This window comes from Carassius auratus, chromosome 34 (genome assembly GCF_003368295.1).
Source record: "Carassius auratus strain Wakin chromosome 34, ASM336829v1, whole genome shotgun sequence".
Taxonomy (NCBI): Eukaryota; Metazoa; Chordata; class Actinopteri; order Cypriniformes; family Cyprinidae; genus Carassius; species Carassius auratus.
Genome location: NC_039276.1, coordinates 4,284,523 through 4,506,029, shown reverse-complemented (window position 1 = coordinate 4,506,029; position 221,507 = coordinate 4,284,523). Strand labels below are relative to the sequence as shown.

Sequence of the window (221,507 nt, the reverse complement as noted above, 5' to 3'; positions counted from 1 at the left end):
TATATAATATATATTATATATATTGTTCTGTGAATGTGATTTTAAAGTCTAGATGATTCGAATTAACCCTTTAACTGCCATATATCTTTAAAACCTCACTGCCAGAGGGATATTGTGAATGCATGTGCCCGCTGGGCACAGTTTACCTGATGCCACCGGGGTGGCGATGGCATGGTGCTTGAGCCCGCCATCGCTGCTTGCAGCTATATTTAGGGCTCAAGCCCAAAGGGCGAGAGGCTATTGTTTTCCTTAGGATTTTTTTATTATTATTATTATTATTATTATTATTATTATTTATTTTTTTCCAACGTCTCGGGGCTTTTGGGGCCTTAACGTGCTTAAAAAGTCTTGAAAATGGCACACACATTGGAACCTGCGGCCATTAGGGCCGGGCAGAGACTGATACACGGGCGTGGCACAGGGGCTCTACAGCGCCCCTGGAATATGAGGGCCATATATCATACATTCTTGCTCGTAGACGTATGAAACTCGGTACACATATAAATCTCATCAATCCAAACAACTTTTGTATTGCATATCATAGGCTCCGCCCAACAGGAAGTTGGCTATTTAGGGTTTAGTATTCAAATTTTTCGTCAAAGTTGTGGGGGCTTTGGGGGTCCTTAACATACTCAAAAACTCTTGAAAATTTGCGCACACTTTGGAATCTGTGGCCTTTAGGAGCCTGCAGAGGCTGGGACCCGGGCGTGGCACAGGGGCTCTACGGCGCCCCCTGGAACACAGTCAGAAATGTTGATGTATAGCTCACACATACTTGCACATATTTCATATGAAACTCAGTACACATATAGATCTCATCGTGCCGAACAACTTTCGTATTGCATGTCATAGGCTCCACCCAACAGGAAGTCAGCTATTTAGAGTTATGTAAAAAGCGCATGCTCTGGAATTTGAAATACTTGTCATAGGTTTTTTTTTCGATTGCCGCCAAACTCGGTCAACATGATCTCAAGACACTGGGGATGAAAAATTGCCAGGGGATTTTTGATATCTCGAACGGTTTGCTCGTGGCGAGGCGTTGAAATTATGGCGAGAAATTAGAAACAGGAAGTGTCTAATATCGTCCACATACATTTCCTGATTTTAATCAAACTTCATCAGATTATTCGTTGTATGATGTCGATCGCATATATGTGACTATTAGGAGTCAAAGTTATAGCGCCACCAACTGGCAGAAGGAAGTGTGTCATTTTCAAAATGCTTTAAATTCAGCATCTTATTTTTACTCGATTTGCTTCAAACTTCATCAGAATAATGTTAAAACACAGCTGATATAAATCTGCAAGGGGGATATTGATATCTAAAAAATTGTTGCCGTGGCAACATGTCAAACTGGAATACTTCTCAGGTGATTTTGAGGCATATAACATACTTAGAATTTCATCAAACTCAGAACACATATCAGTATTAGTGACAGCTAGACACTGGCAAAAGTTCATAAGAGGGCGTGGAATAGGCACTCTATAGCGCCACCTTTTGTCAAAAGTGGGGGGGTTAGTTTTAGCTACAGACACCAAACTCAGTACAAAAATTGTTCTTATCAAGACGGACAACTTTCTAATTCACAGTCATCAGCTACGACCAACAGGAAGTCGGCTATTTTGATTTGAATGTGGATTATTTTTTACATTTAGCCGTGAATTAATGCATACTGCTCAGAGGAGAGTAACACTATACACACCAAACTTGGTCTACATGTTGAAAAAACATTGAGGAACTTAAATTGTGAATGGGTTTTGGATAGCTTGGATGGTTTTATCATGGTGATTTTTTTAAATGACAATAAAGATGGAATTATTAATTTTCCTGCATTTTTAAATTCCAAACACTTCAAAACCTTTTTTCATACAGAAAAAAAAGTTATTCTGAGTAAATATGCATAGTTTCATGACTTTACAACACTGTATGGATAACAGAAAATTAAAAAACTGTCAGACATCTCATCTCACTCTGTCCATCTGTTTGAGTGTGTGTGCTTAGACTTCCATTGTCTGAGAGAAATAGCGCCCCTACAGGTTCAGTTACCGGACTAAAAAAGGGAGGAGACTGTCTTTTGGTTTCGATTTTAAATCGGTTAAAATACAAATAAATACTTGGATTTAATTCACAGTGACAAGCTAAACCAACATATATGATTATTATCAGGTCAGGGCTCATTAATAATTGATGTGTGGTCAGTGATACGTGAGAAACACGAGAGATGAATCACCGCTCTGAGCAGGAGCGTGTGGAATGATGAGCTCAGAAAAAACAAGTTTATTCTTGTTTTATAGCTATTAAAATAAAGTATTGCAGCGATATCACACAATTCACCAATTAGAGCACACCAAGAGCTAAATTAAGATGTTTTTGAACTGTTTGTGTGAAAATGAAATATTTGCTGCTGCCTATCTGAAATCACTGCCTCCGATCAGCGCGCACAGTGTCTCAGAGCTCAAAACAAACGAATTTATTCTTGTTTAAGAGCTTTTTAAAATAAATTATTGCCATAAATGCACACAATACATCCATTATAACACAACACGAGCTAAATGCAGGTGTTTGTGACCCGTTTAAGTGTGCAAGACTATTTGAAAGCGCGACTGGCAGAATAACATATATCTCTCGAGCTGCAGGATTCTGCCTTTCGTCGTAATAACGAACACATCACGGACAAGATTATTTCAAAATACATAATAGCTTGGCTAATATAAACGAAAACAGCCACGTGAACATAAACTGTTGAGAATTAAATCTGAAGTGGATCTACTGGATTTTAATATTAAGTGACCGCATATACCAGCTGCTTCTGTCTTCAATTTTAATCTATATAAAAAAATTAAACTCATTCATCTTGGCTGCTTTTTTAATGTGTGTACGTATTTATTTATTATTTTGCTCTAACAAGACTTAATCTATATTTAATTAAATCAATTACATTTTATTTTACATTTGATTTGTCCATTTCTGCATCTAAACGCCTAAAAACCTAAAACATGCTCTATTATACTATTGTTAGCAATTTCTTTATCGTCCAAGTTATCTGGTGTACACGCTTTTATTTTCATAATAAACTCGTTTGTTAGATTATACACAGTTATAGTGGTCTATAATAAATATTGACAGGTTTTATTCAAGATGTTTAGAATGATCGCCGTAGGCTAATTTTTTAAAATGTAAATCCAAAAAAAAAAAAAAAATTTAAATAAATTAAAAACATTGGAAAAGAATAACTTGTACTTTTTTATACATTTTGTATAGTTTCATAGTTTATGCATTATAGTTATAAAAACAAACAAATTTAGCCACTCACATAGAAATCTTAGGCCTTATCCTTTTCTGACAGTTTTAGGGATTTTTAAAAATCCTAAAAAACCTTATTTGTGCTGCAAATAATAATTTCAAACTAATTTGATACTGACCTCTGACATCCTGTGACATGATATTTATTTGAATTTACATAATCTCATGGATGTAACAGTAAATCTGTTCAGCTCACAGATCAAGACTAAGCTCTAATGCAAGCAGAACTTTCACAAATGCTTTTAGGTCAATAAAATCATTACAAAACACTTACAAATCATTTAGGGGTTTGATAACACTGTAAAATAATGTCTAATTTGTTAAGATTAGCAAATGCATTGATAACACTTTATAATAACTGCACTCATTAGTAAATAGTCAGTTCATGCTTCATAAAGCCTTGTCCCAATATTAATAGTCAGTAGTAAGCAGTTTATAAATACAGCTATAAATAGCTTGTTCTTGGTTTATAAGCACATTTATTAAAAAGGAGAGTAAAGGGTCAGTTATCTTCCTATGAAAAAAATAAATAAAAAATAAACAAACAACAACACAGATTGATACAGAACTCATAAATGTTATTGTGGATTTATGATAAACTCAGCCTGTAAATGAATTCATTCTCCTCCAAGAAGACACAAGTAGTTCACACCAAACTGTTTTAACATGAAGCCATATACTGAAGATGTTAAATTGTGAATGGGTTTAGGATACCTTAAATGGTGTGGCCATAGCGATTTATTAAAGTAACATAAAAAAAATACAATAGTAATTTTACTATATCTTTAAAATTTTTAATTCCAACTCTTCATAATTTTTTATATACGTAGAAGTCATCATTTGAAGGAAGCACAGTAAGTTTCATAGCTTTATCATTTTCAAGAGCCAGCATAAATTTAAAACTATCATAACATATAAATCAAGCTTGCAATTCTTAGTACCAATAATGGCCACCAGATGGAGCTATAGGATTACTTTTAAATAATTATTGTAGAAACAAGTATGATTTAAATCATTTATAGAAATCTTTCAAAGAAAAATAATATGAATTTTATGTATTTTACTGATAAAATGACATTCACTTAATTAGAATAACAAGCTGAAGTATTGTGAACTGTATATTAAGAATAATTCTTTATAGGCTTTATGGACAGATACGTTTTGAGTGACTTGAAGGATCAGCACCACATCCTCTTTTACCAGTTTAAAGAATGTATCTTACAGTACAGGTGCGGATGAATTTTGAATGGCTTGAATGGTTTTGTCGTGGTGATTTTTTAAAATATTAGTAAAAAAGTAACCAGTAAATGTCTTTTATTTTTTTAAGTGCAGCTTCTAAACACTTAAAAAAAATTTACACATAGAAGACAAGTCATTCTGAGGAAATATGCATAGTTTCATGACTATACAACACTATATGGATGATAGAAAATTAAAAAACTATCATACATCTGATGTCACTCTGTCCCTCTGTCACTGTGGGTAATGTGTGTGTGTGTGTGTGTGTGTGTGTTAAGTGAATTAGTTGTGAAACTATCAGGGAGCATTTAGTCTCCAGTGCCAACATTTTACAGAACTGCCACTTTCCTGGAGTCTCAGAATTACAATGTGTCAGGTTCTGAGAAATCAAAGATTCCAAAAAATGATTTAATTAGAATACCATGAAGTATTGTGAAATACTACATATTAAGACTTTATATATAGGCTTTATGAACAGATTAGAGTGACTCGTGAAGGACCAGCACCACCTCCTCTTGTCCGATGGTTTGAGGAATATATTTTCCTGAATCCGGGGTTAAGATTTAGGAGCTCATTTTTATTCCACCTCCTTTCCTGAAAGTCTGTCTTGCAGAATTTACTAAAAATTAATCTTCACATTAATTCCTAATTATTTTGCAATTATTTTTGTCAGTTCTTCTTGACCTGTTTTTTTTTTTCTTCTTCTTTTCTGACCTCATGACCCAGTCAGCATTTTTGTACAATGGTCAAATCTTAACTTATCCATTTCTGTATTGCATTTGTGTTTGTTTTTTCTCATGGGTATTTCATAATTTTCGACTTTGAGTTAAAAACGTTTGAGTTAAAACTCTTTTTTAGCGCATTTCATCTGTAAAAGAAAACATGCCTAATGATTCTGCACATGAATATAAGGAGTTTTTCTCTTCCAGCTTTCCTGGAATATTGTATAGCACTCATAAATCATTAAATAAAAAATAATGGTAGTTATTAAGATTGATATGGCTTGGAATTGGTAAAATGTGCTTGGAAAAAAAATCACAATAAAACAATGTTTTAATGTTTAAGTTTGGAATATTAAATGACATGAATGAATGCTATATAAATATTGTTCATGTTAACATAATGTTTATAAATGAAATCTTATTGTAAAGTGTTACTAAATATATATATATATATATATATATATATATATATATATATATATATATATATATATATATATATATATATATATATATATATATATATATACATATATATATATATTGTTCTGTGAATGTGATTTTAAAGTCTAGATGATTCGGATTAACCCTTTAACCGCCATACCCTTTAAAACCTCACTGCCAGAGGGATATTGTGAATGCATGTGCCCGCTGGGCACAGTTTACCTGATGCCACCGGGGTGGCGATGGCATTGGTGGCTTGAGCCCGCCATCGCTGCTTGCAGCTATATTTATTATTCTTCTTCTTCTTCTTCTTCTTCTTCTCCCGAATGAATCGCATTTTTGAGGGCTTTAACATGCTCAAAAAGTCATGAAACTTTGCACACTCGTCAAACCTGGTGAAAATTTTCGTCTGATATAGGATTCAGAAGAGGGTGTGGCAAAATGGCTCGACAGCGCCACCTATACCAAGAAAATCAACAGCCTTCCAGCTATGTTTCACGTACATGCACGAAAATTGGCACACATATGTAACACACCAATACCTACAAAAAAGACTCTTGGAGCGAAATTCTAAACCCAACAGGAAGTCGGTTATTTTTAATATTATGAGCATATTTTGTGTAATTTTGGTCATTTCCATGTGTTGTACTTTAACGAACTCCTCCTAGAGAGTTCTTCAAATCAACACCAAATTTGGTATGCCTAATCTAAAGGCCTTTGCGATGTTAAATTGCGAAGATCTTGAGTTTTCGTTGAAGGGCGTGTCCGTGGCGGCCTGGCGAATTTCGATGATTCGCCATGAAAAATGAAGTTGCTATAACTCACACATACAATGACCAATCTGCCCCAAACTTCACATGTTTGATGAGACTCCGAAGCTGAACAGATTGACATGCCCATATTCAGTTATAGTCATAGCGCCACCTATTGGCAACAGGAAGTGACATATTTTACGCTGCGACGAACTATTCCTAGAAATTTTATGACATCAATGTCTTTTTTGTGGTCAGTCTAATCTAAAGGCCTGTGTGATGTTCAGTTGTTCAGATCTTGAGTTTTCGTTAAAAGGCTTGTTCATGGCGCCGCAACGAAGTTCGATGTCTCGCCATGGGAATAAAAGATGTCATAACTCAGGCATAAAATGTCCGATCTTCCCCAAACTTCACATGTGTGATAAGAGTCCTGGCCTGAACAGATCTGCAGGCCAATATTCCACCGGGTGTGGCAGAATGGCTCTATAGCGCCACCTATACACTTTCAAAGGAGTGCGCATCGAGCTATGTTTCACGTACATGTACAAAAATTGGTACACACATGTAACACTCCAATACCTACAAAAAAGTCTCTTGGTACGAAATCCAAATCCCAACAGGAAGTCGGTTATTTTGAATTTTCCCTTCAAAATTGGTGGTGTTTTTGCCATTTTCAGGGGTTGTACTTAAACGAACTCCTCCTAGAGATTTATTCAGATCAACACCAATCTTGGTCAGTGTAATCTAAAGCCCTTTGCGATAATAAATTGCGAAGGACTTGAGGTTTTGTTAAAGGGCGGGTCCATGGCGGCCTGACAAATTTCGATGTTTCGCCATGAAAAAGGAAGTTGCTGTAACTCAGACATACAATGTCCAATCTGCCCCAAACTTCACATGTTGGATAAGACTCTTGACCTGAACAGATCTACATGCCCACATTCAGTTATAGTCATAGCGCCACCTATTGGCAACAGGAAGTTACATATTTTACCCTGCGACAAACTACTCCTAGAAATTTTATGACATCAATGTCTTTTTTGTGGTCAGTCTAATCTAAAGACCTGTGTGATGTTTAGTTGTGAAGATGTTGAGTTTTTGTTAAAAGGTGTGTCCATGGCGCCGTGATGAAGTTCGATGTCTCGCCATGTGAATAAAAGATGTTATAACTCAGGCATAAAATGTCCGATCTTGCCCAAACTTCACTTGTGTGATAAGGGTCCTGGCCTAAACAGATCTGAAGGCCCATATTCCATCGAGTGTGGCAAAATGGCTCGATAGCGCCACGTATACACTTTCAACGGAGTGCATATACACTTTAAACGGAGTGCGCCTCGAGCTATGTTTCACGTACATGTACAAAAATCGGTACACACATGTAACACACCAATACCTACGAAAAAGTCTCTTGGTACGAAATCCGAATCCCAACAGGAAGTCGGTTATTTAGAATTTTCTCTGCAAAATTGGCGTTGTTTTTGCCATTTTCAGGGGTTGTACTTTAACGAACTCCTCCTAGAGATTTATTCAGATCAACACCAAACCTGGTCAGTGTAATCTTAAGCCCTTTGCGATGTTAAATTGCGAAGATCTTTAGATTTTGTTAAAGGGCGTGTCCATGGCGGCCTGACAAATTTCGATGTTTCGCCATGAAAAAGGAAGTTGCTGTAACTCAGACATACAATGTCCAATCTGCCCCAAACTTCACATGTTAGATAAAACTTCTGCCCTTAACAGATCTACATGCCCACATTCAGTTATAGTCATAGCGCCACCTATTGGCAACAGGAAGTGACATGTTTTACGCTGCGACAAACTACTCCTATAATTTTTTTGAGATTGACATATATTTTGTGGTCAGTCAGAGAAGTTGTTGTAACTCAAGCATAAAATTTTCAATCTTCCCCAAACTTCACATGTTTGATAAGAGTCCTGGCCTGAACACATCTGAAGGCCAATATTCCATTATAATGATAGCGCCACCTGCTGGCAACGGTAAGATTGGCACATATATGGGATATACTTTGATATATTCAACTTATATTTAGGACATTAAATGCATATTTCTCAACGTTCACCTTTTTACTAAAACCACACGATGGCGGTGAGCCCGGGTGCGAGGGCCCGTTCATCGCTGCTTGCAGCTTTAATTATTAATTGCTTTTATTTCCCGCGTTTCTCCCAGTAACACACAATGCACATTTTTACCTTTCCTTAGGTGTATGCAAACATTTGCACTAAAAGGGATAGTTAACTCAAAATGAAAATTCTGTCATTATTAACTCACACTTAAGTTGATCCAAAACTGTGTGGGTTAGTTTTTTTCTTCGGGATACAAAAGAAGATATTTTGAAGAATTTTGAAGAATGTAGGTAACAGTTGCTGGTTCCTATTGACTTCCACATTATGTAAATTATGGCAGATTTTTCATTTTGGCGGGAACTATACAATTAACATGCATCAGATGATTAAGATGGCAAAGTTGTAGAGTGTATGTGAAACATAAATTTTGTAAAACAGATATAATTATTCAGGATATCGTTAACAATTTGTTACCAAGAAAATGTTTTATCCCTTAGTGTGAAGAACATTTCAATAAAACTGTATAGAACTTTTTGTGCATCTGAAAGCTTCCATAGATGTTAAAGGTTCCTCATGAAATCATCGATATCAATAAAGTACCTTAATTTGTAAGAGTGTTGAAAAGATACTTTGCAGTATGTTAAAATGTATCCATTTTTAAAGCTTTTTTTTTTACATTAATGTATTACATTTTATTTTATAGGGATAAATCTGATCAGATAAATAAATGAAATGCCTTCAAATTGCTATGGACTTATTTCCTACTTATTTTTTCAAACCAGGCTGCAAATTTTTTCTTTCAAGATCTGGCAACGCAGATTGAAGGAGAGACAATGCAGAAGTCGTATCCTTTCCCTGAGAGGGACATGTTTGTTCTGCCTCTGCATGCCATAAGAGTTCCCTGCTCTGAATTATTGAGAGGAAGACCTGGGCAATCCATCACAAGAGAGGATACAATGAAGACGCCTGTCATAACCGGTGGAAGGGACGGGGGACATGTGAAGAGTCACCTCACGGCTCATCAACACGTAATTGAGAAACATCTTCACGCCCTTCTTTTGGCAGGACCAGGAACCATCAAAATCGAGCCCTTTGACTGTAATGACTCTTTTTTGCTGAACCTCTTCACTAGGCAGGCCAGTGTTTGAAAAACAACATAATTCAAAGTACTTCAGTGCTTCTTTTGAGAATTAATTAGCCACACTACAAGCTACTAACCAAAAGTAGTCTATGACATTGAAGATAACTAATTAGCATATTGCACTGGCTAAAAATCAAAGAAGGCTTTTGATTGAATGAATATATATATATATATATATATATATATATTTATAATTTTTTTTTTTTTTTACTGAGGGGGGAGGGGGGCAGTTACAGTGTTTTTAAATAAACATTTTGCTGGAAAAAATCCATACAATGCGCACCCAATAATGACAATTTGCTTATAATGTACTCACCCTCAGGACATCCAAGATTTAGACAAGTTGGTTGCTTTCTGAACGCATTTGTAGCAATGTAGAATTACAATGTTGCTTTACAACAACATCGTACAGTTCTCAATCCATAATATTGATATTAAGTGAAAAGGTCATCTTATCCGAATCAGGAGAGGAATATGCACAGAACAAGCACTATTATTGAACTCATATTTTGACCAGAAGTGATCGTTTAAAGTCTAAATGCCTTGGACTGATGTGTGTGTTTCTTATAAACTGGCACCCTTTCAGTTTATAAGATGTTAATTGATAGTTGTGGATTTCTTGTGGATTGATGTGATGTTTTTATCAGCTGTTTGGCCTCTCATTTTGATGAAATGTATGGCTACATTCACTGTAAAAAATGTATAATCTTCCCAACTCAAAATTTTCTAGTGACTGGTCACATCTAAAATTTTCAATTGGCCCAAGTGAGATTCTGTAAATGTAATTTTATCAATTGTAGCAATAGTCTGTTAACATTGGCTAAATTAGAAATAATTTGTTAAAACAATTGAAACGAAATTAGGTTACCAACCCATGTTATTGGCCCAATTAAACATTTTAAATTGTAGTAGCATTCCTTTTTAGTTTTACCTAAACTAAAAATATATTTTGGTAAATTTATATTAGTAAAGCAACTTCACTGTATTGTTTATTCCCCGTTGCCCCAAAAGAAAAAAAATATATAACACTCAAGCCATACTGCCACATTTTATTTAATACATTTGATCAAATCTACAACAGTATTGTGAAAATACCTTAAATGGTAAATGCATTGAACATTTCTGCACAGTAGACCTTAGTAGATAAAAATCATGCATTTCAGTTCAGGATTCCAAGATACGCAAAACTCATTAGACCTTAGATCTTACATTAACAAAACCACTTTATTTTTTACACAATTATTTTAAAAACATGTATTATCAGTGTTTAGAGAAATTTCACTGACATTTTGGTATTTAGGTACTACATTTATGAAACTGCACTAACAATATAAAATATTTTATTTATGCACATCCTAAGGAAGAAGATGGACTCGCATCATTGCAACTGTTCTCAGGACAAACTGATGTCCAGAATTTAATCCATTTAATTTTTAATTCATTTAATCCATGGGATTTGTGCTTCCTGTTCTTATGAGCTGTGAATGTACGGTAACTGTTGCTACAAAATTACAATTTCAAAATGGACAATGAACCCTCTCGTGGTTTTTAAGATGTCCTCTTAAATGGTGAAGAAATGTTGATTGAGAGCAGATTTCCCTGAAATCACAAGAAAATGTGGTATTCCCCTTGTTGCCAGTCTTTGGACGTACCCTCCACAAATGTGTTTTTAAATCTCCAATTGTCTTGAAAATGCAAACACATTCTAGGTGTAAACATGGAAAGGAAGTTGCATTAACTGACCAATTGCAAGTTCTGTAGTGCTTGAAAATTAGGTCTTGGTGAGGTGATGAAAACTTGCAGAAGCAGCACTGCATGGACTTCTTCTAAACCTGCAAAATAAATAAATGAAAAAGCTGAAAGATGATACTTTTGCAAAAAAAAAAAAAAAAAGGCTTTCTAAAGATAGAGCTAAATGGGGAAAAGTTGTCAGAAAGTCTGTACAGCAACTGGAAAATATAGCCAACTGTGGACTGTGTGACCAGCATGCTGGTGATAGTCAAGTCCACACTGCTGAAAGGGCAAAAGACCCAGAGTAATATTGAGCAATTTCTGTTACATATATATATATATATATATATATATATATATATATAAAAAGAAAATATTAATTAGATGTACAATTATATAAAATAAAATTTGTTCAAGTTTGTAGAGATTTTCTGAGGGAGGGGTTCCCATACTAATGCCCATTTCACACATACTCCATTTGCAGTGAGTATGTTAACCGGTTAGAGCTTTCACACTGCAAGCGGATGCGGTCCAGCAGTGTGTTCCAGGTGCGGTATGTCTGCAGCAGTGCGGCATTTCCGCATTAAGTCTATTTTTTGCTGTGCTGGACCCACTAAATTAAAGTGACAGCACATTGTTCGCATTAAAATAAATACCTTCGATAAAGCAAGGAAAACGACACTATACCTGGCATTTTGGTAAAAAAAAAAAAAAAGTGACATAATGGTTAGCACTCATCCTTTCTTGGAGGATTTCTTGTAAAAAAAGACTTTAAAACAAAAGAAAAGATGAGAATCGGCTGTTTTTGTCAAGCCTGTTGTAAGTTTTAATTTAAAATATATCTCATTTCTAATAAATCTAGTAATTTCACCACATATGCATTTAATTTGAATATAATTTATAACTCTACTCTGTTCCAAAGTCATGTACACAATATGGCGTATCTCAATGGGATGCAAGCGGCGCAAGTGATCTTTCATGCGTATCTCTATGCCATATCGTGTAATTTGACCTCACTTACCAGAAGTGATGGTGTGGGGACGGCTGATTTGAGGTAAAATGTGATATAAATACTGTTACTGACACATTGATGTCTGACACGAAATGATCGGTTTGTGTGAGAAACCCAACAGTATTTAATTATTAATTAACAGATTGCTATTTATAAATAGTGATTTAATTAACATTACTAATTCTGAGCTTTATAGCTTGCCATACATGTACTGCAACACGCACATAAGCACTGCAGACGGAGTATGTGTCAAACGGGTGTAACACAAATTGGCCAACCACTTTGTAAATTATGTAGCCTGAATTACAGTGTCACAAATTTTAGAAGCGTCTCATGGCGGCTCTCAATAAAGCAATTTAACACAATTTAAATATCACAAGAGCTAAGGGTATTTGACACGGATATGGTATGAACAAATATGCAATAAAAACTTTTACTCACTGTGAAAGTCGTAACATTAGTCGTTCCGTTGAGTCAGACCTAGGATGTTTGGCTACATTGAGTGAAAAAAAAAAAGTTATAACAGAAACATATAACTAATAGCTAGTGTCTCATACATTTATCATAATCACAATATAGTTTGATAAAATTATTTAGTTCAATAAATAGTAAATGAGATATTAGTAGGCCTATTGGACTAAATTAGTTTATAAAAGGCTATCATGAAACCAAGGCGTGAATTCAATGTTATTTTGCAAAATACAATGTTATGTAGGCTAAGGAAAATATTGTAGACACACAGACTCTTCATAGTTGTGAAATTGCTGTTTGTTTTGCACCGGCACTGATGGGGTTAACAAAGTAAGTTCAGACTCCGGAGCATAGATCGGAGGGCCGGGACAGTGTTCATCTCACCGACTCTCTTCGTTCTGATTAAAAGTTCGGAAATAGAGCTTCCCTTGTCTGTCATTTTTCAGACATTACAATATACTATGTCCTCAAGTAAAACATTCGGAGAGTCGTTAATGCATTTAACCTTACCCAATGTTAGTGTAATGGCCGCGGTAGTGTAACATTAATGCCCATGTTTTACGGTTTTATGCTGAAACATTGAGACCTGCACTCGGTTTGACGTAAACAAGACTTAATAAATTCATATTTCAGTACTCACCATAACTTAAATGAAGAAAAATCTGTTTGGAAATTATGTCTGAACTTCTGTCGTCGTACTTCAGCATCGACTCCTCAGTCTCCTCATCTCTCCCGCGCAGATATATTTGAATCCACTATATACCATTACCAACGGTTTCTCTCAGGTGAGTTTTTTTCTCCGCAAGGCTTATTCAACAAACACAGATATTTCACTTTTACTTGATTAATTGGCTGAACACAATTTAATATGTTCAGAGAATATATATTTTTAATTTTACCTTTGGACCATAAGCTAAAATTACCCCAATGCATCTTTTTGTTTGGGGATAATTACTTGAAAGCAATTTGTTGAGTCAATATTTAATTGTCAGTTTCCAAAATTTTTCAAAATATTTTTTTTTACAGTGTTTCTCCAAATCTGTTTCAGTGGAGAAACACTTTCAAATGTTGGATGTGCTGAGTATAAGTACATTTCCTGTAGTGTAGTGTTCCTGTAGCTCAACTGGTAGAGCACTGCGTTAGCACGCACGCAAGCGCAATGTTGCGGGTTTCGATTCCCCGGGAACACATGATATGTAAAAATTGATGGCCTGAATGCACTGTAAGTCGCATCTGCTAAATGCATAACTTTATTTTTATTTTAAATGTAAAATTTTATTTACATTTTATTTAAATTTCCTGACAATTTTAATTTGTGGTGAACCATTCCTTTAAAATTGCGGAGTTTTGACTAAAAAGCAACAATTTAGCATTTTGGTTGCTTCTTGTTTGAAAAAGTAGATTATATATGAATAAAGTTCAGCTTTAATGGCAAAATCTGAATTACCTTTACCCTACTGAAAACGGTAGCTAAATGATTAACTGCTTTTGAGTTAATTATTCTCCAGCACTGCGCAACTTTTTGTTTCCAAGCATTTGAAACTGTGGGTTGAGTTTTTATTTTAAGGCAGATGAATCTGTAAACTCAAATCAGACTTTCCATGGAAAAGATGCACTCACCCTTTCTGAAATTATTGTTTTCATACAAATCTTTTCCGGATGATATTTTCTGGGAATTGAGGATGAGGATAATCTCATCATTTTGTTTATTTGTAGATTGCATGCATCATTTGATTGCGCTCATCCGTCCTGGCCAAACCTGGACACAGGAATGGAAAAGGTATGTTATGGAAGAGTTTTGTAAAATAATGGACAGTAGATAAAATGAGAGGTGCATCATAAAAAATCTGCCCATTTCTTAACTTGTAGTCTTTCCACGTCTGCTTCCTCCATAAGATTTCAATTTGAAATAACTGGGATGCAGAATGTAGAGCAATCAGTGCTCCATTATGGCACCAACTAGTCCATTATACGATTATTGGTCCATTATGCCATCAGACAGGATAATAAATAATACAATTCCACATACACATTACTGCTGTAAGTGTATGACAGGCAGACCCCATAGTGTTCCAGAACTCCTTGCTACTTTCTACATATGCAGATTCTTTCTAAAGACATTTGGAACATTCTTAATATAGAAAACAATATCACGTCTCATAAAATAGGGCTGAACAGAAATTACAGTTTATTTTAGTAGTTTGCTGTTAGCTTATTGCTAAGCTAATAAACAACACTTTAATACTGTAAATAAAAAAAATAATACATTTTCACATACGTTTTCTCACATGATACTTCACATGATACTTCATAATGTTCATAATTATTCTTATGTTCTGATTTGCAGCTATAAAAAAAAAAAAATCTTTATTCCCCCTTCATCCTTTTGTCCTTTACTGCAGATGAACTATGCAGACGTAATGGGAATAATGGGAGTTTAAATGTGCAAACCAGTATGTCACTGCACCTTTGCTTTATTTTTCCTAATTACCTTAGGCTAATTGCCAGTGTCTTGCTTTAAATGGTTTCCAAATGAAGCCTGGAGGAATCTTGTAGCGCTAACAATATGCTCGCGATAGAGGATCCTTGGTGAATTACCTCACTGCCTGCTGCTTCAGATTGCTGCTGTGATATAAAACTGCTCCTTAATTGCTGGTTTAGGATCAGCTTCTGGTACACAAACTCAAATCTAATATGTGCTGTAAGTGGCTTTCTGAAGTACTGAATTAGACAGTTTTCCCCTCCAAAACCATGTTCTGTGATAAAGTAAGGCTCCAGAGTTTTTTTTATTTTTTGCAGCTATAGAAGAGCAATAAAGAACCAATAAATAACCTATATTGTTAAGAGTGTTGAAAATATATCACTGTTTTTTTTTTTTCTCTCAATGGAAGGTTTCACATTTATAAAAAAAATAAAAATAAAGGTTCTTTATTGGCATCAATGGAAACTTTAACATTCATGGAACCTTTTCATTACACAAATGGTTCTTTATAGTGGAAAAACATCCGTTAGATATTACGGAATGTTCTTCATACTAAGATTTTTTTTTTTTTATCTTTTAAGAATGGTTCCCTGAAAGGGCCTTTGGGAAACCAAAGATGCCAATAAAGACAATAGCCGTTTCTCAATAAGCGTACTTGTCTGTACTTTCACTGTAAGTTCACATCTAGCCAAGTCCAGTTCAAATCCCCGGATGTGTTCTTGATCCGCCACTTTTACAGAGGGTGCATGGACAGGTGACTTGTGCGGACTTGATACGGGCCATAACCCAGAATTCAGTTCGAACCAGGTTCGCATCAATGGCAGAGGAGAACTGTAATACATTTCAAAATACTATTGTTGTTTTATCTCGAAATGTAATGTAGTTCTAAAAGTTTTGATGCAAAATGTTGTTTAAACTTCAAAGCTACGGTCGAATTTTAACCGTTTTCCCCGCTTTTTTTATTTAAATTGTAGCTGAGTTTGTTTTACTGTTAGATTGTTCTTAATGAAAAGAGGCAGTTGTTTCCACATATTTTATTTTAAATGACATAAATATAATCACAGTAGTAATGTTACCTGAACCACATATTAATATGTTTAATAGTTTTTAAAATAAAAAAGAGGCAGTTGTTTAATATTATATTCAATTTCATTATAAATATAAAGTGAAAATAATCAGAGTAGGTACATATTCATTTTTTAATACTAATATATTTAATATATTGAAAATAAAAAAGTAGTTAATTCAAGTAAAGCATGAAGGCCTATTGCATGCTGAGTGATGTTATCAAGTACGCCGTTCGATTTGAAGAATGACTGGACTCGCGTCCTCCCGTCCTCGAGAGTTCATTCTTCTGAGTCTAACTTGGCAAGTCCAAACTCGGAAGGACGAAGTCCAGACTCTGCGAACTTGGTATTGAGAAACACCTAAGGTTATCTTTTATAAATTCAATGTCATTCTTAACCTAACCCAACCAACTCTATTTGAGAAGCAGAAAATCCAACAAGTAAACTCTTTTTGCCCTCCAGTGGATCATCTTTTGATTCAGTTCTGCATCATCGCCAGCCTTGTTGCTAACTGCACAGGTTCACATCTGCTCATATGTGAGCCAGTGCTGGTGTAATGTATAAGAGATGTTGCTGGCAATGCCATTGAAAGCTAATGACTAGCCTAGAGTATCTGCTCGTTCTGAAGTCATAATTAGGCTTTGAATGTGATGGAAGCTGATCCCACTTGGAGGTGCTGGCATGCTAGTGTCCACACAGCTCACTTTTCTACAGTTCACAGAGCCAGATGTCCTGCTTTGCCCTCGCTATGCCAAAGGACAAACTGCGGCAAGTGACGACAGATGCCTCTCAGTAAGTGCATGACAGAGTTAGAGCGCTTACAAAAAAGAAAAACTGTGCTATTATTGTGTATAGGGTCAGTGAAAATAAAGTAATTTATGTGATGTTCAGAATGGAAAATTGATTTACTGCTTGCTGAATAAATAATGAGTAGAAAAAATGTTTAAATAGTATGCTTCCTTGATGTAAGGTGAATATCATAATCATCATGTTGGGGAAAAAAATGCTTTGAAATTGAAATTCATTATTTGAAAAAGTATGACAGGTAGTATTATACATTTTTGCATTAGTTGAGCATTGACACCTATTTTCTAAAGAATTAAGTGTGTTTTGAAATATTTATAGAAAATATAAACATCTATTATTCATCATGCTTAAACTTTGCGATTCAGTGGAGCAATCTGGTCCAAAACTGGGTACTGAACTGATCCATCTTTCAAGAGTAAGTGTTTTGTGAATCTTGTGCTAAACTCCCCGAGATTAGAGAAACAGTCATCAGTAAAATGAAGGGAACACAAAAAAAATTGAGGTTGTACTGCTGTTCAACTATAGACTTTGAACTATTGTACTGTTGTTCCAACTATCGCCCACACGTATGTTATATGTACTTTCGAAATCCTTCATTCTGAAGGGCCCTTTGAAGTGGCCAGTTTTGAGCACTTTGGTTTGGAACAACCCTTCAATTTGGTGGCCATGACTGTTTTTACTCCCGTTATAAATCCAGTTTGGAACGCACCGGATGTGTCCAACATTCCACACTTTGGCCCTGTCCTAAATGGCACACTTCACTGATTCAGATTGACAAGTGATCATAGATTCAGAGTCAGTTCTTTATTTTGGAGACAATAACTTTATTTACCATGCACTGTCGGCTTCACAACTTTGAAAAACAATATTTGAAATAGCATAATAGGGCATCTTTTATATATTTGTACACTTTTGCAAAATTATTTCATTCCCAAGAGGCTTTGCGTTCACTTGCAAAAGTGCACAAATGTTTTGTCAATGAATGCAGTGTTTGTGATGCAATGCTCTGAAGAAATCAGATCAAATAATGCAAATAAATAAATAGTAATAAATAAATAAAAATCTCAGCTGTTAATACCTTCTTGTCAAGTCAGAAGTCCAGTAAACATCTATTTTGTTCTGAATTTGTGTCATTTACTTTGTCATTTTAACTATTAATAAAAATAGATGCTTAGTGAAAATTATTCAGTTCAAAAACTTTTATTTAAGAGTTACAGAACATTAAAAAAAGATTGATCAAATAAAAGAAAGAAAGAGAATATATGATGAATGACAAAAATAGAAATAAAAAATGAATGAAAATGCACGTTTCTAAGAGTTCAGAACAAGTGAAGAGACCGTCCACTCAAATGTTGCTTTAAAGGGTCCTGAGCTTTATTGTATGGAAGAACCTCTCTTAAGGTCTCTTAATTTTCATTTCTTTCTAGCTTTTAAAAAGAATTAGGCATCTCAAATCATTTGTGTAAAATTTGAAGGCCTATAGGATCCATCCACCTAATATAAACAATAGTTTAGCTATGATAAACATTTGTCAAGTTATATGAATCAGGAGTTATTCCAAAAATATCAGACTGGGAAATGCTATTAATTTCATTTGTTTATAGCCCAAAATCGCTGACTGATAAAAAGGTCAATGCAAAAAAAAAAAAAAAAACTAAACTTTTAAATATTCAGATCACATTGTGTCAGATAGAACAGCAATGATGTCATATCCTCAGGTCTTGAGCCTCTTTTCATCACAGGACATTAGTATTCCTGCAGCAGCGTGCAGTGATTGTGATCGCTGTCGGGGTATTTCTGTTCGTCTCAATAAGAGAGTAGCACAGCGAAAGTGACTTCACTGAAGGAGAGCGGAGAAGGATGAAAATGCCATAAGGATCCTTGAGCGTGACTCTCAGCCACCCACAGTGCCACCAGGTGTGGGAGGTAGAGGTAATTCTCCTGTGCCAGACACACACAGAGAGCCGTGTTGATGGCAGTTTTACTACAGAACACCAAATACCTCTGTGCTCCTTTTTTTTGGATGTTTCTTGTACTTATTATAGAGTTTTCAGGGATAATATTCCCCATTGTGTATTCTCTGGATTCTTTTTGCTTGTAGTGCTTTGTGTTTTCATTACACAAATCTCGACCGAAATGAAAATGGTTTAGTAAAATGTACACTAATTTAAAGAGGGAAATCAATATTTTTGTTTAATCACAACCTAATGAGATTTATTTTTTTTCAAGAATCTATTAAAGTATATTGTTAAATAAACAGCTCAAACAAAAGATTTTCGAAACTTTGAATCAATTGAATCAAGCACAAACATGCATAAAAAACACCATGCAGATGTTTTATTGAAAATGTAATCTGGTAAATGCAATTCAACTAATACCATTAAATATGAAGTATCTGTATAATAAGTGCTTTTTATTAAATTATAGGCCTTTGCTTGTTTTACAGAGAGCTTGGTTATTCTGGCCAATGAGATATTATTACCTACAACGCTTACTTTTCATTATACAAATGTGTCATTAAAATGTCTACAAATGTATGAAAAATGGTCTGATATCAGGTGAAAACCATAGATAATGGTTCATGGGTTCACAGAGATCGCCTCCTAGTGACGAACCATTGAAATTTCGAAACAATTTGGAACAGTTGCGACATACCGAGGCATCGTTTACTGAAATCACGTGACTTGGGCGGTTTGACACGCGCTACAAATCACTGTTTTGAAACAAATGAGTCTCAAAGTTTCAAAGTTGTTACGAAAGTGAGAAGCACCCGGCTGCAGCCTGCAAATCGCCCCATACCTACTCTGATTGGTTCAATCGTCTTTCATAGACTTACATTAGGCTGCAGCGTGTACTTGGCCATCTTTGCACAATTAAACCTGTGCAAAGAATAATAGGAGCTAAGTGTCCATCTGTTGTCCCCTCCGATTCTGAAGGGCTTTTTGAAACGCCCAGTTTCAAGCACTTACAAGCTATATTGCTATGGAGGCCCTTATACTGTATGTAGATGGTCTGGGCATGTCTTATGCTAATCACTAACAAGTTTACACACCCTCATTTAGAATAAACTGGACTCATTAAGAGAACAAAATTAGGTGCGGACACACCTGTTGTGAATCTGGTAGGATTTTTGCATGAGACGTAAAGAGGAACACTTGCATTGCTCTGCAAATAGTAATTGTTGTTTAGATTGTCTTGTTCCATTAATAAGCCCATGAATATCATCATGATGGCTGCATTCTCGTTTTCCCCTTATTATTTGTCATTGTTTAATACTCGGCTGATTTTCACACGACACAGGCATAAATCATTATAAGCATTCCTGGACATATTGCCCCTAGTTAATCTAAAAAGGCAATTTGGCAATGTATTCGGGCGTATCATACTGTTATATGATTATTCAGACCAGCCTCAGCACTTGGTCAATATCCACATGACAAATATCATCTTTCTTCTGCAGCTTTAATTTACACCTTTTTCACCTCGGATGAACATTTCCTTTGGTGTGCTGTTGGTCTGTTGAGGAGAGCAAATTTTGGCCGTGCCGATGTGGGATGGCTTCCACGGGATTGATATTACTGTGTGTGTCACAATCTGTAATTACTTGTGGACAGGATCTGAATTGATCCGTTGGTTTAATTCCCGAGGGCTGTGACCACCGTGTCGCTCGGGTGGGGTTCAATTCTATCTCTCAGAAATTCACATGCTTTTGTCTAGACGCGCATGTTCCAATGAGAATGAAAGGGCAGAGGATGAGTTAAAAGAAAATCTGATTCACTAGTTTATTAAACCATTTTCCACAAATCCACAGGGGAAAATGAGGACAAAAGAGGAAGTAAAAGAGGAAGGGGAGGGGCTAGTCTGAGTCCACTAAAAGAGCAGACAGATGCTCTAATCTCATTCACAAGGAATGACGACTGATAAACTGTTAGCCTGTGGTGATCCTTTGAAATGAGGAGGCAAATCCCTTCTTTGGATTGGGTTTTATTTGTTCCAGTGTTTCAGTTCCATTTGGTGCTTTGGGATTAAAGTCATATCAAATATTTTTTTTTCGCACTAATATGTTGTCTGCTACATCATTTTGAGTCACTTGATCCATTTAAATTACATGCATTAAAATAAAAAGTTTTATCTTTCTGATTAATATGCTTCTACTTCAAACTTTTGCTGAGATGTTAACATTTCAATGTTGCTACTGTATAGACTTTTTTATGTATTGCTTTTTGGGGGGTTTAAAAGATACTTAATGTTCAGAGAACAAAACCTGAACTGAATTAAGCTGAATAATGACTCTGTTGTCTTCTGAATCGCATCTTGCAACATCAACGCTGTTATCCAACTGAACTGAATCAACATTGAACTGACTCGAGCTGAATAATGTCACTGCTGGCTTCTTGTTTCAAAGTCTTGATTTTGTCTTGAGGGTGTACTAGAACAGGCTTTCATATTAGGTTGTTCGAAAAATAGTTTTACAGTATTACTACTCCTCTTTCCCCAGTCTGGCATGAGCAGCTCAAATAGTTCCTGTCTCAAATGAAAGCCTGCCTTCTGAAATATGAAATGTGCTGTGATTGGTCAGGTAGGCTAGTGCGCCTTGTGATTGGCTTCACTCGGCACCTATTCAGGAAGTGTCATGCCCTTTACCATAGTCACCTGGGAGCTTTTGTGTAATTATTGCGTCAAAATCAAATCCACTTGAGCACGATTTAAACCTGGATGATTGTAACTACTCTCAGTTAGTGTCTCTGACATAGTGATAACACTCGTTGCCTTCTCTAGTGCAGCTCAACCAGGTCTCGTCCCATTTGTCAATCTTTGTGACATCACAAATCCTGGAAAATATGTGTTGTAGTTCAAACAAGTTTTTCGTTGTAGTTTTTGAAAGTTTTTAAATATATATTAAATAAAATATCTAATTTTGAATTGGACTTTGAGCTTTATAAATTTGCAGATCTTTTTTATGCTCAAACAGCAATGTTACAGACTAACTAAAGTGAAAAAGCAAAATAGGACCCCTTTAAAATAAATTAACTATTTTATAGAGATGCTCTTTAGTTTAGTATTTTCAATAACTGATTCTGCTATTTTCCTGTTTATTAGCCTACTGTGAAGCAGCATCTCTTTTTTATTTTGGAAAATGAATCAACAAATCCTCAGTATACACAGCAAATGAAATGGTGTGTTTAATTTAACCTAGCTGAGTGGTCACTAAAATCTGGTTCAAGTTTATTTAGTCTGAGTGAGTTGTTTACTCTGAAATTATACCAAATCCTCCTGGGAAGTTTCTACTTATGAGTTTGGAAAAGCAGAATTACAGAGTTAGAATGAAATGGAATCATTGGAGAACTTAATCTTTTTTACTGACTAAAACAAGGAGCATTTTAGTGCTAGTGCAGTGAAATGTTGAGCAAAAAATACACATTGGATGTGTTGTTGATGTCGGATCTGTGTATTTTTTCTTTCTTGTGCTGCCACAGAGAGTTAGGTGAAGATAAGTCATATAAAGTATTCTTCATGTACATAAAATGCGTACAGATAAAAAAAAACAAAAAAACACCATATGATCAGTTATTTAACAGACATGTCCTCATAAGGTCTGAAAGAAAATCCAGTCTCCCACTCGTAATTTTCCACTGTGTTAAAAAAATGTTCATTTTGCTTCTTTTTTTTTAGTCCCATTTATTTCCAAAAACATTTGAGGATACACTGCTTCCAATCCCTCCTCGAGAGAAAATGTGTGAAGGCTTTATCTTGCTTTTTTTTTAATCTAATTTTTGTCCATAACTCACAATTCCGACTTTTTTTCTCATAAACTTAAAATTGTGAGATGTAAACGAAGAACTGATATATATATATATATATATATATATATATATATATATATATATATATATATATATATATATATATATATATATATATATATATATTCTCAAATTTGTGATGTATATCTGATTATATTTATATTTATTTTTTTCAGTGGCATAAACAGACTTTTATAACAATTCTGCAGTGTACCATGTGAATTGAGCAAACTGAAGTTATGAAGTTTGTTCTGTAAACTCACTCTGCTAGTTTGCTTTCTCACAAAATGAAACTTAATCATTTGCATTCAAACTATTCTGACCATGTCAAAATTAAAAATCTATCATAAATTCCAGCAGCACTCTCCTGTGTCTTCAATCATAAACCTACCCATCTCATAACGTTTCAGGCCTGATCTATTTTTTAATATCAGCCACTTGCAATCTCTTCTCTTCCTTGATGTTATGTTCTTTGCTACCTTGTCTGTTAAAAATAGCATGCACATTAATTATACATTGTGTAGGCTAGCATCTCTCCATTGCATCCATCAGTTTTTTACTTTCTGGCTTTTATCTGTGGGATCTTCTGATAAACACACTTTTTGTTTTATCTTCTGGTGCACACCTTTGAAAGCCCCATGTGGTGTTATTTTTGAGGGATTTGGGAAAAGTAGAGTGTGGGTTTAAGTGCTTCCTGCTTTGCAAATGCAAAATCTGTTGTTATACAACATGTTCTCAAACAGCTAGTGCAAAGTAATATCTAGAGACATCCTGACCCTATTTATAACCACTTTCACTGTCATCATGGACAGAATGTGTGCATCATGGCTAGGATTGGGAACCAAAACCTGGTACTAATATGGCACCGGTACCTATTGGCACTTTTCAAATGTGTGGTATACGACTCTGCTCGGTATGGCTCGACTCGACTCGGCTCGGTTTGCGTTTCCAGTGCAGCTTAGTACTGCTTTAGAGTGGGCGGGATTATTTACTTGTTGTTATTGTTGCGTCGGCTCTACTGACGCAATTTGTGGAAAACTTTTTTGTTCTGCGTCGCCCCATCAATCGCTGGATCCGCTCCTCTGCTATCAGCGAGAGGAACGTCTGTACTTCCTTAACAGACAATGAAAAAGCCATTTTGGGTTGTTAAAAAAAGTGTGTTCGTTTAAAACAGTTGTGTTCGATCCTTCACTTGCTGTGCTGATTTAAATCTAGCAGTTCTGTTGTGTTTGTGTCGCAAGTTTAGTGACGCAGGTAGTGAAGATTCTCTTTGGCCAATCTAAGTAAAGCTCTAATAATACAAATCTAGAGTGTCCATTTTGTTTTCACATTCCAACTTAAAAGCACAACTCAGGAAATGAGAGGATCCGAGCAGCATGTGAATGCAGTAATTGCACTTGCTACAACAGCAGCAGGTAGTCTTCCATTAACTAAGCTTAACATGCTTAAATTAAAATTCCTAAAGCTAAAATTCCTTTGTATTCACAAATAAAACCTGTTGTCCAACAAAAGAGAACATTATAACCTTTTTACTCCACAACACCAGTCATCAGCTACTTTAAAAAGAAAACATTGATTAGCAATGGATTATAAATATACTTAATTATTATGAAAATACCAGAGATGTCTTGAATGACAAAATCAACTATATTGTCGCAGTTGAGTGTTTATTGTCTTCGTTTTATCATTCAAAACATTGATATATTCTGTTTACTCAGTTGCAGCTATAATAGCGATGCCTTTGTCCATATAAGGGATTTCCTGGCAGGTTCCATTACTTCTGTGCGAGTGCGCCCTTTGGCATCCTGCATGAATGAAATGGACATCATGTGTTTATAGTTTTTTGGGAACTTTTTATTTATTTATTTTTAATAAGTATCTGTTGAGGCACTGTTTAGGCACTGGAACTGTTTTAAAAGTATTGATTTGGCACCGGTATAACCCCCCCCCCCCCCACCCCCAAAATAAATAAAATAAAAATAAAAACTATGTCCAACCATGGCATTTTGCATTACTGATTGAACACACATAAACTTCTTTACAAAATCAAGCAAATCTATAGACAAAGTCTTCCTTTAAAAGAGGTAATTGTGGTAGTTCATTACAGGTGGACAAGTAACCCTTTGGCCCATGATGAAGTGTGTCTGACACTGAATATTCCTTGTTTGTTTGTTTTTTTGTTTGTAACAGCTGTTGTTGTTGTTATTTAATCACTCACCCGTGGAGTCAGTCTAGGTCTGTTAATTGCAATAATTACAGCCACTGTTCATTTGTCTGTGTGGTTACAGGGTTCCTGCTCCTTTAGTCCTGTAATTTGTGAATTACTGGTTAGCCTTCAATCGAGCAGGTTTACTGCATTTTTTGTATTTAGGTGAATTTCAACAGAACATATGCAAGTCAAATTTTAATTAATTTATACAATTGTATAATAAAATGTACATATATGTATATCTCTTCAAAATGTTATTTATGTATGTATTTATTTATACACAAATATGTGTATATGTGCAGGAAGTCATTTAAAAAAATTGCTTTATTTACCAAATTCTCATTACTGTAATGCAACCATTTTATTTTTAAATGTACTTTTAGGGTGCTCCCACACTTGGTTCACTTGCCTGGTCCGAACCCGAGTTCTGGTGCTCCCCCCTGCCCCCGCTGGACTGTGTTCATATTATAATATTTGAGTCCGAAACCGCGGTTCGCTTGCATCATCAAACCAGCAGCTGTTTACCCCGTTGCTTGGTAACGACAGCGCAGGAGAATGCGGTAAATGCATAACATTACTCTCTGCACATTTATGTATTACGTTTTTGAAATGTTTGTTTATAAACTGTTTGTTTATAAAGCTTCGGTACATAACGGCACTTGCGTCTGTCTTACGAATGTACTGAAAATACTCTAGAGCGTTGAAGGCGGACATAAATGAGATGTACAGCTCTCTGCTTGCAGCGCGTCAGTCACGCTCATCAGGAAAGTGAGTGAAACACATACACACAAACACACATTTTCATCAAATAATTGGTCATTAAAAGTGGTTCAGCGAACCGTACCAGAGTTCACATGAAGTGTAACGTTACCCCAGACCACCGTTTTTAAGCGGACTCGGGTACGGTTCACGGGTGCACATCCGAGTACGGAAAACAGCCTTCACATCATCCAAACGAACCGAACTCTGACATCAATCGAACCAAAAGTGCTAGTGTGAAAGCATCCTTAGTCTCAGAAGTAGAATGTGGCCAGTAGGTGGCAACAGTTGACTGTCTTTATGTGAACTCATTCTATCAATGAATTTATTAAAAAAACACTGATTCATTCAGGAACAAACAAGTTACAGTGATCAAATGAGTCGTCGAATAATTAATGAATTCATTAATTCGATTAGTTCCAAAAATATTTTTTTTTCTGGAACAAAACATGTGACGTGCTATCTTTCTGTGGAAGAAATTGTAAAAGTACTAGTATATGCTTTGTTTAGACAACACGGTTTTCAACTAAGCAGAAAATTTGTATGCTTTTTACACAACAACGTTGTTTTGGTTGCCTTAAAAGTGGATTTCTAAGTTCAAGTAAAACAAAAAAATTGGTCTAAGTGTAAACTATGAAATGGCAAATTTGTAAAAATGGTGAGGTCATATAGGAATGTTTTTATTGGCGCAGGCAAAGTGACATCACCAGTTACCTGCCTGGCATGCATATCACAGCGTTTTATTAATTTTGGTGAATGGGGATTGTTTTTAAAACTTAAAAACACATCTATTTTTAATTCAGTGGTGCCCATATTAGTTAAGTGATTAACTCAAACCAATTCGATCAAAAACTAATTCTTTCAGTACTGTTAATTACAGAAATGCATGTAACACACATAAACAATTTATTATTGTAATCTTACATATTTATTAAATTAATGTTAGTTAAGGTGGGAAATTATGATCACAATACTGATTGATGAATCTGCAGGGAATCATTTGTCTACGAGTCATCAATCCGTTAAAAGGGTGAGGCAGACAGTGGTTACATTTACATTGAAGTTCATTCTCATCGGTTTGCTCAATTAATGGAAATTAATAGATATGATGCTTCTATCAAAATAACAAATGTGTATATCAGTAAAGTTCAAATGGATGTTGAAGAGCGAAGCCTTTTGTTCAGAAATATTTGGGAGCAAACGTGACTGAATATGTACAGTTATATGTCATGTTATCTATTCGAAAGATCAAAAACTACCAATTGATTTTGCATGATCTTGCAGAAATTAAGAAATTACTGTCATTATAACCAAGTTTTAGCTATCCAATCTATTTATCCAAAGTTTCTCAAGATCAAATAATAATTCTTAATGTAACAGCTGGAGTATGTGTAAGGCTGGATGAGGCTTTGTCTTCCTCTAGCCACAGATTGGAAATGAACTGGGACTTGGGCTATGCACAATTAAATTAAATAAATAATGCCTGTCACGAATAAAGTGAAAATGTAATGAAAAATGAAGATAATTCATGCAAAAAAAAAAAAAAAAAAATCCATGGTAATTATACTTATTGAAATTCAAATTACAAATTCTACTTCAAGTGGAATTCATATTCAGAATTACGGTAACTACACAACCCTCTTTAATGTTATGTGCAAAGCAGGAAGGCAGTTTGGGTAAAGTTTTATGCTGTATTTCCTAGGTCATGGATGAACGACCCATGAAAAGAAGAACACCAGCTGGGTGTACCATCTGTCGCTGTGCAATGTAGTGGACGGGCTGGGCAGATGCCACCATTGAGCTGGATAGAAACCAAGCACAACAAACTGATACGAAACAAAAACAAGCCGGACCCTGGATGTAGTGGCATGGTGGGTTCAAACTGTGAATTAGAGAAATTACAGCTATTAGACATGAAAGGAGGAAAGATATTGCCATTACTGAGGTGACGGTAATCTAAAAGACAAAGCATATGAAGAAATCACATCCAGGCCTAAATGCAGTAAGCCATGGATGTATCGGGGTGAAATTAGCTTTACCACGATCAGTTTACCAGCATGAAATGAGATAATAGAGCTAATTCTTTTAATGAGATCACCAGGTGCAGCAAGCCGTGGGGTCCACTAAGATGGTGGACAAACAACCAAACCACTGAAGTAATGAATTCTGACTGGTCGTTTGGTGCCAACTCTCCCCCTGTCATGGATGAAACAGTGAAGCAATTAGAAAAGCAAGTGCACTCCCTTAATTCTTCTTTTTAATTACTGCACCCTGTTCATCATCGGGACTGTGAAGGCTTTTTTAGGCTTTTTTTATTTATTTAGCACAACTCTCTCTGTGCTCATGACTTCCGTTTTTCTAGTAAAGTGTGCCTACTGCCTGCTTTGCCCTCACACTAGGGCTTTTGGCGTGTTCAGTTCATTTAGTTGGTGTGAAAACTAATGTGCACCAGCATGTCAACTGAAGCGGTAGTGTTGGGGAGTAACAAACTAAGAGCAACACTAAAACTAAAAAAATAAATAAAAAATGCTAGCATATCTATCCATCTAGCTGTCTGTCTGTCTGTCTTTCTATCTATCTTCTTCTATCTATCTATCTATCTATCTATCTATCTATCTATCTATCTATCTATCTATCTATCTATCTATCTATCTATCTATCTATCTATCTATCTATCTATCTATTTATAGCTAGCTATTTAGTTAGCTAGCTATTTAGCTATCTAATAAACCTTCAAACTTTAAGTAAGGTCTTTTCTTCTTTTTTTCTAGAATGTCTCTTCTCACATCTGAATATAGTTCCTTGTACAAAAGCTTCAAAACTGTAAATAAAACAAAGATTTCTGGAGTATGTTTTACGATAAAATTCATTGTCAGGCTTATGACTCCAAAATGTTATGCTTAATTTGATGTGTTATTTGCTGTTTCTTCATAATCATTTGAATTATTATTCAGAACTCCGACTTTTTTCTTGCAATTCTGAGGTTTATCTTATACAGCAAATATAAAAACTGAACAAATACCTTAATAAAATTCTGTTTCTTTTCCTAGATGCAGTTAGTATGTTAGCATATATGGTGCCGCTACATTAATAATGCAGAAATACTGTGATACGGACCCAAGAGAGAAGAGATCTACAGGGGCAGGGGAGTGGGTTGAATCAAACGAACAGCTTTAATTGCTCGAAGTTCATGTCATAATCCAGGCTACTTTGATTTATGGAATGGGCATCTGTGCCCAGGTAGGCATCTGTGCTGGGAAACAGTGAATTAGTGGAAGCTCATCTGCAGTATTGTATATATGGAGTAACATGCTCCTTAAACCCTAACCAGCCTGTATAATGAGATTCACAGTAGATGAATCTGTCAAAGTTACATTCACAGCTTTGGAAAATTGTGGTCCTTGTGCACGCATCTTCCCCTTGAGCCACACCATCACACGCTCTAACTATACTCGCATCGCATACAGTCTACTGTGTTAATGAAATTTCCACGCATTGGTGTGAAAATTCTATTTAGAGTCATTGTAAAGAGCACCTGCTATTGGCAGTGTTATTCAGGCATTTACCAGTGAAAAATGGTTGGTAATTAAGAAGTGGTTTAAAGTGGAACTGCCTTTGGAATGAGTCTTCTAGATCTCTGTTTAAATTCTGAAATGATCAGTGCTTTAAGTGGCCCAAAAGAGGTGCCGGTACTCTATTATAGCCCAAATATATATATATATATATATATATATATATATATATATATATATATATATATATATATATAGAGATTTATTTATTTATTTATTTATTTTTTATTTATTCCCATCATCCCCTGAGTTAACAACAACTATATTGAAAGGCTTTTATATACAGCAGCCAACAGGCAACCTTAATAATAAATCCTTTCATTAGTTTGTGGATTTGCTTGAGCTAGAAACAACTACTGAACATAAATAAATGTGCAAAAGGATTTTGAAAAAATACCCTTAGAAAGAGCTACTGCATTACTGCATTCAAACTTCCAAACTGACTCAAATGATTCGCGAACCAGCTCCGAACTCCCGAACTGACTCAAATGAATCACGCTCCGAATTCCCGAACTGATTAAAATAATTTGCGATACCCAAACTGACTCAAATGATTTGCGAACCCGCACTCCCGAACTGACTCAAATGATTCGCGGACCTGCTACGAACTCCCGAACTGATTCAAATGATTTGCGTTCCCCAAACTGACTTGAATGATTCGCGAATCCGCTTTGAACTCCCGAACTGACGCAAATGATTCGCAAACCCGCTACGAACTCCTGAACTGACGCAAATGATTCGCAAACCCGCTACGAACTCCCGAACTGATTCAAATGATTTGCGAACCCTATATGAATTCTCAAATTGATTCAAATAATCCGCGAAGCCGTTCTGAAAATCCGAATTGAGTCAAATGATTTGCGATCAGTTTGCGATCCCCAAACTGACTCAATGATTCGCAAACCCGCTCCGAACTCCCGAACTAACTCAAATGATTCGAGATCCCGCTCCGAACTCCCAAACCGACTCAAATGATTTGCGAACCCGCCTTGAATTCTCGAATTGATTCAAATGATCCGCGAAGCAGCTCCGAACTCCCAAACTGATATTTCGAAGTGGCGGTACTGAGTACCGGTGCATACTGGCCCACTTAAAGCACTGAGATGTCCAAATTAATGTACCGGTATGCTAAAAGCACGTTCTGGGTGCACGGAGAGGTGGTGGTACGCTCATAGTGGCGGTACTGAGTACCGGTGCGTACTGGCCCACTTAAAGCACTGATCTGTCCAAATTAACGTACCGGTACGCTAAAAGCACGTTCTGTGCGCACGGAGAGGTGGTGGTATGCTCAAAGTCGCGGTACTGAGTACCAGTGCATACTGGCCCACTTAAAGCACTGGAAATGATAATGGAATCACGTTAGCATCACTGAAAAAAAATGAAGCAAAGTTATCCATCTTAGTGTCTTAATTCCTGAAAGTGTCTGCCCTTTTCAGATGGGGCTCTTAGCCAACAGACTTTTTTCCCCCAATTTCTGTCATTCAGCTTCTGAACTGAAACGGAGCCCATTCTTTTTTCTGTAATTTTCCAATCCCCATTCTTAGCACAATCTAGAGAGGTGCCAACAGGGAGAACAGACCTCATCCTCTAAATGAAAGATTTCCCCATCTGGAAAACAGACAGAAAATCTTCCCAACATGAAGCTGCTTCCACGTGTGTTACTACTTCTGCAGTGCAGGGGGTGTTTGTATAGCTTACCTCCCCATAACCTCACACTTCCCCATTTGCCCTCTGATTTAACAGCTCGATGAACAAGCAGTGAGCAGCAAAACATGCCTGGAGGAAATGCCACAGTATGTACATTCAAACCATGCACTTATGCTGAATGCAAGACCGTGGAGTAGTGGGAGACATGGTTGGAGAAGGTTAGTGTGTTTTTGTAATGAGTTGGAACATGACCTCAGAGTAAACCTTATGAGCTGAAGGCTTTAGTGAACACTATCCATCACTGGAATCCATGCTTCATGCATATGTCACTTAATTGGACAAAAATTACCCTGCACAAACAAATAAAATCTATTACGTCTGTTGCTATCAAAGTTTAAATGAATAGAAAGTGTCGACTGCGGCATTAAATTAAGATTTGCTCATGTTGCACTTAGTTTCATTTTAGGTGTTTTTACAGTGTTGCGCATTATAACCAATCACACACAATTCTGTTGAGCTTAGGAGTGCAATGGCCAATCAGAGGTGTTCTGATGAGTCATCGCTGAAATTCTCTCATCATAATAAACAAAGTGCGGATATATGCAGATATACATACATTGTAAGTGAGGGATTCATTTTGCAGTGTGTACAGTTTCAGTGATTATAACAATACTTTTGTTTTTTTGAGAGTGCGATAGATAAAAGTTAGTGATAATGTCATTTCTGTACATAATTTATTAGCCGTTTGAATAACCATGGGAAGGAAACGTTTAGCTTATATAATTATAAATTTCTAATGTTTTAATTAATTGTAATCACATTAAATGCAAATTCAGTCCCTTTAAACATATTTTATTAGTGTACATGACATCTCTGGTTCTTGCCTAAAAAGACAGATTTATGATGTTTTTAGTTAATAGATTTGGCTGCTTTAAGCCTTACCCTGGAGTTGGTTCACCCTCTGCCTATGGCTTTATGGTACAGGTGGCAGCTGGTGTCAGGACTGAGATGAGTCTCATCCTTTATATGTTTTGTGGGAAGAGAAGTGGACTATTTCAACTGTCATTCTGTTACATAACAATTACAAGGTGACTACCACCCCAAAAGCAGCCAATATTTACATGCTGCTGTCAGCTTACACATTATTTATAAAACAAAAAAACAAACAGATGGAATTTTAATCTTTTTAATCTTAATCGCATCGTATAAAAACTTTTTACAGATATAGAATTGAATTGATATGATATTATCCCACAATGGTTTAATAAATTTGTGTGCGTCATAGTTCATTAATGAATAATTATAATTTATATTTAATATATCATATTCAGTGACTTCCAAACAGGAAATTTAACAAACAAGCAATCAAACAAAAAACAATTGTGACTTATAGAAAAATGTTTACAATTATAGTTTAAAAGTTTAAAATGATTTAGAATGAGCTGTTTCGACTTGTTTTTCAGCCTAGAAAATAAGTATATATTTTGGTTTATTTAGAGTTATCTCATGTTCACCAAGGCTGCATGTATTTGATGAAATACTAAAAATAATAATACTGTGAAATATTACTACTACAATTTAAAATACCTGTTTGAATATATTTTAAAATGAAATGTATTACTGTGATTCAAAGCTGAAATTTCAGTAGCCATTATTCCAGTTTTCAGTGTCACATGATTCTTTAGAAATCATCATAATATGCTAATTTTAAATCACATAAATGCAGCTTTAGTAAACATAAGAGTCTTTAAAAAATAAATACTTTATTTAAATACTTTTCATAAAACAAAATTAAAACAATCAAACCACAGAGTAACTGTTATCATGGAATTGTTAAGTACACAACAGGCAAGTGTTCTGAGCAATAATCATCTTTACTTAGCATTGCATCCATGCTCTGGACTTTCTGGTGGTCTTTCTGATGTGATTTCCACTGTCTTCATCTGCCTACCTAGTGAAAGATGTCCTGAAGGTGCCACTGAATTCACGAGCACACACCTCAGGACACTGTGTATGAGACCAGACCCTTCAGGTGCAGCAGGCTGCCATGAAACAGAGAACAGATTGCTAACCAGTGGGATGACATTTAGATCAGCTCTCTGAGTCTCATTAGTAGGGGGTGGAGAAAGGGTTATCTTCTATCTATATGCCAAAGACATTTATTACAATCAGACTACAGAAAGAAGTATATTTATATATATTTATATATGTATATTTATAAGTATATATGTATATTTACATCTAGAATGAGCACCCTCAGTTTTGGTGCACCTCAAGGGTGTGTGCTGTCCCCGCTGTTATTTTCTATTTATATGAATGATCCTATGGAAAAAATTTGCAGTTAGCCTTATTTATGAAGGAGAATAATCAGGCAGGTGGATCAGATTGTCTCGTGGTGCAGTCATAATAACTTGCATTTAAACACTGCCAAGTCTAAGATAATTATAAATTTTACAAAGAATAATACCTGCTTCACTCCTTTAAAAATGGTTGTATAGTGAGCATCACCAATTCTTATAAGTTTCTTGGCACTACCATCTGTAGTGATCTCAAGTGGGAGAACAAGGTTATGTGTGTGGTTAAGAACTCACAGCGGAGGATGTACTTCCTTCATCAGTTATGAAAATATAATCTGTCTACGTGCAGAAAATTCCTTGTATGTTATGCATACCTCGCCAATAAATGTTGTTGTTGTTGTACATTATATAATTCCATGAACACTTTTAACATGATTAATCAGTTTCCCTTTTTTTTGTTTAACTTTTGATAAAGTAGAACTATTGTACACTAAAAGGTTTGGAATAATTATGATTTTTTTAAATGGATTTGAAGTCTTATGCTCACCAAGGCTGCATTTATTTGATAAAAATGCAGTAAAAAAGAGATATTAAAATGATCATTTTAAAGGATGTTTTCTATTTTAAAGTTTTTAAATAAATTCCATTCATTTTAGATTTTAAAAATGTATTACTGTGATGCTAAAGTGGAAGTTTCAGCATCATAACTCCAGACTTCAGTGTCACATGATCCTCCAGAAATCAGTCTAATATTCTGATTTGCTGGTCAGTAAAAAACAAATAAATACGTAATTTGAAGCTTTATGGTAAGAATTTAAAAGAAAGAAAGAAAACAACTTTTATTCAGCAATGGCACATTAACTTGATCAAGACACTTCTAGAGATTTATAATGTTACCAAAGATTATTTAAAATAAATGCAGTTATTTTGAATTTTCTATTCATCAAAGAATCCTGAAAAAAAATCACTTTTTGAATTTATTTATTTATTTTTACTATGTATCAAACATGTTTTTGTTGTTTTCTGTTTGCAAAATTATAAGTATTTTTTCTATGGTATGTAGACTGGTTTTGGTTTCATCATTTTGGTCCTCCAGTGACAAATCAGGGAAAGCCTGTGAGCTGCACACACCCTCTGTGGTTTCCAGCTAAGCCCCAAGAAATAATTCAGACTGAAATAGTCCCGTTCTGCCTGACTGTAATGATATGCTTCACAAACCAGCATACTACAGGAGTCCAAAAACCCAAATAAACACCAGACTTCCCCAAACTCGGGCCAAGGCACATAAAATGATTCTTATTAGACTCAATATTTTATATTTGTTTAGGAAAATAACCAGAGGCTATGGCATTTTCTGAGGTTTACCATGAAGATACGACCAATAATTACCATCAGGTGGTAAATTTATCTGTCATATTATCTTTAATATGCTGCATTTTCCAGACATTCCTGGATATGTGGGTAGATTGTGTTGGAACCCTGATCCCATTTGGTGCTCATCAACTACATCAACAAACCAATTCACATATCCTGTGTTTTCTTTCCAGCTTATAAACTGGAAATACTCAAAGCTTTTCTGGATTTTCAACAGCTCCTTCAGTTTTTTCTCCTCAGGTTGTATTTTGTTTTTCTTAACGTGAAGTGTGCTATTTCTCTACCAGTGGCAGAAAATTTAATTACAGTCTGTTGTACGATTTGATTTATGTGATGGTAGCAAAAACAAAATGCCAATATTGACAGCAATCATACAATAATACAATCATGCTAACCAGCCAAACCTTCATTTGTGGACCCTGGCTGACTGGGACTACTATCGGCTTAGCAGTTGGAATTGATTTGGGGCCATGAGTACCTGTTGGGTCTAACAATGGAGAGGGAGGAAGGATTTGAAATGTATCTTTGTGATTATGTTTGGTGCTTCTATAGTAGTGCAGAAAGTGCACACTTCATCTGTAACATTATATATGAAAACAGCTTCATTATTTTTACACAGATACACATTTTAAGTTTAATGCACTGAATGGAACATGTCTGCTTTTGGGTGATATCATTATTATGTCTCTGTATCAAAATATAACATATGAAACAAATGATTCCTTTGTTCTAAATCCATCCAATCTGCATTGAGGCTGAAAACCAAACTCTGCTGGACGCATTTTGTGGTGGTTAAGCTGTGATTGTTGTTGATGTATTAAAATCCACAGTGCTGATCAGTTCATAGAATTCCTGCTGTAGGAATGGGAAAACAGTTTTCTCAGTTTGTTTTTGAGGATGTTTTACTTTCTTCTATGGTTCTTCAGCTTGACCTCAGGCCTAAAATCACACTTACGATGCACACTATGCGTAGCATGCAGCATATCATGCCAACATCAACAGAACAGTGCATTGTGGACTTCACACAGGGTGAACTTCCATAAAACTCCTCATGAAAGATCTTAGATTTTATCTAAACCTTATGGAGATCATGCTAAAAGACGCTTATAACATCTCAAGTATTAAGACATATCTTTTGCTGTGTTGATCCTTGCTCAAGCCTGAACAGTTGCACAGGGGAAGTATCACTTCATCTCTCAGTCATTTGAGACCTGAGGATTTTTGGCTAGACAGATGCATCTCAACACTGTTTGGATGATATTTGGACTAACTGAATTGTTAAAATGCAGGGCAGAGGATTCACCGTCTGATCTGTCAGTTAAACACAGTGAAATATGCAGGGATTTACGAATCTAGCATGAAGCTTCTTGTATTTCTTACTTTGCAAAGGGAGATTTTGGCTCCTTTCAGATCATTTTGTTGACGTCTGGAGCACTTTTGGGCAGAAGTATTCATATACAAGTATGCTTGGTCAAGACATTACTGTATGAGCCTTTGGTTCTTCTGAACATACTTAAATGCATTCTTGAATTACCAGAATTTTACCAGATATGTTGTTGTTCTGGTAGCTTATTTAGTTAACTTACTCTCCTCAATCTGCTGTTTCACCATGATACTAGTCTAATGAATGAGAGAACAATTTTAGACAATTCTATACGTGATTAACAAATTTTCTCTTGTCTTGTCTTAAGCCAGATTTGCATAATGTATCCTTTTCCCCTCTATAACTGTAATTTGAGGATTGAGGTTGATTACCTTTCATGTTACTGTACCAAAAAACACGATAGTCGCAAATGTGTTTTCTACAAACAGCCAGAAATGTAAGTCTTTATTCAATGACAATTAAAGATAATTCTCATTTGCACCATTTGGTATCATAGAAGCAGAAAGATATCATTTTTTGCTTGAAACATAGCCGAACACAACTTCCCATGCAGAATGAAGAATTCGATTTTAGAGTTATGGCCCTATAAACTAAAAATGCAACATTTTACTTTCTGGTTATGCGAACGGTAAGGAAGCATTCCAATTTACAATTTTATCAAACATAATTTTACCAAACATTATGTCAATGTTACTAAAAATGTCCAAATAAAATGTTTCAGAAAATGTTTTCCATGTAAGTAACATTTTTATGCTAACATTTTAGAAAATTATTAAAGACTAGATAACTCTAGAGAAATTTTCTTATTTATTCTTCCTGGTTTTTCCCAAATTATGTAATGAAAATATATGATGTGGGAGGAAAAACAATGTTTTAGTGCTTTTGAGAGCTATGCATGTTAATTGGGGGAACACAACTGTTTTTGAGATAAAGCAAATGTTTTATGAGAGAACTCGAAGTTTCTTAGGAAAATGCAATACTTTTGCCATAGAAAGCAAATGTTTTGAAAGACAATGTGAAGTTTTTTTGGGTGAATGCAGTAGTTTTGCGAGAGAATGTAATACTGCAAATGAATGCAGAAGCATTAAAATATAATGTTTCTTCATATCTCTTTTTCTCCCATCACCATGTTCCCTTCAGTGTTTTGTACTATGGTAAGCAATAAGCAAACAATCATGATTTATATTCAGAGTTATTAGGTATGACAGACACTTCTCTACAAGAAACTTTTTCAACCACAGGTGTCAGTATAGAGCCCATCATTTTGTTGATTACCTCCTATGAGTATTGCTAACTACAACAAATCCATTGCTCAGGCAGGTTTTAGATATGATGTTTGTTAAATTGCTTATTGGCACACTAATTCCGCCTACACTGAAATGTTATCCTGTTATTAATCAGCATAATGTCCTCGAAAAAGCATTTGCGTGGGTAACCTTTTTCTTTAATTATATCAACAGCAGCCTGACTAGATGTATAAGAATGATATGTCCCAACCTTGGAGGGAACATTCACAAATTTATTGTTTTTAATCTTTTTAGCACACAACCGTGAGTGAAAATGAGTCCCCCACTGAAGCCATCAATCAACGTAATGGATATGAGACAGGACATCTCTAGAGATGCGGCAGTGAAACTCTGCCCCTTTTATTCCATCACCACTGCTCTGAACGGCAGCCTCGGGAGACCAGGAGCAGGACAATACCAGCCTTTCACTCAAGCAAGGTGAATACTAACAGACCTTTTGGGCTTTTGATAAAACGAAGAGTTGACTGCTCTTAGCTCCTCGGTTTTTGATCAGAAAAGAGACGTGTGGGGTACAGAGTATCGTCCTTTAGCTGATGAGGTTTCATGCACCCTGAATACCCAGAAGTGGCCATCAAGACTAATTACAAAAGCAATCCCATCAACATCCCAAAATAGGCTCACTAGTGTCCTGACACTTCATTTTACAAAGTCATGGAAATGCTGAGGTAATGATTCCATTTGTCTTCCTCAAGCCAAAAGCAGACAGGCCGATGTTAGTTCCAGCAGCATTCTCTAAATCAGTCACTTTGAGCACATTTTTATTATTAATTTACTGTGTTCAGGTTGAAAATGAATGAGTATCTAATGAATACTTCACACAGTGATTTTTCACAAAACTTTTTAGCATGTATGAGCAGAGATCCCGCAAGACGTTTGACAAGTAGAGCTAAACTTTTTTTTTTCTTTTTTTTTTTTACTGCAAGCAATTCTTTTGGAATAGAGCCAATACAATGTCCACAGTACCAGAAAGATGTCACCAAAATATGTGTAAATCACACCAGTCTCTGACACCCCTGGGCTCTGTAAAACAGCAAAAAAAAAAACAACAACAACAACAACAACTTGGGGTTGAAATTAGCAAAATGCCATAAGTTAGCAAAACTCTTTAAAGCCTTATCTCATTTCAAACATGCCATCATGCCTGAAATATTGGTCAAATTATACAGGCTAAAACATGTTGGCCTAGCTCATTTTATGTGGCTTCCAGTATACAAGTTTACATAATACATGTCAGGAAATGGAAACTGTTGTAAATGAATTAATAATATGTTTTAGATATAAATAGGAAAGGATTAAACTAAAATAACAAGCTTAAAAATATATATACATATACATATATATATATATAAAATTCACAAAACCCAGAATATAAAATATCAGATCAGGAGCAGGTAAGAAAACAAGATGATAAAAATAGTGGCTTTATGCATGCTATATTATATCATCCATGTAAGCTTAGACTCGTTTAACATCAAACCCCAGTCCAGTAGGTGACAATATTCACTTAAGTTACAATCTACCAGTAAAACCACTTAGAAAGAAGAATTGAGAGTGTTTTCAAAACAGTTCTACTTTTTAAATATCAAGCTACTTTTTTCCAACTAAATCTGGCATGGATGGATTAAAGCATGGGCCTACATTCAAATCAACAATGACTAGAATTGTGTGTTTTGTTTTTACCGTATATTTTATTTTATAAAACCTAAAAAAATAAAAAAAATAAACAAAAGACAATTAATTTAAAAACTACAACCAGTACATTGAAGTGGATATATTAAAAGGGAGCATGTAACTCTGGCATGTAAGAAACATGTAAGCAAAGGTGACAATAAATCTGCATAGTTTATCCTTTCAATTTCCATTCAAACAATTCACTGAATTTCTAACCTATCACTTAAGTAACAGTGGTAAATGGGGGTTTGGAAATGGGGATTTTACTTTAGCTCTTTTCTTACAGCTACTTTCTAATTTATGAATCTCAACAATTTGGTTCTGCACGTAAGAACTATATTCTTTGGTTTTACTCCTTGTGATGGATGATTAAGCAAATCTGGACTTTGTGTTCCTCATATTTATAATCCTGTGGAACATGAAGTCATGGCTGGAATATTTCATGCTTCCATTCATGCTGGTGTGCTAAAAAAAAAAAAAAAAAACATGAGTGCGAATATTTTACTCATAAGAATTTCTCAGGTGGCCAAAAAAAAAATTGAGAATGTGAGTTTTTCCCCCCACTTTCAATTGTTTTACTTCACTGAAAGGTTAGAGTTTTGTGAATTTTTTGCCTTAAAGATCAAAAAGGTAAACAATGCAGATTTATTTTCACAGCCTCCTTTGCTCTTATTTACGAAGGGTGGAGGGCACAGTAAATGGTGGGAAAATGTAATTTGGCAGACTTTTCATACAAGGTATCATACAAGGTATCACATAATCTTTTAGTATTACTGAGCTTGTGATGATGTTTATGTTTTTGCATGTTTTGGTAATGCATGCTCCTAAAATAGAAATAGTGAGCTTTATTGTATAAATAGTACTCAAGTTCAAGTTGCAAAGCATTATGGGCACATTCTGTGCCGTTAATGGGGTGTTTTGCGAAGCATGTGTTAAACTCAGTCTTGATCAGTGTGTGGTCCAGAATACAAGTTTCCTTATTCAATCATAATCTCTTTTCTTTATTCCAGGATATTACAATATATACACTACTGTTTAAAAGTGTGTAGTCTGTAATTTAGATTTTCTGTAATAGATGTTATTCTATTTATTTTCCTAAACAAATTTATATTTTCATTTAGCATGCACACAGTGTCTTTAAAGACTTGAATATAGCAAAGATTTCTGTTTCAAATAAATGCAAAAATATTCAAAACAAAATATTCTGGGCCACATTGTGTAACATGATAAAGTTTTGCTATAACTCAGTTTCAATAAATGGCCTTTCTAGGGAGGAAGTTTTGACTTCAGAAAGTTACAGTATGTTTTCATGGTACATCAAGCCCTTTTATCTCGAAAGATCAAGGGAAATTTGATTCATCATGAAATGGCCCTCTGTAACTGGCCAATCCGACAATAACAGTCTCTTTTTAAAGCCTGAATTACATTGTCACAGGATCACAAACCAATCTGTGCTGAATTGTGTCACCCAGACTGTGAAGGTCAGCCTGAAAGGATCAGGGCTCTTGTTAAAAGAAAGAATCACCGCCTAGCTAAATGTAAAACTTTCCTCCAAGAAAATCTTCCCACAGAGACTGGAGATAGAGGCACAGATTGCAGAAGTTTCTGGACTTGAAAGGTAGAAGAAATTGTGTATCATCAACAGTGATAAGAGACATTATTCTGAAAGATAGAGCCAAGAGTATAGAGAAAAAAGCAGAGGACTCAGAATAGAGCCTTGTGGAACACCACATGTGATCAATGTTGAAGATGGGTTGCTTTTGCTTATTAATTGCTTACCAATATTAAGTGAAAATGTTCTACCTTTGAGATACGAGAAAAACCAACTTAACACAACCCCCTGGATACCAACCACTCTCTCCAAGTGATTTAATAACATGGATTGATCTATTGTGTCAAATGCTGCACTGCGATCTAAAATAATTAAAATGTCCCCGTCTCCAGAATCCAAGGAGCACAAGGTATAATTTGTCAGTTTTAGCAAAGCGGTCTCAGTAGTATGAAATGCCCTAAATCCTGATTGAAATTTATCGAACATGTTACAGTCAGTCAGAAAATAAGAAAGCAGTAAATAAATGAACTATTTCAGATTATTTGATAGAAAGGGCAACTTTGTAATAGGCCAATAATTATTTAAAATGTCATGGTCCAAATTATTATTTTTTCTTTAGGAGAAGCTGGACCAAAACATGTCTGAAGTTTGTGGGAACAACTCAGATAACTATTTTTTATGGTCAGTATGATGGGGGCAACAGAATTAAAAATGTCTTTAAGAAAACGTGATGGAATAACATCCATAGAAGAATTTGTAGGTTTCGATGAAGAAATTATCTGACAGCTGGATGAGTGATACAGGGTTGAAATGTGTGAAAGAACTGGATGGAAACAAGGATTCAGTGTGAAACATGACTGTTTGCTATATTTGTGCTCTAACATCCTGAATTTTATGCAAAAAAATTATAACAATAAATCAAAGAACTTCTCACAAATCTCAGTTGTTGCAATAGGGTAGCCTACTGTAGTAGGGTTCAGGATGTAATCATTTTATTATTATTATTATTATTATTATTATTATTACCTTGGGCCTATGGGGATTTTCAGCAATTACTTAGAAATAAATAGATTTTGCAGTCTTGACAGCAATTTGATAATGCTTAAAGGACATTTCATACGATAACCTAAGTTCTTTCTTGCTTCTCAGAAGTACAGTATGATGCTTTTGTGCTTTTGACAGTAGTCTGATCAATATTTGACTATTTCTGTTTTGTTAAACTGTTTTTGCTTCCCTACAAATATTGAAAAAATTAGTATCAACTGATTTTACTATTATGTTTGATCAGTGTTTACTAACATACTGCTTTCACACTGGCATCTCATGTTCCCAGCTGTGCCTGTGCTACTCTTTTTAACAGATTCTTCTACCCGAGGAATAATCTAAAATAAAAGTAATAAATAAATAAACATAGCGATGGGAATGCACTTTCTCTCAGGGCTGAATCAGCTTGTTTGCCTGTGAAAGTGCTGCTCTCAAGAGACATTTGCATCTCTGTGGCGGGTTTAGCTTAAAAGGAATTTAAATCAAGATCCTATATGGTTTTTATTGGTTTATTCATTTATGGTTAATGCACAATTCTTTTTATAATATTTTTGATGCCATCCATATATAATATAACAGTCTTTGAAAATAACAATGCTTCTGAAAATCCCTCTCCTAGTACCAGTACAATATACTTTTTGGTGTGTATATATATTAAAATAAAGAATATACTACAAATGTTTTATGTATATTTTCTATATTTTATAATATATATTGCTTTATTGTTTCCCAATATATTTATAAAATTGTGAAAAAAAGTTGGTTTTCCTATTTATTTACAGATTTTACATACATAAAACATGTTTTCTTATGCTTCAAAGTATAATGATATATTGTATGAAAAACAACGTAAAAATCTTCTGGACTTGCAGTGGTCTTCACTTAGATGCATCGGTGAAGTCTACGAGCCTATAGATTATAGATTTTTGTAATTTTATGATTCAGAAGTTTGTTTTTCAGTTGTTAACAGTTAATCTTTTAGCGGTGGTGTACTTTCAACACGCCCTTTGCTGAATTTTCATGTCAGACAAAAACAAAACAGAGGAAGCTATCATTGCCAAACTTCTTCAGGCTACAACAGGACTGTGGTAAATATGTGGGAAATCAAAACACCCAATGCCCTCTACTAGAAGACAAAATTGAATTACTGGGACCCAGGAGGTTGTCAGTGCTGTAACAAGATGATCTACATAGCATTAATATATAGCCATACCGCCGTTTCTCCAACCCAACCTTATATTGAACAGGAATTCAATCTGTGCCTGCATGTAAAGCTTTATGAGTCTCATTCGCACCTGTTAAAAGGCCCCATTTCTGTTCAGCATCTGGTTTGAATATCTGGCTTTGATCACTGCATTTAATCGGAGCCTTGATCAACTTCTTGAAGCCTGCAGCAGTCAATAACCATGTGTTGACAACTGAGTGGCTGTAGTTTAAACTTGTTAGATTGAATTGCTATTCTTCAGCAAAAGAATGTAATCAAAGACAAACTGGAGTGCTCTAATAGCCTCTGAAGCTACACCGGCAAGACATACTGTAGCTGTCTCGCTCAGTTACTTACAGGTGCATTTAAACTCAAAGCAGATATTAAACCCGACAATATTAGACATGGGGATCCACCACAGCAGAATAAATAAACCACTAATATTTCATGATGTTGTAGTAGATGTTTTAACAGTGCCCTCTTAAAAGTGTGGAATGGACTTTGATGCAGGATTGCTGCTAGAAGGATTAGGACTGTTTAGGTTCTTGTGGTGCCATTCACTAATCAGCAATGTCAATGTTATTTTTCAGCAGCTCCAGTGATTAGTCACAGGACATTTACGACTGCCCGTGATTCAACAACCAGGTTGCATAATTTTGGCACTGCAGGCCCTGGCCGAGTGACTGAGATGAATACGAATGGTAACAGATTTTTTTTCTGTTATTATAGACCACCAAAATGATATGCATGCAGAGAATTTTTCACATTGGCTAATTACAGTTTGACAAAAAATAGTTATATAGTTAACATCTTATATTATTATTATTATATTATTACAATTATATTATTAATATTATATTAATATATTTATTAATTGCAAGGTTTTTTATTTAAACATTTTTAACATTAACTTTTTTACATTTCTATACTTTTAATTTATTTCAGTTTCAGTTTTTATAATTTTAGTGCTTCAGCTTCTTTTATTTCTTTAAGTTGCCATGGCAGTATTTCAAATTTTCTAAAGCTTAAGCTTTTTATTTTAAGTTTAATTTATTCATTTAATATATTTTATTTAAACTTTTGGTTCTTTAATTTTGTAAAGGTTTAGTTAACAATAATTGAATAACTGAATATCATGCATTTTATCCATTTGTTTTTTGCTCATTGGAGTATTGCATCTTTAGCTTAGAAACATACTAATACCAAACATTATTGTTTTTGGCTATGTAGATTTTCTAAATCGGACACTTAGGTGCTTAGATATCATGCTGACGTAGAAGGACTGTGCATGAAGGTGGCTCACTAGTCTTTGGAACAAATTAGGAGCCCCAGGACAGGTGTGATTTCCTCATGACACTTATTTCACTGATAGATCACATTTAATTTCATACTAGTGCCAGTGAGAAAAAAACAACAAAAACAGCAAGCATGAATCACTCAGGGATCTGCGTTCATCTTATTCTCTTAAATATCAGCTGAAAACAGAAGGTCGTGCCATCTGTCTTTTGCTGGATTCATACTTTGTTTGTTGCCATGCACATTAAGAGTATCTTTTGTCACAATGTTTGTTTTGTTTAGGTAAGATGCATCTTTTGTCCATCCTTCTCTGTATCTGTCTCCTGCATGCTGTAGTCCTTGGCGCGTGACATTTTTTTTCTTCTTACTGCAGCTGAAGCATTGCAGGAACAACTGGAGTAGTCAACTGTGGGAGCCTCCGAGGATTCCGGAGCCTGAATTAGTGACTCTATTTACATTTGGCCCATGCACACTGTTAGAATCCCCTATTTTTTGGGAGCACTGGGATCTAATAATTCATAATAAATAACTTTTCACGGTGGCTGAAAGAACAGTATGCAATACTTCAAATCTGCAAGCCCTTTTCAGCTTCCAAGGAAACTCTCGACGGAATGCATCGTTCTCTCATGCGATTTTAAAGAGGTGCAAATAAACGGTGAAAATTTGCAAGCGAGACTAGACGTTTCAGTGAAAGCGGACTACATTTATAGATGTAGATCTTGTGTTTTGCCACGGAACAAGCCTCAGTCTATTTCTAGCATGTGTTTTGTGCCTGTGAGTCAACTTAGTGTAGCCTGACACCTGACAGATGTACCGGCTGCACTTTTAATTATGATGCAGGCCCCAACCCAAACTCATTAAAACATCTTGAATAACAAAGGCTAGATTGTCTGAGATCATTTGTCCCGCAGACAACAAAATGCTGTATTCCAGATGAGCTGATAATTTGGCATAATAAATGGAAAGCCGACTGCCTCACGCGTGGAAGATTTATCTCTGTTGAGCTCGGTGGTCATTGTTCTTACTCACTGGCTGTAAATTGATGGGTTGTTGCAGAGTTGTAAGAGCCAGATCTTCTGCCCCAGGTCCCTTTGAACAGAACAGATGGAGCACAATTGTCACCTACAGTAGCTTTTTCTCTGGTGGTGCTCATAATGAATTTCTAAATTATTTATATAAAATTATATAGATGATATGATATGATATGAATGTATGTTTATTAATTGATTGATCTGGGATAGTCATTTAAATTCAATGTAAATAAAATCTTAAGAATCTAAATTACTATAGTGAATACATTTTCCGAGTTATTTCAGATAAATATTAAAATATATTGCTAAATTAAGTGAATTCTTTAAAATTATTTTCTATACAGTTCACAAATTTGGTTTGAATGATTCCCTGGCAAACTGTTTCGAATTTATTTATTAATCCAAATGTTCCAACATTGGTAATGACAGCATTTTTCATGAGCTATTCATAATGAAAATATATTTTAAAGTTATGTAAAATGTATTAAAAACTAAGTATTTCTTTGAATAGTATGAATATCTACACTGAAAACATTTTTATAGCCCCAATTAAATTAAGCGTAATTCAATTTTGCTAGTCTAATCCATTTAAATTTAGTTTTTGATTTTAATTCATAAATATTAATAGGTTTTATACAGATTACATGTGTTTTAAAATTCAGTTTTAAAATATTAAGTTGATTCGGTGCGCATGTGCGCAAATGCACATTTTCACGGGCATCAAAAGGAGTTTCCTGTCAGTTTCACTTTGGGAACCGAGTATCTTTTCATTCCAGTCCCGGAAATTTCATCATTCAATGTGCACAGTATGTGATAGAGCACAATTTGTTACAGTGAATAGTTTTTTTTGCTCTATAAGAATATAATATGCTCTAGTTCAGAGTCTTTGGGATAAATTCCACCAACGGTCACATACTCTGCGCACGCGCACTCACAAATAACGAAAAATATTACTTTTTTTATGCGTCGAAATGTATTTTAAAAATATTTTTGGATGAAAATGTAGTTTTATAAAAATTAAAATATGCTGTTTATTTATAAAGATAGCATCTATTTAAAAAAAATTCTTAAGTGCTTTCGAAGATGTTGAATTTAGCTCCAGGCCGCATCAGCTGTTCCCGTCTAACATCAGCTTTACCACAGCCAGTCCTTCAGGAATCTGCCTTAGTTAAACATGAGATCTAAATTGTTTTGCTCAGAAATTTCCCTTTAATTCTCAGGTAATTTACTCTTGATCCCAAAGCCTCTGTAATTGAATCCCTAAACGCCCAGGCATATCTCACTTACCAAGCTGTGACTCAAATGGCTCACTGTCCCAGCATTCTCCTTTACTTTTCTAAATCTAAACTTTCAGAGACTGAACAAACAAACTTTGCTAACAAACTGTCCACAGTCAGTGATTAGATCTCTGGATTAGATCTCTGGAAACCTCTGAGACAGCCAACATAAATAATCCATCAAATCAGTGTGGAAGTTCTGGGACAGCTGCCTTCTGAGTGCTTTTTGCATTTTCTTACATCATTACCTGTCTGTGACACACACACACACACACACACACACACTCACACACACAAGCAGCAATCATGACTGACAGTGTTCCTCCTGCGCTTTCATATTTATTTCTGGAAAATATCGTCTCTGACATTTAAGCAACAGTTTACCCAAAAAGAAAAATTCTGTCATCATTAACTTGCACTCATGTCATTGCACATCTTTTTTTCTTATGCAAAACACTAAAGGAAAAAGCTTTAAAGTGCTGGTCACTCCTTTTCAATTTAATCACACTGAATGAGCACTGGGGACTTCACATCTCTAAAAGACTTTGAAACTTTGTGAAGTCCTGTGAAGTAACATGATAGCGGTTTAAGATTTCATTATAATCATGCCAGTTATCTCCACCAACAAAACAAAACTGCGGAAATGTACAGTAAAAAACAGCACCTGTGGATGCCAGAACTTTACCATAAAAAAGAAAAGTATTGATGAACTGTACATTTAACAATATTTTACTGTAAAATTACACAAAATGTCCCATATATTACATTTTTTCACCATATATAGAAAAGGAACGTACCATTAACCAATTTACAGGTTTTACTGTAGCATTTTTCCAGTCTTTAACCATTAAACATTTATTTTTACAGTGCTGAGAGCACTATAGCTGCAGTTGAACTGGATTGTTCTGATTTGTGAAGTTTTGTGAACCGATCCATAAAAAGATTTGACTCGCAAGAATGATTTTTTTTTGTTTCTAAACTTTTAAGAAGAAGAAGAAGAAGAATCGATGTCAAGTTTGTTTGTTTTTTGTTTTTTAGTGAAAAATGACTTCAATTTCACAGTAAGAAACTTATTTTAAGATACTTTAACTGTGCTGTTTTGTCATTTTGTCGTTTGGCAGCTCCATACGAAAAAGTATGTCCAGGATATTCTTAACATTTTATTTTATTTTTTTTTCATTCAAGAAAGTCATACAAGTTTTGAATGACCTGAAGGTAAGTAAATTATGACATTTTGGGTGAATTATTCCTTCAACTAATATGCACCCTTGAGTAGAAGAGGTGTAAAATAAAGAAATATGATGACTGGGTGTAAAGAAGGTATCTGCATCTATAAATAAGTTGACATGCACTTACACACTATTATAGTTGCAGATAAATGCCACACAGTGTCACGTTGCCTTTCAGTCCTTCACTTTAGCATTGTTGCATGCACCTCATTAAAAACAACACGGGGACATGGAACAGACTCAGCTTGGAAAGAAAAGGGATCATATTGTCAGAGTCTCTCAGGGAATAGCAAACAAATTAACAGATGGCATGCAGAAATAGCTGTAGTGATGCACCTGGGAGGGCTGACAGAGAAGGTGGAGAGCCAGAAGATGAAACTGCCAGCATATTTGGTATATAGAGAGCTCAGACACAGCGAGGCTGTCAAAACAGCATGACATGTTCGAGAAAGGCCTGATTCCTTGTGATGGTGAAGTGCGGTCAGCTTTTAAAGGCAAAAGGCCTTATAACTCACCTGCCCCATAATAGACACACTTGCTGTGGGTGATCCCTCAACAAAGAGATTTCACACCAGTCTTTGGGAGAGACTTCAGCAAACCGCACTATTTTTTCTTATGTTCCCAATGTTTATGTTCACTATTCACTATTGAAAAATAAACAGACAGGCTTTAATTTGTTCAAACTAAATTCTGAAGTATTCTAAGTATTGGTCATGTGTTGTGGACTGGCAACTTTCTGTAAACCTTGTTTCATTTTGGCTTTCTGATATGCCCAATGTTTTATTATGCGGATTATTATTATTATACTATCAACATTTTAACAGGATTTGTTTTACAGTGAAAGTCATGTCTACTGGTTAGTAGTTCAATCAACACAAATTAGTAAGTTAATAAAAAATATAGACAATATCAGCTTGATTGCACAAGTTTGAGAGATAACATCATGCTTTTATTTGAACAGTTTAGCTTAAATAGTCTCAAAAACATAATAATAACTTATTTTTATTACATTGTTTTACAATCGCTGTGACAGTTTTTTCAATACATTTTACAAGTTTCCAATACAAAATACAAAATACAAAATACAAACATTCAATACAAAAAATGAATGACCATCTCAGGGTAGCTTTATAAAATATACAGTTTATGTAAAACAATAAATAAATACAGACACAGAATTGCTGCAGTAAAGACTATTTTTGCAACAGGACATTAGAAAAGGAGCGAAAAAAAATATAAGAGAAAAAAAAATGCGATATAGCTGTCATTTACAGTTTTTCTCAGTCCCTTTTGGTGCATTTCTCAAATCAGAAATGAAATTCTCAAAACTACTTGAACAACCTCCACATCATCTAGTCATTTATACACATCATAAAACCAGATTCTCATTCTTTTGAACAAGTTGCGATTGCTTTTGTACATTCATGTAATTGATTACACACATTTATCTGCGGTTTCCTACATCATTAGTTGCTAATGTCATGTTGCTCAAAATGTATTAATTTATGTGTTTTTAACAGCTTAAATGGTTAAGGTCATTTGTTTTCAACTGTAAAATACTACTGTGCATAAAGTAACATGGATTTGTGACTATTTATTTTGACAAAAGATTACAAATGTTTTTATGTGGAAAATGTGCACAGATGCATCATGCACAATAAGCATGCATTGAAAAGTAAGGTCTAGTCATTTTGAGATTTTTTACATTGTTAATCTAAGCTGGAAGTGCTTCCATCATTTGTTAGAAGGTCAAACATGAAGCTCTGTAGTTTCTCATTCTGTCCCTTTTCTTGTTAAAAGGTGTTCATTTTCTTTGTGAATCACCAGTAATGATCCCAGCTGCTGAAAAGAGTTGCATGTGAAGAATATGCGATGACTGACACACACCGTTCTCTCTGTGTCTGGTTTAAAGGCATGCCCTGTCATCAGTAGGAGTCAGAGAACTTCAGCCTTCTTAGACTCGACACTTCAACATGAAGCAATGAAAACTGGAATGTGTGATGGCTTTCACCTGCAAACATACCTCTCCCGTCTTTGAAGGTAATTGAGTTTTGATCCATACGTCTGTCTTTATTTGGCGCTGTTACACTGTCAGTATGTTTCAAAGAGCTGTCTGTTCCTCCTGGTGTACGCTCTCATCAGCATGATGGGTGCACAGACGGAGGGCCTGAGCAAATGCACTTTATAAGATGTGTAAGCCGACACCAGAAGGATGAAGGATGGCACATGCTGTTTTATTTCCCATTGACCTGTCGTGATTTTTTTATTTTGTCCTAATAACACAGTCTGATATCAGTGCTAATTGGAAATAGTTTCCTGGTAGTATCAGTTAATGTTACTAACTTTCCTCAGGTATCCCTCATGACACCTGTTAAGAACAATCTAGTTCATTCACACAAAACTTTAAAGAGAGAGAAAATGAAATAAATATGTATATGAAGTTGTTGTATTATATTGCTTATGGAATTAAAATAAAATAAAATAAAATGTATTATATTATATTAATTATATTGTATTATATGATATTATATTATAATACTAACAAGATGCATTATTATATCATATATTATATTATATTATTTTCCAAGACAAATAAGCACATCCCCCATACTCTCATTACTGTAATGTGAAAAAATAAAATGAATGAATAATCATTTATTATTTATATTTTAAGGAATTTATACACTTAATTACAGTATTTGTTGGACAGTCTTTAATTTAAGCTGCTTTTAATTTATGATCAATTAATATTGTTTTATGAATGTCATTACAATCACTATTGAGAATAGTGAAAAAAAAAATTCTTGGAATATATATATATATATATATATATATATATATATATATATATATATATATATATATATATATATATATATTATCAGTTCATAAGTGAATGAACATTTGATGATAATTGTAAGTGATGATCATATCATAATGCAAAAAAAAAAAAAAAAATTGTAATGTCCTAAAAATAGGTTTAATTTTTTTATATACTAAACATAATATCTTGTTTTGGACCTGGGCAAGTGTTTGTGTGATTCAATCTAATATGCAAAAAGGTATCTGTATTGAGTCACATTAGACTCTCATTGTGTTCCGCCCACTACACCAGGAGAAGCCAGGAGTAGATTTTTCAACTTATCAACACGCTAATGCTGTTAAATGTTATCAGAGCATGAAAGTATACCCAGTGGCTCTGTCTGCTGTCATCCTGTAGTGCTAACAGGGGGCCCAAAATCAGACGTCTGCACTTAAAATTGCTGTTAAAAAACACCTGAAGCACGATCAAGTAAACTCCCTCTCGAAAGGCCTTCAACAAACATCAGTCAAGGACCCAGCAGTGTGCTTCAAGTTCAGATATTCTCAGTAGAAGAATCATTCAGCTATTCCCTCACACTTTAGATTTATATCTAGAATTATTGCACCATTGCAGCTGTAACTCACTCTGATCCCATTCTGCTATGGACTTGAATGAAACTGTGCAACTTGTTCAGGAGATGTACAGTAGGCTATCAGTTTTCTAACCAATCTTTGAATAATTGGTTTCTGACAGACTGATGATAAAAGATACTAATAATCTGATTGATTTTCAACAGATGTATTTAAATGTATTGTGATTTTTTTTCTTATTTGTATTTTGTTTATTCCAGCAAATTCCAGAGGTTTGCAATAAAATTTGTGTGTGTTTGACACAATTAATATCATTTATTTTTTCTTAAAGCAAGGCATCAGTCATCTAAAGAAGCATTTGAAATAAAAATCCCTTTCATTCTAATCTTAGAAACCAATGAAGGGAAATATTATCTCTGGTCATGCATTGCATAAACAACTTGCGTGATTTATTCTTTCTTGGAATTTTAATGGAATATTTCAACCAAAAATGAAAACTCTGTCATTTACTCACTTTGATGTCACTCTATCTAAATCCATATGCTGTCCATGAAACACTAGAGATGTCTTTCTTTTCACAGCTGTTTTGCATACAATGATAATTCATAGTGACCAAATGCAACTGCAAAACTCCCAAAACATCATAAATATATGACAGCTCTCTATGAAGAACAAATAGAAATTCTAGTCATTTTCATTTATTGTTGCCTAGCAACTAGGTTACATTTGCAATATTCAAAACATCTAGATTTAAAAAAAAACATAGGGAGTCATCAGGATACAGTTTGCCTCAAGGATCAATGGATCTGAGATTTTAATTGTACATGTTGTGCAAATGTAAACAGTCAGTTATATATACTGTATGATGTTCATGTTAATGATAACTTAACTTAATGAGAACTTTTTTATTTGCTCAAAAAGCATGATAACTTTTTTTATGTCCATCAACCTTAATTTGCCATTCTGAAGTAAGTTATTTTGTTTGAATGTGCAATTGTTAATGTTATAGTTAACCCCAAAAAAATTTATTGCTGCAAATTTACTCACCATCAGGCCATTGAAAATGTAGATGAGTTTGTTTGTTCATCGGAACATATTTGGAGAAATTTAGCATAACATCACTTGATCCTCTGCAGGGAATGGGTGCCGTCAAAATGAGGGTCCAAACAGCTGATAAAAACATCCCAATAATCCACAGGTAATCCACACAGTCCATCATTTAACATCTTGTGAAACAAAAAACTACATTTAGCTTACAATTTAGACATTTTTAACTTCAACCCATTTCTTCTGGAAAAAGTCCCCTCTCCATAATATTGCATTGCACTTCACAAATGGCTGTACCCTCTCTTCCGTTAAAAATGAGGTGGCTAGAAAAATAGGCTTTTTGTAACCAGATGGTGTTATGAGATACTCAAGGTCTATCAGGTAAAAAAAAAAAAAAAAAAAAAAAAATTAAATTCACTTCATCTGCCTATTTTCAACAGTTTACCATACCTGCTGAATTCCAGTTGAACAGGTGTTAGTATGTATATTTTTTAATGGTAAAGGTAATTACATGTTCACAGACGCAAGAAAAATTGCTTTAGTCATGGCATTGTGCTCCAGCATGCCTTGCACCTGACTTTTGCCTTTGTTTTAACTGTGACCTTCATTTTGTCCTTTGCTTTTGTTGTATAACTGTGCATTTCAACATCCTTGACTCAGTGCAGTGGGATTCAGTGCTATCTCAGTTGAACAAGGGTTATTTCTCTCTTGCCCCATCACCCCCCACACACACACATTTCTCTTAGGCTGTCAGGGAGGCCCTCTATTATGGCTGTTTAGAGGTCCGGACAGCATTCACAGGGGCAGTGTGTTGTTTGTTTAAAGGCTGAGACGGAGGCTGACCCAGCAGAAAGGAGCTCTTGTATGCAGCTCAGTGCTCAGGATGCCAGGCTCACCTTCCTCTTTCCTGCCTTTCCCCCTTAGGGGCTTTGCCAATGCAAATGTTCACCTCCAGCCACGAGCCGAATGAATAAACTCGCAATAAATGACTTCAGTTCAGTCTATTTAGCTCTGTTCCAGAACTTAGTAATCTGCTGCAGTTGTCCTTCTCAGGAAGCATGTCAAAAGAAATGAAACTTGAAATTTGAATGCAGGCACTTGTTAGCTCAAAACTGTATTTGATGAAAAATACAATTAGGTGAGATATTACAATTTAAATCTATATAAACTTTGAAAAGTTTAGTTCAACCAGAACAGCTTCAGGTCTGCCTACTTATGGAAGGTCAAAACAACACGTCTTGCATCTCTGGATTTTTGTTTTATTTCAACCTTGGCAAATCAAAGCCAGATCTGAGTGTAATATATGTGAGCTCAATTATTTCCTTTTCTTGCTTTCTTGGTAGTACCCCGAGGTGTTTTCACTGCCCAGGCTCAGAGAGCATGCCGGCAAGGTTGATTGATAACCTCCCACTCACCGCAGCTCTAATCACACCTGCCCTGTGGTTTTCTCAGCTCCGTGAAGTGGACTTCCTCTGGGTAAGACAGAGATCACGGAGGCCCATTAGCAGGCCCCTCACGCAGGTGTCGTCAGAGCCTCCTGCTGTGCAGCGGCCTGGATTCACCTTGCCTTTGGAGGAGAGCGCACTAGACAGAGAAACAACAAGGTTAGGAAAGATGCAGGGGGAGGTTGAACTGTAAATTAATCTAACCCTGCAAGCACAAAATATTGGGTTGCTTCAGTGTTTTCTACATGAGTAATTCTGTAAATAATTTGGTAAACAATAACAATAAAAAAAAAATTCTGACATTCCCAAAATTCCATGTTTCTTAATGAAATTGCAAACATCTTTTATTATTATTATTATTATTATTATATTGCCCTATACTATATTTTTATTATTGTATTTTATTATATATAATAAGTATATATAATATGCAGTTTTCAATTAAATATTTACATTACTGGTCAAAAGATTGTAATAATAAAAAAAATATAACAGTTATTTTATGTAATTTAATGTTTAATAAAATAATAATTAGAATAAATAATAATAATATTTTTTTATGTTTTGAAAGAAGTCTTTCATGTGCACCAGGCTGCATTCATTTAATCAAAAATACAGTAAAAAAATATAGTACTGTAAATATGTTTACAATTTAATAAATGTAATTTTTATTATAGTTTTTTATTTATTGTATTCTTTGTGTGTGTGTGTGTGTGTGTGTGTGTGTGTGTAATATGTTTGTTTCTGCTTTGTGTATTTGTGGATTATGGTGCTTACTGTCAACCTGCCAGGGACTACAGATGAAAATCAGCCTGAATGACTAAATTTCACACATTTACATATACTTGTTTACTTACGTTAATTACTGTGTAATGTGTAATTTATTCCTGTTATAGCAATGCTGAATTTTCAGCAGCCAGCGTCACATGATCCTTTAGAAATCATTTTAATTAGCTGTTTAGGTGCATGATTATTATCCATTATTATTAGTGCTCAATTTAATAATAATGGTTTTAATTATTATCAATACTAGAAACAGTTTTTGCTGCATAGCATTTTTGTAATGCATTTTTCTTTCTTTTTTCAAGATTCTTTGGTTAATAGAAAGTTCAGAAGAAGTTCAGAAGAACAGCATGTGAAATAGAAATATTTTATAACATTATAAAAGATTTATAACATTACAGTCTTTACTGTCACTTTTGGTAAATTGAATCCATCTTGGCTGAATAAAAGTATTATTATTATTATCATTATTATTTAAATCTTACTTACCCCAAACTTTTAAATATTTCTTTAGCACCATTGTTTTTATTTTCATATAAGTATTTTATAAATATAAACAATCTACGTATTTGGTAATAGTAATTCTCTGTTTCTCTTGCTCTCTCTCTCTCTATAAATATAACGCTGCAGAATCCTGAGATACTTCTCATTCATTGTGGCTAGTCACTGATTTGTGGCAGCACTGCTACAGTGTTTTAAAAAGGATCTAGCTCAGTGTCATGCAATTTTAGCCCTAAATCAGTTTCTTCTAATGTGATGTAGTGCAATTAAAATTCCATTAAAATGTAATTGCACAAAAGAGGTATTTCAGATCCGTAGCCTGTGATATAAAGATAAACACAAGGAAAATGGGTAACGCCATGTGGCCCATGGCTCTTATTGAATGTCTAAATAGAAATAAAGTCTAATAGCAGGCAGATCTTCACTCCTGCTGCAATTAAGGCCTGTATCGATCTCCTCCCTATTACATTAAAACCGTGCTGGGCTATAATTTAATCCATTTTAAGTTAATGTCTCTAAGAACACATTGTACATAATCATCAAAATGATTAATTGTTCTATGCATCTCAAATAAAGCACAGATGCCCCATCATCTCGGACAACTGATTACAGCAGGCTGATAGATACTCTATTCTGACAAATCCACTGACCTTGTGTAACAGAGACCTGTTTTTCAGTTTCTGCTTTAAAGCTCTTGTTACTCATTGTGAAGGGAGGACATTTACCTAGAGCTCTGACACCCTCATCTCAGAGTCAAAGCTCAGAGTACATGGGTCTCAAAAAGGTTTATCAGTACTGAAGAGGTAAAAATGAAGAAGAGATTGTGGGTGCTCAGGTCTTCACTAGGGATGGGAATTTTATGGAATCTAACAAACTCTGATTCCAGTTTCATTTAAAGACCACATGAAAGCTCTTAAAGGGATAGTTCACCCAAAAATGAAAATTAGATGATTTACTCACCCTCAAGCCATCCTTGGTGTATATGACCTTCTTCTTTCAGATGAATCCAATCGGAGTTGTATTTGAAATCGTCCTGGCCCCTTCAAGCTTTATAATGGCAGTGAATGGGTGTTATTTTTCAATAGTCCAAAAGAAGTCCAATAAAGCATATCCATCCATCATAAAAAGTGTCCTACATGACTCCACACCAGTCTTCTCTTGGCTTTTATTGAAATCCTCCTGCATTTTTCTTTACAAATCTTTGTTTTGTACTTCTAATTCATGACCAGTATTTTGTTTTGGTGTCTCTGCTGCTCTTCCACATTCATCACTACATGTTTGCAGAAAATGAGTAAATTTACTGTGATGTTAGGGAGTATATGCTTGCATGCAGTTGTCATTTCTTTCTGACCCCAGTAAGAAAAAGTCCAGACCATATTCTAGTCTACGACTCAGGTCCCTCCAAACACGAATTTTAAAGTCTGTCAGAATAAAATCATTTGCTTAGAAAAATTATCATAGCTCTCATCAACAAGCCTGATCTGAGGTGTCATTCATGTCTGCCCAAACAGTGCAAAATAAGAATCTCATCAAATGAGATATACAACATAAAAATACAGAAATGCATTCAGAATCCTCCAGATAGATCTGTTAGAGATTTAGTGTGCAGTCAAAGCTTAGATGTTGGCTTAAGCTGCATTGAAATATGACATCAAATGATTCTAAGTACATGTTTTTAAGCTGCTGTGTTTAGCTTTTGGTACATAGAGATCCAAATCAAGAAAAGGATCCTCAGGTCAAGTCTCGACTTGACAAGGGAGATTACCACAGCATCACTGCACGAGCAGTATTAACATTTGAAGAAGAAAAAAAAAACACAACAACAATATGTCTTAAATTAGTGTAATTACCTCAACATATGGGCCAAATTAGATCGATTAAATCCATCATTTCATTCAAACAGCTGATATAATTTGCCAAATGTATGCTGTAAACACAAGTAGCATGTTCTGTCAAACACTCCAACTAAACTGCATTTCAGTTTTGTGAAGGACGAGTTAATGAAAGTACTGTTAGTCAAAAAATGCTTGAAATGGAAAAAGCATTGCTATAACTAAAGGAGTATAATACAGATTTATTTGTATCGGGGTTTTTTTTATATCGTTTATGTCTTCCTAAAATATTTTTTATAATCTATTTTTATTCTAGTCTTATTGTTCTATCTACTATTTTATTATTCCATATTTTATTACTTTATCTAAAAAATTTTTATTGTCTTATCATTCTGTCTATCAACAGTATCTGTCTGTCTGTCCACAGTATCTATCTATCTATCTATCTATCTATCTATCTATCTATCTATCTATCTATCTATCTATCTATCTATCTATCTATCTATCTATCTATCTATCTATCTATCTATCCATCTATCCATCTATCCATCTATCCATCTATCCATCTATCTATCTATCTCATTTGAGTCTATCAGGGAGTTGATAACTGATGAAACATCACTTTGCTCTCAGTCAGACTGAAGCTTCTCATTACTCAGTGAATATGCATTCTGTTAATTAATTTTTCTCCCTATAGTTACTGAGAAAGGCAGTGAGATTTCAGACAGATTGATGGAGGAAGAAGGTGATGTGGGTCCGTCTCTTTAAAAGGTCGATCCAGGGGAGATTGCATGCACCTGTGGTTTCAATATTGAGACTGATTGAGGTTGGCGACCGACGCATTCAGAAAATGTGTCGCTGCATAACCAACGACACATCTCACAAATGATTTTTTAGAGAACAGAATTGAATTGAACAAAGGAAAGACCAAATCTGTTTTGGCCCATTAAATCATACAAATGACACATGCTCTCCCTAATGATGGTGTTTTGCTGTGAGTGAGAAATGACAGTGAGTCCACTCTTTTGAAGATATTCTGTGACTCGACTGTAGAATAAAGATCAAAGTCACGCTTTTGTATACAGTAGTTGATTTATATATGCTTTGAAGGAGTTATTCTCTAATGCCAGTGTGTCTTACTAATAAGCTTATGCAACTTGCCTAATCATATAAGCATTATGAGTGTCTCATAAGAAGCTTTAATGTTAATCAGAATACGTTTGTGTGTCCACTCTTAAGAAGAACTTTTATGATAGGGTGGAGGTTGTTCCTTCAAGAGCTGTTGTAGGCAGCCTACAAGTGAATAAACCTATCCTGTATTTAAAGGTATATTTCTAATTTTAAATTTGCTTAAAAAAATGTATGAATTTAAAATAGAAAAGCAATGCATTTGTTAAAATATATGTAATTTATATTATTCAAATAATAAATTAAATAATATTTCATTTATAAAATATTAATTAATTATTTCATTATTTATTTAGTATTTAATAATTCGGAGTTTTCCTTTTGTGTTCTGCAGAAAAATTAGAACACACAGGTTTGGAACAACATGAGAGTTAATAAATGATTATTTAATTTTCTTTAGTGAACTGTGCTTTTACTCTCTTTATTTTTAAGCTGGGGTTTCAAGCTCAAATTACCTGAGAACTAATCAGCAGTTCTTGTTGAACAAATTCACCAATTACAAGGGTTTTATCACCAGGAATTGTCATACTTAGTTCACATGTGCACCCTAGTTTATTTAAAAGATGTGAGTGAGTAGACTTGTTGTCAACCCTCATGTTCTCCCAACCCGCTGGACAGGTTTTCTTCTGTAGTTTTATTACATTACAAAAAAAGTTTTATTACATTATTTTAAATATAATAAAAGTGAATGAGCTCACCTCATCATAAAAGTATCATATTTGTTCAAAAGACTTATAGACCAATATAGCGTGTGTAAGTATTTAACTAAAAGTAAAAAAGTAAAAGAGTAAAAGTAGAAAAATTTAATTACTTGAAAAATAAATAAATAAATAATTTAACCTATTTTATTTTGTTTCCTAGACAACATTATTATCTTTTTTTTTTTATTTGAAGTATATATATATATATATATATATATATATATATATATATATATATATATACTAGATTACTAGAATAGCATGTTCTTTGGAGTTTATGAGAACAGCAGTGTCCACTCTGTGCAAGAATTGTTCTTTTGAGCCAGATCTTTTCCAACTAAAGTGCACAAAGCCAAACAGAAAGATTAATTCACTGACTGATCTGATTCTCAAGTTCATCTGACTCTCGCAGCATTTAACAGCTCAATGACTTAAATCTTTTCCACTGCACAAAACTATTGTGTGGCTTCAGAAGACTTTAAACATTGTCATATTAACTTCTTTTATTATACATTTGTGCTCCTTTTTTGAAGCTCATTCGTTCATGGTAAGTGCAGGGATAAAGTAATCTTCCCTTTATCCTTTTGCACCGAAATGAGAGCGGGTTGATGTCTTTGCCAGTTTGAAGTAGTTAAAGGATATGTCAGCAGCTGATATAGACAAGTGTTAGGCACTGGAGACAAATTGAGGACATTGTAGAGACCATTTTCCCCTTTGTGTTGAAACTGAATTAATCGTCTGTCTCCAAATGAGCAGCGTTGCAGCCCAATACTCAGGGTGCTTTGTCGTCACTATCTGGGGCAGCAGCCACCACATGCTTGGCTGCTTCGCCCACCGCCTCCCGCATGCCCCGCTGTGACTCACACGGGACGAGACGTTCAGCAGCAGAACAATCTGTGTGTGTGTGTGTGTGTGTGTGTGAGAGAGAGAGAGAGAGAGAGAGTGTGTGTGTGTGTGTGTGTGTGTGTGTGAACAAGCCACAGAAAAACAAATCTTGCACAATGGCTGTTTGTCACTTTGGGAGAAAGGAATAGGCCAGCCAAAAGATGTGTTTGTGTTGGTGTGTGTGAGACTGAGAGATACTTTTATAGAAGAGTTCGACGTCTCAATAACAGGATGCAGCATTTGCTCACAGTGTTGTCGACAGGTGAAAGCTCTTTTATGAGCTTGTTTTGCAGCATGCATCTTTGATTGCACAATGAATGAAGGACATTCAGACAGGCATGCTGGTCTGATTGACTTGACTGGAATGTGCATTGCTTTTCTTCTGTCTGAGATTTCTCCAAATGCACTGATGTTACAGAAGCTTCTTTATTAGGAAATCAACAATGAACCAGCTGCAGTGGACCCTTTGCTTATCAATACCTATTTTGGCTATATGGGATTCTTATATTCCTATGGTTCTCCAGGGGCTAAAATGTTGAATTTGAGGTTCTTTAGATCAGTGAAGGTGTAATGGTTTTCTAAAGAAATAGAGAATTAAAAGCTCTGGCTCGTTCTCAAAATATGCTAACAAGCGACTTTTCAGCCATTAAAGAGGTATAGAATATTCAGGAAACATAAAAAATGCACAATTCTATAATCTATCTATCAAATACGAAATAAAAAATAAAATTCTATTGACTTAAAGCGCTTACAAAGTTGTATTTATATTAACTGTATATGTGATTTACTAAAAAAACATTTGTTTATTTACTTATCTCCCGACCTACATGCTTATAAAAAAAAAAATCAAAGAATAGTACAAAAAATAATATGACTTATACAATTATATACCCTAACATTTTTATCAAATATGGTATTGCTCGACTCTGTATATATGTATGTATGTGTGTTTTTTATTTATTTATCTACGTTCATACCAACTTCCAAAAATAAAATAAAATAAAAAATTCAAATAATAAAACAATACAACCTAATATTTTATAAAATATGAAAAGGTTTGACTACGTATCTATTTATATATTATTTATTTATTTATTTTGAACTATTGGTGTTATTTTATTTATTATTATATTGTATTTTTACTCATTTGTTTAGGGTAAGTATTAGTGGAACGAGTGTAAAAGTGTGCAAAAAACAAAAACAAAATAATAATGCAGATAATTGTGTATTTGTCCTTTTTTTCCAAGCCATTGGTTTTGTCAACATTAAAAGTAGTATTCATTTTATCAAAATAGTTCTTTTATTGGAAAGAAAAAATGAACTGACAATAAGTCAACATTTTCTGAGAATAACTCTTTTGGATTATATATATATGTGCTCATGCATCCCAAAGCTCCTACAACAGTTGTCTACTCCTTAAGTCTGTTGCCTAGTATGAGTTTATTAAACAGAAACAAAAGGAATCATGACGCAGCTCTGTAAGACTTTCCCATGACAAGCTCAAAAGCAATGGTTCATTAGGTAAAATGGACGAAAATAGAAATGGCCATCCATATTTTCCATCCATTTCTTCAGTTATCCGTGTACTTCTGTCATGATTAATTGGCAGATCTGACTGAATGTGGACGATGAACAATAAAATGTGTCTCAATGTAAAATACAAATTTGGAGACACTTTCTCCATTGCATTAAGCATATTACAACCACAATTTTGATAGGTCTGCTTTTTTCAGAAAGGTGGTTCTGAGCTGGAATATTTGAGAGAAGTTAAAAAAATGTCTGACCAGAGTGCAGTTTGGCCAGAAGGGGTTTTTCTGCACTGCGAAAAGGAGCTTGTTGCCTGACTGCAGGGTGCCAGACCTGGAGGGGAAGGGCCTGCTGTGAGAAGATTAGTGCTGTTCACTCTGGCCCTTATTTCAAAGCCCTGTCCCTCCCAGCCGCAGATTCACTGCCAGTTCAGCGCTGATCCACACTTCCCATGGATTTACAGCTGCAAGATTAATCAATACTGGGCTTCCATGATTCTAAACTCTCCCTCTTCTACAGGAACTGTACATCACCTCTTCATCTGAAACAAGAGAGCTCCTCTTGGAGTGCACTTTAGCACTTGTGCTGAGCTAGATGGTTTGGTATGCCATACACAATGTCTTATGTGATTTCACACTAACTGCTGCTGCTGACACACATTAGTGTACTGTTAATGCTAACAATATCAGATGCATCCCATTCAACCATAGCTCACTTACTTATTAGTGAACCAATTACTTGAAACAAGCTCAAAAAGACTTCAAATCTTCAGTATTCTGTATGAAGTGACATGAATTGAACTAAATCATATATTTTCTTTAATACAGGTACTTGACTGAAATAACAAGGTACTTAGCTTGAAACATCAAATGAGTTTGCCATCAAATAGGGTATATTTGACAGCACTGTGATGAAACTTTTGACTTTCTTGCACTTTATCAACATGCAGCTGTTCAGTAATGTTTTTCATCCACATAATTTTATGATAATTTTGCTGGATGCCGGAGGGAAACACAAATATGCAAATATAAAAACAAACAATAACTTTAATAAATATGTGTGATTTCATCACATAAACTATGACACAACGACAAGAAATCATGTGACTTCTCAGAAGAATGAGTACTTCTTTTTTCTCTATTTTGCACCAGTTTCCCTTAAAATGGTGAATTGTCTTTCAATATTCTACTTTTTTTCAATATTCTTGCACGAATTAAGCCCTCCACTTAACAAAATTTGATCAAAAGTAGTCATAGGGGATGCATTTGAGAGATGCATTAATACCAATTAAATGTGTCTCAAAAGACCATTTGTGATCACACAACCGATACAGATGTAAACAGCTAGAACCTCTCAGTCCCAATGTGAATTCAGCAGATGAAAACCTCCATCAGACACATGAAATCCACAACTCCTAAATCAAGACTACCATGCTTATTTGCCTTCTGGCATCTAGATGTTTGCGTTCGGATCCAACGGTCGGGAAATTGAGTGAGGAGATACGCAGAGGATTGGGTCTTGTTGGTGTCAGTGGCGGTTGGTGCAGAGATTGCTGGTGCTTGCTCTGTTTGCTGCAGTGAGGTTGACACTGATAAAGTGGACTTTGCTCTCGTCTCTCCAGGGAAACGGAGGGGCATAGAAAGAAATGCTGTCTGGGTAGTTAACACAGATCTTCACTGTGCTGAGACTACAAACCTCTTAAAAAAAAAGGTCAGTGCAGAAATGTGATGCAGTTTTGCACAGGCATAGATGTTAGTGATTTTTAAAGGATTAGTTCACCCAAAAAATGAAAATTTGCTTACAATTTACTCACTCTTAGGCCATTCAAGATGAGTTTGTTTCTTCATGGGAAACGATTTGGAAAAATCTAGCATTACATCACTTGCTCAGCAATGCGAGTCAGAATGAGAGTCCGAACAGCTGATAAAAAACATCACAGTAATCCACAAGGAATCCACATGACTCCAGTCCATCAATTAACATCTTGTGAAGCGAAAAGCTCCATGTTTTTAAGAAACAAATCATTAAGCCGTTTTAACTTTAAACCATCACTTGTTCTAAAATACGAGTCCATAATTCATAATAGCGCTGCCTCCAATGAAAAAAGTCCACCTCCTGTTGTCATCTCACATCAAAGTCCACCAACATATTGTTTTGAACTGTTTTTACTGTAAACAGCGCTTGATCTGTGCATATGTTTCTCCTGATTAAGATGAGACAACTTTTTCACCGGAGAAATCAACAGTTTGAAGTTAAACCACCAATTCTTTTGCTTCACAAGATGTTAAATGATGGACGGGACTCGTGTGTATTATTGTGATGTTTTTATCAGCTGTTTGAGCTCTCATTCTGACGGCACCCATTCACTGCAGATGATCTGTTGGTGAGCAAATGATGTAATGCTACATTTCTCCACATCTGTTCTGATGAAGAAACAAACTCATCAGCATCTTGGATGGCCTGAGGGTGAATACATAAAATTTCATTTTTGGTGAGCTATTTCTTTAAAGGGAAAGTTCACCCAAAAATAAACATTATACTGTTCTAAACATGTATGATATGTTTATGATGAATTTTATTTATTTGTCTATTGTTTGTTTTTACAATTTATTTTACATTTTTTGAAGAAAAGATCTGCATGAACATTCTTCAGAGTTCCTCCTTTGGTGTTCCACAGAAAAAATAACAGCCTGCAAATTTGGATTGATATGAGGGTGAGTAAATACTGACAGAATTTTCAGTTTTGGGTGAACATTTCTGTTAAACAAGTCATTAGGGTGAATTATTGTACCTAATTGGCTGTGTATTTGGGAAACTACAGAGAAATTATGCATTTGCGATATTTTGCTGTCACCACACCTCTCCTTCCTGGTGACCCATAGAAGATGGTTTATGAGTCAGGACTAGTTTAGATTCAGTTCCGCTGTGGCCACCTCGCTGTGATTAATCAGTCAATATAAATACATTCTCAAGCTGGTTTGTGTCAGTCTCCAAGGATACAGCAAAAACACTATAATACAGACAGTAAGTTTTTGGATTTCTGGCAGAGAATGAGCGCAGATGTTGAAAGCTTTTTATAAGGACAGGTCATGAGGTGATTATATATTTCATGTAGTTGTTGAATATCATTGTTCCATAAATACACTGACCGAATTGAAATTTTTAGCATTTAAGAAAAGAGTTGTTCTATTAAAGTTCCAAGAGTTCTAGTTTTTAAATGTTCTTTCCACCAAAACTTCATAAATGACATTAACTGAAATATTTCACATTGTCAACATTGTCACTATGTTGAAGAATATTAATTGACTCCTACCATTTAAGAGTCTGTGAAAGTGTGAGACAACTGAAAATATGTCATATTGTAGGTTCTTCAGAGTAGCCACCTTTTGCTTTGATTACTGCTTTGCACACTCTTGGCATTCTCTTGATGAGCTTCAAGAGGTAGTCACCTGAAATGGTCTTCCATCAGTCTTGAAGGAGTTCCCCGAGAGATGCTTAGCACTTGTTGGCCCTTTTGCCTTCTGTCTCCAGTCCAGCTCACCCCTAAACCATCTGGATTGGGTTCAGGTCCGGTGACTGTGGAGGCCAGGTCATCTGGCGCAGCACCCCATCACTCTCCTTCTTGGTCAAATAGCCCTTGATGCCTTCAGTGTGACTCTACAATTTTCATAGTCATGAAAATAAAGAAAACTTTTTGAATGAGAAGGTGTGTCCAAACTCTTGGTCTGTCCTATATATATATATATATATATATATATATATATATATATATATATATATATATATATATATATATATATATATATATATATATATATATATATATATATATATTTAAATTCACATTCACATATAAAAATGTATTTTTAATTATAATCATTTTTCACAATATTACTGTTTTTGCTCTATTTTTGATCAAATAAATGCAGCCTTGTTGAACAAAAGAGACTTTTTGTCGTCTGTATGGAACCAATCTTGGGTCCGGGTCTGAACTGCTGCTAAGAGCTGTAAAATGTGGATAGCATAAGTATAAGAATATTATAAGAAATACTTTTAAAAGCTCAAAGATGTTTAAGAGAAACTATTATCATATTAAGGAGAGCTCATTTGCAGATGTTTTTTTTTCCATACGAGTGCATCTGATCTCTGTGCATCGCTTCTGCACCTGAAAACGTCTTTGTTTGGTGTGGTTTGGGTCATAAAATTCACAGACATGGATTTTCCTGTTTTAATGATGGAAATAATGAGCGCAGGTCGTGTCGATCAACCATCCGCACCGAAGTGTCAGTCTTACTCTTCCAGCGTTCCTTTATCCTTATAACGTGGTTGATTGACAGGTGATGGAGACGGCTTTTTTTATTTTTTTGCCTGTGGGCACAGAACCAGTGGGAGTCATTCGTAAACACTGGGTTTGACTGCTAAGGTAAGCTTTCGGCAGATAGATTGACTGCAAGCCTGGTGAGGGATTGCATTTCCCCAGGTTAAGTAAGATGCAGCCAATATAGATGAGTTGGAGTAAACTAAACAAATAAACTGGAAACAGTGTGTTTGGCTCATGGGGAATAATGATATAATTTGCTTCTGTTGACGTCTCTATTGTGTTTAAGGAGCCATTATTGAAAAATTCAACCAGTCTCAGCTTCTCTCTCATGAGGAAATCAGTGCCATCGGTGGGTTTTTAAAAGGAAGCTGAGGGGGCAAAGAAAATGTTTGCTCCAGTTCTACAGGTCTGATGGGTTGCATAAGCTATTAGACATTAGAGACCTTAAAAGGCAACAGAACAGAGCTTGCGGTGTTGCTAGAGAAGGTATACATAATTCCTGTAATCGTGCACTTGGCCATCAGACAGAATGACCTCAAGATAACAATGTGCTGAGATATTATATGTATACATGTACATAACGGTGCTAGATTGCTGAAGGACTACTTTGAGGTCACTTCCATAGCAACAACCATAAAATGTTGTTGTTTTGCAGTGGTAGCTATGAATTCTGATATGAACCTCAGAGACACACTGCAGCAGTTCTTATCCAAATAAAGGCATTGTTGCATGACTGGTACGGCACCTGGCAAGAACAGGCACACCCCATGTTCTGTTTTCCTTATAAAAACCGCAAATAACAGCTCATTTACTGCGTTGACTTGCCGGTTGGGATGTTTATGGCTGTACCCTCAAGCGGTTGGAGTTCTGATTAAACCGTGTCGGATGGATACCAATGTCTACGATGTGTCGAGACAAGGTGGAACGTATTGACAGCAAGTTTTCCACAACAGCACTTGCTATGATGACAAGCAGCATTATATTTGCACTTCCTAAAGGAAGTAGCAGTCCTTGCTTCTGTTATGATGACATATTTGCAATGTAAGGCCTAAAAGTACTTCATGCAAGTACATGAATACAGTATAAACACTTTTAGCTTTTTTTTTTACTTGATTAGATGGGCTGTTCCCTTCAAAGGTGTGCTGGATTGCAGTGCATAAGGAACTTCTACAGTATATCTATGCATTGGCATCTGCCTCGTAAAGTATGCATTTACGTCATGTTTGAATTGCTGTAATTATACGATAGATCTACTCCATAAAGCTATTTGGATCGGTTTGGATTTTGGATGGATTGAGATATTATTTTTGCAGTGTAGAATGAAGAAAGTGTGCGCATTATCAATCGAGTGCTTTGTAATAATGTTTATATATTTTCACCCCTTATTAGTAATTTTGATCTGTAGTTTATCATCTTCTTTCCTTGTGTGTATTGTGCACTTTGAAATAATAATAATAAAGAAATCTAGTGTAATATAATTACAATACCATACTTATTGTTGTGCATGAACGATTACTGTCCTTATGGTTTGTACGTGACCATCTGAAAGCTCTTAAGAAACAAAAGAATGGTTTAGGGTTGTACACTTGGGAATGTCTTTGTCTGAATCATCCCACTCTCTGTATTGGCATGCTTTCCACTTTTTGCGGTACATGGTATGGGATTCATTAGAAATCTACGCTGCGCTAAGGACAGACTCAACATGTTACGAAAATGACGGATGTCAAATGTGAAACGGATTATTTTTCATTCATGTAGTTATTGTTAGATGCTAATGGGGAAATTGGAGGAATTACACAACGGAGGGCATTACCTTCACGAGGACTTCATGTTGAAATCTAATTTAGAAAAGACACAGGGGTTGGTCTCAACTGCAGGAATTAATTAAATCCTCAAATGACATGATTACGGTCAGATGATTTTTACAGTATGTTGAGTCTGTGTTTAGTGTACAGCCAATAATGGCATCATGCGGGATGGTTGTAATTTACTCAAACATTTTTCTAAGGTTATTTCAAGATAATGTCGTGTTTAAAACAAAGATGATTAATTGCCCTAAAATCCCTATTTGGTGCCATTGGAGTTCTGTTTGAAGTTAGTATATGAATATAAACAGATATTTTTGATGAGAAATAAATCAGATCACCTAAAAATGTCTTGACCTCATTTGTTCTTGTGACATCATCTAATTTTCTTTCATCCTAAAAACACTAAATTAACTGCTCATTTCTCATCCAATAGAGGTTTTATGAAAATAAAGTAGTCCATACAACTTGTGCAAGTTTTTATAAGTTAATTTTCATCTGACAAACTCTTGCTAGAGTTTTCAGATCTCAATGATATTTTGTGCAATTGCCATCTATTTCAGTTGCCTGGACATTCTGCCCGAGAAAATAGCATGCAATAGTTTGGAAGAACATGAGGGCGAGTATGATGACAGAATGTTAATTTTCAGTTAAAATGTCTCTTTAAGACCACAACACTGCACTATGGAGATTTGCACAAGCATGATGTCTGCACTAAGACGTGATGACTTCTCACTTATTCTGACTAATAAAGCTGACAAAAAGCAAGCCTCACTGCTTGTAAAGCAGCATTATTGGGTTTTCTATCCTTGGAAACATCTAGCCTGCAGCATCATGTTCTGTGAAACACATTGAGAAAGTAGTTAATTAGTATGAGACCATGAGAGTGAGCAACGGTTAAGGCTAGGTGGGATACAGTAAAAACTACTGGGCATGCGCACATCAATATAGCATAATTTTTGCATAAGGGGTAGGTTTAGGGTTGGGGTAGGTGTAGGTGTAGACGTTAAAAAAACAATCTAATAGATAGAAAATTCAATTTATTGTTAGCTTCCAGTTTTTGCTGTATCCCTTCTAGCCACAACCTTGAGCAACTGCATTTTTTCACAGATTCATGCTAGGCTAAATTGTTTAACTTATTTTTTTTAAATACAAATATTTGACAATTTATTTATTTTTTATCCAATGGCCAAATTCTCAAAAAGCCCCATAGTTCATTTTCTTTACCGTGGATTGTTCACAATACCTCTCCTGCTTACTCTCTCTTTACATTGGCATCATGGCTGACAGATCACAGCCGCACTTGCCAGAATGAGATGTTTTTGAATTGTTCCTTGCATGAAAGCCAGACATTTCAGCAGTTTGCTGAAGCGAGTGAAGGATACGTGTTTATAGAGTGGCATATTGCCACTTTAAGTCTTGTTGTTTAGCAGCTTTGTGTCAGTCTGTAGTGTAACTGAAGTTGAAGGAACGGCAAGTTTTGTGTTTATGTTCCTCCCCACTGTGCCAGGCCTGCCAGGAGGTTCAGTTCGCCAACCATGAAGAAAGTCGGACTGCTTGCTCTTCTTTGCCACCTTGTGTCCTGAAATTGCTGTTTAGGTTAGTCAAACAAACCCACAAAGACACTATTTCAAAGAATAATTTATGCTCTGTATGCATGCATTGCATTTATTCATGCAGATTGATTATAACCAAAGTTTTACTACAAATACCATGATTAAACTGTGTTTTGTATAGCAAAACCATGGTTAATTTGTGGCTACCTCAGTTCAGTAAAAAACATGTTTTTTTTTAGTTGTTATTTTTACATTTTTTACATTTTACATATTTTTCATTGTTTATTTTTTAAAGGTACATATGTAATTAAAATATTTTCTTACTGAGTGCAGAAATGAAGGTGAGAAATCTAACCTGATGCTGATATTACAGTAGCCAGGTTAAACATTTTATGCAATCGGCCTGTAGATTTTATTTTTTATATCTTTGCCGGGAACCAAACACGACAAAAAGTTGTAAAACCGTCTGCAGTAGTTCACACTGGTCAAAATACACAAGGAAATGCGCTGTAAAAAATTTTTTTCTGCAGTCACAAACATTCGCGTTTGGATAGGATTTGGTTTCAAAGAAAATTTTGCTGAAAAACAGCAATTTGCTGTGGAATTATTACAGAGGTTGTATGAGAAAAACACTGACTTTGGAAAATCACAAAGTATGTCTGTGAAACACTAATTTCTCTACAGACCCCCTGTAGTCCTGTCGGAATAAGGCTGTGCAACATGTCTTGAGGTGCCAAATTTGAATATTAGCATATAGGCTAAATTAGCAATGAATGGTGACTTGATATTTGCCTGCTGTAACTCCCAAATCTCATTTGCGTTTTGCATTTTGTAACACTTGTTTGAAACACAAGTACCAATGGCATTTGCATTACTGACATCAAATGTGCCACAAAACATTTAAAATTCAAAATGCCATTTTAAGATTTAAGAGCTCTGGCAGAGAATCATTGAATAAAGCCTTGAATTTTAGCATGATCCTCAAATAAAGCTATCAAAGCTATCATTATGCCTTCAGAAGAATTGGAATAGACTTTAGAATATTTATTCATTTATGCATTTGGCAGGCACTTTTGGCAGGAATGCCTTGATATCCTTGATTTAAAAAAAGCAGTTTGCAGATGCTTCAACACATCTTCATTTGTGTCATAAGAGTAAGTAAATGTCATAATTTACATATTCAAGTTAAGTATTGCTATAATGCATACACATTGATGCAAGTGTACAGTCACAAACATTACAAACTAGGCCACTAAAATAATACGTTTTCAGGTTGCTGATTGGCCCACGCCACCGATCTGTTTATCAATAGTAATTCAGGCTATTGAGCGGTCACTGAACATGCACCGTGCTGACAACATGACCTGCTGATGTTGTCACAGTCAGGGGAATCTCTGTTCCTGTGTGAATTTTACTGCTTAACGTGATCTCCATGTGCAGAGTGTGAATGAAATTATGCGAGTAAGGGTTGAATAAACATTACCTGTTTGCAAACTGTTTTGAAATAGATTATTAATGCTTAGAGCCCAATATGGGATTTTCAAATTCATCCTGAATTGAAGAGCAGTTTATCTACACAACAGCTGATAGTGTATGTGAGGATACACTAATGTTGATATGAAGAGACTTACTATGGTCTTACAAGACCTTTGAAATTTTAACATTTATTTAATAAATACCGTTCAGCTTCATGTAGCTTGGATGTACTTTAGCAAAATTAAAGTGACAGTTATCATGTGACTTTTTGTACACATGGTCAACGGAAGCACAAGATACATCTCAAATTATATTGGAGATTATGACCATCAGATTTTTTTTCATGTCAGTTCCAGTGCTGCTTTCATTAAAGAAAATAGTTTTATAGTTTTACCTTTACATTATTACTTTAAATTTAATAGTTTAACTTTACACTCAGATTATCATGTTGACATTGTCATTTGGGATTTTAAAAATTTTATTAAGTAGATACATTTTCACTAGGCTCAGACTTTTGGACCACCATATATTTTGGAAAAGCATCACAGCATTGCTGTCTCATCTAAATTTGTCTTCATCAAGATGATAATTCTCAAATGGTGGGCCATAACCCAAAAATTAGCCTCAGGTTTGTTCGGGATCAAATGCCATTAACAAAATTCAGCTAATCGTATCATTTTGAAATGATAAAATGGCAAAACAAATAGACTTTTGAAAGTGTTCAGAAAATCATTTCCATGTATTTGACAGTTAAATTTGGATTAAAGCCCTGCACAGGCCTCAAATATAGGCGTGATCACATGCATTTTTTTCAAACAGTGGAAACAACTTAATACGCAGTCATTTTTGCTCATAAAGGTAAGAGTAATACCTCATTCTAAACTGTAAAGGGGCTAGTTTTATTTGTGTGCACTCACAATAAAGACAGAGATATGGGACACACACAAGCCTATGATAACTGCTGAAATGTTTGCGGGGCAAATTGGAGGTCAGTCTGAGCGCTCATGGTACTCACAGTGCGTACAGCCGTAGACCTGCAGGCACCACAGACTCGGACGGTTGTCATGGTTATAAACACCATAAACAGCAACTGTTCACGTGTCAGCGCTTAATGCGCAACTCCTATATAAAAAAGATTTTCAGGGGGCCTCCTGGCTTTAGGGGGCCCAAGGCCGTCACTTACCTTTGCCTAATGGGTAAGTCCACCCCTGCTAATGGACTGGTGTCACGTGGATTACTGTGATGTTTTTATCAGCTGTTTGAAATCTCATTCTAACGACACCCATTCATTCCAGAGGATCTGTTGGTGACTAAGTGATATAATGCACAATTTCTCCAAATATTGTGATGTGAGGATGAGTACATTTTAGCCAAACACTTTTGGTGTTGTGTTTGGTTGCCACTTGATGTCTTTGACTTTTATTTTGAAAAGTAATTTGAGAAGCACCACTCGAGGCACTATTTGAGTATCCACAGAGCAGTAGTCATTCTAATAGCATTTATAATCCATCAAATGTGTGATTGTGGCATCTCGCAGTGGCATTACCCACCAGTTTTCACACGGCTAGTTGGGGAAGTCGTGGCAATGCAAGAGGAGAATAACAAACAGTCACATTTTCAGTCAGTTCACTGATGATTTAGTGATGTCATCATCTAGTTCAGCTCTCTTCCAATATTATCTGTGCAATCAAGTCGACAATATTGCAAGAAATTAAGTGTTCCCAACTAAGCAAGCATAAAGCGACAGTGGCAAAGAACCATAACTCAATTAGTGACAGAAAAAAGCCTCGGAAGAATCTCTTTTAACTGTTGCCCTCTGCTCTATTTGTTGAACATCAATTAAATTGTTACCCTTAAATTGGTTTGGACATTTTTTTGTGTGTTTGTTAGTTTGGGGAACTATTGAGTGCACTCCATAATGTCCACCAAGATTTTAGACACACTCAAAATGGCTTTTCCCTTAAATAGTGTCCTATTTAAGGTTTAGGGGGTGATTTCGGACACAGGGATAGTGCTTGAGCGCTAGAGCAGAGAGGGGAACCCTGACCCTTGAAAAAAGCTAGATACTAGTGCCACTATTCTCATAAAACTTGTAGCATAAAGCAGTGTGAAACAATATAAGTGAATCATATTCACATGTACTAGCAACCAATTAAAGCTTAACCAAAACAATCTACAACAACCGAGCATCATGGTGCAGAGTTTTACAAGAGAGAAAAAAGAAACACAAAAAAAACCTATTTAAGTATTTTCTCTGAACAGAGGCATAAATGTTTTTCTGACATTGGGCTTTATTCGTGAAACATGCAAACTGAATTTCTGCTTTAATCGTTCATAAATCCATTCTTATGCAATTTCTTGCATTGATTTGAATATAACAATTTATTTACAAAAGACTTTGTGAAAGAATCACACAGAGACATTCTGCTCTTGTTTCATGAGTAAGGCCCATTGATCTTATAATCCAATCATCAAAGACAAAAAAGGGAAAATAGATATTCCTCATCTAATACAGAGACCCGCCATAATTCAGAAGATGGGTAAAGCATTTTGTGTTCAGACAGGTCGGCATGTATTTTTCTTGCTGACCCCATTCCTGTCTCTTCTATCTATAAATGATGCAGAAGGCTGGCAATCTCCAGAGATGCTCGGCTTGTTCATATGTCCACACTCACCTCATTCATTCTTCCTGCAAAGCTCACAGAGATCTATATTTAGCAGCTGAGTGCAATACACCAACATGATGGTGTTGGTTTGTACTGAGAGGAAGTGATTTTTATGACATTTATTGGGGAAACACAGACACAAATTGGAGGTTATTCTGTCATAGCTCATAGTGTTCTCATGTATGTTTTATTAGGGGAGTTATCGGGGGAGTCGTGTGTGTGTGTGTTCACTGCTGTGTGTGTGTACACTTTGGATGGGTTAAATGCAGAGCACGAATTCTGAGTATGGGTCACCATACTTGGCTGAATATCACTTTCACTTTAACATTTTTTTCAAACATTTCTTCCAAAATCCCCTAAGTATCTTATCTTATCTTATCTTATCTTATCTTATCTTATCTTATCTTATCTTATCTTATCTTATCTTAATCAAAAGGTACTGCCCCAGAGACAGCTTTTGTACTTTTATTTCTGGGAGTCATAGCCCTTGGTCAGCTTTTCTGTAAGATGATTCGAAGGACGCATGGAAAATGAATAAGGAGCATTTCTTAAAACATAGACATAAGCATGCTGTTAGTGCTCTCAAGCAGCTAAACATTTCATTTCAGACCTGAAGACTGTGCCTGCTTTTCATGGTAGTTTAGGATGTCTGCTCTCTGCAGACTCTGGCGCAGAGGGGTCAGATCACAGGGCAGCTCTAGAAGTCCCCTGAAACAGACAGAGGTAGGAGAAATAACAACAGGGATTGATGTGTCCTGAAGGCTAGATTTGAAATTCTTTCCATGATCTGTCTACACTGACTGCAAAAGTCCTGTGTAATGTGAAAAATTTGCAGTCAATCAGAAAGACTTGCTGCATATATATATATATATATATATATATATATATATATATATATATATATATGTGTGTGTGTGTGTGTGTGTGGTCTATGTGAGTCGAGGGGTGGTCTGGGTTGTCTTTTATTCACTGACAATGAAAGTAAAATGCATTTACAAAATTAGTTACGTTGTGAATTTAATAAAAACAGTACTTCAGTTGTGCATTTTATTGCAGGAAGAGTTCACCAATAGTGAATTTAGTAGTTATTTAGCTCATACCGACTATAATGTCATTCCAAAGCTATGATTTTGACTATATGACTTGTCCATGTAATGAAAGTGAAACAACAAAAAAAAAAAAACATTTGCTTTATTGATTTCTCCCTTATTTTCCCTCCAATTTGGTCTGGACGCAAGTGTTTCGCAGATAATTTGAATCAATTCGAGAGTTCGGAGCGGGTTCGCGAATCATTTGAGTCAGTCTGGGAGTTCGGAGCGGGATCGCGAAACATTTGAGTCAGTTCGGGAGATCGGAGCGGGTTCGCGAATCATTGAGTCAGCTTGGGGATCGCAAATCGTTTGAATCAATTCGGGAGTTCGGAGCGGCTTCGCGGATCATTTGAATCAGTTCGGAAGTTGGTAGCGGGTTTGCGAATCATTTGAGTCAGTTCGGGAGTTCAAAAGCGGGTTCGCGAATCATTTGAGTCAGTTCAGGAGTTCAAAGTGGTTTCGCGAATCATTTGAGTCAGTTTGGGGAACGCAAATAATTTGAATCAGTTCGGGAGTTTGTAGTGGGTTCGCGAATCATTTGAGTCAGTTCGGGAGTTCAAAGCGGGTTCCCGAATCATTTGAGTCAGTTTGGGGATCGCGAATTATTTGAATCAGTTCGGGAGTTCGGAGCGTGATTCATTTGAGTCAGTTCGGGAGTTCGGAACTGGTTCGCGAATCATTTGAGTCAGTTTGGAAGTTTGAATGCTGTAATGCAGTAGCTCTTTCTAAGGGTATTTTTTTTAAAATCCTTTTGCACATTTTATTTATGTTCAGTAGGTCTTTCTAGCTCAAGCAAATCCACAAACTAATAAAATGATTTATTATTAAGGTTGCCTGTTGACTGCTGTATATAAAAGCCCTTCAATATAGTTGTTGTTACATCAGGGGATGAGGGGAATCATCAAAAAAAAAAAAAAAAAAAAAAAAAAGGCCCTCTTTTGGGCCACTTAAAGCACTGCTGGACTCTGACCTCAATTGACTTCTTGCAGATCAGTTGTACTGTGCCCTACTTAATTTAGCAAATTAGCAAAGGGGGAAAAAAAAGGGTTTAAAGTTTAAAGTGCAGATTTTAGATATACTCACAAAAAAACATGGAAATACCATGACATTTGTTCAAATTAAATTTGAAAAGTAATGCAATCTTAAAAAGTTGTTGGAAAGTCTCAATTTAAAATATTTACATATTTATTTGGCTAGATATTGCTTTTTGCCTGTGCTTGTGTAGGGCCTTTATGTATCACAGAATTATTTTGAATTGATCTGTTGAACATGTTTAGAGAAATTCTTTATTCACTTAAAATCACCAAATATTGGTAAACACAGGCAGATACTAGAGTAGGCTAATATTTATTATAAATATTGATAAATTTAGCATGGACTTAAATGAGATGAATTGAAAGTCTGTGTGATGTTGTGGGTGAAATATAGAAAGAGGAGCTTCAGGATGAAGATGTTTTCTTCAATGTGCGATACTAGAACTATACGAATAACAAAGTGCAATAAACATTAAAACTATTAGCGCTACAAACCAGTGTGTTTATGTGTATGAGAACACATTAAAAAAATATAATAGTTTGCGATATTAAGCAGCATAAAGGACTGTTTTTATATAAGTGGAAGCAAACCATATTGAAAGCCTCGAACATTTAAGTTACAATTAGTGCCGCATTAGTTATTAAGGAGTGAGTTAAGGGAAAGTTAAGGGACATATGTATTTTGCATGTCTCAAGAATCACTAAACTGGTCACAAAGTTAACTTTGTATAAAACTAACATAAATATTTTAGTAGACTGCAACCCTGTGATAGCTGCAGCCAAGCCAACTGATCATCATCACACTGTCGTTTACAGACATAATTTATTAAACACAACAAATTTGCATTTTTATCTCACAAATGTAACCATCGGTTGTGTTTACGGCCAATCTGTTTCGCTTTGGTGTCCTCCGCCAATCAGAATCAGATCGTGGGTTCCGGCCTCCTGCACTGACAGACAGATTATGGGCGGTCCCCATCACTCCTTCAGCCAATCACAGTGTGTTTCTTTAACCACGTTGCGCGCTACAGACGGGCGCTACAGTATTCTAGGCCGCTCGTGAGATCAAACAGATGCACTCCGTTCCCCGGATCACCATCGAGATTAGAGGTGCGCTCTCAACTTTATTCCAATGGCGAAAACGGGGGTCCTTTGAATCTGCATTGAGGTGCTGATCGCCGCATTCATACCCGTGAGTACTGACTTATCTCCACTCTTGTGTTATTTTTAGACGCGGGATATTTTGCGTGTTCCCGCTGTGTTTATGTAACGCAAACGTTTTATTTATTTATTTTTTTATGCAGAATCTCCTCAGATCCAGACGCAAGTTGTTCGTCTGGTTATTTGACAGAGATAGAAGCAGAACTGTCCTATAGTAATGTCAACCCGCCCCCGCTGCTTGTAGGTGCGCATTATGGTGTTTAGTGCTGAACGGGAGCGCGCGTGTAGTGTGAAGCTGTAATAATGTACGCGACGCATCGCCGCAGCTCTGATCGGAAGCGGAGCAGGCGAGCATGTCATAATGCAGCTCCACAGTCCACAATAGAAACGGGCACTGTGTAGAGCCAGATAGAGGAAAAACCGCGCTTAGCTAGGCTGTGTGCAGAAATTTCTTGATAAAAAAACACGAGTCCGAGGCGATGGTTTTAGTCAAGTGCATCGAGAATGCAACTTCTTTTTGTTGCAACTTCGTGTTTGTGTGGATGCGCTGTGTCGGAAATCGCCCATTCATTCACACGTCTAAATGCACCTTATGCATATCATTTGCATTGCAAAGATAGTTCTGTCATGATCTACCCAGTCTTTGTTTGACTTTTTTTAAACAGCTATTTTAAACAGTTATTGTCTGTCCGTTCATTAAAGACGCGAATGCCACTATAACAAAGTATCGCCAATATATTCTTTATCTTATTAACACATAATGTTGTATGGCTGTTATTAATAATAGCCACCGTCTTTTCAGTCCATCCGTGGCAGCCATTGAAGATACAAAGTGACAGCTGTCAAATCTGGAAAAAAATGCATGTATTTTAATTGTTTGTGTGTGTGTGTTTATATGTATATATGTGTATACGTGTGTATATATAGCTATGTGTGTATATGTGTATATGTGTGTGTGTGTGTGTGTGTGTGTGTATATATATATATATATATATATATATATATATATATATATATATATATATATATATATATATATATATATATATATATAATATATATATTAATATTATTATTATTATTATTATTATTAGTGCTGTAGTCTACCATTTTTGAGTGGTTACTTTGTAGAATAAACAGTGTTGAATATTTTAATATTACACTATTTAGCCTCAATAAAAATATACTACTGTATTTTTTGTTTTATTAATATTTGTATCGCTTTTATTAATGGTCACCTTTTTAAACATCAAATGCTCTGTAAACAACACAAGTGTATATTGATGGTGACAGCAGGTGCAGCTTTTGTATCTGAAACTCAGTTCACACACAGATCGTTTTGTTTTAAGTCATTTCAGCTTCATTTTGATTTGGATGTGACAACAAATTATGATTCCTGAATTTGTGATTTGTTGACTTTGTAATAAGTCTATCCATTTTTTCCAACTGTTACATTCAGGCTAACAGTGGACCTGTTATCATAGGTGTGCATAACTCTATTTTTCAGCATGATCAGCCAGTCACATGGATGCTTTAGCCTTCTCTTCTGATGCATTTGCCTGTTTTATGCACTTGCCGATCTTTAAGTGTTTGTTGTATTTTTCTTCCTATTTTGGTCATGTTTTTTCACTAAGGGCACCAAGCAATCACCAAAGACAGCAGTTGTGTTTTAATGCTCATATCTCATCTGTTAAAAGGTGTGTTCTGAAATGCATTGAATTTCAGTTTATCCCTGATTCCAACTTTTTCCTTGTGTAACTAATGCTAAAAATTAAAATAATACAAAATCATGAATCACGATCAGCCATTAACCGTCCAACCTCAGAGTAGCCGTGAGGTGACCCGATGACGGCTGCTGTCCTCAGCAGAGCATAGTGCATGATTCCCTCCGAGACAACCAATCACTTACTGCTTATATCTCCTTAGTCAGATATACCCTGAAGACTCAAAGCTCATATTTGTCTCCTAATAATGACTCAGCTGCGCTAGTCAGATGTGAAAAGACATTATGAACAGATTATGTGGAAATGAAGTTTGAGAGCATTGGTATTTGATTAGCTGCTAACTATTTGGATGTTAAACTGAATTCAGCACATGCTGTTTGAGTATTTATACATAAACTCTGGAAATCTCCTACTCAGCGAGGTGCTGCTTATGTTTGGCCTGTCGGCCACCCTGGTTGTTTAAGAAGTGTGAATCTGTCACATGGCATCACTGCATCCTTGTTAGCAGCTTGTTTTAGGGTCATGGCATTGTCTACATGAGCAGTGCATCAGTTAATAAGTTTTCAACCATCTCATTTACTGTGACGTGGAGAGATTCCTGTGCCACGAACTGTATTGGTCAGACCGAGACGAGTTTGGCCACAGGGCACACAAAAAGTGCCATTGAGTATTGGGTGTCTCATTTGATGTCAGTTTCAGAGTTGAAGGTTAGGCTTAGCTGTGTAGCCCATTTGTTCTTCTCTGTGGCACTTTGTTCAGCACACATGTCAGATTGAATTCCATCTCGAGTCAATTGACTACAATTAGTGCACTGGTCTAAATAAATATGCAGGAAGTGACACGGGTGCTGTGGTTTGATTTTTTTGAACCACCTGTACAATGATCTGTAGTGAAGTATGGCAGGACAATATATGTTAAAATTTTCTTATATATAATTTTATGTTTTACGTTGTATTATTCATTTTTGTTATATTGGCCAGCCCTGTGTGCAAGAAGCCTATATTGGGACTCTTCCCCTTGTACAGTACTTGATGTACAGCACATCTTGGACAGCTAGTCAGGTGGAAACTACCAGCACTACTTGTTAGTCCAGAGGGAATACTGAATAATCAGCAACAGTAAATACAGTAATAAAATAAAGAGCACAAAGGAGCTTTGTGAGTCTCAGTATGAAAGCCGCAGCTCTAATCTTGTCCTTACTCTACTCCAGTCTTGAGCCATGTGCTCATAATATCTGCATAATTAATGCTCCAAATACATAAGGATATTTCAAGTGGCGAATATGGAGGAGGAAAACAATACATAGTGGAAATGTAGCTGAAATCTTAAGAAAGGGCTAGTGAGTTGAGGCTGTGTTTCTGATGTATTGATAACATATCCCCACAGAGTTGCTAAATTGCATCTGGACTTGTTAATGGTCTTTAATGTACCTTGAAGTATAGTGATAAAGATATTTTTTGTTGTTCTGTTTGTTATGATTTCCATAACACTAGAAGTTGCTAAGCTGATATGTAGTCACTAGGGACGTGCAGTAGTGCACACTGTGAGAGAGAGAGGGGGGGAAAATCTGGTGTAAGATTTGAAACAATTACCACTAAGAAATTGCTATTAAGATATTAGAAAGAATTACTTTAATTACAAATAACTGAATTAAGCATTACCTGTTTAAGGAAGAAGACTGAAACAGTATTTTCTTAATGCACGCCAGTAATATTGTTTTTGTTTACAACTTCGAAAAATATATAAATATATTTGCAGTGGCACTGCTGTTCTCCATAATAAATTACCAGTATTCTTATTCCTATCCCTAATATTAATATTTAATACTACTTGATACTATTTCAGTGTCTTTAATTGTAAGACCTTTTTTTTTTTTCATCTTTGGGTTGGTTTGGCCTATCACCAAAGACTTTAAATGACCAAATGCTATTCTGTTTGATGGTCTCTGTATTTTGCTGTTAAATTCAGCCTCACTTTGAGGTTTCTCGCTTTTTCTCTCGTGTTTTTTTTTTTGTTTGTTTTTTTGCTTTGTTCTGTGTTAATATTTGGAAAAGAGTTACTCAGAGTTGTGTTAAAGCTGGTGAGTAAAGTTTTAAGAGTAGATTTATTGGACTGGAAGTATTTGCCCTTCTCTAGGCTGACTAATTGGGCAGCAGCATGGTCAGTGAAAATGGAGGAGCGGGATGCAGGGTGTTTGTCATGGGCCTGGTGATGAAACCGAGGCTAACATGGCTGGTACATCCTGAAAGCTTCCCAGAGGGCACATCATTGCCGCCCCATCTCCTCGTCACAAAATCTGGGCGGTGCAGAACCTGCAGGTTTGCAGCAATTACTCATGCTGAATAAGTTTATATGCTGAAGCCACGGTTGTGTAATTCATTTTAGAACAAGTACAAGGCCTTAAGAAAGTACACCAATCACATCAGCTGAACATAGAAGGACTGGGGCACGGCCTGCATGCATTTTGTAACCCGTTTCAAGACTTCTTGAACAAAAGGAATCAACCATTATCGAAGAGGGGGAATGACATACGACAACGTCTGAATCTATGAAGCGCATCACATGACATCTCTAGTAGGATGTTACCAAATCTCAAGGTTTGCCCTTTTACTGTCCTGATGTTTGACCACAAGCACAACACTCACCTTAATAAGGAGCATTTAACATGATTGTGTATCATTATAGTCACTGAATGTCTAAATGCTCGCTCCAGTTTATTCTAAACACTTTTCGCTTGGCCTACATAAAAAAAGTATATATATTTATTTTTTTATAAATATTTTTTTTTTATAAAGGACTATATAAAAAAGGTATACATAAAAATTATTGAATAATTGTGGGATTTTATATATATATATATAAAAAGTAGATCATTTGCCATTGTTTGCCATCCGTCATCGTTAGTACAGACATGTGTCTTGGCTTGCACTTTACTTAGCCAAACATTTATTTCTGAGTTCTCTTTTCATCTTCTCACCTTTCGTTTATAGGCTGTAATTTGGGCTTTCTTGCATCATGCACTATTTTTATTGTTCTCAGTTTTTTTTATTTGTAGTCAAAAAAGTGAAACAGTTTGCTTGAATTTAATGGTGTGTTTATCTGCAAAACCAAATAATTTATGTAGAATTTCTCCATGGTCTTGCCCTACAAATAAATGACACAAGTTAGCAGTAGAAATGTACCTGGACATCTGATGCTGTGGCCAGGAGAATGGTCTGCTTGTACGGAGGCACCCAAGAGTGATTAAAGATACCCATTTCAGCGTTGATATGGTCTCTCTGTTTGATTTGTGTGTTTTGGAGGCAGATTTTGAGATCAAGGCCTTAGCCACTGTGAGTCATAGCCTAATGCTGAGATGCAGTTGCCAGGCCTTTAGCAGTTCAGCTTGATTATCATCACTTTGACTGCAGGTTTGATCTTTAGGATTTCTGAAATGTGGCTATTTGCGTGATCAGTAGGCTTTTGAGAGAGGCTGTACCAGCACTGGTGAAAGCTTCTGTCAGCGCAGTGCATTTCACAATAATTCAGCACTTTTTGTTTTCAATACAGTAAAATGCATATGTGCTCCGTTGCTTTTTCAATAAGTCATGATTGAAGAAGACTTGAATATTAGATGGAATGAAAGATCCATGAATAATACACATGGATTTAAGTGCTTCTGGAAAAACAACAACAACAACAAAAAACTCCTGCCTTGTTTTTCTCTTTCGCTAGCATAGCACTAGTTTTGTAATGTGGAATTGTTTTAACCACTAAAGAAAACAGTTTATAGTTAACCGTACATGTTATTTAGATTAGTGTCATCAAGCTGATTACTGAAGAAAAAGTGTATTTTGCTGTTTCGTTCTGCTGATGGAAACAGCAGATATCTTACCCTGAAGTACTTGGATTAATAATGATCTTAAAATTCCAGTTTTTCTATTCAATATTCATATTTCTCAAGTTTAATGAAAATTTTCTTTTACCGTTGTGGTCAATGCCCAATATTTTACTCAAGTTCTGATTCCGAGTTTGTAGCGAAATTGTAGAAATATTTTATTTTTATATGATATATTTTTATTTGATTGATTGATTGTTCTATTCATGAGCCAATTACTGTGAGCTGATACCGATATTAGGGAGTAAAAAACGCCGATATCTAGTTCACTTGGGAACATTCATTCATGGATTTGCACCCATCTGTCTTCACACATAGCCGACAATTACTAGAGAAGTGTGACATAATATACCTCTGTAAATAAATACAATATAAATTCGCGTTTTGCTCACTTTAATGCCCTTTGAATGTAACGTGTACGTTCCCTTGGAACTGGAATCATGGCAGAAATTCATGTGAAGTCCACTTCACAAGGCACTTACGGTCGAATAAAACAACGCTTGAATGCTGCCTGAACAACAGACCTCCTTATTGAAGTGAAAGCAGAGTGCGCTCCATTGTTTGCTACTGGTGACCTGGATGAAACGCTTTAAAGCAGTCAATTGAAAAACCATTGAAATTTTGAATGGCCATATCTCTGTAACAGCACGGTGGGGATCCCTTCAGCTTGCTAAAGTGTAGCAGATTGATTCATTTTCATATCTTAACGTATAGTTATAAAAAAGTCTCTTATTCACCATGGCTGCATTTGATTATTTTAATGCATCCTTGATAAATAAAAGTATTAATTTTATAAAAAATGCTACGTGTGGTGGGGTGTATGTTTGGTATAAAAAAGGATGCTTTTATTAAAAATTTTCAAACATCAAATGAAAGTTAAATGTACAACAGGTGATCATCTTGAGAATTTTTTTTTTGTTATGGAAGTTTGGTTGGAAGTTTTTTTAACCCTCTGAAGGGTTGAGGCATTTTATCCTGATAACCCCGAAATGAACTTAAATTACACTTTCAGTTTTGATTGTACAGATAAGAGCAATACATCAATCAAATCTGTAAAGGGTCTACCTTTTTTGTATAAAGACATAGTAACAACAAAACTTTGTGCATTTATAAAATAAAGATTACAAACAAGGTGTGCTGTCTGAAGCCTTTGTCTGCGGTGATCTTCATTTAGAACTGTAACTCCCTGAATACTCAACAAAGAGACATTAGAGATATATCTATAGAAAGCCTGACATGTCTATTTTTAAACTACAAGTGCTGCTGAAAGCAAATATTCTGTGATAAAGTAATCCATATGAAAACAACGCGATGTCCGTTTTTCATGTCTCCCTTCATTATCTTCTAATGTGACCACGCTCTGTGCTGAACGCGCTATTCAGATTCAAACTGAAGCGCGCGGCTCGAATACTCCCACACAACAGAAGACAGCGCAGCCAGACTGTTCTTCAAGTTTTTTTATTTTACTGTTTGCTTCACGATGAGACATAATTCACCCCAAAAAGATGTGATGTGGTTGAGGATTTGAGATTTGGATTTCCTCATAAAAAAAATGAAGCACTTTATTCAGCAGAGTTCATAAATATGAGTAAGTGTCTTTTTATTTATTTATATACTTGTACTAGTTTTCACATAACGTGTAAACATTATACTAGTTACTAGACTTTTTCCAAACTATAAATTCTGACTAAATGTAAAATCAAGTGAAACATTATGAAGTTTCAATAACAATATATAATACTATACCATTCAAAAGCTTGATGTAAATAATATAAATGTAACAAATAAATGTATCAAACAATGCTGTTCTTTCAATTTATTCCCCCCAAAAACCTAAAAAAAATTATCAGCTATTTTTAACATTAATAATAATAATACTAATAATGATTATAATAACAATAAATGTTTTTTTATTTTTATTTTTTTGTAGAAAATCAGATAGTTAGAAGGGTTTCTGCAGGATTGTGTGACTGGAGTAATGATGCAAAAAGAAATTCAGCTTTGAAAGTCAGCTTTGATTTTTCATAATACACTGTTTAACTGCACTCGCAGGTGGATATTAAATTATGTTGTGGGATAATTAAATGTATTCTAAATAAACTACAAACATAAAATTATATACATTTATTTTCTCCTCACATTCTTTCTTGTAACTCTTCCCCTCTGAAACTGAAAAAAGCACAAATGTCAGGGCATGACAAAACTTCTCCAGGCCCCCAAAATACCCTTAGACCTCAGAGGGTTAACATCCCGATAGCAATCATTAAGTTGAGTGGTCTAAATGTATGTTGGCAACATACTATATTCTGTTTACGACCTTCTTTAAATAGTTCAAAATGCTCTCATGCTTCAATTAACCTTTTTTTTCTGCTGCAACATTCCTTGTGGCCTCTTGAATAGCCTTACAAATGATTGTTTGCTGTCCATGTTGTCACCAATTTAAGAATCAAAAGACACGCTCATTGAACGCATACCACACCAAGATTTACTGCCTTCCTCTCGCCTGTCCTGTTGTTTCCGCCAGTGTTCGGTGACACATAAGGCTGAATGGAGCATCTGAGCATTTTTTTTTTTTTTTGCCACTCAGCGATTGGCTGACGATGCATTCCCTGGGAGCCATTGTTCTGTTGGAGGCAGTGAGGCCATCTGCTCTTTACTCTGCGTCTTTGCGCAAGCTACCTCACTGTGTCTGTCCATCCTCCGTCTCCCACCGCATTGTCAGATGCGTATGGAAACTTCATCACAGGCTCCTCTGGCTTGCAGTGAAGATTGTCATAGTGTGTACACTGTGTCTGACTTCTGTCTGCTTTTATTTGTCTCAGAAATTGCAGAAGTGTAGTAATGCGGCATTACAGATGCACTGTATTTTCTCGCGCATATGGCTAACTGCAGTAACAATGCAGCAATTATTGCCTGTAAGTACATGATGGGGTGTTTCTTTGCTAAATGATGGGAGAAATCGTTTGTTTTATTCACAAACAATCCAGCGCCATGTAGCGTCTCACAGGCTCTGATGTTCTTGGCTTTCAGCCTCTGTTGTGACTATGAGAGAGAGTGCTGTAGACATTACCCCAATTAAGTGGGTCGGTGAATTGGCTTTCAGGAATTAATTTAATGAATAATTGATCAAAGTCGCCGTCATGTGGATCTTGACTATCATGCTCACCTGAGGCTGTTTTTTGATGTTTGAACTGAAAAGGCTGTTATACATCTTCACTTTTCAAACAAAAGGATTATATACAGACAAAAAGCATGAATATAGGCTTAACTCTTTCATGTGAACGGAAACAGCAGTTAGGAATGGGAATATTAAAGGGATGGTCACTGATGTGTGTGTTTCCAAATGATATGATTTTATGTTCAAAATGACATAAAAACACCATCAAAGTCGCTAAATTGCTATTTAAATCATTCTTCTGTACAAAATGAAAACGCAAGTTCGCTGGGATTTTCCTGAGATAAGTAATATCTTATTCATGAAGATGTTCTTTTGAGTCCATGTTTTTATAAATCAGTTGGTTCTTGGTGAACTTAATATTTTGTTCACAAATAAAACAGGGCAGCTTTTTTCAAGAACTATCATGCCAGTGAGAGCTAAGAAAATTGTCATTGTAAGTCTGTGTATTAAGTGTATGGTAGACCAAAGCTTTTCTTTTCTTTCTTTTTTTGCTAACGTTTTGCATTTGTCCCCCATTTTAATTAACTACTTGTTGACACATGAACAACCAGTCAGCAGTTATGAAGGCTGAAGTACACTTGATAACTCACAAGTTTGAGGGTTTTTTTTTTTTACTACTTTATTGAAAATAATGATTTATGGGAGTCATTTTTGCATGAATCAGACTACAGTGGTCGTACTTGTTGGCTACACAATTTAATAATGGGAAGCCAGTTTACACGTCCACTCAAAAGTTTGGGTTTTTTAAGAGTTTTTTAAAAAGGGAGGTTTTCATTTTGCATTTACTTTAAAAATACAATAAAACCATATACTATATATATAGTATTGTCAATAAGTTTCTCATCACGTTCAGTTCAGATTGTGAGCTTGCTAAGCTCATGATTTCCAAGCCCTAGTTAGCAGAGTCCTCAAACGAACTGTCATCTTCTTACTCTTCATTTCTGTCATGACTGCTCACAGCTCTTTTTTTTGTGTGTGTGTGTGTGTATGTGTGTTTGATGGATGAGTCAGTACCCCCACCGTTTCTCCCTCTGTCCCCATCCTCTGCGTGATCTCTACTCCAGGGCAGAGGTTGATGACGTCCTGAAATCATTTGAAATTCAGTTGACTTTTTGCAGTGATCGTCTCAGTTACAAAACTGCTACCAAGAGTTGCTGCAAATTACAGTTATGATTCCCTCGTCTCTCATTTGTGATGATGTATGGAGTTCCACAGCTGTATGCCAGCCACCCTTGTTCCCTCACAACTTAATTCTGCAGAGAAAAGTGTCTGAGACAGGTGGTCCTGGAATCGGCTGATGACAAAACAATGAAATGGCTGGAAAGTAGAGGTTGTTAACTGCACTCCTGACACGTTTTGATTTTCGGTTGGGTGTTTTTTTTTTTTTTTTTTAACACGTCGTTCTCTTAGTGGGAATATTTTAATGTGACCCAGTTTTTCTCTGTGATGCAGTGGTTGGTGCATATGAAGCAGTGTCAGGAGGAGAAGGACCCCTCACTGAAAAATGAATAGCAAAATCAGTAATCAGTATGTGGTGTTTGTAGGAATTAAAGCCCCACCTTTTAGTTAAAGAGACAAAGGTGTTTTTGATGGAGGTGTAATTATTATTATTATTATTATTTTTACACTAATGTGTGCAGTAGCTGGATTGGCCCTGACATTTGTAATTTGAGTGGCTTTAGTAGTAATTTGAGCTAAAAAAAAAAAAAAGCAACACAAAAACAAAACAAATAAATTGGTGATTTAAAATTATTTTTATATTTACATCAGAAACATAATTGTATTGCAGATTTGAAATGTACATCTTGACAGCAGTATATTTTAATATCATTTAGAAGCTATCATTGTTTTTATTAATATTTTGAATTGGTTTTTATTTTTTGTTTATTGTAGTTTTTCTGGTTATGTAGTTCTTATTCATCTTTATTTCAGTTTAAATGTATTCTATTTCTAGCACATAAAATTAAACAAAGACATTTAGAAATGTTTCATTGGCAGCTAGATAAAACAAAGTTGGTTTTGGTTTTAAGTTTTGTATTTTATTCTTCCATTTGAAGTTTATTTTATTTCAAGTAATGAATTAATTTTTTTTATTATTGTTTTCAGTTTAGTTTACTATAATAACTCTGCTTGACAGTTTTGAAGATTTATTCACCCATTTAAGTAGGTGTATTTGTTTTATAAAACAAGTTTTTAAAATAAAAAAAGCTAGTTATATATTTCTTTGGATAACAGCCATGGCTCACCTGTCGGCTCTTAAAACAATTTGACTGTGTCAGCACGCAAATATAGCACCTAAAAATAATGCTGTAGAAGGGCTTAATTCACACTAGCAAGAAATAGTTTGGCAAATTGCTTTCCATGGGCAGTTTCAGTGATTATGTTTGCTCTCACTGCCTTCCTGAGAGTGTTATCTGAAATATTATCACCTCCACTTTGTGTCATATCTAAAAATACTCCTGAACCCTGCTAAAAGTCTATGTAATGCACCGTTTCTTTCCTCATTCTTTAATTCCAGAGTGACCCGAGGTGCAGAATATCTGTGATTTACAGGTTGCATCGTGTTTTGGGGAAAGGAAGCAAAATCCTTTTTTGTTTAGCTTGAAATGGTACTCTTTTGTACCCAGTACAAGCTTTTGTGTTTTGACTGTCCCGTTTGTCATCAGGGTCTCATTTCAATGAGTGCACTCAGATTTTGAACGTGGCTCGGTAATGAAACCGGAATACCTAAACAATGTCAAGTGCAATGAGGTGCATTGTGGATAAGCAGAAGGTTCCTGTTTATTTAGTGGTTGTCATCAGCCTTGCTGAGATTGTTTATTTTTGGTATTTTTTTTTTTCCTTATCTCTTTGGGTTTTGTCAGCATCTTTTTGCTCTCTCTCTCTCTCTCTCTCCCTCGCTCCTCTAGTGGTGCACTCACTCAGCAGGGTGAGTTTGATGCAGCAGTGTTTTCTAGTTCATGTCCATCACTGCCAAGTGTTCAGCTTTCTGTGTGTATTTTAATATACTTCCTGCCTTAATTAAACCGTAATAGACAAAAAGCCATCTCTTTTTAGTTTTACTACAGGCATGAGTTGTTCTGTAGCCTTTGACCATGGTAGAATCATAGAATTGCATTTCTTGGATTACTGCTTTTATGCAATGACACTGCAAGACAAGTGGTTGCATTAACAAAGCTTGACATTAAGCTTTTCAAGGCTAAATTGTGAACTGATGATGATCCAAAAGCTTAAATCAATTATCAGACACCTTCCTTTTTCTTTTCATTTCTTTTTCTTTTACAATATAGCCTCAAATTTTAGTCAAACTTTTACTCAAATGTTGGGTGTTGCACAGTTATAGTTGAGAGGCATTTGCTTAATCAAACGAGTTATTTTCTTTTGCAAAAAAAAAAAAAACAAGCAGCATTCAAGCATACAATATACTGTTTCTTGTGATAGGTATTTGTTTAAGTAAATGTATTAAATATTTTAGACATTTTTTAAAGGGTTTCTATCTTTAGTTTACAGCTTGGTTTTATATTTTGATTATGCATAGTGCATACTGCATATATTTAGGTATTTAAGACATTTGTTTATGCAATATGTTTCTATAAAACTACTTTAATCAATATCCATTAAATAAAACCGATGTATTTGATCCTTTTTCCCTTTTATATATAATGATGAAAATATATCTAATTAAAAAAGAGAAGAAAAAAATATTTGTCATTTTTATGTAAACTTGAATGAATTAATTATATAATTATAAATATAAATGTTATATAATTTTTATTATATATGACACACACACAGACACACACACACACACACACATATATATATAATATTCCATCTTTCATGTCCAGTTTATTTTAGAAAAAAAGAGCCTAAATGCTTCTTGCAGCTTCTGTTTTGGATATAAATGCAGTGCCTTGTATATTTGGAAATGCATGCTAGACTTCCTCTGCCTCTGTCTGTGTCTCTCTCCGTCTCTTCCTGTCTCCTGTCTCACAGGCTCTCAGCATCTGAGTGACAGCTTCCGCCGGGAGCGCTCCAGCCATGGAGACTTGTTTCCTCTCTTTTCTTAGCACTGCTGACAGGCTGTCTGTGACATACTGGGAACACAAGGACTTGGACAAAAACATGGTATTTGTGTCTCCGTCCTTGTGGCTGAAATACGAAGGCCAAGTCGTCTGTTTGCACTTTCCACTGATCGCTTACCTCTTCGTTTGTTAATAATGGAGAGTTTTGCATTCTGTTACACTGTTTCCATGGCACGTCTCGGTCACTTTTAACTTGAGAGAGCCTGTGAGGATCATGTACAGTGAATGTAATTGAGGTGAGTTGTGTAGAAATTAGACTGAACATTTGTGAGTTATCTTTACAGGCAGATTTTTAAAAAGATAGTTCACCCAAAATGTAAATTTAGTTGTCATTTATTTGCCCTTGTGTTGTTACAAATCTGTATAAATGTATTTCTAGTGCTGAACAAAAAAGATTTTTGAAAGAATGTGGGTAAACCAAAAAGTTGCTGGTAGCCAATGACTTCCATAGTATTTGTTTACTATACCATTGAAGTCTATGGCTACCAGGAAACTTATGGTGATTAAATGATGACAGAATTAATTTTTTGGGGTGAACTATCACTTTAAGGCATCATAGACAAATCAAACTTTTTTTTTTTTTTATCCCAGAAGGAATTGTCAGTCCTACATGCTGTAACTTGGAAAAACGTAATGCAAAGTTTTAGTCAAACACCTTCATCAGATTGCCTAAAGAAACACCATTTTATTTTGACTTGGAACCCGTTTTAAGTCATTAATTTTATTAATTTTTAAAATAAGTAAAGAAAAATTGAATGATAGTAAATATGACCAAACCTTGAGTCATTTACGATGCTTTTAAAAGCACTTTTCTAGCCAGCTAATCTTGTGTTTGGTAATCTTGCTCTTAGGTCACTAAACGTGTGTTAAAACAAACACATCAATATTTTTTTTATGTAAAGGCATTTCTGTGCCTCTTATTTACAGCACTTCAGCTAACCCCTCTGCATTTTAGACGAAGGCCACTTAACTAGCACTATTATTATTTAATGAAGCAATGTTTATGTTCCTCACTGCCATATTCTTACAGCACCAGATTTGAAGGTAAATGAGATTCATAAGCTTCTGCATGTAAAATCAGTTTTGTGGTCAGATAATGACACCCACCTCGACAGGATCTGGCGGTCTGTTTTTGTTTGTTTGTTGTTTTTCCAGCCGTGTTCTGAAGCTGTTTGATTCAGGGTCTTTCTGCCGCTTTCGTTGAGCCGCTATGAATCGTTGTGGGCGGTTGGTGTTAACACTTATTTTTAACCTCAACTGGAAGCTGAAACGAAGCTTCCCAGTGTCCCGCTCTCACCGTGCAGATAGGAATCCTGCCTGTGTCTGTACACATTTATATACATTTTTATAGAAATGTGCACCCACGCTGGGATCTCATTAAGTTGTTTTGTGAAAATGCTAGAGCATAAATTATTGAAGCGTCATTATATTGTAAAGGTTTTGGATTTCCTCTTGGATTCCTGATGGTTGGGTTTCTCGTGGTCTTTTATTCATGGGCTGGTGAGTACGGTGTGGCAGGCCGAGCGAGCAGCCAGTTTCCCTCAGACACTGAAATTAAGCTGAGCTGCCGAAATTATAGAAAAATCACATCTCTCTCTCTGTATGTCAGACAGCATATTACATGCTGAATTTGTCAAAAGCCTTGAGACATAAAAAGAATCGACTTTATGAATGACTTCCCTGAACATCATACATGCACATGGATTTGGTGTAATGATAGCTTAATGTTTAAGCGTCTTGGGTGTTAATGCAAAGGTTTCTGGTTAGTTTTAAACCAGGGTTTTCTTCCAAGCATATGTTTGTTTGTACGCCAATAGCTGTAAGTTTGGTCATATACAGTCAAGACTTTGGATACTTTTGTTTGGAACCTACATGCTAGCATCAAAAATACATCAGGATGTAACGATTCACTTTACTCACAAAAACAAAAGTGACGTGACATTCAGCCAAGTATGGTGACTCAAACTCAGAATTTGTGCTCTGCATTTCACCCATTCAAAGTGCACACACACAGAGCAGTGAACACACACACACACACACGCACACTGTGAACACACACCCAGAGCAATTTATGCTGAGGTGCCGGGGAGCAGTTGGGGGTTCAGTGCCTTGCTCAAAGGCACCTCAATCGTGGTATTGACAATCCGAGATTCAAACCCACAACCCTAACTCTCTAACCGCTAGGCCACGACTCCTCACCAATGTGATTTTTGAAATTGAGATTTAAGACAAATTATAATTGAAAGTATAATTTTTCATTAAAAACTGAATTGTACAAGATATCATGTGCTCAGTTACATTTGACATGAGAACACCGATTTCAGTGTTGATATTTTAGCTTCTAACATATTTAGCATGTTTGGAAAAAAGTGTAAAATATTAAATTTATGGAACATTTGTTTCTCACTTTCTCTGACATATCCCCCTGAGCTATGGTGAACCCTGACTGGTGTAAGTTTGGCAGCAGCTGTCTGTAAGAAGTCTGTAGGGGAAGAGTTCATATGGGGATTAGCAGATTAAACAATCTTTCATTCCTTCCTCCTCTTGAGCTCCACAGCCACTCCTCTCTTCATTTGACTTTGCCCTGACTTTGTGGTCTGGAGAAAAATGACCAATCTATGAGTCTCGTCTGACACATCATGCCTGTAAGGGTGTCTTTCCGCTGACAAATACCTTGTCATAACCGTCTCTTTGCATCTGCAATTTTTGTCCTAGAAAATGTATTGGTTTTGCATTAAGTTGTTTATTGAACCCTGGGCGACCTTCGCTTGTGTGCGGTGGAAATGTTGCCGCCTTGAGCGTGTGCGGTGTCGCCCGTGTTGACGTGCAGGATAAACTTACAGGCAGTTGTTGCACTGCTGACAGTGAATTATAGTTCCTACTGTGGTTCCTCCGAATGAGACAGGAACGGCTCCGAGATGGAACTTCCTCCCTCTGAAAGGCCAAATTTGTTGGTGCTTGTGCAGAAATTGTCTGCATTAGTAATGTGTGAACCTGAATGAAGAATATTGGGTACTGTTTTAGTTCCTGGTTTAGAAAGTGTAAATTATGCAGAAATATGGGTTTCAGCAATGATGCCATAATTGCATTATTGAGTGTGTGAGTTTGGGGAAACAGTGGCTTTATGCTAAATGATAAGCAGGCGTGTAAAGCATTCAATTTTGCAACATTTTATCAACACTGAAATCTGTGTTTTCATGTAAAATGTAACTGTATAAATGGTAAACGATAAAAATATGGTTTCTCTGTAACATATTCAGGATATCAGTGTGTTTTTGCAGCAAAAGATATGAGAGCCCATGGTAAAAATTATGGGCTCCTTTTGATCTAGATGACAGATGGTCAGTATTTATGCAAGATAGAAGTTCAGCCCTTTTAGTTCTCAACTCTGTGGCCCCAAAAAACACCTGCATTTAGTAAAACCCTACGTCTCCTCTGTTAAACAAAGCCCCAGTGGATGGGCTGCGTTATGTTGTGTTTAGCTATAGTAATTCAAAGCTGATAAACCGAACAGACGTTTTCAGGCTTGATGGGACGAGGAGCCACAGAGGAGTTTGCGAGTGCCAGCTCTCGAATGGTCTTGTTGGTGGAGAACGTTCAAGCCTCGCAAGCGTTTCTGCCCCTGTCCGCCGAAGCCCTCGTGCAACATGCATGGAAATCATTGCAAATAGCCAAAGACGCCAAATGGCCAAAGAAAAAGAATGCCTTCTTATCTCCTCAGAGTCGCACTGTAATGCTTTGCGCTTTGTAGAGTCTCCTTGAGGGATGTGTGCCTGGTGTGGCGGCCGCCTGACCCCTCGTCTCTCGGTAGGAGGTTTGTGTCAGACTACGGTCTGAGGGGATTTAGCTATTCTAAGCCTTCTCAACAATTGTGTTTCTGACATGAGCTTGCTTTAGTTTACAGGGACGGTGGAGAGCATGGTTTTAATCCAGCGTGATACAGTGCGTCTTTTCTGCTGACGTCTCCAGTCTTGCGAGCAGCTGTGGACCCCGGGACCTCTTCTGCTGATTTTCTTCTTTGTGCGCTGAGCTGTGCATAATTATTTCAAAGCAAGCCAGTTTATTTGCTGCTTTTTGGAGATGTTCGTGGTTATTTTCGACCCTTCGTGCTCACTCCGGTCAGCCTGGGGGCCTGCGCAATTTTTCAATTTGTCTGAGTGATGTGGTTAGCGATTGGGGAAACGGCCACACTGGCGGCTGAGATGCTGTCTGTTTGTTCAAGCTGCTGCTAAGTCTCTCTATCTTTTGTCTCCCTGTAAAAAATCACACCGAAATGCGGCACCCGCTGGGACACCGAGTGGACTCCTCTGATCCGCTTGCACACAGATCAATGGCGATCCGGGCTTCTGCAAAGATCGCACTGCTCCGTAATGGTGTAAATGGGCCACCTGCTGCTGGTGGGTGTTTATTTATGATGGGTGGGAGGAAATTGCATCGACATGCTGTAACAAATGAGCAGTATCTGTTTTGCTGATGTAAGGACTTCGCCGACCACTCTACAGTGAAATACTTTGCTGCATTTTATCTCAATCATATTCTCTCTCTCTCTCTCTGTGTGAGTGTGAGAGAGACCGACCGACCGACCGACCCACCCTGGACCACAAAACCTGAACCCAGGAGGAAAGAAACCTCATTCTCTAGGGCTGTTCACACTTGTGTATTTTAAAAAGACCCAGACTCAAACCTTCAAAGTTGACTTTACTTCAGTTGTGATAACTGCTCAGTCCACTTTTCATTTTTGAGGTTTAATTGAAGTTTTTTTTTTTCAGAAATTAACCAAAAAAATAAATGAAATCAGTCTCACTAACTTAAAGACTTGCAATTTATAAAGCTAAATGCTATTGATTTGCTGCAGCATTCATGTCTGTCACTGGTTACAAAGCTCAATGTTACAAAAACCATAATGGAGTGCTGAAATAAAACCTTTTAGCCATAATCATAATCTCAATCATTTATTCGATTAATTATGTGGCCCTATAGACCATAAATATTCAGAAATTACTCCCTAGTGAGTCACCACCGTGGCGTCCAAAATAGTTTTAATTAAAAAAACCTGGATGGAATTAAGTTCATAAGTCAGTGTGACTCATGCAGAATAAAGAGCTAATTCTGAACTGCGGCCTCTAATTAAATGACAAAAATATTTATTGGTGTACCTATGTGGCTGTGCGAGTTTATCATGCATGGATTGTCCCTGGAGTTACTGCGGCTGTTTCCATTTTTCGTGTGAATGATCTCTGTTCTTGAACCAGAAAGAACCAAACTCATTCTCTTTATTTACTTATCTTCTGTCTGATATGAGCTGTCTGACTGGAAACTGTGTTAAGCAGGAGCTCAGGTGTGCATCGGGATTCTTTCTTCTTGAAGGATCTCTGAAAGGGTCTGTCAGCTTAATATAGGGTGCCGTGGCACAGAATCCCACTGGGATTTTTTGACGACTGATTTTTGTCTGCTCACAGAACCTAGAACATCCCAGACGAAGAATTATCACAGCACTGCATGTATGGAGGCTGTCGTTGTTACTGAAGCTGAACCAAATCAGCTGCGTGTTTTGTTGACACATACTTCTGTCATATCTTACATGACTCGTGTGTGTGTGATCAGGAATGTGAAGGAGTGAAGCTGTCCATATGATCCGCACAAGGAAACCGTTTTAAATGGAAATGGAAATGTTGAGACATGCAATTGTGTCTCAACTTTTCCAGGGGTGTCCTCACCCTAAAACATGTGTTCAGTTTCTCACTCAGGGATGCAGCAGTCATTAACTAGGACTTTATAAAGGGCTTCATTTTGCTTGAATAAAAAAAAAAAAAAAAAAAAAAAAACCTTATTGGTGTTTGTATTTTTGATGTTCAAGCTGTAAGAGCTTCTCCAGCCATTATCCAAGTGTATGAAATTTATTCTTTACAAAACAATTTTGTCTTTTAATTTTTTTTTTTACATAATCCTTTATAATAAAATCGGATATAATATGATTCAGAAATATAATTTTATATAAAAAAAATTCTTCAGCACTAAATCAGCCTGTTTTTTTATTGAATAATTTCTGATTGATCATGTGACACTCGAGACTGGAGTAATCGCTGCTAAGAACAGTGACAGTGAATGCACATTTCTTGTTTGTATGAAGTCTAAATGCAAATAAAAGGTGATCATTACTTTATTTGTACTGTTTTTATTTCTAAAACATAAAGGTTTCATAGACTTGGCAAATTCATTTTTCAGAAGGTACAGGTACAGACGTCCATTCTTGTCAGTTTTTCTGAGGCTTTTTATTTATTTATTTATTTTTTTACATATTGTTCATATCGATTTCGGAATTCTATCATATCAACTGAAATGAAGAAATATATTGTGATATAAAATTTGGCCATATCGTCCAGCCCTATTCATGAGTCAGGCTGTGTCCCCTAGCTTTTCAGATGGTTCTAGCGCTCCCGCTTTGGACGACTTCCAAGTACCCACTTCAATGCAAAAGAGGAATGTTCTAGTGACCCTGATGAAATCAGGGCGGAAAAGATGTTATGCATTCGCCCAAAGCATGGCACTTTTTGTCACCATTTTGAAGATATCCTGAGACCTTCTGAAGTGGAATGGATTACATGTTGGCTGACACTCTTGAACCAAAAAACGCTTTTGACTGTAATGCCAAGGGGATCTTTCAGACATCCTCTGGCTCTTTTTTTTGTTGAAGACTGGAGGCCATATGATCTCTGGATGCCCTTTATTTCATATCCAAACAAACCCGATTCAGTTTTCAAATAGATGGCTGATTTGGGCCTGTCGCTTCCAAAAGCAATTAAAGAGTTGGCGTAATAACAAACCCCAACCCAAGCCCCCGCCCTCCCATCCCCCCGGCTGGGAAGGCTGAGGCTGTCAGATCCAATCGCAATGAACGCATAATTGTGAATTTAAATACCATTTGCAGAAGACGGCAAGCTAAAATTATCCCATTTGTCCCATGTTTTTTTTTTTCATTTATTCATTCTGTACTCAAAGTATACAGCCTAGAGGTGTGGTAAAGCCCTGTCATGCATGCAGTATGGGGAAATTTGGGCTGACATCTGTGTTAGTCACTGTGCTTTCTGTGCATGGGGTTCAGTCACACCCGGACCCCTTCTGTCAAGGTGCTTTGTCTTTTTACAATGCGTCATGCCACAGATGCTTGATACTTGTTGCATGGCTGAGACAAAATCAAATCAACAAAATTCTTTGGCGCTTTGTTGTTGTACAGCTGCTTAGTGAATTATTCTCTGTGGCTAATCCATGGGGAAAAAGTTGCCAAGTTTGTTATATAAAACTATGAACAGTGGATTTTTTTTTTTGACTGGCAAACAAAGTTTCTGAACACAGTGTAGCCGAACACAACTGTATATCCTGGAAGCGCCTGTTCTGACGTGTTGTGACAGATGCTACATGTTTCTTTTGTGATGTGCTGGATGTGTGTTTTTTTTTTTTTTTTCTCATAATTATATTTTTTCTTTATAATGGTACTTCTCATACACACCTACCAAGACTTTCAGGTGTTTGAATTTTTGAGGTGCTGCACCGTCATTCCATAGCGCTATGAAATTAAATTTAATTATTTTAAGTATTACATTTTTTTCATTAATACAAAATATAGGTCTGGGTGATTAAAAGGATAACTATAACTATTATCACAATATACTTTTTCCTTGATAAACCGATATGAAGAGTTTATAAATGTTTATTTAGAATGTTTCACTTAGGAGCAAAAATCTGCCTTTAAACTTGAAAAAATTGTTTTTTGAAATTTAATGGGATAATTATCGACTGATATGAAAAAAAAATCATTGTGATAATTTTTTGGGACATATTATCCAGCCCTAATAATATTATACTCTCATATAGAAATCTGATTTTCTTATGTTATCTTACCACCTTTAAGTTTTGATTGGCTATTGTCAGATTTTTTGGGCCAATTATACATCATCGGAAATTGCATTATAGGCATTTTTGGTTTTCAGTGTGTTTCGTGAAATTCTTTGAAAATATAGTTTGTTTACTTGTCACACTTATGAAATTTTGTATTATGTATTGGCATTGAATTGGTCCTGATCTCTAGATATCTGCACCAGTGTCAGCCTTTAAAATTAACTGTAGTGTACTTGACTTCCAGTGTGAACAGCCTGAAGCTTTCTGCAGATCTCTTCCCCAGTAAAGCATTGTCTTTTGTGGAATCTGCTAGAAATGAAACCTCTTATTCTTGACAGAGCTAAAGTGTGTTAGTTTAGCATTGCTGAATTTCTTTGTATCCCATACTGATTCTTTTCCTCTCTCACATGGTCTCTCATCCAGTGAATTGAATATCAGTGTGGGTTCTTCTGGGTTTTGTGGCTTTCCGTAAAGCTGTCGCTTAGTCTCAGAGAGCTTTCTGTCTGTGTGTGTGTGTGTGTGTGTGTGTGTGTGTGTGTGTGTTAGGGCAGATGCAGTATAAAACAAATGCCCATATATTACAAATCATACAGCTGATGTGGTTTTATTTCATGAGTTTGGCTTCTCTACTTTATTAAACATGGCTCACATAAAGTCCTTTTTATATTTAGGCCATCTGGTAAAGATTTGGTGATAAAAATAAACATTAGAAATTAATTTTCTCAAAGCTCCAGTGATGAAGCCATCTATTCAGTCTGGTGGGCTTTCTTTAAAAATAAAAAGTGTGAAATACAAGGCTGCTTTTATTTGGTCAAACATGTATTACAAATATATAATATTTTTATTGTATACTTTATTGTATAAATCTCATCTTATTCTGACCGTTTATTATGATTAAAAGTAAAATATTCTTTGAATGTGATTTTAAACGTACAAAAAATATATATTCCATTCTTTATCAACATGAAGTATTGACCAGACTGGGATTCCTGAAATAAATTTTAGATAGATTTGTGAGTTGAAGGAAAGCTTTTTGTAGACTTTTCCATAGATTAAAAAAAATATAATTTAAGGATAAAAAGAAGAATTAGGGTGAATCAAATTATGAATATCAAACGATCAGATTATTTATCGTTTACTGTCATTATGTGAATAATATGTAAGCATGTAAAAAGAGTAACTTTTAATCTGATTATGAACATTTTAAAATGTAATATAATCGAATTACAAGTACTTAATTTTTTTGGATCTGATTATTTAATCCAGATTACTTGTAATCAGTTACTACCCAGCAGTGCATACATATATATAGACATATATATGCAAATTTATATTGCAGAATACAAATCTTTTGCAATATTAACAATGTCTTCACTGTCACTTTTGATCAATTTAACATGACCTTGATACTGTAAACAAAAGTACTGATTCCTTTTTCAAACAATTGTTTAAAATAAAAAACTTTTGAGAATCTGAGTGTCGAAAATATATCCATCCGTTTATTCTCTAAACTTCTTGTTTTGTACCAATTCTGTATTATTTGGCCATTTTTAATTATTCATATAACTATTTTATTCCCCCCTCCCCTTAAATATTTAGTTTTATTTGAAAACACATTCCAGATGTATCAGTGTGTTGCAAGCACATGTTGACTTTAATGTCCTTGGCGCAGCAGCACAAGTTACAAACAGCACAAATCTTGTGTTTTGAAAGGCCGCTCTGTTTTACGGCAGAATCATTTAATCTTTCAACTGGCTCAGCTGATGTATGGGCAGCTCAAACCTAATAGTTTCTTTGCTTAAGGTCATGGGGAGACTTTAATAATTAATGCGTCTGCTTCCTAAATATTTTTTCGTCTCTCAAGACCATCAGATCAGCATGTGGTGATGACTTTCAATTAGGGCTGCACGATATTGGGAAAAATTTACATTGCGATATTTTATTTTTCTGCGATTATATATTGCGATATGAAATAAAAAAAATTTTCTTACCAACAAAAATGGGGTGAGCACACTTACATTCTCATTTTAATGAAGTCCATTAACGCATATATGCGTTTTGAGTCATTTTCTCCGGATAACCCCGAAAAGAACTTAAATTACACTCTCAGTTTTAATCGTACAGATAAGAGCAATACATCAATCGAATCTGTAAAGGGTCTACTTTTTTTTGGATACAGACATAATAACAAAACACCTTTGTGCACTTATAAAATAAAGATAACAAACAAGGTATGCTGTCTGCAGTGTTTGTCTCCGCTGATCGTCATGTACAAACATGTCATTAAAATGAACTGTAACTCCGTGAATACTCAACGAAGAGATATGAGAGAGATATCTATAGAAAGCCTGAAATGTCTACTTTTAAACTAAACAGGTGCTGCCGAAAACAAATATTCTGAGATAAAGTAATCCATATGAAAACAACGCGATGTCTATTTTTCATATCTCTGCTCATTATATCTAATGTGACCACGCCCCCGCGCTGAACGCGCTATTCAGATTCAAACTGAAGCGCGCGGCTTGAATACGCCCACACAGAAGAAAAAGCAGCGAGACTGTTCTTCAAGTTTTTATTTTATTTTACTGTTTGCTTCGCGATGAGAGGAATAAGACATAAATCACTCCAAAAAGATGTGATGTGGTTGAGGATTTGAGAAATGGATTTCCTCAGAAAAAAGAATGAAGCGCTTTATTCAGCAATCATAAACATGAGTAAGTCTCTTTTTATTTATTTGTACTAGTTTTCACATAACGTGTAAACATTTTACTAGTTAGACTTTTTCCAAATACTTTTTCCAAACTATAATTCCTGACTAAATGTATAATCAAGTGAAACATTATGAAGTTTCACTAACAGTATACAATACTATACCATTCAAAAGCTTGATGTAAATAATATAAATGTGACAAATAGAGTTAACTCTAACAAATGTAAAAACAATGCAGTTCTTTCAATTTATCCCCCCTAAAAAAAACGGAAAAATATTCTCAGCTCTTTTCAACATTAATAATAATAATAATAATAATGATGATGATTATGATAAATGTTTATTTTTTATTTTATTTATTTTTTGGTAGAAAATAATATTGTTAAAAGGATTTCTGAAGGATTGTGTGACTGGAGTAAGGATGCCTAAAAATTTGTTTGAAAGTCAGCTTTGATTGTCCCTAATAAACTGTTTAACTGCTCCCCCAAGTGGATATTAAATTATGTTGTGGGATAATTAAATATATTCTTTATGAACTACAAACATAAAATTATATACTTTTATTTTGTTCTCACATTCTTTCTTGTAAGTCCTCCCTCAGAGTGGCACAGTTGAATGAGAGGCTCATTATGCAGCTCATTATGCAGGCCTTTGTCTTCTCAGGTGTAAATCACAATGATATTCATGATAGTTGACGCCTACTCGCATATGACTTTTACCAACAAAAAGTGTCTTAGAAAATTTAAATCAATATATTGTTTTCTGTGAATGAGTAAACAAGATGATTTTCACATAATTTAGAAAGAAAAATTCTAGGCTACAAGCTCCAGTTCTCAACAATCCCGGGAACCAATGTTATGTATGTGTTTTATGGCCTTATTCAAGTGATTTAACATTTTTAGTTTTTCACTAACCATGCATAACATTTTTTTTCTCAAAAATACAATCATGGACATGCATGCATTTCACATATTATTATAGCCCAGTTTGTGCTGATTACAGTGATATTAGACTTTACCAATTTAGATATTTATAATAAACTGAAAAAAGCACAAATATCAGGGCATGACAAAACTTCTCCAGGCCCCAAAAATACCCTTAGACTCCAGAGGGTTAAATGATTTAAACATCGACATCATTGTGTCAATTGATTAATATGCGCGAGGGAGAGAGAGCAAGACAGCGCTCGTGTCGTTTAAAGACATTGATCGTGCGGCCGGGGCTCGCTTTGCGCCCGCGCTCTCTCTCTCACGCGCTCTCTCTCTCTCTCAGGCCGGTGACAGGTGCAATATAAATAGGCGTCGGCTCTATTTCTAGCATGCACGTGTTTTCCGTCGCGCGTCTCACGCAGGCAGTCTGCGAGCCGAATTAAAAACGGACACGCGACGCAGCTGAGAAGCTTGCGCCACGCATCTAGTGTGTCGCCAGCCGCGCGCTCGCGCGCGCTCTTTGGCCCATACAGTTAATGAATAACGGATCAACTACGACAGCCTACATCGCACATCCTGCGATGTGACTATCGTGGATTTGTACATCACGATATCGATGCTTAAACAATAAATCGTACAGCCGTACTTTCAATTACAAGCAGCATTCTCCAGTCAAATGTCTTGGGCTCGGACAGATTTTTTTCAAGACCCTTTGGAGTTTATGTGTCGGAGATGAAGTGGGCATTGGTTGATTAGTCAGCCAATGAGCTGAGATACTCTGAGAGGCAGCTCTTTCAGGGGACCGTGGCGGCTGTGAGCTGCTGTCAGTAGCTCTAATGCTGGTAGTTGTGATTGATAGTTTGGTTGGAGTTATTTGTCAGCCTCCATCTCTAGATGTGACACTTTTTAGTATTTGGTTCTGATGCTGTCGAAGCATGAAGATAATTGTGCTTCATTCAGTGACTGCTGTTGGACTGATGCTTTTTAGCCAAAATGAAAATATGCGTGAATTGTCATCTGCAACCAGTATTATTTTCCTAATCTGACATATTTGTGACTCACTCCCTCTGTCATTTTATTTTATTTTCTATTATTTAATTTCACCCACATGCATATGTTGTTTTATTGCAAAATTGAATTACAGCTGAGCAAGAGCATACTTAATTTATAGGCATCTTCTCCAAAATCTCTTTTGCCAGCCTGCACTGAGAAATCAATGAACGTAAATCTAAATGTCACAATGTTTTTTAGCTTTGCAAAGCATGACCTCCAGTTCAGGACACACCTGCCAATCAGCTTCCAGTTCATTCCACGCCTACGCGAGACGTGACCATATTCAGAAATCATTGACCACTTTCCGTTTTAACACACTTTTCTCTGCCACATCAGTGTTCAATTATGGTCTATATTCTAGCTGCTCCATTTATTCTAAACAAAGATTTGCATGCTTCATCGATGTTGGAATAGTTCTGACACTTTCCACAAATATATTTATTTAATTTCATTCATTTATTTTTTACTCTTAAATTTGTAACAATTTGGCATAATTTAAAGAAATACTTATTTAAATTTTTTTCAAGTTCAACTTGAATCTAGTTAGAAATTACGGTAAAACTTTATTTTAAGTCCCAATTCTCACTATTGACTAGCATGCATATTACCAGCATATTAGCGGTTTATTAGTACTGTACTTATTTATGCCTTATTCTGCATGACCATATTTTAGGTCCCTTAATCCTACCCCCATACCTAGGGCTGCACGATTATCACAAAAATCATAATTGTTGATTTATTCCCTTGAAATTGTAAATGTTATTATTAATTACGATTATCACAATTTACATTGAAAGATGTTTATACCATTGTTTGTTCTGGCAACTGCATGCTGGATATTTAAATTAAAATAAACAAGCTGAAAACACTTTAACTAAAAAACTTTTAGTGCTTTTCTGTAGTATTTAGGCTCAAATGTCAACTATACATCGGATTGGTTTCTTCTTTATATTTAAAAAAAGTAAAAATATGTGATTATAATGTTATACTAAAATTAAAATAATGGGGAACCCCCCCCCAAGATAACATGTAGAAAGGAAAACATGTATCTTAAGCACGCAGAATAACAAGTGGACTTTGAACAATTAATTGACGCTTTGAACAATTACGTGATTGTGGCATTCATGATTGTAATTGTGATTAGAAATTTGATTAATTGTGCAGCCCTACCCATTCCATAACTTAACAGCTACCTTCCTAACTATTAAGCATCAAAGTGGGAGTTTGAGGCAAACATTTTAGATAATAGTGTGTTAATAGTAAGAATTAGGCCTTTAAATAAACTGTGACCAAAATTGGATGTTTACAAATTTCTACTTGTCATGCAATGTTCATTTTATGTTAGTCAATAGTTTATTCGGCACATATGTACCAAACATTGTTGCATTTTTAGAAACAAGAATAAGGGGGAATTAGGCTGGTGTTTATTTACTTAATTTTAATAATAATTTTTTATTTTACTTAATGTTTCATTTGAAATTTCATTTAATTTCATTTAATGTAATGTAATGCATTTTTTTTTTTAACTTTTTTACTTTTTTTTTACGCAGACATTGTTGATGTCTCATTGGTTAGAAAGAACTCTGGACTGTTGAGGTTCCAGGACCTGGCTGTCATAAGCCAGTCAATATTTAGTCAGCTGAGTGTAGTTCTTATGATTTAATGCACTTGTTCTCAAACTCTCATGCAGGTTCATCTTTCTGAGGCGTTAGACTGATGGATGTCTGCTGTCAGTGCTAGTGGCAGCGATGCTCCTGGGCATGAGAGGAATACAGGGCTGCTGAGAGAGAAAGAGAGAGAGAGAGAGATATCTCTAATTAAGCAAAAGAGGCATGACTTAGGCTTTGCTCAGGGTGATTTGGAAGACACTGTTTCTGTATACTCAGTAAAGCAGGATAATACTGAGGTGTCTTCTCTCTCTTTAACACTCACTGAAGTGCAGTATTTAAGGATATGCACGCCTTATCTACCTTAATAAATGGCTATAAGAAGCTAATGTTAAATCTTCACTATGTTGGCATTTTTAAAAAACTGATGTTCTGCATTCGGGTGTTGTTCACACCCTAGTGAGCTGCCTTGCTGTCAACTGACTACATAAGGTATACCTCGATATATCATAAGTGGTCATAAACAACATTATCAAGGATCGATTTGGGAATAACAATCCACATACTGTATTGTGTAAACAAACCGTTTTTATTTTTTAATCTGTACAGCTGTGTTAAATGTACATTAACAATAAATAAATGCCCATTTCTAATAATAATTATAAAAAAAAATACATATAAATCAAATAATTTATATTTCAAAAGTGTTCTGATATCAGGTTTCTTTTTTCTTTTTCTTTTTTTAAATGGTATAGAATTTTACTGTTGACCAATTGTATAAGTGATATTAATCGTGAATATTAATATTGGTGTATATCTGATTTTCCATTATGATTTTATGCTCTGTGTGCACGCATGCGATTCTTTAATATCAAGGGGTCTATGTATTAGGACTTATGTGGTCTTGAGATTCTGCCTACATAGGCAGCTTACTAGGTTTTGTATCTTAGCTAGGTGGTCAAGATGAGGAGGAGATATATTTGAGTAGTAAATCCCGACTGATGAACCAAGATGACTTGAAGGTTGTACTAGTTTTGTTTCATGCAGATGGGAAATATGTAGAACTAATGAACGCTCTTGGTCTTGTGTGATTTCTGGTATCATTACTGTTTGTTCCGAACTTCTGCTATTAGAAGCTGGGAAAGATATATATATATATATATATATATATATATATATATATATATATATATATATATATATATATATATATATATATATATATAAAAATGTACTCTTGAGATTGAGTGTTTGTTTTCTCATATATTGATTAGTGGGTGTCTAAGAGCTATGGAGAGAGGCATGTTTTCTGCATTATGCTGAATGTATGATGATTTGCCTTGAGGGAAAAACAAGCTGTTGATTGCTCACCATATGCACATTTTTCTAATTGATATTAATTGATTTAATGATCTGTGCGTTTACACTCAGGGCTTTCCCTGTTCCATTTTTTATTCAGAATGTTTTTTAATATAGTTTTTGTTTTTTGTTTTTGACGTGTCAGTGGTTTTCTCACATCTTCTGTCAGCATATTACTCCATCTGTCTGTGTCTCTGTTTTGTGCTGTTTTTGTGTTTAACAGTCTTCTGGGAAGCCCTTGTTCTTTGGCTTTAAAAAGAAGCAAATGGCCACCAGAGCGAAGGGCACCACTGGGAGAAATAAACAAAAACCTGCAGTTCTTTGCTGGTCAGCAGATTAAAAGTGACAGATTTGTGTGTTGGTTGCAGCAGTTTCAGAAATTAGGCTGGGAACTGAAACATTTACACTTAAAATTGGATGAGCTATCAAAATGGGTTAAGTGTGGTCTTTTTTTTAAATAAAAGTTTTAAATGCAGTTGGATATTAGAATATCACAACATATTATTTATAAACACCAAAAAAATTGTATTCCAGTTTGTGTATAATTATTATTTTGTGGTGGTGAATATTAAACAGTACCACAATTACGGTTGATTTGCTTTGGGCCCAGAATATTTCTACTGATAACTTTAATTTCTTTAACTTTAATAAATAATGTCCAGTGTTACATTGCCATTATATCTTATTTGTTGATGTGCATTTCTATGCCTTGTAAACTTTTAGATTTCTGTTATATATTGAACATTATTGTTGCAAACATTGTCTTGACTTGGAAAATGACAAACCAAATCAAAAGGCCCAGGTGAAATATGCTATTTTCTTTTATTCTATTAAAAATCATATTCAATGCTATTATATTTGTAAAATACATTATTAATGTTATTTGTTTATTTTTATTTTATTTTAGTTTTTGGAATGAATTGAAATATGGTAGGTTTTATGGTAGCTTTAAGCAAGATTAAAATATTTTTGATCTTGCTTCAAGATCTTTCCACAATATTTAAGAAGCAAACATGCAGTGGGCTAAAGATGTATAGAAATAAGCAAATTACACAGATTTCAACTGGAATTTTGTGTGGGCTCAATTCAAATCTGTGTGGGCCTGCTGATCAGCAGTGTTATGAATTCCTTGCTATTATTTTCTGTGCATCAGTTAGAATGAGATGAAAATGACAAACAAATCAGGCTGTTTTTTAATTTTTTATTTTTTAATTGGGTAGAATGTATTTTAATATGGTTAAATGTGTAGAGAGTACTGAGCTCTTATAAGTAACTGACTGCATGGTCAGTCTGTATTTCATCAGTACACATGCAAGATTCCATGTTTGGATTTTTATTATTATTATTATTTTTGTATTTTTTTTTTTTTTCAAATAATAAGTAAAAATGCTGTCGTCTTGGCAGAGCCAATGAAAATCTGGACTACAAGCCCGACAGTGCCAATGTCTTTATCTTCTCTTCCACCTCTCCCCCTCCTCTGTCCACATGAAGTGCATTTATCCTCTGGGAACGGGGGAGGGAAGCTGTCACAGGGTGAATTGCTTGGGCAAATGCAGCGTTCCATGTCAGGAAAGGCACAACTCCAGGGATAAGTGTGTGTGTGTTTGTTTGTGTGTGTGACTTCTGAAGCCAATGATATGTCATCCACTTATGCTGCTTATGTTATTTCGATAGGTTAAAACATAATATATAATTAATCCTGAATGAAATTCATAGTTGTTTATTCAAGCGGAACAACTCGGCATGTCAATCCAGACATGCACGGTGAAGTACAAATGTTTCCAAAGAACAATCAGGCTTTTGTGTGCTTTGGCCAGTAATCTTTTTTTTGGGACTTTGCTTTAGCTCTTTCTGCTGCTGCACTGGAAGACAGCAGTCAGTCAATATTTAATTTAATGTTTTATCGAGATCAGTATAACACATTGACATCTCTGAGAGATTTTGTCTGTTGAATGGCTCGCGGGTGGAGGCTCAATAGACGCAATGCGCGATGGACTGATCCAAAGTCGTTTAATAAAGCATCTTTCATCTGGCTTTACTTTAGTACGACTGGGGATGGTTTTCACTCGGCCAAGTCGATGAAATTAAGTTCTGCCATCATGAACTGATTAAGTAAAGCAGTAATAAGGCTTGCATGTCCTCCTGACCTTAAAATAGGAGTTATAGCCTCAGTTTGTTCATTACGGTGCACAGTGGCAGGAAGAGGTTATGCCTGCTTCCATTCTTATCCAATTCTTTGCTGCTTTGTTTGAGTATAGAGGCCTCTGTGAGTGTCATGGCCGCCCGTCTCCATTTGTGGGTCATTATGGAAGATGTTGCATTTGATAATGGTTGTCCTGCCTTACGTGTTATGGAGCATTTCATATACAGAATCCCTGAGGATAAATGGACTTGGATATAGTAACAGCCCGTGGTGCTCTGCTTTAAGAATCTCTCTCCTTTCATCCTGAAGGGGGATGGGAGAAAACGAGAAATGGAGCACTGTCCTGGTTTTAAGCAGGATGCTGGCTGCCGGCAGCATTGACGTCTTTAGCTGTGGATTGTGGTGGGATGATGGACTTTCTGGGCAAGAGGAGAACAGGGCAGGGCCTGTGTGTATGAGCTGCTGGAGTTACCCTGCATCGTGTTGCTATCACTTAGACGAGGTCCCAGTCTGTTGTGATTGGTCTACTGCATACAACTTACAGGTTGTGATTTAGTGGAGCCAGCTGGTCCAAATAAACTGGGTACTGATCCATCTTTCAACAGTTCAACTCCCAGAGATTACAGAAGAAACCTTCAGTAAAATTACGCGAACACAAAAAAAAAACATTGGGGTTGTATACTGTGAATTTAAACCACTGATTCTCTGCAGTCTCAACTTTCGGGAGTGGAAATTAAACAAATGTTCTTTCACCGCTTCTTCTCCACATGGCGTTAACCACACAAACAGGCTACAGTTTTTGAGGCAGGGTCAAGTTGTTCACTGCTGATCAATAGTGCTTGACCGATATTATTGTTTTTTGACAGCTGATGCCGATTCCGATATCTTGGAAAGCAGGGGGCCGATAGCCGATAAAAGGCCGATATGATTTTCTAAAATTATTATTATTAATATTTAAGAAATTTGAAATCATTTTATGGAATGGATAAAAAAAAAAGTGTAAAATAAACATACTTTAGATGACAAAGTATTTTCCACAAATAAATAAATGTTTAATAGAAATAAAATTAAAAAGGAAGTTAACTGTAGCAAACTTAGCACTATTCTGGGAAGTTTGTGTTTATTGGAAATCATATTTTTCAAATACAGAAAGGGTAACACTCATTTTACATACAACACAGTGAAAATGACAAGAATTAATAGTGGGAAAATGCATAAAGGGCAGCATAAATTGAAATCACAAGATTAAAGTTTAAAGCATTGAATTCAATTCAAGTATATTTGAATAGTGCTTTTTACAATACAAATCATTACAAAGCAACTTTACAGAAAATTAAGTTTCTACAATATTTAGTAGTAGCTTATAAGTGGTGACTGTCAGTTTGTGTGAGTATGACAGGATTTTTCAGAAAAAATAATACAAGACTTAGTCAGCCCGACAATGAACATTATTAACAGCAATTATTATATGATGCAGTCACACTTGTAGCAATATTTGTTAGTTCTGTTTGTTGATTCAGGGTTAGCATCATCTGAGGTCCTCTGAGGGGTCAGGAGGTGAAGGCGATTTAGCACTAATCACAGAACCAGATTTACTGATTAGATGTGCATGATCATATCGTTAGATATATCGCCAGGCCCTAAAATATATACATGCATCTCATTCATGTTTGGTTTCTTTGCACCAACTAATCAGCCAGGATTGACATTTTCATTTGATTTAGTAATAGTGCTAATGTAAAATCTTTTGCAATGGTGCTCTTTCGTATAATGGAGAGTGTTGAGTCAACTCTGGGTGTCTCCCTTGTTATGCAGAACAAAATGTGTAGAGCAAAACAGAGCCAGATTCCTGTCCTCACTTGTCTTGTCTTGATTTTCCACATGATCATTAAAATGACAGATATCTTATCAGGAATGTGTTAATGTTGATTTATAGTATATAAAAAAAAAAAAAAAAAAAAAATATATATATATATATATATATATATATATATATATATATATATATATATATATATATATATATATATATATATATATATGGATTCACTCACAGGCAGGTTGTCACGGAAATTGTGTAGAACTTCGTCAAAATAGATTTGCGTAATATCTGTGGAACTTTCTGTACTGCTTTCTGCTGCCAGCAAGGTGTTATTTTCACTTGGTCACTTCTTCACGCATTTTTATTGCTCTGCTGATCATTTTGTTCTGTTTGTCTAAACATGCTACAGCGGTTTAAACATCACAACTTTATAATGTACAGCAGTGGTCGGCAACAGGGTGATTTTGATAGTGGCCGGTTTTAAAATAGATCTGTCATGACAGCAACAATTCCTTACAATCAGAGTATGTGAGCCGAACAGAGCGTGGAGTTGAGTGGTGTGATTTTGAATGGAACAAGGTTTTTTTTCTTTTGTTGTAATTATTGTATTTTTTTATATTTATAAAGTGTCATGGTTCCACTCGCTCCAAGAGCTCCACCACCGCTCCATCAAGAGTAAAATTCATGCCAACAACCTGTAATATAATTGCATATTTAGCAAGAATTCACATGTTAAGCATATTTTGCTAGCTCGATAGAGAAGGATCACTCAAATAAGAATGTGAAGGCTATGATGACGGCAATGGACATGAGCGGGAAGTTATAGTTCTCAAGGAATTTCAAGGAAAGTTCCTTCTTTACTGAATATTTTCAGCTGAAAGCATGGTTTAAACAAGTTCTACAACATTTATTCACATGCAGTCACTCTCTCAATAATGCATTCAAAAATTTTATCTGACAGTGCTACTTCATCTGTATCAGATTTGGAATGAGCAGAAATCTGTAAGAAATGCATTGATCCGTAGGTAAAATAACTGACAAAACAGTACCGTCATTTTCATCCCAAACTAAATTTGCAATACAAAAAGAAGCAATTTTACCATTTTATTAGCTTATAGGAAAAACGTTTGCACAATAAGCCACTTTGAAACAGTTTTTTTAATTATTATTATTCTTTTTTAAATATATTATGATCATTTATTATGATCAGAACTGTGATATTTCAACCAAACTTAAATACTTTAGATGCAGAGTGAAGTCTGTCACAGGCAATTCTAGTTGGATTTTTCATCAATTAATTTCTTAAATTATCCTTTGACTATGTTCTGGCCCGCTACCTAGTTGTGAAATTTTTTTGGGCCCGATGCCAAACTCACTTGCCGACCCCTGATGTACAGTATAAATAAGGAATACTTGGAGATTTTCTAAAAATGTCATTTAACGGTGTTATTTTTAAAGATGAACTTTACATTTAAATGTTACATGACCGTAAAAGTTGTCTAAACAGATAAATGGTACCCATATCCAGTACTGTGGAGAAACCTGTCTGACCAAGTGTTAGTGCCTTCCAAGTTGCATTTAAAATGGATAAAAATCCGGGTACCCAAACTATTTAGCATTAGCATCATCACAAAAGTGAGTTCTGTTTTCCTAACATGAAAAGGTGGATTGGTTTGCCTCCAAATCAGCAGAAAACTCCATGGATCATTAGAATTTTTTTTTTTTTTACTTTTTGGATGTTTTTTTAAATAATATATATATATAATAAAAAAAGAATAACAAATAAAATACTGCTGCAAAGTTTTCCAGTAAATAAAATACTCTGTCTCAAACCATTATCATATAATAAAGTATAATGAAAAATATAAATAAATAACTATGATTGCATTACCGATCCCAGCTTATAGGCCTGCTCATATTTAAAAAAATATATAACTTTTCCAAAGTGTAAAGTGCAGCATCAATAGTTTCAGGTTTCGTTATTGCGTTGGACCGATCGGGATTAAGAGCAATTGTCTGTTTAAATGCCGACGGGAGCTGCGTTTGAATTACAATCGTTTTTTCCCTGGTTGTAGTGATGTTCTCACTCGCATGATGCCTTTTGAAAACATTAGGCCAGTGACACACTGGCATATTGCACCTGTCAACAGTATTGACGGCAAAATAGACTATGTTTGACAGGTGCAATATTTGAAAATCGATAATTATTAATTTATTTTTTGAATTACATTTATATAATTTTTTTTTTTACATAATATATGTCAACCTATAGACTTTTAAACATCAAAGTTTCATGAATTAATATGTATTTGTGTACAAAATGACATATAAACATATTTTCCTATTCTATTTTGCCTGGAAACGCTTCCAACATGCTTTCGAGTCGCGTGAAAAATAGGCGTTGGTTCTATTTCTAGCATGCACGCGTGTTCCCAGTCTGCAAGCTCTAAACTGTTAACATGGGAGCCGAATTAAAAACAGACACGCCACGCAGCTGAGACGCTTGCGCCACGCATCCAGTGTGTCTCCGGCCTTTGGAATCAGCTGCAGGGCGGGATTTGCACTGAACACGGAGACTTCTGCCACTTAATATGTTCGTTTGGAAACACGAAAATGTACCTATGTTCCACATACGAAATATTGCATTCGGTACACACGTGCACCGTACCGAAAGCCCTTTATCGAAACGGTCCGGTATGAATACATGTACCACTACACCCCTAATATATATTAAATATATATAAGTTAAAAAAAATGTGTATATATATTTTTTATTATTTAACATAATTTTTTAATAATTGATAGTGGTAGTAGTAGTTTCTATATTTCTTTCAAAATTTCTAAATCAGAGCCGGCAAGGTCCACAGAATCTGTCTGACCTTCTCAAAGTTAAAAGAGATTTTTAGATGTGAAATAGTAGCTCAAAGAAGTGCAGATTTCCAAAAAATAGAACTGAGCCACGTGGAAGACAGGACTTTTGAGAAGATCCAGATCATCTAGAGTCACGTCCGCTGTCTGAACTCCCAGTGCGAAGTTAGATCAGCACCAGATTACGCTGATGCTTTTCATTTATTCAGAATGTGCCATGCTGGAATAGTGAGTACTGCTTCAGGCAGCCCTGGATGCAGCATAAGTGAATCGGTATGTGAGAAGAGGGCCTCTTGTTTGCAGCACAGCACACGCTATCGACACCGACAGCACAACTCTGCAATCCATTTACAACACCGGACCCCATCGCTCCCACTTTAGGTCAGATTATAGTTGTTCAGTGGTGAAGGCTTCTAGATTACCCCATGAATTCATTCATCTGCTGATGTAAAGGTTGGTAAGCTCTGTCTGGACAGTGAGACTGCAGTAATGTCCATCACTGGAGCCGCCGGGATGGTCTCTATAAACATATACTAGAAACAGCATAGCAGTCAAGCCCAGGCCGGAGAATCAATGGAGTTGCAGACTGCAAATGATGGGCTCTCAAGGGATGAGATGCTCATTCGGATGATCTGCGGTAATGAGTTTGGGAGCGTTTCTGTTGTGTTGAGTCACTGATAGGCCAAGACCTCATTTTTCTCTCTCACACTGACAGAGATTGAATAGCCTAAATTGGTGTCATTAGTGTCTCACAGTCTGCACTTGCATTGGTAGTTGCTGCTCATTTCCATAAAGTTAAGAAAATGACTGACTTCTGGCTGATTTGTCAGTGAGTCACTATTCATTAATTAGTAAATGTATTAATTTATTAATTTATTAATAGTTTACCTATAATTAATAATATAGTTAATTTGATAATATTATTTGACAATATTTTGACAATAATTGAAATAGTTTAGTTATTTCAGTCGCAGCAGTAGTTTTTTCTTATTAAAATATTAATTTATGTATGTTTGCATGTACAGTATGTATTAATCTATTTATGTAAGTGTTTTATGACAGACTGTTATTGTTTGACGGGTGCCTTTGTTATTGTTTGAAGGTTTCATAGGCAGCTTAAATGGCTGCTTGGAAGCACACTGCATTGTGGTCATAGATAATTTACTAGAATAGCTTGTTATGTTTTCGTAATGTAACTGATTCTTAGCAATATGTAATTTGCTGCCACTCTGAAGGGAGGGATTAAGACTGACTGCTTGTCTTGGTAGGGTTCATTCTGAGTGCCATGCTTAACGTAATTGCACGTTATCACGCAAAAGAAGCTTCGAGGAACCACCTCTATTCCTCTGCCACCTTTTTTTCCTTAAAGAGAGTAATACGTCACATTCAAACAAAACGCCAGTGTTTCTTTTTAGTCATTTCCATTTCACAGTTGGAAGCTTGCTGCCCTGTTGTCTACAAATGTGGAGCCTTTCTGAACGTGACACTAGCTAATCACTTTTTCGTTACAAATGATGTTTAGAATCCATTTGACTGTGATCGGACTGATTTACTCTGTGTGAGGCCATTTTGCTTGTATATATGGGTTTATTTATTTGTTGTTTTGTTCTATTTATTTATTTGTTCACTGATTAGTTTTATTTGTTTGTTTTAATTTGTAAATTATTTATTGGTTTATATTTTTGTTTACGTTTTTCGATTGTTTGCCGCTTTATTTATTCATTTATTTAATTTATTTTATTTATCCTTTTAATGTATGATTTTTATTATAATTGTTTACTTTTGTTTGATTTATTAAATGTTATTTATTGATGATACTTTTATTTAGATATTATATTATTATTAGTAGTCATCTTTTTGTTGATTCTTTCAGTCTTTGAATCTTTGTAGATGATTACATTTATTTGATTTTAGTTGATCTTTTTCTGTTAAGCCAGGGCTTCTTCGTTTAGGTTTATTGTCTTCTGAAATTAAGTTCTCCTTAAGCGTAATACCACCCTGTTTGCCTCTACATCAATAAATAACATTTAAATCAAACAAAAGTAAACTATTATAAAAAAAATAATAAAAAAATAAAAAGGTTAAATGCAAAATAAATAAATAAAATGATAAATAAAGTGACAATCAAAACCACAAACTTATCCAAATCACACAGCTTTAGCTCCCTTTCTATGAGAAATCCTAAATCCCACACCTCTTAGCATGTGTCTTTTTAATAAATCACTTTAGGTCCCTTTAATGACATTATCTTGTTAAATCAGACTCGTGTTTACTTCAGTGTGGAGTTTGTCAGATCTTTTTAAGACCCCCATTCCTGGTGGTACATTATCGCTCCCCCTGCTGATTAACAGGTTCAGACTTTTCGCTGAAGCCAATTTGGGTGACAGAGCTGTTACTTGATCCTCCCCAAAATAGAGACAGCCTGAGCGAGATGAATTTTAATTAAGCCTATGCTCAATTAGACGCCACAAATGGCCGCCTTGGCATGAATATGAAATTGCCCTCAGCCTCATAGATCATCAGCTACAACAATCAGAATTGATCTTCCTCATTACCAAAGGTTCAGGCACAGATCAAAGGCTTGATGCTTCTCAAACAGTCATCAGTACTCAGTGAATCCAAGCCGTTGTCCCCCAGCCATGATGTCATTGATTCCCCATTCCATCCGCGGGAAAAAAAGACCAATGCATTAGCAGCATGCAGAGGGACCGTTTACATCTGACTGAAATATAATTTTGACAGCGAGATCCTGTCAGATTTCCCCTTGCCATTGTGCCGAAATTGTGCCCAGCCGAACCTGTCCCCCTGGCCCCGGGCCTGCAGCTCTGGGAAAATTGAGTGCACTCCTGCAGAATTCAATATGACATGCTGGAAATAATGGGCTCCTGTCACACAGATATCCATCAGACAGCCCCAGACCCTTGTAGACATTCATGTGCAATAAATAATAAATCATGTTTGGACGATATTAATAAGGTCGCTTGAGAGATGGCCATTGATTTGGTGACTGCACAGTTTTCTAGCTGGAGTAGAGTGCTGACGTCTCAGATTGCCACTACAGAAAAAAATGATCAGATTTCCTTACAGGTTTTAGGTGCTTTGAAACAGATGACTGTTTGTTACCTTTAAAGGGTAAGTTCACTTACAAATGAAAATGTCACCATTTAATCACCCTCATGCTGTTTCACACCTGTGTGATTTGTTTTCTTTTTTGGAAGAATGTTCCTAAAACTTTTTTTGCAGTTGCTATGAATGAGGACTGGTAGTCGCAAACAAATCAATAAATCAATAATAATAATAATAATAATAATAATAAAAATAAATAAATAAAATAAATAAATAAATAAATTGTGTGTATTATTATAAAAATAGTTTGTACAGCTCATTTTAATACAGCTCAAAAAGACTGATGTTATATTTTTTGAACAAACCCCTCTGTAAAAACCTTCAGAATTTAGATAGGAAGTGGAGATTTTGGACTCATTTTGAGAAAACTTTTTGTAATTAACATCTACAGACGGTAATAGATACTGTGCAATAAAATAAACACTTAAAGTACATTTAGGGTATTTTCTTTCCACTAGTCTGGAACAACGCATTATGAAAAGCTAAATAGCACAGAATCTCGAAGCTGACCTGTGTGTGTGTGTGTCTGTATTGCCTTCCCTTAAAAGGATCATTAGCAGATAAAGGCATTACTTGTTTAAATGCAAATTGCCCACGGTGTTTACGTTAATGAGGAGGATGATGATGATGATCTTTTCACAGTGCCACATGAGAGAGCGTGGTAATTGTGTGAGCTGTTTTAGTATGCAGAGGCAGTGATGCTGTGGCGACTGCTGGCTGTGTTTCTGCTGAGTCGGCTGCTCTTCTTTGGTGCTTTAGGACTCATTAGGCCTGTAACGTCTCAATTCTGTCCTCTCTACAGAGCTGTACTGACATCGCCCATATTTTTCCTCCTGAAATGCATCACACAATTGATGCGTGGTGGGTTAAGAAGCTAACTGACTGACATCGAACCTTTTTTTTGTTGATGGAGTTGGTCGAATCTGAAGCAGATTTTGCTGTTGTTTTAACAATAAGGGACTGGAAACCACACAAGCACACTCTTAGGGGCTTTTGGTAGCACATAGTTCATTTTTATTTCTGGGAAAACATTTTTAATACGTCTGCTGAACTTAGAGCGCATTTGACTGCAGGAGTATTTATATTATCAGATATTTATTCGGTCAGGCGGGAACTAAATTGCACAATCTCATGCATTCCTGTGTAAGACCGGAAAAACTGCTGATTCGCTGGATGTTATTAGCAATTTATTAATTTTTTTTTGTTATGAAGCATGCAGAGTATTTCAGGATGAAAGCACATTCTGCTGAGCTGATGTGAATGGCAGACTCTGTGGTTTTTAGGACCGACTGACCACATGGGTGAATACAGTGTCAGTCCGGACCATAGTCTGAGATTACTCTGCTACTGCTCTCTCAAATGTCTAAAAGAGAGTTAACTCTGAAAAGTTAACTCTGGTGAAATGTGCCACATGTTAACTTAGATGGAGTTGAGTAGGTCTGGGTAATTTACTATTTCAAATTTAAAGAAATAGTTCACCCAGAAATGGACATACTGTTATCACATGCATTATTCGCTTGCTGAGAAGTATTGGGCAGTAATTTGGGAAGGGCAGCTGCTAAACCAATTATTTCCTTTCTAAGTTGACGTTTTCACAAAAAGTTGTCTATGTGGAAAACCAGGCCTTTTAAGTTTAGCTTTGCTGTGATGCATAAACGCAGAAAATAAAGCTGCCTTGCTTTCTTTCTTTTTTTCTTTTCACTTAACACTCCAACACCTTTTTTGGCACTCAGTAATACTGGGTATTTATCATTGAACATTTAATTTACTTACAATAATTATTTTGATCATTTATAAAAATAAGTAGTCTTGTAAATATCACAGTCATCTTAATTCACTTTTAAGTTCCATAATGATTTTATTAAATCACATGTAACAGCTTTTTTAATTTTTTAAAGGGTGTTTTCAATGGGAAGGTAAAAATAAAGAAACATGGTACTCATTTTATTAAAGTTTTCTTTTTATCTATAATTTTATATTATTTGTGATATTTGTTATTTAAATAAATATGATTATTATTATAGTGCTATTTTAGCAGCATTGAAATCTGTTTGTCTACAGACCGTTTGGTTCAAATCGAAACAATATTTTTTCTCAATATTGCCCAGCTCTAGTTTTGCTATTTAACTGCCACACAACTGGTCATATAATAGATCTTAATTTAAGAAAAAACATCCGCTAGTGAAAAAGAGCAGGTAATAAAAGGCATCGGATGGAAGTTATGTTTCTGAAAGGAGGTATATTTACAGTCTCCATACACCTGTCTTTCTTTTTCCTAAGCTGCCTAATTGAAGTATGTTGTCACTCTCCTTTGGCGGGATATGCTTCCTATTTTTAGACCTCAATTTCAGGGCGGCTGTGATGTCATCTATTTTGAAACCTCTATTGAATTTTCTTTCCTTAGCACTCGGGGCTGTATTTATGATAAAGAGGGGCAGTCACTCTTTTGACAGCATTTCTTTATGACACAGATGCTCAGGGTGAACCAGTTTTCACTATGAACTACAGTCAGGGGCTTTGAAAGATTGCAGTCTGCTTTGTAAAACACATCTCATGCCGAGAAGTCTATTGCCAGGAAGAACTCAACCTTGATGCTTATGCAGTGACATAAAGTGAGATAAAATTATCAAAACATGCCCTATTTAGTGCCACTTGAAAGATATGCCACCTGATGTTTCTGTAAGTCTGCTTGATAAGAAGTCCTATGCTAGATGATGTTTCAAGTTGACTTTAAATATTAATATTATAATATAATCAAGAAATTAATGTCACCAACTTGTCAGTGCACACAGGCATGCACACGTGCGCTCACACACACACACGTTTGTTTTTGTGAAAAGTGGGGACATCCCATAGGTGTAATGGTTTTTATACTGTACAAACTGTATATTCTATCGCCCTTCACCAACCCTAACCCTAACCCTCACTGGAAACTTTGTGCATTTTTACTTTCTCAAAAAAACTAATTCTGTATGATTTATAAGCGTTTTGAAAAATGGGGACATGGGTTATGTCCTCATAAGTCACCCTCTCCTTGTCATACCCATATCATTATACAAAGTTGTGTCCCGATATGTCACAAAAACAAGAGCACACACACACACACACACACACACACACACACACACACACACACATATACTGCATATACATACATGCATATGTACACACACACAATAGCTGTTTTCCTGAAAATAATGCATGTGTGTGAGTCTTGAAATATAAATCTTTTTTCACCCTAAACTTCAGAATGGAAGTTTATCATGGTCTCCACAAAAATATGAAGCAGCATGTGATCGTGTGACACTGAAGAAAATTCAGCTTTTCTGTCACAGCTGATTTATATTTGAATATCTTTTCAATTCAAATCATTCCAATTTAAAATTGTAATAATATTTCTCAATAATATGTGTTTTGGAGCATAAAAAAATTGTGATTTTAAAAAAACATAAAAAACGTAAATGCAGCTTTCAAAAACGTGTAGAAATTAACAAACAAACTTTTAAATGCTAGAGTATGTATACCTGTGTGTCTGTAATGTCATCTTGTATATACTATAAGTGTGTGTGTGTGTGTGTGTGTGTGTGTGTGTGTGTGTGTGTGTGTGTGTGTGTGTGTGTGTGTGTGTGCAATAACTGAAGCTTACTTATACATTCCCTAGAGGTTTTTAATCAGTGATTTTTTTCAAGTGTAAATAAAGAATACAATGTGTGACATCTGAGTTTGAGGGAATTTCTCCATTTATGGTGCTCATTTCTCTCATGAGACCTCTCAGTTTAGATTTGCTCTTAGGATCAGGATCGGAGAGAACCACTTTAGCTTTGGCCTGATGTTTTATTCACATTTGTGTTTCAGGAGGAAGTGGAGACTCACAGCAGGAAGAGCTTGTTCAAGGCTGTAAGAGATTGGAGCAACATCCGCTGCTTTTCAATAGCAGGTAAGTGAATCTGCAGTGAAACGCGCTCAAACACAGAGGTTGTTCACATGCAGTGAAATGAAAGAAAGATAGAAGACTGATGGTAGGATGCAGCAAAATAAATCTTGTGCAAACAAACTGTTGCTTTGTGCCTGTTGCTGATATGTAGGGTTTCTCCAAGGGCTTTATAGGAGCTGCAGGCAAAAGTGCTTAGTCATATACTATATGTATATGTGTATGTATAAGACCATTGCAGTGATGTAGTGTGTTTTTGTTCAGTGTCATGTCCCCTTCTTGTCTTATGATTCACAGTTGAGAGACTGTTAAGGCAGATTTATCAGTGTCTGCTGACCTCCTCTAAATTTCTGTGAATCTATTCAGAATGTTTGTTTTGTTTAATGTAATTCATGAATCATTGACATTATGGTTCAGTTGGTTCAGTCCTTGTGTGGCATATTCGGTAAGATTGTGCAATCTCTTTTGCTCACCAGGCTGCATTTACTTGTTAAAAACATGCAGTAAAAACGATATTTTTATTACAATTTTATAAAATTGTTTTCTAGTTTAGTTTTTTTATTCAGTGTAATTTATTTCTGAACTCAGCAAAGCTAAAACACTTTTTTGGATATTTTTTTATTAAAAACATTTGAATTGTATTAAATATGCTATAATAATAATAATAATAATAATAATAACAATAATAATCTTTATTTATTATATATTATGTTCAGATAAAGTAATGCCCTGGTTTTTCTTTTTGGCAATACATCACCCAGTCACAGTAGGTTCTCTGATTAAAATTGTGGAAGAGCAATGGAAAATTAAATTTAATTCTCCTGGTAATATGACCCAGCTTTTTAAGAATTTAAGAGTTTCATTAATTTATTTAACAAAGGGGATATAAATATAGCCTTTGTAAAAGGTTTCCATGACTTGCCAGAAGAGACATACGGCAGTTTAGAGATGAAATTACACAGGCATGGATTAATTTACCTCTCACTTTTCAACTCTGATGATTTGCGTTAAGTTCTGTTATTGACGCCAGTTACCATTCAGACCTTATACACTTTAAGGCTGGATAATGACACTGATTTACCTAATCAGTTGATAAAACAGGGTTTCTGTGGGTCTTACATTTTATTAAATTCTTAAAGTCTTAAGAATTAAGTCTTATTTCTTAAAAAGTCTTATTTCTTAAAAAAATTTAGTTGAGGACATAAAGTCTTAATTATGATTTCAAGAGGTCTTGAATTTGGGGATGGAAAGACAAAAACTGCTATTGTAGCTTAATGTGTGGATTAAACTTCAAAAGCTGCTGTGTGGCTTTGTTTACTGCTGTTGCCAGGGAAACGCTATATTTCAGCCATTCCATAAGTGCCACCTGCTGGCAGAGAATGAATTTACATTTTCTGCTGTTTTTGTTCAGACCAATGTGAAAATGTGACACACAATAAAATAATACAATATAAAAATTAAGACAGTAAAATACATTTATATGTTATTTAATTCATATTATGATTGATTTAGTAATTATTGTTTAAATTAATACAGTAATTGATTCTTTTGACTTTAGGCTGAAAAGTTAATATATAGTGGGCGCAATCCTGTGCAACTGATTGTAACAGGATTTAACAGGACACACGCTTCAAATATTTAGAAATTTTTTTTCAAATGCTCTAAAACGCTTGGATTAACAGATCAATCTTGGGATGTTAAGAATCAATACCGGATTATACAAAAAAAAGAAAAAAAGAAAAGTAATATACTTTCATTAGCTGCACACTTGAAAGCGGTTTAGCTTTTACTGTGTCCTCTCAGGTCTTACATCATTTCTCTGCTATTTTAAGGCGATTAATAGAGCAGGGGCTTTTCGTTCCTTCTGTCAAAGTCAAAACCGGAGCTGATTTTATTATGATCCACTCTGCATCTCACCAAGAAGCCTGTCAGCGTTCAGTGTGTTCATTCAGGCTGATGGAACGGCTTTTTAAAGCTTGCATTGTTTGAGAGCCGTTTCTACAGTCTCTGCGCTTGTTGCAGAGACTTAACAAACCTTGGGGCTTTGCATGTCCCTGGTGAAAAGAGCCTCTTGTTTTTAGAAGTAAGCCATCTAAAGACATGGGTGCCTGGGGTCTGGAGCCTTCTGTGATTCTGGGCCCTTCGAGGATTCTTTCATTTGCTTCGAGGAATTAAGAGTCGACAGCCTTAAGACTGCGACGGGGGCTCATGGGAGCAGCGGGGTGGAGAGAGCAGATGAACACCTGCTCGCTGGCGCTCTGCAGGTGATGCCAGAGAGACGCTGTGCAGGGAAGAGACTGCAGGCAAGCTGAGATCTCTCATCAAAGGCATTCATTCTCCACCACTAAATAAGATTAATGAAAGTGTCTAATCTGTCTCTTTTTTCTGTCTCATTTTTTGTGTGTGGTGTAACTAAAACTGTGTGTATCATGGTATGAGTAACTTTGTCACAGCAGCCGTACTTTAAACAATATACTAATTTTCAATTAAAATTACTCAAAAAGATTGATTTATTGAATAATCTCATAGTAATGCATACGAATGAAATATTTTACACAAACAAGGTCATCTTATTTTATTAGCTTCTAATTTTAGATTGTATATATTGGGGACCATATTGGGTATTAGCCAATACATTTTGGTCCGTTTTGTTTAAATAAAATGATCTGTGTGTATATGGAACAATATACATTCTCTGATATTGAATATTTAATTTTTCCTTCTTAATTCATTACATTTATTTAATTTCCCGTACTTTAAAATGTTCAATTACTTTTTGCATCACCTAGCACTTACTTGAAGTTAATATTTCATCATCATGCACTATTTAATATTTAAATATCCAGTTATTTAATAACACCAATAACACTGGTTTCCTTTTTTCTTTTCTTTTCTAAATGAAATCTTGGCCAGATTTTTTTTTTCTAGCTATTTATTATCTGGAACATACTGGACAAAAATCACACTGGACAATTTATTTATTTATTTTTAAATCTTCGTCTAATTTATGTTTAACTGTTTCCAACTCTAAATTGGTGGATGAGCCACAAAAGTAGCCAATAGTAAATAACCAAATGTCAGTTCAATTCTTCATCAGTATGCAGTGACTAGAAACACATTTTGCCTTAAAGAAGTGTTATGTCATCTCTTTATTTACTTTGTTTCTTCACATTGTTTTCGAATTGTCACTTTTTTTTTTTTTTTAAATGTATTATTGACAAGAATATGCACTGAAACTTTTAAAATAACTGTCCCATGCTGATGTATAAATGTCCACAGTAAGTCAAAGATGCACAGACATTTCTATCCTGTTCCACATCTAATAAGGCTAACTTTTTTTTTGCTAAAGTCTGAGTTTTGTACAACTTACTTAGCTGTGCTGTGACTGCACATTGATCAGAGATGAGTATACAGTAGTCACTCCCTGTAGACCTTATTATAAATCTATGCCCTGCTTTCCCAAATTCTCATCAAAGAGCTTTTGGAGGAAGTTCTGGCCAGACTCCTAATGATCCGATACCTGGATCAGAGCCAGACCACTATAGAAAGCAACAGTGTGGTTCAGGATTTTCATATCCTAACCATTTTATTCGTAGAGAAAGTATATCATTCTCGCTGAACCAAGACTGCTGAAAAAGTGTGCACTCACTGTTTGGCTCTTATTGATGTTTGTTGCATCACCCACAGATTCTCTCCTTCCCTACCAGTCGCTGACATCAATATAGTTTCAGTCGTCCTGTTCGCTGCCCTCCTGCTTTTCCTCTCCGCTGATAGAGAGATGAAGGACTGCAGTGCAACGTCATGCATTTTGACATTACAAATGCAGATCTGGAACTTCTGCAGCAGCTAACCAAATCACATAGAGATGAATCTTCTTGTGCCGGTGTCCTTTTTTTGTAGAACAGCAATATATCCTTTCACAGCGATATTAAAATCTCTCTTTTATTTCATATGTGGGTAGTGAGGCGTTAAATTCTATAATGGTACAGTACTTTATATATGTCAGAACCGGCAGTGTCGAATAAAGCATTCATCGATCATTTTCATGTGGAAACGGCTTCTCGCTGTGTGATACAGGTTGAGACTAGAAGGGGGCTGCAGGTCTTCATGGTCTTGTCTCAATCTGACTTTTTAAATCAGTTCTTGTTTCGCTCTGTGCACAGGCATGAAATAAGATGAACAGAGTTCCTTTTAGCACAGATGTGTTAAAACATTTGTAGACTGCAAAAATCTGTTTCTTTTTTTGTTTCAGAGTGATTGCCGTTTTCTGTTAAAATAAACAAAAGCAAGAGAAACTTTAAAAATAAGCATTTCAGCAAAGAATATGTGACACTAGAGTACAAAACTTGTCATAAGGGTCAATTTTTTTGAAATTGAGATTTATGCATCATCTAGAAGCTATAAATAAGCTTTCCATTGATGTATGGTTTGTTAGGATCGGACCATATTTGCCAGAGATGCAACTATTTGAAAATCTCGAATCGGAGTGTGCAAAAAAATCTAAATATGGAGAAAATCCCCTTTGAAGTTGTCCAGGTGAATTCTTAGCAATGCATATTACTAATCGAAAATTAAGTTTTGATATATTTACTGAAGGAAATTAACAAAAAAATATTTTCATGGAGCATGACCTTTACTTAATATCATAATGACTTTTGGCATAAAAGAAAAATCAATAATTTGTACCAATGTCACAATGTATTTTTGGCTGTTGCTACAAATATACCCCAGCGACTTAAGACTGCTTTTATTGTCCAGATTCACATATAGTTTATATATGCTATTTATTAATGTCATTTTACTAATATAACTTTCAGTTATTTAAAAAAAAAAACATAAATATGTCATTTAAAAACAAATATGAAACTGTATTTATGTGTATATGCATATATTTTAAATATATTGCTAAATCATATTTATTAATGTATTTATTTACTAATTATATAATATTATATATAGCTGTCTCTCTCTGTGTATATTAGTAAGTAATACATAAAATGATATATTAGTGAATATTTATTTACTAACAAATATTCTGGATATCACAAATTTATAAATGATAAATGTTATTTATTTGATCTTTTATTCAGTGATATATTTTTTAAAATAAATAAATATATATTTAATAAACTGAAACCGATATCCTTAAAGAAACAGTTTGATTATTAGACGTATCAGTGAAATTTTACTATTTTTCAATTATTTTGAATAATAGTAAATTGATCAAAACTGAAAATAACACAAAAAAAATATTTGAAAATGTCAAAAAAAAAAAAAAAACACGCCAAACTGTCTTTGAATTATATAGAACAAACTGTCTTCAAAACTATAGCTGATAAATGAAAAGTACGGCGCCGGATTCATGTGATCAAAAGAAGCTTTGAACTTGATTCTCTGTTCTGTATAAATTATTTTCATTGGCGTAGATGGATATGCAAACTGGGTGGCCAATATTTATCTGCAGCATAAGTTACTCTGTTTAATTGTCTGAATTGCAGCCATGCTGACATTCTGCTGCGAAAATGAGTGGTGTGATATAATGATGGAATTAAATGTTGTCTTTTTCCTTTAGCGTCATTTATTTTCATTATTGGCGTGACACATGGGAAGTCTCTGGGTTCAGTCTGGGTCCTGTGGGAGCGGGGGCGTGGAGTTTGACTTCATTATTGAATTTGCTGTCAATATAAATAAGTGCAGAGAAATCTAACGGCAGCTGATGTCCTATCGTCTCCCATAACACAAATCAGAGCTGAAGCCCCGGAGGTTTGGATCTGTCCTGATAACGCTTCACCTCTGCAGACTCGTCAATAGTGCCAATTATGTAGATGTGTGTGATTTTTGTCATGTGGCCCTGGTGGTGCATGGAAAACCCAATACATGTCCTCTCTGTGATGTTAACCATCTGAGGGCCTCTATTTTAATCTAAAGTTTGCCAGATAATCCTCCATTTGTTGTTTAAGACCTCTGACGGAGCTTTAACAAAACTCTAGAAGATCCCATATCAAAAAAGTGTGGATTTTGGGAAAGAGGCTTGTTGAATCGGTTGAAACATTTTTTTTCTGTTTGGCAGAGAAGTCGCATGCTGTCAATGATATTGCAGATCTTTACCCGGGGAGCGTGGTCTTATCTGGAATATTCAGTGCAGATGTGTTTGATGACATGAACACTGTCGCTTTCTGAGGCGGTGGTATCTGATCTGCTTGTGTCGGAGAAGCTGAATCTGTGCTGCGGCGGACTGGCTGATTGGGATCCAAAGCGCTGCGTTTTCATGAAAATTAGAATATCACAAAAACAACATGCCAATAAATGAAAATAATCAAGAAAGTAGTTGTATCCACTGGGAAAGCCACTCTGGCTCTTTTATTAATAAATGAGTTGTGGTTTAGAAGTATTCAGTCACATGACTTTATGATGAATATTTCCATGATAGGTCATGCACATCTGTTCTTATAGAAGATTGTTTTGTTTTTATCCACCTTAGTTAAGCATGTAAAGTATATGTAACAGTTTGGGAAGGAACTTTTTTTAATTTGTAATTTTTTATATTTTTTAGGAGTACTTTTATTCAGAAGGATTTATTAAATTGATCAAAAGTGACAATAAAGGTTTCCGTTTCATTAAAAAAATCCTAATAGCATATTAAAATGATTTCTGAATGATCATGACAAATTCAGCTTTGCCACTGACGGAATAAATTACATTTTTAAATATATCCGAATTGTCATTTAATTGTTTCTGTCCATTTTAAGGTTAAGATAAAACATTTTATTATTTGTGTAATGTAGCATTTAAAGTATTTGGTTTTAGTGTTTTGTCATTTTCTTTTCTTTAAAAAAAATATATATAGCATGTATTTCATTTATTAGTCTTTTATTGGTTTTCAGAAATAACTTTAAAAGGGAATTAAAAGGCTTCTCAGTATTTAAGTAATGGTATTTGTTTTTTCTTCTTTATATAATACGAGGTTTTCCACTTTAAATTCCAATTTGGAAAACTGAAGAACTCTCTGTTAATGCTACAGAGCAGCTGCTGTTGTCTTTGTAACTTTGATTTTACTATTTCTTTTTAGGAAAGACGTTTAGGTGCAACATGCCCGTGTCACTAGTGCAAACCCGCTGGTTTCACATCTGTGCACTAAATGGAATCAGCATGTTTTTTGATGCTTTATAGGGTTATGGGGCACATATGTGTGCTGGTATGGGGCTAGAGAAGGGCTGTTATGACCCAGAGCTGTTTAGACTGTCCTCTGACCCACAATGCCGTCAGCCTGTGAATCAGCCCTTTCCTGGCTGGTGGGCAGACCCTACGTGGCATCAAACATCAGAGCCGCAGGTCCACAGAAGTCATTTCCACTAAGCTGAGAAAAGATCCCGGCCGTGTCTCATAAGGGCCTGAAGATGTTCACTCAAACCAATGCTAGGGTTCGGTTCTGAATTATGTAAATCAAACCGTTCCTCTTCCAAATCGACTTTGATTTGAACCAGATTTTAGCACTTTATCTTTAGTAGCAGCAGCAGTTGTAGTAATTAACTACTAATAATAGTAATATTTTTTTATCTCCATTTTTTGGGTTGTTTTTGTTTGTTTATTTACCCTCCACATTAGCCTGTCAGACTTTCATGCATGCACACTGTTTTTATGAGGTTAGATATCTCCGAATAGCTCTAAATTAACTTCTCGTCCATTAAATCGGCCGTGCAAATGAACAGCTGTTTTGTTCACGCCATTGCTGTGCAGAATCGCATCAGATTGTTAATGCTCACGCTTGCCTGTTTGTAATCAGTAACGCCTTTTTATATAAAGTGAATAGCAATGCATTCTGCTGCAGTGATTTCATCAGGCCGTTTGGCAGTGAGATTAGATGTTGGAGGAAACTGTTGGTGTAATGAGAGCAGGAGCTGTCCGTGTCCGTGTCCTCTCTGCACCTGCAGCCTGTAGGGATTCAGCATCAGCATGCTGGAGATACGACAGTCCTATGAGCTGGGTTCCTGTTTCTCATTCACTGTTTTTTGGGGGATTTTCACAGCAGTTTATTTGGAGTTAGTTGAAAGATAAAGCACTTTGGAAAACATTTCTCGTATGTTTCTGACACTCAGGTGCAATTGTTTGTCTGGGCTGGTATGTTTAAGATTAAAGTCAATACTATCAGTTTTCTTTCCTGTCTTGAAACATTTCTTATTCAAACAGCAAACTGGGGAGATATCGGGATATTTTTTATTTTTTTTTTGTCTTTGTTTTTGTTCATCCAGTAGCCTTTAATTTGACAACACTTGACAGGAAGCAATCAAAACTTTTGTGCCGGTCACTTCCATCACATCCAATTGTTGGTTGAGAAAGAAAATAAGTATGAGCATTAGCACAAACAAAAACTCACAGATACATTTTTTTTACCAATATTTATTTAATTACTTACTTAAATATTAATTTCTTTACATATTTATATACTTATATGTATGTGCATATACACATTTTAATATATATATATATACATACACACATATATATATATATATGTATGTGTATGTATATGTGTATGTATATATATATATATATATATATATATACATACACACACATATATATATATATATATATGTGTATGTATATATATATGTATATATATATATATATATATACATACACACACATATATATATATATATATATATATATATATATATATGTGTATGTATATATATATATATATATATATATATATATGTGTATGTATATATATATATATATATGTGTATGTATATATATATATATATATATATATATATATATATATATATATATATATATATATATATATATATATATATATATATATATATATATATATATATATATTCTTCCCCTATTTAATTATTGACTTAAATATTTATTGACTTATTTATTTCCCTTATTAAAATAAATAAGTAAATAAAACATATTTACTTATATGTGCTCATTCTCACATACGCATGCACGCATACAATTTTCTTATAAGTATTTATTAATTTTTATATATATCAGTCATATTATATAATTACTGAGATGGATGGATAGATTTACCTATTTATTTGTATTTTTTATTTTGTTATAATATTTATGTGTATTTATTTTTATTTGTTTATATGCCATTTCTCGAAGGCGTTTTATGTATTTTCATATTTCTTTTGCATTGTTTACTTGTTACGCTACACACAGAAGATGTTTAAAAAGATTATTGGTTTAATGTCTGCTTAATAATTTACTGTCCTATAGTTTTTTAGATTTACTGGTTTGATTTTAGGATTAGTTTCAGGCATTTTTCATGAGAAAAAAAGCTGTAATGTGAAGTCCAGCACATGTTGAGCTCAGCAGGAGCTCTGATCCTGATTGTGTTTTTGGGTTGGACTCATCTCTTGTGTCCCAATGGCCTGATTCCATCATAGCTGTGGGCCATATGGCTCAGTCATCTTTTCCGTCTGTGCGGCAGGCGATAGTTTCCACCGCCCATCCATCATATATTGATCCGAGTGCAGATAATGAGTCTGTGAAACTCAGACAGATCGCATGTGACCCGTCAGACGGGGAAATTAGAGTGGCAGTGTCATCTTGCATAATAGTAGCGTTATCTTACCTCACGTACTGTTCATTTAGACTGCGTTCCGTCTCTCAGATACTCGTGTGAAGTTAGGAAGCTCAGATTCGATTCAAGCTCGTAGTGTTGGAGTTTGATCAGACATTGAATGATAAATGAGGACATTACAGGTCTGATGGTGCTTTTGTCATTCTGTTTCTCACACAGAATCTGCTCCCACAGAACTCATTAGAGATTCTATATTGAATTTAAACACCTGTTATTCCTGAAGTTCTACTCATTCACGGCTCTTGCTTGTTTCTTTCAATATTAAATATTTAATATGTGGTTGTACTTTCAATTTGAGTTCAGAATTGTACAGTTTCCACATCAGTGCATCATGAATATTACTGATACCTAATGTTTTCAGCCATTTATATAATTAGCTGTATGGGATAAATGGGATAGATAAATATTTACTGTTATATGTTGCTTATTTCAAATAATTCAGTTTACAATCAGTTTACAACACCTTCGTTAGATTAAACCAACATTCTGGGTAAAATGATTATTGGTGTTCAATTTCTGCATACAATATCAGCACCAGATTTGATCTTATCATAATTCCTTGCTTTAATTCTATGCATAGTTATTTCCATGCATCCAGAGTGCATGTCCTTTCCGTAAACTTACATCTAGACTATTATAATAACTGCAAATCCCAATTCCATCCAAATCAGTACATGAAATCACAAACGCCCTGTTAATAATTATAGCTCAGACGTCGTTTAGTGAACTAATCCTGTCCGAATAGTGCTATTCTCTCTAATAGTATTCCTTAAAGCTGTTTCATCTTATCTCTCAGCGAGGCACAGGAGAGCGTCCCAGAGGGCTGAGATCTGGAAATGCAGAGACAGGTTGATTTAATGCGTCTCATGCTGCCTTACAGAGACTGGGAATGGAAGACACTGTCACTATAGCTGAACATCATTTCTCTATCACGCTGTCTGTCGTACCCTTCTCCTCTTTGCAGTGACATTGGTTTGAGGTCTGAATGTTAGTGCATGGAGCCCAACATTACCCTCGATGGATTAGAGGCTGCATGGTTGGAAAGATATTTATTTCCCCCCCGACTCCCCTTTTTTGGATCAATGCAGCCAATTTTGAAAGTCTGCTACACGTCGGTGTAGAAAGCCAGCCAGCGCTCTGTTCTGCTTGATATGTTGTGTAGTAAGTCCTCTTGTGGCAATTTCTCTGAACATAGAGTCAGTGCTGAATAAGTCCTGAGGCATCCACTGCTCATTCGCAAATAACAAGATGTCCCATTTTGGAAATGAATATGTGTTTGGATACTTTCTGGTGTTTGGAAGGGGCTTTAACGCAAATACATGTGCAGTCACATGACCGAATTAGCCTATAGGCAGCATCCTTGTTCACGGTGTTGCGCATGATAAAAAGTGTGTAAAACTGTAAATTAAAACTGTATGTGTGTTGCATGCTTGTTGCATCTTTTGCTTTGAAGAATTACAAATTCAAAAAAACGGGAAAACAAAATGTATGTAAAATTATTTGCTAGAAATATTTTTTCATTAAATTTTCCATTTTCATGAGTCATTTTTGTCAGTATTTTTCAGTAGTCAAGTTTACTTTGCAGATTTTTCTTTTTGAATATATGACTACTGAAAAATACTAGATTTTTCAAATAATTATAGAAATATATTTATGAATTAAGTTTACTTAGCATTTTTTTTTCTTTTTGAAAATATAATTGATACATTTATTTTTATCATTATTACAAAAAAAGAAAAAAGAAAAACAATCTTCATTAAATGTTTTTTGTCAGTACTTTTCACAATTCTGTATTTTCAAAGCGAAACATTGAAAAGAAATGTTAACATTTCAAACAAATAATTAAATTTAAATGAAATGTGTCTGTGATGCATACTTGTTGCATATTTTCTTTTTTTATTACAAATTAATATTAAAATGGAAAACAAAGTATTACATATCAGTATTTGCTGGAATTTTTTATTGAATATAAAATTTTCTTAAAATGATTAAATTTATATGCATGCTTCTTGCATATTTTCTTTGGAGAAAAAACAAATGATTAGTTGTCAATATTTAGGTAGACAATATAGTTTGGAGAAACACTCTCATTTATTTGTAGATGTCACTTGATATATATCCAATGCAACTGAAACCATATCTATATTTTAAGAGTCTAAACATGTCCAAATACACATTGGGGTCACTGAATATAGCAATTCATGCATTTGTCATGTTGGCTGCTTCAAACATGTCCCTTCTGATGCACAGCGTGGTGTTTAGATCTGCACATCAAATCATACGCCTCAAAAGAACCTCACTGGAAAGGTAATCGCTGCTGCCTGCTGGTTCATGAATGGCTTGCTTGCAAGGTTTAAAGAAGTGAAGGTGAAAGCAAAGTATCTCATATGTCATAGAGCAGCAGGCCAGCCACGAGGTAGGTGTCCTCCTCAAGAGGATGGGCGTCCTATAGAGAACCATCATGCTCTGCTCTTCAGTACACCACTTCATTTTCTGAATAAGGGCAGAAAGCAAGGATAGTTCAGCCAAGCGCCGAGTTATTTGACAGAATGCAGTGCTCCGCAGGAAAGCCAAGGCAATCTGTTTCTCTGGGACCTCTGTCAGCCCAATATAATCTCTATATGCAGGACACGCAGTCTATTCTTGATTTTTCGCTTCTCGTTCATTTATTTTCATGGGACTAATGCAATATTTGTGATGTAGTTTTCACTTAATGATATTGTCTGTTGAAATTCTGCTTGTGGGAACTAATCTATGTGTGTTTATCTCGTTACAACTTCTTTTTTTTAATGCTGAACATTTTGATGCAGTACAAAAATGGAGGCAGTACAGCAATTTTAAAGTGTGCTGCTGTTAAGTGTGTGAAGGCCAGTGTTTTTTTCCTTAATGTTGCATTTGCATGACTAAGCTGTGCCAGATGTGCACAGTCTTCTTGCGAAAAAAAATGTCCATGAAGATTTTATAGCAGAAATGTCTTGCTTTAAAGAGTCCAGTGTTCTTGTATAAACCCAGAAAGTTAGCACATCTGTGTGGTGCGGCTGACACGGAACCACATGCGCTGTTTGCGCTCAGTGGATACTTTTTTGCATGCAAAAAGTATTCTCGCAGTTTCGTAAATTTACAGTTGAACCCCTGATGTCACATGGATTATTTTACAGATCCCCTTGTTACGTTTCTGGATGTTGATGGTGTAAGTTCCCTTGCTGTCTCTGGGAGGGTCAGAGAGCTGTCAGAATGCATCAAAAATATCTTCATTTGTGTTAAGATGATGAACAGAGGTCTTACGGGTTTGGAACAACATGAGGGTGAGTAATTAATGACAGAATTTTCATTTTTGGGTGAACTTTCCCTTTAATGCTGCATTTGCATTAAGTTCTGCCAAATGTGCGCATTTGTCTAGAAATCTCTCTTAAGATTTAATAGCACAAATCTCTTGCTTTGAGGAGCACAGTGTCCTCATATGAGCCAGAATGTTAGCACACGAGTGTCTGTTTTATCGATTGGGTTTCTTTCCCTGCAAAAAAACTAAACAAAAACACAGACACATTTGAGAATGATAATTCTCTGTTGTTCCAAAACTTGTATGAGATGCAAAAGCACCATAATAGTTGATATTCTAAATCTTCTGAAACCATATGATATGATAACTTTGTGTGATGAACTAAAGTTAAATTAAAATTTCAGTCGCTTTCTCACAGAAAGCCATTGCATGAGTTCAGAAGTCCTATGGACCGCTTATATAAAGCTTGTTTTGTCAATTTTGGAAAATAAAAAAAATCTTATAGTATATATTAGGATAAAAGTAGTCGTCGTTTAATTGTTTTTCCTTTTTGTGCTAAATGATGACAGAATTTCCTTTTTTTTTTGGGATAAAGATGTAAAATAGTAGAATCTTGGCTTCTCGGAGTGTTCTGGTGTCCATGAAAGATTACTGTAAATGTCTCTGGTTCCTCTTTGATTCCAGTGTCAGTGACTGGCTGGGTTCTGTTGAATCTCTGCAAACGTCCTTGCGTGTAATAAAGGATTAATAGTTTGAGTCATGGCCCCATCTGCCGCTCTGCAGTGCTCAAGACTGTTTATCCCCGCACACCATGACCTCCTGCTCTTTCACTACAAGTACACACATACTGGGATGTTAGGGTCTACAGGGGATGTTTAGGTCGCTCAATAATGGACTTCACGGGGTATTTGGCCATCAAAAGTGTGATTCCATATCAAAGGGAGCATTTATGTTCAGTCCGAAGGGTACTACAAATGACATAGGGAACAAGTGTACGTCAATTTATCACATCACAGGAAGTGGAGAGGGCAATTTACCCAGCAGTCATTGTACACTACTTATGTAGTACACAAAATGTGGCTCAAATAAATTGTGACCCTCAGATGTGGTTTCTGTGCAGTTTTTCACAAGGATAAAATGCTTGAAAATGTGTCTCCTAAATGCAATATAAGAATTGAATTAACTAAATCACATATATTTTCAGATTAAGTACTGCATCAGTAAATTGGATGTTGTATTATACTAGTATTAATAGTGATAATTATTTTGAATTATATTGTGTTATTTATTTCAGCATGAAAGTTTTCCAATCTTGTGTTTGTCCCAGTAACGTAGGGCAGAGAAAGCTTTCCAAGACCAGTGGCATCTACCTCCACGAGGCTTTATCAACCTCATTCTGCAGGAAATCAGTCAGAACGGAAGAACAAGCATGTCAAATCATTTTAATAAAAGATTATTTTCCCCAAGCCCATTTCCAGATGGTCTAAGTGTTGAGCGATAGCAAATTGGTCATTTTATTCTCGTGATTATCTCCAGCAGTGTTTAGTTCTAACTTTTATTAATCTTGCCCATTTCAAGCGGATAAAAGTCAGATCAGACTTGTGCAACAAGACACGGGTGACCGAGAGAAAACACAAGCGTGGTTCTGGATCATTTGTCAGCATTAGTTTTCCAGAACGGCTGTTTTAGTTTTAAAAACATGATTTATTACAGACAGGCTGAGCGCAAGTAGTAATTAATGATGAGGATGTAGGTGAGGAAGAGGGCAGGAAAGTGCTACACTGCTTTTTCCGGGCACTGTGCTCTGTGGTTATTCTAGTTATATGAGTGCTGTTCAGACGAAATGGATGAGGGATGTGCAAAACCGCGTCATTTTGAAAGTGATTTGGTTGCCTGAACAACTTGTCAATTTGTTGGGGAATAGTTCACTCAAATATATAAAAATTGTCATCATTTACTCATCGTCATGTCAATCCAAACCTGTATGACTTTATGTTAGGGCTAAATAATTTAGGGGGGAAAAAGTAAATAAATAAATGTAAAAAAAAAATTATTGTTATATATAAAAAATGTGATTATGATATTTAAGCTGATTTGATTTAGGATTTTTTTTTTGTGTGTGTGTGTGCCAGGTTTGCTTTTCTTATTTTTTTGGCCAAAATATCAATTTGCAAAAAAATTAAAAAAAACTATTATTATTATAAAATATTTGTTTACACAAAATAATAAATGCATTCCTATTGTAATACCGTATTTTTCGGACTATAAGTCGCACCTGAGTATAAGTCGCATCAGTCCAAAAATACGTCATGACAAGGAAAAAAAACATATATAAGTTATATAAGTCGCATTTATTTAAAACCAAGAACCAAGAGAACCATCTACATCTACACCAACCATCTTACCATCTACAGCCGCCAGAGGGCACTATATGCTGCTCAGTGTATGCTACAGGAGCAATGAGCAGCATAGAGCGCCCTCTGGCTGCTGTAGACGGTAATGTTTTCTCTTGGTTCATTTCTCTTTGTTCATTTCTCTCGGTTCGTGTCAAATTAATTTTGATTAATAAGTCGCACCTGACTATAAGTCGCAGGACCAGCCAGTCTATGAAAAAAAGTGCAACTTATAGTCCGGAAAATACGGTAATACTACTTTTTTAATTGGCCTAAAAAAAGAAGTTAATGAAAAAGATGCTTTTATGTAATTTTAATGTAAACTGTACATTTATGATGCTATGTTTATATCTTAATTTCTTAAAGAAAACATTGTGATAATTTGCAAAATATCATCTTTTGTGTTCCACAAATGTCAGTCAGTCATTCAGGCTTGAAATGATAACTGGTGAACTGTCCCTTTAAGGAAGGCCTTTATAATTAGTTTGATTAGACTCATATCCTAGGGGGCTGTACATGTCATTTATTTATGCTTTCAGAAAAAAGTTACATGGACTGTGATGGAATGGAATACTTTAAAACTGGAGCTTGTTTCTAATTTGGCAAGCATACTAATTAAAGCATGCTAATTGAAGCACCACTTCTAAGAATGTCATAAAAAACAACAAACTGAGAACTAATTTGGAGTTTGACACCGTCGGTAATCAGCTAGTTGGTAGTTGAATCACTAGTTGACGGTCATTACTCATCCCGAACGTGTTTCAAACACACACACTGCCCAGAGTGCGGACAATTTGTCCTTGTACCAACCTGTTGGGCATTATCTATTTATATGCTAGCCGTGGCTCCACACTAGTTTTCATTCAGGTCCCTGTGACAGAGTGAAAACACCCTGCAGATGCCCTGTCCTCCAGTGTCCTCTTCCTTCCGTTCCCTTCCCCTTACACAACCGGGACATAAGAGCAGCATTCCTGAGCTCGAGATATGATTGGAATGGTAATATACTCAAGATCAAATTAAGTCAGAGCCTGTCTCAGTAGGCTACGATGAGCATCTGCGGCACACAAGATGATTAAAGCACTATTCAGACTGGATTAGTTGTCCAAATGACATTAGATTTTAAACGAAAAGGACGTCTGTGATCTCCTGGACTGTTGTTTTACCCATTAAGTTGTCTTTGAAAAGCAGATTTACCACATACTTTAATGCATTCATAAATGAGTCAAATATTCTTTTAGTCTGCTCGTGTGCACTTGTGCTTTGGGACGCGTCTGAAATGGCATCTTTTTTGTTTTTAATAAACGTCACCTCCTACGCGCAGAGCTAATAACAGAACTTCAACATCATTAGAAAACGCTGTGCCATTTACACTTTCCCTCTACACGTGCTGTACCATATGCTAATATTTTAGTCAATTCTCATTCTGGAACCACTAACCATAAACACTCTATGTTAGTGGGAAATGGGAGTCGAAATAGCCAAATGCCGACTTGCAGGTGTTTTTACAGAGGACCTGAGGGAGAGCGCCCCACTGACAGAATGAGTGTAGGGAGAGGAAGCGCTTTGCTTGTGCTTGTCTGTGTGTTTGGATGCTATATGTGGACTCGTGCTGAGTGAGTCTGCCTCAGCATCCAAACTTGATGATTTCTCTGGATCGTTGTTTCTCTCATCTCTTTGTTCTTGTGGTTTTGGTGCACGGCTGCAATCTTGTTTACTGTAGTAAAATCAGTTCGGATGCACAGCTTCTGATGGTTTGTGTTGACCTTCCTTTCTCTTTTCTTTCACATCTCCTTTTACATTACTTTATTGCTTTTTCTCTTTTGCTTTGCATTTCTTATTTACTTCCCTTACCATTTTCTTTCAGATTTTTCTTTTCTTTTTGTATTTTCACTTCCATATTTCCCCTTTTCTTTTTAATGTTGTTCTCTTTTTTCGTTTTCATTTATTTTTTCTGTTTTCATTTAATTCCCATTTACTTCTTTTCATTGCTTTTCCTTTTCCTTATTTTTCCTTTGACCGGTCCTTTTGAAATTTCATTTTGCTTTTTCATTTCCCCCCTTTCCTTTCCTTTTGCTTTGCCTTTCTCATTTCCTTGCCTTTTTTATTTCCTTACCCTTTTCACCTTTCATTTACTTTTTCATTTCCTCTTTAATTTTCTAGCTTTTAATTTGATCACCTTTTCTTTTTCACTTTTATTTAATTTCCTTGGCTGTTTTTACCCTGTTGTTTAATTTCATTGGTTTTATTGTCTTGTCGTTGCTTTGCTTTTCCTCTTTCTTTATTTTTTTTCTTTTATCATAACCCTTTAATGGAATTTTCCTTGGACCATTTATTTTTAATTTTCTTCTCTTATTTTCCCCCTTTCTTTTCTATTCTGTCATTAACCATTTTTAAAAAAAATTTTATTTAGTTTTTTCTTCTTTTGTAATCTGTAATTTCTTTACACTTTTTCTATTTATTTTCTTCTCTTTTTGAATTGTCATTTATTTAGTCCAGTAAATTTAGGGAAATTTGCAGAAATTTTGGAAACTTTCCAAGATTTTTTGGAAAATGCCTGGGATTTTTGGAAAGATTCTGGAAATTTACCAGAAATGTTCAACCCCATTGCAACCCTACGTTTATTAAAATATTTTTACATTTCCCATTCTTTCCCTTCCTTACCCTTTTTCTTCTCCTTTTCCCTTCTTGCTTGACAAACTGATGGCTCAGTGTTCTCCCAGCTGCTTGTGTATGCGTTGGGCTCCTGCAGGAGTAAATTGCAGTGTGGTTGTGGAGAGCAGGTGAGCAGAGAGCAGTGCTGGAGGCTTTGGCCTCTGAGCTCCCCATTAAAAGGATCAGACAGTTCTGCACTACACCACACTTCTCAAACTACCACGGCTCGTGCAGGCCGATGTACACAAGAGGAACATGACCTCAGCATCTATTCATGTCAAATAATGGCCTTAACAAGCTATTCTTCTCTCTCTCTCTCTCTTTTGTTGTTTGTGTCCTCACCATTCTCTCTTGCTCCTAGCAGTCCACTCTACTGTGATTAATGGAGAAGCGTGTAGAATATTATATTATGTCGGTATCAGGGCTTCCTACCAGTGTTTTTGTTATTTCAGAGAGCTGTGTGATCCCAGGACACATGTTTTTCCCCTTTAAGAGAATGTATTTAAAAACTTCTCATCATACAGCTCCTTTTAACAATTGATATGCTTGTATTGATAGCGCACAGGCTTGGTTTTGCTGAAATGAAGAAATGAATAGAGAGTTATATCTACAGCTCACTCTGTTTAGTTTCTCATACACCATATCATTTATCAGTAGAATGTTTTTCACTTTGCTCGCTAATTCTCGTACGGACCAAAAATGTAGGTTGTTATTCACTGAGATCTGAATCAGTCTCATGAGAAAATCATCGGTTGATTTTGTGACCTTTTTTATTTGATTTTTTTTTTTTTATGAACTCACGTTTGGGTAAATGCCAATATTCTTACTGAATAATCACTTTAGTTTTAATATGACTATATACAGCTTATATACAGTTATATACAGTTATATCAACACTGTCTTTGTTTTATGTGTGTGTGTGTGTGTGTGTGTGTGTGTGTGTGTGTGTGTGCGTGCATGTATATAGTAAAATATCATTTTTTTTTTTACTTACACTACTTTTAAAAATTGTGGGGTTGGTAAAATGTAATTATTTATTTATTTATTTATTTACATGTTTTTGAAAGAAGTGTTTTAAATTCACTAATTTATATGATAAAAATGTAATAGTTAATTTGTGAAATATATATATACAGTACAGACCAAAAGTTTGGACACACCTTCTCATTCAAAGAGTTTTCTTTATTTTCATGACTATGAAAATTGTAGATACACACTGAAGGCATCAAAACTATGATTTAAGACATGTGGAATTATATATGGAATTATATACATAACAAAAAAGTGTGAAACAACTGAAAAGATGTCATATTGTAGGTTCTTCAAAGTAGCCACCTTTTGCTTTGATTACTGCTTTGCACACTCTTGGCGTTCTCTCGATGAGCTTCAAGAGGTAGTCACCTGAAATGGTCTTCCAACAGTCTTGAAGGAGTTCCCTGAGAGATGCTTAGCACTTGTTTGCCCTTTTGCCTTCTGTCTGTGGTCCAGCTCACCCCTAAACCATCTGGATTGGGTTCAGGTCCGGTGACTGTGGAGGCCAGGTCATCACTCTCCTTCTTGGTCAAATAGCCCTTGATGCCTTCAGTGTGACTCTACAATTTTCATAGTCATGATTTATATATATATAAAGTGTAAAATTGTGTAATATTATTGCAATTTAAAATGTGTACAGTTTAAAATAATTATTTATATTTAATATATTTAATATATAACAGAATTTATTCCTATGATGACAGCTGAATTATCAGCATCATTGCTCCACTTTTCACATGATAATTCTAATATTCTGATTTGCGGCACGAGAAAAAGTTCTTGTTATTATTATCAATATTTAAAATAAAAAAAGTATGGCTTAATATTTCTGTAGATTATTTGATGAATAGTAAGTTCAGTAGAACAATTAGTAGTGTTACAAATGTCTTAACTGTCACTTTTGATAAATTTTAATTAATCAATGCTGAAAAAAAATTATAATAAAAAAGAAAGCCTGCTGACCCTAAACTTTCATATATATATATTTACACTATCTTAATGAAAGTTATATATATATATATATATATATATATATATATATATATATATATATATATATATATATATATATATATATATATATATATATATATGTGTAAATACTGACAGCAAAAGTTGTTGTTTCATTAAACAAAAATGTCCCACGTGTTTAAGGCTTGCGTACTAACCACTAGGCCTCGGCTCCGACCCAGGATTTGTTTTTTGACTGGTGTCTTTATGTAACATTTAGAAATGTTCTTCAAGTTTGCCAGAGTTAAAACAATCCAAAAAGCCATTTCCATGCCTTACATTTTTCCTTTCAAGCCTGTCATTTTCAGTTCTCCAGTGACTTACCGGTAGATCGCTCATTCATCCTGGCATGCTCGAGGATGTGGGAGCTTTTTGCAAGTTCAGCGGTGTGGGAATTTCACAGCAGTGCTTGAGGAGAAAAAAAAACCACAGGAGATGAATGATGCCCTGAGCTCCCTGAAGGAAAATATCCATATGTATTAATGAGAGTGAGTGTCTGTCTCTCAGGCCTCCTGTACTAATGACTGAAGTCTCGTCTCTTATTCATTGGAATTCAACACATAACAAAGATATATCCTTTGTAACCCAGTGGAAAGAAAAATCAATTTCAACACAGTCTTTGTTTCAATCTCAGCCTTTCCTTTAGAGGGCAAACTGAATGTAATGAAATGTCAGGGTGATCATAGACAAAATTCCCATGGTGCATTTGGATAAATACTACCTTCCTGTGTATTAGAACCACGGACGTACATAGGCATTTCAGTATCTTATAATTCAGTTCATAAACAGGCTTGATTTGAAATGGATCCAAGGGAAGGAGGAGGCGTTTCTGATAATAAATCTGTTTTTGAGAAAAGCAGAATGGCGGCTTTGTTCTCAGACTCCTCCTCCAAGGGACAACTGGCATTTCTGCGGGGAGGAATATGTCTGCGTGATTTATTATGTGATATTTGAAATCGTAGCCCATGAAACAGTCCTGATGCACGGTGTCTAGAAGGTGGTTCAGTGCTATCTGATCAGAGGTGGTGTCAGATGTTGTTGTGTTAGGAGTGGATGAAAGGAGGAAAAGGCCTCAGCTGTTGGTTTGTAGCACAGATGGAATATATGAGCTCTGATTAGGGGTCAGTGTGCCAGGTGATCACATGATACTTGAATAATGGGATACTTAAAGCAATTCTGAAGACTGTGCTGATCTTTGTTTTCCAATAAATGGGAAATTGAACCTTCAGACATAAAAAAAAAAAAAATAGGATGCAGAAACATCATGGAAAAGTTTGATTGATTTAATACAAATGATTGAGTCCTTCAGATTAATAATTTTTGGTTTACCCTCATGTTGTGTTCCAGTCATTTTGACCCGGAGACTAGTTAATGTTACTGCATTGGACTAAAGCTTGCTGACTTTATTTTTTTGGAACTGATTGATCATAGGCCACATTGATCTGAAGTTATGCCACCTCAGTTTTTAAGTGAACATTGGCAAAAAAAAAACTCGGGGGCATAAGCATACTTCTATGAGGCCTATGATTAGTTTGGTTTCAAAGTGAAATTCAACACCAGTGCTGATTGAAAGAAAACAAGTTGATAAAAACTTTGAATATAAGATTTACTGATTTTGAAATGCCATAATAAGAGATTTGCAATACATTTTTAAGAGGCCGTTCATTTTTGACCTGGAAACACCAAAACAGGTAAAGAATTTCAGCGTAGCAAGAAGGGTTAAATAAATCCCTCCGGTGTTGGGACCTGACTCTCTGTGTCAATTGTCATTTGGGCACATTACACTTAGCGTACCTTGTCTTTTAACATGAGCAGAGTAACCTCTCGTAATAGTCTCTCATTATTTTTTCTTACTGAGGTGAAACCAGAGTGTGTTTCCATTTCACAGGAGCTCCGTTTGTCATTGAGGGCCATTGAGAATCTACCCACAATGCCTTGTGGCCCATCACCGGGTGCCGCTGGAGGCTCCAAATTACCTCGTCACAGCTGCTGCTGTTCTGCATGGTTGACCCCACGGAAAGGCTCTGACTGAATTGATTAGAGCCTCGAGCAGAAGTGATGATGTGTTTAAAGAGAGATGATAGAAAATGTCATCGTAATGGATTATGTTGCCAATCTATTGGTGATGCCTTGAATGTAAAATATGAACAGTGAATATTGATTTTCAGGAGTAGCAAAGCATGTTGTTTGTTTCTGTGAGTTTGGGTTACATGACTAAATTACTTTGTGAAGTTGGCTACGAGTTTTCTAGGCCTAGATGGACTTATTCCATTTCCTTTGGACCTTTGGTAGCGGATTCAAAGAGAATACATTTGTAAGATTGCTAATAGTATGAAAATATTATGTTCTGATTTTTGTATATACTTTGAAAACTCAGCTTCTGAATTTGAATTGAATTTGAGGTAGCATGCAGGATGCAGAATTGCAATTTTAATATCAACGTAAGGAAAATTAATAGACATTTAACTGGAAAAGCAAAGGTTGTGAATACAGATTATGAATGTTGACTTGACAGACTTGTTTGAAAATTTAGCAAAATTTAAAAAGCCTTAAAGTTCAAGTGTTTATAGGCCTTGCAGACAGATGGATGGATAGATAAATTGATTTAATTTCCCAGAATGCATTTGTTGTGATGAATTTCGCAGTTGTCGCCAATAAAATTCAAATCCAAATGATGAAAGTGAGCCAGTTCTTATATTTAAAATTCCTCTTCCTGTCTTTCCAAAGTAGCTTCCTGTGGGTTGCTCAGTTGAAAGTCCAAATTAAATTAAAAGTGTACCAATTTTTCTTATGCTTAACCATGCTTCACATATCCTTGACCATATTAAAATGCCACGAATGAATCCTGGTACCCTGAGTTCTCTGGTTGTACAGTCATGTACTCTTGCGCACAGATTTATTATGTAACCTCATCCCGTTGGCTCACTGCAGCAGTTTTTTCAAAGCATTTGTGACTTGCTACTGAAAACTAAAATTAAACTAAAGTGCCCCTTGCCTTCTGACGTCTCAATGAGCTTGTAAATATTTCAGAGAGACTCCGAGAGCAAGAGCAAGAGCAGCATGTGATCAAAGAGTTCTGTAAAACATGAATATGGGACTTTTATACATTTAACAACCCTGTAGAAAATAAATGTTGGCACAGTGCAAACACAAGCAGACTTTGTGGTTTCTCTTTTGTGTGCTTTTCTATGATCACTTGATCCCTCATCATCTGAAGGTTGTGTTTCATTGGGACGATGGTTGCTGTATGCTAATGATTGATCAGATTTTTTACGTGATTTTTTTTTTTTGTGTCACTGAATTGCAGGTGGGGTTAATGAGGTTTTCTCTGAAAATAATTCCATGTGTAATGATATACAGCAGATAGGATGAACCCTTTGTGGATATCAGTCTTTCTGTCAGGCGAACAGTTGCCCGGGTTTGGCTTGCTGCTTCTGGGGGTAGCGTAGATGGCCAGATCTTGTATAGTGTTGGGCTACAGACAGATAAGAACACAGCCTGATGTTGATGTTGGATGGAGCGAAGCTTGTCTTATCTCTGTGAGATTAAGATTGAAGCAGATGGGATGGAGAACAGGGTCTTATACCGCAGCCACAGACTGTCCCTTCCCCCATGATGCTATTGAGGAATTACGAGCAGCCTTTACTTCCATATTCAGCTGAAATGGCTGTTTGCTTTGGAGTACGCCCACTGATTTGAGAGATGGATGCTGGGCAGACCAGCAGTCCGCTTTAAACTATGCCTTCCTCTACAGACTGCAGTCATCACCATTCAAAGGTTTCCTTCCTTTTTCTCTTTACCTAATGCCGTAGTCTTGAATACATAATATTGAGAGTTCTTGCCTTATTTTGATCTATAGAGTTAACGTCAGGCTTTAGTAGTATTGAAACTTTTTGATCGGTCAGTCTTTTAGCCGGTTAGATTGTAATTGGAAAAGTGTTTCTCAACCTTGATCGTGCAGTCCCATCAACACTACACACCATCTCCCTAATCAAACACACCTGATTCAACCTATCAAATTGATAGTAGAGACTCCAAGACCTGAAATGGTTCTTATCGGAAAAGATAGAGCTTTCTGTTTTCTATTTTGTGAGCTGTTGTATGATCACCTGCCATCTCATCATCTAAAGGTTGTGTTTCATTGGGACTATGGTTGCTGTATGCTTATGATTGATCTGATTTAGATGGTTCCCCCTCGAGCCCAGTGTGAGATCCTCCTAGCTTACTCTTTCAGTCACTCCTGGCCTACTTAAACACAACTGCTGTAACACAAGCTGGAGTACCTCAGGAGATCATGCGTGGGAAAAAAAACTCACAGGCATTGTTCTGCTGCTCCAACAAGAGCGGTCAAGAGTGTTGTGAAAGATTTTATCCTCAGAGGTGTAGCTACTCTGGATTGTCACGGGTTGGTGCTGGACCTCACTAATCACTGGGTTTCGGTTTCTGCCAAAGAGAAAAACTCAAAAGCTCAATAGAAACAGGTTTAGCCTTATTGATGAATATACAGAGCAGGCTCTGTTGGAGCTGAGTTTTTGTTTGGGGGTTATGGTACTTCCCTCGTTTGTCCTGGCCTGGGAGACTTTTTTCTTGGGTACAAGCTGCACTGCGTCATTATCATTTTTCACAGTACAAGGCCACCCTCTGAGGCTTAGGAAAAGTTTAGCAATTGCCGCACCACAGTGCTATGCTCAAAGCATATTTGACAGCCCACCCTCTTGGTTTTAAGGGTCTTCTCTTGAGTTTGCTCACTGACCCGAAGGCCTGATCAGTGTCCAGGTGGTAAAGTTGGGTACACACCCTTGGCTTCAGAACTGCAGGTGTCACTTGGCAGGTTCCATGAGCTCCAGCTGTGTCAGCCCGCTGGTTTCTGCACACTATCCTTGCTTCTCCCTGGAGTGTTGACCCAAATAGCAAGCCCCAGGGAATACGAAAACGCACGCATACAAACAACCCGAATCTGTCAAGTTTAAGTAAAGAGTGGAGGTGCAAGAATGGATCTGGATTTGTAGGTCTCTGGAAGGATATTAAACATGGCCTTACGTGACATTCCACACTGAGACCTATTCCACTGCTTCGCTCTGGTTGTCGCAAACTCCATTCTGGAGCTTCTGTGGGAGTTGACAGTGTTGATTCAGTCAGCATTTGAGAAAGTTTTCACGTCTTATTGGAAACCAGGGAATGTTGTTTTTCCCAAGGAGAAACAGCAAAGCATTATTCTCGTGCCCAGTCCTGCAATGTACAGTCAGACGTGGACTACCAAGTGGACACCTTGCCAAGAACTCACACAGTCACCAGCAATGGTACTCAAGCCACTGTGTGTGTGTGTGTTTTCTTCCTCTGCCTTGTTTTATCAGGACCAGAACAGCTTTTCCTACTTTGGAGCCAGTGAGTCTACAACAGAGCTGTTGTTGTGTTAGACCACTTGCACTTAGACTTGTGTTAATGATTCTTGCTAATGGGCCGAAGCTTTCGATCCCTTGTGGTGTAACTGGAGAATAAGAGAAGGTCATACGTCTGTGAATGGTATTGGTTTTCTCCTCTACTTAGCACACACTGAGCAATACCCTACAAGTTTACTATGCCCCATGATACCTGCACTCCCACCACGGGAGCCAAAATTGTTGATGTTAGAGAGGAGCTAGTTTACAAGGTACACTTTGACCAAGTGTTTACACGTCTGTGGTGTAGGCTATATTTGCAATGTTTATGCCTTGCTTGTATATGCTGCTTTGACTTTAGGTAACTAATACAAACCAGGATGTTGAGGATATTAGCCAGGCATCTTTAAAAAAAATTATATCCTACCGACTCTGCTGTCGGAAGTTCACACTTGGGGCAGCAGCAGTAATTTTCCCCTCATGTCTTTTTCACCATCTAATGGTTCTATATTTCCTGCCCGCTCTGCCAGGAGAGCTGCTCTGAGGAGGATTGGGGTGGGGGGGTGGGGGGTTCTGGCGGTACATTGCAGCAGAGATGGGCACACAGGCTTCTGCTCTCTCTACGTCATGTTCATGAGGATCTACAGACATGATTCCCTGTGGGAAAATAGCCTGTCTGCATCTCCTGCCCTCTCATTCTCTATCACTCTCAGCATGTTCTGTCACCCTGAGGAAAGCCTCAGAGTCTGGCGATGACTGACAGTGAGAATGCCTCTGTTCTTCTCTGCGTTCCATGTGCACTCTGCTGTAGCATCTTCTTGGCAGCCTTCACCTCCATGTAATCTCCAGCACATACAATAGAAGTTCCTTTCTGTATGTTTCAATGAGTCCGAGTGCATGCCCCACCTTTAGGAAGAAGGTGGTAGTGCCTTGGTTAAAGTAAACTTAATAAATAATAATAAGTATTTATTATTAATAATTATTAATATTAACAATATGATTAATATTATTATTGTATATTTACAAAATATTATACAATAGTAAGTAATATTATTTCTTTAAGTCTGTTTTCATTTTTTACATTCTGAATAAAAGACAACTTGTGCTTTATCTTTTTTTCACTATAATTTGGATTGTTTTGGATATAGAGCAGACAGGAATTATTGTGGGACAGAGCTGGCATTCAACTTGGGTTGCCGAAAGCATAACCGCGATGTGTGTTGGAGGATTCGCCCAACAAGGCTATTGGCTACCTCGTGCTTTTTTCATTGTTACAACTGAGTTAATTTCCTCTCTGTACTGTACAGAACCTCTGCAGTGGAGAGAATCGCTGTAATTAGTTTCAAAAATAGACATCATTTATTACTCAAGAGGTTAAACATTAGATGTACCCTGGTAATGAGATGTATCAAGCTGTGGTTTGCAAACCGTACGGTTCTTGTTTTATGGGAACCGTTTCAACCCCGACTGATTTCTCACCTAAGCTGTCTGTTGTTGGCAGGGACTCCTCATTCCTTTATCTGTATTTTTTATTCTCTCTTAGAGAACTCTCTGTTCTGTCTGAAGGTGTGATTTATGTGTTCTTTTATTGAATTCCTGTGCTTTGTTTTAACTGAAAATGGCAATGGTGATTACTTAGCATTTCTCTCAGTTTCATCGGCAGCATTAAAACTGTCCTCATCCTCACCTTAACTTGAGTCAGTCGAATAGTGTAGAAGACATGCCGAAGGATTGTGATTTATGAAACCACTTAGCATGTGCGTGCGATACTCAAAAATTGAGAAGGCTTGTAATTGGATGAGATGTTATTTACCTGCTAAAATTGCATGTGCCAAAAAATGTAACTGAGAGCTTTGTTGAATGGGAAGTTCCTTCTTCATGTGAACTATTCCTGCAAAGCTTCACAAGAAGAAAAGTGAGCATACAGGACAGTTAGAGCTCGTTATTGTCTCTCTTCTTAGAACACTGATAAAAAGCAAGGCTTGACGGAGGAGTCATTTTATCGTTGTAATGAAGAGTGTATCTGCAATTAGCCTTTTGTCCTCCACAGCTAGTTCAGGCCCTCGGATCCAAACATGCGTGACTCTCACAACCCATTTAGTCTGACCGAGGAGCCTGTCGTCTGACGCTCTGTGCTGGTTAAAGATCCCCGCTGAACATTTTAACCGTGGTACACAATAATCTAAATTGTGGATTGCGGTGCATTGCGTGGCTGCTCTCTGGCTTATAACAGCATGATGAGTTTGATTTTGATATTCTCTGTTAAAGTAGTCGAAGCTTGTTTACATTTGTATGTGCAGAAACGATTTGGGAAATACCAGAAAGAAAAGGGCAACAGTGCCACCCTGTGACACAAATACTGTTCTTACCTTGTTAGTCTTTCAGTTCTGGTATCTAATGGCTGTAAGATCAGAAACTATTTTTTTTTTTTTCATTTGACTAAAATATTGTTTTGGGATTATAAATGCATTAATTTAGCAGGTGCTTCTTCCCAAAGTGGCTTTGCTTTATCACCAGTTAAGCCACAGGATTTACAGTTGATCCAACAAATTTCTTTTAGATTATTTTGAGTGTTAGAATTAAGATGTTCAGTTAATGTATAATTTATAGAAAAGACTGATATGATGCAATCTATGTTTCCTACTTTTTGCTTGATAACTAATGATTTTTATTTTATTTTTTCACTTGAAAACAAGTTAAAGAAGACCTAAAATGCAGTACTTTTAAAACATCTCAGACATGTTTCTTAGAAAGAAACTGCAGACTGCAACTGACCTTAGAAAGTTCAAGGCTCACTTTTCGTCTGTACTTTCTCACTGGTTTCCCAGTGGGCTGACCTGTTCTCTTTGACGGTAGCTTCAGAAAGATACTGAGTGCTTCTCTTCAATCTACGCTGAACTCAGCTGGCCATAAGTGAAAGATGTGATTCATATGCTTTACAGCTCGCTTTCTGAATCTGAGCTTTTCATTTAAAAGGAAACTTTTTCTGTCGCTTTTTCTTGTTCACTTTCCTTGAATTCTTCACTGAATACTCATTGAGATTGGTCAGACCACAGAGACATTTTATGTCTGGTATTCATTTTTATTTAGACAAATTCAGTAATTTGTTAGAATGATTCAGATTGCTAACCTCTAGTGATCAACCTGAAAATGTATGCATTTTATTGACTGATTCTTCACAAGAACCAGCATAGCGTTATTTGCCTATGAATTGGACTACAGTGTTTCCACAGCTTAAAGATACAAATCACCCAAAAATGAAAATTCTGGCATAATTTCACTGTCCTGTCTGCAAATAAGTCTGCATAACACACAAAAAATTATATTTTGAAGAAATTTGGCATCAAAATAACATTAGACCCCATTAACTTTTATTGTTTTTGGCAAAAACAGAGCCATTTTCAGAATATCTTCTAGTTTTCCACAGCCGAAAGAAAGTCATACAGATTTGGAATGACATCGGGGTGATTAAATGATGACAGAATTTGTATATTTGGGTGAATTATGTCTTTCAAGTGTGGGAACCTGCAGTCCAATTTACAGGAAAATAACTCTTGCCGTTTTTTGTGAAGAATCAGTCAAAAATGCATTTTTCAGTGATAAACTATCACTTTAGTTTGCATGCAATCATGAAGAAAGGTGAAATAGAAAAACACTGTATTTTTTTTGTTTGTATTATTTTCTGATTGCATTCAATTCACACTGCAAAACTCACGATACAGGTAAATAAATATTTGATGCTGTGCAACTGTAGAGTCGGCACTAATGCGGCGCAGATGCTAAACAGTGCTTTTAGAAAACACTACTGTGTCCTCAGTGAACACAAGGAGGCTGTCAGGGTTAAAGAAATGTGCTGCAGGGAGATGTATTGTTTGGCTTGCCACTTTTTTTATTCGGCTGCTTTTTAATTTTTCCTCCATAAAGCATCTTTCTGCTGCTCTTGCTCTTCCTAATGATACAAACTGTGATTTAAGGAACTCAAAGGAGGGAATCGCTTTCCTTTTCCTGGTTGTACATATGACTGGCTATTATTGTGTGATTATCACTCATATTTATTTTCTTTGCCTCATTTTGCATCTCCCTTCTGACTCCATTCTGGACTTTGGAAAGAGAGACTCTTATTTTTCCTCTTCACTTTTATGAGGCACATTTATAGCGGAGGTCATATTGTTTTCATGCTCACGACACGTCACCTGATGCGTTTAGCACAGCCGTTGGGTCATGTTTTGTGGCGTTCACCTGCAGGGGAAAGTTTGGAGACTGTTGGTAACTTGGAAAGTTGGTGACGTGACAGGGGATTGAAACGAAATCTGCAGTAGCTGGAGATAACATCTAAACTCTTCTGGCAGTATACGAGTGGATAATGTGTTTGTGAAGGGATGTTGTGGAATAGGTAGAAATGTATGTACCATTGTGGTAGATCTGAAAATGCATCGAGTTATACTGATATTTGATATTAAGTTCTTTATTTCTGTTTTCTTTCTTGTGTCTATTCAGGTTGGGTGATCAAGCTGTAGTCCAGTTCTGACAGCCAGTGGAAACCCAGGTGTGTATCTTTATCTGGGGTTTTGCAATATTTACATGTATGCATTTGGCAGACACTTAAATTGCATTCAAAGGACAAATTTTATCAGTTTTTGCTTTCCCTGGGAATCAAACCCATGACCTTGTCATTTTTAGTGCCCGGCTCTACTGTTTGAGCTAAAGAAAGGAATGTAACTGCAATAATTTTGGCTATATTCTATAAATCAATCCAGGAAGGTTGTGTGTGCTTGTGCAAAAACTCACTTGTCTCTTACCAAGGCTCAATTATTGTGTTCAAAAATACAGTGTAATAGTAATATTGTGAAAGAAGTTTTTTATTTTAATATAATTTAAAAGGTAATTATAAATGTAATGCCTCTTGTGTTCAGTTTAATACATCCTTGCTCTGATGAGGTGTCTGTAGTGTGCTTGTTTGTTTTTATTCACAGTCATTGTATGCTTGAAAGTGTTTGCAGTAGTGCTGTAGTTCCATTAGAGGCGCTGGAGAGCTAAACTTGTACATAGCCTGCTTTGACCCTAGTGACATCTTTGATTCATTCACACAGTCTGCTTCTGTGTTCTGTTGTGTCAACCTGCTACATTACTGGATAGATGATCCCAGTCTACAGAGTAGCTACCATCTTGCCTTTTTATACACAGAGTCAAAAAAAAACAAAAAAAACCTTTATTCTATAAGATTTGCAATCTTTACAGTTGGTACCAAGTTTTGCATCAGAAGGTCTGAAAACACAGTTGTATGCTTTTTTCTTATTCTATATTTTTATTTTTTTAAATGTCCCAAAACTAGCTACTGTTTCATGATGTTAATTGTTGAGTTATTTGACAGTTATATAACATTACTGAATTATTTTCTTAATTAAAGAACATCAGATTTGCACCTTTATTGCTTTTAAAACACTCAGTATCAGTATCAGTTCAGTATTTTCTTCATTACTGTGATGCTGAAGGACTATAGTAATTGTGTTACTGTAATTTTAAAGGCTTTTGAAGATCTCGAGACTGTTTATAGATGTATAATGTTAGTGTACTAAAACCTTGATGATTGCTATTATTTATTTTAAATAGTTGTGAATTGAGCGTTTTCTGTTTTGTGAAAGTACTGGATGAGGCGCAATGGTTTGCATTGTCCTCATGATGGCGCTAGAGTTTCTTCCAGATTTTCAGACTGAAACTGAACATGAGCCAGTGAGCAGATCCAGACTGCTTCATGTTTAAATATTTCATTCATTGCACTAAACAGCAACTACATTTAATATTCTAGTGATCATGGCTAGTTTAAAACTGAATTTCTAAGATCCTTTTTAACCACTAACTTTGGAAATCTTGGATTTCTTTTTTTACTTTTTAACAGATTTCGCTGTAGCCCAAAATCAAATATTTGCTCTAAGCACGCAAGGATGACTGTTAAGTATTAGACATATGGGTGAAAAAAAAAACGCTTTAACGCAGCTGAAAGTGAGCGGGAATGCATTAAATCTCTGATGTCTTGTTTTACAATCTTAGCTACTTAAATTTATATATATATATATATATATTATAATATATATATAATTGTCTGTTATGTTTATTTCATCTAAAGTTTCTTATTTTAAGACATCGTTATTACATTTAATACATCATTGAAGTTATTTCAAGTATGGAATAATTTTTTTATGGTTTTAGTTGCATTGCAGGGTGTACTGCAGCAGAACAAGAACTGAAATGTGAAATAAAAGCAGTTTCTTGGCAAAGAAAGTAGTCTTGGTGAAAGGATGTCAGGGGAGGAAACATGTTGTTTTTGGCCATGTGAACCCAGGCTTTTCATTGGCTGAAGTTGCCATGATGTCATGGACTGGACTGATGGGAGCAGACTGCTCTTGCCTCAGGTAAAATAGCAGGATACGTGATCGAGAAGGGATGTGAGGAAACAAATCCAGCACAAACTCTCCAGCAGTCTGTGTTTACTCGGTCTAGCCTTGTGAAGCTCTGCCAGTGTCCTCTCTTCTGAGCTTCCTGCTTCTCTCTCTCCTCTCACCAAGTACCAAAAGCAGAGGAGGGAGTGGAGACCACGCATGTGTGTGTGTGTGTGTGTGGTAGAGCTGAAAGTGTGGAGCGAGGGAAGGGGGCTGGCATTGCACACCTTCACTGAGAGCCTCAGAAACACAGAACAGTGCAGTCAGGTAGCTTCCTGCGTCCGGGTCAAGCAGCTATGGCCCTGGTCGTGGACGCCGCGCACTGCCTGGGGGCCTACTACTGCCTCGTTAGGACCCGATTCAAGCGGCGACGCAAGAAGCGCTCGGAGCGGAAAGGTCAGAACACTTTCTTTAACAAGCCTGGCAGAGATCTGTGATCGTTTTCGACTTCTAAAACTTGATTGTATGCAGTGTTTTCTTCAGTATGTGTGATTTGCATTTCTAGACTGATATTTAAGAGTAGTTGACATGAAACTCTTTTGAGAAGTTTGTTTATTGCAGTTTGATGGATGTAAAATGATTTTAAACTCTAATTCCTTAATTAGAGAAGAGATTAAAGAGAATATATGAAATATTTTTCAGTTTTATATCTGTTGCTTCATCAGCTTTATGCAGTATTTGTCATTTTATCATTTTAAATGAAAGTAAATGGCACTTTTTGTTGTTTCGTCTGGTAAAATCAAAAGCTGGTAATGCAGTTCTCTGTATGATACAACTGTGTGCTTTTGGATAATACAACTTTGAAAAACTGGGTAAATAAGTTTAGAAATATAAAGATATTTAGAAATACTGTGATGTCTACAGATCCTACAGTGTCTTCAGTTCACTTTCTAAAAATCCTTCAGTAATCTTTTTTTTTAATTATTATTATTAAATTAAATTTTTTTATTATTGTTTATATTTAATATTTTATTTTATATAAAATTTTTAATATTGCAGGTATCCAAAGTTGAATCAGCCATTTTATTAAATTATTTATAAATCAATTGGATATTAATTAATTTAGTGTAAAACATTCCCTGATTATTACAAACTTGATTTTTGTAGTTTTGTTGTTGTAGTTTTCACATAAACATCTTAATGTGCTTTTAATTAATTATTTTTTTTAAGTTAGTAAAATTGATGTTTGGTCAAAATTATAATTCCTGTGTGAAAATCTAAAAAAAAGCTTTTACCTGGATTTATCATTCAGTTGAGTTGATGAGAGTCTTTAAGTTCTTAAATGTATTTTTATATTTTTTAAGTTTTAAAAGGTCTTATTATGACTAATAAATAGGCTCACACAGTATCTCATTGATGTAAATTAATAAGGCAGCCTTTTCTTTAAAGTCAGTGGTTTGGAGTAGGGGTGTGCACAGATAGTCGAATATTCGTTCTGCTCTAATTATTAGATCAATAAAAATGATATTCGAATTATGCAAATAAAAGCCTAATTTGGTCACTTTAAACCTAATTTGGTCACTTTCTGTGATTCTCTACAGCATATTTGAAGATGAATGGAAGCAAAAAATTATTAATTAATGAATACGGGCCGTTCACATATCATGCCTGAAAACGCGTGGAAAACGCTAGGCGCACCTCTTTCTCCTTCTCCAAAGCGCTAAATTTCTTTCTAAATGGCAATCCATATACAGCTTTTATCAGCTGTTCCTTCATCTTTGCTGAGCTTTCAATGTTGTTACGGGAAAGGATGAAGCTGAATGTTTGGTTCTTGTCACATGACCCGCGGTGCGCGATATGTGAAAGGCCCATAAGAACTGTGGTCTTCTACAGTACTTCAAATATGCGATGGAGAGCCACAGAAAGTGACCGAATTCAAGAACATTGTTGCGCCATCTCTCAAGCAATGAATAAACACCGCTAACTTGGAGAATGCAGTGAAAACTCCTCTTCAATACACTAAGCGCTTCACAAAACATATTCGCTTAGCACAACGTTATTGTGAGTCCCGACAACGTCTGTGCCGTCAGAGCGCGTTTTCGCCACGGCCGGCCTTATTGTTAACAGACTAAGGAGCCGACTTTCCCCTGATCATGTTTACATGCCCGTATTTCTTAACAAGAACATGTAAAACAACAGGAAAAAAGACAGTTTAAAAGTTAAGTGTAGGCTACATTCTACAATAGCCTAATTGCTGCAGGCTGCTTTACGTTTTTTATCTATACTTTTGTTTGTTTGCATGCATTGTTAAATGTTTTCAGCTACAAAACACGATGTGTAATGTTCAAGCTTATTGTGTGGAAGCTTGTTCAAAATGATGGAAACATTAAATATTGCTGAAAAATAACGTCTGTCTCATTAAACTTGATTTAAATAAACGGATATTCGAATATTCGTTTTTTGTGAGCTCAAATATTCGAATGTGATATTTGCGGAAAACGCCCATCCCTAGTTTGGGGAGATTTTCTGCATGATTCAGTTTGTTGTTGCAGGAGTACTCGTGAGTGTTGCAGTGTTTTGTGAGTGATGTGTGTTTCTGTGGTTGGTTTAGTTGATGCTGTTCTTGCTGGGATTGTTGTGGAATGAGCAGCATGTGTTTCTGACGGGTCACCACCGTGATGAGCCACAAACAGATCGCTCGCAGGCATGCTGGAGAATTATATTGAATTATTAATAGATTTTATATATTTTTGAGTTTGGTTTATATTACGTTACTAAAGCACTGAAGATCAGTTAAATTTTTTATGCAATGTTCTGACAGATATGAATCCTGAAATGTCACACTTGTCTCTGACTGCTGTTGAAGGCCCTCTCTCTCTCTCTGTCTCATGTCACATGACGGTGTTATTTTGGAGAAGACTGGACTTGGTTAGGAAACGTTGCTTCAGCAACTTTAACTTTGTACTTGCTAAACTCCTCTCTTTTTTTAATGTCATTTTAAGGGTACTTTTAAAAATGTTCTGAATAACTAATTTCCATTTAGGTAGGTGTGAAATCTTATTCCAAATGGTATTATTATTTTTTCCTCTTCTTCTTTTTTTCTTTTGCACCGTCATCTGATTTTATATGAAGAGATGAAGTGTGTAGAAATGCAAAATTAATTAGCTGCTTTTTGCGGAAGGTAATGGAATTAAAGTTTGTGAATGTCAGTTTGAGATCTAAATTTCAGCTTCTTTGCCCCAATCTGCCTTAAATATTTTATTTAAATATAAATATTTTCATCTTTCTTAGTTAATGTGTGTAATAATTCTGTCCTACTTTGGAAATGTACAGTACTTGGTGGAAGTGTTTAGTAGTGTTTAACTTCTGATATCTATGCTTGCATCCCCAAATGCACCCTGATTATGCAGTTAAATCACATATGGTTAAAATGAGGAAACTTAAACGGCAGCATAATCATGCATTATTATATAGTCTATTGTCTTTGCTTCAGGAGTCAACTTCAAATGCTGTCCGAGTAGGCAGCTCACTGGGTTTTGGAGCACAGCTCATGTATTTGTCCACCTGTCCAGGAGTGGGGTGAGGAATTGGGGATCACACTCGACCAGTGTGCTGATAAGCCCAGGCAGGAGGTGTGGTGGCAGCCGCTGAGGGTTGTGTTTAAAGGTATTATCCGAAAGGTGTGTAACAATATACCAGTGCCATGGTTCGGTTCATATCATGGTTTTAGAGCCACGGTTCGGTTTTCTTTGCTGTGGGGTTAGGGTTCATGCCATGGCACCAGCAATGCTAAAGAACACTCAATTCTCTTTAACTTGATAATAATAACAATACTACTAATTGCTCTTTGTTAGTTGATGTTAATTAATGCAACAAAAAAAAAGTGCTTATTTTATTTAATTTATCCATGGCAGAGTCTCAGAGTGCGCCAGTAGTTTATGGGTTAAAATAGCTTCAATATTTAAATTGAAATGACATGCAAGTGACAATTGCCTCATCTGGGGGCGGGGTAGGCCATGATAGTACCGCGGTATGTACTGTGGATGGCGTATTTCGGTTCTTTGGTTCGATTTGAGTATCGTTACACCGCTATTATCCGAGCATTTGCCTTTACATTCTGAGCTGTGCAGGCTGAGACCTGTCAGCCAAGCAAATCCTGCGCTGTTGAAGTGGTGTTTTCAGCATGCCTCTCACCCCTTAATGCGGCCTGGCAACTTAAGGCGGCTTTGTCAAACCCGCGAGTTTGTCTCCTCTTCATATCTGAGGCCGGATGCCGAAAGGAGCAGAAAAACGAAGGCGTGATTCTCTTTAAGAAGTCTTCTGCTAGTGTAATTCCCTCACTCACTGGCCTGATTGGGCTGCATTGTGTCGGCGGCGTCTCTCTGTGCGCTTGACGCCTGACATTGAGCTGGATCAGAGTTATCTTTGGAACTTTAGGGGCTTTGCGTCACTCGTGGTTCCTGCAGCATTGGTGGTAGTAATGAATGTGCCGTGAGGACGTGGTGTGGCATTGAAAATCACAAACATGTGATTCATTGTGCTAGTATTTAAATATGTGGTTTAATATTAGGTTTGAACAATAGTCCAAGCATTAAATCTGTGTACATTTCTGCTTAAAAGTTTACATACACTTTTATTTTATTTTATGAATTTATTTTTCTCTTCTCTTCACTTCATTTTATTTTATTCATTTTCATTTTATTATATAATTTGTTGTTTATTGATTTATATGTGCAGTATCTATGTGTATATGTGTGTACTAGCTTGCTCTATTCTTTTATTTTTTATTTTTTTTATTCTGTTTTCCTTTTATTTATTATATTATTTAAAATCCCATGATACGTGTACTGTGTTAACCTAACTGAGACTTGTTATAGCACTTATATTTCATTGCTCTTTTTGTTGTTTTTGATTGCTTCCACTGTCCTCATTTGTAAGTCGCTTTGGATAAAAGCGTCTGCTAAATGAATAAATGTAAATGTAAATGTAGTGTGTGTGTGTGTGTGTGTGTGTGTGTGTATATATATATATATATATATATATATATATATATATATATATATAATATCACACACACACACACACATACAAACGTGACACATTGTGGTTGTGTTTAAATATGATAAAGGTAGATGATATTAGATGAAAGATATTAGAAATCTTAAAACGCTTAGATGAGTGAGATATGGTAAGTTTAATCTGAAATACTAAAAGTGAAAAATAGAAAAACTACATAGAACAATAAAAAACACAAAAAGAATAAAAATTTTACGAAACTATAAAATAACTTAAAATAAATTTTTGTTATTGTCTCATCGAAAATATAGCGTATATAATATTACTACAATGAAAATATTTTAAAAAATTCAGAGTATTACTGAGAAACATAATACAATTATATAATTTTTTGAATGCTAAATATCTTGCAGATTCTACAAAGACTGTGCAAACATTAGGGATGAAGTTCAGACTCTTTTAAAGGCTCTCCAGTGGGCCACTGATGACATGTGGAGGAGAGATTTCTGCTCAGCCAGCAGACTGGAGGAAATGAAGCTTCTCTGATGGACTGAAGGGAACGTGTGCGCTCTGATAATGGTGGAGCTGGGGAAGATCACCATTGCTCTTCTCACTTTATTATGCTGTATATGAACACATGCAGCAATGTTAACACACACCACTCTTTAGATTCTGCAAATGTCTGTGACATAAAACATATTTTTTATATCACTTACGTGGTTAACTATAAACATGTTGATAATTTTGATTTCAAGTAACTTACTCAGAAAGACTGAACTGAGAAAACTGATCGTTGTAGTTACAAGGTGTTGGAAACTCAGACGCGAACAGGAGGAGACGATATATCTTCAGCAGGACTCTTCGATTAAAACGAACCCTGGTGTGATTGCTCTGTGATTGAGGTTCGTTTGATAATGTATTTTATCCATGGAAATCTTGAGGTGTTTGAGGTTATTGTTATTGTTATTGTAATCGCTGTGTGTTTTTCTTAAATTGCACTAAAATGAGCAAATAAGCAGAGAAATAATTACGGCTAATGTAATATAAGTTGATATAGTAGCCCAGTTTGCAGTAACAGTGAATCATCGTAATTAAAAGCAATTAAAAAGAGCAGTTCTTATTCCGCTAAAGTGATACTGTTAACCTTTTCTTTACATATCGATGAAACGAGCTCATGCAACTGGAAAACAGAGACAAATCCTCAGCTCTCCAGTCTAATAGAGAGTCACCGCAGCACATGGTTGAGACTACATAATTAGCCTAGATCAGTGGAGAGACTCGTGTGTGTGTGTGTGTGTGTGTGTGTGTGTGTGTGTGTGTGTGTGTGTGTGTGTGTGTGTGTGTGAAAGAGAGTGAAACGTTGTTGTCATCCCTTCATTTCCAGACTCATTACCTCCAGGTTGTAGTCTGAATAACTGCTAATGTTTAATTCTTAAGTAAGCTGCCCGCCCACATTTAATGACTCAATCACTGCAGACCTCCAACACTCAACCCTCATAGACAGCATCTCTCTCTCTCTCTCTTTCTCTCTCTCTCTCTCTCTCTCTCTCTCTCTCTCTCTTAATTGAGCTCACATTCATCACGTCCTTCACTTCTTCCCTTTGTCTTTTGTTAATTAATTCTCATTCTTTCATTTGTCTATTCTCTTCTCTTCTGTTTTTTTTTTTTTGCTTTCATTCTTTCTCTTCCTCTGTTTGTTCTATGTCTTTGTTTGTACAGTATTGTTCAAAATAATAGCAGTACAATGTGACTAACCAGAATAATCAAGGTTTTTCGTATATTTTGTTATTGCTACGTGGCAAACAAGTTACCAGTAGGTTCAGTAGATTCTCAGAAAACAAACAAGACCCAGCATTCATGATATGCACGCTCTTAAGGCTGTGCAATTGGGCAATTAGTTGAATTAGTTGAAAGGGGTGTGTTCAAAAAAATAGCAGTGTGGCATTCAATCACTGAGGTCATCAATTTTGTGAAGAAACAGGTGTGAATCAGGTGGCCCCTATTTAAGGATGAAGCCAACACTTGTTGAACATGCATTTGAAAGCTGAGGAAAATGGGTCGTTCAAGACATTGTTCAGAAGAACAGCTTACTTTGATTAAAAAGTTGATTAGAGAGGGGAAAACCTATAAAGAGGTGCAAAAAATGATAGGCTGTTCAGCTAAAATGATCTCCAATGCCTTAAAATGGAGAGCAAAACCAGAGAGACATGGAAGAAAACGGAAGACAACCATCAAAATGGATAGAAGAATAACCAGAATGGCAAAGGCTCAGCCAATGATCACCTCCAGGATGATCAAAGACAGTCTGGAGTTACCTCTAAGTACTGTGACAGTTAGAAGACGTCTGTGTGAAGCTAATCTATTTTCAAGAATCCCCCACAAAGTCCCTCTGTTAAAAAAAAGGCATGTGCAGAAGAGGTTACAATTTGCCAAAGAACACATCAATTGGCCTAAAGAGAAATGGAGGAACATTTTTGTGGACTGATGAGAGTAAAATTGTTATTTTTGGGTCCAAGGGCCACAGGCAGTTTGTGAGACGACCCCCAAACTCTGAATTCAAGCCACAGTACACAGTGAAGACCGTGAAGCATGGAGGTGCAAGCATCATGATATGGGCATGTTTCTCCTACTATGGTGTTGGGCCTATTTATCGCATACCAGGGATCATGGATCAGTTTGCATATGTTAAAATACTTGAAGAGGTCATGTTGCCCTATGCTGAAGAGGACATGCCCTTGAAATGGTTGTTTCAACAAGACAATGACCCAAAACACCCTAGTAAACGGGCAAAGTCTTGGTTCCAAACCAACAAAATTAATGTTATGGAGTGGCCAGCCCAATCTCCAGACCTTAATCCAATTGAGAACTTGTGGGGTGATATCAAAAATGCTGTTTCTGAAGCAAAACCAAGAAATGTGAATGAATTGTGGAATGTTGTTAAAGAATCATGGAGTGGAATAACAGCTGAGAGGTGCCACAAGTTGGTTGACTTCATGCCACACAGATGTCAAGCAGTTTTAAAAAACTGTGGTCATACAACTAAATATTAGTTTAGTGATTCACAGGATTGCTAAATCCCAGAAAAAAAAAATGTTTGTACAAAATAGTTTTGAGTTTGTACAGTCAAAGGTAGACACTGCTATTTTTTTGAACACACCCCTTTCAACTAATTGCCCAATTGCACAGCCTTAAGAGCGTGCATATCATGAATGCTGGGTCTTGTTTGTTTTCTGACAATCTACTGAACCTACTGGTAACTTGTTTGCCACGTAGCAATAAAAAATCTACTAAAAACCTTGATTATTCTGGTTAGTCACATTGTACTGCTATTATTTTGAACAATACTGTATGTTCACTTGTCTGTTTATCCATTCTCTTTTGAATAATTTTTTTCTTTGTTGCTCTTTTTCTTTGATTAATTTCTTCATTCTCTGGGATATTCATTCTTCTTTTTTCATTATTTTATTATCTTTTTTATTATATTTTATTATGTTTGTTTCCTTTGTTCTCGTACTTTTGGTCATTAATTATTTAGTACTTTTGTTTGTTTTATGCATGTTCCTTATTTGATTGGTTTCATTTTTTCCATTAGTTCTTATTTTCCCTTGTTTTCTTTTTGTTAATTCGTTTGTTTCCTCCCGTCTTTGTTTTTCTTTCATTAGTTTTCCCTTTGATTCTTTTTCATTTATTTGTTTTGCTACCTTCTGTTTGTTCTGCTATTTCTTTGTTCTTTCATTCTATCTTTTGTCTGTTCATCCACTTTATTTTGGTTATTCTTTTCTTATATTTCTTTATTGAATATTCTTAAGTTTCTCATTGACTTTCATTTATTCATTTATTATTTATTTGTTATTTTATTCATTCTTTCATTATCTTGTCTTTGGTTTCTATTGAAATGTTAACATTTTTCTTATTTTGTTCATTGTTGTATTTATTGGATGGTGGTTACACTTTGAATAAAATAAAGTAAAAAAGTATTATTAATATAATAACTATGCTTGTAACACACCTTATAATGCATTGTATGATCTTAAATATAACAAACCACAACTATAATACGTTATAAGTGGACTTTCCAGTGCTCAACTTTTGCAGTGTTTTTCTGTGTAAAGACGTGCTAGACATATATGGCCTTTGCACTGGCATTTGCTTTGCATTTCCACATCTCATCCGTGAGCACCCTGTTTTTAAGGTGCCATGTCAAGTTAATAGAAATTTAAATCTTTACATGCAGTGCCACTCACCAATGTCAGTAACAAACCAGTGGACCAATCAGAAGACCCCAGAGGCGGGGCAAGGGTTGTGAGCTTTTGTTTACAGTAGCAAGCACCTGTATTATTTGATGGCAACATGTCGGAAGAGGCATTCATTGCAGCTGTGTCCAGATACCCTGAATTATATAAAAAAATTTCCAGCAATCATCACAACCTGTTTCTTACAGAAAAGAGAAATATTTATTTTACTGCATTACGTTTCAAAAGCTTGAGCTGGGCTTTTTTTAAAACCATTCCTGTGCACGCCCGGCATCTCCCTGTTTTAAACACAAAGACGCATTCTGTGTGAACAATCCTTCACACTTATCTGTTCACTGTTACACCTTTACACATTTCATTATGTTCATTAGAACGTATGACAACAACCAATTTCAGATGTAGCAAAGAATCTTAAAATATAATAATGCAATTTAACATTACAATTATTACGAAAGGATATTATGCATTACAATGTACATTATACATACATTTATAATACTTAAAGGCTTGAAGTAAACTGTTACCATAATGTTTCTTTTATTTGTTTACTTTTCTTTCTTTTGTTTCATGCATTTGTTATTTCCTTCATTTGTCTTTTCTTTCATTCATTCCATTAGTTGTTGTTCCCTGTCTTTTTGTTTCTCTCGGTCTGTCATTATCGTGGAAGCAGTTGAGACTGTTTTGACAGTATTTGCACGTGTCTGTTTCCACTGAGCTCTGTCTGTCTGTGATGTTTTGGATGATCAGCGCTCCTGCCTGTCCATCACCGTTCCCTTCAGAGCCGTTAATAACCCAGCCACCGGCTGTAAAATTCACCGGCTAATCCACTCAGACATGTACACGCACCCAGCGCTGGCTTCCTCCCTGTGGATATTGGAGTAACTGACCTGGCCTTGAATTAGGAGTACAGTGATAGTCATCTGTTGTGTGCAGCGGGCCGCTGAGGCGAGGAAAATAGGCAGGGAAGGAGACGAGCAGAGAGAGAGAGAGAGCAAGAGCCAAAGACGAGAAAAGACAGGATGATACATAGTGCTGAGGCCAGCAAACTCCTGTCCATCCAGTGTAGGTTAGGAAAGCTGAGGATTAAGCACACACACACACACACACACACACACACACAAACAGAGCTGGATATAAGCTCCAGGGGCTCATCTGTGCTCATAACCAAGATTTTGAAGCAATTTGTCATGCTTCAAGATGCCGCATCAATCCGTACAGTCCCTCACAAGGGGTCACGCTCTGAGGGCAAAACACATATTTTTCCATTAAAAGGAATGAATGCACATTGGTGAGCATAAGGGACTTCTTTAGAAAAAAAATAATAAAAAAGGACAAAAATCATGCTTTGCCCATCCTGATTCTAAGACAAACTCCTTGAACAAAATAGTTCAGCATTGTTTTGTGGCACAAAATTTTAATCTGCTGTTCTCCGACCGTATCGTTTTTCTGTTTATGATGTTACATAAATTGTGCAAGCTTAATTCACAGTATTAGATTAAAAGATCAGAACACACATACCTCCCCTCAATATCAGGACATGAAGTGGACAGAAGAGATGGATTAACTGCCATTTTTCTTCTTATTTTCAAACTAAACTAAAAAAGTGAAGACTGTTTTGTATTCTTTTTTTTTCTTCTCCAGATTGTTCTTAAGACAAAACTTTCAAATTCAAATTATTGAAAAGAATCTTAATTAGCTTCATAAGTTAGGATAACCCCAGACTTGTCTTAAAACTCAAAATTTAGGAATGATTTGATGAATTTATTTGATTATTTCAAATTAATTGTCAAATTTAAGCATTACAACAATACATATAATACATGGTAGGACTATTAAAAGCGATAATGTAAACAATGATGGTCATGATTATGTGTGACATAACTTTTTGTGCTGAATTTGAAGTACTCTACAACTCTACAAAAACATCAGAAAGGAGCTCATTTTTAATTGTAGCCTTTAAATATGACGTCATATTTGGCAGCATTCAGCACATATGAACATGATTACTGTAGCAACGTGCATACAGGACTCGTTCACTCTATGGAGAGCACACAAATGAATGAAATGGATCACTACATCTTTAGACAGGCTTTCTAAAAGTAACCGTTTAAAAAAAATGGCATCAAAAATAGTGTGCATGCTTATTATGATTATTGCTGTAATCTGCAGGCAGCACTCGCAAAAAAAACATCTTTGAGATGTTTTGCATTTAGTTTATCAATGAGTGTTCAGCAAGCAATGGCTCCTTTATTCTTAAATAGTTTAACAATATTCCAAAGTACTGCCATATTTTTTGTATAAATGATGTCTGCGTTGACCCAGAATTACCATAGCAACTGCTTAAGCACCCTGTCATCATGCCTGTGAGTTTTGCACAGGCAAGCACCACTAGTTTTCATCAGTAATTGGACAGTCACGTAACATATTTCCTCATAAGCTATAATAATATGTGAGGTTTTAATAGGGTCTTGTTCTGGCCGTCGTTTCTCCTGGTGGTCTTCTGGCGTGAGGTTTGCAGGTACACGTCTGGCAGCTGCTGTTCTCACTCTGACAGCAGATTCATTTATCAAGCCCCATATATTAGGAGCCACTTTATCAAATTGTCTCGTCGTGAGCTTTTGTGCAGGAACCTCCTAAATGTGTCTGCAGTCGGAAAACCCTGTAATTTGCGGCAAGCTTAAAATGAGTGTTTGCAGACTAATTCAAATCTGTTATTGGTCATTAAAGTGCTGAAATTTAATAATGGAGGTGGTGGTTCTCAGCAGCTGCTCACGGACGGCCTGAGGTGGCTGTGCTCGCCTTCCCAACATGCCCGGCCCATCAGTTCTTATCAGGTGGAGCGACAGCCTGCCCCATCCACTGGGACCCCTCTCCATTAGGAGCTCGGCTGGCCAGTGTCCACCGCACATATAGTCCATTAAGCCACGTTATGTGGGGGCAGAAGAAGGTGAGCAGAGACTCTGAGGAAAGACTGATCAGCATACGGTAGCAGGACAAAAAGATTCTAGATCAAAGTTTTTCCACCAAAAACAAAGTCTGTCTGAGAAAATGTCCAGTTCATATTACAGCCCAAAATACGCATGCATTCATTCATTCTTTCTTTTAGATAGATTTTTGGGTAACACTTTATTTTAGTGGTATTATTACACGTACTTACTGTAAAAATAACAGTAAATTATGCATAATTACATGCAACTAAGACTAAACCAAACCCTATAGTAATTACACGTCATATTACTTAAATGTAATAATTATTTAATAGTATTTAAATATATAAAAACACCGAAACAAGGGCACTTTAAAATAAACGGTAACCTATTTTTCTAACAAAGTACATTTTCTCCTTAAATTCTCATTACTGTATGGCAAAAAACTACCTAAACTAAAAAAGGTAACAATATTTATACATTGAATGTATACAGCATTATGAAGATTTAATTTAGAAACTATATTACAGTAAGTCTAATGAAAGAATAAACAAATCAATACAACTGGGATAATTACTGTAGTGAGAAAATGGGTGAAAATATGCTTAATTACATATACTTACGCTAAAGATGATTTTAAAATAAGCTAAACGTAACAATAAAATGTAAAACAAAAAAAAATATGCATCAATAAAAAAATTATAATGAATCAATAAAAAAATTAAACGGTAAGTTATAAAAAAAAAAAGGTGAATATTTTCTAGAATTTGTTTTTCATTTTCAAAAAAAAAAAAAAAAAGTTTCTCCGCCTGTTTTATTTCTGAATCAATAGATAACAGTTTTTTAAGTGGGCAAGTTTGAAATGTCACATGTCCACAGCACCTCCCAATTGGATTCAGTAATTAGGGCTGCACAATTAATACATTTTTTAATCACTATTACAATTATGGATGTCACAAATATTTAATCGTTCAAAGCAGCAGTTAATCTTTTAAATTACGCTCATGTTATTGTGTGTGCTTAAGATGTGATTTTTTTTTCTTTCTACATGTTATCTTAAGGGTTTTTCCCCATTATTTTAATTTGAGTTTTAGTATAAGATTATAATAGCATTTATATTTTAACTTTTTTATAATCCACCCATCCGATGTATAGTTGACATTTGAGGCTTAATATAGAAAAGCACTAAAGGTTTTTCAGCTAGAGTATTTTCAGCTTGTTTAGTTTCATATAAAAATCCAGCATGCAGTTGCATCAAACAGTGATATAAACATCATTCAATGTAAATTATGATAATCGTAATTAATAATCGCAATTACAGTTTCAAGGGAATAATCGGTAACTATGATTTATGTCATAATCGTGCAGCCCTACTTGTAATGATGAGATTTTAGTAAATTGTTCTGTTGAAGAAGTGTAATTGCTCATTGCTTACAACTTTTAAACGTAATTATAATAGGTTATTAGTTGATCAGCTTTGTGTAGCTGCTTTATATGTGTCTTTTCCACCTTTCACAGATAACTAAAGTGATGAATGCAATGATAGAGAAAATCTAGACACTTCTGAAATGCAGGTCTGGGGCTATAATGGAAGCAGATGCTCCTTTTATTCTGGGAAGAGCCCTTTTTTCCTCATGGCTGTTTGAGGCAGGGGAGCGATCCATCTGTGTTAGGCCACATGGTTTGGTCTCTGCTGAACTTTTGCGTGTCTCATATCCCTCCCCATTTGCACAGCCCATCAATCTACGTCCCCTCTCCCTCTCACTTCTCGTCTTCTATTCACTCGTTCCCTCACTCACACATGATTGCTTTTCCTGCAGAGAGCCTTTTGACACCTCACAGGCTGACTTAAGGGACATATTTGCAGCCTTGAAAATGCATTTACCTACTTAAATGAGATTAGATTAAAAAAAAAAGACATTTGTAGTTTACAAGGAGGTGTTTTGATAATGATCAACTTTTGGTTAGGGCTTTTAAAATTAAAGTGTGAAAATCATTTTACTCAACCTCAACAAATTAATTTTTCTGTGTAACACAAAAGAAGATATTATGAAGAATGTTGGTAACCAAACAGTTGACAGTAACCACTAACTTCAATGGTATGGAAAATATCCTATGGAAGTCAATGGCTGCAGTCATCTGTTTGGTTACCAACATTCTTCATAATATCTTCTTTTGTGGTGGTGAAACAATTGCTAGAATTTTTTTAAATAAAAAATTACAAATATATGGCAAGTAACATTTAATTAAACATGAAATGTGGAATTAGGAGTGAAATAGTATTTTTTTTTAAAACATACTCCAGTAGTTTTATGTACAACTTTATTTAAAACTTGGAAAAAAGGTGTATTTGAAAACATGGTCTTCTTCCTTGAAGCTTGATTTGTGGTTTTGTCTTTTTTCCCTATATATATATATATATATATGTATATATATATTAGGTCTGGGCAAGTTAACACGTTATTATCATGTTAACGCTTTAACTGATTAATGCCAATAGTTATTTTTATACACGTTATCACAGTTTTTTTATTATTATGAAAGTCCGTTGCTCACTTGCTCTGAATACACATACAGACAAGTCATGGGTAACAGGAGTGGATGCTCCCGATTAAATGATTTAGGCTAAACATCTGCATTCACAAACCACTGTCCACTCTTATTTTTACAGAATATAATGCAACAAGCTCGTAATCACTTCATAAATGGGAAATAAGATGTTTCTGATAGCACGAGAATACAGCAGAGAAGTGCTTGCTCAGCACAGTGGAGTGAATTGTTTTGTTAACTTTGTGGTTTATTATTTTTAGTCGTATGGGACGCAGTAACGCATGGCCCTCTCACAATGTATTGCTTTACACATCTATTGCTTTTGCAGCTCAGAAATATTCACACAACCATGCAGCACGTATCAGAAGATCTGCGCTCTGGCGTGGTTAGTGCTCACACTCACTGATCTATGTATATCTGACCAGCACTATATATATTTAATTTCAAGCCACCTTTAAGGTGTGCGGTAATTCTTTTTGTTCTGAGATGCATCCTAAAAGAACCAAAATTTTGCAAACTCCATTATACAATTTTATTTCTTGCCCTGGTGGCATTTGTATTTTTTTTATTTTTTATTTTTTTTTTAGGAAATGCAAGTCTAGGTTATTTTCAACCAAGCCTTCCCAGTGTCTTATGTTCAGATTTCATTGCAGCATGAAAGAAAGAAAAGGAGGACCTTGGCATAACTGTTTTCTTCTCTCGTTTGTTCCTCTGCATTTATTGTTAGCAGGACAAGGTCATACAGTATCAAGGCCACTGGATACAATTAGCAAAATACAAGCTCAAGGCCTCTGAAGTCCTCTAAATATCTCTCCTTTTTTAGAAATGTTCAGAAGCAGGCACTTTTTTTCGGTTTCCTCTTAATTATTTTATGTAAATAGCTTTATTAATGACCATGGATCTTGTGACTGACCGAAGGCCGCTGAAAATGAACATTTGCAGCTTCCCTTTTCTAGCATTGTGTTTGCATGCTTTAAAAAAATTTGATTTCAGGCTTTTTAGAAGTCTGTACCAGTCTGAATATTATTATTATTTTTATTTTTTTTGGCATGTCCACTTCTGTTCAAAACTTTTGAGGGCTAAAGTGGCATTAAATACTTAAGCATTGTTAAAAAGATTTCCATTTCAAATAAATGCTAAACTTACCCTTGGGCATTTATTGAACGGTGATGAACTTCCAAAAATGTTAATATTATAGCATCAACTTTTTCATAAATAATATATTTGTATTGTTATGATGAGAAAATGCTTTTGTATCAAGACACACTTTTAAGGACTTTAGTTGTGAGATGGTTTCAGAGAAACTATTCTTATCACAAGTACATTTAATGAATTGTTGTGTAAGAAATCTTTCTGAATGTTGGAATTTCATCAAATCAACATTAGAATGATTTCTGAAGGATCAAGTGACACTGAAGACTGGAGTAATAATACTGAAAATTCAGCTTTGAATCAAAGGAATAAATTACATTTTAAAATATTTTAAAATAGAAAAGAGTTATTTTAAATTATGATAATATTTCACAATAATTCTGTTTTTGCTGTATTTTAGTTCAAATAAATGCAGCCTTGGTGAGCATAAGAGACCAACTCTTACTTTGTTAAAACCTTACTAGACCAAAAGGCTGTACAAACAAACTCCATTTTGCACTGCAGTTATTAGAGTTTGATGTTGAGGCCTATTTGCGTATACGTTTCCTGTGCTGCATACCAATTCTTAAAGCAATATTATGCAGTGTTTAGCCTGTTCACTCAGGATCTCTCCCATTTTCCCTGTGCTGTCTGCTATAATCCCGTTAATACCATGGCATTGAGCTCTTCTGTTTTTCCCCAGAAGTCGCTGTCTCTTTTGTAAGCCACACCTTTGGATGAATCCTGTGAAATCTTTCTGAAAACCTCAGTAGCATGAGTTGCATTTTATTGCATCACATTTATGTAGACAAGTGTTCATACATGGGAGATTTCCTTATTATTTTTGTTTTCATTCTGGAGACATTTGCTAGCACAGATGTGACAAGGTTTTCTGACGTTTGGATAAAAGTTTTGAGATTTGTATTTATTATGTTTTATATATTAATTTTTTTGTCCAACTTAATTTCTGCCGGAGAGTAAAAGTAAAAGTGTCCTTGTAATTTTGGCTGTTATGAAGCTACTGAAGCACTGGGGCATAAATTCTTAGCTCAGCACTGTCTGAGCCAGCGTTCGGCCACATCGGGCTGTATTTGTCATCCTAAATGGAGCGGAGGTCACAAATGAAGGGGGATCTGAGAAGAAAAGGATCCAGAAGCATCTGTTAAAAGTCTATGAGGGTGGATTGATAGGGGAGGTGTGGCGGTCACTTGACCTTGGAATGATAGACTCTGGGAGAGCAGCCATTTATTGGCCTTCCTCCAGCGCCTGGACTTTCATAGCTACACACGTGAGTGATTTATACCTGAGCGGACTGTGGGGTGTGTGCTGTAGGGCTGTGATGTGCTTTTGTTTTACTGTTTGAACTGTCTAACTCCAGACCGTGACTGAAGCGTTGTAAGTCTGTTTGCGGTTTCATCCGCAATCATATTGTGAGCTGTGTTTGTTCTGTGAACACCAGTGTTAAAATAGTTGAAACTTGAGTGACTTTGTGGTTTAAATCATAATCCAGAGAATCATTCAAATGTGACATGTCATTAAGGTTTATCAGACTAAACATAGCATAAAAAGGTATATATTTGAATTGGATCAAAAAAGTTATTCAAAGAACAGGTATTGTCTTGGTTTTAGGACAACTTGGATGAAACTTTTTGATTCATTTCAAATGTTGACTACTGTATATATTCACACACACACACACACACACACAGAGAAATTCTTTTGGTTATTGGAAAAAGGGCATTATCGCATTTTTTTTTCATGTATATTTGAATACAGTATATTTCAAATAAATACCGTATTTTTTGGACTATAAGTCGCACCTAAGTATAAGTCGTATCACTTCAAAAATAAGTCATGATAAGGAAAAAAACATATGTAAGTCATATGTAAGCCCTCTGGCGGCTGGAGACGGTAATGTTTTCTCTTGGTTCATTTCTCTTGGTTCATGTAAAATTAATTTTGATTAATAAGTCGCACCTGACTATAAGTCGCAGGACCAGCCAAACTATGAAAAAAAGTGTGACTTATAGTCTGGAAAATACGGTACTGATATTGTGATTCTAAAATCACCGTTATAATAAATGGGTCACTGTTTTCTAATAGAGGGATTGTGTGTAAAAGGTTTGGGGATAAATCTACTATGATTTCTGTTTGCGTGTACACATGGGTTTGAAGATGATCTTCACCACCTCATAGTCCTACAGCTCCTTGGTAGAAAGCAATCTCACATAAAACTATTATATAAAAAATTCATCCCGCATGCTCTTTCTCCTTGCCGGCCATGCTTTCAACTCTAGTGCAGTGTGATGAACAGCCAGCTGTCAGTTATTAAATCCACTAACACAGTAAAAGAGTTTCTCCTCTCAGCTCAAGCTCCAGCCTTCTCAAAACCCTTACATCGCTTGGAAAACCTTGATGTTGCTGGAACAGTGGAATTCAAAAGCTGGAGAATATTCAGAACCATACTCTGTCTGAAAAAATACAGTGAGTTAGTCGTTTTTGATGAAGGAAACTGGTTTAGCTTCCTAGGCACTATAATGTCACAGTGTTCAAGAATATATTAAACTGAGCTTTAGACATAACCAAGGTCATATTTTTTTAATAACCATGCTTAATTCTCAGTAGAAATGGTATCATAGGGTGAATACACTCATGTGTATAAGTGTGTTCAATATCTTGTTTCTTTATAATTTTATAGTGTCTTTTTTAATTTATTTTTTCTTAAGTTTCTATAATTGTTTTCTTTTAGTATTTTATCTATAGACATAACCAAGATTTATACACAATCAAGGTCATATTTAATGACCACAATACCTATTTTTCCGTAGAAATGGAATTATAAAGTGAAAAGATAAAATAATTGAACATTTATGGCTGAATTTGGTACCATTTGAATACATTTAGTTTTTATTTAGACTTTTAGACAGTTCAGGATTCTTTAAAATAATTTATGCTTCTCTATAAAAAAGAATTATGCTTAAAAAATAGCAAGTTATGCAAGTAATGGAACCTGATGCCTTCCTGCTTCCTTCCTGCCACCTAAGAAGGCAGCATTTGTCAATGTTTCGGATGCATATAGTGGAAAGTTTCAGTGTTTCAGAACAAACTTTCTATATTTACTGGTAAGCAGGTGTTATGTACTACACTACACACTTAAAATAAGGCAAAATAATGCTTATATCACATTATGTCTTCTGCGTGAAGTGAGGTCATTGTTCTGTGGTTTTACATTGGTTTGCTGGTTATGGGCATGTAATATTTCGTCATTCTTGTCATGCTGAACTAAAATAATCACTGTATTTGCATCATTGTAAGGGGTAGGTATGGATGTTAATAAACCAAAATGTAATAGATAGCAAAATTAATTTATTATTATTTTCTGGCGATAGCTGTATCCCTTCTAGACACAACTGGGTTTCCTGGCTGAAGCCCTGTCCGTGGTGCTGAAGTCTCTGGTCTGGTGGTAGCAGTGCGTTCCATCAGCGGCTGACACATGTTGGGCTTTTGGCCACCCTGCCTCCCGGCGCTCTATTAGAGCACAATAATTGGCGTCCAGGCAGGTGGAGAGCATGAACTCATATCAGCAGCAGTATTATTAAATTTATTTGGAGAGCGGAATTTATTTGTCCTGAGGGCTTGTGTTTGACACATGCTGACAGAGGACTATACACTTTTATGTGCAGAAAATGTGCTCAGTTATAGTGCATGCTGAAAAGTAACAAATGTGGTTAAAGTTTTGAGGCACCTGTTTATGAATATTAAGTACATTTGTGTTTTTGACAATATTATTTCTTCCTTCCTTCCTTGAGTATATATAAATTAGCATGTCATGTAGAATGTCTTAGTTGGCCTTTTTCTAAAAAATAATGTGGACAGGTAGTTAAAAATTTTTTTGTATTCATCTCCTGACTTGTGCATGTCCACAACTATATCCCAGAGATCTTTTGACAGTGCTTTGCCACCTATAGTTGACTGTTTGCTTTAGTTGCACTACCAAGGACTGAAAAGCTCCAGGAAAGCTCTTTTCATGCTGAGCTCATCAAAATGAGCACAGCCGATCACAGTTTAAAGCCAAATGGCCTTGTGTGCCATTGATAAGGTGATTTTAGGTGGGGGGGGGGGGGTGATCCTTTTTCCAAATCAGTCATTCTGTTTTTTTTTTTTTTATTATTATTATTATTTTATTTAAATAAAAAAAAATATGATATGTTGGTGTTATATCTTTCTTTTTAATGTTATAAGTTCCACTAAGTAAATACAGCTGGATTAAACCAAAACTCAGTATTCATTTCAGGCTACAAAGTAACGACATTTTATTATTTTAAAGGGGGGGGGGGGTATTTTCATTACCCACTGTATATAGAAAATTGTATAGGAGTCAAAACATCAAACAAAACATTTTTCAAAACACAAATATTAAGGAAGGAATTGTATTTCACTATTTACAAGGTATTTAAAAAAGTCAGTTTAAGGCTTTGTATGACCCTTTTTAAGACCTGCACAAATAAAATGGACAACGTATGAGCAGCAGGGTATAATAACTGACTATGGTAACATATTAAACAGTAAAATGACATGATGTACAGTTCAGATACAGGTTTTCACAAGAAAGATTTTTTATAAAATAAACACATTTCAGTCTTTAAACCATTTTTAACAAGGGATGAGTCAAACATAATTTATTATATTTAAAACATAAATCTTAATGTCTTAATTGTTTAGATTTTTAGAAGACACATTCACGACTTTCACATTTACAACATTGCATGTTTGCTGCATACTATTATGGGTGAGTTTTTGCATTGGTCGGAACAAAAACAGAAGTACGGCTTATTGTAAATGTAAATCACTTACGTTTATAATAATCAGTGATGCAAATTGTTGGTAACACTTTAGAATAAGGTTCCATTAGTTAATGTTAGTTAACTACCTTCGTTAACATGAACTAAGCAAGAACAATGCTTCTACAGCATTTATAAGTCTTAGTTCATGTTAATTCCAACATTTACTAATGCATTATTTAAATCAAAAGTTATGCTTGTTAACATTAGTTAATGCACTGTGAATAAGCATGAACTAACAATGAATAACTGTATTTTCATTAACTAACATTAACGAAGATGAATAAATACAGTAATAAATGTATTATTCATTGTTTGTTCATGTTAATTAATACATTAACTAACATTAACTAATGGAACCTTATTCTAAAGTGTTACCAAATTGTTTTTCTGCCACTAGGTGGAGCTTTTGAAACAGCAGAAATATAGCGGTTTCCCCAGTAATGGCTGTGCACAAAGCACTCATAAGCACTGCTTTATCAGGAATTATAGGAAAGATTAAATGAAACCATTCTCTAGGCAGTCGATTCCCTTCAGAATCACATTCATATAAAAACAGCCACACCACATTTTGACTTTGAAACAATATTTAATTAAAGAACTTGTAGCAATTTGAAATGTAATTATAACATTAAGATGTATCGCGAGTCTTGTCTTTCTGTCCCCAAATTTAAGACCTCTTTAAATCTTTAAAGAGAGCTTTTCTTATACCATTTTAAGGTATTTAAGACTTTTATGGCCTTAAATTTGAACTAAATTTAAGACTTAAGGACCCTCGGGAACTCTCTGTGCCTTTCAGAGCACAGCACAAGATTTTTTTGATAACGTCCTCTTTTTACCCTGACCGACTTTTCAAAGTCTGCAAAACACCCCGTACTTGAGAATTAGTCACAACCCGAGTATGAAATGAGTGGAAATTAATGTGATTTAATGTGCATGTGGGACCATCTCTCTTTTTATTTTTGCTTTTCTTTAACAGCATGCCACATGACAGCCACAGTTAAAGTTAAAGACACGATAGAATGTTCTCAGGTGTTTGGGCCAAAGTGCCCTGGGCGTGTTACCCTTCATCTTTCAGTCAATACGAACCACAAGCCACTTTGCTGAAATTACATAGTGGGCTCTGAAGTGGCAGATCACAGTGAATGCGCTCATCCTCATTTGGCTGTGATGTTGACTCTGCAGATGGATATCCGTATCCTATAAGACACTCACACAGAGATCTGAACTCTTGCAGAACCATCTTCAGTTGAATGTGTGCCTGCTGATGGCATTAAAGACTCTCAGGGTGAATAGCCTTTCTTTTCTTCCTCTTTCATTAAGAGCCGCCCATGGCTCGTCAAACATGCTTTCATTCCGAAAAGCACATCAGTTTGCTCTTAATCGCATCTTTGAAAGATAAGAACTGAAAGGGGGGAATGCTAAATCATCTCTTTATGCATGTTTCCACTGGAGCAGTGTGCAAACCAGAAAATATCACTTGTGTGAGTTTGATTTCACCTCTTCCCTCAGGCTAGTGTGGTGAAAATTCATTTTGATGCTCATATTGACACTGTTACAGCATTCATACTGCATGTTTAATTATATATATATATATATATATATATATATATATATATATATATATATATATATATTTATTTATATATATTTATTAGTGTTGTCAGAAGACCCAGTACTTCAGTACCAAGTCGGTAGGCCCACTAAAATTTTTTAAATGTGACTGTACCAGGTTTCTTTAAGTACCGGTAGTACCGAGGTCCCGTTCAAACCCGGTTCAGCGCTATGATTTCCAGGAAGCAGAAAACGAGGACGGAATCTCAAAATCCAGTCATGAAAATGAAACTTACATTTTAATATGGACATTCATGGAATTTGTCAAAGTGAGCATAAATTAATCAAATCAAATCTCCATATGGACCAGTATCTGTAAATGTTAAGCCGCATATTGTTTGGAATATAAATCCGTGTTCTGTGCGTCTCTGTGTGAATTAATGAATGGCAGAGACGTGCGGGTTTGTTTACTACATAGACTGAAGCGCATGACGCTTGCATTAATTTCAGCATCTGAGCTTCAGAGTTCTCTCTCCATCAAGCGATCTGAACTTTTCAGTTCATCTCAATGGACGCACAGCGCACCTGTAAAGTTATTTGATGCTCTGTAAACTCTTTGTGAAGGCGCACGACTCACCTTCACTTTACTGATAGCGCTGTTTCTCACACATGCAAAGAGAGAGAGAGCGAGAGTCTTACCACGCTGAATCGACACGCTATATGTAAACTATTCTTTGTTTTCTTCTCCTGTCAAAATAATGGAGTTCATTTAGAATAGGGCTTGGGCGCCGCGTTGCATTCTGGGATGTGGCGGTCCTGCCGGCAGCCTCGCGAATGTAAACATACATGAAGTCGAACGAGAAGAAGCAGAGTTACGAGAAAGAGAAAAGATGGTAAAATCGTGAAAAGGTTGTGGGATTTATAGGGATACGCTAAATATGGATGCCAGGGACCGGTATGTGGACAAAATCGGCACTAATGGTTTGGATCCATATGAAATTCCCAACAAATAGTGGAGTAACGTTACCAACGGAGACTTGCTGCCGCACTTCGGCTACCTTGTTTGTTTTGTGAGCGCCTACACTTCAGAATAGTTCCGAAGCTACAAGTCATTGAAGTCTCATGTACAGTTCACAAATGGATGGGTATTTTCCTGTAAAATATCCCGTTAGCACTTCAATCGGACCTGTCAAGTCTCTGTGTTGTTGTCCTGTTGCTACTCCTTGCCCTTCCAGCTAGGGTGACCACCTGCTAATAAGCAAGGGGGGACAAGGGGTATGTTTCTGAGGGACAATGTGGGACACCCCATGGGCAGACTCACTGATAGTGGTTTACCCATTTCTAGCACATACCACCATACATGGTATATTAATAATGCCCTATTCCCCTAAACATGTGTAACTGCTGATGTATGCTCATGACAGAATTGACGGATGCACTTCCACTTACGATTTACTTTATCTATTTTATTTATTTTTCATTACAATTTATTCACTTTAAATAAATTATAATATAAATGTATAGGATTAAAATGAATTGTAGTTGCTCAACACCACAGGGACAGTTAAAAAAAAAAAAAGTCGAACATCACAACTCAAGGGAAGGGAATTCCCTCATTCACTAATCCCTATTTAATGTATGGCAGTTGAGTTCACTATATAAGGAAGGAGTGGATTCGGACAGTGACCTATAGCCTGCGCGTGAGACTTGGAGCGTTTGCAAAAACATTGCCATATGTACTTTTATATTACATGTACCTAATTTTAGAAAATAATAGCTACTAATAGCAATAATACTCAAAATTACTTTATATTGCAGTTATACATACCTCCGCGTCAGCTTTGTGGTTTCATCCATGGTATATAGTAATAATAATATATATATTTCTTGTAATGCTTTTATGTTCATAATCATTAATTGCTATTAAAATAACGTACTGAGAACAAAAATAAACACACATAAACGTTCATAATTATGTATTTATTAGCCTACTTTTAGTATCTTGACACTTGCTCAAGCAGCGTTTTGAAGTCAGATAAGATGGTTGTAGAGTGTCCTCAGACGACTGTTAATTTTACATCGGAATACACTACCTGTTATTAACGGAAAAATGTAAATTATCCACCAAATTATCATCATTTTTGTAAGTTAACAACGATGCCACCTCAGTAAATTAGTCAAATAGTAAACTGAGTTATTGCCTACATAATTGCCTACATTTTTAAATAAATAAATGACTATATTTCTTCCATGTTTTAATTTTAATAGCAAATCCCCTTTATTTACCAAAAATAAAATGTTTAAATTTCATAAATTAAAAGACAAATTAAAATTGGGTGAAATTTGTTTACTGTTTTTCATAATTATATAACTTGTAGAAAAACTTTAAACACAATTGTAAATAAGTATAAAGAATGGCATTGGTTTTATTTTTAGTGCTAAAAAAGTTATTTTTTTTAATTAGCATATTTTAGTGTTTTGTTTTGGTACCGAAATTGGTATCGAGAACCGTGGATTTTCACTGGTATCGGTACCAAATACTGAAATTTTGGTAGAGTGACAACACTATATACATACATGCATACATACATACATACATACATACATACATATATACACTGCATGTATGTATGTATGTATATTGTTAACTTGTAAAGCTTTGTTTATAAAATAGGGAAATTAGTTTGGCTGTACTGCTCACACAACTTGCAAAATATTAAAACCAATAATACAAAAAAATAGTGATGAAATTGTAAATCGTCATTTCCCTGAAAAAAAAATCTATCTAAAATATATTTTTGCCATATCACCCACCCCTACTTTAAACTTATTTAGCAATACTATCTTTTGTCAAATTTGCTTTTATGAAGATATAATGTGAAATGTAATCATAAAATAATGGTGCAAACTGCAAAGATTTTCCAAGTTTCATATACAGTGACAGACGCACAAACAGTTTTTTTATATTTATATATATTTAAGATTACTTAAAGGGACAGTTTGTAAAAATGATCATTGTTTACACACCCTTGTGTTTTTTTGTGTGTGTGTGTAATTATGAAATATTCATTCACTGAAATTTTTGCCTTTCATAATGCCTTTGGTTCTTACCTTTATTTTACATATAGATTTTTATACATTGGCAAATACATTTATCCAAAGAAGAGAGCTTTATTTTTCTAGTGTTATGGTCTTATAACCAGACACAGAGAGAGATGTATTGAATATATCCTCCACACAGCCATGCGAGATGAAAGAAAAACAAATCAGTGAGTGCATGTACATCTTCCAGATAACTGTTTCACAGTCCTGCACTTTTGCATCAGCCACACGAGCAGAGGTTTGTTATTTTTGATTTCATATTGGATTGCGGTTTCTCTGTTTTTGCAGAAACAGTTTCCTGAGATGATTCGCTCTGAGAAATTCATGCTGGGATTTTAAAAGCCCTAAGCTGGTTTTGGGATCCTCTGAAACAACAGATGCTGGTCTCTGTTTGTGTGTTTGACTAGTAACATTAATGAACTGATGTGTGTCCAGCTGCTAGTTCATCTATCTCTGAACTGTGTGTACTTTCGAGATAGAGGGACATGACACAGCTGTACAAACAGGAAATCCTGTAATCTCCTCTCGCTGCCCTGAGAGCCCACAGAACCTAGCCAAATGTGACACGGCTTGGGTTCCAGTGTTAACACCTTTCTAGTGGTTACTCTTGAGTCTGTGAATCTGGTCCAACCCATGGTGAGCTTCTATGGTCCTAACAGAAATTAATGTGACATTAGTGGCTGATTAGCTACATAGGCAACATATATATATATATATATATATATATATGTGTGTGTGTGTGTGTGTGTGTGTGTGTGTGTGTGTGTGTGTGTATGTATATATATATATATATATATATATATATATATATATATATATATATATATATATATATATATATGTATATATATATATATATATATGTATATGTATATGTATATATATATATATATATATATGCTGTCACGACACCCTTCCCGCGCTTTTGTGTCTACCACTTGTAGATTGAAGCCAATTCCAATGCTGTTTATGGATTTGTGGGCAAATGAGAACAGCAGAGGAAGCTAAATCAAAAGCAACACACACAAAAACGAGCCTGAGTCCCATAGTCGCTCATTACCCTGTAGACCATTAGCTGACCAGCAAGAGCAGAAAAGAGCAGAGAGAAATCAAGGAACTGTTTGACGCCTGCTGAAATTTCAGCTTTGCTCAGACAAATGCTCCCTCAACATCAGTCCCCTGACTCTTTTCAATTTTCTTATAGAATATTAATCTTTAATAGGTTAATAATTGTGGTAGCATATTTGCTGTCACCCACCATTAGACCAGATTAATTAGTCCATTTAGTTTATCTTAAGAAAGTGTCGCCCGTGAAGAATGGGCCTGAGCAAAGGCAGAGAGCTGTGATTGGCTTCTTTATGTGCTTTGTATTGGCTTTCATAGGATTTTATGGCTTTCCATCTCACATAGAGCGCCAGTGCTTTAGGACTGATAGGTGAAGGTGTTGCTCAATGGTTTGGTCTATGTCATCATTCATTTTTATTAGTTTATTTTTATGGCCATGATATATTAAGTTATTACTGACAGTGACTTTTGATTTATAAATGAAATGTATTATTATTGTTATTTAGTTCTGCCCTTCAGAAGTTACAAAATATACTTATATCTTTGCCAGAAGACAAAATAAGTTCAGCTTTCTCTGATCTTCAAATTCATAAATCGGAAGTATTCAGTATTAAGAATCAAGCAAGTTTTGAAAGAGGTGATTTTTATAAATTCAACTATTATTTTCTCTTGTGGATGTTATGTAACCATATTTTATGTGAAATATCTTATTCAGATCTTAATAAAAAAGCATTTTATATGACCCTTCGTATTCTGGTAATATTATTCATATTTTGCAGATTGTGCAAGGTGTATGTAAACACTTGAACACTTGATAGATTTCCCCTTTTCATTTTTAGGGCATCCTTATTTGTCATAGAACTTGAATTTGATAAACAGTGGGGGTTTTTTCTTGTTTTTTTCCTATAGTTCAAATGTTTTTACTGTAAATGTACCTTTTGTATTTCACAGAAGAAAGAAAGTCGTACAGTTTTGGAACGACATGAGTAAATAATGGCAGAAAGTCAATTTATCCCTTTTTAAAATGTTTCTATGAAGAAAGACATAGCAGAAATACTGACATTATTTCCTGGACAGCGTCTATTCTTTCAGTTAATCTAGAAGCTCTCCATATCGGCTCTGTGTCACATCGCTGTATAAAAGCCACTTCACTATAGCCTCAAGTCAACGCAGCCCTCCACTCTATTATGAGCTCTTTTTTTTGTATTTTCCTCATGTGTTTGTGTTGTATTTTTCACCTGAGCTCAAGCGGCATCTGTGTCAAGGGGACTAAAAGCCCATTGATGTCAATAACTGTATTTTTCCTCCGAGGCAGCTGAAGATGAGGTCTAATCGAATGGATATTAAGTCACAATAGACTGCTCCTGCTATTACGGCCTGTCAAGCACGGCCCTTTCGCTCAGAGATTAGTTTCTCCTGCTGAATATTTATACACTTACTGTAGGCTTAACCTCCCAGTCAATGGTGTTTCATTCCTCTTCTATCCTATTCTCTGCTCTCGTCTTTCATTTCTGCCCTCTTCTCACCTCTCTTGTCCTCTTCTTTTCCTCTTGTTCGCACTGCTCCACTCACCTGTCTAATTAAAGCAGCTTGGGATGCATGATGCCATTATTTAGAGGCATCATATGACTGCCAATGCTCTCTCTTTGGCACGTGCAACACCAGATCTTATGGTAAAGTGTCAATTTTTAGTGAGGCTAAAGATTTGGAGGGGACTGTGTTTGTTTTCTTGAATTTGTCACTTTACCATTCACATGGTTCACGCAGGCATGGAAACGGTTTTGGTAGTATGGGGGAATTTTTAAATTGTATTTTCCAAACAGAGAAAAGTCATGTACATTTTTCATTAATGCTGTAGTTTTTGCTTATGTGTAGAATCAAACGTATGTCACACGTGTGAATGATTTGTTCGTTTGAGTCGATTACTTTCGGTTGAATCTGTTTGAATCAGTCAAATTGGTTCACAAATCAGTTTGAATGATTTTTCTGATTCATCGTTGGGGGTTCAGTCTGAATTCGAAATGATTTTCAATAAATAAGTTGATCAAAGGTGACATTGAAGACATTTATAATGTTATGAAAGATTTCTGTTTTAGATAAATGCTGTTCTTTGAACTTTCTGTTCATGAAAGAATCCTGAAATAAATAAATCCATCACGTTGTACAAATCCCTGACCCCAAGGTTAAGCTAAAGTAACTGTGATTATAGTTATTTAGCTCACTTTAGCAGACGGCGCTAATGATGATGTGTCTGTGTTTCTGTCAGGTGTGGCCATGGCTCAGCAAGCGCAGGGCCAGTCGAGGCGTTTCACCACCATGGATGTTGATGAGGAGGAGAACATGAGTGAGTGCTTGTATCTGAACCCCGAACCCTTCACTAAACACCGAGTCCGGCACACTCCCCTTAACTAATGTGTCTCTTAGTGAACAGTTCAAGAAAAGTTCTACGCCCCTCACTCCGAAACAATCCCAGCTGATACGAGGTTTAAACATTGCCAGAATTTTTATATTGCATCTTCAGTCCATTCGGAAACCCTCCTGTATGAGCTGTCTAACAAACATAGTTTTTATTGGATTGGAATTGTCTACTCCTATGAGAGAATTGTTTTATTCTGTAAAACCATTAATAGTTTTTTTTTTTTTTTTTAAATCAAGTTAATCCAAACTTTAGAATATTTGGGGAAAATGGGTCTTAAATGTCTTTTTAGTTTTGATTTTACATTTTTATAAATCAAGTGTTTTGCCATGAAAGCACACACAATTACCTGGCATGGAGTTGAAAAATATAAAAATCCATGCAAACCACAATTCAATTTTATTTATTTATTTATTTATTTGTCTTTTGATAAAAATAACTTAGTTTTGATGATTGTAGTATGTTTTCATCTGACTGAAATGGCATCTAATAGTCTATGAAATAACAAAAACAACAAATTGTGGTTGACAATCATGTCCTAGATTAATATGAACATTGAAATATTTGTTCATTTGACCATGTATTCAAAAGTAAAAAATTACAGAGCATGCTCCTTAAAATATATGACCAGAAAACATAATAATGAAAATAATTTTAAATGACTTCCTAAAACTTGTTTAAAGAGATGGTTCACCCAAAAAAGATAACTACATTGGACCCCTTTAACTTTTGTTTTAAGGGCATAAAAATTAGATAACTCTGAGTGAATGATGGGATAATATTATTTTTTGGAGGTTAACTATAACTTTAAGCATCTTTTATGTACTTTCTTTTGCCATTTCAAATTTTAAATGTAGCTAAATAATTGTAAACATATTATAGATAAAAAAGGTTACATTTGTTGTAAAACACTAATAAACAGTGTTTTAAAACAACCATCAAACTGTGAGTATATCATAAAAATGCTGCATTCCCTGATTCATTAGTCTTGTACGTGATCAAAGAAGACTGATCAGATCATGAAATACGCAGCGTTCTCTCCGTGTCTCGTTCCTCTTCATTCACCAGTGCTGTGAATAGAAGGTTCTGGAAGAGTTGTTAACCCAGAGGAAATGTAACCCTCTATTGTCCCGTCACTCAGCCGCTTCTGTTCAGAGCCACTGACAATGGAGGGTCCCGTCATTTATTACTGGTCTTTAGTGAAGCGGACGCTTTCTTATTTAGATTTTCTGCAGATAAGCATACTTGATATTCAGAAGCTTTCTACCTGTGACGGTGAATATTTCTCTATCAGGTGTAGATGTTAGGAGCAGGAAACTATAGGATTATACACCGCAATTCATTGCTTGGCAGGATCGACGGTAATATGCATATTTTTGACATTATTTATGCACACAAAAGTAGCCAGTGCGCCTCACTGTTACTGGACATATACATTTAAAGTTTATGGCTCTAGAGGAAAAAATTCTGTTTCTATGTGATTTAAGCTGTCTGTGCATCTGCACGTGTTTGGTGGTGCATGCACTGGAAAAAACATTGGAGTAGGAACGATGTTCACTCAGAAACTGCTAGTAAATTTCACAGATAATTAGAAATATGTGCTGTCTACTTCTATGGTTACATCTTAATTGAAATTGAACCTCACTTTTGTAACATTCTAGATGGGTAGCATCATACTAGTAGGGGTCCTCACACAAAGCACAGATTTGAATGAATGATTTGACTCTTAAAAGCATTAAAATACACAACAAATACAAATATTGTGTCAAGTTGTCCATTTTAATTGATGGCATGTTTTGTTGATACTTTTTGTTTCTGAATGTATTATAAGAGTGGATAGAATTTGTCGCAGTGAATTATGAAACTCCCTTTTGGGTGGCATATGATGATTTAAAATGCCACCTAAGTAGGCAGCTCACTAGGTTTTAGCAAGAGTGCTTTCCATCATTAACGGCAGAATTGATCACATGTGGTCAAATTGTTTACACGAGCTGAAGATTTCTTGTGTGTGTGTGTGTGTGTGGATATGTGCATTCACACATCTAAGAAGGGTTTTGATTTTTCAGATTCTGCTCCAGACTGTTTTGTATCTCTCTCTCTCATTTTTCTCTCTTTCGTTCTTTCTCCTCCATGTTTTCTCTCTTGTCCCAGCCATGTTTTCTCTCTTCTCAGATGTCTTCATTTTATTTCTCATCCTGCTTTGCACCCACCCTCTTGTTCCTACTGTTTGCAGAGAGCTCTTACTCTGTTCCCCTACTTTTCACGGATGCTATTCTCTCTCTACCAGAGCACTGAAAGCAGTAACCTAGCGAGCTTTTGCTGAAGGATGTTATAAATGAAAATTTAGCAAACGTTCCATCAGCTTTGTGAACTGAACATGATGGTGTGTGTTTCATCTGCGTATTACGACCTGTAAATATAAACACATGAGAAGTCTCATGAAATTTTTTTTTTCCAGGTTCTATTTCACCCAAAGATCAAAATAAAATAATATATTAATAATGCACTTTTATTTTATTTCATTTATTAATTGATTATATATATATATATATATATATATATATATATATATATATATATATATATATATATATATATATATATATATATATATATATATATATATATATATATATATATATATATATATATATATATATATATATTCCTGTCCAGGTTAACTCATTAATGCATTCAATTTAATATGTTGACTTATTTTTTATATTTTTATACTGTACCAGTGTTGATTTAATTTGATTTCTAAAACCTTAAGGCGTGAAAAGCACTGTTACATAAATATAAAATGACATCCACACAAAGTGCTAAACCTAATAATTACACATAGGCTTGTCTGTGTGTGTTTAAGGATCTGACAGCGGTATCCATTATTTTTTTTAGTTATTAATTCTTTATTTTGATTTTTGGGTCGAAATATAATGCTTGATAGGTTGATAGAAAAAAAGCCATACTAAAAACTTAACAAATATGTAACTTTTTAATTTTGAACCCAGTTTATTGTTTTTTCTTTACTTCTATTTATATCAAAGGGCCTGAAAAAGTGCATTTGTCATCCCTAAGAAAGAGCCTTTTTAAGCAGCTGTTAGTCTTTTTAAAGCTTTGCTTTTGTTCTCCATTAATACATATTTTATCTCCAACGAGGTGATTGATTGACTCCACATGGGCCATTGCCTGCAAAACTGAAACTACTTTAAATTAAACTAATGATTATGATCATTTAGATTTTATACCTCATGGTCTTCCTTAATTATGTTAATTAATCTGTTTTTTTTTTCTTGGTTTTTTTATTTCAGTGTCATTTCAGAAATTTCTCTCATAATGATTTTTCACAAGAATAGTCTAAAAATGTGTCATGTTAGAATCCCTCAGTACACACAACAAAAAGAACACACATCACTTGTTCGGGTACAAAGAAAGATAAAGGAATCTATAAATTTTACATTTACAAGATCCTGCAACGAAGGCGTTGTAAGTTACTCTTTCTGGGCACCGCAGGTTCATGCAGCACCGACGTAAAGGAAAACCGAAACCTGGACAACGTCTCTTCTAAGGAGGGAGCTGGCCTGGTGGAGCAGCTCCCCAATGGTAGTGGAGGAGGGGGTCGCAAGCGGCCCCTGGAGGAGGGCAACAATGGCCACGCGCATTCCAAATTCAGACCCAAGAAACGTAAGAAAACACCAGGGCCGGTTCTGCCCAAGAACGCCCTGATGCAGCTGAACGAGATAAAACCGGGTTTGCAGTACAAGCTGCTCTCGCAGACCGGCCCGGTCCATGCGCCGGTCTTCGTCATGACCGTTGAGGTTAACGGCCAGTTGTTCGAGGGTTCGGGGCCTACGAAGAAAAAGGCCAAGTTAAACGCCGCTGAAAAGGCCTTGCGTTCCTTTGTGCAGTTCCCAAACGCATCCGAGGCGCACATGGCCATGGGCCGTACTCTCACCGTCAACACGGATTTCACCTCCGACCAGGCTGACTTCCCTGACATGCTCTTCAATGGGTTTGAGACGCCGGCACTGTCTGAGGAAACATTTTTTCTGGGCTCCAACGGAAACGGCTCCTTAAAACCGCTGGGAGAGTATCCCGTGCCCCAAGCACCAGGTACGAACAGCCTCGTGCAGGCGCCGCTGCCACTGCCCTCCTCCTTCACCTCCTCAACCAATGGTAAAAACCCTGTCATGATTCTCAACGAGCTGCGGCCGGGCCTCAAATACGAGTTTGTGTCGGAGAGCGGGGAGAGCCACGCTAAGAACTTTGTGATGTCGGTGACCGTGGACACGCAGACATTTGAGGGCTCGGGACGAAATAAGAAACTTGCTAAAGCTCGGGCTGCCCAGGCAGCTCTGTCAGCGCTCTTCAACATGCAACTGGACCAAACCCCATCACGCCAACCCATCCCAAGAGAGGGGCTACAGCTGCACCTGCCGCAAGTAAGAGAACTCCACCTCATACTTTCATATTGGCCTGAAAACTAGGATACACGTAATGACAAATGTATAGGTCACCCTAAAATGAAAGTTCTGTGGTCATTTACGGTCCCTTCAGTGAAAGTCCAGGCAACCAAAACATCCAAAAAGTTTAATAAAGGAATTGTTCGTCCCCATATTTTGCTTAGCCAATAATGTAGATGAGTTTGTTTCTTCATTGAAATAGATTTGGAGAAATTTACCATTACATTACTTGCTCACCTATGTATCCTCTGCAGTTAACAGGTACCGTCGCAGACAGCCAAAACATTCCAATGATCCAATAGTAATCCACACGACTTTAGTCCATCAGTTAATGTCTTGTGTGTCAAAAAGCTACATGTTTTTAATAAACAAATCCTTTACCAAGACGTTTTTAACTCGAAACTGTTGCTTTTAGCTTAAAGACCAGTCCTCTATCCATAATATTGTTTTCTCTAGTGAAAAGGTCATCTCGCCTGGATCAGGAGAGAAACATGCACAGACCCTTTATAATCGAAAACAGTCCAGAACAGTTCTACAAGTATATCAGTTGGTTTTGATGTGAGTAAAATGTGTTTCAAAGATTAATCAAAGTCTAATGGGTTTGGAAAAACATGATTGTGAGTAAATGATGACAGAATTTAAATTTTTGGAGAACTGTCCCTATAAGAGTTAATTCACAGCAACCATGTTCAAAAGCCATTAGATGAACTATGAAATTAACCATTGAGATGCAATGCGAAAACCAAATAGATGTAGGTTGGAGTCTAGCATTAAAACAGCTAGAAATAACACAACATAGACCCATCAACTCCCATTTATCTCAAAGGGTCTTTAACCTTTTAGTTTATTCATTAAGTTTTTGAAAGATGATTTAATTATTAAATAGTAATGGCTCATCTATACCCTAGAGATATGCAGGCCTCGATTGGTAAGTAAATGTTAAAGAAGATTGCATTTCAATTATAGATTAATAAAAGTGAATATTTTCACAAACTCAGACTTTAATATTGAACCTCATTTCAACCTTTAAAAACATAAAAACTTTAAAAACTGTGACTTCCTTTAGCACACACACCAGACTGGCTGATAAGGTCTGATTGGATCAGATCTGTAACAGTCTGACGACTATAAGAAATCGGTCCTTTACATCTCATAGTGTTTAATTGAAGTTTCTGATCCGTTTAAGTTTATCAGAGATCATAATCTAAGCCTTTATAACTTGATGCGCAAAACCGGCACAAATGGCCGTCTTCATTAGGAACAAAGCCTAATGGAAATGAAGTTGAGCTCTGTTCAAATATTTAGATGGATTGAGTGATATAGCATTTTGATATTACATTTTCTCAATTTTTATTCCATTTGATGAGAATCTTCATTTATATACTTATATACCAACATAAATGCACTTATTAATTCATCTTCATACATTTTTATTAAAATGTTTTAATATATATATATATATATATATATATATATATATATATATATATATATAATAACTTCTCATGCTGAGACTGAGCTTTTCTGAGTGATTCAGACAAATTGCTGAAATTCTGCATTGATTTGCTTAATTAGCCTGAACTGATTCGTTTGTTTCAAATGAATCAAAGTTACCAATCATGACTCGAGTCTCTTTTAGTGTTTTTGCAAGTTGTGAGACAAAGAAAGACCATGATACTTGTCTTAAGGCCAAATAATAATCCAAATGATGTTCACCATGTTGCTTAATGTCATGTCACTAGCTAAGCATTGGTTATATGTCATGCATATTCAATATCTCACTTCTGCCAGTGAATCAACACAGTGAGCTAAAATGACCAACAACGACTGGTGTTTGTGTGAGAAGACGTCTATTTACACATTTCTCAAATCCTCTGTAATCCTGCTTCTGAGATAAGGCCAGGCCTGGAAGCGACCGATCTTAATTAACATCTTCCTCTGAACCATGTCAAAACAAGAAAATGTAGTTTGAGCCTGCCCACTACCTGTCCACTAAAGAGCAGTCCTGTCTCTGATGCTGATGGCTCTTGGGCTGTCTGTCTGCGTGACAGATACAGCGCCATGAATGCAAAACCCCATTATCCATCCCTAATCTGATAGCCACATATTTAACATGATGTCAATATGAGACCCGAGGTGGATGGGTGTATTTGCTTTAGCCAGATGGCGAGAGGTTAAACAGACTTGCGTCACGCTTCATGCATGTTTTTCCTGGACTTGAGTGTGGCAGCACAGACTGACCTCGTGTCCAGAATGGACGGTTGAATAATCTAGCAGTGTATATAATGCTCTGAGTACTGTAATTAGTAAAGTAGTGTTTTATGTCACAGTGCAAGTTTTTGTTGTAAATCTAAAAGATAATGCTGCATTTTAATAACCTTGTGGTAATGCCTATTTTAAATATATCATATAATGTAATAAATCTGGTTATATATAAAAATTATATATAAATCTTTTTTTATATATACTAAATAATTAATAATTATATGTAATAATTGGATTATATTAAAAAATGACATTTATATATATTATATTTTAAAAGCACTTAATAGCTAATAATAAAATTATCTAATATTTATAAAATAATCATAAAATGACATTATATTTTGATGTATACCATTACTTAGAACATTACTTGTAACGGCCACTTAAAATTATTAATTATATCTTAGATTTTTATAGATAATATTACTACAATATTACCATAATTCATTTTTAGTTTTCAGATTGTAAAAATATATTAATATATAATGTATTATATTGTCTCAAGAATGTTATTTGTCTTTGTTAGTTTTTTTCTGCATTAGCCTCCTTTTTCCACTTTCTTAGTTTTCCAGGTTTCTGTCCTGTGAAATCTGTCAGTGACTGGTTGGCCATTGAGTTTCCTGTCATCTGTTCCTCAGGGGCTAATGGGAAATGAAAGCAAATAAAGATGATGGTGGGAACTAGTGTGCTTATCATGAGAGTAAAACGCAGGCTTCTTTTCGGTGGGAGATTTCACTGTCTTCTGATAATATATTGAGAGTACGCTCCACTTAAAACTCCCATTAGCCGTCTCCGGCCGAGTGACTCCGAAGTATTTGGGAAGTAATATTAGACTAATGTCTCTAATTCTTGCCCTTTCGCCCATTGATTTTTCCCTGGCATAATCATTTTCCAGCATATTAACAGAGAGCTTAAAGAATGTGAAGTGGAGGGCACTGTTAGCAGAAGGGTTTCAATGAAATATTGATATTATATTGCAACAGCAGAAGGTGAATCTGAGGTCTGCTGTAAATTTTGCTTTACAGACATCCATAGAAGGGCAGGTTCTTTGAAATATTTTCTGTGGAATCAAATTTGTGCTTGTTCCATTAAAAATCAGTGTATTATGTTAAAACTCTATATTAGACTTTCACTTTGTTCAGTTTTTTCTTAGAGGAACTGCATATTCAAAAATAAAAAATGTAGAGCCTTGAGCTTTGATCAAGAATTGATTGTATTATGAGAAGTGGATATTACAAATTAAAGCAAGTTGGTTGAAGGAGAGAAGATAAAACCCTCATATATACTCATCTACAGTATATAAAGCTTATTTCTGCAAAGAGATTAAAACAAGGTTTTTTTTTGTTTGTTTTTTTTATCTCACAAATATATTTCCTCTCTAGAATAGCCAGATATAAACTCAGAATTGCAAGATAATACTTTTTACAGTCATAAAACTTGACTTTTGTTCTCACAGTTCAGACTTTTCTTCTCAGAATGAACAGTTTACATGTTACATTTACCTTTTTTATTTCATGGCACAGACAAAACAAAAACAGAATTAAGAGATAATGCAGAGAAATAAAGACAGAATTGCAAAATTCTGTGAAAATAAAGGTCAGAATTCTGCCTAAGTTTATATCATGCAATTTAAAAAAATCCAGTTTTATCCTGTGATAGAAATGGCCTTCCGTACCCATGGGTCTTGAACAAATAAGACAAGGAGCATGTTTTTATAACTTAATATTGAATTTAGCCATGATGTGTATACTGTTCTGAATATCCCATGCCTGCCTGTAGCAACATCATGAATATACTGATGTGTGTTCATGCATTGCTGATGTGAAGTCTAATATCCATATGCTCTCCACCAGGTCCTTGCAGATGCCGTTTCTCGTCTGGTAGTGGACAAATTCAGCGAGCTCACTGACAACTTCACGTCTCCACATGCGCGACGGAAAGTTCTGGCTGGTGTTGTCATGACAACAGGTAGAGTTCTGCAGCGGATTTAGAATCGAGGACATCTTATTCAGAAATGTTTCCATTAAAAAAAAAAAGAAAAAAGAAACCCGCAACAACAAACATCTGCATTCTCCCGCCAAATTTCTCTGAGCCAGTGAATCAAAAAGACTCATTAGCCCAATGAATCAGTTACTGATGAGACTTGTTTCAATCACTAATGAAAGAATCGATAATGAAATCAAGGAATCTGTACGTTTCTTATGATTCTACATTCGTAGACTTCAGTGCAGTAGTTTTCAGGTGAGAGTGAATGTCTTGTGTTTCACTCAGGCACTGATGTCAAGGACGCTCAGGTCATCTGCGTCTCCACAGGAACCAAGTGTATAAACGGCGAGTATATGAGCGACCGTGGCCTGGCGCTCAACGACTGTCACGCTGAAATCATTGCTCGTCGCTCCCTGATCAGGTATCTCTACATGCAGCTGGAGCACTTCTTAAGGTGAGATGCTACCTTTACTGTCCTGTGTGTATGAGGATGTCTCATATGTCACCACAGCATGAGGGATCTTTAGCCCAGCAGAAACCCATAAACAGTTTTTAATTTAATATTTTGTGTTTAAATAGAGGTGCACAGTTTATAGTGATCAATCAGGGCTTTTTCCAATTTATTAAAATAGCAAATGCTGTGACCGAATTGAATAAATATGGAAATATATTTAAGATAATAAAGTAATAACAAACAAACAAAAGCATGGCACACAATACACACACACACAAACAACAAACACACACTCAGCATTTAGATATGAATAATCGTGATATAGCTTTTTGCGATTTATTAAATCACCAATATTGTGGTTTAATGAGATATATATATTATAATATACACACACACACACACACAGTATATCATTGATCTCATGTACTGTATGCAAGATGTATTCTGTAAAAAAATAATACATCTATAATAAATACTATTCATATATTTTTATTTTTCATATATAAGTATATGTACATTTAAATTCAGGTTGTTCTGAAAAACATGCACATGTGAAATATCTAATATTTATAATCAGAATTTATGCGTGAGCTAGCCTTTTGCAATTTAGTAAACCACCAAATGCTGTGATCTATTGAAATATTTATGAATAATGATTATAGATAATAATATTATTAACTATAATAATAATTGTTCTTCATATCATTATTATTATTATGTTTACTAGGTATCAAAAATCTGTGTGTAAGATATTTAATAAATATAGTTAATGTTTATCATGTTAAAGTTCAGATTGCTGTCACAATCTGTCAAAATAATTATATTCATACAGTTTTATATTTGTATGTGAATTTTTTTTGTTGTTGTTGTTGTTTGTCTCTAAATTTAGTAGTAATAAAGAGGAGCATGAAAAGTCCATATTCACGCAGTGTGACAAACGTGGCTACCGGCTGAAAGACAACGTCCAGTTTCATCTTTACATCAGCACATCACCTTGCGGAGACGCTCGGATCTTCTCTCCACACGAGGCGGCTGTTGAGGGTGAGACTGAGTCTTTAATAAAACTAGCTCTTCCGTTCTTTATACAGGATCTAGCGAGAGGTGGATGGGGATGTTATGTTACTCAAACACTGATCAAAATTGAATAGTTGTATTCAATTAAGACCAGGTCGTGTCCTCTTATGATCAGGTCGCATTTCATTATAATTTCACTTGAGTGTCTGACTGCATTTCAGAAATGCTGTTTTTCATCAGTGTTTTTAATTAGCTGGCTTTGTCAACTCCCATTGTGGCCTGATTAATTCTGCTCTCGAGTGTTGTATTTAAATCATTTTGCTTGGCTCTATATGCAATTAAATCTGTTGGTTGGTTGAAGTAGATTAAAAGGTTTTGCCTGTAAGTGCCACTCATTGTTAAATGTTTATTTCACTGTTTAATTCCTGTACTTTTTTTTTCTGTTCTCCTCAGACCAGGGAGACAGACACCCAAACAGGAAGGCAAGGGGCCAACTGAGGACCAAGATTGAGTCTGGAGAGGGAACCATCCCGGTGCGCTCTAGTAACACTATACAGACGTGGGACGGAGTTCTGCAGGGCGAGAGGCTGCTCACCATGTCATGCAGTGACAAAATAGCAAGGTAGTTTGGTAGCATGTATACACACATGCAAATTTCTGCATATACATCCTAACTGATAAAAAAAAACATATCATATATATAAACATGAATTTTGAATATAGTTGAAGTCGCTTTGGATAAATGCATCTGCCAAATAAATCAATGTAAGTGAACCTGAATGCTCTGTATCCATCACTTTAAGGATGTCCCAGGGCCAGTAATGGTTTACACTTAATGCCCTCATTTTGCAGACAAAGTATTTAAGAAGTTTATAGCCGTTAGTAGCTGTCACATTATAGCTAATTATTAAATATAATACAATTATATGTATTGCTTTTTTGTAAATGTTAATATAAATAATTAATATAAATGGTGTAATAAAATTATTAGTGTATATATATATATATATACTGTATTAAAATATATACTGTATATACTTAGATATGACACAATTTAGATGAAAAAAAATCCTACTTGTTGCTATTTAATTAAATAAGTATACATTCAAATTCTCCTTTCTGAGCTTGTCGCAATGCTTTCTTCGATTGTAATGCTACATTTACAGTTATAATAAACATAATGAGCATAATGTTCTTCCTACCTTTACTTCTAAAAATGCTATCTAGTTAGGCAGCTCCCTTACCTTTGGAGCGGAGCTATTGTTAGCCCTCTTCATTAGAATAACTGACAGCTCAGCAAAAGCATTAGTCTAGAACCTTCTGGTTAATATACGCTAGGTAGAAACTGAACCTGTCACTGCTGAGAAGAGAACATGGGCTTTATGAATTTAAGATCCCATTGGCTCTTACCGGACTTCATAATTGACAGGGGAAGAAGTGCATAGGTTCAACATTACTGTAACCCTAGTTAAAAGAAGAGAGCATTAGCAGTGTTGGAGGAAGCATTCATTCATCATTTGGGGTCAGTGTGGCAGTGTGTCGTCTCCTGCCGCCCGGCAGCTGTGAGTGGACAGATAAGGATGTTTCAGAGACAGCTGTGACCAGAGAACACAGGTCCTGTCTCTGCTAATGAGAGAATACCTCCCTTAGTACACAAACACACACACTCACTGTCACTCAATGCTACATATATATCATCCTCATCATGCAGTCTCTGTTTATTATCTGTTTATAGTTTATTCATTTGCAGTATGTAGTTATTAAAGTTATTTAATATTTAGTTTGATCTTTTTTCATTCCATAAATCTTTAAGAAGTTTCTTTTTCTTCTGTTGAACAGAAAAGAAGATATTTTGAGTGGTGTTGTTAAACATTAGACGGTAGCCATTGACTTCTATAGTGTGGGGGAAAAAATACTAGAATTTTCATTTTTGAGGGTGTACCTACTATCTCTTTTGAAAGTGAAAGTGACGTGACATTCAGCCAAGTATGGTGACCCATTCTCGGAATTTGTGCTCTGCATTTAACCCATGCGAAGTGCACACACACTGTGAGCATACACCCGGAACAGTGGGCAGCCATTTATGCTGCGGCGCCCGGGGAGCAGTTGGGGGTTCGATGCCTTGCTCAAGGGCACCTAAGTCGTGGTATTGAAGATGGAGAGAGAACTACACATGCACTCCCCCCATCCACAATTCCTGCCGGCCCGGGACTCGAACTCACAACCTTTCAATTGGGAGTCCGACTCTCTAACCATTAGGCCACGACTTCCCCAGCGCTTCACGGATTTGCGTGTCATCCTTTCGCAGGGGCCATGCTAATCTTCTCTGTATCGATCCAATTTTAGTATATGCAGTATATATATATATATATATTTATATATATATATATAGATATAGATATATATATATATGTATGTATGTATGTATGTATTTATATATATATATATATATATATATATATATATATATATATATATATATATATATATATATATATATATATATATATATATATATATATATATATATATACTGTTTGTGACAGACAATGAGCACTTCTTGTTTCCAGTATCTGTTTTATATCAGATTGTTTGCTGATTCTGTTTATTGCTCTGGTTTTCAAAGGGAAGCGGTGTTTAGTCAGGGCTGGGCTGGTTTATGTGTTGTTCAGGGACAGTCTGACACACTCACACACAGCAGAAGTGATGTTCAGAGCTCACACTCAAGGAAAAGCAGCTCATCTGCTGAGATGAAGGAGTGTGTGTGGTGTTGTCTCATCCGTCAGGGTGTGTATCTGCTCTGCTCTCAAACAGGGACATGGTTGGTGGGGGGAGTTCAAATCAAATGTTCAGCCAGAATCAAATGTTCCTGTACTGGGCTAGTCTTAAGACAACCAAGCCAAAGTCCATTCACTGGCCGCTTATTACACTCAAAAACTCACAAGTACACATGTTACAGACACATCTTATCTGATTTGCTGGCTTCTGCGAAACACAAATGAATGCAATGAACACTTTTAGGGATGAAATCCCAGATTCTCCAGGTTATTGTCATCAAATATGTAAATTAGCAAGTAGTATAGATATCCTCCATCATAAACTGAATAAACCGCAGAGTGTTCTGGTTGCTGGAGAGAAGTGCTTAGCTAACAAAGTCTTATTAAAGGTAGCAAAAGTTGGACTGTGTCTCTTTGGCATCTGAGTATGTTGATTGGTCAGACTGAAGAGAACGCCTCCAATCTTTTGGGTCTGCGTTCATCTCAGCTGCATACAGCATGTGTTGTTTTGGGGAGCAGATTTGAGCTAGATTAGGCCTTTTGATTGTGTACAGCAGAGGAGGGAGACCCAGTGGGTGAGTCTGCGACCACGTGAAGATGTAAATGAGGTGGTTTGGAAGAACAGCACTAATTGAACTATCATTCCAATGTTGCTGAAAATCATTTGCATCTGGGCTTCTGGACAGAATATTTTTTTTTTTTTTTGTGATTCATGTAATTCATGATTGTCTTATGTTCCATCTGCCTGTAAATGGTAATTTTGATAGCCCTTTAGATGGAGTGAGATTAGGAATCCCAGAGGTGTTTCATTATGTCAAACTGCTGGAAAAACTTCAGGCTATAAAAAAAGCAAAAGAAACAATAATGAATTATTGTAAAGGCGAGTCAGTGCAATAACGGTGCAGTCATAGTGTTCAAGTAGTGGGCCAGGATCCAAAAATGGGCTGCAAGGCTGTTTTGATTGGATTGCATACACCAGAAGAAAAAGATGTGTCAAATAATTATATTTAATTCAATATTAGTAATAATCAAGTATATAATTAAATCAAATTGGGTCTGTTGGGAACGCAGGGGGAAAACCATGCAAAATGTCAATTATAGAACGAAACGAAAATGAAATGACAATAAAAAAAAGTTATAAAATAATTATAATTACATTTAGTAATAATTAATTACAATAAAAATGGGTTGCTGGTCTGTTTTGATGAGGCTGCAACGTACAACAGGGGGGAAACAATGCAAAATGCCAATAATAAAATAATTATGCTATAAAAAATGTAATTATAATTAAATTAATCATAATTCTATTAAAAATGGGCCTGGTGGGGTTACTTATGGCCAGTGGAAATCAATGCAAAATCCCAATTATGTGAAATTATAAATCAATTATATTATAAATAAATTCATAATAATGATAATTTATTGTAATAAAAATGGGTTGTGGTCTGATTTGATGGGGTTGTGTAAAGCAGGGGTTAATAAATGCATGTAAAAAATTATCAAATAATTATATTGTAATTTAATTTAGTAAGAAGAAAATTATAAGTTCATATAATAATAATTATAATAATAATAATAACTGCACAAAATAAATAGGCTTATCAAATTTGCTTCTCATATCTTTTATTGTTGCGTGTCCAATCTAACTCCATTTTCATTCTCACTTTATCTGCATACTGTTGGGTGTATGCAGTTAATAGTAACATGAATAAATTCCATTATTAATTTGTTAGTTTTCGAACTGAACGGTCAGTTTGTGTTAGGTTGCCACTTGATGCCCAATATAAAATCTGGACACTGATGTGAGGTGTGTGGGCTGGTTCCTGCAGGTGGAACGTGGTGGGCATCCAGGGCTCTCTGATGAGCTACTTCACTGAGCCCATCTACTTCTCCAGCATCATCCTGGGCAGCCTGTATCACGCTGATCATCTCTCCAGAGCCATGTACCAGCGGATCGCTGACATCGAAGACCTGCCCCAGCAATTCGCCCTCAACCGCCCCCTGCTCAGTGGTAAGACAACATTACACTGGCTTGCATTTCCTCTCCCAAATCATTGAAAGTGGCACCCATGTCAAGTTGTATTACCAGTTTCCCCCAACTCGCCTTCAATTTCCTCGTGGTTTGATGAATTACTGTAATTTAGATGGGCCTGCTCTCTAATACTAGCCTGTTTCAGTAATTCATACCGTGCCTGCAATCCCAGAATCCCCTGCTGATTTCTCTCATTCTCTCTCACACTAGAAAATAAACCTGTACAGCCTATCGCAGGGTTAAGAAACTCTTGACATAAATATAATGTAGTTTAAACTACTTGGTCGAGTAGTTACATCAAATAACCTTTATTATATAGTGCTTTATATAAGCAAAGCAGCTTCACTGTAATGAACAGGAAAGTAAAAAAAATCAATGATGCAAACATCATCAAATATGAGACTAAGACAATACTGTAATTATTCAGTTACTCCATTCAATGTTGATTTAGTTCATTTCAATAATGGTCAGTGCTGCAAAATTCATCATAATATATTTCAGTATATTGATAATTTTGAGTATTAATTGTATTTTAAAGTAGAAAAACTACTAGTAGTTTTCCTAATTCTAACAAAAATAACTAAAAGCTACTCAAAGAGGCATTATCTTTTAAATGCATAACTACCACATGTAACAGTTTTGAAATGAATGTGACATATTTTTATGGCACGAAACAATGAATAAAGAACTCAGTTGGGGTGACAGAGTTAATACAGCCAGAGAACACTCTAATATTAATGACTCGCTCGTCATCAGGGAGATGTTGGCTGCTTTTGGAGAAGTATATACGGTGATCTGAGTTCAAATCTTTACTCGCATTGTTTAGTGCCTCGAGAGAAACACCCAACACTGCTTTTGCACTGGGTTACATCAGATTCCCAGCAGAACTAGCTTTTAATGGCTCACTACTGAAAATCTCCATTTGATGTTGTGTTGTGGGATGTTGAGGCATAGCGTACTCGACCCGAACTCAAAGAACGACCCTTTTGTTCCTGTCGTCTTGGTCTGCAGGTAAACAGGTTATGCATAGTACAATGAGCCATTTATGCTTTACGGAAATATTCTTGAAATATAACATAATAGCATAATATTTAATGTTTTTATATTAATATGAACACCTTTACAAGGCCGTTTCTGGGTGTGATTTTCGACTATGATTAGTGTAATTGTGTGCTTGCAGGAATCAGTAACGCTGAGGCCCGGCAGCCGGGGAAGGCTCCTAACTTCAGTGTGAACTGGACGGTGGGAGATCAGGCTCTAGAAGTCATTAACGCCACCACAGGCAAGGATGACATGGGCAGAGCCTCACGTCTCTGTAAGCACGCCCTATATAACCGCTGGGTACGACTACACTCTAAGGTACTGCTATCACAGATTCGCTTTCAAACTTACTGCAAGACTTGGTTTAATAGTAAAGATGATGTCAACATTTATTATATGAATTTTTATCAATTTAACTAAAGCATTTGATACAATGGACCATGAAATTTTGTTAGATAGGCTTAGAAGTGTGGGTCTATCAAACAATGTAGTCTTGTGGTTTAATGCTTATTTAAAGGGAAGAATTCAATGTTTGGAAGTGGAAGGTATCAAATCAGACTTAATGGAAGTGGGTAAGGGAGTCCCCCAAGGACCTGTATTGGGGCCATTATTATTTACTATATATATATATATATATATATATATATATATATATATATATATATATATATAAATTGTCTAGAAGTTAATATTGAAAATTCAAGGTTTTATGCAGACGACACTGTCATCTATTGTTCTACACTTACACAACAACAAGCTGCATGATTTACAATTAGCATTTGATATTAAGCAAGGTTTTTTTTTCTTTAAAGTTGGTCATAAATGTTGAGAAAACAATATTTATGCGGTTGCAAGGGAAACTGATCACATTAGTATCAGAATACAAGTACCTGGCATCATAATTGATGACAAACTGCATTTTAATTCACATATTAATTATTTGAGACAAAAGTTAAAGAAGCAGCTTTTCTTGCTTTTCATTATTTACCGATTCTTGACTACGGGTATGTAGTACATCATCATGCCTCTTCTTATCTTCTTACCTACCTGAAAGTTGTGAATCATGGTGCTTTAAGATTTAATACAGATTGTATTAATTAACTGTATTAATTACAGATTTTTCACTGTACATTTATATAATAGAGTTGCCTGGTATTCATTTGCTGTTCGAAGGAAAATGCATTGGTACTTGTTAATTTACAAAGCAATTATGTTTTTTTTTGTTTTTTTTTGTCATCCTATCTCTGTTGTGTGATTCAACAAAAAGTAGTTGGTAACTATTTACTGTGTTCCCAGTCTTATTATAATCTTCATGTACCTTCAGCTCGAACTAATCTAGGTAAAACTGCTTTTGAATATGCTGCACCATCAGACTGGAACTGTCTTCAAATGAAACTGCGGCTAAATCAGTTGGTTTCTTTTAGTAATTTGAAAAATGATTTAATGATTTGCAAATGCTTATAGTGCGGTATTGTATTGATATATTATTGTTGTGACGTATTGTTGTTTGTCATATGTGTATTTATATAACTGGGCTGCCGATCTTGGCCAGGACACTTCTATAAAAGAGATTTTTAATCTCAGGGAGGTTCTCTCCTGGTTAAATCTATAAAGGGCAAATAATTTCATTATTACATTGAGAAATATTGTCAAATACTGGTACAAAAAATGTTTACCAAAAATATAAAACATTTACAAACATTATAAATGCCACTAACATGTATCACTCCAATAAAAAAAAATGTAGTGCTGTTCATTATAAACAAAATGCTCATGTACCAAACTTGTGCACTTTTGTGTGTTTGACATTAATTTGTATGGTATTATATAGTGCAAACACAAACTATTTTTATTTTGTTTTTCAGCTTTCGTCAACTCTGCTTATCAAAGTGCCCAAGCCCAGCTCGTACCACGAAGCCAAACAAGCAGCGGTGGAGTACCATACGGCCAAGCAAACGCTCATCAAGGCCTTTCACAAAGCAGGTCTGGGCGCCTGGGTGAAAAAACCCATAGAACAGGACCAGTTCTCACTGAACTCTTGAAGAGGGAACATAAAAAGACCAGGACATGACAACAACCAGCTGTTAATACTTCACTTGATGTGCGGGGATGTGTGTGAGTGTGTGTGTGTGTGTGTGTGTGTGTGTGTGTGTGTGTGTGTGTGTGTGTGTGTGTGTGTGTGTGAGATGCTGTTTGTTCTCAGACAAACCAAGAGCCCTTTAGTGTCTGTCATTTTGCTCTCTTTGTGTGAATCATGACTGCCTTTTTAATTTGTAATGTAGAAGCAGACTGTCATCTAACGTATGTTTGTTTTAAAGTTTGAAGCGGCATTAGCCTTTAGCAGATAACAGGACGTAATGTCATTTGTAACTGGAAAAAAAAATGTTTTTTTATTTTTTTGTGAGAGAGGGTTGTTCCGACAAAGCCTTGATGCCGTAAATGGCTTCAGGTCGACCACACCGCTGTGCGCACAGGTCTGAAGGTTTCCTGGTCCAGCCTACCAAAATGCTGGCTCACCTTTTTGAGCATGGTTCTCCTTGATATGCAAAACATAAGCATATTTATATTTTTAACTCCATTGCCACCAGATTTTAGAAGGGGGAAAAAAATCTATCACATAGATCGTACCTATACAGCATGGTCCTTTTAGATAGACAAACTTATTTTGTCAGGACTTCAGTGTAGAACTAGCGTACGCCGTCTTTCTAGTCAAAATTTTAGATTTTAATTTGACCTCAGGGGGAAACTTGAATTTCTTTGCATATGGCTCCTTGAGAGCTATGTAATCGGTATTCCCAAACAGTTATTTAAATTGGAATATAGAGTAGTTTCATGTATGCAACCAAAGTGCATTGAAGTTGTCAAACAATGTGTCTTGGCTGTTTAAATTTCTCAGAAGTCTTAAATGCATGTGCAAATTACACAAGGCTGAAAGAAAGCCCTTTATTTAATACTTTACTGGCCAATAATGGACCATTTTAGAAGCCCTACTTTTTAGATGTCTGCACTATATGGTCTTTAAGCTGCATGGATTCCATTGGATCCCAGTGATCCTGACCTGCTAATGTGATCCAGTTATGTTAAAGGAATAGTTCATCCAAATATAAAAATTCACCCTTATGTCGTTCCAAGCACCAAATGACTTCCAGATTGTCTAAAGCTTCACATGAGGGATGGACCAAACCTAGAATCATTATGAATATGAAACAGCATGTAGGGAAGTCTATTTCTAGTTTTAAATGCATTCAAGCTGCATTTAGTCACTGCAGGTTTGAGAGCAGGGAATTGTGGGAGCTCTTTAAGATGGCAGAATGGTCTGTAAAATGCACGTTTATTATTGACAAGTCATCTGCATGCAGAAGCGAGGGTTTGCAGAGGCGACTCTGACTTTCACTTTATCCTTGCGTCTTGTTTGAGGATTTTTTTTATTTCCTGCATAGACCTGAATGCCTACATTCCTCCTCAGAGACGCTTCTGTAAGACTGAATTCAGCTGTGTCCTTGAGGATGGGGTTCTGTAGGAAGGTCTAAGCCAGGAGCTCAGGCGCTCTTTGATTTATGACTTATCCAGTGCAGCATGTTTGACTGCTAAGGTTATAGAGCAGAAGTATTTTCTCCACCGATCATTCATGTGCAGAAAATTGGGCTTTGGTGGTTTTTTCAGATTGCAGAAGAATTGCATGAACTCCTGTTGGGATTTAGAACTTTCATTCATATGATTTGACACTTAAAATGAAAGATACAATGCTGCATTAGTATTTCAAGGAATTGGTGACCCAAAAATGAAAACTGTGTGATTTCCTCAAACATGTATGCTGTAAGTCAAGCTCTAAAAGGATCACCATAAAATCAGCACAACATTGCTCTATATGACTCGAGTACTATATTTCAGGTCTTGGAATTCTTGTGTGAGAAATTATTCACTACTTAACTTCCCCTTCCACTAAATGACTGAAATACAGTTTGGAATATACTGTACATCTTTCAAAAGTTTGGGCTGTGTTTATTAAATCAAAAATACCATAAAAGGAGAAAAAAAAATAATGTTATTACAATTTAAAATATTAGTTTTCTATTTTAATGTACTTTAAAGTATCATAAAGTTGTCACACAATCCTTCAGAAACTTTCTAATATGCTGATTTGGCACTAATAAAACATTTATTAGTATTATCAATGTTGAAAACGGTTCAAAAGAACAACATTTATTTGAAATAGAAATATTTTTTAAACAATGTAAAGGTCTTAAATGTCACTTTTGAACAATGTAGCGCATACTTGAGGAATAGTTTAGTTTTGTTTTTATTGTACAGACCCCAAACTTTTGAACAGTATTGTACAGTATGTAAAATAACATCTGAGAGCTGCCGCGGAAGGAAAGATGTACAATCATTAAATCTCGACTACTTTAAAGGTAGTTTAATGGGTTTATGGTCCTTTTTTGGGTAGTTTAGATTGTCCAGAGACTCTAATAGGAAAACAGCATAGAGGTTTGGAATGATGATTTTAGGACGGTCAACTATTTCTTAAAATCTTCAAAATTGTTAAAAGTGCTGATGTTCACAGAGCCTGTTCTTCAGAGAGACTTCCATGAAATCAGACTTGCTTCATCCTCAGCACAATCCTTCCAATTTTCCCTCTCGACGGCATCAGGTTTCTCCAGCGGGATTGTGGTTGATTTGAAAACTTTTAAAGAAACCAGCAGTTTGTCCGTCCGTCCTTCTGTTTGAGTGTGTTCGTTTGTGCACCTGCTGCTGAGCCCAGTTGGCATTCTGCAGAGACATCATGGAAACACGACTGAGAGATCGCTGCGGAATCTTCACCAAAGATGTCAATTTCTTTTCCTTTTGAAGATTATAAACCAACTGAGACTATTTTTTAAAAGACGAGAAGGTTATTGGTGCAAAGATTGTTCAGGATTTTACAGTTCTGCCTTGTGTTGAGTTTTGTTTCCTTCATTATTAACTAATGTATTTTTTATATATGTGCATTTGCGTTGGATCAGTCAGGACTGACTTGGCTCTGGGACGCGCTCGTCATTCTCAGTATTCTGGTACACAGTGGATGTACTGCTGTAAATATATTGTGACCCTCTCCGATGCTGTTACAGTAGACTCCTTGCATATGTATTACTAATTTTAATTTTTTCACGCAAAAAGCAACATGCATTTTCTTTTTAAGGTCTTTCCTCTAAATGCCAGGGCGACCGTGTCCTTGCATTGGTTTGTGCTGTAATGTATTTCTGATGGACCCATATGAGTGTATGGGGATCTGCAGTACTGTAATGATTAATGACTGTACACTTTGACTCCTTTTGCTGTAATGGAAACGATTACGGGCTGAAATTAATGAGCACAGTTGGTTCTGCATAAATGTGGCTCAGCAAAAAGTAGCTCTTTCTGCTGGTGTCACTTTTCAAGGACAGGAGACTTGTGGGATTTTATTTAAAAAAAAAAACTTTTTCTTTCTTTTGCAACATCCTAATTTCATCTTCACCTTCTATTCTGCTGCCGTTTTCTGTCACAGGGGATTTTGATGGCGTGAGACGCCAGTTGATGATGTCACAATTTTTTCTTTTGGGAATCTGAGCCTTGTCTTAGCAAAGAGTCCTGACTTCCGTCCTCCTGGTCCTGGTCAGCCCGTTTCTAAACGTCTTGTGATTTGGTGACTGTACAGTGGAGTCCGGCGGTGGTCCGGCTCGATCTGGACTCGATCTCGGTCCACCCCGTCTTTTGCCTGTCCTTTGTAATATCCACATGGGTCACCTGCATGAGCTACTTCACCGAAGCTGCACCCAGCATGACGACATAAGGACTTGTATGTAGAAAAAGGAACAAAATAAAAAATAGATCTATATATACATAAGAAAAAACAAAGGAATAAAAAAAAACATCTTAGTTTACCTTTGCATATTGGTGTCATTCTTTTCCTCACTTTCTGATTTTTATAAAGACAGAGCGAGTGTGTGTGTGTGTGTGTGTGTGCGCGCTTCACAGAAATCTAGCTGAATTAATATATCTCTGGCTCTGTTCCAAACCCTAGTGAGCTGGCTTGCTGTCACTTGGAGACTCTAGAGTTTGGCTTGTTAAACTAAAAACTTGATAATCTAAGCATTAAAATATGTCTTATGTAAACTAGTCAATTTTTAATTAGGTTGAACTAGAATGAGTTCCTTAATAAAAAATGTTTTATTGATTCTACAACTATTTCTCTTAGAAGGCAGCATAACTCATTACAAACAATGTCCATTTACTGATTAAATTTAGCGATGCATTATATGCTATATATTAATATTTTTATTCAACAAGCATGCGTTACATTGATCAAAGGTGGCAATACATTGTTCTCTCTCTCTCTCTCTCTCTCTCTCTCTCTCTCTCTCTCTCTCTCTCTCTCTCTCTCTCTCTCTCTCTCTCTCTCTCTCTCTCTCTCTCTCTCTCTCTCTCTCTCTCTCTATATATATATATATATATATATATATATATATATAAACAATTTCAAATAAATGCTGTTCTTTTAAACTTTTTATTCATCAAAGATTCCTGAAGAAAAAAAATATATATATATGAAGAAAAGTATCAAAGTAGAATATTAAATTGATGAGTTTATTAATTGTATGTTACTTATATTGAAGTAATTGTCAAGTAATTGTGTCTGAAACAATCCATTTATTCCTGAAATTACATTTAAAAAGGGAAGTCACAATTCCAACAATGACAAAAATTATTTTTACTTTTATCTGAATTATTTTATTATTTTAGACAAAAGTATATTCTATCCAAATTGTGATGTGTGACACAAATTAAAAAAATATAATAAATTTGGTCATTCATAATGCACTAGTAATTAACCTTTGCTTGTAAATTGCTTGTAATTCCATTATGCAATATTATCATCAAATCGTAAATAATACACCTCAAATGCTTATGCAAACTTATGCAAAAAGAGGAGTTGAAAAATGTTTGCATTATTTGTGGTTAATTTTGTCAGTGTTCACTCAAAAAGTGAGCTGCATAAGCTACGATGCCAAATCACATACAAAACCTGTGCTAATTGAAAGAAAAAAAGTTAAATAAAATCATTACACAAAAACATACAAATCCAGTATGTGGTAATAATATAGCGTAATACATTTATAAACATCATTTTTTAGACCAGTCATTTAAACAAGTTCTTATATGCTGTGTGAACAAAGTTAGTAACATTAACTGGCCTTCTGGGGAAAAGAAAACCATAGGTTAAAATGACTAGAACATGAGCGATAAGCAATGTTTTTTTAAACATTACTTGGAACAACCCGTGACTGAGGTGACTTTCTCCCTTTGAAGTGCCCTGTGGAGGTTTTGGAACAGAGTCTGTGTATGTGTGTGTGTGGCATTGAAATGTCCCTGTACACTGTAAAACAACAACTAGTTGTAATTTTCCTGTGATCAGTGCTGTTGACACTCGCTTTTGTTACAGATCTAGGCACTGCCACGCACAAAGTCTGTTTGCTTTTTACTCCTCAAACAGGCAGAAACTGAGCGTCTGCTGCTGTCAGGTTTAGGAGTCTTCACAGTCACTCCCACAAGCTCCTGTGAAGTGTGGTGAGGTACTTTCAGGACAGCACTGCCGGAGAACTTCTACCAAAACTTTCTTCCTGATCAGAAAGGTTGGATGTGCTTCCTGTGAAATCAACCTCAATATTCAAACTAGGTGCATGCCAACAAACAGTATGAGTGTTGATCATGTTATTATTTAAATTACTCTGTCTGATAATAACTGTGTCTTGAGTTATCAGATGCGTAGTGCTCTTATTAATAATGAATCAGTAACCAGTAGCACAGAAATGCTCAAAAACACTGGGATCTCCTTCTGATGTTCAGCTGGGAGTTGGCCTTCCTCTCAAGTCGCAGTCATCCTGGGAAACCCTGAAGTTCTCTGCACTTGCTGAGATCTTAAGCACATCGAGACTGATGCCTCCCTTCCATGTGTGCTGGGTGTTTCACTTTCATCTGGATTAATAGAAGGAATTATTCACCAGCTGTTATGGGGTGAAAAATATGAGGTAAATTCACTGCAACCGGTTCCCGTGCTCACAAAAAGCCTGGAAATACAAGAGAATTTCCAAATTGCCATCATTGCACTGCTTAATTTGACTGGCTAAATATTTATATTTGTGAGAATTTAAACTTGCTCACAAGGCTTGTTTAAGACATTTGTGCAGAAGATTTAAATTAATAATAAATAAAAAAAATCGGCAACATTTTCCTCTTGTGTTGCTCTTAAACTTTATGACTGTGTAGGGTGGAACAACAAAGAAGATTTTTTAAAAGTCTGTCTATTTTTTTTATTTTATTTTTTATTTTTTGGTCCATACAATAAAAGTCTATAGAATCCAGTATTGGTTGAAGCCCAACTCCCTTCAAAACATCTTCTTTTGTGTTCTGAAGATGAAAAGAAGTCATACAAGTTTGCAAAATATGACAGAAGTAAATGATGACAGAAAGATGATGTAAATCCTCTAGTTAAGCAGAAACAAAAGATGGGAAACTAAATTATATCTCAAAAAGTCTATCAACTGGAATAGAAAAATGTCTATAACAGACAGAGAAATATAACTTTTCAGAAAGTATAGTGGAATGACACAACTCGGCCTCTTTTCTTTGAAAAATAGATTAAACATTTGGTTTCATAGACTTATTTCACTGCACATTATTGAAGATGCTAATGGACCAGACAGAGAATATTCATAATATTTTATTATTACTGTATAAATTTTCTATAGACAATTAAATAATAGTTTTGGCTTGAATAAAATCTACAAGTGCATAAGGAAATATGTCCAGGTCCCATTTCATCCCAATATAAAGAATACAATATATTTTGCACATATATATTTTATTTCAAACTACAAATTGCAGTAATAAAAATTGGGGAGAGACTGTCATGAAAATAATTAAAAATCTAACCATCTTATTTCTTTTGAATTTTGGAGTGAATAGGTCAGTAGGCTACTTTCACTGTATGATGCAAAACATTGGTAGGACGGTAGATTTGGTTTATGCTGTGCCAAATAACCAAATAAACGTGTGGTTCTTTTCAAAGCTGAAAGCATCATTACCTTCACCTTCCCTCTGGTCTGGGAGGTTTATGAGCAGGGGAGTTTCTGTCTCTCATCTCGTCCATCTTGACCACCTCTCAGGACGAACTCTGTCCTTTGCTGACACAGTTTTGTTGGATCGTTTTCCAACAAAGAGCTTTCACCTGCTCATGTTTGTATCCGCAAATGATGGAAGAAAAGGTGAAAAGGTTACTTGTTTAAGGATGTTTCTTTCATGCATCCTTGTCAACATGAAGGCTGTCGTAAACCAACTGAAAATCATTAAAATTTGTGAACACTAAACCACACAACGCGACTAATGTATCGCGATTCCCGAAGCATGTAGCCTACTGATTTTGCTGAGTTAGATGTGTTCCTAGGTCAACATTTAGTTGACCCTGTAACAACAATTTGATCCAAAAATTTAATCTTGAGCATATCCCTACACCTAAACCTAACCTTAACCACGAGTAATCCCTAAAATCAGAGGAAATAATACATGAATGACACTGACGTACAAGAACCAAACAGCGATGGTAAGCATAAACTTCACAAAATCTATAAACTTGTTTGTCAAATCTGATTGGTTAATCACAATGTTGTTCCAGGGTCAACAAAGATGTTATCCCAGGAACATGTCTCACTTGGTAAAATCAGGTTCTGCATTCCCAAACAAACGGTTCTCGGGAGCCAGTTATTTTGAATGAATCAATATCATACAGCGCGACCGGTATAGTCCGATTCAAAAACATTATTGACTCTTCTGAACCGGTTCTTTTTAGTGAATCATAGAATTAATAAAGGAGTCAAACTGATTCAATCCAGAAACTGGTTTTATGAACTATACATTAAAATAATGACTAGTAGATATGTTTTTGAATTGATTAAAGACTCGATTATACGAATCTTTTGTTTCGGAAATAAGGACATATGGTTGTGCTGTAAGTATTTGGTTCACCAAAAATCAAACAAATCGAGAGTCATTTATTCGGTGATGATGCTTTGGTTTTGATTCACTCAGAAGAACCTGCTCAGAAAAGTAATTTGTTCCATAATCAGATAACGTTGGCCGCAGGGGCGTCGCTAGGCCCTTTTTAGGGGGGCTTCAGCCCCCCTAAACTTATGCACCAGCCCCCCTAAAAAATTATTTGATTAATTAATTAGTGATCGCTTCAGTCCCCTTTAAAAACTCATTTGAGACGGTGGCAAGCTGCATCAAGTTCCGGCTCCTCCCCTTATCTGAGTCTGCATGGATTCAGCGCGTTTTTCAATCCACAGGGGCGCCGAGCAGAGCGAACATCAGAGAGTACAAGGTGTGTGTGTGTGTGTGCGTGTGCGCGTGTGTGTGTGTGCGTGCGTGTGTGCGTGTGGTGTGTGTGTTCTCGCATCCAATACCAGTACGTCTTCGCTGCTTTCACTTTCAGCCTTTATCACAGTGTGACAGATGTTTTTTCTTCCAACAAAAATGAAGCGATTAACCCATGAAAACATACTTTAGAAAACGATCATGATTTATTTTAATTTACTTTTTGAAATTGAAAACATATTATTGTGTATTTCGGCATTACATTATGCAGCCATGCAAAATAAATTATTAACGACACACATCATTGTCTGAAAGTACTAAATGGCACAGAGAGAGAAACATCATGTGGAGTTATTTTATTTTCTATTATTAAACATAATTTTATATTAAGTAATAATTAATCATTAGTGTATCATGATACATATGTTAGAGTAAGAGTAAAGGGATCTGTGATTTTTTTTTTTTTTTTTTTTTTTTTTAAGTAATTGATTTAAAGAAGTGGCAAATTGATAATGATGTTATTTTTAATAAATATAAATAAATATAGAACAGATTAAACATATTGCCAATAGACAATTACATTAATACATGTTTTGTCTATATTCTTAATGAATATTAGCTGGTTAGTTAAATGATTTGAAATGAAATAAATGTTCAGGGGCTGACTTGATGTATAACCAACCGTATTGTTGATTATAAAGGCTAAAAAGCTAAAAATTAATAATAATAATAATAATAATAATAATAAAATATAATAATTTATATTTCATTGTAGATGGATATACAACATTTTTTTTGTCGTGCGGGAGTAGGTCTGCAAATGAGCAACAGTCAGGTGAGAATAGAACAGACAGCCTCAAACACACACACACAATACCACTGTGTTTCCAAGATTCATTGCAGTCATTGAACCCTTATGTTGTTTTAATTTTCTGCCAATTTCCACGTACATTTCATAAGAAAAAGCAGTGGTATCATCAAAGGATAAACATGAATGTCCTAATACTGAATCAGGAAGTCTTTATTGTAAAAAAATAAAAAATATAAAAAAAAATATCTACATTCCCAATTCAAAATTTTCCAGTAACTGGTCACATGTAAAAAAACTGTATTAGTTTTTTTTTTACAGTGTTATATATGGCTCAGTCAGTACTCCTACTCCCATAAATGAAATACAGGGAATACAATGGAATAGTGGATTGCAATAAGGTTAGTAGTATACAACACTACCCTAATAGTAAAATAATATTTTTTAATCATACCCTTATTGGGAGCTGAGCCCCCCTAAAATCAAAATCTTAGAATCGCCCCTGGTTGGCCGCATTGTTTTTGATTGACTAAAAGGAATCTGCTCAGAAGAACCATTCGTTCTAGAATCAAACTATACTGTGCGCGGTGCTGTATGATTTTGATTCATTAAAAAGACCCGGCTCATTAGAATCATTGTTCGGGAATCGCGCTAGTGTTCGTTTTTATGTGCAGCTCTGGTTGAAAATTCAACAAAAAGATTCGCATTTAAAGACTTGCATCGCATTACATAAAAAATTCACATTCACAGCTCAGGAATGATTTATTGTGGCACTGAAGGTGTACACGGGTTTATACTTGTATGTTAAGTCTCGTGTTGAAATTTGCTGTGTCAGTCGAGTCTGTGATTTATGTATGTGCTTTTAAGTGCTTTTATTACTTTTTTCATCAAAGCTCTCAAACCTCAAGTGTTTATTACATCACGTTTAGACATCCATCTTGATCTTCATGAATCCATAATGTGCTTATATAGGCTATCTACTCATTTTCACTGAGGAGTCATCAAACTCTGTCTGGGGACCTCATTCAGACGCGCCTGCAAAGTTTCACATGAGCTCACCTGTCCGGTTCAAAATGAAGCGGCGAGTGGGACCGGCCGCCTTAAAAGATATCATACATCATCAGATTGCATTCTGGGGACAATGGGATCCGCACTCATTCAAGGCCCAGATTTCCATTTCAATTTTCTGCTCAGTGGAGTTGATGTATGTGGCGAATCGCTCCACAGCCTCGCTCTCCACCGGCCCGTTCCATCTTCACACCATTTATTAGCCTGGATTCCCGGTGACCTTGTCCCCCCGCGCACGTTGAAGCCACACCTGCTGTCTGTGAGAGCAAAGAGAAGCGGCGCGTGATGAGACGGGACGCAAACCCCAGGACATTACACTTATCTGAATCCAGCACACTTCAATTTGATCTGGCCCCTGCATCTGGCACCCATTTTGGTTAAACTTTACTTTCAATCTGCCGTGGAGAAGTTTAGTGAAAAATAATCAATCAATCAATAAAGATTCAAATACATTTTTAAAAATAAGATTAAATAAAAACTTAGATTAAGAAAAATACAAAAATAATTAAATAATGTTTAGGTTAAAATAAATGCAAAAACAATTTGAAATAAATAGTCATGGGCAAAAATATTGTTACCCTTGGTAAATATGATCAAAGAAGGCTGTGAAAATGTATCTGCATTATTAATCCTTTGATCTTTTATAAAACATTTTCATTGGATAATAAGAATTTAAAATCAGGGGAAATATCATTATGAAAAAAAAGTTTTTTTTAAATAAAATATTAAAAGGTTTAACAGATGAATTTTCACAGCCTACTTTGATCATATTTACCAAGCGTGCCGACCCCTTGTAAAAAAAAAAAATAATTATTATTATTTTGTTTGTTTATGTTGTATGTGCATAAGACCTCTAATTATGCAGATTGTTGAGAAGTGTATTTTTTTTGATAACATGGACTTAAAAAAATAATAAAAAACTCTGCTGTACAGACCATGTGATAGAAACTTCTTGGTTCGTTTGACACTTTTTGGCTTTTGACTAACAATCTAGCATCATCATAGTGACAACTTAAACCACTCGGAAACACTTTAGCAACTGTAACATTGCATTGCATAACATTTCATTGCAATAGCATTGCAGCCGACAGTGAGTTTTCCTGCACTGGTGCTAAGAACAGAGCCATCACCTCACAATAGAAATCTGTTGGTGTTTGTGTGCGCTAGATTGAGCCGGCCTGTGATTATTACATTGTTTCCTGATAAAAATAAAATGCTACACGCCTGCTCACTTCACACGAGCATTTAGCTAAAGTCCCCAGAGTAATTGGCCCCATTCCCTCTGTCAACCCTGAGCATATTGATCTATATTAATAACTCTTGAGGTACGACCTGAGAGCCCACCAAGAGATGTCATCACAGCTATGGATAACATTTATCTGAGAGCTCAGGCCTTCGCAAGCACTGCAAAATTCTGAAGAGGAATTCTTTGTAGCTGACAGAATAATTAAAAAAATTGACCTGGTCTCTATTAATGGGAGTGGGAGATGTGAAGGAAGAATGAGAGTGAATTAGCATTTTGACCTTCCTGTTTCAATGGCACGGATGCCCTTTCTTTCCAGGGCACACAGTGGACTCAAAGAGACATCATAGACCTCGCTCTGGAAAAGGTGCATTATGGGACAAATGGAGAGAGAGAGAGAGAGAGATATTAATGTCACGTTACCTATTCTACTTCTCATTGCAAACAGTTTCCACAAAGCGAGGGCATATTTGAATATCTAAATTGTCTGTGCAGAGCTGAAATGGCAGTTAATGGGTCTTTGTCCTTGTCAGATTCCAGCAAGTCAAAAAGGAGTGCAGAATTTCATTGTTAAATGTGTAACTATTGCAGCTTCCTCGTACGTACTTACCTACCTACTATGCAATACACAAACATTTAAATATTATATGCTACTGGCCTATTATAATTGTATGCATTGTAATACTGTTTATAATAGGCTTATACTAAATGCTTTTGGACCCTACTCTATAAATGCAGTATATAGATAAGGCTGGTGGCTTGTTTTCACATGTTTTACTTCAGCAAAAATATCTTGGGGTTTGTTTTAAAATGAATCTATAGATGGAAGCATTGATGGCTACAAAACAACTGGCTGTTGAATATTTACACTATTATTGCCGGAAAATAGTTTTGATTGCACATGATAATTTGTGACAACATGAAAACAGCATGCAAGTGCACAAGAGAAAACACACAATTGCGGACTTAATTGTAAACTCAAAACTTTATAGTAATGTACAATATGTACAATAATATTTTGTAGTTGTAAATAAAAGAGATTATTGACATGTTTTACAAAAAAAAAAAATAAAATACGAAGAAATAGATTTATTTTTAATATTTTTGAATATACTACAGTAGCAATTTCTATGTAAAGTGTATGTTGCAAATATATAGATTTTACTGTAATTTATAATTTTTAAAATGTATAATATTAGAATTATTTATTTCAATTTATAACTTTATTATTAGATTTTATTATTTATATAATATACATATTTTATTTGTTACTTTATTTTTGTGTTTACACTGGGGTGCAAATAACTTCCTATTCATATTTTTACATAATCTCAGAAGTATCTCAGTTTGCATTATTAGCCTCAATTTTATTATCATTAGCTAAATTTGTTATCAATTAATTATTTTTATATATACATATTTTATTAAATTTGGAATTAAAATGTTCCAATTCTTCTATTAATATTTTCATGCATCTCAAAATTTTGTTCACCACTGATAGCTTGAATTGTAATCAAAGTCAACCTTGAGTAAGTGTAAAGCTCTTGAAACCCTCAGCCTTCGAAATGTTAAATTGGCTTTCAGATTGAATGCATGACTGTCTCACATCTGTCCTTGAGTAACAGCAGAGCTCTCAAAAACATCCTCCAGAATCCACGACCATCACTGCATCCTCCCAATACATAACTTAATATAGATAACCGAGTGGTATTGATTCTTCTCAACGCAAATACTAGTTTCTCACCGTGAAATGAATAGTTTACAGCAGATAATGGATAATGATATGGCCTTCAGGAAGAATACACTTTCTACAGTAGATACAAGAGTTTTTCTGACTGGTGCTGTGCTAATATCAGAGCCGAGCCGAGTGAGAGCATCTGCCAGAGAATATGAGGAATGGGATTCGTCTGGAACTGTTTTGCTGGATGTGGTGTTGTTTGACACATTCATTTGTGAAGAGTGGCTTTCTGTTGCATACAGCAGGTCACAAGAGCCTGTGCGTAATGTATCAAGCACTGAGAACATGAATCATATTTCTGTGAGGCTGTGCTATAAGACGGGCAGGCTTGCTGAACGTGGTTTTCCTCTGTCTGACACTTTGTTTCACTTGATAATTTTTGTTTTTCATGCTTATTCAGGATGCTCTAAGGAACAAATGTCTGTTTGTACATAATAAATAAATATATATATATATATATATATATATATATATATATATATATATATATATATATATATATATATATATATATATATATATATATATATATATATATATATAGCAGCAACACAACTCTCAACATGCACCTCCAACAACTTGCCCTCCTGATAAGGTTTACATACCACCCACTCTACGCGATCAAATACTCAACCACACGCACTGTCTGCCCGCATCTGGCCACCCAGGTATCACGGCCACCATTCATCTGCTTCAGAACCGGTTCTGGTGGGAATCATTGCCCAAAGACACCACTGCCTTCATCCAACAATGCCAAACCTGTAATGCGCACAAAACTCCACGCCAACTGCCAGCCGGATTACTCCAACCACTCCCTATCCCACAACGACCTTGGTCCCACATTGCAATAGACTTTATCACTGACCTACCAGTCTCTCAAGGTAACACTGTCGTTCTGACTGTGATTGATCGATTCTCCAAAGCCTGCCGCCTTATTCCCCTGCCCAAACTGCCTACTGCTCTGCAAACTGCTGAACTACTCTGTAACTGGGTCTTCCGTCTCTACGGACTACCTGAAGATATTGTCTCCGATAGAGGCCCCTCACTTCACGTCTCGTCTCTGGAAAGCCTTCTTCCAAGCCCTCGATGTAAACGTGAGCCTGACCTCCGGTTACCACCCTCAATCCAACGGTCAGGTCGAAAGACTCAATCAGGAACTCACCCGGTTCCTGAGATCATACTGTAGTTCCAACCAAGAAGATTGGGCCCGGTACCTCCTTTGGGCTGAGTACGCACAGAACTCTCTGGTCAAGCCAGCTACTGGAATCACCCCCTTTAAATGCATCCTAGGCTATCAACCCCCCATGTTTCCCTGGTCCGGGGAACCCACCGACGTACCTGCCGTCACGGACTGGCTGCAACGTAGTGAGGAGACTTGGAACCAAGCCCATGTACACCTTCAACGAGCCATTCGTCATCAAAAGGAACATGCTGACCACCGTCGGCGTCCTGGGCCTGTATACCAACCAGGTCAGTGGGTGTGGCTCTCTACCCGAGATCTCAGTCTTTCAGCTTTCAAATTCAGCTTTGCATCACAGGAATAAATTAGTTTTTTAAAGTATATTCAAATAGAAAACTATTATTTTAAGTTGTAATAATATTTCACAATATTACAGTTTTTTTTTTTTGATCAAATAAATGCAGGCTTGATGAGCAGCAGAAACTTCTTTCAAAAACATTAAAAATAGTAATGTTTCCAAATATATATATGTGTATGTATGTATAATATCAGCCTATCTGTTTTTGCACAAGTAAGTCACTTCAAAAGTTATTTGTACATTTCTTTGGTTTGACTGTGACCATCCTTGCTGTCCTTTGTCAATGACTTACTGTGTGTGTGTGTGTGTGTATTGACAGCGGCTCTAGAGCTGGCAGTGTTATTGGTGAGGTGAGAGGGTGCTCATCTGTGGCGTTAATAAGACTGTTCCTGCGCCTGTGTGACCAGCGTGGGGCTGTCAGTCAGAGCTGTAACCAGGCGTACAGCATTAAATCACTCTGTCAGCGGAGGAATGACCATCCTGCTCTGCTCCATTACTCTCTGTGACCCTGGGCCGGAGGAGGATGGCCGCAGGATTAAAGTCTGTCACCTCACCTCCTCTTCATTCAGCGCACTCAGCAACTCCCGACTCCTAGTCATAAAGCTGCTTTTTCAAATCCTGTTGACATTTTTCCAGTGTTTTTGAGCTTCAGGCCAACCTCTTTAGCAAAAGCTCCTGCAGACTTACTTTCTAGAAGAGTTTCTAACACAGTTCTTTTGCATTAATGGATTTGACAGATGCTTTTTACAGATTTGGTGTTAATAACACCATGCTATACTGTTTAAGGTGCTTATAAATGCTCCAAAATACTTATATTGACATATACATAGTAACAGGGGCGGATCTAGATGGCGAGAAGGGGTCAGGAATTTTTGAGGGGTGGCAACATATGGCAGACGTATATATACTGAATTTAGTCACAGTTATCACAGTTTGATGATAAATATATGTGCACACTACAAATTGACACAGGCTGCCATTTACAAACTTAATCTCATGCAATCAATGTCTTGCCCTTGAAACAGTTCATATAAGGAATAAGTGACCATACCCCATAAGCACCACCACACTCACTAATGCATGCAGTATGCATCGACATGTAATTAAGAGCGTTATAAAAGGTTCAGTGTTATCAATATGTCAATGTATTAAGAAACACAAGATTTTAACAGCCAATGACATTTACAGATGGGGAGACTCAACTGATTTTCTACTGTTTAGTGTTCATCATCATCTAACTCAACCAGTCAAGAGCTACATTTAGCCTTAGATGTTATATGAATATCCCTGAAGCATAGCTTTTATTAGCTGACAATAATAATAAATAAATAAGCATTATAGGCACAAATACAAATGTACTTTTAGAAATTGTTTTTGAAAAATATGGTGTTATTGTTTTGGCAAGCTTAAATTAAAACTTCTATGAAAACTTGTGTGATAAATAAATAAAGTAATGTTTTAGTACGCCCCTGTTTGTAAATTATTATTTGAAGTAACAAAACCATGGTTAATTTGCAGTTACCATGCCTACATGAAGATGATTTGTGGTGTTATTGTTAAAACCATGTGTAATTTTCGTAAGGGAACCTGAAAAAAAAAAAAAAACTTTCACAGGAATGTGCCTGAAAGTGATAAACAGGCCTCGTTTTTACCTAAATGATTTATACTCTATTTTAATATATATTTAAAATGTATAAGGTGTACGTTATAGCTGACACCTAAATGAAGACATTACATTTGTTTTATGACTGCAAGTCTTTCTCCTCAAATGCTGATGAGCTTCAAATTTGCGTTTGAGCCCATGTGAAAGAGTAGCATAATTTTCATATGATTTACAGATTATTTTAATATCAAACATTTAATTCAATTGTGAAATCTAGCTGACACCTACATGAACAATTACAGTTGTTTTTATGACTATAAGTCATTCTCCTCAAATGCTACTGACGTTAGAAAAGTGTATACCAATATCGCATGTAACTTTAGAGACAGTCCCTAAATTAGAGACTCTCGAACGTTCAAGTTCAAGCCAACGTTATGTCTGTTTTTTTTTTTTTTTTTTACTTTTAGTTTTCTTTTCTCTTCGCTGGATTGGATTCATCCATCAATTATGAACATTCAGCTGCAAACATGAGGCGAGCGGTTGCGAGCGCGGATGGGAGAATTGAGGAAGTTTTTTTTTTTTTTTTTGGAGCAACTGGGATGGTGCCCCCTCTAGGAGTTGGTGCCCTAGGCAGTTCAGGAGTTCAGAGCGGGATCGCGAATCATTTGAGTCAGTTCGCGAGTTCAAAGCGGGTTCGCGAATCATTTGAATCAGTTCGGGGGTTTGTAGCGGGATCGCGAACCATTTGAGTCAGTTATGGGGATCGCGAATCATTTGAGTCAGTATGGGAGTTCGGAGCGGGATCGCGAATCATTTGAGTCAGTTCGCGAGTTCAAATTGGGTTCGCGAATCATTTGAATCAGTTCGGGAGTTCGTAGCGGGATCGCGAATCATTTGAGTCAGTTATGGGGGTCGCGAATCATTTGAACCAGTTCGGGAGTTCGGGGCGGCTTCGCGGATCATTTGAATCAATTCGAGAATTCGGAGCAGGTTCGCGAATCATTTGAATCAGTTCGGGAGTTCGTAGCGGGATCGCGAATCATTTGAGTCAGTTCGGGAGTTCAAAGTGGGTTCGCGAATCATTTGAGTCAGTTTGGGGATCGCAAATCATTTGAATCAGAGCGGGAGTTCGGAGCGGGATCACGAATCATTTGAATCAGTTCGGGAGTTCGGAGCGGGATCACGAATCACGAAAGATTCGCGCTCATAAATTTTCAAATTGGCCATAACCTTTAATTCGTTGCTGCCAACTGGGGTGGTAGCAGGGGTGGCAAGGCTTTCTTTAATGCCATCCTATTCCACCCCGGTACATGCGCCCCTGCATAGTAACATATTCTAACCCTAGTGTAACTTTGCCAGACTTTGACCTTTGAACCACCTATTTAGCAACTATGATCCACATGTACAGTGACTGACTACAGTTTGTTTGTGCAGGGTTATATTAAAGACTTGAGAGCAACAGTAGGCTACCGATCATTAAAATAAAATAAAAAATTCTCCATTAAGGTTTTTTTTTTTTTTTTAGTTACAGACCTACCATGAACTTTGGTTGATAAGTGATAATCTATGCTTCCACTGGATGTTATTTTTCTTTTCTTTTTTTAAAAAAAAGTCATGTTTAACTGAGAGAGAAATAATCAGAAAAGTTGTTATAACCGGAAAAGAGCAAATGTCACAAAAACCTGTGACCGCTCACTCCCATAAAGCAGTGCAAAAGTCTCTCTGCTCTTGTAAGCAGTTTATATATGACTGTTTGTTTGAATATTCTGGCAATACACTTAAAATGTGATATCTTATGAAATTATTATTTTAAGTACAGTATAATGTATCATGTTTATGATTCAGTCACATCATACTTTGTAGTACGAGTTTATGAACTCATAAAAAGCACCTTTGTCTAATTAATAAATTTTTTTAATTTTATGTAATTTTATTTTAAATCAATAGTTTTAATTCTATTTGCTGGTTGATTTAGAAAAAAAATGCTTCCAGAAATATAATAATTCATCTTATGAGTTCCTCCACTCATCATAAAGTACTTTTGTCCATTTCTTTTCTTTAAATTTACTTTGCTTTGCTTTTTGTTGCTTTAAATCAGTGGTTATAGTGGGTTTGCTAGTTTTAGGGAAAATATCTCCTTAAAAAAATCAATTTTGGAAATAATTTCTGCAATTTGAATGTTTGTTAATCCAAAAGTGATTATTTCAGAATTCATATGTTTACTTGTGAAATTGGACATTGCAAAAATGTTTGGCAGTCATTTAATATTTATCTGCTGCAGTCTACCTTTTAATTAATGTGTTAATATTAATTAATACATTAATTAATAAAATGATATTGTACTTGTAGTACTGGGAGCTTATGCTCATTTATTTACAGCATTTAATTGATGGTTATAACTTCTGTGCATAGTGTTTTCTGCCATCTAGAGTTTACTTTGTGTCACTGCATAATGGAAGATGCTTGCATTCTTCCTCATTGTGACACACATTCATTCTTATTGTGCTTTTTTGATCCTTTTTACAAATCAAATTAAAACCAAGTCATGCTTCTTAATCCTTATAGAATGGAGGACGGTGTTGCCTTACTTACTAGTTAATGGACTTTGAATTGAAGCAACAGTTTATTCCCACTGATCTTAGTCAAGTTGATCGCTATGTTTTACCTGATTTTGCTATTATTTCTTGCTTTTAAAGGAATGGACACAGAAATGTTAATATAACTAACAGACTTTATTGAAAACTGAATATTGTTAGTTGCACAAAGAAACCCGAATTGTGTTCAAGTATTGAAAAATGGTAAGCGTCATCTATCCATCACAGATCAGTATGTTTCTTGTGTTCGCTCTTGAGCAGGATCTTGGCTTTCATCATGTTGTCTGCCACTGGACACAAACAAAGATATAGGCAAGGGGTATGATTAATGCCTGAATAATCATAGTAAAATAAATATAATTCTTTAACGTTAGCACATTCACAAGCACATAAAGTAGCAGAGAATGTGGTATGGATGAGTGTGAATAAACAATGAACAGCTCAGTTCTGCTGTTGGGAGTGAGAAAGCACTTGACAATATCGAGCCCGTGCCTCTCAGTGGAGCTCATTAGACAACAGAAAGTCACTCACAGATGTTCACGTCGCTCGGCTCGTATGCATACTTTCGGTTGGCGTATTTTCCAGCAATGTCAGCTCGCACAGTCAGTGAGGGATCTGGGTGGAGGAGGAACACACAAGTCACCTCAATATCAAAGCCAAATATAATTCAAAAGATATTTTACTTAGAATATGAAACAGGCCCATCAGATTTTAAGAGCAGTGCAACAAATAGGCAGGACTACTGATATGATATATAAATACTTACTTTTTAAACATTAAAAATAATATAATATAATATAGTTGCACAAATATGTTCCTAATATCACGATATAATACTAGTTACACTTGCGATCAAAAGTTTGGAATAATTAAGATTTGTTTAGGCCTATTGTTTTTTTTTTTGTTTTTTTTTTTGTTAAGAAATCTCTTCACCAAGGCTGCGTTTATTTGATCAAAATTACAGTAAAAACAATAAAAGTGTGGGATATAATTTTTTGTTTTTGAATAGATTTTGAAATATAATATATTCCTAATGTTGCAAAACTTAATTTTTAGCTTCATTTCTCCAGTCTTCAGTGACACATGACCCTTCAGAAAAATCATTCTAATCAATGTTATCAATGCAATGCAAATCAATGCACAAATAATTATTAATGTTCTAAACAGTTGTGTTGCTTAATATTTGTGTTCAACCCATGATGCCTTTTTTTCAGGATTCACTGGTGAATATAATCTTAAGCATTTATTTAAAAAAAAATCTATAACACTTTACAATAAGGTTCCTCTTGATTAACTTCATTAGTCAACATTAACGAACAGTGAAAAATCCTTCACTTCTAAAGCATTTATTAATTTCAGTTATTGTTGATTCCAGCATTTTCTAAAGCTGTATATATAAATGTTATTTAATTGACCTGAGCTAACATGAACTAACAGTGAACAGTTGTATTTTATTAGTTAACATTAACAAAGATGAATAAATAATCTTAACAATGTATTGCTCATTGTTAGTTAATGTTAGCTAATGCATTAAATATAGTTAACAAATGCAACCTTGTTTTTAAGTGAAACCAAATCTTTTCCAACATTATACAAGTCCTTTCTGTATCTTTGGATCCATTTAATGATCTATATTGATTTCTTTCATTTAACACTGAAGACTGGAGTATTTATAATAAAAATTAAAAAAAGAAAAATAATGCTATTTTAAATAGTAATAATATTTAGCAATATTTCTGTCTTCTATATTTTAATTATAATTATTTATATCTGAACTATTTCAGACTTTTGACCACCAGTGCGCATTGTTTTTGTTCCACCAGAACCTGCACACTGACATATTTACCTAATATTGTTACCTAACGTGCTTCTGCTATTGAAATCCCATCAATTACAGAGTTATGATTATACAGTATTATCAGGTATTCCCGACTTGATAAGTCATTACACTGAACTACACTTTGATAGGAAATAATGTAAAAACTCACCAACAAACAAGATCCTGGGTACATAAAAGCCATCAGGAGCCAAGTTGTCATCAGAAGTCTCGTGCTGAAAATCACAATCATTAGTTTATTCTTGCCATTTTAGATGCATTTCTCACTTCAGTATCTGTTGAATATTTGATAGTACTTTACCACTAAATTGAGCATGATGAAATCTGATTTGGCCAGCTTTTGAATGGTTTGATGTTCAGCAAAAGCCTTTTTCAGAGCTAAAAGGAAGCAAATAGAGTACCGAAAAAAGATTAATACACTGACATGCAATGGCATTTCATACAAACGGTTTGTTAGGTTTATGCAGCACTTGTTACTTTCAGATTGTGATTTAAACCAGGGGTTTTCAAACTAGGGTTTTATATACATTGTAAAAAGTATCAAATATATATATTTCAAGTAAATATTTTGTTTCTTTTTTTTTTTATTTGATGATGGGGACCCTCACTCTTGGATGCTGAAATTGGGGGGCCAACGGCATCTCAAAGATTGAAAACCACCGATATGAAGAAACAATGCACCTGTTTACTGTACAGTACATGTTTGGGATTGTTATTTTTGGGTTATCCTTTTTTTTAAGCATTCTTAAATGTGTGACACAAAGAATCAATCTATACATTTTCATTTGATTACAGATCATGTAAACTGTTTGATGCAGTATCCAAAAGATGCAAACCTTTACTGTGCGGACAATTCTCCAAATGATGAATGATCATCAGAGGCTTCTTACTATGATAAAACAGATAATAAAAATCTGATTATACATAAAGCACAAGTGAGAGTGGCGTTTAATGTGACTGTAAGTACCTTTTGACCGCTTGAGACAGTCCTTCTTCATAAGTCTGAACCCAGGTGATGTCATCGCCCCAACCTGAAAGAAATTTAGACATTTTTCTATGACCAATTTACCTTATTATAGGATCAAAATTGACTTATTTGGGTCTGTTTATGTATATGCAATTCACTGATACCTCTTGAGAGAGTTTGGACAGTCTTTTTTTTCCTTTGAGTAGAGACATCACAGAACACAATAAATAAAAGTAATATGCAGACCATCCAGTGCTGCATGATTATAATATGTGCTATGTGTCCTGTGAAAAAAAAGAGAGAGAATAAAAAGGAAAGTCAAACGTGACTAATGCTTTTATTCAACTGTTTTTAAGGTTGGGTCCTGACATGCCATGACATACTCGTAAATAGATAACAAGGGCTGTTAAACTGGACAAACGTGCTTGTGAAACTTTGTCCTGACAGAAACGTGTAACGAATGCTCACTTGACTATTACAGAGCATTTTATTTTGAGAAACTATCTTTTACAATTTAATTTGATGATATTAATGACAATTAATAATTTCACCCATAAATAATAATTCACACATACTTTGTCCTGTATCAAATGCAATTATGAATTGAAAGTAAAGTTTTCCTTTGATATTCTAATAATAACTATGGTTTTGCAGTCGGGCATGCTTTTCATGCTGGCAAGCTTGGAGTGAAATGAAAAAGAAACTCAAGCATGTCACTGAGAGTAATGTGAAATCAAGATAGTTCTCAGTGCTCCAACAAACAAACAAACAAACCAGCCTTAAGATGTGGATAATAAATTAAGATTTAGATTCTTATAATAACAAGAAATTAAGAAAATAGCAAGTAAAATAGACCTACCGGGGATGAAACGGGTGAACTGAATTTACTGTCCTTCTCTCCAAGCCAACTACTACATTCTAAGACATTTTTATAGTCTCACTATGCGTGACCTCCCAAACAGGTTTTGCATGCAGGCAATGCAGAATGCCTCTAACATTTGTTTAGCCAATCACAGAAGCTCAATTGACATATTAGGACAATGGACAAACCCAGATAACAGGCCTTTATAACTACAGACCTGTGGCTCTAATGTCTTTCTTCATGGAGTCGTTTGAAAAACTGGTTCTGCCTCATCTGAAGGACATTACTGGACCCCCTGGAGTTTGCTTACTGAGCAAACAGGTCCGTGGATGATGCAGTCAACATGGGATTGCACTTCATCCTGCAACATCTGGACAAAATAGGGACTTATGTGAGGATCCTGTTTGTGGACTTTCAACACCATCATCCCAACTGCCCTCCAGATCACACTAACCCAGCTCTCTGTTCCTAGCTCTGTATGGGTCAAATCTGTCAATGGATCACCAGCTTTCTGTGAGATAGACAAAAGCTAGTGAGACTGGGTAAAATTCATATCAAACAGCCGCTCCACCAACACTGGTGCCCCTCAGGGATGTGTTCTCTCCCCACTGCTCTTCTCCATGTACACCAACAACTGCACATCTAAAGACCCCTCTGCCTAGCTCCTGAAGTTCGCAGATGAAATTACAGTCATTGGTCTCATCCAGGATGGTGACGAGTCTGCTTACAGACAAGAGGTTGAGCAGCTGGCTGGTACAGGCTTAACAACCTGGAGCTGAACACGTTCAAAACAGTGGAGATGATAGTGGACTTCAGGAGAAACCCCCTGCACTCTCCCCACACACCATCATGGACAGCACTGTGATTGCAGTGGAGTCATTCAGATTCCTGGGAACCACCATCTCTCAGGACCTGAACTGGGACAATCACATTGACTCCACTGCGGAGGAAGTTTAACCTGCCACAGGAGCTGCTGAAACAGTTCTACTCAGCCGTCATTGAGTCTGTCCTGTGCACTTCAATAACTGGTTTGGTTTGTCTCTTCTGTGGTTCGGACTACTGAAAGGATTATTGGTGCTCCCCTGACCACCCTTTAAGTACATCCAGAGGGAGGAAATGGACTCATAAAATCACTCTGGATCCATCACATCCAAGTAATTCCCTATTTTGAACTTTTGCCATCTGTATAGCGCTTCAGAGCCGCAAATACCAGAACAGGCAGGCACAAGAAAAGTTTCTTCCCCCAGGCAATCTACCTCAAGAACAGTTAAATGTTCCCCACTTATGCAATTAAAATGTGCAATTAACCTTATATTTATTTGTTACCATCTCCAACCTAATACATCCCTGCATCTCATTCTATTCTATTCCTTTCTATCATCTATAGTGCAATTGTAAATACAATTTATTTATTTTTCAATTTATTTTTCAATATTTGTCTATTTATATTTACATATATGTATTTTTTTATTGTCTGTGTGTTGTTGTCTCTGTGTACTGGAAACTTATGTCTCTAAAACAAATTCCTTGTGTGCGCTATTATACTTGATAATAGAGCTCTTTTTGATTCTGATATTTTGTATAGTATGTGGCCTATGCAAACAGATTTT

At 35.7% G+C, this 221,507-nt stretch overlaps 2 protein-coding genes, 2 long non-coding RNA genes and 1 other non-coding gene across 10 annotated transcripts; 2 read left to right on the top strand and 3 right to left on the bottom strand.

Annotated features, from left to right (window-relative positions):
• Window positions 1-10,395: 10,395 nt before the first annotated feature.
• Window positions 10,396-13,628, bottom strand: LOC113053723 (uncharacterized). Its single transcript, XR_003277287.1, has 3 exons — window positions 13,535-13,628; window positions 12,865-12,916; window positions 10,396-11,512 (listed from the first exon to the last, which is right to left on the bottom strand). It is a non-coding gene; the product is annotated as an uncharacterized LOC113053723 (long non-coding RNA).
• An 815-nt stretch (window positions 13,629-14,443) lies between these two features.
• LOC113052980 (uncharacterized) lies at window positions 14,444-50,356 on the top strand. 4 transcript variants are annotated; one of them, XR_003277136.1, is made up of 8 exons: window positions 14,444-14,674; window positions 25,647-25,823; window positions 25,904-26,031; window positions 27,725-27,893; window positions 31,338-31,459; window positions 37,838-38,020; window positions 43,665-43,775; window positions 49,820-50,356. It is a non-coding gene; the product is annotated as an uncharacterized LOC113052980 (long non-coding RNA). The 4 variants fall into 4 exon arrangements; XR_003277135.1 differs by lacking the exon at window positions 49,820-50,356 and adding an exon at window positions 44,305-45,461; XR_003277137.1 differs by lacking the exon at window positions 43,665-43,775.
• A 25,772-nt stretch (window positions 50,357-76,128) lies between these two features.
• Window positions 76,129-199,120, top strand: LOC113052979 (double-stranded RNA-specific editase 1-like). 3 transcript variants are annotated; one of them, XM_026217541.1, is made up of 13 exons: window positions 76,129-76,350; window positions 118,552-118,633; window positions 148,487-148,535; window positions 150,197-150,822; window positions 179,072-179,149; window positions 182,735-183,663; window positions 187,803-187,917; window positions 188,221-188,389; window positions 189,279-189,430; window positions 189,857-190,025; window positions 194,010-194,191; window positions 195,393-195,571; window positions 197,119-199,120. In XM_026217541.1, the coding sequence occupies exons 4-13, from the start codon at window positions 150,723-150,725 to the stop codon at window positions 197,293-197,295; spliced, it is 2,250 nt and encodes a 749-aa protein (XP_026073326.1). In that variant the 5' UTR covers window positions 76,129-76,350; window positions 118,552-118,633; window positions 148,487-148,535; window positions 150,197-150,722; the 3' UTR covers window positions 197,296-199,120. The 3 variants fall into 3 exon arrangements, with proteins under 3 accessions (XP_026073326.1, XP_026073329.1, XP_026073327.1); XM_026217542.1 differs by lacking the exon at window positions 150,197-150,822 and having other exon boundaries at window positions 76,144-76,350; XM_026217544.1 differs by lacking the exons at window positions 148,487-148,535; window positions 150,197-150,822 and having other exon boundaries at window positions 76,142-76,350.
• On the bottom strand, window positions 191,667-191,771 carry LOC113053839 (U6 spliceosomal RNA). The gene has a single exon (XR_003277328.1). It is a non-coding gene; the product is annotated as a U6 spliceosomal RNA (small nuclear RNA).
• Window positions 199,121-216,348: 17,228 nt separating the features above from the next.
• Window positions 216,349-220,045, bottom strand: agr1 (anterior gradient 1). Its single transcript, XM_026217540.1, has 8 exons — window positions 219,895-220,045; window positions 219,200-219,319; window positions 219,036-219,099; window positions 218,905-218,957; window positions 218,370-218,446; window positions 218,220-218,283; window positions 216,763-216,846; window positions 216,349-216,521 (listed from the first exon to the last, which is right to left on the bottom strand). Exons 2-8 carry the CDS (start codon window positions 219,294-219,296, stop codon window positions 216,454-216,456), a joined length of 507 nt encoding a protein of 168 aa, XP_026073325.1. The 5' UTR covers window positions 219,297-219,319; window positions 219,895-220,045; the 3' UTR covers window positions 216,349-216,453.
• Between the last annotated feature and the right edge of the window lie 1,462 nt (window positions 220,046-221,507).

Excerpts from the sequence above, each read along its gene's own strand:
- LOC113052979 (XM_026217541.1), top strand. The coding sequence starts at position 150,723 with ATGGCCCTGGTCGTGGACGCCGCGCACTGCCTGGGGGCCTACTACTGC. Across the intron at positions 179,150-182,734 it reads TGATGAGGAGGAGAACATGA|GTTCATGCAGCACCGACGTA; the intron begins GTGAGTGCTTGT and ends TGGGCACCGCAG. Across the intron at positions 194,192-195,392 it reads CAACCGCCCCCTGCTCAGTG|GAATCAGTAACGCTGAGGCC; the intron begins GTAAGACAACAT and ends GTGTGCTTGCAG.
- agr1 (XM_026217540.1), bottom strand. The coding sequence starts at position 219,296 with ATGCAGCACTGGATGGTCTGCATATTACTTTTATTTATTGTGTTCTGT. Across the intron at positions 219,100-219,199 it reads TGTCCAAACTCTCTCAAGAG|GTTGGGGCGATGACATCACC; the intron begins GTATCAGTGAAT and ends AATTTCTTTCAG. Across the intron at positions 216,522-216,762 it reads GCCGAGCGACGTGAACATCT|TGGCAGACAACATGATGAAA; the intron begins GTGAGTGACTTT and ends GTTTGTGTCCAG.